Here is a 288,358-nt window from a genome sequence, read left to right as displayed (position 1 = left end):
GAGAATTAAAAGCAAAAATGAACTATTGGAACCTTATCAAGATAAAAACTTCTGCACTGCAAAGGAAACAACCAACGAAACTAAAAGGCAACTGATCGAGTGGGAAAAGATATTTGCAAATGATGTATCAGATAAAGAGCTAGTATCTAAAATCTATAAAGAACTCACGAAATTCCACACCCAAAAAACAAATAATCCAGTGAAGAAATGGGCAGAAGACATGAATAGACACTTTTCTGCTCATTTTTTAATTGGATTATTTGTTTTTTGGATGTCAAGTTTTATAAGTTCTTTATATATTTTTGATACTAACCTTTTTTCAGATATATCATTTGCAAATATCTTCTCCCATTCCGAGGTTACCTTTTAGTTTTGTTGATTGCTTCCTTCACTGTGCAGAAGCTTTTTATTTTGATGAATTCCTAATAGTTTAATTTTTCTTTTGTTTCCCTTGCCTAGGAGACATATCTATAAGGAAGTTACTGTGGCTGATGTCAAAGAGGTTACTGACTGCATTCTCTAGGATTTTATGCCTTACACTTAGGTCATTAACGCATTTGAATCTATTTTCATGTTTCATGTAAAAAAGTAGTCCAGTTTCATTCTCTTACATGTTGCAAAAGTTTTCCCAACACCATTTGTTGAAGAGACTATCTTTCCCATTAGATATTCCTTCCTATTTTGTTGAAGATTAATTTTTCTATTCTGTTATATGATCTATGTATTTATTTTTGTGTTAGTACCATACTGTTTTGATCACTATAGCTTTGTAATATAAGTTGAAGTCTGGAATTCTGATGCCTCTAACTGCTTTTCTTTTTTTAAGGTTGCTTTGGCTAGTTGGGGTATTTCATAGTTCCATACAAATTTTAGGATTGTTTTTTCTAGCTCTGTGAAAAATATTGTTGGTATTTTGACAGCTACTGAATTAAATGTGTAGATTACTTTGGGTAGTATAGAAATTTTAACAATAATTGTTCTTCCAATCCATGAGCATGCAATGTTTTTCCATTTCTTTGTGTCATCTTTAATTTCTTTCTTTAGTGTTTGGACTGTTGTGTATTCATTTTCATTTGTTTGCATATATTTTTTAAAAAACTTTCTTTGATTTCCTGGTTGACCCATTCACTGTTTAGCTTCCATGTACTTGTGGTCTTTCCAAATGTTTTCTTGTGGCTGACTTCTAGTTTTACAGTGTGTAACTAGAAAGGTTGCATGGTATGATTTCAATCTTTTGTATTTTTTTGAGGCCTGTTTTGTGACCTAATACGTGATCTACTCTGGAGAATGTTCCATGTGCACTTGAAAAGAATGTGCATTCTGCTACTTTAGGATGAAATGTTCTGAATATATCTGCTAAGTCCATCTGGTCCAGTGTGTCATTCAAAGCCATTGTTTCCTTGTTTATTTTCTCCTTAGATGATCTGTCCATTGATACAAGTGGGGTGTTAAAGTGTTCTACTATTATTGTGTTTTGTCAATTAGTTCATTTATGTTTGTTTATTGTTTTATATATTTGGATGATTCATGTTGGGTGCATACATGTTTATAATTGTTTTATCTTCTTGTTATATTGTGCCCTTTATGATTATATAATACCCTTCTGTCTCTTTTTACAGTCTGTATTTTAAAATCTAGTTTGTCTGATATTAGTATTGCTACTTTGGCTTTCTTTGACATCATTTTCCATGATAAATGTTTTTCTACCTTCTGACTTTCAATCTTCAGGTGTCTTTAGGTCTAAAATGAGTCTCATGTAGGTAGCATACAGATGGATCTTGTTTTTTTGTTTTGTTTTGTTTTGTTTTTAAAAATGCATCCTGAAACCTTATGTCTTTTACTTGAAGCATTTAGTCCATTTACATTCAAAGTAATTGTTGATAAATATATATTTATTATCATTTTATTACTTGTTTTGTCATGTTTCTGGAGATTTTCTCTGATCCTTTTTTGGTTTTTGTCACTTTTGGTCACTCTTTTGCACTCAAAGAGTCTCCTTCAACATTTCTTGCTGGGCTGGTTTAGTGGTAATGAACTCCTTTAATATTTGTTTGTTTGGGAAACTCTATCTCTCCTTCTATTCTGAATGATAGCTTTGCTGGATAGAGTATTCATGCCTGTAGATCTTCCCCATTTGGCACTTTGAATATATCATGCCACTCCCTTCTTGTCTGCCAAGTTTCTGTTGAGAAATATCCAGCTAGCCTTATGGGTCTTTCCTTGTAAGTTAAGGACTTTTTTGTCTTGCTGCTTCTAAGATTTTTCTTTCTCACTGTATTTTCCAAGTTTAATTATAATTTGTCTTGGTCTTGGCCTGCTTTTGTTGACTTTGATGGGAGTTCTCTGTACCTCCTGGATCTGGATGTTTGTTTCCTTTCCCAGGTTGGGGGTGGGGAGTTCTGCTATTATTTCTTGAAATTTTCTGTCTCCTTTTCTCTCTCTTCTTCTTCTGGGCATCCTGTCATGCAAATGTTATTACATTTGATGGCGTCAACTGAGTTCCCTAAGTCTATCTTCAGGCTGTATAATTCTTCTTTCTCTCTTCTATTCATCTTCATAATTTTCCATTATTTTATCTTTTAGGTCACAAATTCATTCTTCTGCCCTGTCCAGCCTGCTGTTCATTTCATCAGGCCATCAGTTATGTCTCCTGCTCCTGAAAGTAATGGCCTTATGAAGAAGGCACTCATGCAGTGCCCAGGGCCTGGTACTTTGGGGAGTGTCTCATTTATGTGTTGCATGTGCTCTGCTGTTGTGTTTTGGCTGCTCTATCCTTCAGGCCCATCATCTGCAGAGGCTCTTCTTGCCTGCTATGGGCAGTGTTTGGTCCCTGGCTTAAATGTAGTGAGTTTTGACTACCTGTGGTCTGGTCTGCTTATGAAATAAGGCCTGACTCCACCTCCACCAGAACTGAGGCTCTGCAGAACTCTGGTTGGGAGATATGGTGTGGGCAGAGGTACACATGATTAGTTCATGACCACTAAACTTGCCCAGCAAGAAATGTTGAAGAGGACTCTTTGAGTGCAAAAGAGAGACCAAAAGTGACAAAGACAAAAAAGGATCAGAGAAAATCTCCAGAAACATGACAAAACAACAGGAGTACAGGCTGGTCTTCTGGCGGGTGGAGGGGGGTTGGTGCACACCACCTTGGAACTGAGTTAAGCTTGCTGTTTCCATGCTCTCTGCCCTGGAATGTTTGCCTGCCTTCTTTCTAGGAGCACAGAGTGTCTTGGGGTTCTATCTCAGCCAAGTCCACTGACCTTTAAAACTCCAGGCTTTAGGTCCTACTGTTTGCAAGAACTCACAAAATTTAGCCCCTCTTGTTTTCCAAGCCAATGGCTTTGGAGAAAGATTCTTGTACATTTCCATGTCTGCTCCTCTCTCTTTCTGTCTTACATTTCTCTGTGGGTATGGCTCCCTCCCCTCTGACCAGCACCTGTGATTCATTTCTCCCCTAAACCAAGTCTCTGAACTTCCTACCTTCTTCTCTCCCTTTAGTTGTGGAGTTTGTTCTGTCAGTCTTCAGGTCGATTTCTGTGGCATTTAGGATGATTTCATAGTTATCTGATTTGTGGGACAAGACAAACCTAGGGTCTTCCTACTCTGCCACCATCTTGAAAACACTAAAAAAGGACCTTTAACTGTAGTGACTGTGTAGACTTCTAAAAATTATAAGATGATCTATGCCAGGAAATTAAAAACTTAGTGGAAATAGACAATTTCCTAGAAAAATATAATTCTCCCAAATCTAAAGGGGACATAGAAAATATAAGTAGTCTTATGACTTTTAAAACATTGAATGAATAGTGAACATATATGTCCCTAAAAACACTAGCCCAAACTATTTCATGAGTCATTTCTAACAAATATCAAGGAATTAATAATACTTGTTTTATAGAATGTGTTCCAGAGAATTAAAGAAGGCAAGTTCTCTAATTCCTTTTATGAGGCTGGTAATAACTTTTTGCAAAATTGGTCAAGGGCAATGACCAATTATGAATAAGGAAGTTATATGCAATTCTCACTCATCAACGTAAAAGGAAAAATCTTAAATAAAATATTAGTACTCCAAATTGAGGAATGGTCAAGTCATCTAACATTAATGACTTAACATAATAAATCTGTGCAATTTACCACATGAGTACGTTAAAGAAGAAAATGTATGGTCATCTCAAAAGATGTAGGAAAAACATTTGTTAACATTCAACAATCATCCATGGTAAAACTGTTAATAAACTAAGAATAGAAGGCTATTTCCTTCAAAGGATACCTTAGAATCAGATAGTGACAGGATATGGATATCTGCCATCACTACTGAATATTGGCTGAAGTTCCTTACCAGACACAGGGCACAACATATAAGAGCTGGAAAGGAAGAAACAACTATTATATATATTTTTGCAAATGACATGAATGTCCATATGGGAAACTCCAGAAACTCTATAGGTAAAGTGTGGGAACTAATAAGAACATTCAACAAAATCGTTAGATACAGATTGATATACAGAAACCAGTAGCATTCTTAAACAATAGTATCAAATAATTGACCAAGTAATTTAGAAAAATGTGAAGTTTATAATATTACCCTACACTGTAAGGTTATCAGTAGTAGAGCTACAAAAAATATGATACTTTCATGGAAAAAACTAAAAACCTTTAAGATATAACAGAAGATATAAATAAATGTTGAAACATACCACATTCCTGGATGAAAAGGCAATATTGGAATGGTTCTAATTCTCCCCCAAACAATTTAGAAAGTCAATGCAATTCCAATACAAATCTCACTCATCATCATAACATTCTCATAAAATTTTTCATGGAACTCTATATGCTTATCCTAAAATTGAAATGAAACAATAAAGAGCTAATAACAGTAACAAATGTTTTGAAAAGCAGTAGTGTCAGTGGTGAAAATGGAAGCAGAAGCAATGGAAGCTGAAAAAGGAAAAAGGAGGTACAAGAGGTATAAAGACAGTCCACAGCTATAATAATTAAAATAGATGGTGATGTAAGGAGTGCCACAGGACTGACAAATAATGCTACAGAATAAAGAATCTAGAAACTGGTGCACAAATATTTGGTGACTTAAATGATATAGTGTTATAAATTATTGGGGAAAGGATGGATTCTTTGATAAATGATATAGCTACAATGGACTATTTATATGGAAAAAGATGCAGTTAAATCCCTACCTTTCACTATACAGAAAAACATATTCTCAGTAGATTAAAAACCTATCATGAAAAACAAACTATAAGCATTTTAGAAATAAACCCAAGATGACTGCTATTTTTAGTACTTTTCTATATGTTTAAAATATTTCATAGTTAAAAATCATTTAAGAGAAAAGTAAGTGAGGGGAATTTGTGTGGTTCAGTTGGTTAAGCATCCAAGTCTTGGTTTTGCCTCAGGTCATGATCTCATGGTTTCTGGGTTTGAGCCCTGCATTGGTCTCTGTGATGACAGTACAGAGCCTGCTTGGGATTCTCTCTCTTTCTCTCTTTGCCCCTCCCCACTTGTACTCTCTCTCTCCCTTCCAAAAATAAACAAATAAACATTAATAAAAATAAAAAAGTAAGTGAACCAGATATTCGGGTAATTATCCCATTGGGCGGGGGGGAGTTTCAGAAAATCTAAGTTGCAAAATATTTGTGATAACCATAAAATAGGCATTTTCTCATTTCTCATGGTTAAAGTGGCACTTATGGCCAAAGACAAATGGCTGCTAAAGAATATTGCTTGGCTTCACTGACTCCTTATAAAATGAGAAAAATAAAATGTACTTTGTACAGTTGTGTCTTCTATGTCTTTTTTATGATCATTCATGGCAAGTGACAGGAACCCAGCTCAAATTTGCCTCAGTAAAGTAGGAAGTTTGGCTCAAAGGAAATCCAGGGGTGATAATAAAAGTGTGGTGCCAAACACTAGGCTAAGGGTTTCACATCTATCCACCCATTTAATCCTCAGAGAAACTCTTGGAAGGTGGGTTCTGTTACTATTCTCACCTTGCAGATGAGCAAACATGCAGGGAGGTAAACAGAACACTGAGAGAAGCAACTTGTATCTTCATGTTTATGGTCAAAAGAGCACTTCACAAACAGAGATGCCTAATATGGATTTCTAGCATGTTTGCTTAGAGGTGTGCAGGGTGAACTCTTGTTCCATATTTCCTATGAAATCTTCAAGGTCTGAATGGATCACTAACACTTTGGAATGTTTGGGGAAATACAAAGAAGGGCTGTGCTCTCAATCTAGCATGATATAGGGCAAAAATAGGGACTGCATGTGTGGAAGGAAGAACCCCAGGGGAAAGGACCGCTGGTCTCTGGTTACACTGAACACTTGGGAACTTACTCTGACATCAGGGAGGCTTTTGTGAGTTTTTGAGTAGGGGGTGATACAACAATAACAGCATTATGGGCATTTCTAGTGCCGTGTGCCAGAAATGAAACATGGGAAAGCTCGAAGTTAGGGAGACCAGTTAGAATGCTGCTTGCTGCATTAGTACAACACTAGATAAAGTTAGATTAAATTAGAAGCAAAGGTTTGTGGCCATGCAAAAACCAGAAGAGATGGGCGAGAAAGGCATTGTCACAGAGAAATCAGTAACACCCGATGTGTGGGAAAGTTAAGAATAACTGAAGTTACATTCTGGGTGACTGAGAGAATTATGTCATTGGAAAGAAAAAGAAATTTACAGTAAATAACAGGTTTTTTGGGGGGGGAAAGCAGAATTCAATTTTAGACCAGTTGAATTTGAGATGATGGATTAGAAACTGCATCAGTTAGGATTCTTAGTTGGAAGCAATGAAGATCTCCGATTTAAGCAGCAAGGGAACTTCGTAAAGGAGCTTGGGTAGTTAGTTTGCAGAGTCTTCAGGGGCTCTACAGAATCAGGCTCAAAGCTACCCACCTGGAACAATGCCCTGTTTAAACCACGAGTTACCCCGGCATTGCCTCTGAGTCTGGACACTGTGCACTATAGACTGCCAGATGGTGGATTCTGCTTCCCTAGCCTCTTGGTCTCTTGGCCACTGCCTCAGTGAGCAGCACTGCCATGCTGTTCAGTCCCTGATTCCCTATGTCACAAATGCCTGATTCGAGAGACAGGTGCAGCTGATGGGCACAGACCTCACGTTGCAGCTGGCTGCAAGGGTGGTTGGGAGAGTAGTGTCTGGATTTTTCAGTTTTCCAGTGGGATGCAGCCTCTGTCCTCCACAAATGCTCATTAGCTCTCGGAAGTCTCCCAAAGTAAGAAAAAGGGGTCATATGTGAGGCAGCCCAAAGAGCATTCAAGTACAAGTCCCAATCAGGGGCTTAGAAAATTTGGATTGGAGCTCAGGGCAGAGTTCCTGTAGCTCTGGAAAGGGATGTTTCCCAAAATAGGGGGTCTGGAGCATGATGGGGGGAGATAATGGCTGAGAACTGAAATCTGGAGAAAATGGTATTTAGGTGGCTAGGAGAGTGAAAGAAGGGGCATCAGACAAGTTAGGCAAGAGAGAGTGTCTGCAGAGTGGCATGGTGTAAGTGTGGGAGAAGGTTATAAGCACCAGGAAAATATCAATGTCTTTGGAATTAAGAGTTCAGCATTGGCTATCCTAGGCATTCAAAATAGTTCCAGGGAAGTTGCAAGCCAGTTGTGAAGAAGGAAGGAAGGAGGTGTGGTCAGCGCATTTATAAGCATTGTAGAGGACATATACTATACAATAGCAGGCAGTGTGATTTGCGCTGTAAAATTATTTACATGCTCCATTACTGGTCCCTTATGGAGAGCCCAGCTCTAGAGTGCTGTTTAGCAATTAGCTTTATGCATTTTCCTAAATACTTAATGTTTTTTGGCCATGTTCTGGGCAGCAAGGGGCAAGCTTTATCAATATTTGAAATCTCTGGTTAAGTATAGAAGTTCTGCATTACTTTCTGCTGATGTCTGCTTAACAGCAGATCACAATCATGACATATTGGAGATTGGTTTATAGGCAAGACACCTGACATGCAAATGGACAGATGAACTTTTTAGTATCCACAGAACTAGTTCAAGAAACTAATTCTCCTGAGTTCTGGTTGAGTAAGAGATTATGTTTGAATTATTTTGAAGAAGGCAATTAATTGTGTTGTCTGAAATGGGCCAGTAAAGGGATGAGGTCTTGGGAACAGATTTAAATCCCCCGGGGTTTTCTGTTCTATAGGAGTGTAGGACTCAGCTAGATGGAAGTTTGGTCGGGGCATGAAGGCCAGAGTGTGGCAGAAAGCTTTCAGGCCAGGTGTGGTCATTTCTCAGTTGGGAACAAATCCCTCCATTCTCTGCAGTTTAATGCAGACTATAGCAGCATTCAAATGTAGTCAGACTACTGCTTGTGTATCAGTACAGCTCCCCCAGATGGATAATTTGGCAGTTGGTATTTGTTTTAAGAGGGTCTCAAACAGGGTCTTGCGTAAATTCTAAGTTTTGAGAAGTGTTAAAAGGAAATTATGTGGTGGAAGCAGGGTTATCAGAGCAGTTGGGAGAGGCAAGGGGTGAGGTTGGGAGGCTTTATCAGGCAGAGACTTAAGTAATTGATGGAGCCACCTTGAAGGCTTACTTGTTGAAGCTTTGGGAAACACCTTTCCTGATAAACACTAACAAATCCTGTATTGTTATGAATAGCTGTTAAGGGCTACCTGACCCTCCAGGTAAGAATGATCTTTCTCCCTTTTAAAATTCTCAACTCTAGGAGCACCTGGGTGACTCAGTCCGTTAAGCATCTGGTTCTGGGTTTCAGTTCAGGTCATGATCTCATTCATTATTCCTGACTTCAAGCCCCGCCTCAAACTCCGTGCTGACAGTGTGGAGGCTGTTTGAGATTGTCTCTCCCTCTCTCTCTGACGCTCCCGCATGCACGTGCTCTCTCTCTCCCAAAATAATAAATAAATAAATAAATAAATAAATAAATAAATAAATAAAATTCTAAACTCTAACCCTATCTTTGTTTCATATGGATCTTACGGGTTTCTAATAACGCCATTACATATCTTATCAAACCAGGGGGCACTTTATTTACTGGGAAGCACCATATAAATATTAGTTATTTATGTGTATAGTATAAAAGGATGTCAAAATAGAACAGTCTCAATTGCTGGGAGTTCACAAACTTAGATGCCAATGAAGCACACATTTTGAACTGAGGCATGAGATAATTCATGGGGGTTTGGTCAACGAGATTTCTGGAAATCAGCTTGTCACTATCCACCCATCATTCACGTTCCAGCCAAGTCCTTGGAAGTTAAGAATTTAGGAAAAGACCCTATAAATAAGCAAGAAGGATTTTCCTTCCCTGAAGCTACACAAGAGGGTCTTCAAGAGGAGACAGGAGTATCTGACCTTTGTCTCCTGGAATATGTAGGACCCAGATTTGAAGGTAAAAGGTGTCCTGGACTCCACCTGCCTGGTTAGAGAATGAAGCAAGATGACTCATTGGATAGGAACATTACTCAAAAAGATGGTGGGCCAAAGCTGCATGCTTTTCCTGGAAAGGAGTAGTGCCTGATGCCAGTTTAGGGGTAGTTCTGCAATTCCACCCAAGAATGAGGGTGAGGGTGACCCCAAAAGAAAGTTAAGGTTAGCAGATACTGAGGCTGGGTGAACAATCACAAGTTGCAAGGCAGTGCCCATATACAGGAGGTTGAAGTTGGAGGATTTCCCTGGGGGTGCCCGTTCCCTCTATCTTAGTCAAGTAAGACCTCTCTTATTCCTTGCTTCTCCTCCCTTCCCATCCCTTCCTACCTCTTTGACCTCGGGGAGCCCACAGTTGGATTAGAACTGTCTTTGAAAGAACAGTTGGAGGGAAGAATAAAGTTTTCTGATTGAACGCTGGAAGTGCGACCAGTTCAAGAAATGGCTTCAAAACACTCCTTGAAGATAGGAAATATGTTAGATTCATCTTCACCCCTGGAGTGCTAACAATGTATATTTCTTGAGTGGTAATTCTTCTCCTTGAAACCTGGGCTTTGTCTAAAGCAGAGGTTCTCACACTTGTAGAGTGCACATCAGAACTGACTGTGGGGCCTCATAAAACACAGATTGCTGGGTCCCCATGCCCAGAGTTGCTGATTCTGTAGGTCTGCTGAGGTTTTGGGGAGGCAGCCTTGTCTTATGGATGAGTGCCCAGGTGATGCCCATGCTGCTGGTCAGAGGACATCATTTTGAAAGCATTGGCCTAAAAAACATGGTTAAGGGAGGGTGGGGCCATTTGTCACCTTCTTTATTCATTCATTTGTTCATGAATTCAACAAATATAAGGACCTATTGTGTGGTCTGTGCAGGTGCTGGTTGGGTCTGGGACTACTAATTTGCCCAGTGAATCCACAGCATTTCTACCTGCAGGGAGAATGAACAAGCTGAGATCAGAGAAGCACTCCTTTCTCACATCAATCTCACACAACAGTTTTGGTTTCCTTGTTTGGCCTACTTCTAGTTGGAACTGAAGCCCTGCTTCATATTTAATAGAGGCTTTTGTTCTCCCTTCACACAATATATTGATTCATATAATTGGGCCTTTTTGCTTTTCCCAAACTACATTACCCACATTAACAGCTAGCTTAAAATGCCATTATAAAACCATACAGGTCTTAGTGGAAGAGAAAAAAGGAAATGAATTTCTCAGAGCTCCATCTCTTCCAGTAAGGCATTCCATGGATGCGGAAATCTGGCAGCATTTGCTTTTCTGACTCTCACTGGCTACAATCCTCCAGAGCTTTCTAGCTGTCAGGCCAACTGCTTAGTCAGCTCTGCCCTGCAGACCAGGCATGCTGGAATGTGGTGAGGGTGGAGTCCCCTATTTTCTTATTAAACTCTTCATTGATGAGACCTCTGTCCTCTGAGTCTGTGCATATATACATTTGTGTACCATCCTGGACCTTGGCCTGTTGCATTGGAAAGTTAAGAGGGCTACAAACCTGTAGAAATTCCCAGGTTGGCTACTCAGATCTCCTTGAAGTAACTCTCTCTTTATTTAATATCCTTGGGCTAACTTGGCCAAGGGCATATTCACTCATTCCAATTCCCCCAAGGTGTGGTTTTGACATTTTCATTAGTATCAGAGAGATTAAAGATACTTGTAACCACTCTGATTTGAGGGCTTTCTCCCCCATTTTTTACTACTGATAGGCAAGTGCCATGAGAAGAGAGAAGAAAACATCAAAGGCAAGAGAAGTTCTGGAGAAGGACAAGGTCTCACAAACCTAGTCTGGCTGACAGAATGCTTGCTCTTCAGGTGCTGATACAGCGCTGGACACAGTAAAGACCTTTAGGTGTGCTTTGGTTGAACTCAATTCAGCCTATGTTTATTGAAGGCCTGCTACTGGTGAATCATCATGACACACACTGACGGGGCCACAAGATGGGGATTCATTGATGAAAAAGTCATAACTTTTGCCCTTTAGGTCTCAAGAAAGTTGGTAATGGTTAATTTTATGTGTTGATTTGGCTGGGCCATGGTGCTCAGATACATGTTCAAATGTTATCCTTAATGTTTCTGTGAAGGTATTTTTGGATGAGATTAACATTTAGCTTGGTAGACTCTGAAAAAAAGCAGATTGCCCTCCATAATGTGGGCCTCATCAAATTAGCTGAGGCTCTGAATACTTCAAAAGACTGACCTCCTTCCAGCAAGAAGGAATTCTGCAGCAGGTGGCGTTTGGACTTGAAGTGTAGCATTGGCTCTTCCCTGGGTCTTCAGTATGCTGACCTACCTTGCAGATTTTAGACTTGGTAGCCCCCATAACCACGTGAGCCAATTATTTCAAATAAATCTCTTTTCTGTACACATTCATCCTATCTGTTTTGTTTTTTTGGAAAACCCTTACTAATACAGAGGTTAAGACACATATTTGTGCAAACACATGAAGTAGATTGCATCATTGCATATATAGTGTAGGGACAGTTATGTGGGATTTGCTGAGAAAAGCCAGGAAGTGTGGGTGGAAGGTCCATCCATGATGTGAGTAGAGAGAGAACCTCTGGCAGAGAAATGAGCAAAATACAAGATCTTTTCAGGGAATAGCACAGCTGTTGCCTGGAGGCCTGGCCATGAAGGAGGACAGTGGGAGATGCAGGTGCAAATGTAATCAAGACAATGGTGGAGGACAAATAAAGAGTTTAAATTTTATTCTGTAAGAAATAAGTATGGAAAGAAGAAAAAGAGAGAGAGGACAGCTTTCTATTTGGGAAGAGCATTCTGGTAACATTTAGTGTGATTTATATTTAAATGGTAGGAGAGGACAGTTGAAGAAGAATTAGAAACTGAAGGAACAGATATAATCTAGTCACCTAAGAAATCAGGAAAAGAGAAGGCAGGAAAGCCAGATCATGTAGGACCATCTTCCTGAGAAAGAAAGGGAGACCCAGAAATACATGAAGGAGAGAGGAGAGAGAAAGGAATGGCAGAAATGAAGGCACAGAGGTTGAGAGAGAAGGTCTTCAGGAGACTTCAAGGAAGTTTTGTGTTTCAGGGGTCAAGGACCATTTCATCATTTGGACTTAGTAGCAGAGTCACTACTTAGAGTTTCATAGTCTCTCTCTTTCATGAGTTTATCTGGAGCAATTTTTCCAGGAATAGAAACTAACTGCCCAGATCCATCTCAGCAATATTGATGTTGTGTTATCAAAACTACGTGTGTGTGTGTGTGTGTGTGTGTGTGTGTGTGTTCTGTGTCCCCAGGAGAGCCAACAGGCACTGTGGGATGGACATTTTGACCTTATAGTTTTTCCATAGCAGTTTCTACTACCAACCATTAGAAGTTGCCAGAATGAAGATATAGTTCCTGGTATGCAGCAGGTATCTAGTAAGTATCTGGTGAACAAATAAACATGTGTGAATGGCTCGTAAAACCAATCAGAAGATTCAGAAATCAAACGGAGTACTATATTTTCAAATGATGAAAGCTAAGGGCATACATGTTGCATTTGTATGTACCCCCCCCCACACACACACAATGATTTGGTGTCTACCATTTTGAATGTCCAGGATGCCACAACCACCAAACCTTTGACATCAGGGAAATAGCTCTTGTTCTTGAAAGAGAGGTTGAGGAAATGTCTCAGCAACATAGAAAGAATGAGGTTTACTATTGTTCACACCAGAGGTTTTCTATCTCGGATACACATTGGAATCATCTCAGGAGCTTTAAAAAATACTGATGTCTAGATTCTGATTTATTTGGAACAATGTATGAACTGATGAGAGTCAGGGTTTTTAAAAGCTCTCTAGATGATTCTAATGTGCACCTCAAGTTAAGAACCATTACTTTATAGCTCTGCTGTTCAGTTTTTTCAGCTACTAGTCACATGTGGCTATTAAACACTTACGGACACTTGATATGTGGCTAGTTGGAATTGATATGTGCTCCAAGGGCAAAATATGCAGCAAATTTGGAAGATTTTGAAGACAGGATGAAAACAAGACTGTAAAATAATATCTCAACAATTTTTATATTGAATGTAGTAGGCAGAATAATGTTTCCCCCCTCCCCCCTCCCCCAAGGTGTCCAAGTGCTAATCCCCAGAACCTATGAATATGTTATGTTACATGGCGAGGGGATAAAAGTTTCTGATGGAATTAAGGTTGATAATGAGCTGACCTTAAATAAAAAGATAATTCTGGATTATCTAGGTGACCCCAAAGTAATCACAAGGGTCCTTAAATGTGAAACAGGGAAGCAGAAGGGTCAGTGTCAGAGAGAAAGACTTGACCAGCCATTGCTTTGAAAATGGAAGAGGAACCACTAGCTGAAGAATGTGAGCAGCTTCTATAAGATTCAAAACGCAAGGAAACATATCCCTCCCTAAGCCTCCAGAAAGAAACAGTCTTGTCAGCAACTTAATTTTAGCCCAGTGAGACCCATTTCAAATTTCAGATTTCTGATCTCACATAATAAATGTCTTGTTTTTTTTTTTTTTAATTTTAAACGTTTATTTATTATTGCGAGACAGAGAGACACAGAGAATAAGCAGGGGAGGGGCCGAGAGATGGATAGACAGAATCTGAAGCAGGCTCCAGGTGCTGAGCTGTCAGCACAGAGCTCGACGCGGGGCTCAAACCCACAAACCGCGAGATCATGACTTGAGCTGAAGTCGGCCGCTTAACCAACTGAGCCACCCAGAAGCCCCATAAATGTCTTGTTTTAATCCACTAAATGTGTGATAATTTATTATAGCTGCAATAGAAAATAAATCTTACCGCCTTATGTATTGAAATAATAATCTTTCAGATTGGGTTGAATAAGATATATTAGTTAAAGTATTTTCACCTGTCTCTTTTTACTTGTTTTTAATGTGGCTACTAGAAAATATACAATTACCTGTGTGGCTTGCATTACACTTCTATTGGACAGTGCTTCTCTAGACCCTCTCAACCTTTGGATGATACAGGAGATGACTTATTCTATCTACCTCCAGCAGATATGACACTAGTGAGCATGAGAAGAGCATCCACCTCTATGAAGATTTCTGGGAAAACTAAAAAGAGTTTATCTTCTCAGCACCTTCTAGTTTGCTGGTCAAAGGAGAAGAAATTGTGTCTCATGCCTGAACTGTCCAATGAATAAGTGGTCAGAGGTCATTTTGAGTGAGTTTTCCATGTTTGTAGAAACTGTGAAACTGGCCCAATCAAATAAATTGTTAGAGTTTTAATTTTGAGAGAAATGAGCAGAGCTCAATATGCCCATTCCCATCAGAATATGATTCCCTGAGTTCCCTCAACAACAGTGCAACCACAGTAAGAAGGTGGTATGGACTAGATCTGCCAAGCCACCAAGACCATCACAGGCCAGACTCTTGAGTGACAAGTTTGTTCTTTGTCACAAGTGTCTTTTTATTTTCAGATAATAATTTTCATGCTTAGGTGGTTAGGATGGTTGCTTTTGCTTTTAGTAAATCTGTAAGAGGAAAAGTCAACCTACAGTGTCTGGAGGGGGGAGAATAGGAATAAAATCAGAGTAAAATCTAGGGCTAATTGCTCAGCACCCTTTCTTGGCAAGAGAAATGTGAAAGAGGCAGAATAGAGGCTTCTTGAGGGGCCACAACAGGACAGGAACCACCAGTCCTTGCTGCATTAGGATATATGGGCCATTTCTTGCCCTCAAGCACACCAGTGAATACTTTGAAAGAAAAATTGGAGAAGGTGACACACTGAGGAAGAGAGCCTCAAAATATAGCTCTGTTTCTTTTGCCATGAAATCATGCTGTCTTCCAAAGACATAATACCTAGGGTATGGCAGAGAAACAGGGAACTTTCAAGATTAATGTTAATGGTTCTAGATTTGAAATATAGGGAGTTATTTGGAGAATCTGATAACATTTGGAGCCATTTTGTGAGTCAAAGGACTTTTGTTCAACAACTAAAAATGCCTAAAACAATTCCCAACAGTGTGCAGTGTTCATAGGATAAAATGAGCACCAATGTGTGTATAAGGAGCTTGGATGGTAGGCACCAAGTCTTTAAGGTTCAGCCCTTGTGGGGCACTTAAAATGACTGCTGGGACACTGCATTTGGATGGAATCCAGGGAAAAGAGAAACCTTTCTATTTCCAATTTGAGCATTTCCCCTCTTGAACTCTGATCATGCTGTGTGAAACAATGAGGTGGGATGAGAGTGTTTCTGCATTTTCTTCATGGCCTCATGCCAGTACCTAGCATATTTCATGCTACTTTATATTTCTGGCCAACCCCTAGAACCCACTCACGATAGATTTTTGAACTGCCTCAAGCACCAGCAGTGCCACACTTGTGCTCCACGGATAACAAAAGCAAGAAGGTTGCTGGTACTATCTTCATAGGAGCTCTTTCAATGAGCAGTCACCATATCAGTTGTAGGAAATATTGTGATGATCTTACAGCCATAAAGACACTTTCTCCCATGTTCTTACAGCTGTAAAGATGCTTTCTCCCATGTGGTTAAAGCTATCTGCGATAATTGAACTCTTTTCCTCCTAGAGACTTCTGCCCACATTTCTCCTTATTAATTTTGTATAAAATCACAGCAATGGAACTATGGGGGTGTCCCCTGTGCTTTACTTCCCCAAGCTTCAAGATCCCGTTCAATCCTGAAGACCCTTCCAAGTCACATGGTGAGGTCAAATGCTTTGCACCTTTTTATAAAAATATGTACTACTTATATATTTTCTCTTCCTTATAGCTAATGGGTCAATGATTTTCATGAAGCCCATCTTTCTAGGGTCAGTTTCCTAATGGAATCAAGCCATTGGGTTTTCTTTCTCCCTTCTACACCCTTCTGGAAGGAGCTCTCCCATTTTACAACTCACCTTTCCTAACTCCCTTTGGTCCTTTTAAGGAAACATTTCTTTCCTTTTTAATTCATAGATTAATAGAAGGCAGCTGGAGTCCTACCAAATCACTGAGTTATTGCTTCATCTCAGTCATTTCTCTAACCAGTTTAGGTGAATGTGCTTCACTAAAAAGAGAAAAAATAATTCTTCATATTTTCTTTCTCTGGTTATCTATCAAAATTTGCATGTCTTATTGCCAAGAAACAGGATAGACTTTAATTTTCTTTAGTTGTTCCTTTCATCTGACAATTTATTAACTTCTTCCATATGTAGACTTAAGGGTCAGAGGCTGAGACAAAGAAATCTCCAGTCAAACTATGTGATCTCACTGCATTTCATGTGGATTTTACCTGTCTTCCTGCTTCTGTCCTTGACTTCCTTCAGTCATTTTCAACAGAACAGCAAGAGTAATTCTGTTAAAACTGAAGTCAGGTCATAGACTTCCTTCTTCAAAACACTGTGATAGCTTTGCTGTAGGTTGAATATTTGTGTCCCCCCAAATTCATATGTTGAAATCCTAACACCCAAGGATGGTCTTAGGAGGTGAGGCCTTTGGGAGGTGATTAGGTCATAAGGGCAGAATGCTCATGGATGGGATTAGTGCCCCTTTGGACATGTGAGGATACAACAAGAAGTTTGTAACCTGGAAGAGGGTCTTCATTGGATCACACTGTCACCCTGATCTTGGACTTCCAGCTTCTAGGATGGTATGAAACAAACTTTTGTTATTTATAAGCTGCATGGTTTATGGTATTTTGTTATAGCAGCTCAAACACACTAAGATAAGCTTCTGACCTCAGAGTAAGCAAAAGACTTGGAATGGCTCTAAGGCCCTATATGATCAAGTCCAGAGTCACCCTTTTTGATCTCAGTTATCAGACTCTCCTGCTCTCTCTCTGCTCCAGCCACCTGGTTCCCTTGTTCTTTGCGGTAGATACTTTCCTCCCACAATACTTTGCTTTTTGCTGTTCCCTTTGCATGAAAAGCATTTACCCAAGAGATGTGCTTGGCTCACACACTTCTTCATGTATTTACTCAAATGTTACCTCTTCACTAAGGACTTCCTTGGCTATTCCACCTAAAATCGTAATACCCATCTACCACTGGGCTCTGGCCTTTCTCTTCCCCTTCTCTGCTTTATCTTTTCCATTTTGTTGATTGTTTCTTTCACCACTCAGAAGCCTTTTAGTTTGATGTAGTCCCATTTGTGATTTTTGCTATTATTGCTTGTGCTTTTGATGTCATATAAAAAAAGTCATTACCAAGACCAATATTGAGATTTTTCCTTATGTTTTCTTCCAGGGGCTTTATGGCTTTAGGTCTCACATTGAAGTCCTTAGTCCATTTCAAGTTTATTTTTATGAATTGTGTAAAATAAGGGTGTGATTTCATTCTTTCCCATGTGAATATCCAGTTTTCCCAATACTTTATTTATTTAATTCTCAATAATAGATTGAGTATTCTTGGCTTCCTTGTCAAATATTAGTTGACCACAAATGCATGGGTTTATTTCTGAGCTCTTGATTCTGTTCCATTGGTGTATGTGTCTATTTTTAATTTCAGTATCATACTATTTTGATTACTATAGCTTTGTAATAAAGTTTGAAATCAGGAAGACTGATGCCTCTAGTTTTGTTCTTTCTTTAAATTGCTTTGGCTATTGGGGACTTCTGTAATTCCATTTGAATTTTAAGATTGCATTTTCTCTTTCTGTGATAGGGATTACACTTAATTTATAGATGGCTTAGGGTAGTATGGACATTTTAACAATATTAACTCTTCTGATACATGATTAGAACATCACGAGATATCTTTCTATTTATTTGTGTCATCTTCAATTTCTTTCATCAAGGTTTTTAGTTCTCAGTGTATAAATCTTTCCCTTGGTTAAATTTATTCCTAAGTATTTTTTTTTTTGATGCTATTGTAAATGGGATTATTTTCTTCCTTTTCAGATTGTTCATTGTTAATATATAGAGATGCAACTGATTTTTGTATGTTGATTTGTAACCTGCAGGTTTACCAAATTTATTTGTTATACTAACTCTGTGTGTGTGTGTGTGTGTGTGTGTGTGTGTGTGTGTGTGTAGTCTTTAAGAATTTCTAAATGCAAGATCATGTCATCTGCAAACAGAAACAATTTTACTTCTTTTCTAATTTGAATATCTTTAAATCTTTTTCTTGCATAATTCCTCTGGCTAGGAGTTCCAGGACTATGTTGAATAGAAGTGGTGATAGGGGGCACTTTTGTCTTATTCCTGATCTTAGAGAGGAAGCTTTCAACCTTTCTCCATTGAGTATGATGTTAGCTGGGGCTTTTCATATACTGCCTTTATTATGTTTCTTCTACACAAACTTTTTTTTTGAGAGTTTTTATCATGAAAGGATGTTAAATTTTGACAAATGCTTTTTCAGTATCTGAGATGACCATATGATTTTTATCTTTCATTGTATTAATGTGATGTATAACATTTATTAATTTGTGTATGTTGAACTATCCTTGCATCCTGGGCATAAATCCCATTTGATTATGGTATATAGTCATTTTAATGTGCTGTTGAGTTAAATTTGCTAGTATTTCGTTGAAAATTTTTGCATCTATATTCAACAAGAATATTGGACTGTAGGTTTCTTTCTTTGTAGTATCCTTATCTGACTTTGGTATCAGGGTAATGCTAGTCTTGTCAAATGAGTTTGGGAGTGCTCCTCTTCAATTTTTAGAAGGGTTTGGAAATAATTGGTGTTAATTATTATTATTTTTTCTTTTGATGTTAATTATTCTTTAAATGTTTTGTATAACTCACTAGCAAATCCATCTCTTTCTGAAATTTTATTTGGAAGTTTTTGATTACTGATTCAATCTCCTTATTGGTTATTGATCAGTTCAAATTTTTTATTATTCCATGATTCAGTCTTAGGAGGTTGTATGTTTCTAGGAATTTATCCATTTCTTCTAGGTTGCTCAATTTGTTAGCATATAATTGCTTACAGTAGTCTTTTATAATCCTTTTTGTTTCTGTGGTTGTCATTTTTAACATCTTTTTCATTTATAATTTATTTGAGTCCTCTCTCTTTTTTTTCTTGTTAAGTCTAGCTAAAGAATTATCAATTTTTCTTTTCAAAAACCACCTCTTAGTTTTGTGGATCTTTTATGCTGTTTTTCTATTCTCTATTTCATTTATTTTCTGTTCTGATCTTTGTTACCACCTTCGTTCTACCAACTTTGGGCTTAGTTTGTTCTTTCTCTAGTGCTTTGAGGTGTAAAGTTAGATTGTTTATTTGAAATCTTTCTTTTTCGTTAACATAGTCATTTATCATTATAAACTTCCCTCTTAGAACTGCTTTTGCTGCAACACATAAGTTTTGGTATTGACATTCACATACAACTCTTTTTATATACATATTTTTAAAATTTTTCTTGGATAAATGCCTAGAAGTCGAATTGTTGGTTCCAGATAGTCTATATTTTTTTCCTAGAAGCTTTATAGTTTTAGCTTTTGCATTTAGGTCTATGATCCATTCCAAATTAATTTTGCATATGTTGTGAGGTATGAGTCAAGGTTCAGTTCGTCCCCCATGTGAATAATCCAGTGGTTCCACCACCATTTGTTGTAAAGATTTTCTTTCTTCATTGAATTGCTTTAGTGCTTTGATCAAAAATCAATTTATATTATAAATGTGAGTCTATTTCTGGATTCCCGTACTTCATTCCATTTATCCACATGATTATCTTTACACTAATATCTTACTTACTGTAGTTATATAGTAGCTTTAAAATCCAAGGGCACCTGGGTGGCTCAGTCAGTTAAGTGTCCAACTCAGGATTTCAGCTCAGGTCATGATCTTGCAGTTTGTGAGTTTCAGCCCTGCATCAGGTTCTGCACTGACAGTGGGAAGCCTGCTTGGGATTCTGTCTCTCTCACCTTCTCAGTCTACCCATCTCTAGCTCTTGGTCTCTCTCTCAAAATAAATAAATAAAACTTACAAAAAAAATAAAAGAATAAAATCCAGTTATATAGATGTATATTCTAAATTTATTCTTCTCTTTCAAGGTTGTTTTGGGTATTTTAGGTCTTTTGCATTGTCATATAAATTTTATAACCAGCCTTTCAATCTCTACAATGATGCCTGCCGGTATTTTTATTATAATTGGGTTGAATCTGTATATAAATTTGAAGATAATTAATATTTCACAACATCAAGAATTCAATAACATGAGCAGTGTATATCTATCCATTATTTGGGTCTAAACATTTTTTCTCAGTAATGATTTCTAGTTTTCAGGGTAGAAGTCTTGCACCATTTTATTAAATTTTTATTTACTTTATGCTTTAAATGTGATTATAAATAGAATTTTAAAATATGTGATTTTTTAATTTCTTGCTTCTAGTATACAGGTCATCTTGTATCCTATGACCTTGTTAAACTTATTAGATCTAGTAGTTTTTATGCAGCTTTCGTAGGATTTTGTAGGTAGAAGTCATGTAAACTGTGAATAAAGACATATTTACTTCTTTTTTTCTTAATCTCTATGCCTATTATTATTTTTTTTTTCTTATTGCCCTGATTACGATCTCCATTTACAAGGTTGAATAGAAGTAGTGAGAAAGTGGCTTTAAGTGTCTGACTCTTGATTTTGGTTCAGGTCATGATCTCACAGTCTGTGAGGTGGAGCCCTGTGTGAGGCTCTGCTCTGATAGTTCAGAGCCTGCTTGAGATTCTCTCTCTCCCTCTCTCTCTGGCTTTCCCCAACTCACATTCACTCACTCTCTTTCTTTCTCTCAAAATAAATAAATATTAAAAAAAGGAAGTAGTGAGAAAGAATAAACTAACTTTGTTCCCAGTCATTACAGTGGAGACTTCAGTCTTTCTGAAGTCTTTCTCCATAAAGTGTTATGTTCAGTGTGAATTTTTTCAGGTTGTGGGAAGTTCCTTACATTATTGCTTTGCTTAAAAAAACAAAAGCAGGGGCGCCTGGGTGGCGCAGTCGGTTAAGCGTCCGACTTCAGCCAGGTCACGATCTCACGGTCCGTGAGTTCGAGCCCCGCGTCAGGCTCTGGGCTGATGGCTCAGAGCCTGGAGCCTGTTTCCGATTCTGTGTCTCCCTCTCTCTCTGTCCCTCTCCCGTTCATGCTCTGTCTCTCTCTGTCCCACAAATAAATAAAAAAACGTTGAAAAAAAAAATTAAAAAAAAAAAACAAAAAAAACAAAAGCAAAAAAACCCATTCCACTTTTGTATAAAATGTGCCTTTTTTCTTTAGCTGCTGTTAACACTTTTTCTCTCTACCCCTAGTTATCTATTTGACTATAATGTGCCTTGGTGTGAGTTTCTTTGTTTATCCTGCTTGAGATTTGTTGAGCAGGTTAAATAAGCACACAGGACTTCAGTTCTTCATCAAACATTGAAAAATTTAAACATTATTATTTCAAATACATTTTCTTCCTCTCTCTTTCTCTCCCCTACTTCCTGCCTTTTTTCTGGTACTCTGTTATCTTTTAGATCACTTGATATTGTTCCATATATCATGGAGGCTCAGTTCATTTTTTAGTCTTTTTTCTTTGTGTATTTTTGTCTGAATATTTTCCATTGACCTGTCTTCAATTGTTCAACAAATTGTCAAACAAATACAGTGAATTTTGTTTTTGTTTTGAATCTAGAATTTCCGTTTAATTATTTTAAAATATTTTCCAATTCTCTATTAAAGTTCCCTATTGTTCTTTTATTATGTATATGCTTTCTTAGAAATCTTTTTTCCTTTTTAATTTTTTTAAGTTTATTTATTTATTTGAGTAATCTCCACACCCAACATGGGGCTCGAACTCATGACCCTGAGATCAAGAGTTGCATGCTTTTCTGCCTGAGCCAGTCAGGCACCCACTTTTTTTTTTTTTTTTCAATATATGAAGTTTATTGTCAAATTGGTTTCCATACAACTCCCAGTGCTCATCCCAAAAGGTGCCCTCCTCAATACCCATCACCCACCCTCCCCTCCCTCCCTCTCCCCATCAACCCTCAGTTCTCAATTTTTAAGAGTCTCTTATGCTTTGGCTCTCTTCCACTCTAACCTTTTTTTTTTCCTCCCCCTCCCCCATGGGTTTCTGTTAAGTTTCTCAGGATCCACAAAAGAGTGAAAACATATGGTATCTGTCTTTCTCTGTATGGCTTATTTCACTTAGCATCACACTCTCCAGTTCCATCCATGTTGCTACAAAGGGCCATATTTCATTCTTTCTCATTGCCATGTAGTACTCCATTGTGTATATAAACCACAATTTTTTTATCCATTCATCAGTTGATGGACATTTAGGCTCTTTCCATAATTTGGCTATTGTTGAGAGTGCTGCTATAAACATTGGGGTACAAGTGCCCCTATTAATCAGTACTCCTGTATCCCTTGACGCACCCACTTTTTTTAGAAATTTTTGCCCATATTTATATTAACTATTATAGTGTTCTTATCATTATTAGTTGTTATATTCATCTCTGTAATTTTTGAGATTGTTCATGTTGACTAATTTTTTTGCCTGGTTATTGGTCACATTTTGCTGCTTCCTTGAATGCTTTGTACATTTTAATTGTATGCTGGTTGCTACACTTTTATAGATGCTGTATTTTTTAAAAGTTTTATTTAAATTCCAGTTTGTTAACATACAGTGTGATATTACTTTTAGGTATGCAGTATAGTGATTCAACACTTCCATGCATCACTTAGTGCTCATCACAAGTGCACTTCTTAATCTCCATCACCTGTTTAGCCCATTTCTCCACCACCCTCCACCTGGTAACTATTAGTTTGTTCTCTATGGTTAAGAGTATGCTTCTTGGTTTGCTCCCACTGCTCTTTCCCCACTTTGCTTATTTTGTTTCTCAAATTCCACATAAGAGTGAAATCATATAGTATTTGTCTTTCTCTGACTGATTTATTTCGCTTAGCATAATACTCTCTAGCTCCATCCATGTCGTTGAAAATGGCAAGATTTCACTCTTTTTTATGGTTGAATAATATTCCATTGTGTGTGTTTGTGTGTGTGTGTGTGTGTGTGTGTGTACACAAATATATGCCACAGTTTATTTATCTTTTCATCAGTTGATGGAACTTGGGTTGTTTCCATAATCTGGCTATTGTAGATAATGCTGCTATAAACATACAGATGCTGTATTTTTGAGTGTCTGTGTTTTGTTGTCTAGATTAATAAATATTAATTTTTTTATAGGCAATTAATTTTCTTGAGGATCAACTTGATGCTTTCAGTCTAGCTTTTAAGCTTTGTTAGATTGTGTCAAGAGTAGCCTTTACTTCAGGACTAGATTAGTCCTACTTCTAAGGCATAGTCTTTCTGGGATCTCCTTGAAGGCTGTTGGTTTTCAGTTGTCTTTTAGCCCTGAGAGTGCTCTGGTGATCAGTTTACAGGTCTCAGTAGTTGTTCTTTTCCTGGTAGTTGTCTTTCCTTAACTTTGTGGAGTCTTAGCCTGTGCATACACAGCTTACTCTTTAGGCAAAGGCTCATGAGGACATATATGCTCAGTTTTGAAGCCCCTTCCTTTTACAGCTCTTTTCAATCTGATGCCTTGTTCTATGCTGGACTTCTCAGTAGTCTTGAGTTCCAATCTTCTAATATCCTCAGCTCAGCAGGACTGCTGTATTTTATCTGACCTCAAACTTCTTTTTTATTTATTTATTTATTTATTTATTTATTTATTTATTTATTTTATTTTTTAATATATGAAATTTACTGTCAAATTGGTTTCCATACAACACCCAGTGCTCATCCCAAAAGGTGCCCTCCTCAATACCCATCACCCACCCTGCCCTCCCTCCCACCCCCCATCAACCCTCAGTTTGTTCTCAGTTTTTAACAGTCTCTTATGCTTTGGCTCTCTCCCACTCTAACCTCTTTTTTTTTTTTTTTTTTTCCTTCCCCTCCCCCATGGGTTTCTGTTATGTTTCTCAGGATCCACATAAGAGTGAAACCATATGGTATCTGTCTTTCTCTGTATGGCTTATTTCACTTAGCATCACACTCTCCAGTTCCATCCATGTTGCTACAAAAGGCCATATTTCATTTTTTCTCATTGCCACGTAGTATTCCATTGTGTATATAAACCACAATTTCTTTATCCATTCATCAGTTGATGGACATTTAGGCTCTTTCCATAATTTGGCTATTGTTGAGAGTGCCGCTATAAACATTGGGGTACAGGTGCCCCTATGCATCAGTACTCCTGTATCCCTTGGATAAATTCCTAGCAGTGCTATTGCTGGGTCATAGGGTAGGTGTATTTTTAATTTTCTGAGGAACCTCCACACTGCTTTCCAGAGCAGCTGCACCAATTTGCATTCCCACCAACAGTGCAAGAGGGTTCCTGTTTCTCCACATCCTCTCCAGCATCTATAGTCTCCTGATTTCTTCATTTTGGCCACTCTGACTGGCGTGAGGTGGTATCTGAGTGTGGTTTTGATTTGTATTTCCCTGATAAGGAGCGACGTTGAACATCTTTTCATGTGCCTGTTGGCCATCCGGATGTCTTCTTTAGAGAAGTGTCTATTCATGTTTTCTGCCCATTTCTTCACTGGGTTATTTGTTTTTCGGGTGTGGAGTTTGATGAGCTCTTTATAGATTTTGGATACTAGCCCTTTGTCCGATGTGTCATTTGCAAATATCTTTTCCCATTCCGTTGGTTGCCTTTTAGTTTTGTTGGTTGTTTCCTTTGCTGTGCAGAAGCTTTTTATCTTCATAAGGTCCCAGTAATTCACTTTTGCTTTTAATTCCCTTGCCTTTGGGGATGTGCCGAGTAAGAGATTGCTACGGCTGAGGTCAGAGAGGTCTTTTCCTGCTTTCTCCTCTAAGGTTTTGATGGTTTTCTGTCTCACATTCAGGTCCTTTATCCATTTTGAGTTTATTTTTGTGAATGGTGTGAGAAAGTGGTCTAGTTTCAACCTTCTGCATGTTGCTGTCCAGTTCTCCCAGCACCATTTGTTAAAGAGACTGTCTTTTTTCCATTGGATGTTCTTTCCTGCTTTGTCAAAGATGAGTTGGCCATACGTTTGTGGGTCTAGTTCTGGGGTTTCTATTCTATTCCATTGGTCTATGTGTCTGTTTTTATGCCAATACCATGCTGTCTTGATGATGACAGCTTTGTAGTAGAGGCTAAAGTCTGGGATTGTGATGCCTCCTGCTTTGGTCTTCTTCTTCAAACTTACTTTGGCTATTCGGGGCCTTTTGTGGTTCCATATGAATTTTAGGATTGCTTGTTCTAGTTTCGAGAAGAATGCTGGTGCAATTTTGATTGGGATTGCATTGAATGTGTAGATAGCTTTGGGTAGTATTGACATTTTGACACTATTTATTCTTCCAATCCATGAGCAGGGAATGTCTTTCCATTTCTTTATATCTTCTTCAATTACCTGCATAAGCTTTCTATAGTTTTCAGCATACAGATCTTTTACATCTTTGGTTAGATTTATTCCTAGGTATTTTATGCTTCTTGGTGCAATTGTGAATGGGATCAGTTTCTTCATTTGTCTTTCTGTTGCTTCATTGTTAGTGTATAAGAATGCAACTGATTTCTGCACATTGATTTTGTATCCTGCAACTTTGCTGAATTCATGTATCAGTTCTAGCAGACTTTTGGTGGAGTCTATCGGATTTTCCATGTATAATATCATGTCATCTGCAAAAAGCGAAAGCTTGACTTCATCTTTGCCAATTTTGATGCCTTTGATTTCCTTTTGTTGTCTGATTGCTGATGCTAGAACTTCCAGCACTATATTAAACAGCAGCGGTGACAGTGGGCATCCCTGTCGTGTTCCTGATCTCAGGGAAAAAGCTCTCAGTTTTTCCCCGTTGAGGATGATGTTAACTGTGGGCTTTTCATAAATGGCCTTTATGATCTTTAAGTATGTTCCTTCTAAACCGACTTTCTCAAGGGTTTTTATTAAGAAAGGGTGCTGGATTTTGTCAAAGGCCTTTTCTGCATCGATTGACAGGATCATATGGTTCTTCTCTCTTTTTTTGTTAATGTGATGTATCACGTTGATCGATTTGCGAATGTTGAACCAGCCCTGCATCCCAGGAATGAATCCCACTTGATCATGGTGAATAATTCTTTTTATATGCTGTTGAATTCGATTTGCTAGTATCTTATTAAGAATTTTTGCATCCATATTCATCAGGGATATTGGCCTGTAGTTCTCTTTTTTTACTGGGTCTCTGTCTGGTTTAGGAATCAAAGTAATACTGGCTTCATAGAATGAGTCTGGAAGTTTTCCTTCCCTTTCTATTTCTTGGAATAGCTTGAGAAGGATAGGTATTATCTCTGCTTTAAATGTCTGGTAGAACTCCCCTGGGAAGCCATCTGGTCCTGGACTCTTATTTGTTGGGAGATTTTTGATAACCGATTCAATTTCTTCGCTGGTTATGGGTCTGTTCAAGCTTTCTATTTCCTCCTGATTGAGTTTTGGAAGAGTGTGGGTGTTTAGAAATTTGTCCATTTCTTCCAGGTTGTCCAATTTGCTAGCATATAATTTTTCATAGTATTCCCTGATAATTGTTTGTATCTCTGAGGGATTGGTTGTAATCATTCCATTTTCATTCATGATTTTATCTATTTGGGTCATCTCCCTTTTCTTTTTGAGAAGCCTGGCTAGAGGTTTGTCAATTTTGTTTATTTTTTCAAAAAACCAACTCTTGGTTTCGTTGATCTGCTCTACAGTTTTTTTAGATTCTATATTGTTTATTTCTGCTCTGATCTTTATGATTTCTCTTCTTCTGCTGGGTTTAGGCTGCCTTTGCTGTTCTGCTTCTATTTCCTTTAGGTGTGCTGTTAGATTTTGTATTTGGGATTTTTCTTGTTTCTTGAGATAGGCCTGGATTGCAATGTATTTTCCTCTCAGGACTGCCTTCGCTGCATCCCAAAGCGTTTGGATTGTTGTATTTTCATTTTCGTTTGTTTCCATATATGTTTTAATTTCTTCTCTAATTGCCTGGTTGACCCACTCATTCGTTAGTAGGGTGTTCTTTAACCTCCATGCTTTTGGAGGTTTTCCAGACTTTTTCCTGTGGTTGATTTCAAGCTTCATAGCATTGTGGTCTGAAAGTATGCATGGTATAATTTCAATTCTTGTAAACTTATGAAGGGCCGTTTTGTGACCCAGTATATGATCTATCTTGGAGAATGTTCCATGTGCACTCGAGAAGAAAGTATATTCTGTTGCTTTGGGATGCAGAGTTCTAAATATATCTGTCAAGTCCATCTGATCCAATGTATCATTCAGGGCCCTTGTTTCTTTATTGACTGTGTGTCTAGATGATCTATCCATTTCTGTAAGTGGGGTGTTAAAGTCCCCTGCAATGACCACATTCTTATCAATAAGGTTGCTTATGTTTATGAGTAATTGTTTTATATATCTGGGGGCTCGGGTATTTGGCGCATAGACATTTATAATAGTTAGCTCTTCCTGGTGGATAGACCCTGTGATTATTATATAATGCCCTTCTTCATCTCTTGTTACAGCCTTTAATTTAAAGTCTAGTTTGTCTGTTATAAGTATGGCTATTCCAGCTTTCTTTTGGCTTCCAGGAGCATGATAAATAGTTCTCCATCCCCTCACTCTCAATCTAAAGGTGTCCTCAGATCTAAAATGAGTCTCTTGTAGACAGCAAATAGAAGGGTCTTGTTTTTTTATCCATTCTGATACCCTATGTCTTTTAGTTGGCGCATTTAATCCATTTACATTCAGTGTTATTATAGAAAGATATGGGTTTAGAGTCATTGTGATGTCTGTATGTTTTATGCTTGTAGTGATGTCTCTGGTACTTTGTCTCACAGGATCCCCCTTAGGATCTCTTGTAGGGCTGGTTTCGTGGTGACAAATTCCTTCAGTTTTTGTTTGTTTGGGAAGACCTTTATCTCTCCTTCTATTCTAAATGACAGACTTGCTGGATAAAGGATTCTCGGCTGCATATTTTTTCTGTTTAGCACACTGTAGATATCGTGCCAAGCCTTTCTGGCCTGCCAAGTTTCAAAGGAGAGATCAGTCACGAGTCTTATAGGTCTCCCTTTATATGTGAGGGCACGTTTATCCCTTGCTGCTTTCAGAATTTTCTCTTTATCCTTGTATTTTGCCAGTTTCACTATGATATGTCTTGCAGAAGATCGATTCAAGTTACGTCTGAAGGGAGTTCTCTGTGCCTCTTGGATTTCAATGCCTTTTTCCTTCCCCAGTTCAGGGAAGTTCTCAGCTATAATTTGTTCAAGTACCCCTTCAGCACCTTTCCCTCTCTCTTCCTCCTCTGGGATACCAATTATGCGTATATTATTTTTTTTTAGTGTATCACTTAGTTCTCTAATTTTCCCCTCATACTCCTGGATTTTTTTATCTCTCTTTCTTTCAGCTTCCTCTTTCTCCATAACTTTATCTTCTAGTTCACCTATTCTCTCCTCTGCCTCTTCAAGCTGAGCCATCGTGGTTTCCATTTTGTTTTGCATTTCGTTTAAAGCGTTTTTCAGCTCCTCGTGACTGTTCCTTAGTCCCTCGATCTTTGTGGCAAGAGATTCTCTGCTGTCCTGTATACTGTTTTCAAGCCCAGCGATTAATTTTATGACTATTATTCTAAATTCACTTTCTGTTATATTATTTAAATCCTTTTTGATCAGTTCATTAGCTGTTGTTATTTCCTGGAGATTCTTCTGAGGGGAATTCTTCCGTTTGGTCATTTTGGAGAGTCCCTGGCGTGGTGAGGACCTGCAGTGCACTTCCCCTGTGCTGTGGTGTATAACTGGAGTTAGTGGGCGGGGCCGCAGTCCGACCCGATGTCTGCCCCCAGCCCACTGCTGGGGCCACAGTCAGACTGGTGTGTGCCTTCTCTTCCCCTCTCCTAGGGGTGGGATTCACTGTGGGGTGGCGTGTCCCGTCTGGGCTACTTGCACACTGCCAGGCTTGTGTTGCTGGGGATCTGGCGTATTAGCTGGGGTGGGTAGGCAAGGTGCACGGGGGCTGGAGGGGCAGGCTTAGCTCGCTTCTCCTTAGGTGATCCACTTCAGGAGGAGCCCTGTGGCAGCGGGAGGGAGTCAGATCCGCTGCCGGAGGTTTGGCTCCGCAGAAGCACAGAGTTGGGTGTTTGCGCGGAGCGAGCAAGTTCCCTGGCAGGAACTGGTTCCCTTTGGGATTTTGGCTGGGGGATGGGCGGGGGAGATGGCGCTGGCGCCTTTGTTCCCCGCCAAGCTGAGCTCTGCCGTCTGGGGGCTCAGCAGCTCTCCCTCCCTTTGTCCTCCAGCCTTCCCGCTTTCCGAGCAGAGCTGTTAACTTATGACCTCCCAGACGCTAAGTCGCGCTTGCTGTCGGAACACAGTCTGTCCGGCCCCTCCGCTTTTGCCAGCCAGACTCGGGGGCTCTGCTTGGCTGGCGAGCCGCCCCTCCACCCCGGCTCCCTCCCGCCAGTCCGTGGAGCGCGCACCGCCTCACCGCCCTTCCTACCCTCTTCCGTGGGCCTCTAGTCTGCGCTTGACTCCGGAGACTCCCTTCTGCTAATCCTCTGGCGGTTTTCTGGGTTCTTTAGGCAGGTGTAGGTGGAATCTAAGTGATCGGCAGGACGCGCTGTGAGCCCCGCGTCCTCCTATGCCGCTATCTTCCGGAACCCCCCAACAGTGTCCTGACCTCAAACTTCTTGCACTACAACCTGAGAAGAAGTTCCAGGCAGAAAGTTGGAGAGATAATGGAGTTTTCTGAGCTCATTTTGTTGTTTTCCTTCTCTCAGGGATCACAGTTTTGTACTACCAGATATTCAACATCTTGAAATACTTGTTACCTAAATTTTATTTGGATGAAGATCTAGTATAGTACCACTTTTCCATCATGATCAGAAGTTGAAGTCCCTAACTAATGTTTTGAAAAATGACTTGGGAGTCCTTTATTCTCACAATTCACAATAGCTTCATTGCTGACAGGTCACAAATGTTGTTTCGTGATCCATTATAATCCTTCGGATCCTGTTTCAGTTTATTTAATAAACTCACAGGGGCACCTGGGTAGCTCAGTTGGTTAAGCATCTGATTCTTGATTTCCGCTCAAGTCATGATCTCAAGGCTGGTGAGTTAGAGCCCTGTGCCAGGGTCTGCACTGACAGTATGGAGACTACTTGGGATTCTCTCTGTCTCCTTCTTTCTCTGCCCCTCTCCTGCTCTCTCTCTCTTTCAGAATAAATGAACTTAAAAGAAAAGAAAAGCACTGTTTCATAAAAAAATAAACTCACAGATGGATGGTTTTCAGTTAGTAAAAAATTAAAAATCATTCATAGCATATTACACTAAAATACATGAACAGAATAATCTCCAGATAATTAATATTTGTTACATATATTGTAGACTCTACCATACTAGAGTAGTTTTAGTTTATGAATTAATTTTGTGCACATATCCTATTATTTCAATTCTTTATGAAATATTTTTATATTTAATTTAAACATAAATTAATCACTTTGCTCTCTCTTATTCACCTCTTTCCAAGCAAATGATCATGAAAAGTGGATGAAATTTAGTAATTAGTTTGACAGTTTCAATCATATTTTTAATATATGAAAAATGTTATTTTCAGCATGTAAGAGAAAACCTCTATCATGTAAGTAACGTAGTAACTGTTACTCTTTTTATAGCACCTCAAAATAATGTTTTTTCTTATCTGTTATTAATATATTGGTTCTGTATATTTTTCTTTTATTTAAATGTAATCCAAGCAAACAGATCCTTGTTATACTTTGTGGAATTTTTATAACTTTTGTGAGATTTTAATATATTTATCTAGCCCATTTGATCTAAGTAATGTTTGTCTTGATGAAAATAGTTCACTAATAAAATGAATAACACACTGACAAAACAATAACAAAATTTTTAGTTTTGTAATAGGCTACCACAGATCTGATAATAGTTTGGAAACTTAACTTTTACTACTAAAATATATTTTTAAAAGAAAAATGTTAAACTTCATTGTCTAGTATGATTGATTCTTTAATCATTTTTGGGATACATGATTTTATTATGTATGTATGCATGTATGTATGTATGTATACATTTATTTATTTATTTATTTATTTTACTCATAGTTACACTTTATTACATGGAAAAAATACATGTTAAATCAGCCAAGGAACAATTCGCCTGGAGCAGAATCCAGGGGATTTCCAGCGCCAACTTCTAGTTGTCTTTCCTACAGAAGTTGTAGATTGGACTAACTCTTCCCAGCAGTGATGGGCGATAGTACACATGGAATATTGCCAACCAGGGAGGTTCATACAAACCTTGAGTGTACAGAGCTTTTATTGTGGTTTGTCTGTATAGATGTGGCTGACCTTAGTTTCCAACCCTTCTGGAAATCAAGCTGATAGCAGGTGGCCCAAAGGCCCCACCATAAATCACACTGTTAAGCTCCCTGGTATGGTTCAAGGCCTCCAGGTAAGAAAGATACTCTTAGCAGACAGGAAATCCCAAGGGCTTATAGGTCACTTCCCAAAAGCTGAGGACAAAGATCAGACCTCTCTTTGGGCGAGGTCAATTCTTCACTAAACAGTATGGTATACATGATTTTAATAATCAAACTGTCTTTTAATAAAGAATGTCAAATGAAATTATTTCTTACTATAACAGGTCATTTGGAAAGAACACCATACAAATTGAAATCAACAAATTCATCAAATGAAGCTGCCACTGACTTCCATACGTGCTCTGCTGAGTGTAAAATTGCATGTATTATTAAGTATTCCTATCATTTTCTATTTGTTTTATTTATCTTTATTTTTATTTTTTATTTTTATTATTTTTTAAGGTTTATTTATTTTGAGAGAGAGAGAGTAGGCGCAAGTGGGGGAGGGGCAGGGAGAGAGGGAGAGACAGAGAATCCCATGCAGGCTTTGCACTGTCAGTGCAGAGCCCGATGTAAGGCTCCAACTCAGGAACTGTGAGATCATGACCAGAACCAAAATCAAGAGTCAGATGTTTTACTGACTGAGCCGCTGAGCACCCCTGTAATTATTTAAAAATTTTGTTTCCTGGTTGTGAGTGTACTGATTCTCATATTTATTTTTATTGTTTATATATTCTTGACTATTATTATTTTTCTTATATTTCTAAAATTGATTATCATAGTTTTTTTCCATTGTAATAACAAAGAGTTTTTGACATTTTTTGTATAGTTTGACATAATTTCAAACTTATAGAAAACTTGAAAGTACAATGCAGAAACTTTCCTTCCCCAACCTTTTCAATGTAAACTGCTGATATGATACCTCACCACTGAACACTTTAGAATACATTTCTTTCAAACAAAGACATTTATCTACATAACTGTAATAGAACCATCAATACCACAAACTTAACATTGATATATCATTATTATCTAATTCTCAGATCCCCTTCAAATTCTACATTGATCCCAATAATGTGTTTTATGATTAAAGGATCATGTCTTTAGAGTCTTTCAATCTGGAGCAGTTCTTCACTCTCTCCTTGTTTTGTTTTTTTTTTTTTTTAACCTACTCATTTTATTTTATTATTATTTTTGTAATATGAAATTTATTGTCAAATTGGTTTCCATACAACATCCAGTTCTCATCCCAACAGGTGCCCTCCTCGATGCCCATCACCTACCCTCCATCAACCCTCAGATTGTTCTCAGTTTTTAAGAGTCTCTTATGGTTTGGCTCCCTCCCTCTCTAACTTTTTTTTTTTTCATGATCAAGACATCTTTGGTGATTATGAACCCATTATTTTGAAAGTGTTCCTTTAGATACCGCCAATATTCCTTCATGATTATATTCAGGTTATGCATCTATGACAACAGTATCACAGTAATCACGCTGCTTTTTTTCTCGTTGTGTTATATTAAGTGGCACATGATTTTGATTTATCCCATTATTGGTAGTGTCTGCCAGGTTTCTGCCATGTTACCTTTTTTCCTTTTGTAATTAATACATGCTTTGTGGGGGAAATTTTGGGAGACTATTTAACTATCCCATTTGTTGTCAAACTTTCACCTACTAGTTTTAGTATCCGTCGATATTTCTTGACTAAATGAACTATGATGTTTGTTAAGTGGTTATTTTCTTAAATTAAAAAAAAACACTTTATTGAGGTATTGATGTGCAAAAATCTGTGCATATTTAATGTATATAACTTGGTGAGTTTAGAGACAGTATACAACCATCAAACAATCATGACAATCTATGCCATCACACATCCATCACCTCTAAAAGTTTCCGCCCATCCTCTTTATTTATTACGTGTGTGTGTGTGTGTGTGTGTGTGACAAGATCACCTAATATAAGATCTACCCCCTTAGCAAATATTTAAGTATAAATAAAATATTATTTATTATAGGCGGTATGCTGTATAGGAGATCTCTAGGACTTACTTATTCTTACATAACTGAAACTTTGTATCTTTTGACTACTACATCCCTGTTTTGCTCTCCTCTCAGGCTTTGGCAACCGCCATTCAATTTTCTGTTTCTACCAGTTTGACTATTTTAGATTCCTCATATAAATAGTATCATGTAATATTTCTCCTCCTCCTCCTCCTCCTCCTTCTTCTTCTCCTTCTTCCTCTTCTTTTTTGAGAGAGATAGTAGGGGATGGGCAGAGGGAGAGAGAGAGAGAGAGAGAGAGAGAATGAGAATCCCAAGCAGGCTTTGCACTGTCAGTGCAGAGCCCAATGTGCGGCTTGAACTCATGAGTCATGAGCCAAAGATAGATGCTTAACCAACTGAGGCACCCAGGCACCCCAATAAAAATATGATTTTAAATATTGACATAAAATATGATGTTTTTCCAAGTTAAACACCATTCACCAATATTGAAATACTGAGTTCTTATCTATTATACTACTTAATGATAAGGAGCATCTATTTTGATTCTTTGGTGAACAAGAAAGTTACTAATGCGCACACACACACACACACACACACATATCTTAAGCAGGCTCCACACTCAGCATGGAGCCCAATGCAGGGCTTGATCTCACAACCCTGGGATTATGACCTGAGGCAAAATCAAGAGCTGGCTGCTTAACCAACTGAGCCACCCAGGTGCCTCTAGTATTTGTTCTTCTTTGTCTGGCTTATTTCTCTTAGCATAATGTTTAAATGGTTAGTTTCTAATTCAACTATTTTTTTTTTACATTCATGAGTTGGTATAAGATAGACACTTCTGTTTATTTATTTATATTAGCAAAGACCCATGGTTTATTCAATCAGTTATAATCTGTTACTATTATTTATTCCAGTGCTAAAATTGTTCTTAGCTTTAGTCAGTGGTTGTCCCCTCAAGCTGGCTTTTGTGTCCTATTTACATATTCCCACCATTCTTTGAGTACTTCCTGATTTTTCTGCCACAAGATAATCCAGGCTCATCTTGTATTTTCCCTGCCCCAGCCCTAGAATTAGCCATTTTTCTAAGAAGTCTTGGTTCCCTTCTGTGGAAAATGGTATTTAGAAACCATGATGTGTATGTTAGGTGTGTTCATTGCTATTAGGTATCAGTAACAGTGGACAGAATGAGGGAATGTAAGCATGTATGTACATTATAGACATAATACACATATTTTTATCTATCTATCTATCCATCTATCTATCATCTATCTATCTATCTATCTATGTATCTATCATGTGAGGTCACACCAATACTTACAATTTCAATTTAACACTACAGGGTGTTGAAAACATTCTAGTGTTTTTCCTTTTCATATTTGTAACTATCTGCAATATAATTATTTACCAGTCTCCTGTCGCCAATACTGGCCGGCATCCATCCATCTCTTCTGTCACAAAGACACTTCACCTACCTAGCTTGGGCTCTAATACTCTGCCTTGGGCTGCCACTACCACTATTTCCAATGAGGATGCCTTCCGTACTTGACTTGGGGCTTTGACAACCTGCACTGTGCTACTTTCCCACCTAGTTTGGGTTCCACTGGCCCGTGCCAGGCTGCTGATATCACCGCCCTCCCATTACATGGACACCTTCTATTTCTTCTCCTCCTCCTCCTCCTTCTTCTTCACCTGGTTCTGGATCCAACAGTCTGTGCTGGGCCGATGCCATACTCCTATAAAGACTGCCCCTCACCCTGTTTGGGCTCTGATACTATTTCCCTCATTGCTGTCATTATTCCATCCTATGAGAACCTCTCTCTCACCTCATTCAGGTTCTGACAGCCCATGTTGTATTACCACCACCCCCCAGATGTGTCCCCTCTTCAATTTGCCTGGGTTCCAACACCCTCTGCTGGGATGTTGTCACCCCACCACTTTGCTTGGCCCCATCTAAAGGTGTTTTGTTTGAATTATTCTGGAAGAAAGAATGATAGGAAGAGGCAAGGCAAACAGAAATGCTTGAAGAAGGTTTTAACATTTTGAAACTTCTGCAAGTCTTCTGTCTTTTTGTTTACTTTTTGGCTCCCACTAGGATTCTTCCTTCTAGTCACATTTGAATCTTAGTATGATCTAGAATTTTGAAAATATCTCAAAATTTATCTGGTAGTGGGCATGAACAAGTGCAATTTGAATGCATTTTAGAATTACTCCCATGTTACACCTAGAAGCATAATTGTGTAGTCAAATTACTATTATGACATACATTATGACTTATGGGTGAACATGCATAAGAGTTTGTCACTGGAATACTTGTTTTTTCAGCCTGTTTCATTGCACCAGTGAAAATTTTCATGGTACTTCATCTGGAACTATCAGACTTTGCTACGTTTAGGCATATCAAATTTACTAAGATGTGATCTGATATTTTGGGATGCATAAAACATGTGAGTCCACATGCTGATGTAATTGCTTATGTGCTGTAACCTAAAAAAAAAATCAAAATATTATTTTACATTATCCTCCCCCCAAAAACAGACATGGTATATTTAAAGTTATATATGCTGTATTATTTAGTGTATATCTGATAGAACAGTTTTTTTTTTTCATTTGTTACTGATAGGGAGTGAATTCTTAGTTTATAAATACACAGACTAGCTTCCAGCCGTTTACATTTGAAACCTCGTTTCTCCCACATACTTCCAGTGAGAAACACCCTAAGTCAAAGTCATACCACAGCATATTTCTGTTCCCTGCACCTTTTGTGAGGAAGAGATAGCAATATTCCTGGAAACCATTCTCATGTTGAGACAACTAGCAATAAATTTCCTATACACAAAAGGGAAGTGAACCACACAAATGTATCCAACTAAATACAGAGTGGATCTATTCTCAATTCATCGTTCCCTTATCTGCATCCACAAAATGCCTTGAATGGTCCAATGTCACCTAACACAAAGAGAGGTGTGACAGAGGGAAAACTGCTAATTTCATTGATTGATGTTAAAATATCTTTCCTTTTGCAAATTTTGTAATATTTATGACCATATGACAATCAAGTCAGGACCCCTCCAGGGCTTTGGAAAGGCTTGAAGAAACATAAGCTTCGTTAGCTTTCTGGTCAATCTGCCTGGGCAGGGGCTGCAGTAGGGTCTCTGTTCTTCACACACACATCATTGGAACCACCTTCATCTTATATTTCCGGGGCTTTGCCACTTTGACACACCATGAGAATCTGACCTTAAATAGTTTTTATTCTCATTAATCCATAGCTTTTGAGAGGAATATAAAGAAAGAGAACTAAAAAAGCCTTGTTTCTAGTTTGATGTAAAGGAGGAGAGTTTAAACAGTCTTTTTCATATGGATTATGAACCTGTTTAACAAATAAACATGCAATTAAATTCAACTTACATTTAATTGAGAACTTGATACATATAAAGCATTGTATAGATGATGTGGAAAACATAGAAGTTAGACAAATCAGGGGTTCCTGGGTAGCTCAGTCAGTTAAGCGTCCGACTTTGGCTCAGGTCATGATCTTGCAGTTTGTGAGTTTGAGCCCCATATCAGGCTCTGTGCTGACAGCTCGGATCCTGGAGCTTGCTTCAGATTCTAGGTTTCCCTCTCTCTCTGTCCCTTCCCCCCGCTTGCCCTCTGTCTCGCTCGCTCAAAAATAAATATTAAAAAAATAGGAAGTTAGACAAATCATATGAATTAGCTAAATCTTATCTGGATGACATTACTAAATCGTTAATTAAGCCTGGCATAGGTGATTCAGTGAGAAAGATAATTTATTTTGCAAATCAGGAAGTGTAACTTTGCACTTGTAAGCCTTAGAATTTAGTGCCTATGTCCTTGACATGAATACTTACAAAGAGCAGAAAATGATTTAGCCTTTTAAGACTAAAATGATACTGCATTCCAGCAACCAAGATATAATGAAATCATCACTATTGGTTTATAGAGTAGGCTACCCAGACCATCAAGAGATTATCAAAAAGCATTTCTTTATTATTTAAATTTGAAATAGCTTTTCACTCACCTTTTTCATATCTTTCCTTTCTCTTCATATATGAGACAAAGAATTGTAATAGAATTAAAAGGAAATTATCATAAAAATCAATGAAATTAGGTCTTGCTAAGAGTGACTGCGTCTTTAGAAAGAAAGGCTATTGTTTTTTATAAAATTTTGAAATGATCTCTTTATTATGATATTTCAAATATACAGAAATATATAGTCTGGGAAATCTGTGTACCCACAACCCAGATTGAAATTCTTTATGTCTCTCTCTCTGATCTCTGCTAGTGATAATCACAGCCTTTAAATTGGTGTGCATGCTACTCATGAATGCTTCACACGTGTATTACATGGATATGCAGCCATATGCAAAGTAGAGTTTACTTTGAAAGGTCTTAAATTTTAATTAAGAGTTATAATATATAGGTTATTCTGTAACTTGCTTTCACATAAACATTGTTTTTGAGATGTGACCGTGTTCACTTCAAGCTATCCTTATTTCTATGCTATTGTTTGCATGTGTATTACCTCTTTTTTAAAACTCATGATATTCTGAGAGAGAAAAACTATTGTATTTATCTTAAGTTTCTTTAGTACCCAAATATAGAATCCTTTGGATGAGTTCTGTAGTTGATATTGCTTTTGGCTCAGCACTGTCCACATTTCAATTTGGATCCATTTAAGGATCAGCCACAATGAGGCCATGCATCTACTTTCATTATCTTTTCCTAGAATTCCAAAATCTAACGGTTTTCACATGCATATGCAAAGGAGTCAAGGTAGAGAAGGGATGCATAGGGGAGACAAAGATGCTGTAAACCTTCCCTGAGGCCAGGAGAAGGCAAGGGGAGAGAGTTACTGAGAATCTGAGATGAAGTCTATGAAAATGACATATTTGACAAAGGGTTAGTGTCCAAAATCTATAAAGAACTTAACAAACTCAACACCCCCCAAAAACAAATAATCCAGTGAATGACCAGGCAGAAGACATGAATAGATACATCCAGATGGCTAGCAGACACATGAAAAAATCCTCAACATACATCACTCATCATCAGGGAAATACAAATCAAAACCACAATGAGATACCACCTCACACCCTTCAGAATGGCTAAACTGAACAACTCAGGAAACAACGGATGCTGGTGAGGATGTGCAGTAAGGGGAACCCTTTTGGACTGTTGGGAATGCAAACTGGTGGAACCCCTCTGGAAACAGTACAGAGGCTCTTCAGAAAATTAAAAACAGAACTACCCTATGACCCAGCAATAGCACTACTAGGTACTTATCTAAAGGATACAAAAAGGCTAATTCAAAGGGGCACATGCACCCCAATGTTTATAGCAGCACTATCAACTATAACCAAATTATGGAAAGAGCCCAAATGTTCATTAACTGATGAATGGATAAAGAAAATGCGGTATATATATATATATATATATATATATATATATATACACACACACACATACACACACACACATACACACACACACACACACAATGGAATACTACTGGGCTATCAAAAAGAATGAAATTTTGCCATTTACAACAACATGGATGGAACTAGACTATATTATGCTAAGCAAAATGAGTCAGAGAAAGACAAATATCGTATGATTTCACTCATATGTGGAATTTAAGAAACATAATAGGTAAACATAGGGTAAGTGAAGAAAAGATAAGGTAAAAACAGAGAGGGAGACAAACAATAAGAGACTCTTAAATACAGAGAAAAAACTGAGGGTTGCTGGCCTGCAGGTGGGAGGGGATAGGTTAAATGGGTGATAGGCATTAAGAAGGGCACTTGTGATGAACACTGGGTGTTATATGGAAGTAATGTTGATGAATCACTGGGTTCTACTTCTGAAACCAATACTACATGGTATGTTAGCTAACCTGAATTTAAATAAATTAAAATAGAAAAAAAAATTGAAATATTAACCTTCAAAAAAATAAAAAAAGAAGTGGTGTTCAGTCATGGTGTGTCAGTTCCCAGTCTGCTCAGCCTCTCCCACCCTTTCTTAGGACAAGGACCGATGCACTTACTAACAGGATATATGGTGTCAGCACTTGGTCTTTTGAGACATGAAATTTCCCTTTTGTCACAGCATCATTTTTGTTAATTCAGATTTTCCTGAAAGCATAGTTCTCGTGCATTTAATGCCCTAAGAATTTGGAAATAACAGACATCTACATTTCACTCTAAATGAGACATCTCTATATCTGGAATTATAGGCTTTTTCTTTCCCTGAAAATTACTCAGGAACATGAAGTTTAAATTACTTTCCCAGGAAAATTATTCCACAAGAGTGGAGTTTGAATGCTACTCTTTCCAGGGCTGCTTTCCTGTGGTCTGTTAAGATGAGGGACACAGAAAGTGGCAATTATACCATCAGCCCTTAATGCCTGATTCTTTACAGAACAGACAATCCCAATTTTCTATGAAATTTTCTACTTTAAGTAGTGTTATAGACGGAAAGGCTGAGACTTCATAGTTAACAGCCCAGTCAGATCTGCACTGTAGAAGACTTTTTACCACTCCCTGGTGGATAAAGTAAGAGAAACAAGATCCCCAAGGTCCAAGGCCAATGAATGAGCAAATTGGTTAATTCTTGGAGGGGGGTTTGGAGGAAAGGAACAGCAGTATTAAGTGTATGTGGACCTGTGAAGTAGGAAGTAATTTGGTAACTCCTTTATTTAAATGTTCTCTCTCCTTATTTTGTAGGGCCCACCATTGGGCCCAGGTCCTTCACTGTTGTATTCATTCTGGCCCACGACTTTAGCCTACTCTTCCTACCCAGAGGTCCCTAACATTTCCATGTTAAAGGAGGAGTCCCTTTCCCAGCCAGCTTCGAGGGAAGATTAGCTTCCATCTCATCATACACTGTTCAGTTGTCTTGCTGCTGATAGTTTTTCCTCCCAGACCTGTCTTCTGATTCCCAGCTATCTCAAAGCTTATTCACATTCTGGATGGTAGCTAGCTAGCAATGGGTCTGTACAACGCAGAGTACCGCACGCTTTTCAATGAATTTGTGCCTCCATATGTATGTAGTATTTCTTGAAATTTTGAACTCCTCCAAACTACTGATATAGTTAACATTTTTGGAACCTGAATTGTTATTAATTGCCCAGTCCTTAACATCAATTTACTTATAGACCTCTATTTTAACCTGCTTTAACTAATATTCCATGGTTGTTAATTGGAAGACTATTGTCATTAAAAATTGGGCCTCACATGCTGTGGAAAAAGACTGGGAACCTAGTTAATAAATTGGGAAGTCTCTAACTCTTGTTACTTCTACATTTTCATTACTAGCAGTCCAAGAGCATGTTGTCCTTATCTGATAAACACAGTTGGCTACAATGGCATACTCAGGAGGCTCCAGTTATGAATTATGAGTGAGGTAGCAAAATTCTTGTTTATGGACACATGCTGCAAGCATGATCCATGATAGCCATCTTGGTCACAGAATGATTGAATGACACACTGAGTGTTTCAGCTGACTGTGTTGATGTGGAAGTGTTAGGTATTATAGAAAATGCAGTCTTAAAATGATAGATCCCTAGACTTGGAAGTGATTCTAGAAATCATCTTCTCTATTCTCTTGTCTAGTGCAGAATTTCATGAAACCAACCCCAACAGATGGGCTGCCACCAGATCTTTGCTTCGGCATGTCCAGGTTGAGGACTCACTACCTTGGGTGGTTGTTTAGTCCATGGTGAGAGCTGTATTTGTGGGAAGGTCAGCACGTGGTATCCAGTTTGGAGATAGAAAATAAAAGCTTAGCTTCTTTCCTTTCTGTTGTCTTCACCTCTAAGTTCCCTAAACCCAGCCTCACCCTGAACCCCAATCTCAGCAACCAAAGGTGCTCTAGAGTGATTAATGTTATCTGCAGAATTGTTTAAAATCATGTTGGCAGTAGTCTGAGCAGAGAAAAAGCCTATTTCTGACTCTCTATTTTTTTGAGGGCGTTTGTCATGGGAAAAGAGGAGCTAGAGTTCTGGGAAAATTTGGTTAGGATAATTCAGGTTAAATGTTTCAGGATGTTCCATTTCCAAGGAGAAGCAGAAAGTCAGTAGGTTTTGTTCAAATGAGCTGTGTTCAGTGATGGAGTTGTCATTCTTGCCCCATCTTGACTCCCATTCCTTTTTATATTATTTAGGCTTTAATTCTTAGGCCAACTTTAGGGGGTGGAATGGTAAAAAGGAAACAAATTGCCTGGAGACAAAGTGCTTTGGGATTTTAGTGGCATATGGGAAATACTTGAATGAGAGTAACCAAAATGACAGGACCAACCTGAACTATAAGTACCAAGGAGAGTAACACTTTCCCTGCTCCATTAGGTGGCCATTATCACCATTCATTCATTCAACAACGCTTACTGACAGACTATTCTGGACCAGGTACATAGCGATGTATACACCAGAACCACAGACCTTTTATAAGTTGAAAAGTGGATGCTTGCCTAAATGGGATCTATTTTAGTCATTTGAAACTGTTAGTCATTTTTGGCAAAGGAAATCATCGTGATGGGTCAGCCAGATACTACAACTTCTTTCAACATTTGGTAGAAATTGTCAGGGGAAGCCATGCCAAGGCACAGCAGAGATGGAAAGAGATAATCAACTTTAAGATTAAAGGGTATTATTTCTCCATGTGTTAACATATGGTCTGCCACACAATCTCTGCTGCATTTACTGGCTTTTAAATACAACAAGGTGAACCCTAGCTGAGGTAGCCTGAATATCAACGGTGAAGACTGTTGGCTTTTTTTGCGTTCTGTTTCTATGTGGTATTGAAGTGAAAACACCAACTCCTCCTTCTCTGGCATCCAGATATTACCCTCTTAGCTAGAAAACTAGACTAGATGGTCAAAGAGACTCGTTTCGTTCTGGTCAGATGGTGGCCTTTCAAGAAGTAAATCCTCAAGCTTGATGTCTTCTGTTATGGAGGAAAGACCCTCAAAAAATTTAATTGGAAGTCACTTAGTATGCATGGATAGCTTCTTAGGCCTTGGAAGGAGGGCAACATAAAACCAAAAACGTATGACTTCATCTTAGCACTTCTAAGAACAATTTTTTTAACTCAAATTTCCTTGAGGAATAACTAAGATATCCCCCAATGATTCCCACGTCCTGATATTCATGCCCTGTGTAATTCCTTTCTGTTGACTGTAGGGCTCGACTCAGTGACTCATTTTTAACAGAGTATGACAAAAATGATGGGTGTCATTTCTGAGGTTAGGTCACAAAAAGATTTTAGATTCTGTCTTGCTCTCTTGACTCCTCATTGTGATGCAAGCCCAGTGTCAACTTGTGAGCTGCTCTATGGTGAGGCCAGCAGGACAAGGAACTGGGAGAGGCCACCAGCTCACAGCCAGCAAGGAACCGAGTCCTTGGTGCACCAGTCTGCAGAGAACCGGCAGCTGACAGCTGAGAGCAATCTTCAGATGAGACCACAGTCCTGGCTAACCTTGACTGCTACGTCATGAGAAATCCCAAGCTGGAGCACCCAGTTAAGGATCATCTGGATTCCTGAAAAATGTTTTGATTATTTTGAATGTTATGAACATTCTTAAACGGTCTTATCTATTGATAAATATATGTACATATTTCTATCAGAAATATACTTAGGAGTTGAATTACTGGGTCGCAACATGTATTTGGATTTAGTAGATACTGCCAAGTAGTTTTTCAAATTCTACATTGTCACCAGAAGAACCCTGGATCAGTCACTATTTTTGGCAGGACAGGACTCTTCACTGCTGCTCAATTCAGCACAGGACCAAGGGTGCCATGGGATATAAACAGCATGTTTTATTAGTAATAACACCAATGAAAAAATAACAGTGAAGGTAACCTTTTGGATACCTAATTATCTAATGTATTAATTTTTGAAAAGCAACATACAGCCAGGATTTCATTATGTGTTATTATTTTACATATAATGAGTACTAACAGAACAAAACATTAAGCACAAGTTAGGATACATAGATACCGTGGCTCTGCTTAAATTAGATTTTTTTTGGAGATAAGCAGGATTAACGAAAAGAAATGATGGAAGTAGAGTACTTTTATATTATATTTTCACTATTTGGGTTATTTAGGTGAGCCCATGCTTTTATTTATTTATTTTTTTTATCATACCTTTCCCAGATAATAGCTGTCACTTTCTGCTTAACATTACTAGTGAAGATATCATGGAAGCCTGTTGTTTTTCAACATAGAGATTTTGCTGTATTACACCTATTTTTCAATTTTATATCAGTAATAACACTTTGTTGATCTATATGGGCTTTTAGCATTGTATACTCAATAAAGTTAATTAGAATGTTATTGAAGATACCTAGCATTTTAATTATCAGCATAAAAGGCAGATTCCTTTATTAGAGTCATATTTTTTGAATTCATGGTTATAGCCAAGACAAAAGAAAAAATACTCATAAGCTTGGCCTTGTGTCTATACCAAAAGAGATGTACAAAAATCAAGTTTGGCAACACCAGGCTAATACCATGGGCACTTCAGCCTAGACAGGCATGGTTTGGGTAGGGGAATACTTGGTGGGAGGGTGAACTTCTCACTTGAAAATCCCCAGATGATATAGCTGTCCAAATCTGAAATATGGGTAACGTTAGACTTAACAAACTACCCCAGAAACAGTAAAGGAAAAGTGATCAATGTCATTATGGTAGGAAACTATTCACAATCCATATTAAATGTCATGGTTTGCGATATGAAGGGATACTCTACTAAGCTTAGGAATCTCTCTTTTGAGGAAAAAGTATAGAATGGAAAAGCAGGTGCCCCTCTGCTTTCTGAGGGCTGTGTGGTATTGATGAGCATGGGCAAGAACAACAGGGATTGACTACTCCCAGTGCCTTCTGTCAGGGATCTCAGGGAGCCACCTGGATATAGGCCTTCTGTGGGTTTTGGATGTTTTGGTGAAAGACAGCACAAAAATGGGGAGCCTCACTGTGGCAGAAAGGCCCTTGCAGATGAGAGGTTGGGCAGGAGGATAGCTACTCATTATCACCACTAGTGAGTGCTGAGGACACATTTCTAGAGGGTAAGACTGCTCTAACATCAATTGGCTAGTTTCTCATCTTTAACCAGAAACTTCAGGTTTCAGGCCATTATCCAGCTCACCTGTAATAGCAGCCACAAATTTTGGGTTTAGGTATAACTAATAGAAAAATAAATTATTTCATTCCATTTTGTTTCAAGTAGTTTAGAGCTAAATCAGTGTAGACCTATATGCAAATCAAGGCATTTTTGAACATTCAAGGAGAAAACAATGGCACGTAGGTTCATGACCAGACTGTTTCCCAGTACTTCGGCTCATGGGGAGGCTGGGTTTATGGGGGTAGTAGAGGATTTGACCTGCTCTTTGAGGTTCTTAGTGGAATGGTCCTACTTCCTAAGTCTCTGTGAGAGAGCAGTATCAGCCTTTTTGTTGTGCCTTCTCTCTCATCTTCAAGTTACAGCATCTAACCAATCCCTGATGAAGCTGATGAAGGTCCCAGAAAACCATAGCTTAAAAGGAAGAGTTGAAGGAACTGGCAATATTTAAATTATTAAACTTGGAAGAATACATGTTTAGGTCTCTTCCAATACATGGAAGCTGTTGAGTAACAGCAAACTATATATCACTACATATTTTTGGAAAGAAAAGATGAAGTTCAAAAACATAACATTTCCCCAAATCAAAAAAAGCTGTTAATCAGTAAATTGCTCTCCTTTCTGAGATTGTTGGGTTAAGTGCTCTGGTTTCATCTTACTGCATTGTAGATAACCTCAAATTCAGTGATGTAAAACAACAACCATTTTGTCATCTCTCATGATTTGATGTGTCAGGAATTTGGGCAAGGCTTGGCAGAGTGATTATTCTGCTCTAAGTGACAAAGGTTACTCAGTGGCACTCTGCTGGTGGATGAGTTGGTCTGGGATGGGGGTGGGGGCTAAGATGGCTTCATTATCTTGTCTGGTGCTTTGGTGGAGGTTGCTGGAAGGCTGGGTTCATCTATGATGGTTGACCAGAGCATTGAATGTAGTTTCTCTAGGATGGCAGTCTCAAAGTAGTTGAGCTTTTACATGGCAGCTTAGGTCTTCTATGGAAAGGATTTCAGGAATGAAGAAATTAAAGCCACCAGTCTCCCAAGGCCTGGGCCATATAACTGGTAGCATTGTTTCTACCACATTCTATCAGTCAAAGTAATCATAGAGACCACCTAGAGTTGAGGGGAGGGAAGGTGGACACCACCACTCAATAGGAGCAGTGATGACAATTTTATGGTATTCTATAATCTACCATTTTTAGGTAACAAACTCTAAGTCTGATTGTAATTATTTTTCATGCTATGTTTCCTCACTGTCTAAACTTGCTCAAACCAAAAAGAAGAGGAAAGTATGCTTTTTTTGTATTTTGGGTACTTGTTTTCACTAATAGGAAATACTTATTAGGACCCCTTATGTTTGAATTAGTTTCAGGGCTGGTGAAACATTGCTTAAATAATTACTTAAGTCCTAGAACAATGATTAGTGTGAAAATTAATGGGGGTTCACTAATTGTATCAGCAGCAAGCTGACCAAGCATCTTTTAAAAAATGTCTATTGTCTTTGGAGCTAAAAAATGCTCAGTGTAACTCCTGGCACTTGAGGTGAGCACAGTCTCTTAGTCACTCATCCTGCTGCAGTGGAGGTCTTTGTTTTTTTTCTTCTCAGTTATTCACGTGTTTGTTTTTATAGAGAGATTTCTGAGAGACATACTCAAAAGATGTTTTTGTTATCTTGTTTTCATTCTTCTACAGAGACTTAAGCAGGTAAAACAGTTGAAATGCTGAAAACAAAGGAAACACTTGTCCTAAAGTGGGAAGGAGTATCTGTAGAAGCAGTTGACTCACTTGGAGAGTTTGTCTTTAAGACAGCAGTGAGAATGGCCCTAAGAATAAGATCCTGGGTCTTCATCAGTCTCTACCAATGGTAATTACTTGGTTGCCCAAATTTCAGCTTCTAGGAAGTTGTCTGTAATATACTTGTATCAGTCTTTGAAATGGACAGCTCCCTTGACATGCTACCTTTCTCACCTTTTTAAAAAAAATTATTTTAAAGACAGAGTGCAAGTGGGGAAGGGGGAAGAGAGAGAAAGAGAGAGAGAGAGAGAGAGAGAGAGAGAGAGAGAGAATGAATCTTAAGTGGGGCTCCATCCCATGACCCTGGGATTTTAACTCAATATTCTTAAAAACTTTGGGAGACAAAATATTTAAAGAAAATATAGTAAACCAGGGGTAGATTTCACTAATTGCTCCTATCCATACCTTGATTTACCATGATTCATGGCTTCCTAGGCCTTTCTGAGTTCTGCAACAACAGGCTGGAAATAATTACATTTACTTCTTTTACAGGGTTGATGAAGTGAAATTACTTGTAATTATATGTATTCATACAATCTCTCCTATCTATCTATCTCTATCTATCTATCTAATCTATCTATCTATCTATCTATCATCTATCTATCATCTCTCTATCATCTATCTTCTATTATCTATCTATCTCATCTACCTATCTACCTATTTCATTGTCTATCATCTATCTATAGTTTTTCATGTGTTGTTGTGAAGTTTTGCTTGATATATCCCCCAGAAGAATCTTGTGATAACATAAGTATTGTTATCCTTCTTTGGTTATTGAGGCTATAAACACAAATAAAGATTTGTTCAGAAGCACAGGGGACTAGCACAGGCAAAGTCTAGAATTCAGAGTCTCTGGTGCTGAGATTCATTGCTTGTTACCACCGCTAAAATGATTTTTAGAGCTGCAACATTATTATACAGTGTAGAATCCCAGTTGTCAGAGGGGATGGGCTGGCTCTTAGGCATGATGAATAGGTTTTATTTTGAGTGCCAACTCTAAATCAGGTGGTAATAGCTGCCTGGAGTACTGTGTGGAGGAGAATTCTGAGGTCTTATCTGAGTTGCAATTATTCAGTGATGTTTGCCATGAATGTAAGATCTCCCATACACACTTGCCATATATTTTCCACCTCTGTTCTAAGACCAAAAAGGGTATTCATTATGATAGGTATCCATGCTGGTTTGTCCACTGATTCACCATAATGATGCAGGAGAGCATTCATGAAAAAGTATCTACAGAGATTTTGTAGTTTCTGGAAGCTGGTTTTGAACTAAATACGTATACTTCCTCCTTTGGTGAATGCGGTTAATAAAATGTAAAGAGAGCAGTAAGGAAAGCTAACTGATATGAGTACCGACTAAAGTAATTTCCTTTAAAGGAGAGATGATTGTTTTCCTTGCAGAGTCAGTTATCTACTGCTAAGGAAGGGTGGTTTCTTGAGCACTTGTAGTGAGTAGTATGTTGTATTGAAAATTAAAAGTGTTCAGTTCTGGGGGCACCTGGGTGGCTCAGTCAGTTAAGCGTCCAACTCTGTTTCAGCTCAAGTCATGATCTCATGGTTTGTGAGTTTGAGCCCCACATTGGGCTCCGTGCCGATGGTGCACAGCCTGCTTGAGATTCTCTCTCTTCCTCTCTCTCTTTCTTCCCCTCCCCCTCTCACTCTCTCTCAAAAATAAATTAATTAATTAAGAAAATAAAAAAAGTGTTCACTTCTGTGAAGATGCAAACACAATCAGATGAACTTTATTTGAAGCTTCAATTACACTCTAGTTAATAAGAATACACTCTATGAAGCCAGTTTAACAGTATAGCAAAATGCATTTCATTTTAAAATTGAGTATTGGAAGGCTGGGAGATTACTTAATAGAATTAGGTATGATGCAACTATAGAGGTGACCCCTATTCTTCATGGATTCCTGGTGCTGGGAACAGTCTCAAAGGCTTATAAATGTGGTTATATAGATCAGAAAATTCCACTATGGCTTTTCCCACTTTGCTTTTGTTTTTGTTAAGAATCACACCTTAGGCATTATCGATGGGTAATTTTGGCCATAAATCAGGCTTGCAAATCCATAGTAGATAGCCTTGCCTGTTGGAATCTTGGAGCATAATACAAATGTTGTTAGCATCCTCTGTCATTGGGTCTGTGGCAGCACTGGCTATTTGCAAGATGGAGTCCATATTACCTTTCAGTGCTTGAGTCCTGAGCTGATGTCTCAACATGAGCGATATGAAGGACAACAGGAAATTAGTGGCTGTTCATCCTTCCACATGTCTGTCCACCAAATCTGCCAGAGTCTCCAACTTCTAGGGCTTGTTCTATCTCTAAAAATGTACTTGGGCTGGCATTATTGTGTGAAGGAAAGGATCCCAGAGAGACACATGAAGTATAATCACTAATTAAGGAGATTAATTCATCATTCTCCCTGTCCCAAATCAGCCTTGTTACTTTATAGTATTGTGGTCCCAAAAGAGTTAAAGTAAGGGATATTGGTTCCTGCTGATCAGGCCACAGTGTGACACCTCCTATAGAACTCACCATAAAATTACATTATTTAATAGATCTGAGTATTGCACCTGCTATCTTATCTCCTCGTAGGTGATTAAGTTTCCCACAAATGCAATTTGTTAATATGGGGCCACATCTTCTCAGAAGGTAAATCTGTGAAATTTGGCAGGCAGTTGCTTTGCTGCAGGTGCAACATGAAAGACCTTGCCCTGGCTTTGCCAAGAAGAAAAATGATGTTGTACTCAATTCCTGGGAAAAATATTCTGACACAGAGAGTAGAATCTAATTCCAAAAAGGGGGAATAGAATTCTAGGGCCCAAATCATGTGCTTCTCTCCCTTTTGGGGAGTATACTACCTCCAAAAGGCTGCGTGGGAGATCAGAGTCTTGTTTTACATGAAGCCAGGTATTGAGCAAATCCCCTTGTTAAATGAAGTCCTCTGATATTTGGAGCTGCAGCCATTTGTGATGATAAATGATGACTTTTACTCTTATGAGCTATGAGAGCTTAATTAGAGCTTAATTAAAGCTAATGCTCAGAATTCTTTGGAAGGTGGAGTGATTAAAAACTAACTTCCATATTGAATACTGAATTGAATACTGAAAAGTTGTGTTTGAAATACATGGCATCTCCACTCTGGAGCCCCATGCAATCCTGGCTGGGTCTTCACACCTAAGTTAAAGCAAGAGCTATTTTTTGCATTAGAATTTCCTTAGCCAAGGCTGCAAGGGGCTCAGTGCCTGGGTCCATCTCAGCCCCCTGCGCATTTACACAGAAGGTCGTCTCTGAATCTGCAACTCCAGCTCGCCATACACGTGTCTCAGGGAGTCACTGGTCATGCTAGCTATCAGCTTCCGAGGGCCAGACACCCAGGGTCGACAAACTTCTTCCCATTGCACAGTGGAGTTGGGCCGGATTTCACTGAAAGGATGGAAAAGAGAGGAAAGGTTTTACTCTTCAGAGAGGTAGATCCGGTTCCCACCTTGATCAGGAAGCAGTAAGAACACCTGCCTGATTCATACGCTCTCCTTCTCTCAGTGGATGGTGGTTAGAAGACAAAGGGCTGATTCCAAAAGTTCTGATGCAAATAAGGCCTCTAGATGGGCATGTGCTAGAGACAGACCCATTGGGTCATGGTTCCTTCCATTTGAATGCATCAACCAGCCACCCAGTAGATGTGTGGTGAAGCTGGGGCTGAGCCTCCCACCAGCCATGAGCCAACTGAATTCGAGGTTGTCCTCCAGCCTCCACAGCAACCTCATGGATGTGACTAATCTCCTTTGGCTCACTCTGGGCCACTCTGATTCTCTCCTGGATTAGACTCCTAGCTGAATCTCCAGCTGCCTTTGCTGAGGTCCCGATAATCTAATTAGTTATTGCCAATTCCCTTGGAGTAGACATTATTCCCAGGCCCAAGATCTAGAACATAACCTTACCTGCTGCCAACTGATGGAGTATTTGCATGCTCTATAATTCATAATCCTGTTTAACCAACAAAATGGGTCCTTTTGACCATGCACTTTTCTGCTACTCATTTGTATCCATCCTGATAATGGGACTGACCTTTAGTAGTTATGGTATTCTCCTCTTCCTTTGCAGCCTATTTCTGAGGTTTTCCTAAGCTTCATGGTCAAGCTCACTCCAGTGAATGACTGAGGTCAATCAGGGTTGAGGGGATTTAGGCTTCTCTGGATGCTTCACATATATCACCCTATTGAAGCCTCAGGAGGAAGTTACATGTAGGTTTTATATACATGATAGTCCTTTGAGGTAGATACTATTTAACATATTTAATAGTTAAGAAAAATGGAGGGAGGGGTATATGGGTGGCTCAGTTGGTTAAGGGTCCAACTTTTGCTTTCCATGCAGGTCATGATCTCATGGTCATGAGGTTAAGCCCCAGGTCGGGATATGCACTGGGCATGGAACCTGTTTGAGATTCCTCTCTCTCTCTCTCTCTCCCTTTGCCCCTTCCCCAGCTCTCATGCTCTCTCTCTATCAAAGAAGAAAAGAAAAAGAAAAGAAAAGGAAAGGAAAGAAAAGAAAAGAAAGAAAAGAACAAAAGTGGAGGGATAAACAAGCAAAGCAATTTTCCGAGATCACACAGCTATTAATGGACAGAGGTGAGCTTTGGACTCAAGATGTTCTGGTTCCCAAATTCATACTCTTTCTACTATTGTATTTCATACAATATCTGCCAAAAGATGAGTTTTCTGACCACTGTGCTTGCTTTTTTGTTTTTTGTTTTTTTGTTTTTTTCACAAGCAAGACAGATGCCATTTTATTCAATATTAAGAGCTTCTTACAGTGTTGTTCATGGAGGATTCCTGGTCTTTGCTCTCTGACCCTCAGGGAGGGTATGTGCAGGGTGTCTTTGCAGAGAATCCTGGGCCAACATTTCTCTGGGAGAGCACTGGGGAGATGAATATACCACCATGTGTATATTAGAAAAGGGACCTGCTTTCATGGGATTATTGAGGCACAGCGCATCAGAATTAGAAAAGACTTAGAAATCATTTAGTCTAGTGACTTCATTTTACAGGCAAGGAAGATTAGATCCTATGGAATCCTCCATAGTCACAATCTGATGGACCAGACCATGGAAGAACAAAGATATGCTGGGGGACATGAAGAGTGTGCTCATGCTCAGAAATGAGGAACATGTTGTACAGAGGCATTCTGTGAATACATCCCTAATGGATGGCACTTATTACTAGTACCATGAAGGGGCTGAGAGACCAAAAGAGCTGGGGATTCTCTAGCCTCAGACTGGGGTGGTTACAAGGAAGGGGAACTGTCAAGGAAAGTCTGGAGTGGTTCAAAGACCTCAGCTATGTAAGCCCCCATTTGTCCCTGGGTGCCAGGGCCATAGAGCATCACTTTAAGCAGAGCCAAAGTACAAGGAGAAATATGGAGCCCCATACCTGTGTTTAACCTATTCTATGTAAACTTAGAACCCCCAAATTTCCTTAAATAGAGCTAAAATCTATGTATTTTAGCTGGCTGTGGGTGTACATCCTCTGGAATAAAAAGGGGAAATGCCCCAAATCTTAGAAATCTAGGCACTAAATAAGAAATTCTTTTCAAACTCTTATCTCTGTGCCCAGTGAATTGGGAAAGGCATCTAAGTCCTTGGGGACTCCTCACTTTGGAGCTGCTCTAGGCATTGACTTTGACACTACTGGTCTAAATGTGTTACTTAATTTGGTATTTGCTAATTATTTTCTTTATTTTTGTTCTTTATAAATGTGATTCTATACACTGTTTCCATCCATTATATAATAGGCAAATTATGTGAAAAGTGCACACACGTCACCTGTATAGGTATTGTTCAAACTCAGTAAGTTGATTTTACGATTCAAAGTTTGAAAAACATTGACCTCACCATGGGTTTCTTCACCTATAAAAAGCAGACACTGTGGGATATTGAATAGAGTGGGGGGAGGGTGGTGGTGAATTACTATTTGTACTGCACTTGGAAACATGGCAAAATATGGTAAAGTGCCCAATGTTGTTTATAAAAGTATTACTGTTGTTGTTGTTGTTATTGTTATTATTATTACCACAACCCCCTTTGTGGTCATTGCTTCCTCTGCCTGAACTCTCTGTAATGTAACTAGGAAAGTAAGCTCCCCCTGCCTGTTTGCAGAGCAACAGTTCTCTGTCCTTAATTTACAGTGATTAATTCAATATGAATACATGTTTTGAGATATTTATTTCTCAAGAGCTGTGCTATTTTTACCCTGGTCCATTCATTCTTTCTTCCCTGGTTTCCCCAAGTGATCAATCAGAAACACTTAGCAAAATAGTCATCCTGCTTAAGGATCTGGTCTGGGGCCATGTAATGCAGGTGACTACCTCCAACAGAAACTATAATCCCCAAGCTTCACTTTGTTATTGGTTCTTACTCTTATACTATCTCATACATGTATACATGCCTACTCAAGAGAATCATACAAAGATACTCATAAATGAAGATACACTTGCATGTCTAAGTATGCATTTACTTACAGATAACTATGTACAGAAAGAGAAAAGAATCATTTACCCATATTGGTAAGTGGAGTAATACTGGAATAATCCTATTTGCCTGGGGATAGATGTTGTGATAAATGGTTCTCGGTTAATGTGCTGAGCTATCAGGATATGCTGGCCATTTATCATCTTGAACGCACGCAGGCAAATGGGATTATTATTACAATAAACTGCAACTATCTATGGGTTGTTCTCTGTGTGTCTAGCCCTCAGCTTCTGTCCTACTTGAGAAACTCAAAATTTAAAACAAAATTTACAAAGTCAGGGAACTTTTCTCTTGAAATAACTTACTGAACCTGATCATTTTTTAAAGAGAAAAATGAATCTGGAAGATGAATTATTTGATGCTCTGGAAGGATCAAGTGCAGAAACTTGAAAGCTGAGAGTCTGTGGGGGCAAGCACTTCCAAGCATCTGAGATAGGAGGGAGGCGGTGGGAGAAGGCAGACAGGTAAACCATCTCGGAGCACAGTTGGGTCTTACCCTGAACAAGGAACAAGCAGCACTGCCTTCCTTGTTCCTAGTTCAATTGCATGTTTTCTGGCTCCTGCCTTCCAGGCTCCCTGCTTTGAGCTTGAGACCCCTTGCCTTCTAGGGCCCTGGCAGGAATGTGGGTGGATAGGTAGGGGTAGTGATTCTCTTGACGATTCAAGATGTGTATCCTAGAAAGGAATACACTCTTATGAAGGATTCTGATTCTGCAGAATTGCTCTTTTTAAGGGTCCAAGTTGTTACATGGATCTGCCACTCTAGATCAGATCTTGGCAGGAGAGGGTACCCTGGAGTTCTTGTAATTATCTGACAATATGGATGTGGGTGCTGGCTGGCTCGGGTCTTAGTTGTGAATGTGTGTGCTGGAGTCAGGAGGAGACAGAGAGAATAGTGCTCTTTCCAAAGTCCCAAGCCCACCCCAGGTATTAAACATTTTCTCTCTCAAGTTCTTTCCAATGTTTGACAGTCTAGGAGAAATAAAGCTACCCTTGCATTGAGAGATCCACCCTATAGATCTGGATTCCCAAAACAGATTGAGGACCTGGCTTTCTGTCTGTTGTCTATCTGCAATAGACCAGTGTGTTGGAAGTAAGTACCAATAGTACCTTAAAAAAGAGTGTGGGCAGGGCATTTGCCTTGTGTCCATGTAGGGACTGGACTCTTCCATCCTTTCCGTGATTCACTCCACTTCACTACCCCAATGTAAGATAGTAACAATAAATGCCTAGACACTCAACCCACTTGGAGCCCTATGCCTTCCAAATGGTGGGTCTTTACACCATGTGATGATTAATCTTTCTTCTAACACACAGATGGTCTTTTTTCATGCATTGGCCTGTGATCAAGGTGGGATTTGGGGCATAGCCAAGGTGTACAGGGACCAGGGGGTTCTGGTAGCTTCAGATGAAGCTTCTGGGGTATACCGTCTGAGAAGGAAAAATTGGATGCAGATTTCTTCTGTTTTGAAGAAGAAACTTGTTTCACTTTGTCTGAGTGATTCTTGCATCTGATTCAAGTGGGAAGATGTGAGAAGGGGTGAGTGAGGCTATCGGTTCTGACAAAAGCAAGGCTACCACTGCTGACCTCTCCCTGTGGCTGAAGATGATTTCTAATTTAATTTTTTTTTCCTGCAACTTTCCTATTAGCACAGGAAGGGTGTTATGTTTTGTGCTTGCCTTCTTTAAAAAGCACTCAAATTATTTTCTCTGTTGTTTATTGCATTCATGGGCAGCAGGCATTTCTTGGACAATGGGATTGCAAAGGCTGTGAGCACTGTAACTTAAAAGAAATGCAGAGAGCACTTAGTGGGCAAAGTGTTCTTTAAAGGCATCCCAGAAGGGGTGAAGGAGGCCTTGGCCTGGTCCCACAGATTCAGAGGTAACTTTCAGAAAGCGCATTGAAGATATTCCTAACATCATCAGGCACTTTCCGCAGCCCTCCACCTCCCCTTCTCTATTTTAGAAGGTCACCCACAGGAAATATGCTAGATTGATTGATGCTGACAGGGACTTATTTGTGGTAGAAATGAAAGTAATAAACCTCAAAGATTGGGATCCATTCTGGGTGTCACAATTTCAGAGGAGCCCTGACAAACTGGAGTTAGGTGGGAGATGAGGGAAGCTGAAGCCCCATCAGGGGTCAGAGGGATGAAGTCAGGGGAGGTATGAAGAAATGTGACAGTTGTTTGCAAACATTTGCAGGGCACCAGGTGGAAGAGAGTTGGGCTTTGTTCTGTGCCAATCCAAATGACAGGATCACTGGGTAGGATCAAGAGGTAGAATTTTTTCCTAACAATTGGAGCTACCTGACCATGAAATGGGCTGTGTTGTTGGGTGATACTCTTTGTCAGTAGAAGTCCCAGAAACTGCAGCGCATAACCCAATTGCACTAGGCATGGATGAAGCGATTTCATTCTTATTATCACAGAGCCTGAGGTCCCCTGAGAACACAGTCTGCAAGTCTTGAGGCTCACCTTTATTCTGTTGAAAGGAACAGTTCTAGAGTGCATGTGTCGGCAAAATCTGGGGGGTGGCGTTGGGAAGAAAGGACCCTTGCAAAGGGACATCTTTCAGCATCATATCTACCACATAGTAGGTACTCAATAGATATTAGTATCACTGTTACATGAGGAGGTAGCAGGGCACAATGCTTGAGACTTAGGTTCTGAATCAGCCACCCTGAGTCTGAATCTTTGCACTACATTTTTAAAAAATATTTATTTATTTTTGAGAGAGAGAGAAACAGTGTGAGTGGGGGAGGAGTAGAGAGAGAGGGAGACAGAATCTGAAGCAGGCTCCAGGCTCTGAGCTGTCAGCACAGAGCCTGACGTGAGGCCCAAACCCATGGACTGCAAGATCATGACCTGAGCCAAAGTGGGACCCTTAACTGACTGAGCCACCCAGGCACCTGACACTACTCTTATAAGCTGTGAAACTCGGGCCAAATCAGCCAACCCCTCAAAGCCTCAAACTCCTCTACTACCTCAAGGGAGATGCTAATAGCATCCTCATTAGGGTGGTTTTATGGATTAAATGATGGAAGTGCCAGTCAAGTCAACCCTACTTGTACCCCATGACTCATAGAAATGGCCAATAAGAAGGCAGCAGCTTCTCAGACACATTCCTTTGGCATTATATGTAAGTTGGGAAACGACAGAGAAAGATAAGCCTGCCCACTCACTTCTCACCTTCTCAGTCCCCACCCCAGGCCTTACCGGAACATCTTCCTCATTGGTTTTGTCACTCCAGGACCATCCAGGTATATCCAAACATTTCGCAGAGTTTCTTTTAGAGGATTGGTGAATTCAACTGTCACCACCATGTCAGAACCAACCATCCTAGTGCCGCGGACCTAAGACATGAGTTGGGGGAGGAAAATGCAGTTCATTAGCAGCACATAAAAGCTTTCTGCTCTCCTGTGTCCTTAACCATCTTCACTTTTGCTGGTTTTACAGAATGGTTATTCTTTGGCAATGGAACCAGGATGATGAGGCTAGCTGATTGCTTTGACTGGGGGATACCTATTGAGACAAAGATGGAAAATTACTAATTAGGATCACACTCTTTTCCTCATTAGGAAAACCACCCTAATTAGAGCTCAGGTTAATAGCCGTGACCACCAGCTGCTCTCTATCAGCAGGAGATGGAAGTGCACTTGGTGTAGCAACACATTTCCATGGTGAGGGTGGCCAGGCAAACTCTGCTTCTGGACAGGACTCAAGCTTCCTGCCAGGACACCGGGGGTGGGGGCGGTGTCTGTGGAGGAATTCCTAAGTTCAAGAGGAAGAGATGGCTCCAGGGTGACTGAGCCTTCTTACTTTTAGGCACACTTCGAAGAAATATGGCCAAAGAGGGAGTCATCACTGTGGAACTTGAAGAAAAGGAATCTGGACGCTAAAATAGGCCAAAAAGACTTTTCATCCACAGCTACAACACCTGAGTCCAGGAGAGAGTAAGGCTCTTTGTTAGTAAGTTTATCTATGACAAGTCTCAGAAGGATTGGGTATTTGGCAAAGCGTCACATGAGGTGGCCTGAGTTCAGTGTCAGTTCAACACTTACTAGTAGTGGGGCCTTAACCTTTTTGAGATTCAGTTTTCTTGTCTCTAAGACTGGACTGACATTCCCATGGGGTTGCTGACGTGGAATGCTATTACTGTTGGCTCTTTGGCTGTGTTTATTAGGTGCCAGGAATGGTATGCCTTCCCAACACCAACCCAGTGAGCTGGAAAATGGCCAGGTGGCTATGGGGTTTTCTTGTTTGTTTCAGAGGTATGTATGCTGAATGGATGGATCTGCATAAGCTCTATACAACTTGGGAATAATAATAGTAGTTCTTCCTTTCTAAGAAAAGGGTAGAATGAGAAAATGCATGTAAAATAGCTAAAACACTGCATAGCATGAGACAGAAGCTCCATAGCTTATGGCTCATACTGTTTTTGGAATAGCAATGTTCAAGGTAGCTTGTTTTATTCACCTTATATTTATATTTTAGTGCACTTTCAACTCCAACATGTAGCCAGTGCCCAGCAAACATTTGTGAAATTAATTTCACTGTTTAACAATGGAATTTATTGAGTTTTCTACATAACAGCCCAGCCATTGTTATACCCCATTTCTTTAAGCAGACATATAATATAGAAAAAAATCATGTGGAAATGAACCTTTTTATGAATAGAGGGAAAGAGGAAGGATAATGCCCAGGAAAAAGACTCTCACTTACTGAATCTGCAGTAAAGAATAAATCTTCATTGCTTCACTGTTTAAGACACAATTTGTGTCTAAATTTATGTCTATGGGATTTTAAAAATCTATGAGAAAAATGAAAATTGCAGCCCAATGCTCTGTGTTTAGTACATTCAAATCCACACCCGCTGGGGTGGGGGTGGGGGATCCTGCCATCAGAGGGATCAGGGGGTAGAGCAACAATCATGGTGGTGACCATGGCAGGTGTCACCAAGAGAGCGCAGATTGCATGCCAAGTGGTGTGTCTAGCCTGTCACCAGTGGTCTTCAGCCTGGCATGCACAAAGAGTCAGCTGGGGGACTTTAAAAGTCACAGAGGTGTAGGCCCACTCCCAAGCAATTAACTCAGAATCTCAGGCAGAGCCTGTAATAAGTTTATTTTAAGCACCCCTGTTGATTTCTAGGAACCAACTTAGAAAACTGCTCCCCAGTTGAAAATCTCTGATGCAGACAACACATTTGGAAGACAGGCTGAAATTTTCACCGTCTTCCCCAGATGCCCTGACTCTATCGATAGAGATACTGGAAGTACAGAAGTGCATTATTAGAATACTCTTAGTGTTCTTGGCTTAATTCTCAAGTGTGGCTGACATATTTCTCATAAGTTGGGAAAAAAATTTCAGAACACTTTCACATTTAAAAAAAATACAAGATAAAGATAATGTTTACAAAAACTGAATTGGAGAAAGTGGGGCTACTTCAGAGATGCTGTTGGTAGAAGTCTGCTAGGATCCCTTTAACTTCAGGGAAGAACTATTTTAGAGCCATCTGCCATCTTCATGGCATGCTATTACAAGTATGGACATAAGCCCCTTGCAAAAAATCTGATAATAGCTACTGGCCCTTCCTCAACACAGACATACACAGTGATGAATACAAGATACATACACCTCTCACATGTGGTTTTAGAGGATTCATTACAGACTCAGAAGGTCTGTCTATGGCCCTCCCTGGGTCTGTGGGCTCCAGGTGAAGAATCATTTCCATACGCCAATTTCCATGCTACCTCTGCAGGAAGATTCCTGCACTGTGGAAAGCCAAGTGCATCCTTCCAGGTCACTCTTGACAGTGATGGGGAAATTTAGTGTTTGAGAGGTTGGTGCCCATGCTCAGGCCTTCACGGATAGGCTTTAGATCTGACCATGACTTGAAGATTAAGCCTTCTCAGATATCTTCATGCCTAACCAGTTTCCCCTCAGATGTCATCATCGTAGCCATCTGCTACCATGGGCATGTAAATACTGCCCAGGCTTTCCTGACAATGGAGTGGGCCAGAGAGAAGTGGGGGCAATGAAGGGAGAGGGCTATTCTCACATTGTAGAGTGCTTCCTTTGCAGTTAATGAACACTCATTTTCCTTTTCCCGACATTCATCTTCTGTACCCAGAATTTAAACTTCCTTTGCCTGACTACTGAGATGATAATGAACCCTAGAGACTCTAACCAAACCAAATACAAAGCCTGTGTAACATTTAACATCACTGTTTTCTGTTTAGGGAAATTAAGTGGAGATATGTTCCTCCCTTCTTTTGAGGAAAATGGAACACACACATGGTATTTTCACAGTATGTGCTGATTTGAGCAAGGAGCATGCTATGGTATCTGCGAAATGCTGAGAAGGCCATGATGGATGAAAATGTCTGTCCAAATCTAATTTTTTAAGGAATCTTCACCGGTCCCTTCTCTTTCATGCTGTAAAAATAATTCCTTATCATTGTAGTTATATTTTGGATTTTCTTGCTATCATAAAAAGTTAAACAAAAGAAGCCCTAAGCAATCCAGAGAAAGTTAGGTCAGGGAGAAACTTTTATGTGTACTTACTTTAGAGAAGGGTAGCCATTACTCAGGCCAAAGAAAAAAGATAAAGTCTATGTCATACTGCATGACATCAAAGTCTTTTCCATGTGTTTGATGGCTCTGATTGTTTTCAATATCCCATTTAAAAATACATGTTTTGGGGGCACCTGGGTGGCTCAGTCAGTTGTGTCTGACTCTTGATTTTGGCTCAGGTTATGATCTCATGGTGGGTGAGGTTGAGCTCTGTGTCAGGCTCTGTGCTGATAGCACAGAGACTGCTTAGGATTCTCTCTTTCCCTCTTTCTCTGCCCCTCCCCTGCTCATGCTCTCTGTCTCTCTGTGAAAGTAAATAAATATTAAAAAAAATAAAAATATCTGTTTAAAAAATTTTTAAATGTTTTTATTTATTTTTGAGAGAGAGATACACAGTGCAAGCAGGGGAGGGGCAGAGAGAGAGGGAGACACAGAATTTGAAACAGGATCCAAGCTCTGAGCTATCAGCACAGAGCCCAACCCAGGGTTCGAGCTCATAAACCATGAGATCATGACAGGATGCTCAACCGACTGAGCCACCCAGGTGCCCCCAAAATATCTGTTTTTTTTAAGTTTTTATATATTTTGAGAGAGAACATGAATAGGGGAAGGGCAGAGAGAGAGAGGGAGAGAGAGTATCCCAAGCAGGCTCCGCATTGTCAGTGCAGAGCCCAATGTGGGGCTCGAATTCACGAGCATATGAGATCATGGCCTGAGCCAAAGTTAGACACTTAACTGACTGAACCAGGCACTCCAGTGAAAATATGGTTTTAAATATTGACATAAAATATGATGATTTTCCAAGTTAAATACCATTCTCCAATTTTGACATCCTGAGTTCTTGTCTATCATACTGCTTAATGATAATGACTAGCTATTTTGATTCTTTGTGAACAAGATAGTTACTAACGCAGATACACACACATACATGTAAACTTTTAGAGGGAATTACTTTGTAGGAAGTCACAAGATCTCTTCCATGGAGCATATGCTTTATAATATGCATAACTGTATTCAAAATTGAAATGAAATGAGGGAAAAAGTTTGAGAAAGAAGTAGTTTAGGTAGCAATATAATTCACACAGTTTATTATTAGTTCACCTCACAACACTTACTTCAAGTGCCATCAATAATGTATTACATGTATTATTGGAAAATACATTTTTTCTTCTCTCTAGCCTTGCTGGTAATAAGTAGCTTCTTATTTGTGAACTCTGCTTACCAGCACCAGCACTACCACTGCTGAGTTTAGCATTTACTCCATAATACTAATGGTTTTATGGTAGTCAGGCAATGTTCTAAGTCTGCACCATCCAATATGGTAGCCACTAGCCACATGTAGCTATTTAAATTAAAATCAATTAAATTAAATTAAAAATTCAGTCCTTAATTGTACTAGCTACATTTCAAGTACTCAATAACTACCTGTGGTTAGTGGCTATCATATTGGACAGTGCAGATTTAGAATATTCCCATAATCATAGAAAGTTCTATTGGACAATTTTTGTCAAGTGATTTACTTATATTTATTATTTAATTCTCACAACCCTATGAGGTAGGTATTGAATCTTCTTTTTATAGATGAGGAAATTGAGGCACAGAGAAGTTAAGTAACATGTTCAAGGTCACATGGACAATAGTAGGGGAAGTAAGACTTGAATATGGAGAATCTGGTGCCAGAATCTTGGCTTAACCGCACCCCCTGTACCGATAGCAATAATAGCAATAATAGTAATTAGTTATTAATTAATTGGTAATTACTAATTAGTCATTAGCAATAGCGATAGCACCTCACATTATTTTTAGTGTTTACTTAGTAATGCAGGCATTGTACTCATAATTTTACTTACATAGTCCTCCCTCCAGCCCTCCCTATGGGCTTGGGGGCAAACATTATCATCATCTTCATTCAACTGATGTCATTCTGACACTTAGAAGATAATCAAAGGACCCGAGTTACAGAGCTAGTAAATTGGCAGAACACAGATATGAATCTAGGTCTTTCTGACTCCGAAATATTCATCTTTAAACATTACGTACACTGTCATCTCTGACAGCAGAGAGGCAAAAATAGTAATTTTTAAAAATGAAAATAGCTTCTTCATTTTCTGAAATCCACTGAAGAATCATTCTCAGTATTACCTTCTGTTACCACTAAATTTCCAGGTAAGCACGATGATTATACTAGAACCTGAACTAAATTTGAAAATATATGTACAACCCAACTCTTTGTGTTTGACTTCATGGGAAAAGAATCTGATTCCTATGCCAGAGTAAAATGTGACAGGCCTTGGGGCCTTGATATATTACTTGACGATAATAGGATTTTCCATTTAAGGTAAAGATAGAGATATCATTTTAGAACATAGTGGGATCATATAAAGGTAGGTAAGATTCGTTATTCTTGAAGTTTTACTTTGTGTCTGTGTGTGTGTTTTTTAAGATTAAAAAATAGCAAACAGGAAATATAGAGAAGAAATTATGTTTTAGGCATCCCAGTTAGCAGCAATTTCTCATTTGCATTCCCAAGTCTAGGTTGTTCGATGGCTGTGCTGAGTGGGGAGATGCAAATGCTCAGTTTACAGTGGCCGGGCTCACTCACAGACGTACTCTAGGATGCTCTCTCCTGGCTGACGGAGCACACCCACTGTCTGCTCCTCTGTGACCAACAGCCACGGTTGGGTGGAGAGTCAGCTCCCCAAGCATGTAAAGTCATGGCTGATGGTGCCCCACCTGGGACCCTTTGGGGATGCTCACAGCCCATCAGGGCTGACGTATTTGTTTTTCTCCACAGATTGATAGGACAGTGGGAAGGGGCACAACTGTAGTGGTTGGGACACAGAAAGTGACCACAGTTGGAGGAAACCGAGGGGAATGTGCTGGACTCAGGGTCTAAAGACAATGGGGCTGCCACTGTATGTCTTTGGACTGAGTCATTTGAACTCTCTGGGCCTTGGTTTTTTTGTGTGGTTACTGGGAGGATTCAATGTGATATTATATGTTAAATCATCTGGCAGAGCATCTGAAACATAGAATTTATTGGGTCTAAACGCAGTTGAGGTTTAAAGGGAGATCATGTTGCCAGAGTGACCATGAAATCCTTCTCACCCATGAGTTCTCTTATGTGGAATGATGCGGATATAGTTTCTCAGGTACTGGAGAAGAGAGTCACAAAGGAGAGAAGCTGCCAGCCTCCACCAACACTTGAAAGAGAAGTGGAGAAGCCCAGGTCCCCACGGCCCTGTGCCAGCCTGCCTGGTGACCTATGGTCCTGGTGACCCAGACATGTGGAAGAGACATGGAGAACCCAAGGGAGGTTGGAAGGGAAAAACGTGCTTGGTTGGAGACAAGGGAAGGAAAAATGGGTCGGGGTTCGGGGACATTTAGAACACCAAGTCTTTGTTCTCATTTTTTTTTGCCTCGCTGGAAGGTATCAATATTTAGGTGGTCACAGAACAAAATGCAACTATAGGAACGTCTCACAATTTACCCAGTAACCGTCATGGTGACATTCATTTCTCAAGTGGTTTCCCAGTTTTACCCTCCCCTCCAGGGCACAGGTCTATACATTGGGATGCTGGAGGAGTAGGGCTTGGGCACTCCCCACAACCACCCTCTGCCTTGCTCTACCCTGGTTAAAATGGGAGCTTGGGGGGCACAAGCAGAGAAGGAGCAAAAAGGATTCTACACTTAATCTCAGTAAGAATGCTGAGTGCCAGTTAAGAAAAACTGATGGTGTTTCAAGTCAGAAGAGATGTGGATGTGGGGCCAGCACTGGGGTTTATCTGTGCAAGTTAGGAAAAGGGCACTCCTTTTTTGGCATGGCAGGTGGAGAGTGGGATGGATTTGGTCCCCTCTCTACCTCCCCCATCCCCAGGCTGGGTGCAGCCTGCCCCAATGTGGGTGTTGGCTTGGAGTGGGGCCCACTCAGAGGAAGGTCTTGGCACCCATGCTGGGGAGACATTTCCTATGTGACCTGTGTTATCCTTATGACTACAAGCCCAGAAAGCTGAGACCCCACTGGTCAGTGCTGGTCCTGCTGATATTCTGCCTGTTGATTTCTGTGAATTCCCTCCCTTCGCAGGCTCTGTATATACGGTAGCCAACCCATGCGAGAAAACAGCAACTGTGCTTCTGAAACTGACCTAGGGCAGCCACTGCTAGAAGGAAAATCAGCAATCTCTCCCTATTTCAAAGAAAAAGTCAATAAAAATGTTCTTGGTGTTGACCTTTTCTCTGGTTATTTTTTTAAGAGCATTTGCTAAAACCTGTTTATGGAGTGGGCACCAAATAACTATTTGTTGAATGAACTGAATACATGAATGAATAAATGAGTGAATGGCTAAAAGGGAAAAATCAGAGGGAAGAAAATTCTTTTATCCAATGGAAAAAATATGCTCACGCTGGGATGCCTGGGTGGCTCAGTCAGTTAAGTGACTGACTCTTAATTTTAGCTCAGGGCATGATCTCATGTTAGTTGGTTCGAGCCCCAGATCAGGCTTTGTGCTGATAGTGTGGAGCCTTCTTGGAATTCTCTGTTTCCCTTTCTCTCTGCCCCTCCCTTCTCATGTTCTCTCTCAAAAATAATTTAACGTTTAAATTATTGCTCACCCCAATGGAATATTAGTTGGCAGTCAAAAAGAATGAAATCTTGCCATTTGCAACAACATGGGTGGATGGAACTAGAGGGTATTATGCTAAGCGAAATAAGTTAGTCGGAGAAAAACAAATATGTGATTTCACTCATGTGGAGTTTAAGAAACAAAACAGATGAACATAGAGGGAGGGAAGCAAAAATAAGATAAAAACAGAGAGGGAGACAAGCCATAGGAGATTCTTAAATATGGAGAACAAACTGAGGGTTGCTGGAGGGGTGTTGGGTCGGGGGATGGGCTAAATGGGTGATGGGCATTAGGAAGGGCACTTGCTGGGATGAATACTGGGTGTCATATGTAAGTGATGAATCACTAAATTCTATTTCTGAAATCATTATTACACTATATGTTAACCAACTTGAATTTAAATTTAAAAATAACAACTAAAAAAGATAAAAATAAAATCTTGCTCATGTCACTCTTGGTCAACTCCTATACAGGTGGGGGTGGGGCCCAACCTCAGGGTGGGGGAGGAGGTGAGGCAGGTCAAAATGCTGTTAAAAAAGCTTGGAGGGGAACCTGGGTGGCTTAGCCGGTTAAGAGTCCGACTTTGGTTCAGGTCATGATCTCACGGTTTGTGGGTTCAAGCCCTGTGTCGGGCTCTGTGCTGACAGCTCAGAGCCTGGAGCCTGCTTCAGATTTTGTGTCTCCCTCTCTCTCTGCCCCTCCCCTGCTCATGCTCTGTCTCTCCTTCTCTCAAAAATAAATAAACATTAAAATTTTTTTTTTCAAAAAGCTTGGAAACAGTCAATCATTCTCATTTTAAATGTTTAAAAGATTTTTTTTTTTTAATTTGGGGACACCTGGGTGTTGATAGCTGTAATTAAAAATTTATTTTTTAATTTTAAGTTTTTATTCTAATTCCAGTTAGTTAACATACAGTGTGATATTAGTTTCAGTTGTACAATATAGTGATTTAACACTTCCATATAACACCCTGTTCTCATCATCACAAGTGTCCTCTTTAATCCGCATCACCTGTTTCACCCAACACCCCCCCTCTCATGGTAACCATCAGTTTGTTCTGTAGAGTTAAGAGTCTGCTTCCTGATTTGTCTCTCTTATTTTGTCCCTTTGCTTGTTTGTTTTGTTTTTTAAATTCCACATGAGTGAAATCATATGGTATTTGTCTTTCTCTGACTTATGTCGCTTAGCATTATACTCTTTAGCTCCATCCATGTTGCTGCAAATAGCAAGATTTCATTCTTTTTTATGTCTGAAAAATATTCTTTTGCACACACACACACACACACACACACACACACCCCTCTCCCATATTCTTTATCCATTCATCCATCTATGGGCACTTGGGCTGATTCTGTATCTTGGCTACTATAAATAATGCTGCTATAAACATAGGGGTCATGGTTGTAATTTTTAAAAAATCATACAAGTAGAAAGTGGTTATGTTTTCTTCTCACAAAATTGTTCCCAGTTCATAGGAGAAAATTAGTTCTACTGCTGTTTCCTGACGTTCTGCAAAGGTTGCAGGGTGTGTTCCACGTGATAATACTAAAGAACTGTTTTAGAATGGCACTTGGAAGAGTTTATTTCCCAGATACTGAATGGAGGTCGTCTGAGGAACAGATGAATGCCTCGTCTCTCAGTCTTACCCCAGGCACTTTGAGGGTCGTTCCCCTCCTGTGAGGGTTCCACAGGGAACAGTGCATGTGCTGAACACCCAGAGGTCAAATTTGATGTCACTAAATAAGGTCATGTTCACTATAGGCTAGATGGCCACATGCTACCCTAAGCAATTCTCTGGGGTGCGCCAGCTGGATTCACAGGCATGGATGTGACCAGGCAGGGGACATTTATCAGCAAATACTAGGTCTTGGTGTGGTCTAAGCATTCTCACAACCATCACTGATGTTAATACTCACAACTGTGAATTTTTTTAAAAAAATTTTTTAACGTTTTATTTATTTTTGAGACAGAGAGAGAGCATGAACGGGGAAGGGGCAGAGAAAGAGGGAGACACAGAATCGGAAGCAGGCTCCAGGCTCTGAGCCATCAGCCCAGAGCCCGACGCGGGGCTCGAACTCACGGGCCGCGAGATTGTGACCTGAGCTGAAGTCGGACGCTTAACCGACTGAGCCACCCAGGCGCCCCACAACTGTGAATTTTTGCATGTGGCTGTATTGAATAATAAGAGTAATAATTATTAATGTGTTACACATTCTGCAAAAGGGGACATAGAAGTTCAGAGAGAGGATGTGTGTGAGAGAGACAGAGAGAGAGAGAGAAAGGAGGGAGAGGAGGAGAAGAGAAAATAAGGTGGTGGCTAGGCATCAATGGTTGAGTACATGATTATGGTACCATTCTAGGTCCCTTACGGGGATTATTTCAACAATCCCTCCCAGAAACTCAACCAAGTCAGTACTTTACATGTGAGGAGGTTGAGTAATTAGCTCAATTAGTATAGGATAATGAACCCAGGAAATCCAGCTCCAGCCATTGAAGCCACTGTGCTGTTCTGCCTCTTTGCTGAAGGGCCTGCCAGTGTCCCTCTGGGTGTTATCACCCTAGTTGATTAGAGGACATGAAAACCGAAGCCTTCCCTGCTGAGAGTGGGAGAAACCCACCAGAATGCTGTCCCCATGTTACACGCCACAGATTGCAGGCAAGCCAGTTGTTAGCCTGGAGAACAACCAGCCTCCCTCCATAGCCCCATTCTCTCCAAAAGTGGCTGTTCACTAAAAATCAAGACTGTGAAGTCTTTTCCTGACTTTCAGCGTCTTACAACCATCAACACATGAGAAAAACTCTATGTCTGATTTAACAAAATATACTTTTCTCATCAAAATGGTTTCTTTTAAATGTTTTATGTTTATTTTATTTTTGAGAAAGAGAGAGACAGAGCACAAGCAGGAGAGGTGCAGAGAGAGAGGGAAACACAGAATCCGAAGCAGGCTCCAGGTTCTGAGCTGTCAGCATAGAGCCCGACGTGGGGCTCGAACCCAAAAACTGTGAGATCATGACCTGAGCTGAAATCGGCGCTCAACTGACTGAGCCACTCAGGCGCCCCAACAAGATATTTTTTGATAGCACGGAAAAAGAGATACATGTTCATTAAAGTTTACTGGGTGTCTCTCTCTGCCATTTTCCACATGAGGATCATCTAAGGCCACACACGGTGGGTGCTGGGGATAGCTAACTGGGAGCATGATTTAACCTAGTCTCAATCTTTATTTTCACAGGGACAAATGTAGTCCCAGACGGGGCCCCTTAGGATGTAAGGACGTGTCCACTGAGCTAACTGCTTTGGTTGACAGTGACATGGGTTCAGATAGGTGGGCCAATATTGTTCCAGGTTGATCTTTACTCTACAAAGGGAGCAAGGTAGGGACAGCAGCACACTGGTTGCCAGGCTGCTCCAGTCCCAAGGCTGAGGCTGGGGACTCATGGAAGAAGGCAGTGCCTTGGACAGAGGCTTTGAAGAAAAAGGAGAAAGAAAACAGGGTTCTATTGGGAGGGCAGAGCTGACAATAATGTTACATTCATGCTCTGGAATCTTCACTGGAGCTTCTGTTCACAGCCTATTATAAATTCTCAGGCAAAAATGACTCTGAGCTGCCTTTCTAGGTTTATCTTCACTAGTCTCCTGTTGCCACCCTCGACTCCAGTCGAGGCAGGCCTCTAGCTCTTTCCATGGGCTGTCCATCTCTCTCCTTGCCTGTTGCTTGAGATGTTATCCATTCCTTGAGGATGGCCTATTGTTCTGCAGCCTTGAGTTTTGATGCATCAACCCAATGTGATCTCTCTTCCCCTGAAGAACACAGACCCTTCGTTAAGGCAGGCACTTTCCGTGGAAGTTCCCATGTGAGAGAAGTGTAGCCTTGTGGTTATCTGCATGGTCAGAAAAATTCCACTCCTTCCCTGATCAGCACGTGATCATGGGCAAGTCCTTTATGGACAGAATGGCAACCAAACTAACAATGCCCCCAGATGCTCAGTGTTTACTCTGCATGGGACTTGGGTGTCCATCAACTCATTACACACACACAACAATCTATGAGGTGAGCACGGCTCTAGTGCAGAGGAGAAAACAGAAGCTGTGATAGATTAAGTGACATGTCCAGGCTCACACACATGAGAAGCAGGTTTGATCTCAGAGAATTTGGCTCCAGAGCCCTTTTACTAAGATGCTACCACCCCCCTGGGGCCTCTGTTTTCTCATCTATAAAATGGGGACTGCAATGATACCCACCTCATAGGATGGTCATGAAGATTAACTAATATAATACAAGAGAAGTACAATAATCTAGAGATCAGTGGCTCCTAGCTGCTGTCATTGTCATCACCATATGCTGGTGTCCCAAATGAAACTGGATGGGCTGGACAGTCATGTCCTCCTAACCCTTTGCGTCTCATGTGGTATCACCCTGTGCCCAGCATATTCATCACAGTGACTTTGAGAAAGTCTGTCTGCTCTGGGCCTGATCCAGCCTCAAAGAGATCAACAAAGGGTTCTAGATTTTTCCTAGAATTTGGGAACATGTGTCCTAAGTAATTGTGGACCCCTGAGCTATTGTGCTTTTGTGCTTTCATGGTGTTTGACTCCCTTGCCAACTCCTGCTTTAGACAAATTGTCTAACCCCTCTCCCTGAGGTCTCCTGGGCAATGTTTCAACATAACATTTTCTTTCTCCTCTCCCCTCTGCCTTCTCACCTCTCCTCTCCTCTCCTCTCATCTCCTCTCCTCTCCTCTCCCCTCCCCTCCCCTCCCCTCCCCTCCTCTCCTCTCCTCTCCTCTCCTCTCCTCTCCTCTCCTCTCTCCCTTTCTCCTGTTCCCCCCTTCTCTCCTGTTCTCTGTGTCCTCTTTCCCTCCGTTGGTCACTCTCAGAGTAGGAATGGCTACCTGGACACACAACTCCGTATTTTATTTCTCCAGTAGGCTAAGCAGCATCCTAGGGCCCAGGCCTGTGAGCCAGAGTTTCTGGAACCAGGGCCTCTCACAGCTCAGGGACATTTGGATGGCTTTTAGTGTATGGTGCTTTATCCAGGAGCACCTCTTCCCTTGCTTGGATTTAGTGCATCCCTGGGGCTGATATGGTAATAGGTTAGTGGTTTAGGGGCAGCTGATGTGAAGCTGCTCCTGCCTCCTTTCCTGCATAAACAGCACTGGACAGGAACCAGGATTTCCATCTCGCTCATGCTGGAGTCCTGGTTCAATGACCCTGCCTCTAAATAAGTTTCCTCCAGGAACAGCATGCCCCATCCCTTTCTGGAAATAAAAATTAAAAGGAAAACTGACCTTGCAACTCTTTTAAAGGACACTTGCCCTGCCCAGGTCACTCAACTTGTGGCAGAAGGCATTTCCATCACACTGCTTTTTAAGTCAACCCAGAAGATAGCCAACGAATAATCCTTCACAGAAATAATGTCTAAAAGATTGGGGCACCTGCATGGCTCTGTTGGTTGAACATCTGACTCTTGATTTCAGCTCAGGTCATGATCTCATGGTTGGTGAGTTTGAGCCCTGCATTGGGCTCTGCCTTGGTGTTGTGGAACCTGCTTGGGATTCTCTCTCTCTGCCCCTCCCCCACTAATGCTCTCTCTCCCTCTCTCAAAATAAATAAATAAACTTAAAAAAATAATGTCTAAAAGACGAAAAGGATTAGTTGCCTTTATACATCCAGTTTATTGACAGCAGTGCAATTAAATTCTATCTTATGCTGTGGTTTGAGGGTTCCACAGCTTGGAGGGGCTCCTCCTGAGCCCCTTCACAGGCACAGGGCATGGGTTCATAATGAAGTGGAGCACGCGGCCCTGCCCCCGAGGGAGCACGTACCATGGGAGGGGGGGCCCCGCCCTGGTTATGCACCGGCACCTGATGCTACTGAATTTGTGTTCTCACAGCACTGACACACCTCTGGAGGAGCCCTCTGCTACCCCTCCATGTATTTGTTTCCTCTTCTGCCTGCAGACTACACACCCTCATTTTCCCTCTGTCTCCTAAGGCCTCTTTCCTGGATGGTGCTGTGACAGACAGCTGTGGGTGGTGCCTGAGTGGAAAGGCTCAAAGACACGTGATGACTTAAGCCTTCCTTGAAATGAAGGGCCTGGGCTCTCTGTCTCAATGGGCATGACGGGTCTGTGTTTGGATGAGCCGCTTAGGGTGACTCATGTCACGGTCCTCAAGTGCCATCCACACGGGTGCCAAGACTCAGTGACAGCCCCACTGAATGCTACAGGATAGTCATTAGCTTTACAAATGATTCACAGCAAGTGATTCATAAGACACAAGGAGTGCTGCCTCCCCTCCCCCACCACCTTTAGGGGCATTTAAAATATGCACAACTTGGTAAACTTTGATTATCACTTTAGAAGAATGAAGCTTAAGACCTGTGCTAACTCTTTTAATCACTTCAGGAAAAATGTTCTTCAGCAACTTGGGAAGGCCTCTAATCCCTGGGTAAGGCTCACAAATGGTGTCATACTCCAAGGACATGGATGGAGGCGTGGATTTCTGCTCATAGGGCAGGAAGGTGTCTCAGGATGTGGTTACAGATGCTGCCAGTGCTCCCCCAAAAGAGGGAGCGACTAGGTTGCTATATTTGTCTTCCATTCCCACCCATCCTCAGCCCTCCTCTGCCAAATTCCTTTGAACCACTTGGGCAGAGATTTCTGGTGGTAAATGGAGAGACAACATTAAAACTAGTAGCCAAACAGTCAAACTAACCCTATGGTGACAGAAGTCAGAAAGGTGGTTGTCTTGGTGGATGGGGAGGGGGTTATTGACTGGGAAAGACACGAGGATGGAACTTTTTGGGATTTTGGGAATCCTCTATGCCTTTATCTGACTAGTGGTTGCAAGGTGTATACGTATATAAAAAGTCATCATCACCAAGCTGACATCTCAGTGTGTGCATTCTACGGTATACAGTTATATCTCCATGAACAACATTACTGCCCCAACACAGGTGGGAGATGATCCCAGTGGTTTCCATTTCATGCCACGCCTGACCCACTTTATTCTGGAGATACTGAAATTCTATCTGTATCCATTACACATCTTTATCTTCCTCCACAAGTATGTTTATACCCATAGGTTATATTTATATCTGCAGCCACATCTATATATTTAAATCTGGAGAAGGGAAAAAAGTGTTCTATGTGTGTGTCTATATATAGGGCAGTTTACTTCTTTCAAAGAACAGGAGGAGCTTAGCTCCCCCCTCCTCATGTTTTTTTTTTTTTTTTTTGAAAACAGGACATTCACACACACACACACAAACACACACACGCACTAAGCCTAGTTGTCTGATCAACAACCTTTCCTTCTCCCTTATCTGAGATGGTAAAACTGACCTTGATGATGAGCTTGGGGATCGCCAGCACGGTGGATTTCTGCTTGGCCAGAATGTCCCTGGTCTCACTGACACGCGCTGTGACAAAGAAGTGCAGGAACCCTTGCTCTAGCAGCTGGCTCATGTACTCGCCTGCTCTGATCAGCACTTCCTGTTTCTTGACTGGTGGGGGAGAAACAAACATACAGAGCATTAGGCCAGAGTGAGACCTGCTTGACTTGCCCCAAGTGCCCCATCTTTCCCATACTAGCCCAGCATCCACCAGAAACACAGCAAAGGTCAGGGGCAAATGGAACAGAGTCAATCAAGGACAAAACCTCCTGCTTCTCAGGTAAAACAGGAATGTGCTAGAAAATTTAATATTCAGTAAGCCTTACTAGAGAAAATGAGCCGATTTGCTCCCAACAGTGCTTTTGCTGTTGTAGAAACGCAAAGCCGCAACAGAGATGTTCAAAGTCAAAGACCAAGGGGTTTTAACTGGGGCTGCTTTGAGCTGACCAAGGACAATATCAAGATGGCAGATGTGGAGTAGTGAAACCCAAGGCCACTTCATACAACAAGAAATATCTCATAGGCCATAGGCCACCGTTAGGCAAAACTGTCAACTACTTAAACCCTTCCCTTGTAGTGCTCCACATTTTCTTTCCAGCCTTTTATGTACCAATCTGACATGATTTTTCTATTTAAGAGAAAGAAGCCTTTGAAACCAGTTTTTACCCTAGGCATTCAGCTCTCTCCCACCCCCTTTCTATTTGCAACTTAAAAGACCTCTGCCAAATCCTTGTTTCCTCAAGTCACTGCTGTTAGCTTTCAGGTGTTGAGGACAGGACAGTGAGGAGAGCATTTGGAAAATGGGGGAGGGGTGGTCTGGGATCCCTTCTGCTCACCATCCGGGCTGAGGACAGGAATACTCTCCTGTGGTTCTGAGTAAAACAGTGAGGTTCTGTTTGGCAGCATTGCCCACTTTCTCTATCATTCTCATTTGCCACTGCCCAGGATTCAAGAGAGCAAAGGCCACTTTTGTGTTATCAGCCCAGCAGGCAGGCCCAACGGGGAAATGGGTGGCTCATGCCCCCATCCCCACGCCCAGAACACAGGCTCTGTAAATGTTTACGGAATTGAACATTTCCACCACTGCTTCCCTGCCTTATGTCTGCCTTTGGCCCAAGATTCCTTCTCCCTGTGGAAGTTATTGAAAGGAATGATTCCCATGCTCCATACTTGAAGTGTAAGGGACAGGCCCCAGTTGAAGAAATCTGAAATGAGGACAGGACTCTGTGTGGGGTGAGCCAGGGCACAGTGAAGGCCCCCTGACTTGTCATCCCACAGGCGAGGGTACATCAGGCCATGCTCATCATCTGTGTCAAAGTCTCTTCATGGATGAGAAGGTGCTGTGATGGTCTTGAGCCTCTGACTGCAGTTCTCAATCCTGGTTGCAGATCACAATCACCTGGGGACATTTAAAAACCTGCCCTGCTGAGTCCCACCACAGACCAATTAAATCAGAGTTTTGGGGGCTGGGGCCCAGGCATTATTTTAAATGTTCCATCCAGGACAGTTGACTTTAATGTGCAGTTGGGGTGGGGAGGCACTGCTCTAGCAACCCCCCAGAGGATCCCCACGGAATCAGCTCTATAGAAGCCTCGGGTTACCAGAAGGTATGGCCCTTCCAGTGCAGCTGCTTGCTGCCCAGTGTGGTCTGCACCCCAGAAGCACAGCCATCACCTGGTAGCTCATTAGAGAAGCAGGTTCTTTGAACCCACCCCAGCTTACTGAATTAGGATCTGCATTTGAATAAGTGTCCATAGGACACATATTCAGCTTTGAGAAGCTCCTAGAGATAGGAAGGAGGTTCTAACAGAAGGGGTGGAGTTAGGGCAGAATTAGGGTGGACAGTCTCAATCTTAAAACCGAGAGTCCTGAACCCTGGAACCCATGCAATTCCTGGTAAGTTGGACAGGTTGGTCATTCTAGGCCAGTGGTTGTCAACTGGGGGTAACTTTGCCCCTAAGGGAATGATTAGTAATGTCTGGAGACATTTTTGGTTGTCACAACTGGGGATTGCTACCAACATCTAGTGGGTAGAGGCCAAGGATTCTGCAAAATATCCTATAATGCACACAACAGCCCCCACAACAGCCTGAAATGGTAGTGGTGTCCGGGCTGAGAAACCCTCCACTAGGCTATGCCGAGCTACTAGAATGTATTGGTCCATCTCAGACAAGTACTAAACAATGTGGCTAGGTTTTCTGGGCCAGTCCTATTCCATTTAGAATCAGCCTTTAGAATCTATGACCTTGGCTTGACCTTGGCCCTTGAATTCTGCTTTTTTGAATGACCCATTCATACTGCCTTCTTTGGGTCTGAGCCTGGACCCTACTTCCTCTGTGGCTCCCCTGGTAATTAATTGTCCAGACACATAAGACTCCATCCCTTGACTGGCTACAACCTCAGATGAACACAAAGGGCCTCTTTTTCACTCCCCCAGATCTGGATGCATGCAGTGGCAAAATGGTATGCCTTGAAGAACATGCATTTTGTCTCTAGCTGCCTCCAGTAATAATAAAAAAAAATTGGACTCCTTCTAATTATTACTGGAGGGCTGTGTTTGACCACTGGGTTCCTTTAGACAGGCGAGATGTGCCTGACTTCTTTCTACCAATCTTAACGGTGGCTTTGGCTACCTTTATAATGTTGGCACCAGGGCATTATTCTCTGGGGCTGGAACATTCTCTAAATCATAGCACTAAGGAAACTGGGCTGTGCTTCCAAGCCCCAGAGAACAGTGCTCCTGAAATAGTATGTTATATAAGTGCTGTGTTTTGCCACTGCACAAGAAATTGTTCTAGATAAAGTTTATTAAACGTGGCAAGAGAAAGAAGAATAGGTTTTCATTCTATGAGTGGTGGAGCTGGGATCCTGCCAATATCATTTACTGTGTCTGGGGAAAGCCAAGGGAGACACAGACAGGAGCTGCCTCATCTCTTTTTCCAAAAAGCAAAGAAAACTAAATATAGCCAAGTGGAAATGATAGCACCTTTGAAGGTACTGAAAGGTTTAAGTTATTCAAATCTTCCAAGCTGATTCTAGCCCACACATTCTCTTTAATCATCAATCTGGAAAGTATGCCTCCCATTCTACTTGGAAAACTTTCTTTGTAACACAGCCTCCTAGGACTGTACTCCGACTTGCTTGATCAAGGTCTAGAGTCAAGTGGCATTTTGCAATATACTGCAATTTTTCATTTTATTTTATTTTATTTTATTTTATTTTATTTTATTTTATTTTATTTTATACTCTTTTATTTTGTTTTATTTTATTGCAATTTATTTTAAATTGCAGTATGCAACCTATTGCCTACAGCCAATGCCACCTGGCCAGCTGTCCCTAGATCAATGACTGAGAGGGTTAATGGATCATGCCATTCTAGCCTACGAAATCATATAAGCTTCTTATCTCATAGGATTAGGGAGAAAAGGGGAAGAAGATGGAGCTCTGGGTCTCCCGTGAAGTGGGAAAAGGATGGTGCATAGTTAAACCTGAGTGAGATTATGCCTCATTTCTGCTCAAAACCCTCTATGGGCTCCTGCACTCACTTGGAATCAAAGCTAAAGTCCTCACAAGGGCTCACAGTTCTTTACATAATCTACACCCACCACTCTTCTCTGGCCACCTTTGCTCCCAACTCCAGCTTCCTGCCTACTCGTTGAACACATCAGACATGCTCTGGCCTCAGGGCCTTTGCATTCACAGTTTTTTTTCTGGCTGCAAAGCTTGCTCCTTTCCTTCTGTCAGGTTTCTGTTAAATGTTACCTGGTTAGAGAGGTTTTCCCTGGTCACCCTACCCACACAGCATCCCCTTCATCCCTCACCCTGCTTTACCCTGTTTTATATTTTCCTATTATATGCATAATCATACTATATAGTACTTGTTTGTTTATTGTTCACTCCCTTAAGACCACAAATTCCATGAGGGTAGGCACTTCTGTTGTGCTCACTGCTGTGCCTCCAAAACAGTATCTAGACATTCAGCATGAAATAAAGGTTTGGGGAATGAATCTACAACCCTGTGATGTGGGTGGTATTGTTCCCAGGAACAGAAGAGCTCTGATCAGATCACTTAAGTAACTTGCCTCAGGACACACAGCTAGTAGGTGAGGTAGTCTCGATTTACCTAAATCTCTATTTACCTAATTTCAAGATCCAGTTTCTGTAAACTCCACTGTGTCTGCCTGTTCTAACCAATTGGGATGCCTGTTCTCTTGAATCCTTTATACTGACTACTCTTTTCATTAATAATTACCTTCCCTACCTCGAGGGATATAGGAAAAGTGCTAGATCTCCCAGTTTTACCCCCCCCCCCCGCCCCCAAATACTATGGTGATTTCCTAATTGTTAGCCACATTATTACAGCTATGGAATAGCTCAGTCTTGGAATTAGGATTTTTCAGAACAGTTCCCCACTTTCCTGGGGCTATCTTTCTAAAGCCTCAGAAGGGTATATTCACAGCGGCTTGGGACAACTGGTGAATCTAGAAAGCTTGAAAACAATTGGGTGTATGAGTTGGTTGTCTGGGGTTGGGGGTGCATATTAGTCTTGCTTGCCTCCATGTTGTAAAAACTTATTATTTGTTCACCTTTAATTTTTTTTTTTTTCTTTTTCTGGGCCATATGTCAGGTCAACAGAAATCTAGTGCCTTGAAGCGTTCAGGTCCTTTCTAGCCTGCTCTAATTCGACATGCTTGGCCTAGAGACCAGGTTTTCCTGGTTAACTGATTCTACCAGTCATGTGACCAACTTTTGTGCCCCCTAAATACTAGTACCCCAAGAAATGGGTACTATTCAAGACTGGTTGAAATTGCAACCTCCAATGCAAGCTGGAGCCTGTCCAGCCCAATCCTGCTTAAAATATTCTGAACTTTTACAGTGAAGGAGATGCTTTGGAAGGCCATGCATTTGAGGGAGGCTGTCTAGGATCAAGGATGAGAAAGAGATCCCAGAAGAGGCAGCAGAGAGAACAAAACCCTTCAAAGGCTCCTGGACAGCACATCCTGGGTCTCTAGCGTCCTCTCTCAAGGGTGGGCTCATCGCTGTCCCTATACATCAGCAGATGAGTTTTCAGAAATGGCCTGTCTGCAGAGCTTAGATCTCCTGCCTCCTAAATGGTAAAGCAAAACACATCATTCCTACTGGGGTAGCCTGCAAAACTTTACCTGACTCAGGGAGAGTTACCAGTGGGTGGCCTGCTGTCTGACACCTGTGCATCACAAACTTTCCTGGGCACTAAAATCCCTTTGGGATCTTGTTAAAATGTAGATCCTGGTTTGACAGATGTGGGGTGGGGCCTAATGGTCTGCATTTCCAACCACCTCCCAGGGGATGCTGATGTTTCAGGTCCTCAACCCATACTTCAAGTAGCAAGAAATTACATTTAATTCTCATGACTCATGGGGCTCTAGGCTTTGACAATTTTGGTGTTCTCTTCTTTTTTTTTTAATTTTTAAATATTTATTGACAGAGAGTGAGAGTGACAGAGAGAGAGAGAGAGAGTGAGAGAGAGAGATAAAGAACCCTAAGCAGGCTCCTTGTTGCCAGCCCAAAGCCTGATGTGGGGCTTGAACTCACAAACTGTGAGATCATGACCTGAGCTGAAATCAAGAGTTGGAGGCTTAACTGACTGAGCCAATCAGGCACCCCTCAGTATTCACTTCTATGCATGAGAGGTGAAGGTGACATTTGAGGCCCCCCTGGGAGAAAGGGATTCTCCCATGTGGTTCATGCTCCTGAGCTCTGGGACAGGATTTTAACTTTGGAAGTTATTAATGAGTGATACCACCAAGACAGACAGGGAGGCAGAGAACAATTCCCAAGGAGAAGAGCCCCCTCATTAGCTTACAGGACATGGGCTCCAGCGTCACTTCAAATGTCTCCTTCTTGAATTCTGTCTTGGAGACTCCCGTGTAGAAGACAATGTTGCCTGAGAGATAGGCTGAGAGGGTGTAACGGTTGGGGCTGTTGTTCTGGAAGGTGATGGTGAGCTTGAAGTCTCTTCCCAGCACGGCTTTCTCCACTTCAAAATCCATGTCCACGTCAGACCTTGGTTTGACAATGCCTTCTGTGTTGAGGGACTTTTTAGCCCCATACATCAGTGCAGTTTCTAGAGCCAGCCTCTCTTCTTCTTGGCCTAGGAAAGAGGCAGAGATAATGATAGGAAAAAAATAAATGCAATCCATCAAAGAGAAATTAATAAACACACAGTGTTGTCCTTGCTGGGTAGCCTCCATAAGCCACACAACTGCCCTTCAAGACAGGTGTGTCACCATTATTCCTATGTTACCAATTCTGCAAAGTCAGAGTTCTGGTCTGCCCAGGCTGCTGAGTTAGGTGGCATGACCAGGGCTTACCTGCAAGGGGGATGCTAACAGACTTGCTCTAAGGGCTGTTTCCCCAGTGCTGCTACTACGGGGTTCAGCAGGTAGAGTGGCACAGTCTACCTCTTCTCAAATAGTGGCATCAATTTGCTTCTCTCCCCAAATCCTAGCTAGAATTTGGGGATCTCTAAGTAAAGATTTTGGCAATAGCTACATCTAACCACTCCAGCTGGTGCTATACGAATTTTCTCCTATTCATGGATCTTTCTGGTAAGACCTGTATTCCTCATCTCTCTTTCCACTTGGGTCTCTCCCCTTTGCTCCTGCTGAGCTGACCCCTGGGCAGCTGCCATTCTGCCCTCTACTCCTTCCCCTGTTGCCAGGTGGCCCCGAAAGAGTGCAGAGATCACTTTTCCCAAGCAGTGCACAGCCCCATCCACTCAGACATGACCAATTGTTAACAAGCCTTCCCTGCCAAAGGGCTCTAAGACCAATCTCCCGTGGGGAGCACTGGGTTCTCTAGTGCCTCCGGATGTTCACTGTGTTCGTTAGAGCCTGTCAGAGGTTCTGAGATTGAGCCCTAAGGTGAGGAGACTTATTTAACCAAGACTTCCCAAATTCATCTGACACTGAACACATTTGTTTTGAGGGACACCTATTGGCATCTGGTGGTGCACCATATTTTCTAATGCAGTTTGAGATGTGTGTGCTGTTTTTAGGTAAATGTCTTCTGTTGGGATTTCCAAGGTGGCAGGGGAGGAGATGAAGGCGGGGGTGGGGCAGGGAGGAAAAGGGGTAAGTTCTGGAAGAATCAAACAATAGCTTTGTGCGGGTGTGGAAGCAAAACATACAGGTACAAGTCAAGCCTCAGGGTTTGCTCCTCTTGGCTCAGCTGGGCTGATATTTCCTTACAGAGCCCTGGACAAAGTGCTTGGCTTGAGGGGACAGGGCTTGAGGAGGTATGGAAAGATAGTCATTATTCTCTTTACCACCTGACTATCTTTGGGTGTATCTTTGTGCATCGTGGAAGACACAGAAGCAAATTCTTTGACTTGTGAAAACTAGTCATGGAAATGTTTAGCAAAAAAAAAAAAAAATCACTTTGAAATAAAAATGCAAACTTTTAAATTCATTAATTTTTTAAAATTATATTTTAATGTATATTCATTTTTGAGAAACAGAGTGCGAGTTGGGGAGGGGCAGAGAGACAGGGAGACACAGAATCCAAAGCAGGCTCCAGGCTCTGAGCTGTCAGCACAGAGCCCGATGCAGGGCTCAAACTACTGAATGGTGAGATCATGACCTGAGCTGAAGTCAAAGGTTTAACAGACTGGGCCATCCAGGTGTCTCTAAATTTGTTAACTTTAAAATAATGTCTTCTACCTTAGTAATGAGATGCAATGCAGATGAAGAAGCCAATAACAATATCTACCACTGATAACGATGTGACAGGTATTGTGTTTAAGTGTGTGCTCGGCACTGTCTCATTTACTCCTCAGACAACTCTACAAGGCATGCACTATTGTTACTATCCATGTCCTTATTTGTAAAAAACAAAAAAAAAAGGGTGCTTTCGTCAGAGGATTGTTAGGAGGTTAGAGGCAGTATGCGCATGAGAATCAGCAGCTACCAGTACTTTGCAAAGACAGAAAATGACAATAGGTGTTGCAAACAAGCTTGAGTGTGGTGTGTGTGTGTCTGTCTGTGTGTGTGTGTGTGTGTGTGTGTGTGTTAACAATTTCTCTCATTGTCAAGATTGCAAGAATGTGCCAGGAACAACTGGTGTAGGACAAGCATTGGCTAGCACACATGCTTACAGATCAATAAGAGGGAGATAATAATAAGGGGAATGAGGGGCCATGAAAAGGAAAGTTCAGGGAAATGTTTTAGCAGAGAGCACCTGGCAAACAGCTCCTTGAGAGAGCATTACTGATTACTGCTTTGGATGGCCACCAGATATGCATTTAGGCAAAATGCAGGAGGGGAACCCCAGCAGCCGGGGCCTGGTCAGAGAGTGCCACCTTGGTGGGGAGAGAGGCCGAGCTGGTCCCAATGAGGAGAAGGGGCTGCGGAAGGCTTGTGGTGAGCCACGAGAGACTTTCTATAGGGTCATGGACAGAGGTGCCTCTGGCCCCCCTCTGAGGATCAGCCGGCCCTGTGAGCAGGAAGCCAGGCCCACATAGGAGGCAGGGACGTCAGGGTCTCCCCAGAGCACTGCAGAATCCCCGTCTCTCTGCAGTTGTGCTTTATGATCTGACATCTTCCATAATTCAGGGCCATGAATTCAGTGCCGTGGGAGAATGATCGAAAGCCAGATTACATTTTTTGAGATTCCTCTGTGGCCTCCAGGAGCAAGGTCAAAAGCAGCTTTCCATTAGCTCAGATATAATGAAAGCCCCCTTTTATGTCTGTGGAAGTTTCTTCTCATTGTTCAGGTGTTAGCTCAGATGTCCCCTTCTCAGAGAGCACCCCCCTCCATTACCCTGTGTAACGTGTCCCCAAACCCAGCTCTCTCAGCTCTCACTGACACATTGCCTGGTTTTCTGTCCTTTTCCCAGTACTTGACTCTGCATGACATTATTTTCCCCACTAGAACCCATCTACATGTCCCCAGGACCTTCGATCCAGCCTGGAACAGAGGTTCTGAAGGATGGAGAAGCACATTGGAGAGGCACATTGCTTTTATCCAGAGACAAAACTTTCATCTTTATAATAGATACGAAATAGTCCAGTTTGGGACATGTGATGTGCATGTAAGTTCACCTGTGAAAGTGTCACCTGCCTTACCATTCATTTGATGATTTGGTGCGAGTTGAGCCACTATAACGTCCAGGCACTGTACTAGGCTCCGAAGAGAAGCACAGCCCTTCCCTCACGGGTCTTGGACACAAGTGCAGAGAGATCACTGTACATGTGTCCATCACAGACTCTGGGGCAGACATTTGTGTGTGGGGCACTAACAGGGGGGACAGACTCAACACCTCCTGGGGGCCGGGAAGTCTTCTCAGAAGGGTTTTTCTTTCCACAGTAAGAGCAAGGGCATGAAGACAGTGGCAGCCTGGCTCTGTGGATGACTGTCAGCAGCTCTCCTAGCTGCTGCTTGGGATGCCTGTGGATGTGGTCGGGAGGTGCAGCGAGGGTGCCCTAAAGGCAACTAGCAGAGGCTTGGCAAGCTCTGATTGGAATGCCCTTCAGGCAACAGGGGAGAGGAAGGGATTTTAAGCAGCAGACTCAAATTTATATTTTAGATATGTCACTTTGGCAGCAATGCATGCATTAGACAGAAAGAAAGAGGATGTGGGGGGAAGGTGGAATTGGGAAGCTCCCGCAGGTAGCTGGGAGAAAAATACTCAAAGCCCGAGCTAAGAGTAGTAGTATTGTGATAATGATAGAACTACTGGCAGGAGCAGAAACTAACTCTTACTGGACACTTATTCTGAATGAGGCACTATGCTAAGGGCTTTCCACACCTGATACCTTTAAATTCTCAGAGCGTGGCCATGGTATAGAGATAGGACAGGAGGTGAATTTGAACTATTTCAAAGAGGACGTTTAGAAGGTTTGCTGCTTGACTACATTGCTAAATCTTGGGTAGGGGGGACTGTGTTCTCTTCACTGGGGTCGGGAGTGGGGGAAACATCTGGGCAACGGAGGAGTGAGAGAAGGTGGCATACGGGAAGGGTCTGTTTCAGGTTTCTAAGGGAGACTTAAGTGAATGTGGAGTTGAACAGAGAAGCTGGGCCAACGACACCACCGACTGGGCTGGGGGCGATTGGTAGATATGCAAATGTTAACATCAGCCTTGGAGAAAGAATGTAAAGTGGGTAGGAACAGCCCAAGGGTTGAGCCTAGACTAAGTAACCTTCAGAGATAGGGGAAAAAAGAGGAGTTTAGAGTTGCAGAAGGGGATAGAAGAAAGAGTCAGGTAAGCTGGGATGGAACCAGAGTGGAACAAAGAAAGGGAAGAGAGAAGTTCAAGGTCCAGGGCTGAGCAGTGGTGTCAAAAGGCACAGGAAACTGAGGCAAGCAGGGATCTGCAAACATTTGTTTCACTTCGTGATCAGGGGGTCTTGGCAGACTTGGGAAGAGGAACTTCAAGGTTCTGCTGCCAGTAGCAGAACTGAGGTATGCTAGGCACGAAATGAAAAGAAAAGGACCCTGATAGGGCGCCAAGGGCGGGCAGCTCTTTCAAGATGTTTGGCCATGGAGGCCAAGAGGAAGAAAGAACAGGGTACGTTCAGTGGGGGATATATTGCTGAAAAAGAATTTCGTAACTTTTTTTTAAACGCAGGTGACACTTGATCCTGCTTAAATGCAAATGGGAAGGAGCTAACAGGGAAGGAGAGACAAAAATACGAATGACAGAGGGAATAATTGATGGAAGAAAAAGGAAATGGGATCCAGACACCATCATAAAAGAAGATAGATTGCCACACAAGTTTTAAGAATTCTGGTTTTCAAAATTTTATAGTTTCCTAATCTTATATATTTGAAAAGAGGTATAAAATTAATATTAAGCTTTAGTTCATCCAAGTGAAAAATGATCTTTCCACAATTTAGTTAATTAAAATAGTTAATTCCTAAATCTGGTAATAATTTCTATCTGTTTTTATTCATCTCCACATTTTAGTGGCCACATTCAGCATTTATGGGAGAGAAATTATACGATAGATTCAATAATGAGAATCAGAGTGACAAATGCATGACCATGGATGCCAGCAGTCTTTCCTAGGGGCCCGTGGCGATGTCTATAATCACTCAGTCTTTCCCGCCAGATCCCGGCACAGTCTCTGCATCCTTCTGTAAATAGCATCCAACTTGGTCATTCCTAAAGTCAGAATTTAAAATGCATCTGCCATTCTTGAGTAAGAGGCTAATTAACCTCCTGGGATCAAACTCCAGCCCAGAAGCAGGATGGGGAGTCTCTTACAGCTCTCTGTGAAGATCTAGGGGTTCTTCTGCTTGGACCAGACCCCCACACCACCCACCTCTCTGAGCCTTGCCTTCTTGCCAAATTCTGGAAGCCTGACCCTCAGAGGTCTTTCTCATTCAGAGTTGGGACATTTTATTTCTCTTAATCTTGTGTCCACCCCTGGTCAAGCCCCTGACTCTGCTGTGGAGTTTTTTCTTTTTCTGGGGGGAAGGGGGTCTTTCTTTTTTGACATCTGACCCTGATTTGGCTTTCACTGCCACCTCCATAGATGACAGCTAATGAAAATGGTGCTCTGCTGTGTGGTTTAGACAAGACAGCTTGTTGTCTGGATGGCTCCCTGCAGGGTTGCCTCTTGCTCTCAACACTGTCTGCTCAGGACTTCTTCCACACCAGGAGTTTATCTACAGTCCCTACTGGGCTGCCTTTTCCTGGAGAACTCTCTCCTCATGCTTCAGCTGGCCGATTCCTGTTTATCCTTCTGTCTCAGTGAGCCCATCACTAATGTCCTCCAGGATCCTGAGTCTGGCTTGGAAGTCCCCTCTCTGTGCCCTGCAGCATCTGTCCGCCCCTGTTCCAGGGACCTGCTGCATAACTCAGTGAGGGCTTGCTTCCGAGAATCTCTCCAGCTAGACTGTGCATCTTGTTCCTACATAGTGCTGGGAATATGGTGGGTGGTTAATAGCAAGTTGTTGAATGAATGAGCGAATAAATGTGTGTATATTGCTGCTAGTTTCTTTCTCTTTTTCTATGGACTTTTAGTTTTCCTTTCCCGGCCTCTTTGCCTGTAACTCTATTACAAGAGGGCATTACTTGTTTGTTTGGTTTCATTGTACTTATGGTTGAAAAAAACTCTCATTTCAGGAAAAAGCCAAAAAGAAAAAAAAAAAACCCAACTTTGTATCTATGTTGTGCAATGGATGATAACCAATAGAAGAGAATGAACCATTTCAGAAATGCAGCAAAATCTCACTAGTTCAGATGACAAAAATCCTGAATTTCTAATACAATGCATGAGAGTTCTCAATTCAGCAAGCTTTCTCTTTATAGTGCAAATTGCTTTTTTAAATAAGAGCAGAGAGACTGTCTAAAATATTTAAAACAAATTCTGCACTTCTTAGCACTTCAGGAATACTGATGAATATTTAGGTATATGCTAATTACTTGTCATTTCTATCCATTCAGTAAAATAAATGCCACTCCTAAGAACCTCTGCTGGTGAATCATTTGTAAAATATACTCCACATTCTCCATCAAGGCACCCAAGCTCCTCTACCTCCTCTCTACACCTGACCTTGGGTGGCTTTGTCTCCAGTCACTAGGCATTCTGAACTGATGGCTTAGTAATGTCTTCAGGACCCTAAACACACACTACTTCACACCTCCATGCCTTTAGTCATTGATGTTCCCACTGCCTGGAAGCCCTTGTCTATATTTCTTTAATTGTGGTCTGTGACTTTTCTTATCTTAGTCTGCTTTTTCTGGATCTCCTGGTTGGACAGAGTGTCCTCCTTCTTTGTTCCCCAAGTTCCTTCTGCATGATGATCCTATCACTTTTCCAGGAATGGAAACTGGGTCCTGCTCACCATGGGGATCCCTGCCACCAAACCCAATTCCAGACATAGAGTAGGCACCTGGTACTGATTGAAATGGACTTGAACTCAACGGCTCCATTTGAAACCATCTACACAATAACTATTATTAACATTAACATTATTTTATAACTGAAACCTAATGGGCCTGAATTAGTGAGAATACACTGTCTTGTTAATATTGTATTATCTGTCTCAAGGGACTTTTGTGATAATTCAGTGGAACAATGTATGTGAAAATAGTTCATAAAGTACTAAACAAATGTGAATGGTTGTTTAAATTTCTGTAATTGAACTAAAATGATACTAGTTAGACAATGTTTTCTATTATTGGAAGTTAAGATTCTTTCATGTTTTTGTGCGCAAGAATACATTCTATATATTGTATGAAAATAGACATGACTTTAAACCAAATCATTTTCACAGGCCATGTGAAAGGGAATTTTGCTCAGAGCAAACAAACAAAGAGAACTACAAGGAAAATTGTGGATGTGGTGTGTTTACCTCATGAGAGTTTATAGTTCATTTTGCAGGACACATTTCATAGTGACAGTGGGGAAGTACCAAACAAGCTTGGGCAAAGAAATCTTCATTCAGTGGCAGTAAGTTACCTTCTTGGAATTTGTAGGTATCAGTAATATCCCTTATGCCATCTCCTCCAACTTCTTTGGTCACAATTAATTTCCCAATGTGGGTGGTATCAACGTTTTCAACCACATGAGTGCCATCTTTCTTGACTGTAATGTAAATGAGATCACTGTTGACCTAAAAACAGGAGAGGAGAGCATTAGCCATCATTCAATGTCCTTGTCACCAAAATCTCTCTCAGGGATGTAGTCATCTGGGATCCCTACAGTTGACATGTTCCTTTCTTCAACAACATTGGATTCACAGGGCTGGACTCATTTTAAAATGAATCTCAAGGGCAGCCTAGCTTCCATTAGCCACCAGGTGTCATAAGTTAAGAGTATCTGGACTATTGATTGTTCAAGCATCAACCATTTCTTTCTTCCCTTTTTCTTCCTGGTGAATCCCACCTCCTCAGAATGAGCCAAAAACACCAAGCCTGTTACTTGCTTTCCCAGACTGCTTTTAAGCCAGCAGTGGCTATGTGACCTACTGCCAGGAAGAAGAGGAAGTCTGCTGGGTGGCTTCTGGGAAGGATTCTCCTCCATTATAAAGGAGAGAGTTTGCCCTTTCCTTCTGGCTTTTGCATGTTTTCACAAGAAGCGACATGATACTTGGAGCTTCTGTAGCCACCCTGGGACAGTGAAGAGAAATACCGCCAACAATACAAAGATGACCAAGTAGAAAGATAAGAAGCACATGAGGGCTTAGCAGTGCTGTTAAATATCTGAGCCAACCTTGGGACTGCTTCCTTTAGGACTGAGAAGAAAATTATAGTTAAATTCCTCTTGTTTAAGTCATTTTAATTCTGTTACTTGCAGCTAAAAGCATTTTAATTGAAAAATTAGAAAATTTAGGCCATCAGGAAAAATTCAGGTAATTTTCTAGTGGTTCAGCAACTAAACCATGTTATTTGTGGTGTTTGGAAACAGCATCTTGGGGCCATGCTGGCTGACCCCCAAACTCTTCTGACATTCTGCCTTATACTCTACCTTTCAGAAACAATGTCTAAAGCTGTGCCTGAAGGCTGATTCCCACAGTGTCTCTTTTTATATTCTTTACAACCACTTTCTTGGGATCCCATTTACTAGCATGGGAGTGGGTAGGAAATACCAACTATGGTGCACTGTCAGAAGCTCCAGCTGAAAACAGTCCCTGATGTGTTCACAAAATGCTTTCTGAGCTGCAGATTCCTACTCTTTCAAATAGGGCGATAATAGCACCTTCCTCAGGGTGGTTGCCAGAATTAACTAAAAAGATGTCTGTAAATTACTTATCATAGGGCCTGGAGTGGATCAAACAGTCAATAAATAATAATAATAATAATAATAATATCATAAATTAATATATAAGTAGTACTGCCCAAATACTGTAGTGCTATAGTCTTAAAGATGGAAAAAATACATTTGGTCACTGACTGCCCTTGTAGGATTTACTTTCTAATAAAGGAGATTCTGTGCATTAGAATCACCTGGGGAACTTTTAAAAAAATAGATGCCCAATCAAGGAGGTCTTGGGTGGGACCCTAAATCTATTATTTTTTTATATTTAATTTTTTAAATTTTATTTTAGGGAGGGAGAGAGCAAGCAGAGGAGGGGGAGGAGGAGGAGGAGGAGGAGGAAGAGGAGAGAGAGAGAGAGAGAGAGAGAGAGAGAGAGAGAGAGAATCCTAAGCAGGCTCCATGCTCCCACAACCCTGGGATCATGACCTGAGTCAAAATCAAGAGCCAGAATCTCAACTGACTGAGCCACCCAGGTGATCCTACATCTATTATTTTTAAAAGAAGTTCTGAAATATTGTCTTGGACAACCAGACCTGAGCACCCCAGCAATATGGTACAATAAGTACCTTGTGGGGGAACGTCTAAGATACCATGGGAGCACCTGGGGCAGTGGGGTGGGCCAGGGTGGGCGTGGTTAGGAAGTAACAGCCAAGTTGAAAGCTGGAAGATGCATAGGAATTAGCAAGCTAAAGGATCTCATGTTAAGTGTTCATAGCCAAACAACCAAAACTCACAAAAGAACACAAGGAAATTTTGGGAGGGAATGGCCATGTGTAGTTCCTTCATTATGGGAAGGGTGTCACATGTGTATGGGTATGTCTGAACTCATCAAGATGCATATGTGAAATGTGTGCAGTCTTTTACATTAATCATACCCCAAGAAAGCTAAAGAGAATAAAGAAAAAAAAAAAAAGAAGAAAAAAACAGAATGGAGAGAGGAAGGTTGTGACAGATAGAGAGATTGGCCACTGCCAGGATATCTGAGGGTATTTGAGAGACACACTGGATCAGCTGCAAGGACCTTGGGTTCTGATCTGGAATGCATACTTTTAGAAACTTACATTCCTGCTTCTATAAAATGAAAATAATTATACTTGTTCTGCCAATTTCATAAGAACGTTTTAGTGAGATAGGATCTATGTGAGCATGGCATATAAACCTTAAAACTGAGTAAAAATATAATGGTTCTTATTAGGTAATGTGGAACTTGATGATAGAACCCTAACTTTCCAAATTGAGGTTAAGAAGAACAACTTTTTGCTGCTTTCTCACAAAATGCTCTGAATTTACATGAAATCTGACCTCTACTAAGGAGAAAACAAGTAGCCATCATTTATTGAATAACCATGAGGTTTCAGGGACACTTACAAATTATGTAATTTAAACCTCACAACCATAGACATCTGATAATAATATATATTATTATCCCTACTTTACAGATGAGGCTGCTAAGTGGGTCAAGAAGCTGTCAGCAAAGTGTGTATAGTCACATAGTTGGTTCCTGCTAGAGAATGAAAATCCTGGGCTGGCCCACAGCCTGTTCCCTAACCTTCAACCTGGGCTCACCCATTCCCTGACCTTCATCGTGCATTGCCTTTTCCACATGCTCCTGCCAGACCATGAGTGCTGCCATGAGATGGTGAGATGGTTTCATGCCTGGGGTTCAGGTGGTTCCATGGGCCTCAGATGTCTGAGGGGTGATAAATGGTGGCCTTGTTCTTTAGCAGAATAACCATGGCTTCACAGCACCAGCCATAGAATATGAAAGGCCAAAATAGGAAATCAGAAATAGGCAATGACAGAGCAGACACCTAAGGAATATTTATCATTTGGCGGGGGGGGGGGGGGGGGGGGAGGGGGCGGTGGGGGGCAGTTAAGGAAACTAAATGAGCTTCCTGAGAATTTTGGCTTTCCCTCTGGAGGAGACCATACAAGCCCAAACAGCTCCCTCCTCCACTTGTTAATTATAGCAACAATGCTGATAAATATCCTCTTAATAACAGCTCTTACAACAGTTTAGTTTTCCAGTGAGACAAGGCTAAATATGAAAGTGGCTAACTCATTGTTTCCTCTGGAGTATAGAGTTTAGGAAATTTATGTGGGCTAAAATCTCAGGCCAGCCCAGCAGTACTGTCCCTTGTGGAGAGAGGAGAGGAGAAACCCACATTTGAAATGGCTATTGCATATGTATGTCGGGGGAGTGTGGAGGGAAAGTATTCTTTCCAATCGACATTAGCAAGCTTTCTTTTTGGTTTCAGCCACCAGTGTAATGGTCCTCCATTTCGGCTGCATATGAGCCCCTGAGTGCTTAAAAGAGTACTGGTGATAACCTAGGGCACCTGAGTGGCTCAGTTAGTTGACCATCCAGCTTTTGGTTTTGGCTCAGGTCGTGATCTCACAGTTCATGAGCTCCAAGTATAGCTCCAAGCAGACAGGGCAGAGCCTGCTTGGAATTTTCTTTTTCTCCCTCTCTCTCTGCTCCTCCCCTTCTCTCTCTCTCTCTCTCTCTCTCAAAATAAATAAATAAACTTAAAAAAAAGTACCAGTGATAGGCCCCCATCCAAGGCCAATTGCATGTCTGTGGTAGACTGTTATAAATACAGGTGATGCTGTAAAGAATATTGGACCTACACTGTATGACTTTAGGCAAGTTACTCAATATCTCTGAGCTTGGTTTTAAAATTCCCATTCTTGCAGGGCTGAAAGGTAGATTAGTACTGCTAGAGAAAGTCCTATGTTTAAGGGTAATTTCTTTTGAATGGAAAGGAGTCTTAGTGGCCTTCTAGTCCTATCCCTACATGTGAAGGGATGTGGTTATGCAGAATGTGGGCATCCCACCGTGAAACCCAGTGCTGGTTTCAGTACACCACACCTTTGCCTCCTTGTCACACAGGCACTTCCTAGTCAGCCTCTGCTGAGGTGCTGAGCCCCAGGGACTCAGCAAAGGTGGGCTGGGGCAGTGGGCTAAGGGTCCCCTCTCTACAAACTTCTGCTTGTGCCCGTGGAATGTGAGCATATGTCTACTGCTGGCAGAAGCTACAATTTTTACCAATAAGGATGGAAACTCTTCTCAGGGTCCAGGAAAATTTGCTTTGTTCACTCACTTTCAAGTAGAGATAACTACAAAATAGGCTGTGCAGAGAAAGTGATGCTCCTCTAGGGGCATATGGAGGCACTGGGTACCTGCTTGGTTGGAGAGCCTTTCTGGCACAATTGCCATCCGTCTACCCTGTGCTTGCCATTCCTTCAGCCTGTAGGGGTCGGCTACATGTTCAGGCACCTGTGTGTGCTCTCTGCTGCCCCATCCCTGGGCCTCATCTCCCGCCAGGACTTGCCAGCACCTGAGGGCACCATCTGGATCCTATCACTCTGAGACTGTTCTCAGCAGTGTACTCTGCATCAGATTTTGTTAGCTTGCTGGCTTGGTTCACTGACCCAACCATCCATCCATCATTCATTCAACAAGTATTTATTCATGACTACAGTGTGCTAGAACTTGCTTTCAGTGATGAGGATACGTTCGTGGAGCTTATATTCTAGAAGGGAGAGAAGGAATAATACTAAGGCAGGATAGAAGGATAAAAGGGCAGGATGTGAGATTTTAGGTGGGGTTGGGGTGGGGGGAGTGAAGGCCTTTTTGAGAAGGTGACCTGTGCAGAGACCTGGATACAGCAAGGGGTCAGGCATGCGAAGTGTGGTGGAGGCTGGGGAGGGCTTTCCTAGCAAAAGGAACGGTATATATAAAGACTCAGAAACAAGAGTATGTTTGCATGTTGCCAGAAGAACAAGGTCAAGATGGCTGGAAGGAAATGAGGAAGGGATAGGGGTGGCAGGAAAGCCAGTGGCCAGATCACACAGAATCTTATAAAGACTTATTATGCAAAATTTTATTATAACAGTGGTGGAAATCCATTAGAAGGTTGGGGGCAAGGGAGTGATGTGTTTTATTTACAATTTTAAAGGACAGTTCTGGCTGATTTATGGAGAATAGACAAGAGAGGGGTAAGAAAGCAGAAGGGAGGTGGGCTAGGGGTCAAGTTCATAGAGCTCAGTGTTGTACCGAGCCCAAAGGGTAACAATGGGGATCACAGACCTGGGTGGACACATGGTGTTTTTGGAAGGTATTTCCAGCAAGATGCATGAGGAAGATTAAGAAGAGAAGCCAATCTGATTCCCAAATCATATATGGTAGTTGAATAAATAGAAAAATTATTTTAGATCAAATAGGAACCCTAAGAATGGACTAACAAGTGGTAGTGAAATAACCTTGAGTTGAGAACTGCTGACCAAGAGCAAAGGAAGATGCAACGTAGCTTCTGAGCAATGGAGCAGTTATCCTGGCCCCGGGGGACTAGCTGTCATTGCTGCAAACATCAGCTCAGTGCCAGGGAGGGAAGGGGGAGTATGCATGTGCAGGAATGTGCATGCATGTGCAAGTTTGGGATGGAATGGTGTGAAGGGGAGGACAGAGACAGTAAGAAGCTAAGATAGAAGTGAAGCAGCAACTCCCAAGCATTCAGTGGACATGGGAACTCAGGAGGGGACTCTGGACTTAGGACTGCTCTGCTCTCTCCCTTTAGAAGCTGTAGGCCACCACGAGCGAGGGAGAGAAAAGGCAGATGGGCTTCTAAAACGGAGGCCTTCTCAGAGCATGAGAAGGGAGGAGGGCAGAGAAGTGGGCATGGCATCAAGCCCTGGAAGAAATCCAGACACATGAAGAATACATTTCTACAATGGAGGAGGAGAGGGAAAGGGGCAGAGGTGGAATGCTTCCCATGCACATGCCTCTTTTTTTATTTTTTTCAATTTGAGTACAGTTGACACATGATATTACATAAGTTTCAGGTGTACAACACAGTGATTCAACTTCTCTATACGCTATGCTGCGCTCACAAGTGTAGCTCCCATCTGTCCCACACAGCGCTATTACAACATCATTGACTACATTCCCTGTGCTGTGCCTTTCATCCCTGTGGTTTGTTCTAAAACTGGAAGCCTGTATCCTCTGCTCCCCTTCACTTCTTATTTTGGATTCTGCTTTCACTGAAGGAGACCATGGCTCTGAGAAGATCAAAACACGTCAGCGAACATGATGTTTAATCCAGCCCGGAAGTGAGTAAGGAATGACCAAGAAAGTCAGCGAAGCGAGAGGCAAGAAAAGGCAAACTCGGCCGACCGCCTGGGGTGTCAACAGGCAGGCTTCCGCAGCCAGCGGATGGAAAAGGGAAGGAAGGATGTAGAATGAACCTGAGTCACGGACACTCTCATTAAAGTTAAATACGATGCCCCCCATGCGGCCTTACTCTGGGTACCCTTGAGAAAATATTCCTCACACACTTTGAACAGCTTGAGTGTCTCTTATAAATGGCTCAGCCCTGGGGCTCAGCCCGTGCCAAAGCAACAAATTGTATGCTCTGTCAGACAAGTCTGCAGTGGCTGAGAGAAGAGTAATTATGATCTGTGAATCCCGATGACACGCATAACACCCCGATCTATATTTAATAATAGCAAAAAGCGTTTGCATTAACAGCTATTAGGCAATGCACTCTTGGAGAGAGGTCTCCTTCTTTGCAGCAATAAAGCACAATAAAAATATGAAAACAAGTCTTTGTGAATTTTAGAGCGATTTCCCATTAAGAGGTTCTCCCAGCATCGTAAATTATCAGTTGGCAGCTGGGGAGGTTGGGAGAAATCTTCAAATCCCAAAGTGAAATCGAGGGGATGAAATTCTAAATATGGTCTGCCTGTTTCCCCCAGGCTTCTAGCAACTGCAATGGTAGTTTCCGTGGAAGAAATACTGTTCCCTTTGCGTATTTCAAATGCCCGATCTTGTTGTCTAAATATTCACACTTCCTAATGTTTACTTCCTAAATGTTTACTTCCTAAACATTTCTGGATGCTGCCTCCACTTTCCCTGCTCTGCTGTTGTCATTTGGGGGGGTTCAGGCCCCTGCCTTCTCAGGTGGGATTGGAGAAAGCACAGCCTCCCAGCTCCCCTTCCCCCACCCCTCCGAGGCACCACCTTCAAGTCCAGGCTCCTTCGGGCTTATGTCTCTCCCCTGTGGTGGAGGGGAGTAACCATTTCTGAGGATATAAAGTCCCCACTTCCAGTTCCTTCTGCCTTCATCTTTGACACCCCTGATGCATCACTTTTTGTGAGTCTGCACAGCTTGTAATTTCCCATACACACCATCCTGATGCTCAATTTGTCCCCTCTGCCTAAATTTGTCCCCTCTGCCTAAAATTCTTTCCTTCCTCCGTCATCTTTCTTACCCCCTTGGCCTCCGTGTGTTCCCACAATGCTCTGCTCATCCACTGTGGCTATCACACAGGTGTCATTATTGTCTGCCCTCATATTACCCTCCCTCCCTGGACCATGTCTTATGGCCTTTACTGTCCTACTCAGTTCCTGACCCATATTTCTCAACTAACAAATCTGCATGTATTAAATATAGATCATTTATCACCTACATTGCTTATCTGACAATTAGTTCCACCGTCTCTCGTATTACTGTTATTTAACTTTTGATGTGCCTTGTGTACTGTCACCTCCCATCAAGAATCTATATTCTTTTTTTTTTTTTTTAAATTTTTTTTTTCAACATTTTTTATTTATTTTTGGGACAGAGAGAGACAGAGCATGAACGGGGGAGGGGCAGAGAGAGAGGGAGACACAGAATCGGAAACAGGCTCCAGGCTCCGAGCCATCAGCCCAGAGCCTGACGCGGGGCTCGAACTCACGGACCGCGAGATCATGACCTGGCTGAAGTCGGACGCTTAACCGACTGCGCCACCCAGGCGCCCCAAGAATCTATATTCTTAAGGGAAGAGGCTTCTGAATTCCCCACAGGACAGTGCCTGCCACATATTTATAACAGGTGTTTATTCATTCCTGAGTAGTAATAGAGTGTGATGGTTACTGGCATGAGCATAAGTACCTGCCTGGCTTTAGATCTTAGCATTATTATTCATTAGTTCAATGAATGTAGAAAGGTTACTTGACCACTCTGCCTCAATTTTCTTTTCTGTAAAATGGGAAGAATCATAATACTGATTTTATTTTATTTTACTTAAATGTTTATGTATTTATTTTGAGAGAGAGTAAGCAGGGAAGGGGCAGAGAGAGAGGGAGGGAGAGAATCCCAAGCAGGTTCTGCACTGTCAGTACACAGCCCGATAAGAGGCTTGAACTACAAACTGTGAGATCGCGACCTGAGTGGAGATGAAGAATTGGATGCTTAACCTACTGAGCCACCTAGGCGTTCCCATAATACCAACTTTAAAGGGTGACTAAGAGCCTCAAATGGTAGGCAAAGTGATTACATAGTAAGAACTCAGTATACAACAGACATTACTCCCCTGAGTTTATTGGTGAAACTACACTCTGGGCAAATCCTGCCTCTCAGCCTGTCACATGTTTCTCTGCTCTCTACTCCCTGCCCTCAGCAGCCTCCCAGCCTTCTCCTTTACCAACACCTCTTATATCTAATTTGAATTTTAGAGATCTCCTTGGAGTAATCTCCAACCACCTCATCTGCTTCTAGTCCCCATCCACATCTTCCAGAATTTCAGACCCTTCACCAAAGTGTCCCCATCAACCCATTAAGTGTGCTGCCTCCAGGCTGCCTTTCCCTCCCCTCCATATTCCAGCAACTTGGCTCTCCCTCCCTGTGGACGGAGGATGGCCTGGAGTGGCAGAAAATGGGTTGCAGTTCCCAGACTAACACCATGTCTGGCGTGCATTTGATTTTGTTTTTACATGAATAGCTAGGTTAGTCTGGGAGTGAAGCAGTATGCTCTGAAATTTCAATTCATGGACTGTCTCTACCAATCTTTAGCTGAAAGATTCACTTAGCCACTTAATTTCTTAGGAGCAGTTGATACCTATTTCATGGGCATGAAAAACTAAGGTAAGGTTAGTAATGCAATTGCTTTTCAAGGAGAAAATCCTAGAATATCAAAGAAAGAAAAAAGTGAAGTAACAACTGCATTTTAATTTAAGAGCCTAGAGGTTGGAATGATGTCTAGTTAACTTTGTAGACATGAAACACATGCCATGTACCTGAGAAATTTAGAAGTAACAACCTGGTGTATTATTTTTCAAGTGTTAACAGGTTGGGGAAGAAAGCACTTTTCTACAGTTTTTCACTTACCTCTGCAAAAACAAAGGGTGCATCAAACTGGAAGCAAATATGACCATGCTTAATGGCTTGAACAGAGGCTGGACCACACCGATACATCCCTGCATCACACAGAGGAAGGGAAGTATGAGTTTGTCATCTTCAATTCTGTCCAGACACAGATACAGGCTCTGTAGAGGCAAGTGTTCCCAACTTCATTGCTGAATTAGCCCAAATGCTTCCCATGGTCAGAGAGGGCAAATGACCAACATGTGTAATCAAGATGGCTTTGTTGGAAATGCCTCCTCAAAAAAAAAATTTTGAAGCCATGAGAAGCATACAGGGCATCACTATTTCTGTGTCTGTTCTTCCACCTACAACACATACTCAAGTGTGTTTGTACCGAGCTGTTTGCCTACATAGGCTTGATCCTTTTACAACCAACTGGTGTTTGGAATGTTGGAAAGGGTAATGTGTCCCTAGTGGTTGTGTTGTTATTTGTTTTGATTCTTGGTTTTTGGTTTTGGACATTATGGACATATGTCAAGTGTTAAAAAGGGAAATTTGGACATTAACCACACATGTTGATCAATGCCCAACATGCATTCAGGAAGTTAGTAGGTATATGAATACTTTGATAAAGTTCCTTATTTTAACCAGCTAACTCTAGTTAATAAGAAATTAACTGCCATTAGTCATCTCTGATGTCTCCTCATGATATATGATGCAGAACACCAGAAAGTGTTGAACATTCTTCCTCAAAATCCAGCATAAATAAAGCATAAGAGACTCTTATGAATAAGTAATGAATGTTTATGGATATATATGTATATATACATACGTCAATATCTCATATCAACACCTGAGGAAGTAAACATAATGTCCCCGGGCCACTGATGTTTATCATCATATTAAAGAGAAATGGAGGCTTATGATGTGATTTTATAAAAGTCTGGGGGAGGTCACAGCTGCCGCTCATTGCTTAGCATAGCCTGTAAGTTAGATGACAAATACTCACATACTTAAGTTTTGGAAGAAATCAAACAACATAAAAAGAAATCAGGTTCTGGGAAAACAACAATTTAAAGGATGATCTGTAACTATTTTTTGAGTTCCTTATTTTCTCTACTGCCTTATATCTTATAACTGTATATCACAGAGGGCTGAGGTATATTTTAGAGCCTAGCAAAAATGCTTACACAGATATATTTTTTTCTCTTGTCTTCAAAACTGCTTATCAAAGCAAGAGTAGATGAATTATATATGTTAAGTTTTGTGCTTTTTAAAAAATTTTTTTTTTACCAGTTATAGAATAATCAGGGGAAAGCCAGCCATTGACAGGAAATTAAACCTGATTGACAGGCAGCTAATACTGTACATGTGCCCAGGAAGCACACTTTTGATGTTGGTTCCCAAAGGGAGTGTTTCCCACACATCAAAAGCAATCCTAACAGCAAAATAAAGATGGCAGTGAAAGAAGTTCCCTGAGGGAAGATGCAGTTTTACCATCACTGTTTTCCTGGGGGGTGCTGTCCACGACTTGCCAACCTCCAAATCCAACAGGAAGATCAGACCTTTTCATCCAGGCTTCATTCCAGCAGTGGTAGTTCCTGAGAAAACACCACTCTGGTGAGATTAAACTTCCCATCCCATTCAATAAAAAGTTGACCAAAACTCCTGCAAATATGCTATATACAAATTGCTGGAATGGCTTAAACCAAATTGAAGACTCCGAGAGATATTCTGGCCTTGAGTTTGCTGGGAAGATGCATTCCATTGGCACCATGGGAGGGCACCAGGTATCTGAACATGGCTCTTTCCCTCTAATATCAGTTTCAAGACCACCCAGAGCATTAAACAGGTTTTTTTTTAATGTTTATTTTTGGGAGAGAGAGAGAAAGAGAGAGAGAGAGGGTGAAAGAGAGCATGCATGCATGGGGGAGGGGCAGAGAGAGAGACACACACAGAATCCAAAGCAGGCTCTGTGTTGATAGCACAGAGCCTGACACAGGGCTCGATCTCATGAACCATGAGATCATGACCTGAGCTGAAATCAAGAGTCTAATACTTAACAGCCTGAGCCATCCAGGCACCCTAAACAGTTTTGATTTTAACCACTCTCTGCTTTAATGAAACAGAAAGCACTATGTGCTAAACGGGTAGAAAAGAAAAGTTAATTGAAATAGAAATACATATATGTTTGAATTTCTTTTATATTTATATTTATGCATATTAGATTTATAAAAAGCATATTTCCTGTAACAATTAAGCAATAAAATGCTTGTGTTTATGGGCTTAGGCCATTGCCATAGAAACTATAACATTAACTCCTGATTATAATTGTCTCAAATTTGTGGTAAATTTCCATTTGGTGTCCAACAAGAATAAAAAGATGTCAGAACAAGTATCTCTTTACCCTTTATCAAAGTGGTCAGTCTACGAGCTGAGGGTCATGCAAAACTTTTCAGAACTTCGCATGTGACCCTTAAGACAAAACCATGGAATAAAATGGTATCACGAATTATATTGTTATGTCCTTGGAAAGACCTGAAATTATATGACAGTATAGAAAAAAATGAGAGCACATTAACCCGTCCGTGCTATAGAAAATATTCATATAGTAATAACAATTTAACAGGGTGAGGTAGTTCTTGCAGTCTTTGTTTATAGCACTGTTGAATTTCAAATCCAACTACAGTTATCCTTTGCCTAAATGTCCTTCAATGTCAGGAATTCGGACATGTTCCCATCCCTGAGTTCGGCTCATCTTTGATTGGCTCAAGTCAGAGTTATTGATTTAACGATGTGCCCTTTATGTACCAGACTAGGTGCTGGGGATGTGTCAATGACCAACACATAGGTTCTTGCCCATAAAGACCCTCATGATCCAGGATGAGTGACAAATAGGTAAACCAATTTTCTGTGAGGCTTAAACAAGATAATGCATATAAATGCCTGGAATGCAATAAGTGCCCCAAAATAGTTAAGTCTCAGACTTTTAAAAATAATTAGTAGCAGTGGTTTTAGCTACAGTGGAAATTGGTTTGGGATGCACTGAGGTCTCAGTGGGGCAACTCTCAGGGTGTGAAGAAAAGCTTCACAGCAGGAGTGATATTTGAGCTAAGTCCTGAAAAATGTGGGAGTTTAGAAAGTCAAGAGATGAAAGAACAAAATTGTGGAGGCATGAAATAGCCCACACGGCAAGTCTGGGGGACTGCACACTGTTTGTTGCGGCATGAGGGCGCCATGCTCCCATCTCTGTGTGCATGGGGGAAGGAGGGGTGGGAGGCAAGCATGGGCAGGAAGTCACAAAACTGACAAATAGCATAGCACTCACTGTGTGCCAGGCACTGTTGTCAAACTTTTATGTTCATTGGTACATCTGATGTTCCCATACCCTATTAGAAAGGTACTATTATTCTTAACTCCAGTGTGCATGGGAGAAAACGGGAACACAAAGAGGTTAAGAATCTTACCTGAGGTCACACAGCTGGTTAGCTGTGGAGCTCTGGGGCCCATGCTCTTAAACCATGAGCTATGCCATAGGGGAGGATGAGACTGTGAGATCCTTTTATCACAAATCAAATAATTGAGCTCTATTCTTGGGCAAGTTAAATTTGCAGATCTGTCTTTGTGGAAGGTGGGTGGGGTGGCAGGATGGGTGACAGAGCTGAGGTGGCCTCCATCCCTTGGGAGGGCAGGGAGCCATGGGCGGGTACTGCCGACAGGCTTGTGGTGGTGAGGGAGATGGATGAAGGAAGGAAGACTTTCATGTTTCCAGGGAGTATGCTGGCTCCATCTACCAAGACTGAATGAAGGAGGAAGAGAAGACGGTTTGTGTTGGGGTGTGTGTACTGGGTGGGTGACAAGTTCAATTTTGGACGTGATGAACTCGGGTGCCCATGAGAAACCCAGGAAGTGAAATCCTAGAGACATTTTTCCGTGCACAAGTGACACTCGGAATTGGACAAGTTATTGGTGTCTGCACTGCTGGTGGAGGAGAGTGAGGACAGAGCCAGAGGAGGGGAGCACGGGGAGCACAGGTTTCTCCCCTCAGAGTGATCTAGGTTGTGAAGATAGGGCAGTGGCTAGAAGGTAATGCAACACAGGGAGGATTGTTTTGGTGATTTTCACATTAGAAGAGATTGTTGTGCCTACAGAGGAGGAACAAGTGGACAGGAAGCAGGAACAGAGAATAGGAGATGGAATAAAAGATGGGAATACAAAGAGCACAGGAGGATGAGGTGGAGAGCCAGACCATGCATGGGTGTGGAGGCATTGTCTGCAGGGGGAGGGAGATGTAGATGTAGGTCAAGGTCAAGGTGTGGAGGTGTTGGACAGGCACATGAGGTTGGTTCCCACTTGAGAGCCTGCATCTTTGCACTAAAGCTGGAAGGAAGGTCACTGTGAGCTTAAACACGACTGCTCACCTCCCTTCAGAACAGTGAAATTGCATCATTAGGCAGAGAGATCCAGTGAAACAGCAATGAAACATTTGCAAAATCCCAAATGGACATAGTCCTGCTTCCTACACAATCCGTGTGGGCAATCTGTGTTTAGCAATCCTGGCTCTTGCTAAGATTCCACTGTTACACCACTACCCTAGATTAATAGATGCCAGAATCTCCTTATTTAAATTCAAATACCCTGAGCCAGGTTAGCCTTGAACAAGATAAACATGCTTTGAGTTTCAGATCTCAGATAAGGAACTGAGGTTGGGGCTGGGCCTTAGACAGTGGGTGGTAAGCCAATGGCTGTGCTCTCAGGCCGGCCATGAACAGAGTGGGAGGGTGCTACCTCCGAAGCCATGGGGCTTTTTTTAAATCATGCCATTCTCTCTGCTGAAGAATAGCCAGGGAGAACTCATGCCATGAGAGTTCACTTTGGGCTGGATGTTAAGTATTTCTGGTTACACATGCTTGTCTTTGATTTCAAGGTCCACCGTGAAAGGGACTAATATTTACAGACATTTCTGAATTCCATTTCCTTGCTCTGCAGGTTGGGAAATACATATGCTTCCTGAAAGGTTATTTTAAAGTTTCTTTATCTAGATCTGTCATGGTCTTTCTGTTTTCATCTTGTAATTTCATTATGCATTCGTAACATGAGTGATTCACTTCTGGGGTTCTGTCTGGTTCACCGTCACATTCCCAGCACTAAAGCTAGCCCTTAGGAATTGCTTGGTTGAAAAGCAAGGACAACCTTTAGTAAGTGTAGGACATCTCCAAGGCAGGTGTAATTAAACTCTTGTTTGTTTGTTAGCTATTAAGATTCACGGTTTTATATTTTCTCAGAGGCTTCATTTGAAACCTGACTTCTCACTCTACAATCAGAATGCACAGTGTCACTTTAAAGGTAAAAGAAAATTATAAACCTTCAAAGTGATCTAGTTTTCTTGTTGCTGGTTTCTAAAGAAGTGGTGTGGAAATTAAAATAAAGCCCTCATTTCATTGAGAGCTATTTAATCAAGTTGAAAATAACTTTTTTGAGGGAGAATAACGATGGGGGTGACAAGTGACAAGTGCTTTATGTTACTTTTTGTCTGTTTCCTGCAGTGACAGCTAGTGATTTCTAGAACTTCTTTCAAGGATGCTAATAACTCAGCAGAATTGGTACAAAGGACCCACAGAATCTTCACCAAAGGCAGATCCTCACTGGAAAAATAGCATCATGCATTGCTGAGGGACCTTCGGAGGGACTGTCATAGCATTGGTTTAGTTTATCCCTTCAGTAAACCCCTTTCCTTGGAATTTATATGCACCAAATAATCTTTGCATAGGTGCAAAGACAAATATATCTGAATGTTCATCCTTGTGTAATTTGCAAGAAGAAAAATCAGAAACAGCCTAACTGTCCAATATGTGATTGTTTTGAAATATGAAACAGAATTTATTCAGCCACAGAAATGCAGATCTACATTTATTAGGCAGGATAGATACTTATGGCATATTAAATGTTAAAAATCATACTCCAGAACACACACAGTGTATGTGTTCATTGTACATGTAGATATGCGTGGAAGGCAGAATTTTAAATGACCTTCACTCTTGTATAATTTCTTCCCCTTGAATGTGGGTGAAATCTATGAATAGAATGGTGTATCATGCCTGTGATTATGTTACTTTATGTGGCAAAGAGGATTTTGCATATGTAATTAAGGTAATTAATCTGTTGACTCTGAGTTAATTAAAAGGGAGATATCAGGGTGGGCCTGACCTAATCAGGTAAACTCTTTAAATCTGGGTGTAGAGGTCAGGGACAGAGCAAGGTGGAGACCTGAAGCAGCAGAGACATTCTCCTACTAGCCTTGTAAAAGATGGAAGCTTCCATGAGTTCTACAGCTGCAAGGAACTGAATCTTTACAAGAAACTAAAAGAGCTTCAAAGAGAGCCCGGAATATCACATGGGACCACGGCCCGAGCTTACGCTTTGATTGCCATTACTTGGGACCTTGAGCAGAGGACTCAGTTAACCTGGCCCAAACTCCTGACCCAGAGAAACTGAAAATAAACTTGTGTTGTTTTAGACTGCTAAGTTTTTTGTAATTTGTCATGCAGCAATAAAAAAATGAATATGATATGCAAAGAGACATATCAAAGGATACTTAAGGAGATACTGGAAATTTTCTGGGCAGTTAGAATATGGATGACTGACTTCTGTATGATTTTTTCAGCAATGTTTGAAATTTTTATAATAAACATGCACTAGTACCCCCTTCCCCCCTCCAAAAAAAAAAAAAAAAAATGTAAGTGCACAGTTCAAAATTTGCTCTGGTTCTAACCACTGGCTCAGGTCATATCTACAGTTGCTAGAGCCCATGGGATGTTGAAGACATAGAGAACACAGCTGAGATCTAGATGGGCTTTGGGGCTCTGTGTTCTAGATGTTCAAAGACAATGAAGTGGATAATTTAACAAGGAGACCTTTACCGCCTTTAACTTGGCTAACTGCTTAAACACTCCACAGGGTCATCTCATTTACAATCTGTCCAGGAAGTTTTCACTAAAAGGGAAGAAAGAGCTGTGGGCTTGTAACCCTGTTTTTGCAGCTTTATTATGGTTCAAGGGAAGGTACAAATAGGATCGAGAGAAAGCCCTAGAGGAGATGTGTTGGACCAACTTCAAGTGTAAACCAAATATTTGAATTCTTTTATTTTAAAAATGACAGGGGGTGGAAGACAGATACTTATCTATCTTGCAAATTGTGTATTTGTAGCAGATGGGCACAGCCCCACTTCCCTGGCTCATTTGTTATACTCTTAATCCAGGCAATGAGATTGGTGACAGAAATGACAGCACACCCTGAAATTGTTTAGATCTGGCCATTCCAATGGCGGTAGGCATGGGGTGGGGTGGGAATTGTTGAAAGAAGTAGGGACAAGTTGGTGGGTTCTGAGGCTTGTTTAACAAGACATTCCAAAGAGGAAATGAAAGCTTGGACCAAGCAAAAACTTGTCAGTTAGGAAAGGTAATGAAGCAAGACAACAAAAAGGAATTATTCAGAGAAAGGGAGGCATGCTGGAAGAATCTTTTATGGTGCTGGGAGCTGGGAGCTGGGAGCATTACCCTACTTTAGAATGCAGCTGTTCATAGTTAGGGGCTGTTGAAATACTAAAACCAGGAAGGGACATTTAAAATCTTGCTGGGTTGTCATTCAAAGTCAGAGGTCCAATCAGGGGGAGACCAGGCTAGTGCCACCCCCCCATCTCCCCAAAGAAACCAACTGCCCACCAAGAAAAAAGAGAAGTAATGAAGGTATTTGTTTTGCATGTCCTTTGCATTGGAGGGGTCCTCCGATGAGAAAGTAGTTTAAGCACAGTCTGATGTAGCATGAGAGATGCCATTAGAGGGGGGTTGAAGATGGGGGGTGGGCTTGGGAATGATCTGTAACTCCCAAAATGAAGCTGTGAGGTGCATTTATAGAAGAGGTGATGCTCAGAATAATTAATAACTGCTCAGAAACAGACATGAATCAACTGGAAGCTGCAACCAATCAGAAAGGACACTCAGCCTAAATACTGTATGTTCCTAGCAGTATGTACAGGATAAATGCCAGCTCAGATGTATTCAATTGGGTATACTGTACCATAGTACCTAAGAAGTTTGTTTCCATTTATGAAGTTTTCTGGGAGTGTGTCTTTCCTTAGTCCTTAGCCTTTCCACTCCCTTCTTAAGCTTCCAGGTACTGGTTTCTTGCATGTTTATTGAGAGCATTTTATAGCAGCTTTATTAATAATAATTGTTTTAAAAATTGGGGGATGATCACATAGATTTCTTTTTTTCTCTTCTTTTGATAGTTACCCCTCTTTTTTTTAGCGTTTATTTATTTTTGACAGAGAGAGAGACACAGAGCACGAGTGGGGGAGGGGCAGAGAGAGAGAGAGGGAGATACAGAATCTGAAGCAGGCTCTGGGCTCTGAGCTGTCAGCACAGAGCCCGAAGTGGGGCTTGAGCTCAATAACCACAAGATCGTGATCTGAGCCAAAGTCGGGCACTTAACCAACTGAGCCTCCTGGGCACCTCTCTCTTTTTTTAAAAAAGTTATTTATTTATTTATTTATTTATTTATTTATTTATTTATTTATTTAAAGCACACAAACATAGGAGTGGTAGAGACAGAGGGAAAGAGAGGATCCCAAGCAGGCTTCACTGCCAGAGCAGAGCCCAATGAGGGGCTTGAACTCTCAAAATTCAAGATCATGACCTGAGCTGATGCTCAAATGACTGAGTAACCCAGGTGCCCTGATACCTTCCCCTGTTTTGATTATCTGTTTTACTTTTCTCATTGTGGCCCCAGAAAAAGGATAAGATAGAGAATAAAACTAAATTTGGCAAAAACAAACCAAAAACAAAACAAACAACTCTTAAAATGCTCAGGAAGTAGATGTCATCTGTCCATATGACCCGCATTTGCCATTACTTCTTAGCAGAAGGCTCTCTGTAACTCTTCTGGGTTCCCTGTGCTGGATTCAATTTGAACATAAGGCCCTGTCCACCTTTACTACTCTCTCTGGCATAGAAAATTAGGAATTGATATCCCATCTGAAAATGAAGAAAAAATTGGATTTTGAGAAGATTTGTTTTGGATAACTCTAATGTATAAAAAATGCCTATAATAAATCCTGCCTAAGTTTATCCATAATCATTGAAGGGATTTAAAAAAAATACAGCCAACAGTCTCAATAGGTACCAAAATTATCATTTTGCATTATAAAGCTCTTTATGAATATAAAATTCTAAGGTTGATAGCTCTTATTTATACAAGGTTTTCTAGAGGTCTTATTAATCATCAAAAGAAATTAATACATTCAGTATAGCCTTTGTGGTGTATATTTTATTAGCTTCTTTTTTTAATGTTTATTGTTTACAGACAGAGAGAGACAGAGCATGAGCTGGGCAGGGGTAGAGAGAGAGGGAGAGACAGAATCAGAAGCAGGCTCCAGGCTCTGAACTGTCAGCACAGAGCCCGATGTGGGGCTCAAACTCACAAACCATGAGATCATAACCTGAACTGAAGTCTGACACTTAACCAACTGAGCCACCCAGAGGCCCCTGTATTTTATTAGCTTTTAATTATGTAAAAACTGGTAAATATTGAATGGTATGTATGATGACTCTCTTAGGCAGAATTTATGAGTAACCAAAACATGATATTTTTCTTATTAATGAAAATATCTTAGTGCTTTCTATGTGATTTATCAGATGGCTCTCACTTTCTCTTGAATTTTAATTTTCTGAGATGTATTTGTAGTAGCCTTTGATTTTTTTAACTTCTCAAACTCCCTCCTTGCTTTCTCTCAAGTGGATGTTGAGTATATTGGGGACTTCAGGTCCTCTTTGAAGATATTCTCTTATAGGACTATCATAGGAAAGGGAAGTCTACGGAAATGATTTTCAACCTTCAAAAAACAATGCCCCTTCCTAGTTTTAAAGCAAATATTTTATAACATTCCTTTATTATGCTGAAATTAAGACCATAGATAGCTTTTTACACACAATTTCTAAAAGAGCAATATAATGCCCTATAATGTACAAAATAAATAGAGAAATAAAAGGGTATACATAAAATAACACGTCTTTCAACAGGTATGTGTCAGGAAGATGATACTAGATACTAAAATATTCCTACAAAATGTAAAACTGTGAAGGAGTGTGGTAGACTCCTAATTTGAAATCACTTGTGTAGTGGTTAAAAATGTGCTCTAAGGAAACATTTCTAAAATGGTAGAGTAAGGACTTCCAAGAAAGTGCTCCTTCACAAAAACAATGAGAATACTAACAAACATGATGAAAGCCAACTTTTCCAGAACTCTGTGAATGAACTGAAGACTTACAACAATCTGAAGACTTAGTCAACAAAAACAAATGGATCTCATTAAGAATAGTAAGTTTTGTAGCATTTGAATTTGCCTTATTCCCACTCCCCCTCTCCATAGCTCCATGGTAGTCATGAAAGTCAGCAGCTTCACAAATATGGTAGCTATAAAAACTTCCAGCCTAGCAACCAATGAAGGGGAGAAAATGGGTTTGTAACTCCCTAAAAGCGCCATCTCCAAAGAATTGTCACTAACTTGTTTGGCAGTTTTCTGAAAATCTCCATTCCCAGGACTTCTTTTTATTTGATTTGATTCAGACTTCACTCTGTGCAAATTACATTATCCAAAGGATGTTTTTCACAAATAATTAGAAGCAACTGTTTAAAATCATGGTTGCATAAAGGGGTGACACCAATTGGTGATAATAAAAGGCTGGCTCCCTAATAAACTTAAAAGGAAACCCTAAGGACTGAAATGTTCACAGGGGGCTTTGAACAACTTTGACATACTCTTGAGTCTAGGTGGCCACACACATATGCAGGGCTGTGAGCATTCCCAAGAAAGCCCTAAGAGGGTTCTAAATTCTCATTTCTAGCTGATCTCGAGGCACTGTGCAAGCAGGAAGTAAAGGCGCCAGCAGAATTATAAATTTGCTGATGGAGTGTTGAAGACCTTCTTCCAACAAACAGAGAGCTCCTTAGTAAGACTGAGGCCTTGTTCGTTCAAGGTATTTAAATAAATTTTTGTCCAACTGTTAACTGACCATTAAGCTAACCCAGCAGAGACATCTGTGGCCACACATGATAAAGAATGGACACTTGACAGAATTAGTCTGGGAAAGTCATCAAACAAACAAACAGCAGCAGCAGCAACAACAACAACAACAACACAAACATCAACAACAGACTCTGGGGAGCAGGAAATCTGATTTACAGAGTTGTCACATATGTTATTTAAAATGTCTAGTATTGTTGGGGCACCTGTTGGGTGGCTCAGTCGGTTAAACATCTGACTTGGGCTCAGGTCATGATTGCACAGTCCATGAGTTCAAGCCCCGCATTGGGCTCTGTGCTGATAGCTCGGAGTCCGGAGCCTGCTTCAGATTCTGCATCTCTCTCTCTCTCTCTGACCCTCCCCTGTTCATGCTCTGTCTCTCTCTGTGTCAAAAATAAATAAACATTAAAAAAATGTCTAGTACTAGGGGCGCCTGGGTGGCGCAGTCGGTTAAGCGTCCGACTTCAGCCAGGTCACGATCTCGCGGTCCGTGAGTTCGAGCCCCGCGACGATCTCGCGGTCCATGAGTTCGAGCCCCGCGTCAGGCTCTGGGCTGATGGCTCGGAGCCTGGAGCCTGTTTCCGATTCTGTGTCTCCCTCTCTCTCTGACCCTCCCCCGTTCATGCTCTGTTTCTCTCTGTCCCAAAAATAAATAAAAAACGTTGAAAAAAAAAAATGTCTAGTACTGTTTAAAAATGGAAGACATGCAAAGAAACAGAAAAGTATGGTCCATATACAGAAAAACAAACAAACAAAAACAATCAAGAGAAACTGTCACTGGGGCGTCTGGGTATCAGTTGAGTGTCTGACTTGGGCTCAGGTCATGATCTCACTGCTTGTGAATTAGAGTTCCGTGCCAGACTCTGTGCTGGCAGCTCAGGGCCTGGAGCCTGTTTTGGACCCTGTATCTCCATCTCTCTTCCACTCCCCCACTTATGCACACTCTCTCTCTCTCAAAAAGAAATAAACATTTAAAAAAATTAAAAATGAAGAGAAACTATCACCAAGGAAGCCAAGACATTGGGTTTACCAGACAAAAAGTTTAAGGTATAACAAACATGTTCAAATAACTAAAGAAAACCATGTGAATGATGTCTAATCAAATAGAGGATATCAATGAAAAAGATAACAATTATGAAAAGGAATCAAACAGAAATTCTGGAGCTGAAATATATAACTAGAATGAAAAATTCAAAAATTCACTAGTGGGTCTCCAAAGCAGATCTGAGTAGACACAAAGAAGAAAGAATAAGTGAACTTGAAGATAAGTCAGTTGAAACGACTAGTCTGAATAACAGAAGAAAAACTATGAAGAAAAATAAACAAAGCCCCAGAGACATGTGGGATACCAGCAGGTGTACAAACATACTCATAGTGAAGGTCCCTGAAGAAAAGGAAAGAGAGAAAGGAGCAGAAAGAATATTGAAAAAAATAACAGCTAAAACTTTCCAGATTTGATGAGACATTAATGTATATATCTGAGAAGTCAAAAAATCTCAAATAGGACAAACTCAAAGCTATATATATATATATGTATATATATATATGTGTGTGTGTGTGTGTGTGTATACATACATTTATAGATATATATACACACACACACACACGCGCACGCCTAAATACCTCAGAGTCAAACTGCAGAATGATGAAAATAAAGAGAAAATCTTGAACACAGTATGAGAAAAGTGATTCATTATGTATAAGAGATCACTAATAGGATGAAAACTGACTACTCATCAGAAACCATGGAAGCTAGAAGCCAGTGGGATGATATGTTCAAACTGCTGAAAGAAAAAGTTAAATAAGAACTGTATATCTAAGAAAAGTATCCTTCAAAAAAGAAGGCAAAGGTAACTACATAGAGAAATAAACAAAACAGTATAAATGTATATTTGCTTTTAATTCTTCTTTCTGATTTTATTTATTTATTTATTTATTTATTTATTTATCTATCTATGAGAGGGAGACAGAGAGTGAGTGGGGGAGGGGCAAAGAGAGAGGGAGACACAGAATCCGAATCGGGCTCCAGGCTGTGAGCTATCAGCACAGAGCCCAACATAAGGCTCGAACCCATGAACTGTGAGATCATGACCTGAGTTGAAGTCAGACACTTAGCTGACTGAGCCACCCAGACACCCCAGATTTTAAAGACAGCTTCATAAAGCAGTAATTGAAAATTGTGTTGGTGGGCTTATAATGTAGAAAGATGTAATCTGTATTACAATAATAGAACAAAGGCAGGAGGAGTAGAACAGAGTTTTTGAATGCTATTGAAATTAATTGGTATTAGTATGAACCAGGTTGTTTCAATTTATGGTTTTAAATTGTAATCCCCAGGGAAACTACTAAGGAAAAAAGTGAAATATATATAGTCAAAAGAAACAGAAAAAGAATTAAAATACTATACCACAAAATATTTTTTTACACAAAGTAAGAAAGTAATGGAGAAATAGGGGAAGAAAAAGACATAATGCATATGGAAAGGTTATAGTAAAATGCAGATATATATCAGTACTTACATTAAACTCTTGTAGACTAAACACTAAAGTCAAAAGGCAGAGACTGGCAAGATGGATAACAAAACTGCATGTTTTATCCAAGAGATACACTTTATATTCAAAGATGCAAATAGGTTGAAAGCAAAAAGATGGAAAAACAGGCTGTGAAAATAGACTCAAAAGATAACTGGAGCAGCTATATTTATGTCAGACAAAATAGACTTTATGACAAATATTGTTACTAGAGACAAAGGAGGAAATTTTATAATGACAAAAAGGTAATGCTATTAGGAAAACATAATAATCATTAACATACCCATATCTAAAAGCAGAAGGGAAAAATAGACAATTTAACAACCAGAGGTGAAGAGTAGGGGGGAGGCAAAAGGGGTAAAGTGGGTCAAAAGATACAAACTTCCAGTTATTTGAACGTTGGTAGTTGAGACCTTAAATGTCTTCATTATACACACACACACACACACACACACACACACAAATTTTGTAACTATGTAATTTATGGTGATCATTTTGCAATATACACAAATATTAATCATTATGTTGTACACCCAAAACCAATGTCACTTGTACCTTAATAAAGACAAACAAGCAAGCAAACAAAAAAAAAAAAAAAAACAACTTAACAAATAAAAGTTGGATACTTCAATACTGCACTTTCAATAATGGACACAACAAGCAGGTAGAAGATTAACAAGCAAATAGAAGACTAGAACAACACAATAAGCCAAGCAGACCTAATGGATGTCTACAAAATGTCCTACCCAACAGCAACAAAATACACATCTCTCAAATGGGAATGAAACATTCTTTGGAATAAACCATATGTTAGGCCATAAAGCATATCTTAATATTTGATCCATTGACATTTAATCCAATTACTGATAAGTAGGACTGACATCTGCCATTTTACTGGTTCCTTGCTATATGTATTATGTTCTTTTTCTTCTTTATTCCTCATTCCTTCTTTATTTTGTGTAAAAAGATATTTTCTAGTATGCCATTTTAGTTCTTTCTCTGTTTCTTTCACTATATATTTTTTTCAGTTTTTCCTTAGTAGTTTCCTACTTAGTAGTTTCCTAAGATTATAATTAACATTCTAACTGAAAACTCTAGTTCAGATTAATACCAACCTATTTTTAATAACATACAAAAACTTTGTTCCATTCCCTTTGTCCTTTGTGCTATTATTATAATTTAGATTATATCTTTCTATATTGTAAGCCCAATATAAAATCTTGTAATTTTAAAATTACTGTTATGTTAATTATATTTCAGTAAAAGTATTATTTAAAAAGTGAGCTCTAGAGTCAACCCCTTTGGGTTTGTAATTCAGGCTCTGCCACTTATTGGCTGCTGACTATGTTTAGGTTACTGTGCCTCAGTTTCTTCATCTATAAATGGAGACAATAATAGCAAGTACCCTAACAGGTTGTTAAAAAGATCAAACAAGTTATTATGTGTCACCCAGTTAGATCAGAACCTGGCACAATGAAAGCACTCCATAAGCATGAGCTATTTTGATTCTTTGGAGGTGGCAAATAACTTTTCCCATCCTTTCTTCAAGGCTCTGGTATAGATTCAGAGTGCATATTCTTAGTTCTCTAGTGACAGAACTCACGATCTTGCTCTAGAGGAGTCCCTCAAAGAAAATTTGGCTGACGGTAACATTAAAAAGATAATCTATTTGAAAAGAATGTCTTTCGTAGATGTTTGGAATTGGTAGCCTGGATGTATCACAGGTTAGTTTTACAAACATCTGTAAGCAGTTTGGTCTATATTCAGAAAATTTTCTCTACTTTTTTCCATCTGGAATTAGTTTTTGTATAATCCTTTTTTGCACATACAGTAATTAAAGCTTAGTATTATACAAGAATCTGAAAGTCCAACTAGCTGGAACACACTGAGTCTCTAAAGCAATGTACAAGATAGATCAATCTAAACTTCAAAAACACACCTACAATATGCAAACCAGTATGCCCAGTGCAGAGACTGCAATGAGAATTAGGATCAGTATTATATCCTGTGCTGGCCTCCAGGTGTGAAGGCTGCTTAATTTCTGCTCTAAAACTTGTTTCCAAAGAGCTTTATTGATAGAGTCAATACTTCCCATTGCAGCAGAGAGTTTTGCATTTAGAGTGAAAAAAAATAAAACAATAACAACTGTACTCTTTCCAACAAGTGTTGAAGGAAGTTGGAATTTTTGTAAAAGAACGAGATTCACTGATGCCAAAAACTACAAAATTTTTCTGTGGTTTCTGTTTGATTTTTTTTTTCCTTCCTTGAGAGCTGATGGGAAGTCAATTTGCAAAGCAGCACCTAGTGAGTGGATCACAGCTGGCCCTGTGCAGATGAACAGGTCTTCACAGAGAGCAAGTGGTAGAGAACTATGCTCTACCGTTGTAGAAGCATATGGTACTTCTACTTTCTAGAACTTTCTGGAATTATGAGAGGAAAGCCCTTGCTGGAAGAACAGTGAAATTTATTAAAACTTTTTTTTTAGGGGGAAGCTAGAAATGTCCCTAGAGATAATTAAGACCAAACTCATACATTTACATATGAGAACATTACAGCCCAGAGAAATCAAGCAACTTGCCCAAAGTGACCCAGCTAATTAGTGGCAGAGCTAATTGTATTACCTTAAACCATGGAGAGAAGAGAGGGAGGGAAAAAAAATTACAAGAATAGTCTGACTTGATATACTGTTTTTCCATGATGCCTTGGGGAAAAACAAAATAAAATTGTTATTACTTTCCACTTGGATCACTGACTAATGCTTAGATTGTTGCAACTTTGAGCAGAAACGGATAAATACAAATGTGCTTGTTCACAATTATTTTCAAAAACTAAGTTGAAAACGCCAGTTTAATCAAACCTCCTGAATTTCAAATGAAAAGGCAATAAAGGAAGTAAAGACTTGCTGATTGTTTTAGTGTTCACCATTTTCCCAATTATCTTTAATATCATATAAAATGTTTAAAACTCCGAGTTAGGATGTTTTCTACATCTGCCAATTGGCCAATCAGCTGGACCTCGAGAAGCAGACGGGTCAGCTATGGATCTTGGCGTACACGCATGTGCTCAGCCCCCTTCTCTTCACATCCTGAGGGCATGGATAGCACGAGCTTCTGCCCACCTCTCTTGAAGCTCCATTGTCAGGAGTTGAACAACTTCCCTGGGAATGTGAGCAGGATGGAAAGGGACATGGGGAGGAGTGGCTTAGAAACTGAACAAAAAGAAGTCATGGGATCTAGAGAGCTGTTGTCTTCCAGAGGGAATTTGGGACACTGTTGGCTGTTGGACCTCTAAAACTAAGAGAGTGAGGAGTGGGTTTGTCCTTAAAGGAGGCAGGGATTAGACACTTAGAGGGTAGAGAAGCAGAAAAGGTGGTGAAAGGTGAAGAACAAGGATCCAACTTCTCACTGAATGCACAGCCTGGGGATATCAGCTCCTTCAGGAAGGCAGGCAAAGAGCCAGGTGTTCTTGATGGCATAGAGGAAAGGAGTGGCAAGGGGCTGGAAGGTGAGTTAGAGCAAGTTTGGATATTCAACGACTGTGGTCATACGAACACAGGCTAACTCTGCATAAGCTTTCATTCCTTCCTGCCTGGTTCTTGAAGCAGATTGATCTCTGTTTGTCTCATCTCGGCGCTTTAGACTTTTACAGGAATATCCTTGAGTTTCATCTGTGGGCCAAGGTCATTTCCCTGACATTCTATCTGTGAACAGCACAGCCAGATGATTACAGGGAGATAATGACTTTGAGCCCATGGCCACTTCCCAGGTGAACAGCCTTTGCCTTTGCTCCCCTGGGCTTAGAATGGAAGCCCCTTTCCCTCATCTCTATGCTGTCTGGTGTTATATTTTATAGAGTTCTATACATGGTTGTCTCATCCACGAACATTGAATCAAGCTCCTCAAGGGTAGTGGCTGACTAATTTCTCTCTGAATCCTTAGCATCTGGTATTTGGACATATTAGTGCACAATAGTGTTTGTTAAATGAATTAAATGACACTTATTCAGTTAAATGAGCATTAAAAATGTTTTCCAACCAATTCCATTTATTAAGTCCTTGCTCTGTGCCCTGTACCCTGTTACATGCTGGCAAAACAAATGAAAATAAATTAGATCAGACACTGCTCCCCCTGTGGGGGCTGCAGTCTGGTGGGGGCCAGCCATGAGGTGGGCATAGTTCTTTCACCCAGAATCATCAAATCTGACTACATCCTCTCCAGCAAAAAGGACACAGGATAAACGCTTTCATTTATAAGGAGAAGAGCTGTTCACGGAAATACCTTCATGACACTAATAAGTGCCACCATCCCTTTCTTTGAAAATTGTTTCCATTTCCACTGTGATAGTCATATAATGAGGTGATCAGACTGAGCTCTTTCAAGGTGAGGCCAAACCGTCACCTTACCCCTGCCCATCAGAGTGAGCTGTGTTCTCCCTCCTCAACGAGCCCTCATATCCCTATTCACTGTTTGCACTGCAGCTAAACATCGCACAAGCATCTTCATTAAACTGTCCGCAGTGATTCATAGATGCCTTCCTCCAGAGGTTACACATAATTCAAAACCCATTGGCACACAGGGGACAGGAGGCTTAAATTGTTCCTTCCAGGATATGTTACCTTGCGTTGGCCCTCTCAGAATTTCATCTGCTACTGTGAGGTCCAATTATTTTGTCCAGCTGTGCCCTTCCAAGGTGCCTTGGCCCCTCCCTCTCCTGAATTGCTAAGAAGGGGACTCTTCCCTCTGTGGGCATCAGCGGTGTGTCCGCTCTGTGCAAAACGGCTCCCTGTGAGGCGAGGCACTTTCGAGGAACGTCTACCATTCAGGGATCTGAGGTGGCAAACCAGGAAGCAGGAAAATAAGCAGTCAGCCCTCCACAGTCTGTGGAGCTAGAGGGAGAAGAGTCAAAGCATGGGCTGAAACCCCACACTTCAGCCACCTTGGTCTTGGGGAGTGCTGAGGATAATATGCCCTTGAAAGCATTCTTGCACTCTCCCTCTGAACCCTTCACACTGGCTTACTTCTCTGGGCACACTGGGCTTGGCTGAGTCACAAGGAAGGGGACACCCTGGGCCACTGGGGCCCACTGGACAAATTAATTCACCACAAACAGTGTACCACCAGGACACCTCAGTGTTGAAGAGATGATGGAGGCACAAGACAGAGATACCAAGAAGTCATTCTCATGGCTGCCTTTAGAAAGAGAGGAGGGGGCAGGGCAAGGAGGGCAGGAATCACACACAGATCAGGAGGTAGTTGGGTCAAGTTTGTCTGACTGGAGGCTGAGGAGGGTAGTGGGTCCAGGACCTTGTGGGGACGGCACTTACTCCTGAGATCCCTGCTAGGAGATTCGTTAGGCTGTGTGTTGTCAGCTATGCTGTACTGGCTTCTGAATGGTCAGCTGATGACCACCAAATCCTCCCTGCCCTCACCTCAGCCTCTGTCAGCCTTCTGCCCCCCGCCAAACTATAGCTCAGGCAGCCCCTGCTTCTTACCAGTGGCCATTACTAATCTAAGGAGCAGGCACTGAGGAGCACTGAGAAGTCTGGGCCTAGCACTACAGTAAGTACTTTACCTATATTACCTCATTGAATTGTCACAGCTACCCCTTCAGGAAATGGTTATCCTCATTCTGATGAAGAAACTGAAGCCTCAGAGAGGTGAAGTCATTTTCTCAAGGTCACACAGCAAGTAACTGTCTAAGCGAGAGCTTGCTGTGGGGGTGTGTGGAGGTGGGGACCATGTATTGATTGATGTATCCAGGAAAAGTCCCTACCAGCTTTTTCAATCAAGGAGGGTCTCAGAAATACTTTTGGTTTTATGGAACATCTATAGTTGGTAGGATCCACTAGTGTTTGCACTGGGAGGGTTGGGGTAGACACAGATTTCTGCTTTTGTTTTAAAAATATTCCAAAGTGAAAGAAATAGCTCAGTCATCTTAGGACATGGGACACACCCCTCTTTTTCAGACTGCTTCAATGTGCTTAGGTTGATGGCAACATACCGCCTCCAAGAAATTCCAGCTGTGTGACTAATAATGAAGGCAATAATAACAGCTAACACTCATTAGGCACCTGTTATGCTTGGCTCTGTGCTGAATGAAATAGGAAATTTGCTTTAGAGGAGGAAAGAGGCACAGAGAGGTTATGCCTTGCCCAAGGTCACACAGCTGGTCAATGGCAGAGGCAAGCTTTGGACTCAGACCTTACTGAGCCTTTAATCTTTGTGCTCCGTGGTCCGTTGTGTCCCAGGTTGGGTTAGTGAGACGTTAGTCACCATATATTGAAAACCCACCATGCACCAAGCATGGGGTGGGAAGAGGAGCCTAGGGCAGTGGTCTGGTGGTGGAGGATGGGCAAGGGTCTCCAATCAGGAATCATAGTCCCAGGGTGATGGGACTTTTGTGGAAGGCAATGAGGGAGCAAAGGGCAACAGGGACAGGGAAAGGAATTCAAGTAGAAAGCCGAAAGAGGAAAGGGTTACCAAGAACAAAATCTATCAGCTTCACAATTTTGTATCAATTTTGTTTAGGGCTACATGGGGTTATTTGCTAGGATGCCCACTGAGATTTATGATGGGGGCATTTAGACCAAGGAATAGGGAGGAATCATTTCCAGCCACAGTTGGCTACGAGGGCATTAAGTGTGTGTGTGTGAGTGTGTGTGTGTGTGTGTGCGTGTGTGTATTTAAGGAAAAGGTGTGCAGTACAGAATTCCAAAAAATTCTCATTTTGCCATTTTCAACTGTGACAACAGGCTTTTGGGGCAGCTATTTTGGTCTGTTTTTGTCATTCCATATACATTCAGGGCTCCTATACTGTAATTCCAAGGGCTTAAATGATGCTTTAAATTGCTGTTCAATTTATAGAGGTGACGTTTTGTCTTGCCTGTCCTCTCTTGCTTACCATTGCTCAGATCATTCCTTTCAAATGAACTGCACTGTTTTTTATTCATAGTAGCACTCTGCTACTAGTTCGGCGATTTCCTCCTCGCAACATCCTCAAATGAGCGTTTACCAGCACTGGCAAGTTAACGCTGCTCCTACAACTGGGATTCATTCCTGTAACACGGGGGAGTTAAGGCACTTCTAACTTTTAATTTCTCTTAAAATGAGCTTGTAACTTCCTCCTATCCCCATTCGGATGCTTTTACAACTGACAGTGTTTTAGCTTTATTACTTATAAAGAACAACCATAGGAGACACATTTTTGGCTTGGAAATTCCAACTAGTTCAATGCCTGGCAGTTTTCCCCCATGCAGACCTCCATAAATATCTTTTACATTTGGATTTCTCCCCTCCTTTTAGAATATTGTTTTGGACTGAGTAGGTCCTGTGGACTAAGGAAATTTCTTTGGGATCTTAAACTCCCCATAGTCAGCTTGTGATGAAGTTGTTCAGGGCAGCGAAAGAACTATGTGGTTGGTATTAGTAACAATTTCAACTTTATTCCCATTTCTATTTCTTTTTTTAAAATAATCTTTAAACGTTTTTTAAATGTTTATTTTTGAGAGAGAGAGAGAGAGCGCAAGGAGGGGAGGGTCAGAGAGAAAGGGAGGCACAGAATCCAAAGCAGGCTCCAGGCTCTGAGCTGTCAGCACAGAGCCCAATGCAGGGCTTGAACTCATGAACCATGAGATCATGACCTGAGCCGAAGTCAGACGGTTGACCAACTGAGGCACCCAGGCACCCCAGACTCCCATTTCTATTTCTGATTGAAAGATGAAATCACAAATCAAGAAGAACCACGTCTTTACATTCCAAGAGCAATCCCATATTGCAAAGGCAAAAAAAAAATGTGGTTAAGGGTCAGGTGTATTTGCATTTTATTCTCGGCTTGTCAAGTATTTGACCTTGAGCAAATTACTTTAACCTTTCTGGGCCTCAGTTTCCTCATCTGTAAATGGTGATATAATAAGAACCCACATGATAAAGCTGTTCAAAGAATAAGATACGATCGCCTACACACAGATACTGGTACATAGTAAGTGCCTAATAATTGTTAGATATATTACTCTTAGAGTATTGAGAAAGAGAATGCTGGGTTCCCATATGTCTGCCATTCACCATAATATTCTTATACTAAAGTAGAGAGCAGCAACTGTGGGCTCTGGCCTAAAGGCATAGCTAAAACTATGGGCTTTTTCAGTGGTTGCTGTCATAATGCAATGATCGATCTTTATTACTAGAAACGCAAACTGCCTGTTCAGTAACATTTCTCATTCATTAGCTGAAAACAATCTCTGCCAATCAGACATTTCTGACTATGGTATTGAACAATCCTTAAAATAGAATGGGAAGAAACATTAGGCCTAGCCTGTCTTGTGGTAAATGTGTAATATCACTTTAATATGATATCAGCAAATGCCTTTGTAAATCAAACTCACCACACCGAATCCTTGGTGAGTTTGGAGTTCACGTTCCCATCTTCTTCCAGGAAGATGTCCATTTGCAAATTGGCATCATTATCATGGGCTGAGAAATAATTGGTAACAACTCTTGCTGGTATCCCAAGGCATCGCAAAACTGGAAGCAAGGACAGACCACAATGAAACCCATCACCAAAATTTAATAAATACATAGTGAACAATCCCTTCTCATAAGGGACTTCCTTCTTTGCACGTGTTATCCTCAAATGTTCCATACTGAAGAAGGGGGACTACTGTCAAACTTTGGGACTATGGAGAGAAATCTTGCTGTGTGATCATTCAGAATAAGTGGAATAAAAGGAATAAAATCCCAATAACAGGGTTACAATTGTTTAGTTGCTAATCATACAGTCATTAAAGTAATATTATTTTAGTTCATCTAATGGGACTATGTTGCTGAAAATAATCTAAAAAAAAACTCAGCTAATAGGAAGCTATGAAAGAGGGCCTCAGTAGTGTTAGCTCTCCTGTTTGGAATTTGCTCTTGTGACACTTGATAGAGGGCGACACTACAGATTCATTTTAATTGCTAGATAATAAATTACTTGGATGCATCTCTTGCCATATGTACCTATTGATTAAACTCAATCCAAATGCCCTCCCTGGCTCCCAGGATGCCAGACATCAGGGCTCATTGAAAATAATTCAGCTGACAATTTTAAGATTAATGACTTGGCTTGCCTTTTTTCCCCCTCAGAATAGTTTAGCATTTTTAACCAAAGACTATCCACCTCCTTCAATAGAACAACCTTGGAAGTCCAAACTTAAGTCTGGTAGCGTTCAAGTGTCCTCATTAATGGAGTTAATCTTAATACCCTAAACAAAAATGATGGCACTTACCACCCGCTTCCTGCTTCTGTCTTCCTCTATTGATTCACAGACCCTATTCAAGGCACAGTTTTACCAGTAATATGATTGGCACCCTAGTTCTATTTCAGGCTGACCACTAATTCCCAAAATGAGGCTTATTCCAGAGTCTGCCAAACTCATAATGTTAAGGACAGGTGTAGCCTGATACTGGGGCACCAGCAGCGCCTTCCTCCCAACTTCCCTCTTGGGGTTTATTCTTACTGTGACTTCTTCACATTGTGCTTCTGCCTTAACTTACCACCAAAGCCTGTTTTCAGGAATAAACCTGATGACTCTTTCATACAAAAAGCATAAATGTGGGAATGCAAGCTGGTGCAGCCATTCTGGAAAACAGTATGGAGTTTCCTCAAAAAACTAAAAATAGAACTACCCTATGACACAGCAAATGCACTACTAGGCATTTATCCATGGGATACAGGTGTGCTGTTTCGAAGGGACACATGCACCCCAATGTTTACAGCAGCACTATCAACAATAGCCAAAGTATGGAAAGAGCCCAAATGTCCATCGATGGATGAATGGATAAAGAAGATGTGGTATATATATACAATGGAGCATTACTTGGCAATCAAAAAGAATGAAATCTTGCCATTTGCAACTATGTGGATGGAACTGGAGGGTATTATGCTAAATGAAATTAGTCAGTCAGAGAAAGACAAAAATCATATGACTTCACTCATATGAGGACTTTAAGAGAAAAAAAAAACATAGGGGAAGGGAAACAAAAATAATATAAAAACAGGGATGGGGACAAAACAGAAGAGACTTGTAAATATGGAGAACAAACTGAGGGTTACTTGAGGGGTTGTGGGAGGGGGGATGGGCTAAATGGGTAAGGGGCACTAAAGAATCTACTCTTGAAATCATTGTTGCTTGTTGCACTATATGCTAATTTGGATGTAAATTTTAAAAAATAAAAAATAAAAAAATAATTATTTTTGAAGATGTGAATGTTTAGCATTGTTAAGCAATAAAGTAACAAATATACAAATTATAAATAAAAAAAGCGTAAATGGATGGAAGGTGTTCACTATTTTATCTGGTTCTAAGCTGGAAGGAATTACATTGGGATAGTGAAATTGTAGACAGCAGGAAGACACAAGGGAGAGAGGGTCCTTTCTGTGTTCCTGGAGGAATTTCCTATGAGAAGCTTCTCCCATAGGGTACCCTCCACATGGTCTGGGCTTGGGAACAGTGAGGGAGGGGGCTACCTCTAATTGTTATTCCATCATGAAGTTTAACTTCTGCTAGAACATCAGAGACCAGCACTTTTACAAAACTGATACACTGGCCTTTATTTCTTTATTTCTTCTAAATATATTACTTTAGCCCTTGGATATATGCAAATGACTAAGAAAATAGTCTTACCTAGTTGAATCCCATAGAAAACCAAAACACACAACACAAGACTCACAATTTCTTTCCACTTGGCTATCACTGACTAATCTTGGACTATTACAACTTTGAGCTAAAACTGTGAGGCTCCATGATCATTTATAAAAAATGGACTCATCCTGGCTTCCAGCCACCAGTCCCTCCTTGATTTTTCTGATTAAAAGAAAAAATGCTAACTAGGTAAAAAACATTTTTTATTAACGAGCAAGCAGAAAGGACACTCCAACTTGAGCTTAATGTTTTCTCCAAGGCTGTAGAAATGGCAAGTGAATGGAAATCATTACCAATGATGAAGACATACTGAGATAAATGCATTTTTAAAAATATTCACTGAATTAACAATAATGTTGTCCAGATCTAGACAAGCAAATGCCATTTCAAAAAATGATGCATGAGGCTAAGGAGAATAATTCTGTTCTCATATGTTTTCCCCTATAGATTAGATGTTGGGTGGATTAAAAACTAAAAGGGAAACTAGGGAGTAAAGATTGTTCATTAAGTTCTGATATCTAATTGCTCAGGGGCATTGAGATTTGCATGTAAAAATGGAGATGAGACCACCTGTCACAATCCCTACTACAGTTATGGTAAAAATTAAGTGCATATATTTATAAAACTTCTCAGTGATAAACAATAGGAGAGTAATAAGCATATTTATAACATTTTCAATAACAAATAAACAGTATATATCTTTTATTATTTATCACTTAAAATTTTGTTAATTTAGTCTTTTTAAAATGCGGGGGGTGGGTGGTTACTGAAAAGAAAATGGCATATCTTTTCCCTCACAAAATTTCTTTGCCCCTGGGCCTCTTCCTCCCATTTCTCTTGGTGTTGAGTGATGGATTATGTAGGAAATAGTCCATCATCCTTTCTATAAAGATTCTGCAGTCAAAGAGAAACTATGAGCATATTTGGCCCAGTACAATTTAATTATGCATTGACTACATCCCAGAATAGCCATCCATAAATTCTAGAGAGCTAACAGGGGTTGCTAGATCTCTTTGCCAGTTTATAGATAAAATGTCTTCAAGTAAAATTCCCTTTACATTAAAAAAATGTTACTCAATTGGATACTTACATGTGTTAAAGACACCAGCAAAAACCCAGCACTGACCATACCGGACTGGATTCTTAGTACTCTGGTATTCCAACAGAATGTCAACGCTTCCGGTCCAGGCTGATGGGGGGACACCATAGGCATAGATGTTGTCCCAGGATCCAACAAGGACACCTTCATCATCTTTGGCATTAACCTAAATGAGACCATGAGTGGTAAGAAGGAAGAAGGAACATTTAGAAGAGTTCTCTCTAGTCTCTGACATCAAGCAAGCTAAGGCATCCAGTGCCTTCCAAATGTCCTTCATGATAAAAACAATTCCACTACTGTTCCATTCAGTGTTGTGTCATCAGGGAAAGTGACACAATAACTGTGCAAGAGAAAACCAAATAGCCAAGGCTGCCTCTCAAATAACATATTATCGAAGTTAAGGTGGTATTGAATAGCAGCTAGGAAGAGTTGTAATGTCTTCACCACATGCTTAGGAAAAGATATGCCTAGGACACGGTCTGGTTGGAGTAGTGAGGAAGAGAGGAAGAGCACCCACAAAAGAAGACAGCTCAAATAGGGATCAAAGAGGGACCTTGACTTTGTGGAAGGAGAATTCGAAACTGACACATGACAAAAGACAGATAGGGAGAGTGGGGGCCTAAAGTCTGATGGTCTAGTGGCTTTTGACTTTTATGATAAATTGTAGACTCTAATGAACTGAAAAAGTAAGCAGATGTCATAGGAACCCTTAACAGTTAGTAAGACATTAAATTCTTATGAATACCTTACAATGTTTGTTTTAAACAAGTTGCAATAAAAAAAGTATTTCCTTTATGATTGCTTAAGATTTGGGTTTAGGGGCACCTGGGTGGCTCAGTCAGTTGTGCGTCTGACTTTGGCTCAGGTCATGATCTAATGGCTCGTGAGTTCAAGCCCCACGTCGGGCCTGGAGCTGCTTCCGATTCTATGTGTCCCTCTCTCTCTGCCCCTCCCCTGCTCTTACTCTGTCTGTCTTTTTCTCTCAAAAATAAATAAACATTAAAAAAATTTAAAAAAAAGATGATTAGGGTTTATAGTTATGTTAAAAGATATCTTCATTTACAGGAAGGGCCTGGGTATTATAGTGTAAGTATGGGGGAGACTTAAAAATGGCATTCTTGAATATTTGGGAAAATCTTACTGCACATTCAGACCACAGTTTTCTGGTAGCAGCAGACCTCGAGAGCAGGAAAAAAGACATTGTGTGTTTAGACATTAAAATGGTTAAAAAGTAACCCTTTCATGGCCTCAGTTTTTTGGAGGGCACTATTGAATCTTACCTCTCTTGGTGTTACTTTCATCATGTTTAATTATAGTTAGAAGATCGTCTAGGTAAGGAGCAGAGGGAGCTTTTCTAAAAACTGGTACCACTTCAACAATGGTTATATGGTGACATGACAAGGGGTTAGAGCCTTACTCTTCAAAATGTTGTCTGTGGACCAGCAGCAGTATCCCCCCTGGGATCTTGTTAGGAATGCAGGATCTCAGTCCCCACCATAAACCTACTGAGTCAGAGTCTGCATTTTAACAAAATCCCAGGGTGATTTCGTGCACATTAGCTTGAGATCATTAGGTTTAGTCTATGCCGAGAAGATATTAGCAAGCAATGTGAAACATATGATTGAAGCAGGTGTGTTTGGATTATGAAAACCATGGAAGATACATTAAAATATAGTGCCTTTATGTGTTCAATGCCTTGCCAGTTAACAGCTCAGCCTCAGCACTTGCTCAGAGCCCTCTCTTTAGGCTTGCTGAGTTTAGTTGTATAGAAGTCTATTCTCCTCACTAGGTCATAAGTTCATTAGGAATAGAGATTTTAAAAAAATCTATGTCTTTTTACTTTTAGCAAGAATTGGCAAAGAGTAGGTGGTCAATAGTGGTTGAATAACCACTTGTATATTCAACAAGCATATAGGTATTGTATATCTGAATAGGAATAAGACCTTCTCCCAGGAGAGAAATGAACAAGAAAACAATCAAGTGGAAGTAAAGTTTACTAATGTTAAGACAGAAAGATGTACAGGTAAGGTGGAGGCCCAAAGGAGGTAGTAGTCAGTTTCAACAGGTTGGAGGGTGGTGGTCGTTGTGGGTTGAATAGAGGAAATTACATGAAAGCTAGGTCTTGAGTGGCTGAGAGCCAGACAAGACCATCTACATAGTGGAAACAGTTTGAATAAATGCTTAGTGACATGAAACAATATGGCAGGTTCAGGCACTTGTTAGGAGCTCTGCATGGGTATCATGTAAATAAACAATAGCAGATGAAATAAATATAAAATATCAGAAGAAAACATGTAAAATGCGCAAACACCTTCTACTGTGAATGACAAACCTTCCACTAAAATACGAGATTTACTCTAGCGTTGAGTATTTGGCATTTCCCAAAGAGGGTCCTTCTGGAAAGTGTTCTCTAGATCACCATTCAATTTGATTTAGATAAACTATTTCTCCTCCTTGATTCTGTCTGGTCAGGTTAAAGTTGGTTGATTTGTTTAATGTAGAAAAAAAGTAATTCTTTCAAGATTTCTGAAGGACCTTGTTCAGCTAATTGCAAACTCATGCCTTTGATGTAAACTTTGACTTTATCATGTAACTCTGTGAAATGACTGGGGTGCAACTGGGTTTAGTCAACCATTTTGGCTCTATTTATGATCAACATTTCTCTTTGCAGTTGAATTGATTATTTAAAAATCTGTGTCTGTTATAATGAAGCCTGAAGAGTGCCTTGGTAGGCTATGATGTAGTTTGGTCTTTGTGGATAGGCAGTCTCAGGTTTAACTCACATTACCATTGCCTTATCCTTATCCTTGAGAAATAGAATAGGGCCTATGAATCTCAGAGGAAAAAAAGTTCCTAAATTATGGTTCTAATGACTGATTTTCAAACAGATAGCTATTAATTAGGAGGACTATTTATAGCATTTGGCTGAACCCAGTCAGCTAAGGGGAAGAGAAAAAAAAAAAAAAAAGCTCTCTCCTTTACAGACCTTATAATTGTGAATGCTGAGCTGTTTCCCTGTTGCTAGATAAATCACAACTCTCATTTATTAGCATTTGGTTGGATTAGCTACTGTTTTCTAATTAGAATATTGATTTCTGAGGAGCCCAGACACTGAAAGAGGTAAGTCTTTAGTGACACATGTAAAGAGTTAAAGTAATATCTCCCTCCATAGACAACAAGATACGTTTGGGGGGAAACTTCAAGGGCATGCTGGTCTTTCTTCATGCCACAGTTGACTGTTTTAATACCCTGTCATGAACTCAGAGTTTGACCAGTGTCAGAATGAAATGTCTTGGACTTGTATCATTGGTGGTCTAGGAGACATTATGAGCCAAGGATTTTGGACAGGGAGTGTTATTCAACTACTTTGAGTTTGCACTAAATTGTCCTCCTGTAATATCTATAATATGGGAAAAGTGAAAAACCAGCACCCCCCAAAGTCATTATCAGCAACCTGGTGGCATAACATAATTCAGCAAACTACAAAACCCGGTTCCAAGAAAAATTGAGGAATATATATTGGACTAGAGAAGCAGCATGACTCAGCACCTGACCCTCATCAGTTTCTCAGAAGCCCTACTGTCAAGTCCACAAAATCCTGAGACTTCTCAGTTGTATTTCAAAATCTGTAAAGAAACTAACCAAATTAAAATGCTGATCTTTTTCTTGTTCTGACCAGAACAGTAGAAACAACTGCTGTGGAGAAATGGGTGAGAAATGGTCTGCACCTCTAAAGAGGGAGACATTCTGGGACTACAGTGGGAAAATGACCTAGAGTCTGAAAGTTGCCCTGCCCTTCATGACCTACATCTCCAATTAGATGGGGTGGATTCTTGGATGAGAAATTTAACAGAACCTTAAAAGGAAGAGCAGAGCTCTAGTATTCTAACAGACTCTGCCATCTCTTCAGCTTCCCTTCCCTCCCCCTTCCAGCTTTTCTCAGCGTACTGGAGAGTAGATAGAATGAAATACATTTGCCTTAAACTGTAGTTCAGAGGAGAAATCCAACTAGTCTTAGATTGGGAAGTGTCAACATTTCACCTACAGTATATTAGAGTAAACAGGACACTTGGAGAAAGTTATGCAAGTATTTATACTCGTAAAGGGGGAGGGAGAGAAGGAAGAAGGGAGGAGAGAGAAAGGAAGAGAGAGAAAGGGAGGGAGAGAAAGGAAGAAAGGGATAGAGAGAGGGGATGAGAGACAGAGGGGGAGGGAGGGAGATAAAGAGAGGAGGAGAGAGGGAGGGAGACAGAGAAAGAGGGAGAGAGGGAGGGAGGGAGAAAAACAGAGGGAGATAGGGAAAGAGGGAAGGAGAGAGAGGGAGGGAGAAAGGGAGGGAGAAATATAGGGAGAGAGAGCAAGAGGGAGAGAAAGGAAGGGAGAGAGAAAGAGAAGGAGGGAGGGAGGCAGAGAAGGAGGAAGGAAAGGGGGGCAGAGAGGGAGGAAGAGGTACACAGAGAGAGATGGAGGGAGAGAGAGAGGGAGGGTGAGAGAGAGGGAGAGAGAATATGAAAAAAAATAATACATAGAAGAAAGTAGAAGTAGGAAACAAGGAATTTTCTCACAATCTCTTAGGAGATCATAGATCTAAATGAACAAATTGAAGATCAAATGACATCATCATGGAACTAAAAATAAAGTATAAACTATAAGGAACAGAGTAGATATTGTTAAAAAATAAAATTAATGATATAGAAAAAAGCTTGAGATAAAGGAAATACTATGAAAAATATAATAAGATTAAGTTATTTGGAGATGAGGTAATAGTTATTGAAAAAAGGATGATACAACATAAGAATAATTATTATCTTTAAAACAGAGAACCCAATAAATGAAGCATAATATGTATTTATGACATAAGAAAATTTTACCTAATTGAGGAAAAATTGAATTTATACTTTAAAAGGACAATCTGAGGAGTGCATGGGTGAATCAGTCATTTGAGAGTCTGACTTAGGCTCAGGTCATGATCTCATGGCCAGTGAGTTCAAGTCCCATGTCAGGGTCAGTACTGACAGCCCAGAGCCTGGAGTCTGCTTTGGATTCTGTGCCCCCCTCTCTCTCTGCCTCTCCCCTGTTCATGCTCTGTCTCTGTCTTTCAAAAATAAATAAACATTAAAAAATTTAAAAATAAATAAATAAAAGGACAATCTGTGCTCTGAGGTGACTTGATGTAGAATTCTCACTGCTTAGGAACTTTAATTAATTAAGCTATTTGAACTCAAGAATAAAGAAATAATTGTTCAGTCATATAGACAGAAAATGCAAACTAGCAACAAGGGAGGAAATTAGGCTGTCTTTAGACTTCTCCACAACACCATTCACTGGCAAAACACAGTCAATCAATATTTACACAGTCCTGAGAGAAAGAAAGGTTGACCCAAGAATGTTATGCACAGCTAAGAGTTTCTGTAAGTATAAAGGCAGCCAGCACTCATTTTCAAACATGAAGAATCTCAGGGAATACACCATCCATTATAACCAAACTACTTGAAAAATGATATCAAGATAATTAAAGGCTGAATCAAACAAAGAACCCAGGAACAGAGACACTGTGGTAAGAGATCTAGTGATGAGAAAAACTCATGTATGTTTAAAAACCTTTGGGAATTATGGTATCAGAATGAATATGAATTTTAAAATTTGATAATATAATGATAACAATATTAAAAAGATTAGACATGAGGGAGGAAAGAGGAGAGGGAGAATGGAAGTATTGATGTTTTAATGTGTTGGTCTCTCTTAGATAATTAACATCATCTAAAATTAAAACATAATCTAAAAATATATAATTATTCTTTTAATAGTTTTAATAGTTTTTAAATAATCTTAGAGGGATCTGTTAAAAACAGTATTTCTTGTAGTGAAGAAACATTTATTTGAAGTTTAACAATGTCTTCTGTTGCAATTCAGAGTTTTCTTTCTGTGAAAGCAAAACTTAATGATTAAATAAGACTTAAAATTAAATAGAATTTGAGTACACTTAAATGTAATGCTTTTTTAAATAAAATAGCACAACACTATTTGGCATAAAGGGAAGCAAACAGATTAATGGAACACAATATAGAACACAGAAATAGACTCCAGCAATATAGTTAACTAATTTTTGACAAAGTTGCAAAGATAATTTCATGATCAAAGTATAATCTTTACAACAAATGGTGCTGGAACAATTGGATATTCATATGCAAAAATGAACTTTGATGCATACTTTGTCCCATATAAAAAATTATCTCAAAGTGGATCATATACCTAAATATAAAGCCTAAAACTATAAACTTCCAGAAGAAAACAGGAAAAATAATTTATACCCTTTGGTTAAGCAAAGATCTCTTTGATATAATACAAAAAAGAAGAAAGAAAGAAAGAAAGAAAGAAAGAAAGAAAGAAAGAAGAAAGAAAGAAGAAAGAAAGAGAGAAAAGAAAAATGATTCATAAGGGTATACTTACAAATTAATTGGAATTCATCAAATTATGAACTTTTGCTCATTGAAAGATATCATTAAGAGAATGAAAAGGTATGTCCAGAGTGAGGGAAAATATTTGCAAATCACATATGTGGTAAAGGACTTGTATTCTGAATATGTAAAGAACACTATAAACTCAATAATAAGAAAAAGAACAAAATTTAAAACCATGGGGAAAATATTTGAACAGATACCACATCAAAGAAGATACATGGATGGCAAACAAACACAACCAAAGATGCTCAACATCATTAGTCAGAGGGAAATGCAAATTAAACCCACAATGAGATAACATTATACACCTATTAGAAAGTCTAAAATTGAAACTGAACCACTTTCTTACACCATACACAAAAATAAATTCAAAATGGATGAAAGACCTAAATGTGAGACAGGAAACCATCAAAATCCTAGAGGAGAACACATGCAGCAACCTCTTTGACCTTGGCTGCAGCAACTTCTTACTAGACACATCACTGAAGGCAAGGGAAACAAAAGCAAACATGAACAATTGGGAGTTCATCAAGATAAAAAGCTTCTTCACAACAAAGGAAACAATCAACAAAACTAAAAGGCAGCCTATAGAATGAGAGAAGATATTGGCAAATAACATATCTGATAAAGGGTTAGTATCCAAAATCTATAAAGAACTTATCAAACTCAACACCGAAAAAACAATGCAGTTAAGAAATGGGCAGAAGACATGAATAGACACTTTTCCAAAGAACACCTCCAGATGACTAACAGGCACATGAAAAGATGCTCAACATCAGTCATCATCAAGGAAATACAAATAAAAACCATGATAAGATACCACCTCACACCTGTCAGAAAGGCTAAAATTAACAACACAATAAACAACAGGTGTTGGTGAGGATGGGAGAAAGGGGAACCCTTTTGCACTGCTGGTGGGAATGCAAACTGGTGCAGCCATTCTGGAGAATAGTATGGAGGTTCCTCAAAAAACTAGAAATAGAACTACCCTATGATCCAACAATTGCACTATTAGGTATTTACCCAAAGGATACAAAAATAGAGATTCAAAGGGGAACATGCACCCTGATTTCTATGGTAGCATTATCAACAGTAGCCAAACTCTGGAGAGAGTCCAAATGTTCATCAACTGATGAATGGAAGAAGAAGAAGATGTGGTATACACACACAATGGAATATTACTTAGCCATAAAAATGAGTGAAATCTTACCATTTGACATGATGTGGATGGAGCTAGAATGTATTATGATAAGTGAAGTAAGTCAATCAGAGAAAGACAAATATCATATGATTTCACTCAAATATGGAATTTAAGAAACAAAACAGATGAGCACATGGGAAAGGGTTCAACAAAGAGAGGGAAATAAAGTACAAGAGACTCTTTTATCCCTTTATTTTTATTTTTTATTTTTTATTTTTTTAAATATGAAATTTATTGTCAAATTGGTTTCTATACAATACCCAGTGCTCATCCCAAAAGGTGCCTTCCTCAATACCCATCACCCACCCTCCCCTCCCTCCTACCCCCATCAACCCTCAGTTTGTTCTCAGTTTTTAAGAGTCTCTTATGCTTTGACTCCTTCCCTCTCTAACCTCCTTTTTTCCCCTCCCCCATGGACTTCTGTTAAGTTTCTCAGGATCCACATAAGAGTGAAAACATATGGCATCTGTCTTTCTCTGTATTACTTATTTCACTTAGCATAACACTCTTCAGTTCCATCCATGTTGCTACAAAAGGCCAGATTTCATTCTTTCTCATTGCCATGTAGTATTCCATTGTGTATATAACCCACAATTTCTTTAGCCATTCATCAGTTGATGGACATTTAGACTCTTTCCATAATTTGGCTATTGTTGAAAGTGCTACTATAAACATTGGGGTACAAGTGCCCCTATGCATCAGCACTCCTGTATCCCTTGGGTAAATTCCTAGCAGTGATACTGCTGGGCCATAGGGTAGATCTATTTTAATTTTTTGAGGAACCTCCATACTGTTCCAGAGTGGCTGCACCAGTTTGCATTCCCACCAACAGTGCAAGAGGGTTCCCGTTTCTCCACATCCTCTCCAGCATCTATAGTCTCCTGATTGGTTCATTTTAGCCACTCTGACTGGCATGAGGTGATATCTGAGACTCTTGACAATAGAGAACAACTGAGAATTGATGGAGGGTGGTGGGTGGGAGATGCACTAGACGGATGATAGGTATTAAGGAGGGCACTTGTTGTCATAAGCACTGGGTGTGTATGTAAGTGATGAGTCACTGAATTCTACTTCTGAGACCAATATTGCACTATATGTTAGCTAACTAAAATTAAAATAAATAAAAAAAGGCTGATGATATCAAGTGTTGGGGAAGATGTGAATGCCCGGGACTCTCATACCCTGTTGGTGGTGATGTAAAATGGTACAACCACTTTGGCAGTTTCTTAAAAATTAAACATACACCTATCATATGACCTGACATCCCTCTCCTAGGTATTTAAGAAAAATAAAAGCTTATGTCTATACAAAGACTTTTGCATAACAATCCTAGCTTTATTTGTAAGAGGAAAAAACTGGAAACAGCCCAAATGTCCATCAACAAGAAAGTAGATAAACAAACTGTGGTTCTTCTATAGAATGGAGCACTACTCGGCATTATAAAGGAATACAAACAATAGCATGAATGAATCTCAAAATGAGATAAAGAAGCCTGAGCTAGACAAAAAAAAAGAGTGATAACTGCATGATTCCACTCATGTAAAATTCTAGAAAATATAAATCAATGTGTAATGACAGAAAGCACAACAGTGATTGCTTGGGGAGGAATGACCAAGCAGAGAATCATCAAAATGAGAAATTAGAAAGTAAATGTCTGAGGAGCAATAGATATTCTCATTATTTTCATTTTAGAGATGATTTCATGGGTGCGTCAAAATTATCAAAATGCATTCCTTAAATATGTGCATTTTATTGTAAGTTAACTATATCTTAACAAGGCTATAAAAAGTAAGTGTACTACTTTTTAAACTACCATCTACAGTATAGTGCCATTTATTGTTTTATATTGTTTTTAATGTTTATTTATTTTTGAGAGACAGACAGAGTGTGAGCAGGGGAGGGACAGAGAGAGAGGGAGACGCAGAATCCAAAGCAGGCTCCAGGCTCTGAGATGTTGATGGAGGGCGGTGAGTGGGAGATGGGCTAGATGGGTGATGGGTATTAAGGAAGGCATTTTCTGTACTTGGGTATATATATATATAAATATATATGTGTGTGTGTGTGTGTGTGTGTGTGTGTGTATCTGAATCCCAGGCTTAGGCCCATGGGGTGTGGTTACACTGGGTTTGTTCATATATGGCAAAGGGCAAAGACAGTGCTCTTTGAGGCCAACATTTCAGGAGTTGAGCCATCGGGGACTGGAGACTGTGGGAAATCCAGTCAGGAAATAGTGCTTTTTGGGTGAGAGGCCCTTTGAATGGTGTGGCTGCAGCAGGACTGGCCTATGCTTTGTTCTGAAGTGAGATTGCCAGTAGATCAGCTACTGTGATGTTAGGGCCTGGTGCTGGCATTGCACAGTAGACCTCCACTCCAGGGTCAGAATAAGTCCTGGGTTCCTGTACAATTCAAAAGGCAGGGAGGGACTTAAAGCATAACCAATACTGGACTTCTCTGTAATTTTGGTCTTGGAGAATTGGACAGATTTTTAACTGATATTGAACAATAAAGAGAAGTGACATTTCTTGATTCTCCAATTTCCAAAAACTATACTTTTACATTTTGTATAATTACAGTTTTTTTTTCTGCTTCTTTTTAATTATATAAAGGTATTTTTCCTACCCTGTGTGCACACTGTATATGGCTATGCTGAAATGACTTTTGTTTGTTATAAACCTATTATATTTTGTTAAATTTCATTGTTAAAAGTTATGTTCTCATAAAGGCTAGGATTTCTGTAAATCTTGTAGAATACAGTTTTATACCTAATCCTGTCTATGACGGTTTCTGGAAGACCTCTGGGTATAAAATCTGGGTTACATGAACTAGCTTCAAAGATAGAGAGTTAAATTTGGGCAGGAAAATAATTATTCCTTGAGTAAAATTCTTTCCAGATTTTTGTGAACCACAGCCCCCAGCTACAATCTGGTGGTGATCAATCTTAGCTGTAGGTGGAAGTGGTATAGTGGATGTCAAATAGTACCCATGACATTCTAGGGATTTGCAAAAGTAGCTCAGCGGTCACTGTGTTGGGGGGAGTGGAGAAGGAGATGATTGAGTGGTAGTGGTGGTGGCTTCAGGCACCATCTCTCTGCAATGACAACAGCTCTGCCTTTCTCTCTTTCTCTCTCTATTTCTCTTTCTTTCTTTCTTTCTTTCTTTCTTTCTTCTTTCTTTTTCTCCTTCCTTCCTTCCTTCCTTCCTTCCTTCCTTCCTTCCTTCCTGTACTTGGGTTCAAGTGATATTTGCTTAAAAAATCATTCCAAAAAGTAAACTTTGAAAATTCATTCATCTTGTAATGTAGAGATCTGTTACTTGTATTTGTCCTGTTGTTTGTCAAGTCATGTGGTGAGTGTAAAAAGGGAGATGAGCAAATACATGAAAGAAACAGGGTAGTGAGAACTCTCTTTCTTCCCTTGCCTGGATTTTCATCTCTGATCCTTTTGGGGCTTTCATAACATCTCTAACAGCTGGGATTTTGAGTGAGAAAGCCGTCAATTATCTCCTTGGCTTTTCATAGTGGTGGGCTTAATAAGCTTTTTTTTTGACTCAGTACTATTAGAAATGTCATACTCTTTTCTTGGAATGCCCTTCCATTCTCAAACCCTTTCTTTACATAGCGCATGTCTACTAATTCTTTGCAACTCAGTTGGTTTCATTCTGGAAATCTTTACCTATAACTTTAAACTTTTGTTTCTTAAAACATATTATTGAGAAAATTTAATGGAAAACCATATTCTGGGAAAAATATCTTCTACACACATCTGACAAGGACATGTATTCAGAATATATAGAGAACTACAGCTCAATAATAAAAAGACAACCAATCCAATGAAGAAGTGGGCAAAGACTTGAAAAGATACTACACTGAAAAAGATATATGAATGGCTAATAAATGCATGGAAAAATGCTCAATCATTAGTTATCAGAGAAATAAAAATTAAAATCCCAATGAAATACCACTATGCACCCACTAGAATGGTTAAAAATTAAGAAAGCTGAAACACCAAGAAAAGGTGGAGCTGTGGAAAAACTGGAACTCTCCTGTATTGCTGCCAGGCATGTAAATGGACCAATCACTTTGGAGAACTGGCAGATTATTATAAAGTTAAACTTATACAGACCCTATGACATAGGCATGCCACCTATAACTACTTGCCCCAGAGATATGAAAGATTAAGTACAAGACTTGTACAAGAATGTTCATAGCAGCTTTATTCATAATGGCCCCAAATTGGAAATATCTCAAATGGCCATCAACAGGTGAATGGACAGACAAATTATGACCCAGAATACAATGAAATGCCACTTAGCAATAAGAAAGGATACATTAAAGACACGTGCAAAAACCAATTGAATACAATAAGCCAGTCCCCGAAAGTATATACTGTATAAATCCATTTATGTGAAGTTTAAGAACAGGCAAATCTAACCTATTGCAAAAAAACAGAATGGCCATTGCCTATGAGGGTGTGGATTGACTAGAAGAAAGCACAAGGGAAATTTCTGGGATGAAGATAATGTCTATATTTTGGTGTTAGAGATTACCTCAATCCAAACTCACTGAAATTTGCATTTAGTATCAATGCATTTCACTGTACGTAAATTTTACTTCAAGAAAGAAAAAAAATAAATCAACCCTACCCTATATTGTGAAGCATATAATCACTCTTATGCAAATGGCCTTTGGTATATTTACTCAACACAAGCTCTGACAGGGGTGGGTAATTAGTTTCATTTTTCATGAAATCTTTTACAACTAGAGATTATTAACCTTGTCTCCCTTAGTAACTGAGGATTCTTCTTTGGCCAAAACATATTTTACTAATTGATAATCATGAGAGAAATAACCAAATGTGGGCAAAGAGAGAGATTGGGATTTTAAACTCTTCAAGTGTCTGCTTTTTACATTGTTATCCCACTGCTGTATGGTGTAGAGCTGGTATAGATAAGCCTCCAAAAACATCTGAATGAAGGGAATAGATGAACCAGAAAGGCAAAAAATCAGAGTAGAAACAGGAAAGGAGAAAGCTGTCATGGAGGAGAGAGGAGAAGGAAAGGGTTAGAAAAGAACTCAAAGTGCATAATAGTGTGTGGTGTATCCTAAAGGCTTGCCTGCATTTTATCTGTCCATCCTGGCGGTGGTTGTCCCAGGAGACCAGAGCAGCCCCGACTGCACAAGTTGGTGGGAGCTCTGAAAAGCATCCCTGTGTTTCAGAAATTGCCTATGTGATTACAAAATAGATGCAGCATTGAAACCTCATTCCAGGAAGCAATTCAGGGACAGCAGACATTTAGATGGACTATGATTATCACATTCGAGAGATGGTTTGTAATAAATGTCTGTTTTTCTCCAAAAATATGGGGAGAACGGGCATAAGAAATGTAACCTTAATAATTGAGAAATCAAGCTGTTTGCCCACAAATGGAAACTTCATTACATTGCTGACTTATAAGAGAAAAAAATGATGTTGGTTTACTGTCCTCTCCCCACCACCCCTTCACCTAAAAGGGAAGGATTGAATCAGACAGGGCTTGTAAAAGGTATTATATTTGTATCCAAGGAGCTCATGTGATATGGAAAGCAGACAGATGGAAAGGACAAACCTAGGGAAATATAACATTGTGTATGGAAAGCTGGGGTCAGGCAACCTGAGATCCATTTGCAGTACTACCAGTCATCTTGGGCAAGTCATTTAACTTCCTGATACCTCATTTCTTCATCTGCATGTTGCTTGTTCATAGAATGAATACAATTTCTTAAAAGTGGCTATGAAAACAATTCTGTTGGGTAAATTCCACTTTCCTACTGGTTTCCAATGTATTTGTTAACTGTCAAAATTCTTCAAAAAGCGAAAATGAAAATCCCTAGTGAATAAGGTGACATTAAGGTAGCATGTTTGGCTTAAAATCATTGTTGGATTGCCTCCCTCATTCCTGAAGTATAGAAATGCCTCCTATGCTTAGGGAACCCTCAACTCCAAATTTAAGGGTTTAAAACAATCTTTTTAGAATTGGTATTTTAGTATTTTATGCTTTTGGACTACAATCACATTTTTCATTAATTCTAACCTATAGATTCTGGAAAGTTGCCATCACTGGGGGCCCTTACTGACTGAGGTGCATCACCATTAGAAAAGTTATAAAGAGGCACAGAAGGCTCTTAACTTTTCCTGCTATCCCAAAGTGAAGAATGTTATTTCTGACATTCCTGGGCCTGAATCATAGAGAAAGAATTAAAATACAAAATCCAAATTGATTTTCAACCTAAAAACTCTGGGTGGGGACTCAAATCCATCATGAAGCCTACCTCTGGCAATGGTCAACAGCCTGGAAATTTTAACTCCTAGGCATCTGTAGAGTTAGTAATGCAGGTGTGTGTGTGTGTGTCATTGCCACTCTTCCAAAACATCAAAAGGAAGTGATATCTTTACTTTTGCAAAGATGGCAGCAAATAACATTCAGTGTGCTCTCACTGATTACCTCTACTGCCATTAGAAGTTCTGATTTGCAATTATATAAATCTTTGACACCGAAATGGGGGAAACTAATTATTACTACATAATCATGCTTTTTTGATAGATGAATTTTTTTCAAGAATAAGATCCACCTAGGGAAATGTGAAAAAGCTCCACAGTGGTGGCAAGATGGGGACAATAGCCATTGAGTACATGGGTCCTCAGTTCACTCCAATAAAGAGGGTTTTAGTTGCTTATAAGCCAAAGACTCAGCTAGATGGTGTTTTTTAAATTTGTATTTTATTTATTTTTATTTGTTATTTATTAAAAAAAATATTTAAGCTTATTTATTTATTTTGAAAGAGAGAGAGCAAGCACGAGTGGGGTAGGGGCAGACACAGAGGGAGAGAGAATTCCAAGCAGGTTCTGTGCTGACAGCACACAGGGCTTGAACTCATGAATCGTGAGATCATGACCTGAGCCAAGATTAAGAATCAGGCCCTTAACCAACAGAGCCACCCAGGTGTCCCTATATCTTATTTAAAAAAAATAAGTAAGTAAAACTGTTAGGGAACTGTGCTGTGGTTGGTCTGAATGATTAGGGGAATAGACCTCATGTTTTCATCTATGACTTTATAGTTTAGCTGGGATGACTGAGGGGTGGAATTTCTAACCTAAGTGAATTTTTTAAATGTACTGAGTAATCATGCTAGTTTGTTGCTTGAAGAGGTTTGCTCAACATGAAGTTTCCAGTAAGATGCCAAAGTTAACAACTAGAGAAAAATTAAAATGTGGTTTTGTAGTAAGCCTCCTGTGGAACTCCTTGGAAAAATATGAGAGGAGTAGTGATGTCACTACTGTTTTTTACATACATGGAAAGAAAAAAAAAACTTTCTAAATACCAGGACAAAGAGGAGTGGACGCAAAATGGGTAAGGTAAAAAATAACTCTATTTTCAGTTTATCCGTGAGATCATGTATACTGAGGTATCAGAAGCCCTGAAGTCCGTCTCGTCCACAAGGCCTGCAGTCATTCATCTTGTACTGGGCCCTATGAAACTCTAGGACCTCCCTCCAGTTGTGGTCAGTTTGATTTACTAACTGGAGTTCAAGGTATTTTTTTTATAACACAAAGGAGTATACCAAACATCGATTGGTTAAAAAAAGTTCAGTGTTGAGTTAGTTCCCAAAAGGCACCGTCAGAACAGGGTATTAATGGGGATTAATGATGGCACTGTGGTTCGATATCAGCAAAAGACCAGGGCTAAAAATAAATGTGCATACCTCAAGGGAAGCAGGAAAGTCCAGGCTGGCATCATATAAAGACTGGAATTTTAAAATATATAACTATATTGAATTTTTTTCCTCTCCTTCCTTCTAAAATTTCCCAAAAATGTCACAATTTTATTATCATCATCATCATTATTATCATCATCATCATAATCATCATCATTGAATTAAGCCCCTAAAAGAGTAAATTAGCTCCAACTACATTTTCCTGCACTGCTTTTGGCAACTGGCTCTTTGAGCATAATTTCCACCATGGAGAAGGGTTTCCATGAATAATAGCATGGTTTACTATTGCTATGGGCCCTTGTCAGCCATGCTTTTACTTCTTTATCCAATATCCCAACACTTGTCAGGCCAGTGGTTAGTCCTGGGAAAACTCCAAGCAAAGCTCAAGAGATTTGGTTTCCCATACAACCCCATGCTTATTTCATCAGAGAATATGCCATGCTGTGTTGAAATTTTCTATTCATCAGTCTGTCTTTTCTACTAAACCATAAGCTCTTGGAAGGCAGAAATTATGTTTTGCCTACAGATGTATCCCACTATCTTTTTTTAAAATTTTTTTAATGTTTATTTTTGAGACAGAGAGAGACAGAGCATGGACAGGGGAGGGGCAGAGAGAGAGGGAGACACAGAATCTGAAACAGGCTCCAGGCTCTGAGCTGTCAGCACGAGCCCGACGCGGGGCTTGAACTCACGGACTGTGAGATCATGACCTGAGCCGAAGTCGGACGCTTAACCGATCAAGCCACCCAGGCGCCCCTGTATCCCACTATCTAGACTGGTAGATTCTCAACAAATACTTGTTGAATGCATGAGTTAATATTGGGTGGTTTACCACCATCGGTGTCATTATAGCAGTCACTACCACCAATACCACCATCAAGCCATATTTAGTACCTCACCCTCTTTTGGAACTCTTTCCTTAGGGATCCGATGCCTCTAGCTAGTCAGAATTCTTTTATATCCATCTTCTTTCGCTTATCCCCTATTTCAAAGTACACTTATTCTGGATGCCATTCCTTTGTGTGTGTGTGTGTTTGTTTTCTTTAGGAGACAGCTATGTAATTTGATGTAGTAATTGTGTTATTCGTACTAATGTGTGGGTAGTGACCTTCCTAGGAAATATGATCTGACAGCAAAAATACTATCTAGTTCCAACTCAGCCCCTCATTTGCTATGTGACATTGAGTGACATCATTTCCAAGGGCTTCTTCACCTAGAAGATCCCTGAGGGTCTTGCAGATTTCATGAATCGGTTTTGTGTGCATTTCAACATAGACTTTCTGTTGATAAAGTCTCAACCTAAAGGAGAAAACCTGCCATGGAGGTGAGATTTCAGGGGTTTCTCAGTGAATAAGCAAGTTGCATCCGCAACAGTGGCCACTGAAGCAGCAGTGTGTCTCCCTGGAGAACCTCTCTGCCCATAGTTGCTGCCAGATCCAATCAGTCAGAGGACAGGTAGCCACCCAGCAGTAATGCTAGGCTATATTGTCAGTGCCTTTCCTCTTTCCCAGAACCGTGTTGTTTTTGTCACAGATGGCATAGCACAACTGTTTTGATAGTCTGACAGCGGCTCAGAGTCCATGTCTGGTTTCTTCCCAGTAATTCAAGGCCAGTAATGGAATGCTTTATTAATGTCCTGTGAGCAAAATAAATTTTCAGGTGGTACAAAGCATCCTTCTACAATTTTCCCTGGCCCAGAACTTGGCAATTGTCCTGATGGGGACTGTCACATCAGATATAATGTAGAAAGAAAACAGCAATCAAACAATGTAATTTAAAGGAGAAAGTGTAACATTGGGCAACATTCTTCTTTTTTTCTAATTTCCTCTATTTAAATTTTTGTCTCTCAAATTGTTCTGCAGTGTCGCTTTGGTAAAATGTACCCCTCAGTGTTTAGAAGAGCCTGAATAAAAGTTATCTTATGTAAGGTTATAACATCTCAGACCCAATCCCCCAACAACGAGATTACAGGATTTTTAGACTTTCTTTCTCTAGGGAAAATCCAGCAGCTCAAGGCTGTCCAGATTGTCATAAACTTTTCCAGTTTTCACATCAAAGTGAAGTAACAGCAACTCCAAATAAGAAGAAAATAAGATACTGAATTTATAAGGAAAAAAAAATAGAAGAAAGAAAAGCATTGGTTTGAAGAATAAAAGGATATCCATGTTACCACTGGGAATAACTAACGTGGTTTGAGCAGAGACACAAAATTTTATTTTAAGGATGAAGTGAGACCTGCAGAGGTTGAGTGATTTATTCTGGGTCACACAGTAAGTTAGTGGTAGAGTCAGAGCTGAAGGTCTGATCTGACAAGGGCCAGGGCCCTTCCCACACAATGCTGCCTCCACTTTTGCTTCAGTAGAGGAATGAAAACCAGCAAGTTTTGAATGAGCTAAGAAGACAGATCGTCTATGCGGGTGAGAAGAGAGGGTTATGTGTCCATTGCATGGACTGGGAAACTGAACCACAAAGGAGGTTAGTGCTGTGGCCTCTTTGGGGGTGATTTTTGACCCCCAGGGGACATTTGGAAATATCTGAAGACAATCCTGGTTATCACAACTGGAGGGTAGAAGGTGCTACTGTCATCTCTAGGGTAGAAGTCAGCGATGCTGCTAGAATCCTCTTGTGCACAGACCAGCCCCCATGACAAAGAACATGCCAAGATCATTGACACTGGACAATAAAGGATTTTTATCTGGGGATTGCGCACTTAACACCCAGATTTATATTATCATAGTTATCATTAGAAAGTTTGCACAACCTGAGTTATTGTCTGTACTCACTTAGCATGGTGCACTCACCAACTCCTTGCAAATTCCCTGCCAATCTTCAGTGCTAGACTTTGCCATGACAAAGTAGGCAAATTTGTCTTTGAGGCCCCAATTATCTTCTCTTGCCTCTTGTATCCTACCTGGCCCTCTCCAGGTGTCCAGCCAGGACCAGGCTGTTCATCTCCACTCCTTCCTGGTAGCAGTTGATCTCAGGAAATCATTGTTGTTGCCCCTCCCAGAGAATTTGCATGTCATGATGTATGCCTGTCTTAGTATTGTATCCACTGTAAGGGATTTCCAGCCTCAGTGACCAGGCTGGGGAGATGCTTAGGAAGAATTCCTAAAACAGCCCCCCAGCAGTTTCTGTTTTCCAACAGACTGGGCCAGCCCCTGAGAAAATGGGCACAGACTCCTTTGCCTGGGAATCAACATTCTGGCTGGACTCGTGCAACTGCAGAACATTTTCTTTTTGGGCTTTCTAAGTACACCTTGGAGCATGTGGGTGTCTCAGTTGGTTAAGTGGCTGACTCCTGATTTTGGCTCGGGTCATGATCTCACAGTCCTGAGATGGAGTCCTGTATGGGGCTCCATGCTGGGCATGAAGCCTGCTTATGCTTCTCTCTCTCCCTCTGCCCCTCCCCTACTCATGCGCATGTACACGTAGGGTCTCTCAAAAAATAAATAAATGCATCTTCTCCTATTTTAAGGCAAATTTTTGAGAAATTTGGGGGGGGGTCTTTGTTTTGCTTTTCTTTCAGTCTCTGTTTAACTTCACTCAGCAATTTCAGGATAGATATCCAGAATTTGTGAACAGGAGAGGAACTGTCTGAATGACCAGAGAACAGTTGACTTTTTTTTTTTTGAAGGATCATGTTTTTTATTGATTTTTCAGAGGCTCAATATTTCAGTTTCTAAAATCATTTTAACAGAATAGATTTTAGAAAGATTTGCAGAACTCTTCTAAGGATTAAAAGAGAAAACAGTTATGAAAGGGTTTTGAAAGCTATCAAACATATATTCTGTATATGTAAACAATGGTGGGGGTGGAAACAGAAATATGGTCCAAAATGGCCCACAGTGGGGCCTTTGCCCCCTAACATCCAAGAAAGACATCCCCCTCTACAAATAAAGGCAACCCAAACCAAACTATCCCTCCCTGCCCACCCATAGATTCTGTTTAGTTCTAAATCTTATCATTGGGTTATAGGCTTTCAAAATTAGAACTCCATAGGCTTTTTGTGATTAATAACATTCAGAGCAATTTGCGTTAGGATTGTGTGCTTAAAACAAGACTACACTGCTTCCATTGGCCAGGTGCGTCTACCTTCATGTTTGCTTCCCTCTCGCATTGCTTGTGTTAGACAGTGGTTTCTAGATTAGTAAAAATACACACAACGTATGAGTAAGCTTAGGCTGGTGAACATGCCATTTCAGAATGCTTAAGAAGGTATTAGTTCATATTCAACCATGAGAGCTGTTGCCTCCTTCTCCCTGCAAACCTGCCATGGTAACTTCAAAGGAAAAGAAAAATGGGAATCTTGTCTAGGAAGCAGGAAAAACAGTGATCAACTACAGGTCTTATGTATGTTGTTATAAATAGTTATAAAGAAATTCCTAAATTCTTTAGAATTCATCATCTTTTCATTGTGTCGTACGTAAACTAACAACAGAAAACAAAACTGCCTTTAGATACTGGCTGTTACCTTCTTTTTATGTCCATGATCTTCTAAATTTACATGTAGCTTAAGTACTAATAAAAAAAAACAACCTTTGGGGGTTACTAGGTGGCTCAGTTAGTTGGGCATCTGACTCTTGACTTTGGCTCAGCTCATGTTCACAGGGTTGTGGGATTGAGCCCCAAGTTGGGCTTAGCACTGAGTGTGGAGTCTGCTTGAGATTCTTTCTCTCGCTCCCTCTCTCTGCCCCTCCCCCTCACTCTCTCTGTTTCTCTCTCTAGAAAAAAAAAGCAGCTTCTTAAAAGCTAACCAGAAATTAAATTTCATATCACTTTCATTCTAATATGTTTACATGAACAATATTGATTTTATTTAACTCAAACCAAACTCAAAGACAAAATTTTTCCAAAGAGAGAATTTTGGTTTTTTTAGAAAACTTAAGGAAATTGATAATAAAGGATTTTGAGGGGGAAGGGCTCAGTCTTTGAGTAAAGGAAATAGCACCTAGCTGAATGTTTCTCAGGAATATTCCACGCATGAACCAGATTTGGTATGCTTTAATGCATCAAGGGCAGGATGTATGTACTGTCTTTATCAGGACAGTCTAGGACTGCACAGAACCTGAGCAACACATTTAATCTGCCTTCCACGCCTGACCCCCAACCTTCCCATTCATGGTGATTCTATCTCTTCTCCAGGAAGCTGTTCCATTGCAGGATCTCTATATTCTTGAAGATGCTTCAGGATCTCCTACAGAGAGCAGCATGGGAGGTAGAAAGTGTCTAGATTTGGAGTTAGCAGACCTGGGTTCCAGCTGAGGCTTTAATCGCTGACAAACTGTTATCATCCTGTTTTCTAACTTGTAAAATGGTATGCGTAATGCCCACCCTACTTATCTCATGCAGTTAATGTGAAGAATTAACTATAAACTGTAAGCTAAACTACCTTTTATAAACTATAAAGCCCTATGGTGAGGTATCATTATAACAGAAGCTAGGATTTAGAGTCATTTATTTCTTTACTCTCACTATGGGTGTGAAAATGGAGAAAAGCAGTGTCTTGCACATTTTTTTTTTAACTTTTTGGTGCTTCTTGATGTTTGTTTGTTTGATTAATAGATAATAGTCACCGACATTTTGTCACAGTCACTCCTCAGTCCCTAAGCAAGAGATTCTTAAGAATAAGTGGTCTATAGTATCATTTCATCTATCACCATTCGTCTGAAGCCAAAGAAACATACAGTACTGAGATAAGATTTTGTTCTATAGCACTGAACAAATTCAGGGAATTTAAGACTCTAAGAAATAAAAGTTAAAGTGTCAGTCATCATTTCAATAGCTCTTAATGAACTGACATCTATGCTGAGGCTAATGACATGTGTAGTCAATATTAGTAATCAGTACTTGCTTACCATTGCAGATCCAACACGGCTGACCTTGATGGGATTCCCTCTACCAGAAAGGTCCATTTCTGCTCTATCCATCACATACAGGCAAGCATCAAGGATGCCATCCTCAAACTATTTGGGAAAAATTAAAAAATAAAATGAAAAAAAAAGAAAAAGAGAAACTTCTTAATATCCACTTTGCAAAGCTGATATTTTATGCCAAAAAAAAAAAAAATTAAAAGAAAGCACAACAAAATGTTCAGGAATGTGTATTTCCTATATAGTCATTATCCATAATCCTTAGTATGAAATACTAAAGTAGAAGGAAGAAGACATCCTCTTTTGTTTTTCAGTAAAATGGATAAAAACATACAAGCAAGCTAGGAACATAAAACAGGACTACTAAAGAGCTGGTATACTCAAGGACCATGAACCAACTTGAAGCTCTTCAGAAAACTGTACAAGTTAATTTAGAAGATTTCTCCAGCATGTGGGCTCCAGCTACCAAGGCAAAGGAATGAATGATTTACGAAAGTAAGGCCAAAGCCTCGAGACCTCAAAAGTAACATGAATCCTTGTGCTTTTTGAAAACAAATGGCTCTCAGGTACATCACAGGGAGGTACTTTGGGCCTGTATACCTTGCACTGGAAGTAGTAGGAGACCTCGTGTCACAAATGTCTGCCCAAGGTCTCCCTTCTTTTAAAACAAAGTGGACTCTAGGGTCAAAGGGCAGGCAAGAAGGCCTGGAGAAAGTTTATATTATCAAGGGAACAGCCTGGTAGTCTGCTCCATTGCAGAATCTCTGTGTTCTTCAAGATGTTTCAGGATCCCCTACAGAGAGCAGCACGGGAGGCTGTTCATAGTTGATTTCCTTAGAAAGAACTACTGACCCCATGAAACACCACGATTTTCTTTTAAAAGAAAAGGAGGGGGACAAGGACAAAATAGTAATAAAATGGCAAAATGGGGATATTTCACCTATACTGCACCTCACTGTACAAGAGACTTCCCTGAATATAAACACCTTGCATATTATCCACCCACGTACCTGTGACAGAAACCATAGTCTTAATGGCTAATAACCATGTAGTTCTTTATTAAATCCAGTTAGCATACCAACTTTGTGTGCACCCTGAACTGATGGGATGGATGCAGTAAAGTAAGGGCACTAGTTCTTCAGGTATATAATAAAGAACTCATTATTCTGGTTCTTATTAAGCACCATTTCTCTGTCTGTGGGACATGAAGCAGTGAATTGAAGAGGTAAAGAAATAGTTATAGGACTAGTTGTTTCTCTGCATCACAGCAAACTACTGGCTTGGCTGGTTACTTGGACTGAAAGACCCATATTCATGGGACTCTGGTGACAACAGACAGATGGTGGCTGTGCTCAAGGGGGTATACCCGAAAACTACTCAGCATGTTGGCTGAGGAGTGTCCTGATCATGCTTGGGACTCTTTCCTAGTCCTACTTGTTACCCACCTTGGTGAATTTTTTCTTATTAGTTCTCTACATAATGTCACTTTGGGGACATAAATAGAATCACACCTACACATTAGGATTTAGAACACTAGACAATAGGCAATATCATGGATTGTATGTCACTCAGGAAGGGAGGGCTTGTAACCAGGGAGCAAGGTGGGGCTGCAAAAGCAGAAGAACACACAGATGATCCTCTTGGCAGGACATCAGAAATGCAGGTGGGCACGTGATTTCTCAGGAGTCTGGGTGAATGAGCAGGACATAAAGTCAGGCAGACAAGGCAAGAACTAGTGATGACACAGGTCCCAGTGGCCAAGCTGGAGCAGGGGTAGGGGATGCAAGGGGAGCCCACATGGAAGTCAAAAGAAGACATGAGAAGCCAAGAAAGTATCATGGGACCTGGTGAGGCCGGGTTCCATGAAATGTGCCCCCTAGATACCCAGAACAATGGTGCACAATTCCCATCAGCTCAGCCAAAACTCTCTACGAAATAACACATTCACCTTTTCTCATGTTGCTAAGAAGGAACCTTTGCTGAACCACAGGACAATGCATTCATTTATGGTAATATGGTAGAAATATCAGTCACTTGTTCCACTGTTAAAGATACCAAGCTGAAATAGTTTGAATTATTGAATATCTAAAATGGAATATCATTTGCTATTTTATATCCAGGCAGTCATGTGAGATGGCAGTTGATAAAATGTCTCAAGGCAAAAGTCCAGTGGGCCCTCCTTTGATGAAATGGTGACCGTCTTTTCTAATTCTAATTTCCAATTTTCTAGTATCTTATACTAACATTTAAAAAAGGTGATTTCTTTGAGTTGAGCACACACCTTGCAGTTATCATTATCAAAACACTTTTCCTTATAAGAAAAAGAGAAATTTAGTCTATTCGATGTTGAAGAATGATGTCTGAGCTAATGAGACTTCTCTGTACTGGATGACAAGCATTTCTCACTAGAATGCCATGTTATCCATAGAATCTCTGATCTCTGGAATGTTGTAATACCTGAAGAGACGTGATTGCAGTGGCTAAATTATGCAGTTGCCTTTGTAAGTCTCTGCTCCTAGGCTGCTTGGAGCCTCAGATCCTGAAAAGCAGGAAATTCATGTCTAATATCCACATATGGTGCCTTGCAGTGAAACATGTGACAAAAAATATCGAGGAAAAATGTCCTTGACAGTGACAAATTGTAAATGCCTCACCTGACCATAGCTCCAGCTTCTAGTCTTGATGTCATTGAAGTCTCCATAAAATATAACCCCGATGTCATTCAGGACATACTCTTCTCTTTCTTTATCATCATCCAGATACACAGCATCATCTGTGTCAGAATTTAAACATAATGATAATTACCAAACCAGACTGTTTTTATAGACTTGTAAGTGTGTTCTGGTCCTAAACTGCAATTTAATCAACTAAATGAAAAAAAAAATGTCTTTTGTTTCCACTAAAGAGAGCTCATTTCCCAATATGTAATTTCAGCAATGGTGAACCTAATCAGTGGCCGAGATCAGCATGTAAAGGATGGCATTTGTCAGCAAAATGCTGACAAACTCTGGCTTTAAGTTCCAAGCAGCACAATTAAATTGACATGTCTCATTAAACATTTTTAAGATTCTGGGACATCAGTAGTTTCAGAATCAAAATTCCATGATGCAGATATGAATCTATAACACAGAGCGAAGAATAATTTCCAAGCTATTAACGTTAATAGAAAACTAGCCGAACTGAAATGATTTTTAAAATAAGTGTGGGGCGTATTAGAATACAGCATGGTCTGTCATGCCTGGTGTGTGTGGCCCATCACTGACAGGAGGCAGGCTGGGGGTCATCTCCTATCAATGAACAATCCTTTGTGAATGTGTTGGTAAGTGTGTATGCCTGATTGGCCTGCTGAGTCAGCTTCTTCCATCGCAAGGACTTTTCTTCCCTGTGGCTATAATCTCAGGAAGGCCATGCTCCCCATCTGCATACTTAGTAATCAGCCTGGTACTTATTCCCAGGCCAGGTATGAAAGCAGCAAAAGCATCATTAATAAAGGCAGGGCAATGCAGATATAAGTTATACTCAAGTCAATTTGCATGTCTGGAACAGGGGCATGTTTGATTCTGATTGGGGACATGACTTATTATGTTTCTCTAGCCCAGGTCATACCTGCCACCCCTATTACCTTTTGGGGACTCTTTCCTCCTCATTACATGATAAGACTTTTAGCACTCTCTTTGGAGTGGCTGTCAGCTTGGCTGCACATTAGAATCATCTGGGTAGATTCAAAAACTTCTGGTTCCTCTTAGAACTCTAAATTAATTAAATCAGAATCTCTGGGGGTAGGGGAGATCCAGGCATCAGGTGTTTTTATTTATTTATTTATTTAATTAATTAATTAATTTCACGCATCAGTGATTCTGATATGCAACCCAAACCGAAAACAAATGCTCTAGCCCTTTGTTATCAAAAAAATTGTTGAAAGACCAGTGGCATCAGTGGCACCTGGAAGTTCATGAGAAATCCAGTCTCAGGCCCCAGCTCAAGACCTACTGAATCAGAATCTGCATAGTAACAACACCTGTAGGGGATTTACCTATGCATTAAGGTTTGCAAAGCACTGTTCAGTCCAACCAGCTTAGATCCCCATTCTGGGCTACATTATAACTTTGCTTGATTCTTTGGAGAATCCTTGTTCTTGTCTTATCTCCAATACTTTGTTCTATCTTCCTCTTTCTTCTCCCTTTTGCCTACTATTTGCCTGGTTTCATGCAACTGTAAACAAATATGCACACACACACACACACACACATATTTATGTGGATACTAATATCCCATAAACTGCACACATTTAAAGTGTACAATTTCACAATCAAAATAGTAAACACACCCATCACCACAAAAATGTCCTTATGTCCCTTTGTAATCCTACCCTCTGGATTCTCTCTCTGACCTACCACTCCTGCCAGAGAACCCCGAATATGCTTTTGGTCATTGTAAATTCATTTGCATTTCCTAAGATTTTATACAAAAAGAATCCAGTGTCTACTTTTTGGGGGTTCTGGCTTCTTTCACTCAGGCTAGTTATATGAAATTCATCCATGTCGTATGTATCAATGGCTCATTCATCCCAAAGCCATTTCATGTTTCCAGAACAATCAGAGTCACATGACAAATGTGCTACGGGCTTCCCTCCACCCTGGCAGATGTGAGCTCTGATGCTTCACACAGGCCTTCCCAGGTCTGGAGGCAGAATGCCATGGTTTTACAGCAATCTCCAATTAGGCAAAGGCCCCTAAACTGAAATGAGAGCTTCATTTCCAAGTGGAACAAACCAGGGACAGTACATAAAGGAGTGCCAACGGAGTCTGAGGTCAATGTTTCTGAGTAGAGAAGCACAAAAGAACATTTTTAAAGGAAAATAATGTGAGGGTGTGCTTGAAGGGGCAATGATCATTTACATGCGAAGTCCTCCACCAAATGCAATCAAAATATCCTGAAAAGTAAAGGCCACGTTTGTTTTCATTCTTTTATGATAGTGGTTTAACTGTTGTGACCATTGTAATGATAACATTGTAGTCAGATGGGTTTCAAATGCCTATTACTGAGATCGAAATCTCTTAAGATCACTGAGGTCTAGAAGTGCCATTTGGGAATGCTTTTTTAACATGTCATTACAATATGAGATGTTTATGGCCTTGTCCTATAAGCTATTAGAAACTGGATTGTATTATAGAGCCACTGTAATTTAAACGATTGATATAAAAATAGATTAATGGGCCAAAATAGAGAGCTTAGAAATAGATGTTACTATATGCATGTTTCTATGAAATTAATATGTGGTAAAGAAAATATTATAAATCAAAGAAGATGATGGAGTGTTTATTAAATTCAGCTGAGAAAATTGGCTGTGTGGGAAAGGTAAATTTTCTGTACATTAAAATAAATTGAAAATTAATTTAAAATCTGAATTAAAAAATAGAATGCATAGGAAATTTAAAATAAAAATTTAAATTATTAAACAATAAGTAAATAAAAACTTAAAAAAAGAAAAAAATAAATTGAATATTTGGTCTCTAGATGAAAAAGTTTTATACAAGCAAAAATAATAGAAAAGGTAAAAAAGGACATAACTAATGTGGTTTTTTAGTATAAATATAAAACTTGAATTTCAGATACAATAAAATTTAAAGTACATAAAAAACTAGAGAAAGTCATAAAGTGCATTTAAAGTCAGCAAAAGGAAAACCAGTTCACAGAAGAGAAAATGCACATAGAAAACAAATGTATAAAAGCAATTTTAACTGAGTAGTAACCGAAGGACTGCAAAGGTTTACAAATAAATTTTTATCCACAAAAAATATAATTTCAATCTATTTTCATTCTTCTACAGATAATATTTTTTAACTTGACATTAAAGTTTGGATTTTTCTTTGAAGTTTTGACATTTAAACAGTTTGCATCTAGGTGTGGGTCTTTTTTTTTGTTTTGTTTTGTTTCATTTACCAGGTTTGATGCACTATGATCCTTTATAGTTTGACAGTGTAAGTCTTTCTTCAGCTTTGGGAATTTCTTTCCCTTTTATCTTTGACTATTTTATTCTTTTTATTTTTCTGCATTTTCTTATAATAAAGTGACCTTTAGGCAGATATTAAATTTTCCCGATGTCTTCCATGCCTCTTATCATACTTTCCTCTCTCTCTCTCTCTCTCTCTCTCTCTCTCTCTCCATATATATATATATGTATATATATATGTATATATACATATATATATCTGTATATCTATATATCTATATCTATATCTATCTATATCTATGTGTGTGTGTGTGTGTGTACACAAAAATATGTATGCAGTATATAAGAAAGTATGATAAGGTGCATAGAATATGAATATATTTTATTCCATATATTTTACAGTATTAGGGGTAGGAGCAAGAAAGAATACCATCTCCAGAAGAATTGGGGAATTCCTGGAATAAAAAATGGTTGGATGAAGTTTGATTATCCATGTAATGGGCAACTATAGTAAGGCATTGGGAAGATCTCTATATACTACTACAGAAGGATATCTAGGATCTCTTGTTAGATAAAAAAAGTGGAAAAATATGTATATAGTTTGCTACTTTTTATCTAAGAAAGAAGGGAGATAAATAGGTAAGTAGGTAGATACATATTTATATAAATACACATATGTACTTACATTTTTAAATGTAGAGATAAGCCAAAAATTAACAAAGTTATTATCTAAAGTGTAGGAGGGAGGGGTAGGAGTTAGACTTTCTTTCTGAAGTATCTTTATTGTTTTTTAATTTGACTTTGAGGTTATGTAAATGTTTTGCAAAGTTATAAAACAAAACTAAATAGAAATAAAAGACAAAGCAGTTTCTTAATAAATGAAGCCAACATGAAACAAATGAATATGGCTCTAATAGATTAGTGGCTTTAACAAAGAGAACTATTTCAAGTTACTTTGATTTTATTTTTTAATTAATTAATTAATTAATTAATTATTTTTGAGAGAGAAAAAGAGAGGCAGAGTGTGAGTGGGGGAAGGGCAGAAAGAGGAGACACAGAATCCAAAGCAGGCTCCAGGCTCTGAGCTGTCAGCACAGAGCCTGCTGCAAGCCTCGAACTCATGGTCTGCAAGACCATGACCTGAGCTGAAGTAGGATGCTTAACCAACTGAGCCACCCAGGTGCCCCTATTTATGTATTTTTTTGAGAGAGTGAGCAAGATAGCACAAAAGAGAGTGGGCATTTGTGCATGAGTTGGGGAGGGGCAGAGGGAGAATCTTAATAAGGCTTCATGCCCAGTGCAGAGCCCCATAACTTGGGGCTCAATCTCCCCATGGTGAGATCATGACCTGAGCCGAAATCAAGAGTTGGACACTAAACCCAGTGAAGCCACCCAGGTGCCCCATGTTTCAAGTTACTTTATTTAAAAAAAAAAAATTATTTTGAGAGAGAAAGTGCACACAAATGAGCAGAGAAGGGGCAGAGATGGGGGGGGGGGGGCGAGAGAATCCCAAGTAGGCTCTGCACTGTCAACACAGAGCCCTAGGCACGGCTCGAATTCATGAACCTTGAGATCATGACCTGAGCTGAAATCAAGAGTCGGATGCTTAACTGACTGAGCCATCCAGGCACCCCTCAAGTCACTTTAAAACAGAGTAATTTTACTATATATCTGCAGTAGAATATAACATAAAGACAAGAAAAACTGTAAAATAAACAAACAAAAAAAGAGAAAGTAAACTGTTTTAGTAACCATGTTGTTACTGATAATATTGATATTGTTATTTTGAAATGAATATGATATAAGCAATCATGTTAATGGCATTAGAAGCCAAGATTTGCAGGATAAGAGAAAAAATACATATGTAAAATCAAAGAAATGGAATTTGAAACCTCATATTTTAATTTCAAGCCACTTCTTACCTAGTATTCTTTTGCAAATCATTTTAGATTTAGTGCTATCTTTCCTCAATTGTTTTATTAATTTTTTTTTAATCTGGAGGGAAGGGCATTCTTTTCTTTCTCTCTCTCTCTTTTTTTTTTTTTTTTTTTTAGTGACTTACAGGCATGCTCTGACGGTACTGCAGCCTCCAGAAATGGGTATCATAACTCCTGCTGTTGCAGACTAAGAGCTGGACCGATTTTGAATAAGAATGAAAGGATTAAAAAAAATCTGACTTCAAAAAGAAATTTTTCTTTAAAATCTTTGTAAAATGGCTACAAGACTGACTCATCCTTGGAAAGCATCATAACTGAGTGAGTTTCACATGCTTGCTGACCCTCCCAGTGCCATCCATTTCTAGAAGTTCCCTATCTGCTTGTGCGTCCTCTCTCAATCTTATATGCACAGTCTTTTTTTTTTTTTGACTCCAGAGAAAGAAAAATGTATTGAATAAAGAAATTTAATACATAAAATTATTAAATAATTCTTTTAAAAGTGTAACTTAATCATGTCAAGGATAAAGCCAAAGAACTTGTCTGAAAATGCTGCCTGGAGCCTACTGTGTAAATGCAGGTGTTTTGTAAAATAATCTTGAAACTATATATTGACACGTGTTTGGTCGGATTGCATCAGGTTTAATTTGTTTTGTTTTTCATTTGAAAATGACTTTAGCATTGATTCATTCCATGATTACCACATTCTTCCATTAAGAGATGTAAATCAGTGCAGTAATACTTCAGAAGTCTTAAAGAGTATGAACTTTGGGGTTAGGCGGCTTCTTTGTTTCTTCTCTGTCCATCCGTGTCAGTTAAGATATTTGTTTCTAAGAAATCCTTTGATGTTTTAAGCCAGAAATTAGTTTCATAAAGCTATTTTTGAGTATAGTTTGTGTGAAGGAAAAATATTTAGCTTTGGTAATAACTTTTCCAAGCTGACCCTGCTCTAGCAAGATATTTTTCAGTGCTTTTATTTTATTAGATTATGTATTTTTTCTGAAATATTTTGTAATAATTAACTTTTTTTGGTATTTGTTCCATATGAAAGGTAGTTGGTCTGTAATTAAATTGCAAATCTAAAACCACTGTTAGTTTTGTAATTCAAAGTATAAGTAATTTTGTCCTAGTACATCATCATTCCACCTGCTGCTATAGCTGGGATCCCATTGATCTTCTAGCTACCATTCATTTCCTCACAGTTCACAAATGAAGAATGTGAAATTCAGTGAATGCAGTTACTAATCTTATTGGGGGGGATGAATCTCATTTCACCAAAATTAAATTGTATTTGCACTAAAATGATGATACAAGTTGATGGCACTCTCTGGAGTTGGAAGAACTCCTCACTTAAGACTCCAAAGTGGCTTATTCAGCTAAATTATAGGTGACTACTCTTCACTTTGTTCACCCACTGGGGAGTGTGATTTTTTTTTAATGTTGAAAGGTGGACATTCTAACTGCTGTCAAATATCTCTGTTTTAGGAAGACATAACAAGAAAATTAAAAAATATATATATGAAGGGAGATACTGCTTATCTTTTCCCATATTTTTGTATTTATTCTTTTATGGCCTTCAAACACATTTTTGGAGATTTGCTTTCACCATGATTTTTCATCAACAAATATTATTAAGATATTTTTTTTCTATTTCTACTAGTCCCTGCAATACTATGAAGTGTTTCAATCAAAGCATACTATGATAGTCAGAAATCTAATTCCATTATAATAAAATATCAAATAAAAGGAATTTATAAAAAAAATAAATTTAAGTTGAAAATATCCTTAATAGCTCATAATGCATTTTCTCTTTAAAAACTACGTTTTCAACTTCTGTCCACTGAAAAGAACTGGAAGAAACAACCATTGCAGTAGCAGTGAGTCTCTTGAGCCTAGATTATGGTCTCTAAGTATCATTCTTTTCTCTCCCCTCTCCTTACTAGAAAGTACCCAGGTTCCTTAAGAGACATGACTCATAACAAATCTGGGTCAAGAATTGTACAAGACCATTTTGAAATACTTCCTCCTACCAGAAAATAAAGAGGCTATTAAAGATTCTAAGAGTCACGACAAGGAATCAGAAATAAATTTGAAGGGGCATTCACTGTCCAAAAAGAAGACAATTCGAATATGAAAAAGAAGTCACTGCAAAGGATTAAAACACAAAAAATTTCAATATTCATAAATTTATAGTAATTTAAACAAATTGGTTATCTTTGCAGGGTGCTAAAAACCAACTCATTATTCTGATAACTTAGAAATAAGGAAAGAGACACATATCTAGACTTCTTATATGAAAACTACCTCAAAGCAACAAAATAAATGATGCTAATAAATGCAGAAGGAATGGTAAGATTAGAATATCACCATTTTTGCAATCGCTAATGAAATAATGAATCTAGGCTTTGTTAAATGGCTAGTGGGGAACTTCATAATGGATGGATAAGATTGACAAAACCTAATCCTATTGATAAATCTAAATATCACTAAAAAAGTGACAACCAATCATTATGTATCTCCTGATGGGATGGATGCCCTGAGAAGCATACAGCATGACTTACATAGTATTCTTGCTCTACCTCCCCAACCCCCGCCCCTGCCACAAAAAGAAAATGTTTCTCTTTAAGATAAATTTGATTGAGTCTCAGATCAAGCTAACTGCTTAACAGAAAATACAGGGGCTACAGAAATGTTACATGACATCAGGAGATAGCCTAAGATGTGGCAAAATCTTGATAATCATTGAATCTGGGAGATATATAAATAGATATTCACTGTACTATTCTTTCTATTTTTGAGCTTGTTTGAAAACTTTAATAATAAAAATAAACCTTGCCAGAGGGCATAAAAGAAAACTTGAATAAATAAGAAAAAAATTTCAAAATGTTTCTAATTCCTGTAAAGATTCAATATTGTAAAGATATAAATTCTACTCAAATTAGTTGATATAGTCAATGAAAACCCAACGAAAATTCTACTCAGATTTTTTGAGAATTCCGCATTTTAAAAGTTCATCTAAAAAAGCAATGTGAAAAAATAGTCAAAAAATAAAATGTTGCAAATGAAGAAATATTGAGAAACTTTTCTCACTTTGGCTCTAATTTATCCATTTTGATATCCATGCCCTTTGCCATGTAACCAGTCATCCTATCTAAAGGTAGAACATCTCCCTTTTTAAAATATTTATTTATTTATTTATTTATTTATTTATTTATTTATATTAATTTTTTTTAACATTTATTTACTTTTGAGAGACAGAGTATGTATTGGGGAGGGGCAGAAAGAGAGGAAGACACAAAATCTGAAGCAAGCTCCAGGGTCTGAGCTGTCATCACAGACCCTGATGTGGGCTCAAACCCATGAACAGTGAGATCATGACCTGACCTGAAGTCAGACGCTTAGCCGACTGAGCCACTCAGCTTCCATTAGAATACCCCCCTTTGGACCTTGGAGGTTACTTTGGCTAAAGGGTGTTAGTCAAAGTGATGCAGGCAGGGGTTTGAAATGTGCTTGCACACTTGACCATATGCTCTTGCATTTCTGCCATCATCATGAGAAAAAAACTGTCCTAGCAAGCCCACTAGTCACAGGAGGATGAGGGACACATGGAGCAGAACATCTATATAGCTGTGTGGTGAGGAGTGGGACCTTTCTGGCTATTCTCATCTGAAGCAGAGCTGGCCAGTTCAGCCCAGCTCAACCACAGACAAGTCCAGGATCCATGAGACAAAATGCTTGTTGTTATAGACCAATGACATTTTCTGGTCTACATTTAAAACTTATTGCAATCTTCTTTTCTTTTAAGTCGATTTTATTTATTTTGAGACAGAGAGAGCACACGTGTGTACACGAGTGGGGGAGGGGCAGAGAGACAGGGAGAGAGAGAGAATCCCAAGCAGGCTCTGCTCTGTCAGTATGCAGCTCCATGCAGGGCTCATAAACCATGAGATCATGACCTGAGCCAAAACCAAGAGTAGGATGGCTAAACATCTGAGCCATCCAGGTGCCTCTTTCTGGTTCTTTCTTATATAACAGTCATATATATATATATGTGTGTGTGTGTGTGTGTGTGTGTATATGTGTGTGTATATATATATATATATATATACACACACATATATATACATACATATATATATAGCATTACTATGCATTACTATGATTACTAAAGCAAAGTTAGAATGAAAACTGATTTGGACGTAGTAATAGAAAAACATATGCATAGAGCTAGATGTATATTAGATCTTAGTAGTTGGTAAACATGGCATTAAAATCAACAGGTAATGATACATCTGATCAATAAATGATATTTTGACAACTGGCTCTTCCTGTGGGAAAAAAATTTCAGTAAGACCTTTTTTCGAACTAATAGAAAATTTGTCGATAGATTTAAAAGATTCATGTACATCTCTTCCTGCCATCCCTTAACTCACCTAAATTGTCCCAGATATGAACAGGTCCAGAAATGCAATACTCAATCAATAAATGTATTTTAAAAAGTTCAACTTCACTAATAATTAGAGACATACGAACTAAACCATGAGATGTCAATGTAATACCATATTTTGCCTATAATATTAGCAAATATTAAAACAATTGATAACACCTGGTGTCGATGCAGGTATGAAGACAAGGATATTCTCTTGTACTAGGGCTTTATTATAAACTACAGCAGTCTTTTTAAAGAGTAATTTGGCTGTATCTAGGCAAATTTATTTTTTTTTTAATTTTTGTTAACATTTATTTATTTTTGAGACAGAGGGAGACAGAGCATGAACAGGGGAGGGGCAGAGAGAGAGGGAGACACAGAATCTGAAACAGGCTCCAGGCTCTGAGCTGTCAGCACAGAGCCTGACGCGGGACTCGAACTCACAGACCGCGAGATCATGACCTGAGCCGAAGTCGGCTGCTTAACCGACTGAGCCACCCAAGCGCCCCATCTAGGCAAATTTAAAATGTGAATTGATTTTGACCAAGCAACGACATTTCTATGTATTTATTCTACAGAAATACACTTGTTTAACATCTATGTGAAACATTCAATACAGCATGGTATGCTATAGTGAAAATAGGAAGCAATCTAAATATTTGTAAGCAGGAGACCAAATCAATTATGGTACAACCACACCCAATGGTTATTAAAAAGAATATGTATGTACTGATATAGAAAATTCTCCAAGATATATTATGCAAGGAAGTAAAATATAGAGTAACATGCACAAACAATTCCACTTGTGTTTTAGAAAAATCCAAACTCTATAGAAATATATACTTATAGCAAAGTATCCAGACAATACACACAGTTAAAGTTGGGTTTTCTGTGGAGGTTCTCAAGGATCAGAGAGTAGGTGAAAAGGAAAGTTAATGTTTTACCATATATATGACTACATGTATATATTTGAAAAGGGTAATGTATTCAATTAATTGTCAATTAAAATTAAATCCACTCAAAAATGCCACTCAAAAATCAAAAGTGTTTGTGATATGTAGATCTCTGAGTTCCTTTTATGCTTTCATTATTTTAATTTCTATAAGGCTTTAATCATCAGAAAAGAGTTAGTTTTGAAACCTAAAATTTTTTTTTTAAGTTTGGGGTGCCTGGGTGGCTAAGTTGCTTGAGCATCTAACTTCGGCTCAGGTCATTATCTTGTGGTTTGTGAGTTCAAGCTGTACTTTGGGCTTGCTGCTGTCCGTGCAGAGCCTGCTTTGGATCCTCTGTCCCTCCCCACCCCCACCACCCCTCCCACCCCTCTCCTGCTCACACTTTCAAAAATAAACATTTAAAGAAAGTTTTTAAAAAGTTAGTTTTAAATGTTACATTTAAGTGAAGCTATTTAATAAGAGGTTAAGATCAACTTTCAAGTACCAATTTTTCTTCTTATTAAATAACCATCATATAACCATACTTTTTCCCCCTTTAAGTGTCCCTGCACCCTTTTCTTCCCAGCACAAGCTAGATTAAGCCTTGTTTGCTCAGTTTCCTGTGGATGCTGTAGTTAACATCCACTCATATGGAGATTATTCTGTGATTTAGTTATTAAATGAAAATGTATGTTTTTAGTATTTACCATGTGCTAGGAACTTACTGAGTGTGGTATAGAAACCAATGAACTCATTAAAACTCATAATGTCTCTGAGAGGAAAGCATCATTTTACAGGTGAGGAAACTAAGGAAGAGTAAGTAAAGTATCTTTCCCAGGACCATAGTGCTGGTAAGAAGTGAAGTCAGGAATACTAAGCTGTCTCCCAGGTAGACTGTGACTCTTGGGTCCAAGGCATCAGGTCTCTGTATCCCCAGCACAGAGTGCCTGGGAATGTGGCACAATGAATATGCCCTGTAAGATTGAGAGGTGGGGACAGATATCTGGAGCTTAGAGAGTGAGAGAAGAAGAAAGTGAAGGATTTAGTTTTGGGCTTTGGGTTATTATTGATGGGCACTTATAAATTTAAATGGCAAACTATGAATAAGGAGGAGTTCTGAGCTCAAGATTAGGCTACCCTTTTCCTTCCAGCAGGTGAATTAAATCTCACCTCACAACCGGAAGGCATAATCATGAATCCACAGCAAGGCAAGGAAGTCAAGTGGGAAGCCTTGATTTTAATTTTAAATTTATTTATGATTTTAAAAGAAGATTGAAGGTGGAAAGTGGTGCTTTCTTTCCCCCGTTTTTATTCAGATCTGTCACTTTAAAATATAGTTGTCCAAAGCTAGGATAAAAAAAAAATACATCACCATGGAAACTCCAAAAAACTCCCTATGTTTGATAGGCTAACAAAAATAGGAAAACTTAATCATTTGTCTCTGGAGATTTCTGTTGTTGTTTTGGGGGAAGTTATACTTACTTTTTAAAAGAAATTTTAATATGCTTTAGAGGCATAGGAGGTTTTACCAGATCCTGGGGTGAAAATTGGTTCTCTACCTTAGTAAAATAGAGAATGCTACTAAAAGTAAAAACAGTGACAAATAACTCACTATTCTAGAAACCCATCAGTTTGAACTGTTAGAAAGCACGTGTGTGTGTGTATGTTTGTATATAAGTGTAGGGATTAGAGCTATATCTCCCAGGTAGGAGGAAGTAGGTCTAAATAGCTTGTAGAGTTAGCAGCAGCACCAAGGACTTACTGACAACCTCTTGATCCTAAGTGACCTCTGGCAAATAAAACTCAAGAAGAAAACAGATTCCACATGGTGTCATTGGTGAATGTGGCATGATACCTCCATCTGCCTTACCCATAGCTCTGCCACCAGAACAGACCTTCAACATGCTTTGTAAATAACTTTCCAGGGTGACTAATGTGAAGCAAGTAGTAAAGAAGAATGATCTCATTTATTTTACTATTCCTTTGATGGGAATAATGGAGCAATTAAAAAAAAACAAATACTGTGGGCTGAGAAATTTTGGTATTCATTTATAGGGCTGATTTCAGGCCCCCTTGGAAATTACCACTCACCTCCCCATACCCAAAGAAAGTAGGAATTTATAACAAACAGGTAAAAATGAATGCTAAGCCTATTGATTTTAGTATCTGTGTAACTTCTTTGGGAGAAGGAGGGCTATTCATCACTGCCTGAGCTGAAAATTTCTTTTGCTTATTTACATGCTATTTTAAAGTTTAAGCAAGTCCCATTTCCAAAGTCATTAAAGTCAAGCTCCACAAAGCGAACTCACGGATCAAAGAAAACTACAGTGCCAGGAATGCTATCATACAAGTTCTCTCCCAAAAGACTACCTACCAGCTTAAATCAGAGTTTGGTTTTGTTTCTGACCCTTCGGAAGAAATAATAGCTCAGTCCCTTCAAAAGGGCAAAATGTGTCACCTTTTTAGAGAAGAGAGTAATTTTAAGTGAGGGGATTAGGAATAACTTTTACTTGCCTCCTCTTTCTATAAAAGCTGAGCATCACTGAAGGAAGAGGGAAGCCATATTGGGTGAGGGTAATCACTCTTCAAGGGACTGACTTCATCTGCAGAGCAAATGTGACTCTGGGTTGGTGTCATCATGATACCTTTTCCATCTCAAAGTAGATCAGAAGGGGTGGTGAACTCCAGCAGGCTCTGCGCTCTATAGGCATGTTAAGGAATCACTTCCCGTCAGGAAATAGTAAATCACATGAAAGAACAGCATTTCCAGAGCCTGTGCTTTTGTTTTTCTTCCCGGGGAAGGCTCCAAAGCCACTGTCTTCCTAAAATGATTCAATATAGACAATTTCAAGGCCTGCCTTTGTACCCATTAAGTCTGGAATAAAAAGAATCCATGAAACACAGGCAAGTAGTTCCTCAACAATTGGGTCCATTTCGTTCCTTGCAAATATGTTGCATTACATTACAGCTCAGACCAGCTTGGGAAGTTTACTTGATTTGTGCTAATTTGCTAGTTTTGCTGGTTAAGGACTTTTCAGGGTACTTAAATATCTTCAGAAGGTAGACTATTATTCATAAAGCAGTTCTACAAAGAAAATGTCAGAGTTTTGTTACTTAGCACATATCCTCAAAGGGAGTCTGTGCCCTTGTTGGCATGCTTACTTTTTTTTTTTTTGCAAAGAAAACTGTCGTTTGATCTTATAGCTATCAACCTGGTTTTATTTTTATTTATTTATTTATTTATTTATTTATTTATTTATTTATTTATTTTTCACAGCAGGACTTTCCAGTGTTGAACATCATAGAAGCTTCCCAGCTGCCACTTACTTCTTGTTACACAAGATGGGATACCAATGGTTCTGGTTTTCAAAATAAAAGAGCTTATCCTGACCACGTCAGAATATCCAAGTTTTAGCCCCAAGTGTGTTTCCTAATTTTCTACAGGACCTTGAGAAATTTATCTAATGCCACAGAGTCTATTTTCTCTCTTGAAATGTGAGGCTCATAATTCTCTTCCTTATTCCCAGAGTGGTTGTTATCAATTCAATTCAGCACACATTCATTGAGCATGAACTTGGTGCCTGGCACCATGCTGGGCTGAATGAGAGAAGAATCCTATTTTCTTTGCTACACAAGGCAGAGAGATACCAGCTTTGAAGAGTAGAAACAATTATGCACAGAAAGACTGGCAGATGTGTGTGATTCTGGATTAGACCCTCTTGACTCTGCTCCTTCCAGAAGCATCTCATAAACACCTTTGGACCTTGATTCTGGAGTCATCTGAATGTCATCATAAAAAAATGTCTACTGCAAATTCCCTTCTGACCACAATGCCATACCGAGTAATACTCACTTGGTGGAGAAAGGATGAATAAGCCTCCGATGTTTCAGACACTTGCAAGAGTGATGTATGCTATTTTATTAAATAGAGGTTTTGAATAAATAAAGGCTTAAAATTTTCACATAAGCTTTAATAAAACTTCATAAGGAGTCAATTAAGCAACTATCTGATTGCTATTTGATGCAAATACTATTGAAGAGGCTGGGAGGGCACAAAGATAAGCTACTGACCCGTCTCTTCCCATTTTCCGACTAGGCCAAGTGCCCCATGATATGATTTGTTGTGCCATGACTTATTTTAGTATTTTTTCACAATTGTAATTCATGTTTATTAGTAATTCATTTGTGAAATATTTGTGGAAGCTCTATAAGGTCAAAGATTGTCATCTTTTTCACTGCCATATTCCCACTGCCTAATTCAACATTGACCCTTAATATTTGTGGATGAATAATTAATATTGTTGTGCTACCTATGAGTACTTCTGTTGTCATGGGAGAAAAATATACCATCAATATTTGTGGATTGATGGATAATGGCTCTAGTCTGAGGGCATAAATTCTGAGACCCTGAGCACAAAGGACTCCAAATAAAGGGGTGTTGCTCTTTCTTACTCTAGGAATACCAGATCTGGTCCATTACTACATTCTGTACTCAAGGGTCTAAAAGACCATGTATAATTACAAAGTATATAGTGTAAAAAGGAATGTCATAATAAAATAGAAGCTGGTCATATTTATTTACTGTGTGTTAAACATATCCAGATATTAGAAACTTATTGATATCTTTACACCAAATTTAATTGATTTCTTTGTTTAAAGGAAAATAGAAAAGTCATATTGAATAAAAGGTCAGAAATACCAGATGCTAATTTGGTGTCAGATGCTGAGAGAGAGAGAGAGAGAGAGAGAGAGAGAGAGAGAGAGAGAGAAATATACATACACTTTGCCCACAAATTCACTCCCACACACACCATATATGTTTTTGACTTTCTTCAAGATGGTAAGGTGTGAGATTACATTTACAACTTATCTGATGGTAGGTTCAGTGAACCTAAAAAAGCATTTAGTTAGAATTATTATATCCGTGCAGTAAACTTTTATTAAACATTAGGTATGTACCAGGCACTATGCTAGGTGCTGGGATACAAGGTTGAATGAGGGAAGGGAAAATAAGCAGTGGGGAATGTGGGGAGAAACAAGTTACTAAAAGAAGGAAGACTCACTGGAAATGATTGGTGTCCAACCAAACAGAGCAATCAAATACTGACCCTGAGCACTAAGAACAGGTATGGCACACCTAAATCTTTTAGAACACACTATGTGGCACTAATGCTAGACTACCAATCTGGAACACCCTGAATTTAAATAAGGAAATACATTCCATTATCCAGAGCTCTTGAGCAATTAGAAAAATAAGATGAGTTCACAATAAATGCCCAACTCATTCCTGCTGCCTTTGTGAGTACAGTTTTCTCTCCAACAGCCTGGAGAAGGGTTCCCTCATGGAATGGATCTGAAGCCTGGTTACCACTATTAAATTAAAAAAAAAAAAACTGACCAATAACTCTCCCTGCATCCGCCCCTGCCCTCACTAGTGTGGTATTGCTATTGATCCCCATTAATGATTTAGTGATTAAGGAGAATAAATTGCCTATGAATGCAAAGCAAGCTGAAAGGCCCCCAGGAACCCAGCTGAACATTCTTTTATCAGTAAGTACTGTATGTGCCTGTAATTTTCAACCCAGTGTCCTAAGCCACCTTGGGACGTCACTTCCACATCAAATGCGCTGTGTTTTCAGCATCTTGCTCACCATGCTCTATTTTGTCAACTTCTGATTTCCTCTTTTCTTATCTTTTCCACTTAGGCAATGGCTCTCTTTTTACCTACTACCCAATTACCAGACAATATTTCTGTGAGTCCCTTGTGAATTAGCACATGCAAGCACAGAACTGGTTGGTTGTCAGGTTACAGTGCATTTGGTTGTGCGTGAGGTCCATCACTGGATTCCTTTTTTAGATTTTATGCCTCCGCTTCCAGGCTGGGAAAACCACCCAGCGAGTGACGTGAGGAGGTGACGTCTTTCTCCCATTCCATAAAAATTCCCTTGGAGACCTCTGTGAGTATTAATATAAGAATGTAAAAGGTATTATTTTAAAAACTGGCACCGGAATTTTTCTGGAGGGAATGGTCTTGGGAAAGTGTGTAGTTCCCAAAAGTCTCATCGTTGGTGGAGCCCAAACAACAAAATTTAAAAAGCCTGCTGAACCGCTCTGCATGAGAGAAGAAAGACAATCTGCTCCCAAGAGAGGATGCAAGAGGAATTTGGAAACAAGGAGGAATGGGAGGGGAAAGAGAAGAGGCAGTAAGGCGAGGAGAGACTGGGATTGGGTTTGGGGAGGAGTTGGTGAAATTTTAGGCGGAGTAAGTACACTCTCCTACATTTTGTCATTACTGTTTTGTGATTGGTCTGTAAACCCATGGTTCTCTAAGTGTGCTCCTTGCCCAGCAGCACGAGCATCCCTTGGGAATTGGTTAGAAATGCAATTCTCAGGCCCCACCAGACATACTCAATCTGTGGGTACTGGGCAGAAATGCTTTGACACGCCCTCCAGGCCATTCCAATGGGCTCCAAGTTTGAGAAGCAGTCAGTCTTCCCTCCTCTCATCCTCCACACCAAACTGCAGCCAATGTGTAGACACACAAATGTCCTATGTGACCTTTTTTGATGTTTCAGAGGCAGCACAGATGTTGGCACTGGGAGAAATCAGATTCTGGGAGGTGGAGATACCAACAAGGATATCCCCAAGTAATTTGCAGACATGTTTGGACATTCACAGGCCAAGGAACTAAGGCAACTGTGGTGGTTTTCCCTGTGTTCTGGGGAGCAGGGAGGACCCACCTGTCTTGTCCCTGGAATAAGCCCGCTTCTCACCTCCAAACTCTCAGACTTTCTCTATCAAGCCTCCAATGCTCCCCTCCTTGCTTTTGGTTCTCAGCAGATGACTTTGCTTTTCACATTGCCAGGAAAAACAGAATCACAAAATGTGAACAACCTCATCCTCCTTCCACTGAATCTAGAAAAGTGGCACACTTCACCCATCTTCCACGTTGTTCTTGTCACAGTGGAGGATGGACAGCTCTACCTATCAAGGGCTCTTCACCTGTTCCCTGGCTCCTACCCATTCAAGGATTTCATTCCTTAAGTCAGTGCTTCTCAACCTTGGCTTTAAAAATCACCTGCAGGGGCACCTGGGTGGCTCAGTTGATTAAGCATCCGACTCTTGATTTCGGCCCAAGTCATGATTTCATAGTTTGTGAGATCAAACCCCACATTGTGCTCTGTGCTGACAGGATGGAGCTTTCTTGGAATTCTCTCTCTTCCCCTCTCTCTCTCTGACCCTCCCCGCTTCATGCTCATTCTCAGTCTTTCTCAAAATAAGAAAATAAACTTAAAAAAATTAAAAATCACTTGCAGACTTTTTCAAAAACCCTAAAGCCCATGCTATGTGCAGACCAACCAGGAAGTCTGAGACATCTTCAGGTGATTCCAATATGCAGCCAAGGTTGTGGACCACTATCCTCTCTCTGGGCAGTAAACTCATCTTTTCCTGATTTGTCTCCATCTCCAGAAAATTGTGCCTACTCTATGCTTAAACAATTCTTCATTGACCTTCATATCCCACCTCTGTTTTGCAGAGAGTTTTGCAGAAAATGGCAACACCTGTTATCTCCACTTTCTTACCTCCCATTATACTGTAGCCAGCACCCATCTCTCTGGCTTCTGTCCCCATCACTGTGGTAAAGAAATCTTTCCAAGTTCCCCAGCGACTTCCATATTTCCACAATGTATGGCCACTTTCTGTCCTTATCCTATTTAACTCATCAGCCGTATTCCAAAGAACCAATTACTGTTTTCTTGAATTAATCAATCATCCGGCTCTGTGACACCAGGCTCTTCTGATTTCCTTTAACCCCCTGGCTACTCCTTCTTGGTCTCCTTCTCCTTTGTCTAGACTCTAATTGTGGATGATACTAAATCCATGTTTGTTCTTTCTTTAAATTTCCCTGCTAGCTCCTGATAGTGCCCATATTTACATACCAACCTCACTCATTTCCTTAGAGCTCTAGATTCACTTATTCAAGTGCCTACTTGATGTTTTCACTTAGATATTCCACAGATATCACAAAATTAACATTTCTAAATATAATTCCTAGTTTCATCCCTAGATCTTCCTCTCCACTTCCCTCAGTCTTCCCAGCTCTGAAAATGGCACCACCACCAACCTAGCTGGTCATATACCAGCCACCTAGAGCTATTTTGGACTTCTCCCTTTCCTTCACCTCTCATGATAACCCTTCTGCAATTTCTGTTCTAAATCTAAAGTAGATCTCCAACCTATCCCTTCCTCCTCATCTCCACTGCCACCACCATAGTCCAGTCCATCCATCATCATCTTTGTCCTGGGTCACAGCTTCCAAATTGATCTGTCTAGTTTTATTCTCACCTGCCTCAAATCAGTGATACCTAGGGAAAGTCCCTCTGCTCCTTTTCTGTAATGCAGCATCGAGTTCTGGAGCTACATTATCTCTGGACTAGGTGACTCCTTCTGAACAGGGAAACCTGGAAGTTGCTCACCAGGGATACAACTGAAGACCAAGGCAGTGATCAGGCAGTAGAAAGTTATTAGACTCTACACCTCCTGAATAATTCTCCTATAAACTCAATACATCAGGCATATGACTAACCCTTTTTATCTCTGGAAAACTGGCAACATAAGTTGAAATGCATGTAAATACGTACCCTCTGATACACAGGTGTTATAATCCAGAAAATCTGCAAACATACCAAATTTGGGGTAAATCGTATCATTTTATAAACCCCTTAGGGTGCTGGATAGTTACATGAAGTTATATGATTTTCTTTTCGTAATGCAAAGAAAGTCAATATCAAATTCCTAGTTTATTTGTTTTACAAATATGAAGTTTTCAAATGCAATTTTTTTTTTTTACAATTGGCCATCTCCCACATACTCCTCCATTTAAGTCTCTTTTGCTAATTCCTTGCCTATTAGACACCCCCAAATGCTGGTGTCCTTTAGGGCTAGATGCTATATCTTCTTTCCTCCCTGTATTTCCTCCCTATGTTCAGATTTACATCTCCCAGATTTGCATCTCTGATTCTCATCTTCAGATTCACATATTGAAATACCTACTTGCCATTTCTGCTCAGGCATCTACAGTTATGTCCAACTCAACATTTTCAAAATCTTAGTTTGTCTCTACAACCTCACTCCCCTCATCTCTATAAATAGCACCGCATCCCCTCCATCACAGAATGTTTTATATCTGGTTGACTAGATTACTGTAAATAGGAGTGCACCTCTGAATGGCACATGGCCCCAGTAACATCTCCTATTACCATCAACCTTGGACATCTGTCTCATAGATAGGATTATCAGGGACAAGATGATGGGGGTGGTGAGCAGGGAGTATAGGATTAGCTCAGTGCCATCTGCCAACGACACTGGAACTGAGAATTCAAAGAAAAGGGCAGTAGGATCCAGATTTATGTTATATACGAGTAGACAACATTGCTGTTCACTTATTATCTACCCGTAAATGCAGCTCAACCCTTATTCAAATGCAACTCTCACAAACAATGGTCATTCAAAATCAGCAAAAAATGTAGACTTATTTGGGAAGACATTGGAGAGCAATACACATGAAGTAAGATAATGTGATAATCTGTCCTATATCAGCTTTTATAAGTTTCATTACCTTATTTCTTAAGATCTAAAAGTGCACTTTCTCCCCTTAATGCTGTTGCAATGTTTGCTTTTGCCTCTGGAACTGAAAATCAGCTCCATACCAAATATGAAGCAGGGGGCAGATACAGAAGGGCAGAGATGGTCATGGGGGGAAAATACTGTGTGTAATTAAGTTTTTTAAATGGAATTGGGAGAAATCCTTGGACTTTGAGCTATTTTATTTGAATATAACTGGATTAAGCTTCTGTAACAGACAGAAAGGAATACTCCAAATAGTAGTAGAGATTAAGTTGTATTATATTAAACTAAAGTTACATGTTTGTACATCCAAAGTTATGGCTTATGAAATCTGCACCCACTCTTAATATACACAAATTTATGGGATTCTTTTAACATTCAGGCTTTCTGTTCTTAAATTAGGAAGAGAAAGAAGTTAGTTTTACTATAGGCAAGATCAACTTTATCCTATTTTTCTGAAGCCAGATTACACAGATCCTAAGAGTTTTGAAAGTCAAGATCAATAAGCCTATTTTGTTTACAGAGTAATAGCATATACACAGAAGTGACACCATCCACACATCACTCCACAATTTAACTAATTGTGCAACTTCAGGCACTCCTCAATTATGTCCTGGAATAAATGTGTAGCAGCATTAACTTCATATACACAGGTTTTGTCCTTATATACATTAAGGACAAATTTCATAGTTTTTTCTGTCTTTCAACAATGTGAAACTGTGTGTATAGCAAAGGGACATATCTTGTAGAATAATTCTGCTCTCCTTCCAAAAAGTGATATACTGGAAAAATACGAACTATTTTTTTTATGAGAAAAATGCTTGCCCCTTCCTTACCTTCACACCAAGGATTGAAGAGAATGTATGTGTCTGTTTCTGGGTTTCGGCTGGTGCGGAGAATGCCGTAGGGGGTCCAGACAGCAACATACATGCGGAATTTCCCCACAATGCACTCTGGAGAAGACTGGATGGACAGCCGGACAGACCTGTCCTCTCTCATGACAACTTTGGCCCCCCACTTGCCTTTCTGCAGCTGTGAGACGACAGGAACTGGGATGTAGGTTCCCTTATTCTCCTGAGGGTAGCGACCTGTGGGAAGAAGCATTGAGATAATTTCACAAACCATTTTTGTTCTGACTCTGTCATCTTATGGCTGAAGGCTAAAATAATTAATTAGAGTTGAAATCATAAGACTTGGGTATGAATTTCATTTCTGCTACCAAGTTGCTATGTGATGTTAGTTGATTTTCTGAACTTCTTTGACGCTATGATTTGTCATGTCTAGATAAAAAAAAAAAAGAATAATGATAATTACAGGAATTTTTGCTCATTGGCTAGTTGATGAATTCAAATAAGATGTAGCAATAGTAATTTGGGATGCAAAAACATAACAGAGCTTATAGGGTACTGTGAAGTTACCATTGCCTAAAATGCTACCCTCTAAAAAGTCAGAATTGCTATTTTAGGGAGATAGGCAAATGTTTTTGGGTTTATTCTCAATACAATTTGTTATATTACCTATAACAGGATTATATTTATAGGTTGCACATGTAGCCATTTTCACATTCAAATGAAACATGTGTTTATTGCCAGTCTCATTAGTGATTTAGGCTTATGTCATGGGCAAGAATTCAGGCTCCAGAGGCAAATTGTCTAGATTTGACTCTTGGCTCTGCTACTTCCTTACCCTGGCAATTTCTGGCAAGTTACTTGGCCTTTACAAATCCCTATTTCCTTCTCTGTTTCTTCATTGGTACATGAGGAGAACAATATTACCTAAGGATGAAATAAAATAACCCATGTATGATGCTTTGCCCATAATTTCTCATGCATAACCAATCTCAGCTGTTACTTAAATAGAAAACTAAGATCCCCAAAAGCAAGGGAATTAAAAGCAAAAATGAACTATTGGGAACTCATGAAAATAAAAAGCTTCTGCACAGCAAAGGAAACAATCAACAAAACTAAAAGGCAACCAATGGAATGGGAAAAGATATTTGCAAATGACATATCAGACAAAGGGCTAGTATCCAAAATCTATAAAGAGCTCACCAAACTCCACACCCGAAAAGCAAATAATCCAGTGAAGAAATGGGCAGAAGACATGAACAGACACTTCTCTATAGAAGACATCCAGATGGCCAACAGGCACATGAAAAGATGCTCAACGTCTCTCCTCATCAGGGAAATACAAATCAAAACCACACTCAAATATCACCTCATGCCAGTCAGAGTGGCTAAAATGAACAAATTAGGAGACTCTAGATGCTGGAGAGGATGTGGAGAAACAGGAACCCTCTTGCACTGTTGGTGGGAATGCAAACTGATGCAGCCGCTCTGGAAAGCAGTGTGGAGGTTCCTCAAAAAATTAAAAATAGAGCAATAGCACTGCTAGGAATTTACCCAAGGGATACAGGAGTGCTGATGCATAGGAGCACTTGTACCCCAATGTTTATAGCAGCACTCTCAACAATAGCCAAATTATGGAAAGAGCCTAAATGTCCATCAACTGATGAATGGATAAAGAAATTGTGGTTTATATACACAATGGAATACTACGTGGCAAGGGGAAAGAATGAAATATGACCTTTTGTAGCAACATGGATGGAACTGGAGAGTGTTATGCTAAGTGAAATAAGTCATACAGAGAAAGACAGATACCATATGTTTTCACTCTTATGTAGATCCTGAGAAACTTAACAGAAGTCCATGGGGGAGGGGAAGGAAAAAAAAAGAGGTTAGAGAGGAAGAGAGCCAAAGCATAAGAGACTCTTAAAAACTGAGAACAAACTGAGGGTTGATGGGGGGTGGGAGGGAGGGGAGGGTGGGTGATGGGTATTGAGGAGGGCACCTTTAGGGATGAGCACTGGGTGTTGTATGGAAACCAATTTGACAATAAATTTTATATTAAAAAATAAATAGAAGACTAAGCATCGGGGCATTTTACCATATTTTGAGGCTCATCACACTTTATATATAAGTTATCTCAGCATAAATGTTATTTCTCTTTATTGCTGTCATTTTAGACCAAATTGTTATTTCATGGTGTTAACCTCAAAACTAAATTTCACCATGGGCTCCTGAAAAACATGGAGGTGACAGCATTTTTTAGCTTATAGTTTAATTTATAGTTTAGTTTACAAGATAATCAAGCATATAGATATTTTAAACTAGAGCAAATCTTTCATTTACAAACTTTTCCAAAATGTGTTAGATATATAATTCTTCATGACTTGAAGAAAAATACAAATCAGGCTACTAAGTCTGTAATTTTTTTTTGATTGCAAGCAGAAGAATCTTTAAGAGAAAAACCTATTTACTTTGCTTTATAGAAAACATGCAGAGGATTCTACATTAAAATGAACAAAACCAACGCTTCATTTGGGCCTCTCCAGCTACTGAGGTCTTAAAGGATTCTTTGATAGGCATATTGTCAAAGACAGAGCATTCTAAGGAGGAGGTTGCATAAGTTAATTGCAGTGTAATTTTGTGAGATACTTAATCTTAATGAAAATAATATTCTATCCAGTGCAAGCCAGGGAGAAAGATTAGAACCCCAGTGCTTTGCTATGTGTTAGGGGTTATCAGTTAATCACCACTCAGGATGGATATTATCATAAATTCAATAAAGTCTTAAACATGGTTTGCTGCCAAGATGTAACAGTGTCGAGGTGGTGTTCTTGGGAATATATGGAGCTTAGTCTATGGGAATCCTGCTCATAAATCCTGCCAGAGCTGCTTGTTCCAAAGGCACCTCCATCTCTGTATTTCCTGGGTAGGTTCCTCTTTGTGCCTGCTCAAACTGGGGTGGTGGGGAGGCTGAGGCTGCCCTTTTCTCTGAAGGCGTTGTTGCTCCCTAGAGACCCCATCACTACTGAAGAGCAAACATCAAACACAATTTCACCAGCTAAGTGGAACCATAATTCATTCATTACAGGGGCTCCTGGAAGCTGTTGTCACTAAATACTGGCTTGGATTTAGAATACACAGTATCAAATACCATACAAGCTCACTAAAAATAAATGTTCAGAGATAAAATCTATATGACAATGACAGACTTAAGTTTTGTAAAAACAAACAAACAAACAAACAAAAATGATAAAAGGAACTTTAAAATGTATTACATAAGAATGCTCCTTTAGGAGTATAGCAACGAAGTAGGAGAATGTCTCTGAAGCCATGTACTGTGTGCTGTGAGCCTCAACTTTGCACTAACACCCACTTCTGTTAGGAACATTGAAATAACTAAGACGATCACTATTTCCATTATTACACTTGAAATTATGATTTTGAAGACTCATATTAATTTTTTAAGGTTTATTTTATTTTGAGAGAGACAGAGAGTGGATGTGAGTAGGGGAGGGACAGAGAGAGAGAGGGAATCCCAAGCAGGCTATGCACGGTCAGCACAGAGCACAATGAAAGGCTCAAACTCATGAACCACGAGACCATGACTCCAGCTGAAATCAAGAGTTGGATGCTTAACCCACTGAGCCACCCAGGTGCCCTAAGACTCATATTAAATTTTACCTATCAAATTCACGGCATAAAAAAAAAAGTAAAGAAAAAGAGGAGCCATGTTTATTCTTCCTGGCTTTGAATGCAGTCACAACCTAATGTAAAGACTAATTTGTTTGAACATTTTTCATTCATGCAACCATATCCCCTACCATGTGCTAGACATTATTCTCAGTACTAGGAATACAACAGTGAACCAAACAGACTCCTTTGCTCTTAGAGCTTGTAGTCTATGGAAAAAGCCAACGCGCGGTTTATTATATGCCTGTTACTGCTTTATTCCTTATATCAAACTATGAGAAGGAAATTATGATCATCATCCTAACTTGACAAATCAAGAAACAGGGCCATTAAGCAATCTGTCCAGGTGATGTGGCTGGCAAGTAGCAGGCTGAGATCCGAACTCAACCAGTCTGGCTTTAGAGCCTGGGAGTTTAATCACTAAGCTGTACGGCAGTTGTATGTGTAGAAAATGCTTTGGAGCTGGTGAGAACTATGTTCAGATTCTGACACCACAATTCACTATAGACATCCCTTTGGGCCAATTGCTTAATTGTGAGCCTCCACCTCCTTGTCTCTGCAGTTCTGGAAATGGAAAAAAAAATAGATTTTACAACATAGTGAAAGCTTTACGCTTGGCGCACGGTAGGGGGTGGCTCAGGAGACATTTATTGTTTGTGTTTAAATATAACAGCTACTGGAGAGTAAAGCTAGAAAGAAGAAGAGGTGATTCCCACCCTCCTTCCCTGTCTAGTTCTAAATGTGAAGAAATGTGAATGTTCCAGGGAATGCCAGTTATTTTTGTGGAGGGAAGTGTTGTGGCCAAGGAGAGCAATGCAGCTGGCTTAGACCCTGGCTGTGTGATCATGGCACTTACTTGTTGTCTCTCATTTGTTCTGTAAAATGGGATAACAGTGGTCATCGTTTGTGATGGGGAAGGCAGCTCAATAAATGGCAGCTATTGTTATACTTTCCCCCATTGCCTCAGGCTTTCTTATTCCTATAAGTGATCCTTCCTTTGCTCCAGGAGCAGGAGGCCAGGATTGGGTTCATGGACAGTCAACCTATAGAACCCAAATCTACTTTCAAAGGCCAGTTCATTCCTGAGTAAAATACATTGAGCTGAGTAATTTTTCTGTCAGGGGAATACATACAGCTCACTCTCACAATCAATTAAAAAAAAGTAGCATCATTCATTATTAACCAAAAAGCCTTAATAATTCCAGAATCATCATATAAGAATCACCTGAACCCTGTCCCTCACTCCTAACTCGTGATTTTCCAAATCATTTATGGTCACTGTCATCTTCATTCATTCATGCCTTGATCAGGAGCTGGCAAGCGATGGTCTACAGGTCAAAGGTAGCTTATGGCCTATTTGTATAAATAAAGTTTCACTGTCACACTCTCACTCATTTGAGTATTAGTGTGCTAAAACAGTAGAGTAGGGTAGCTGTGACAGGGACCATATGGTCTGCAATGCCTGAAATATTTACTATCTGGCCTTTACAGTAAATGGTTGCCAACCTGTGACTTAGAGAATTTTACATTTTATTTATTTAAGGAGTGATTTATTATAGACACTCAGCGTCTAATACTGGGATCTAAGAAGAAAAAAATATCACCTAGTTTTTCCTTCCAAAGAGAAATATATCACTAAACCAATAATAAGCATCTGAACTACTATTAGGTCAACATTTAGTTTCCTTAACACCTCGTAGTTAAATTCCTCACAGTCTTATAGGGTGCTGAAGACATAGGAAGCTGGTTGTGATTTTTTATTGATTTCACTAGACATAGCTAAAGTCCAATTTTATTACTGTACCAGTTGTTTAGAGTTGTTAAGGCAGTTCATATAATGATGAAAATAAAGTAACAGGAAAGAAGGTTTATTTCCTGGGGTCCTTTCCTGTGAGGGAATTTTTGCAGATGGGAAACTGAGGCTCTATGAGGTTGTCACTTGGAAGACATCCATATAACTAGGCGGAGGTAGACATGGGGCTCAGACCAAGATATTTGCACCATTAAACCCATTCTCTTTTCTCTGCGTCATGTCACCTACATGGAGCTAAGGGGGAGGATACTGAAGGTCTTACAAAATAATAATAGCAATGTATCACTATTGCTCATCAGTTGTGACAAATGCACCATATTAATGTACCACGTGAATACAAAGGAAAACTAGATGCAGGGTTTATAAGAACTCTCTGTACTATCCTCATAGTTTTTCTTTAATCCCAAGAGTATTCTAAAATAAACTGCTTAAAAACAAAGATGAAAGAAAGATAAGAATAAATTGGAACATCTGAAGAGATATGAGGTCAAAGGACAGTGAGGGAATATGCCATGGTGTAGAGAAGGGACGTGAGACCGAAACATGGATCCAAGGGCTTAACAACCAACTGATCATTAGAAAGAAGACCTGCTTGCAAAGAGGGGCTGCAGGCTATAATGGATTTGAGTCAGTGGTGTTAGCGACTGAAAGACAAAGGGTAAACAATACTGCTGATACAGTCAGGCCAGGTGGCACCGGACCAGTGTATGGAAGCAAACCTGGAACAGGTAGTGAGTACATTCATCCCAAAGGAAGGAAAAAAGAGCCCAGATTCACAGACGTTTTCCTATTCACTGTATGGGAGAGCTGATTATTAATGTGAGACCTGACATGTCAATAGTACCGCAGGGTCTTGTCGGCTGCTCTATACAACATGTTTAATTCTAAATGTAATGATTTCAATGACAGCTCTGGGGGAGAATTTTCTATGATTGAGTTGTGAGTGAGGAAGTTGTGACAGAGTAGTATTTCATTTCACTAAATAGCCCTTCTCACCCCCAGGAGGTAGCATGTTTAAGAGACCACAATCAGGCTACAATCCGGAACACCCATCCATCAACATCCATGACTGCCCATCAACTATCCTTGGCTAAATCTGGATGTGAACCTCAGCCTTACACAGGTGATCACCATGCACATTTGTTGAAAGTGTGTAATGCTCAGAGAGATGGTTCCCACACCCCTCCAAATTGTGACTTCTCTGTTGAAAAATACCTGAGCAAGAAAAATAGAAGTGGAAATAAAATATCACAGACACTATTCTAATTTTTCTTTTAATAACATAATCTTTGGAATTGGACTACCCAACCATGAAAAATACAATTACCAATTGCATTTTTTCACACTTACCTAAAATTGGTGCCATCTTCCCAAATGATCTAGAAATTAACACATGCTCTTAGTTTAAGTGCTTGTTTTCATTTGTAAATTGTTTTTGAGGCCACAGCAATACTATTTGTAAGGCAAAATTCACTTGGACCATATGTCTAGATTTAAATGTCCCTGTGGATTCTTTAACCTCACTCTCTCCTTACATATACATGAGTGAACACAGAGAGATGCACCTAACTTAACACCCCCATTCTGAAGCCAGGAGGAAGAGGGTGAACATATTTAGTTCCTTAAGATTTCATTTTTTACTAACGTTGGCTTGTTGGTTCTGAGTTTTTTGCATGGATTTGTCATATTTGTGTTATTCACATAAAAGACAAAGAGAAATCCACCTCCAGCTCAGACTCAGTCCTATGTGCCCTTGGGGAAAATTTGCTCTCAACTAGTCATTGCACAGACCAGAGAACCCTCTTCATGCAAAGCGCTGCATAGGGAAAATTCCAAGGAGGAACAAGTTGCATTTTAGAAATTCATTTTTTAGTAAGTTAATGGTGTGGAATATTTTATATTGAAACACAATGTACTATGTGGTAATTAGATTCCCAGGTAGTCCAGGAAGGCCACTAATCAGCATATAGTATGGTCAGTATAGTTGAAAATTATTGCTAATAGAATTATTCTGATTTCACTTTGCTCAGATCTAGAACCGGGAAGAACATAATCAGCCAGGAGGAGGAGTAGGCACCTTTCACTGAAGAAGACATGCCTGTCAGCTATTTGCCCTTGACGCTCTGAAATGAAGCTCATATCTCAGGACACCCCTGTTTCTCTCATCTCTTGAGAAGCTCATCTGTGAGTCAAGGGACCATAGTTGTGCTCCATCTATGCTAGACTTAGTAGTAGCAAATAGTAAGACACTTCTGGTCGTTCAAGGCTTAATTAATCACCTGAAAACCCCAGAAAAACCTTTTTATTCATATTCACTTAGATATCTATTTTTCTTATGCAACTAAAATATTATCTTACTTGTCTTTAAAGCTCCCATAGAATGCCACAATGCCATGCACCAAATAGGTGCCCAATAAATGTCCCTGGGACTGAATTGAACATTTTCACAAATGTCAGGTCCCATTAAGGACATCACAGAGACTTTAGAAGCTCTGGAATGAGACTCCTGTAGCAAGCCAGGTGTCAATTTCAAGCATCCTTCACAAAAAATAAAAATTTCTAGTCCAAAACCTTTTCCTTCAAAGGGTGTTTTCCATTCACATACAAATATGTTTTAAGCTGAGCTCTGACTCCACCTAACTGCAGACTTTCTTTAATAGTGAATTCTTAGAAGAGGATTATCTCCAGGGAACATATGAATATATCATGTCTCCAGCTGGGAAGGTAAATTTCATGATGTTAATTCATTTTTCCATTTGATTCATTTGTTTTTCCCAAGACGCACCTTTCATGCTCAAAATAATCAATCTATTTCCAAATGGGCCCTGGAAGTGTTGCTGTGGCAACATGGTGTATGTGGCAGAGCTGGAAGCAAGAATACAGTAGCCTTGCAGAGGGAAGCAAACCTTGTTTTATCAGTCTTGGGATGGAACAGGAGCACACAGGGCTGGGATGTACTTTTAGAAACATCAGGTTACCAACTACAAAAACAAAACACCACCACAAAAAAAAAAAAAAAAAAAAAAAAAAAAAAAAAAAAAAAAAGAAAGAAAGAAAGAAAAAAGAAAGAAAGAAGAAAGAAAGAAAGAAAGAAAGAAAGAAACAATCAAAAATGGCACAGATTCTTTTGTTCAAAATCAAATCATTTCATCAAGGACCTCAGGAATTTGCCCTATTTCATATCTTGTCAGTGGGAGAGTTTATACATATATTTTCAGATATTTCCTAAAGAAAGGAAGCTTCCTGGCAATGTTTATTCTGTGGCTCCAGTAAACTGGGGAAGGAAGAGGAAACTTCTTGAGGACAGAGACTGAGTTATACTTAATGTCATATACTGACTGGCATGCAAGACGCTTGGAATATAGTAGGTGCTCAATAAATATTTGGTAAATTGAAGATAGATACACTCTTCAAGGAGGCTTGTTTACCTTAATTTTATTTTACGTTTTTTTCACTATTTCCTACGTCTTTTACAATCTTTTTGGGAGTAAGATAAAATTTTGTGAAATAACCAGGACTGTGTTAGGATCTTTGAGTGACTAAAATAATGATAATTATAATGGTAATAATAATAATAATAATAATAAAAGCTACCTCTTGATGCAGACCACCAGCATTAAGAAGTACATATCTTAGATGGTCCAGCAAGGCCAGAGCCTGGCCCAGGGGTCTGCCAACAACACAGAGAGGAGCCAAAAAACATGAGGAAAAAATCAGAGAAAACTCAATTGTATTGAAATATAAGGATTTCCTCATCTATGAAATAAGACTCCAGGGGTCCTGCAACAAAGTATTGACACTCACTGTAAACGTGCCTACAGTACGCCAGGCTTTATCTAGGATTGTTAGCCATAAGGAACAGTGAGTGGCAGAGCTTCTGAAACATAATCTTCACAGCTGTTGGGTGCATTGGAAACCCAGAAGAGGAAGGGGCTGAAGGTGCTATGGAAGTAAGAGAGGATCCCTCAAAGAAGGTGGCTTTGGGATGGAATCTTAAAGATGGACAAGGTGGGGAGGAGCCTTCTTGGCAGAGGGAATAAGGAAAATGCGAGGCATAAGGGAATGATGAAACCCCTGTGGCAGTAGAAGCAGTTGACTTGGGCAGGGTAAGAGCCAAAGGGACCTTTGATGCTGTGCAAAAACATTAGGCTGTGTCCCAGGAGATGGGGCAGGAGCCATTGAGAAGCTCTAAGTGGCCTCATGAGATATTCACAGTAGGAAGATCAGTTTGGCTGCAGATGGAGAATGGTTTGGAGGGGACAAGCATGGAGGAAAAGCATGCAGAGGGCTGCTGAAGTATTTAGGTAAAACATGATGGTGTCCTCAGGGTGATAATGCCTAGCTCTGGCTAATGACCTAAAGAGGGAGGATAAGTGGATGGATGTAAGGTAGAAGCAGGAGAAAGCAACAGAGGCTTAGCCAAGAGTGAGATGGGTGGAGTGAAAGGTGACCCTAGGTTTTGGTTATTCTTCACTCAAGAGCTTCTGACTGCTACTGGGTGCCAGGCACTGTTTTCATTGCTGGGCATACAGCTACGAGTAAAACATCATCCCCTCTAACCCTGACTCATGACTAAGCTGCAAGACTTGATGAGCATGATGCTTTATAAGGGTCTGCTCCAAAAATCAGGCCTGGTGTGGTTAACTGCCATATAGACTTACTCAATAACTAGTTTTCCGGAAATTCCCTTAACCACATGGATGTGTTGCCTCATCTGAGAGAAGACAGAATATTTTTAGTCTTTGAGAAAAAAAAATCATGAACATAAAATCTCTACAATTTAAATGAGGTAGGTTATAGAACATAACACTTTGTAAGATTTGTTCATATTGCTGATCCAATTTCTAAGGAACAGGAGGATTAGAAATCAGAGAACTTGGATTTGAGTTCCAGGTTGTCCACGTGGGAAAGAGAACTACTGTTTGTTCTTATCTACTGTGCCTGTTGACCACCTGTTTGTTCTCAGACCCAATGCCACCCCACCTCATTCTGGTTCTACAGAAAATCTTATTCCCAGGCTCCTTTGCCCTCTGGCTTTTAAGTAGGTCTGTCCCCCCTTCTCTCTCTGCTTCTGGAGTTGCTGAATCCCCTCAAAGGCTCTCAGCTCCCATTGGGCACTGCCATGGTTCCAGTTCTCAGGGATGACTTCTGGGTTCTAGTAAAACCTCCTCCTCCTCCATGTGCCTCCAGCCCCAGGTGTTGGGGGAGGTTTCTGCTGTCACTAATTTCCAAGATGCCTCACTGTGACTTCACTGTAACCAATTCCTTTGACTAAACTTCCATTGCTTATAAAATCTAGAGAAGTTTCTCTTGTGCACTCTGAACCCTGACTCTGCTTTGTGTGAGATATTGCACTAACACTCTGTATTGGCTTTAACAGTCATGTCCATGTAATATCTGGGGAAACTGGGGCTCAGAGAACTTAAGTAACTAGCTATCAATTGCAGAACAATGATTTGAACCCAGGTCTGTTTGGTCTAGCACTCAGGCCCGGGGAAGCTAATCAGCCTCTCAATCAATTTCCATCGGTAAACTAGCTTTATACAGGATGAGGTTTAAATAATAATGTGTGTGAAGGGCATGCCATGGGTTGAACAAATTATTATTTTTCTCATTATTCTATAGTGTCTGATGGCCACAACAGAAAATGAAGTTCATTAAACTTATATTTTATTTTTATTTCTGAGCATGACCACATGGGTAGTGAAGAAGGTGACTGCTGATGTGGCATGGTTCAGAGATTTATTCACAGGCATTTACCAAGCACCATTTAGGTACCAGGTACTAGATAGTAGATACTGAGAACAGTGATGTCAACACAGGTTCATGGGGCATACAGTTTAGTAGGAATAAACAGACAATAAGCAAATCAATATATACTACATCGATGGAGGTAAATGCCATGAAAAAGTAACATAAAGCAATTAAAGGAGACAGAGTGTAATGGGGTGGTGGTGCTGATTTGGAGAAAGTGACCAGGTAGGACTCTCTGGTAAGGTGACATTTGAGCAGAGATGCAGAAGTGAGGAAATGAGCCGAGCAAACATCTGGAGAAGAGAATTACCTTAAGTGCAAAGGTCCTGAGGAACGTGATACTCAGCATGTTTGAGGAGACTATGTGCCTGGAGCAGACGGAACATTGGAGAGAATCATAGGAAATGGGGTGAGAGAGAGAGCGAGCCAGAAGACCAAATAGAGCCTTGAAGGCTGTTGTCAGGACTCTAGAACTGACTCTGACTGAGAAAAGAAATCACTAGAAAAGACACATGGTCTGCCTTAAGTTATTCTTAAAAATCACATTGGCTGCTCTGTGAAGACTGTACGAGAGCAATCAAGATGATAGAAAGACCTCTTGACTTCTCAAAATATTCCCACTTTGCTTTTTGATCATGAAAATACTTCCAAGAGAGGACAAATTAGATATAATGCTAAAAATGTTTATATCCCTGGGACATTTGTTTAAATTCATGACTGTATGATATGAAACCTGATTAAAGTACCTTTCCTAAAAACTAGTTTCACAGCTGGAAGAGAACCGGATGTTAAGAATAGGGAAACTTGCTCATAGAAGATGGTATAAAAATGTGGAAGTACTTGAAGTAAAAAGTCTGTCTACATAACAACTGTTTCTAGGGCAATTTCTAGTCCTTCCCTGGCATGAGTTTAAACAAGGCTCTGTTGCTCTACCAATTCATCGAGGTTTAAATCCTTCAGATTCTAGTGATGTCAAGGACAGAGATAGGATGTTGATGTCACAATGTTTAATTGATTGTACTGTGCTGGATTTCAGGGTTTATAAACCAAACTGCATACCAGTTTTTGTCCTCACTCTGTTAGCAACACTTTCAGGGGAAAAAGGATGTTTCCACATTTCTTAGGGTTCTGCCACCCTCAAGCTGGGCTCTGGAAGCCCAGTGCAGGTTTGGAGGGGGCAGAAAACACACTTTGAACTGAAAGTGGGGATCACTAACCAGATTTATGACAGCTAGCAGTTCCAGTGCCAACCTCCTTCACATTCTCAATCAACTTCAGGAAGCAGGCCAGAAGGAATTCTCTCTTATAAGAACTAAATCTCCCTAGCAAATGGCAACTGCATGGAGCCAAAGCTCCCTTTGTTTGAGTTGTATCCATCATGTAAGCGGACTGAGACTTGTGAGCCTTATCAGAAAGACTTACTTATTTACAATAATGGCAACTGGCTTAAAAAGCAGTTGTCATTAGCCAACAAGGATAAGATCAAAAGTTTAGCTGAATATCTTCCAAGGAAAGCAGACCTCTGAAGAAATTTCCACTAAAACAGTCAATTCTTGCTAATAATTTAATATCAAAAATGATGGGAATAAGGACAAATCATTGGTAATCTAACAAAATATTTGTCTGTCTTTGGAATGCAAATATATGAATGCAATTCATAACAGCAAGTGTTAGATGAGTTTGCATTACCAGAAATTAAACCAATTGCTGATAGAGCAAAAATCAGCATAGAAAAATATTCTAGGCAATAAGATGCAGTCCATTTGGTATTAGTCTGCAGGTGGATGTACATACTCAATAAATGTTTATTCAAACAGATATTTATAAATTGCTTACTATGAGCAAAGTAATATCATTTTACTGGAGTGACAAAGGTAGGTATATGAGATGTATATGATACATTTCCTGCGCTCAGTGAGTTCATAATCAAACGTCCAAGTTTAGGCTGTAATTTAAGTCAGAAAACTAATGCCACATGATGGTAACAGACCTAGAGGAGTGGATCAATGGTGGAGTCAGGAACGACTTTATTAAAGACATAACAACAAAAATAGAAGTTGAGGGATGGGCAAAAAGAATGACATGCACGTTGCATAATTATTAGTTCATATGTACATTTAGAGGTGGATGATCATTTGCTTACTAGAGATGTTCATAGTTGTGTAACGAGCTAATCACTGCTTACATTTAAAAGCATCATAAAAGTGGGGTGCCTAGGTGGCTCAGTCGGTTAGGCATCTGACTCTTGGTTTCATTTAGGTCATGATCTCATGGTTCGTGAGTTCCAGTCCCGCATCAGGTTCTGTGCTGACAGAGCAGAGCCTGCTTTGGATCCTCTCTCTCCCTCTCTCTGCCCTTCCCCTCCTCCTGTGCTCTCTCTCTCTCTCTCTCTCTCTCTCTCTCAAAATAAATAAATAAACTTAAAAAATTATTTACAAAAAAGCATCATAAAAACAATTGCACTTAAGCCTGGTGTTTATGACAATGACATAAATCAACTACATAAGTGACTGTGAAGAAAACCATGTTTAAACACAAGGATGTAAAGGAACCACATTCCAGGTTGGAATACTGGAGCCCCGCCTAGAGATGCCTGTGGAAGAAGGCAATTGTTCTTGACATCTCCCCATGGCCCAAGATACACCAGTCTTCTCTCATTTCCTCTGGCAATTTGTCACCTACTGATTTACCTAAAAATTTTTAAATAGAGGTAATTGTCAAGTATCTCTTCATTTGTGGACTGAAGGTGTACATGTTGGTCTTCCATGAATGACACCCATCCTTTGGAAAATGGCGCAATGAGGGAATTTTGTCTAAAACATCTGTCTGCTCTCGAACTCCAAAGTTTAACCCCAAACTCAGGGCATGTGCTCTGAAGTTTCACACTGTCTTCTGAATGGCCAAGAAATCCTCACTTTGGGACTTCCTCTGAGCCTGCCTCCCCAGCAGCTCCTAGTGGCCAAACATCTCCATGCTATACCCAATAAATAGCCATTTGGCCATTCATCCTGGGGCATCTGGTCTCAGCTAACAGTAAATAGCAAGAGCCTAATAAATCTACTCTTGCTAAAATTTTAATATCTGATAAAACTAATTACACTCCCTCCCACCTCCATAATCACTCTTTATGGAAATAATTCCCTTGGTTGAAATCCATTCACTGCACACAATTTGGAGAGGGAATGGTTATCTGTCTTCACCTCCCAATCAGTGGATCCTGTGTCCTTCCAAGACCTTTCCAGAATCTATGCCTGTCATCTGAATTCTACTGATTCCTCCCTGAGGGAAGAGATTAGGCAAAAGGAGCTTGGTTAAGATATTAATACACCTTATTCAGTCATTGTCATTATGCCTAATGTCAAAATAATATATTTGTGTTGTTTTAAGCCACTAAAATTATAATAATGTTTTGCATCAGCAATAGAAAGCTAAAAGAAACACAAAGTACACAGCTGGCATTTTGTGAAGATTCACTGAGCTTCATTTTTTGAGTGGTATTATTATCTGTATTACACCATACTTACTCAGGTATCCTTGGGTATGAAATAGGAGAAACCTCAAAGATGAGAAACACTATGAAGGTCGCAGGGGTCAGGGGCCAGGGGTCATCATAGGTATATCATAGAAGCAAAAACAATAAGTGAGATAAACCTAGATTCAATTGGAAAATATTGACAGAAGGTAAAATAGCAGTGAGCATACACAGGACCCAGGCTGTGATTTTTAAATACTATTTTCTATTAAAAGGAAGCAGAGCTCTTTGAAGAAATGGTTGATTTCAGGGCTGGGGCAGGGAAAATATGAGATGAGCTTGAGACATCTTGTTGTGCCAGAAAAGAAGGAAGAAAGAATACTGAAGCCAGTTGGAAGAGCTTCCAACTGGCAAAATCTAGGACAATTTGAACATCAAATTAATTAATGATAGTAACAGATTTAAGTAACCTGTTTAGTTAAAAGAGGAAATCATGAATTCATACATACATCAATCAATCATTGTATCAATAGAAATTGTGATGAATAGAAAACATTTCATAGTCTCAAGGTACTTTATTGTAAATTACTTGTTAACTACAAAGAGAAAAAACAAGAACTTTGCAGCAGGGAACCCTGACAGACACCACAGTGTTGGGTTCTGAGATGTGCTGCCCAGAGTCCCTTCAGAAATGACAGACATATCTTCAGTTGCTGGGAGTGATGCCAGAAAATGATCCTTGGTGGGTCAGGTCTCTTTGGGAATTGCCTAAGTTGAGAAAAACTGCCTATGAAGACCTGTTTCAGCTCCATATCTCTCCATGGGATCAGCTGTGGCCTTTGTTAGGATTGCTCACAGCTCAACCTCTCCCTCTGTCTAAGTATACCCAAGAGCACTCCCTAATTTCTTTCATACTGATTCCAAAGTCTACTTCTTGTGGAACCCAACTGCTATAGAATGAATGCTGGTATTCCCAACCCCCAAACTCTTATGTTGAAATCTAAACCCCAATGTAATGGTATCTAGAGGGAGGCCTTTGGGAAGTGACTAGTCCGTGAGGGTGGAACCCTCATGGATGGGAACAGTGCCCCTATAAAAGATCCTGGAGAGCTCCCTTACCCATTCCACCATGTGAGGACACAGTGAGAACACAGCTGTCTATGAACCAGGAAGTAGGTTCTTATCAGACACTAAATCTGTCATCATCTTGATTTTGGACTTTTCAGCCTCCAGAACTGTAAGAAATAAATGTCTGTTGTTTATAAGCCACCCAGCCTATGGCATTCTGTAGAGCAGCCCAAATAGACTAAAACACCAACCTATGACAGTGCCTTAATCAAGTGATCAAAGTTAACATCATCAGTAATGGGACGTGTAAAAACATTACATGCAACCAGATAGGATTCACTGAGAAGAACACAAAATGCTTCTGTGTATTACTGCCAAAGATGCATAACCAGATTGTAATCACGAGGAAACACTAGACAAACCCAAATTGAGAAGGGTTCTACAAAATTACTGCCTTGGAAGTCCAAGAAAGTGTTTCAAACTGAAAAAAAAACATGACATGACAACAAAATTCAATATGTGATTCTGCATTGGATCCTCTTGCTATAAAGGACATTATTGTGACAACTGGTGAAACTCAAATGGGTTCTGAAGAATAGATGATCACAATTTAATAATGTTAATTTCCTGATTTTGATAGCTATATAGGAGAACGTCTTTGTTCATGGGACATCAGATTGACACCTCTCTAATGGTTCTGAAAAAAAGTGCTTTGTAGTGTTATTGTAAATTTTCTGTGCAGTGTTTGTTTCCAAATTAAAAAAAAATTGCAACAACAGAACATGTTGTATCCACTGTTTGCACAATTATCCACATTCTTCCTTTCTTTCTCCTCCTCCTTCTCCTTTCCTTCTTCTCCTTCTCCTTCTCCTCCTCCTCCTCCTCCTCCTTCTCCTTTCCTTCTCTTTCTCCTCCTCCTTCCCCTACTTCTCCTTCTTCTCCTCCTTCTCCTCCTCCTCCTCCTCCTTCTCCTTTCCTTCTTCTCCTCCTCCTCCTCCTTCTCTTCCTCTTTCTGCTTTCCTCCTCCTTCTCCTTCTTCTCCTCCTTCTCCTTCTTCTCCTCCTCCTTCTCCTTTCCTTCTCCTTCTCCTCCTCCTCCTTCTCTTCCTCTGCTTTCCTCCTCCTTCTCCTTTTTCTCCTCCTCTCCTTCTCCTCCTCCTCCTTCTCCTCCTTCTCCTCCTCCTTCTCCTTCTTCTCCTTCTTCTCCTTCTTCTCCTCCTCCCTCTCCTTTCCTCCTCCTTCTCCTCCTTCTCCTTTCCTTCTCCTTCTCCATCTTCTCCTCCTTATCCTCCTCATCCTCTTCCTTTCCTTCTCCTTTTCCTTCTGCTCCTCCTTCTCCTTCTCCTCCTTCTCCTTTTCCTTCTCCTTCTCCGTCTCCTTCTTATTCTTTTTTTGCCATCAGTGATATAGATCTTCCAGTTTGCTATACTGAGCAATATTTGTGAAGCTTTCTTTCTCTGGAACACCAATATTCATTCTCCAAAAGTATGCGCTGAAGGAATACCCTCCTGGCTGCCTTATACCCTGTTAAAGCCTATCTTTAGCAACAGGCAAAATACAGCCTTTCCCTCAAGAAGCATCGGCTCTAGGAGAATACAGAACTGAGTGATTGGGAGCAAAATATCAATGAAGGGCTCAGCCCATTGCATAATAATGCAACCAGAGTCCAAGTCCAAAACAATCAATCTGGGGGTGGTTACTCAGTAAATCAATGAAATAGGGATGATGGAGCACCCATAAAGCCAGGTATACTGTGTCATATAAATCTAGGGGAAATGAAGCAGAGAGCAATAACAGACTTCTTTCTAACTTCTGAAGATGATTACCTTAGAGTTGTGCCCTAAATAATCAGGACTGCAATTCTTTTTCTTGAAGTTTTATCTTGGTGGTTATAAACACAAATGCTGTCTTTATGAATCATCTTTATTTTTAAAATTTGGCTAACACTCCACTCAAGTGTCTTTGACATGTTTAAAGCAATTTGTTTCACAAATATGAAAGTTAGAAAAAATTGAAATGACGGAAATGAAGTAATGGAGACAGTGTGTCATTTTCTATCACTTAGAAATATGTTGCACAAATAAAAAAGTTGTTTGATGGAAAATGCCAATCTAGCTGTTTCCACTGCTTCGTTTCCATCATTTTAGTCATAGGAACTTTGTTTTTGTCTCTTCCTGTGGAATTAACTGCCTCAGAATACTAAGGGCTCTTGTCTACCCTGTGTGCTAATTTTCTGGTGCACTTTACTGCATATATGTGAACCTAACTTTGAGATGCTGGACATCAAATGTGGCTTGTCTCTTTGGGAGCCACTTAGGGGATTGAGAGGGAAAGATATTTTGCCTTTGTATTTTCCCAGTCAAGGAAACAGGACTTGAGATAGCATTCATTCTTATAAGTCCAAATGGAAAGCATAACACCTTTAATGGAAGAGTTGATATCATTGTGCTGACTGCTACTTTCCAAAAGAAATTCCTGCACATATGTTTCTCCCTGGAAACACCACAGCGCACAGTGTTGCACACACTTGATTAGCTGCTGGACTGCAAGAAGGGTCAACCCCACAGATTCTCATTCTATGGTGTCTGTCTCAGTCTGCTGGGGCAGCTAACAAAATGCCATAGACTGGCTGGCTTAAACAACAGACGTTCATTTTTCACAGTCCTGGAGGCTGAGAAGTCTAAGATCAGGGCACAGACTTGGTTCCTGGTGAGAACTCTCTTAACTTGCAGATGGCAGCTGTGTCCTCACTTGGTGGTGGGGAGACATAGCTCTGATTGCTCTTCGTCTTAAAAGGGTACAAATCCCATCATGGAGCCCCGCGGTCGTGACCTCATTTAATCCTATTTCCCACAGGCCCCAGCTCCAAAGATCATTTCAATGGGGGCTAGGGCTTCAATATAGGAATTTGGTGGATAGATGGGGTGACACAAACATTCAGCCCATAGCAATGTCTGTCCCCTCTCCCTTACTAAAGACCTTTGGGTTGTCCTTCCAGGACTTTTTTTTTTTTTTTTTTTTTTAGCCGAGCTCCTCATACTTGGTCTCTTCCCTCAAGGAAGAATCAGTAGAATTTATCAGATTCTGAATACTAGCTTGTCCTAGCATTTCTCACCTGATGCTGGACCTGGGATCTAGAAAGGTCTTGGAAGGATAAAAGGTTCATTGAATGGGAAACAAAGACAGAAACCCATTCTCCTCTCTAAATTGTGTGCAATTAATGAAATTAAAATATGGCAATTTGTTAATTTAAAACATTAGGGTATTATTTCTATGAAGAGTAAATATGGAGGTGAGGGGAAGCATAATTAGTCTTATCAGATATTTCAAATTTAGCAAGAATGGGTTTATTAGAATCTTGCCATTAGCTGTTAGCTGGGACCAGTTCCCTTAGAATGAGTTTTCAAAGGCTGATTTCATGGGACACAGTATGGAGATGTTTAGTGATCAGCTGCTGCCAGGGAAGGCAGGTGCAAAGGAAGTGTCAGCATGTCAGTATGAGAACTTCTGAGCTGCTTGATGGGCAGTGCAAAATTCTTGATACATTTGGAAGACCACTGCCTCAGTTTCTTCATATGCAAAAGGTAGACTGTAATTGTAACTACCTCCTGGAGCTAGACCATGTGCACAGAGAATGATCATAGACCTGACTTGGGATTCCACATTGGTTAAGCCACACATGGACTTTGGCCCATTTATTCCACTATTTGTTCCCAGTATCTGTTAATGTCCAGTCCTAGTATGCTCCCTGGTAATCTGATTAAACATCCATAGAACTCAAGGCTGTCACTGCCACCCAGAATCCTGAGAGGTTATAGAGGATTGTAGCAGTACCTTGCACACTCCCAAAAGAGATCTGGAGAGAGGCTTAGTTCTTATCTGGTAGAGGGCAAAGGTGGCTGCCTTCCCTCTCAGCCCCCATGGGTAGCTCGGGTCTCTTTGCTGCTGCAGTGAGGAAGTACAAAGGAGCCCAAACTATGCCTCAGATGGCACACTGGGGCTTGCTTCCAGCTCTGTGCCTATTTACTGATTTCCTGCCTCTGGGTCTTTCTCCCTTTGCTCTCCCTCATCTTGAATGGATGTCTCTGCTTGACTTCACCTATGCTGGAGGAAGTCATCATCCCACATCTGCACTTCCAAAGCCAGGTCAACCTGGCACCCCACTCAATCCAATGCTCTTGACTCATCATGTCTTCCCCACCTGAAATGGTTTTTCTGTGCCCTGTTTGGACACTTATTCCATTTTTTAACATCATGAGATTGCTCCCCTTCTCCCTCTACATTCCTCCTATTTTCTAGTAGCTTCCTCTTGCTTCAGCTCTGATTTGGCAATCATATATCCAAGGTTTGCTAAGGACAGTCCAGCTTATGCCTGTTTTCTTAGCACATCCTCTATTTAGTCACTCCCTCCCTCTCTCTCAAAAGTGTCCTAGCTTGGAGGATGCATTATAGGTCACCCTAGCTGTGATCCACTGAGCTCTATTAAGTCCTGGTTGACCTTGTGCAAGAATGCATTTGAACGTTTTTATAGGGATGAACAGTTTCAAGACCTGTAAGACAAATGAGTTGGCCCAAGATGGCTATGATATTTTCCAGTGCCCAAATATTTATGAGTCTGTGATTTTATGAAAAGAACAAAGCTTTGGACTGCTTTACCTTTAACAATGAGCGGAGCAGGTATGCTCTTCAGAGAAGCCAATCCTAACTGCTTGGTGGGCACTAGTCCTGGGCAATTCTCCTCCTTCAGCTCCCTGTTTCTGCCTTGAATACAAGCTCAACCCTCAGCCTTTTTAATTCCACATACTTTCAACTTATTGCACCCTATTTTTCTGCATCTCTTTGTGCCTGACTCCCCATGCTTTTCATCTTTTCTTTCAATATTTATTGTTGGAATATCTTATTTCCTCAAGACATTGCTCTCTGCAGAGTGTCAGCTAGTTATTCTGCAAAGCCAATTTGTGCAAATTTATAAACGGGTCAGTTGGATAGTATTATCTATCCTCACAGAGCATTTTCATTTCGTTAGGGGAGCTTCAGATATTATGCATTAATTTGAAGGAGTAACTATAATAGAGGAATTCAATATGCTGTTACTGGAACACTTTTCATGTCTCATCATATAGGCAGCTGTCTCTCTACCTGGCTATAGATTTGGCAAGTGGCAGATTTGGCAGGTGGCATTCGTATGTTGGTGAACATAATGTATGAATGAGTGAATGTGATTGAAAATCTGTTTTTATTATAATCCATTTTATTTTCATTCTACACATTCCTCCCCAGAAGCCTTTATTTTTAAAGCATATTTGGTTTACCAGTTTGAAGTGTGAGATAGTGAGCACCTCTAGATTATCAAGGAAGCATGGATTGTAGATATCCCTGTCTCTCCTCCCCCTACAGGCATACTGGGTGAGTAAGTAAAAAGGATGTGGATATCATTCAAGTCTCTTATGACCCGAGACTTACACCACTTATTGAGCCCCCTTTAAAATGCTCTTGAAAGCTGATGGTGACTTAATTGCATTCGATCACGTTAATGAGATTCTGATCTTTGACAAAAGATAGTTTTTCAGGGCTCATGTTTTAATCTGACATGATGAAGTGGACTGCTTAGGGACGATAATGATTCTGCTGTGTTGAGAAGCCTCTACAAGCCTCACCTCTACAAACCCAGTAGAAGGGCTCTGAATTCTATTTAGTGTAAACATTCACTAAGCAAACAATAAGTGGAGGCTGACTCCATAGGGTGAACACATTCCTTATGGGCTTGTCAAGCTGGGTCTCCATACTACCCTGCAAGCTCCATGAAGCTCCAGGGTCCTCTAGAACCAGCAGCACCCAAACTAGATATAGCCATGAGATCTGATTCCATTCAGGATTTCTTTTTCATTAGAAACATGTGTACATCAGCAAAAACTATGCTCTTGGACTTCAAAGAATGCTTTTCTCTCAACCTGGAGGGTATACACTTCCTGTCCCTCTTGTGACACTCCCAATTCCTTAAGGTCTATCTCAAGACCTGTTTGCTTTGTCCAAGACTTCACCCTTCCACTCTAGCTTAGGTCCCTCCTGCCTGACAAGTGCAATGCCTGCCTGCCTCTGTGACACATTTCTGGTAGAGAACTGTGTCAGTTCAGCCCTTGATTTTATACTATATGGTTTGTGTTTATCAGTTGTGGAATTCTTCCCACCTCAACTATAGCAAGCTCTTTAAAGACAGGAATGGTGTCTTAAATTCTCTGTGGTATCTCACACAGTGCCAGACATAGCAAAGTTTATGCATCAAAAACTCACTGAACCAGTGATGAGATGAGATATTATAAAGTCACCTACACAGAAATGGAAAGGAAGTAGGGAAATGAAAGAAGCTACATCAAGACCCCCTGAAGAAACTCCAACAGTACAGCAAAGGAGGCTTTAGGGGACTAAGATACACTTTAGCCAGAGACAGTCCAGGGCATTCAGAGAATCCAACCTGGCTTCCTGAAGGCTGAAGAAAACCTGTGAACGCATGCACAAATTGCTATAACTCTTGCAACTCCCCTAACTGATGGGTAAATACCAAAACATTCACCCACAGGACAGTGTGTATGTGTGTAGGAGAGACAGAACAAGAGTCAAAGCAAGAGAAAAACAGAGAAAGAGACGGAGAGTTAAGAGAAATCACAAGAAAAGGTAGAAATTCACAAGGGCTGAGATACCGAGAAGAAACAAAAGGTGAAAAGGAAAGCAAAAGAGAGGTACAGCTATTTATAGCTTGCCTTGTGGTCATCTAACACCTGTCTGGCTCTGGCTGCTGTTACAGTAATGTTGTATGAAGGTTATACTGCCTTAAGGAATACAATAAGGATTTAGCTTTCCTATACAGTTGCAATATTCAAAATAAGGCTGGTAATTGGGTCATCTTATTAGCAAGCAACTATCACTAAGGAGTTCCAAGAGCTTTCCAGTCAGTCCCTCATCAGTCCATGTAACACACTTGTGGAGTAATGAGAGGGCACTGATTATGAACAATTAGCTCAGTTTTACCCTTTCCTCAGTGGATTTTCATTCCACCTGGACACTGTCTCTCTTTTACCGACCGGAGACTTAAGAGCAAAGTCTAACAGTGGGCACATTAGTTTTCATTAAATGTTTTCCCCTCTCCCTTTTCACCCCTAACTTCACATACTGCAAGAAAGACTTAGAATTATATGGAAAAGCCCGGCAGTGCTCACACTGAATCATCCCTGAGTTCAGACCATGGGTTTCTGGTCACGTACAGTTTCAATTATGTGGGTGCTAATTAGTCAAGGTTATGAATTCTCATAAGTGAAAGAGGTCAATGTAAGACACAGCATGAAGACAGAAACAGAGGAGAGTGAGGGCAATGGAAAATTAGGGGAATAAAAAAGAGGGAGAAAGAGGAGGAAGAAGCCAGGCATCTGTGTGGGATTCTCGTTCTAAACTCCACAGTCCCTTACGACTGTGCCACACAGCACACTTGATATTATGAAACGCACTGGCAACTCTATTGCCCTAAGGATCCCAAGCTTCACTTAGAATCTCCAGCTCTGCAGGATGGGATGTGGGTCACAAGGCAGGGCCGAGGGGCCTCCCTGCAGGTCTCTTGCACTAGAATATGGATATAGATTCCTCCTACTTTGAGACTAAACGACCTCTGTCACTTCAGCTGGAACTGTAGGCAAATAATTCCCGGCAGAACTTGGCCTGTGGGTTGTCAGGCTTTCTATTTGATTAATTAAGCTGTCAGCATGGATGTTGTAAATACTGGATATTTTTGTTTGGAGGTTCAATGGTCATTACCTTTGCTTTGCTACCAGGAAAGAAAAGAGAGAGCAATGGCCTCCTATTGCCTTTTTGACAGCATGTTCTTATTTGGTAATAGTCCTTCATTGGAGAACCTCACTCAGTGCCACTGGTCCTGACTACATAGTCTCTGAGGGCTCACCCTACCGTCTTCTCTCTCACTGCCCTCTTTTCAGACCCAGGGTGAGGGTGGGGCATTACCAGCGGAATACAGAATAGTGGGAAATTGATCCCATAGAAAGCTGCAGAAGAGTCACCTGAATCTAGAGTCAAGCTAAGCTAGTGCCTCAGCAAAAGTATCCATTTACAGGTAGACAATCACGGAATTTAGAGGAGAATAAATGGATTAATATACCAAACAACATAACTAGGATTAATTTTACTATTTGATTACAATCTTGGCCATGCATCTGCCTTCTAAAGGGGCTGAAGTGGACAGACCACTGAGCTAAGATTCTGATCATTTGAGGGGAAGCTAGGGACAGGGGATCTCCCCTCCCCTGCTTAACCCTGGGTCAATCCCTCAATTCTTGTGCACTTAAGTTTCCAGATTTTTCAGTGAGGCTTACTCCTACCCTTCCTGCTTCCCAGTGTTGTTGTGAGAGTAAGAAGAATGCTTTCATATACATTATTTCCTTTAATCCATAAATAGCTGCCAGAAGTAAATATTTTCAGGTAAGAAAACAGTCACTTGGGGGTTCAGTGATTTTGTCATTGTTCTAAGTGGTGAACTGGGACTCTCACTGGGTCTGCCTGACCCCAAAGCCTCCCCATCCACTGTGCTGGTTCTCACCCCCTTTATCAGAGGAGCTATCATCCCTGATGTGACTCCATGCTTGGCAAAGTATCAGTCGCTGTAGCACACTCTTTTACCTCAGACCATAGTATATTACTTTACTACAGGTGAGTCTTATTTGACCATGAAAAAAAAAAGAAAAAGAAAAAGAAAAACAAACAAACCCACAATTTTACTACTTCTTGTTATAAGGTAAATTTTTAAAGAGGAAAAAATCATATAGAATGATGTATTGCACATTTACTCTGTCATCCAATAGTAACAGTCTTTCTCCCACCCTGCCGAAGTCTCTTACTGCTGTCCCTGACAACAATCTCAGCCCTCCAATTTATCTTTCATGCTCTGCTACAGTAATCTAAAAAGAAGACACTTACAGCTTTTTAATATACTCCTTTAAAAAAATCTTCCACAGAGACTGTTTATAGAATAATATCTAAACTTCAAGTCAAGGCATAGGAGGTCATCAATATGTTTCCAACTTTTCTTTCCCCACTGAACTTCACATTATCTTTCTAGAATATATACTTTCCCATTTCATGGCATTAACTCCTACTCATCCTTTGAGATCCAGCACTTTCCGGGGGACTCTTCCAACTAGTCACACGGTCAATCTCTCTCTCCAAGATGCTTTCCAACCATTGTGCTCAAGATACTGGCATTCAGCTCAACTCTTAGTGTGCTGGCTGTCCCCTCCAGACTCTTTGGGAGCAGAAAATGAACATATATTACTACTCCAACCCCAATATAGTGCTTTGCACATGAAAGGTGTTCAGTAAGAGTCCAATAAACACATTAAAAAGGAAAGTAAATTGACTTTATGGTAACAGAAGCCAAACAAAAATCTGGCAAATAAATATATACAAATGTAAAAAGAAAAGTAAAGTAATCCTTTATGAAAAGAAAAGTTGGTGAACAGAAGTGCCAAATTTATTAGTTATTTTAATGTTGGCACAAAATCTAAAGTATCAAAGAGAGAAAAAAAAGCAGATAGTATATTAACTTACCATAACCCATAGACTACAGTATTTTGTAGAATTAAGGTAATTTGTAACAGTAGCTCAGCCTCTCCTAGACTGAGTTGTGCATTTTTACTGAAGGGTGTTATGAAAATAAAAACATGGTAGAGTAGTGTTTATAGGAAGACAATTTGGGGAAGCTAAAGGCTAAAGAAGATTTGCTTTTTAATGCTGTGTATCCCCAGAGACTTTAAAATACTAATGTGTGCTGGGACTCTCCAAGAAAAGGTATGAAACACAGCATGACCTAAATGCATTTGACCACTTTTTTAAGGAGTCTTTCACATGACACGTGTTCATAGAGAACACACTCTGGGAAACATTGTCCTAGTTTCTTAGATGCCATTATTCGTCACTTCACAAAGGCTTAAAAATGAACATACTTATCGTCAATGCAGAAACACACAGAAGGAAAAATTTGAAATGACATCCCATATAAATGCTGCTTCAAAATGATGGAATGGGTGTCCTATTTTTATTAAAACACAGCATGAGATAGTAGAGAGAGCATAGGCTAAGAAATAATTCTCTACTTACCAGCTACATGATTTGGGGCAAGAAATATCTTGGCAGAGAAACTGTGCTATGTCTATGAAAACCACAGATGGTGATTTTTTTTAATGTTTATTTATTTATTTTGAAAGAGAGAGTATGAGTGGGGGAGGGGGAGAGAGAGAGATTGAGAGAGAGAGAGAGAGAGAGAGAGAGAGAGAGAGAGAGAATCCCAAGCTCTATACTTAGCATGGAGCCTGACAAGGGGCCCAATCCCACGACCCTGGGATCATGACCCAAGCAGAAATCAAGAGTAGGATGCTCAACCGACTGAGCCACCCAGGTGCCCAATGGATGGTGACTTTATCTGGATTCTCTGAGCCAAAAATCTAAAGGGAACCAGAAGTCTTAAACGGTCTGGATGATGCTTTCAGATATAAGACGCGGTTCTTTGCACTCCTCAGCTCCTGCTATACGGGCTCACCTCCTACATCTTTGAGAAACTTGAGGTTATCAGGCATGATCAGTTTCCTATCTTTCTGCCTAATGCAGTCACATTCTCCCATATCTTTTTCTCAACACCCTCAGAGGAAACAGATTCTTCTTCCTAGACAATCCCTCATCCATGTCTCTTCACTTCTTCCAGCATTCTCCATCAGCCACCAGAGTTTCTCTTGATTCTTGAGGATTCCTCATCTATTGGCTCTGTACCCACGGCTCCCTTCATGTTCAAGTACCTCCAATCGTAAACACCCAAACCAAAACACCACCTTATCTAACCTACATTCTTCTCCAGTTACTATCCAAATTGTCTTTTTTTCTCATCCAAAAGGATAAGTCCACATTTTCTATGCCCACTTTTCACATCTCATTTACTTTCAAACCATTAAAATTTGGTTTCTCCCTGAGTAACCAGTGCCCCCATAATTGCTGAGTCCATTTGGAAGTTCTTATGTCTCTGCATCTCCTTGTTGTATTTGATAAAGCTGGTCATGCTTTCTACCCAACTCTCTTGGATTTGGTGACACGGCACTCCCTGATTTTCCCTTCTACTTATCTGTTCATGTGGTCTTTGTCTCCTCCAGGGGCTCTAGTTCCTGGACTGATTCCTTAAGAGTTGTTTGCTCTCAGGATTTGAGCCTCAGTCTGCTTCTTACCTGATTTACTTTGTCTGAATGATCTTGCCACCCATCTATAATGTATGAAATCCAAACCAAGTCCCTAAGCTTCAGCGACTGTCTATTGGACATGTTTATCTGGTAGTCCCTCAAGTACTGCAAACTCAGCAGGTTCAAACCGAATCCCATTTATGCCTCCACTGTTTCATTGGTGGAGGTAGTCTGCATTGTGATTAGGAGAGAATGTCTGGGATTGAATTGTAGCCCCAGCATTCTCCAGATGTGACCTTGAGTAAGTTACTTATACTCCTCCAACACTCATCGCATCTGACAAATGCGGATGACCTTAGTCCCATGCCCACAGGGGTGCCTAAAGCATTAAATGGAAAGTACACAGAACCTCTGCACAGTTCCCAGTGCTGGTGAGTGAATTATCAGTGGGAACCACTATCATCATTACCGTTTCCCACACTCACCCTTTTCTCCCAATTTCCCTGCATTCTTTATCTCATTTGGAGTTGCCAGCCTCTATTGTCATAGTCACACAACCCAGCAACCTGGGAGTTGTACCTGACTCTTTCTACCCCTCTGCCTGTACAGACTGCCAATCACAAGTCCTGTGGATTTTGCCACCCAAATGTTGCTCAAATCCCATCCAACCTCTCCATTGCTACAATGGCTGCCCTAATCCAGGTTCTAACCCTCTCTCCAATCCTGAACCCCCCACTGAGAAATTTTGATGTCACACCCATCCTTAAGATGCATCAGAGTCTGACACCCCAGACTGGCTTTCCATGAATGCTATTCAAGAAATGAGTGGAAGAGAAATATTGAAGCATTGAGGATATTTCAATGGTTTATGTGATTAAGAATGCAGAATATAGGGGCTTCGGGTGGCTAAGCCAGTTGACCATCCAACTTAGGCTCAGGTCATGACCTCACGGTTTGTGAGTTTGAGTCACACATCGGGCTTGCAGCTGTTTCCTTGCTCTCCCCCCCTTTGCCCCTCCCATGCTCATTCTCTCTCTTTATCTCTCTTTTTCTCTCTCAAAAATGAATAAAAAATATTAAAAAAGAAAAAAAAATTCAGAATATGTGCAATTGATATTGTCCTGTAAACACCTGGGCTCAGGATGAATACCCTCAGTGTGCTATCAGTGAGCTGCACTCTCAGACTCACGGGATGGGGAAGCTGGAAGGGGCTTGCTAACACACACCACTGGGTGTCCACCAGTATCCACTCTTAGCACTCCCTCTCCCTCTCCTCTGAAGAGACTGAAAAAATGAAATAATCTACTGGTTTCTCTTACAGATAACGGTGGCAAATGAGACATGAATAGTTTGCTGAACCAGTTTGCTTTCATTGTCCTGATGGGAGGAACAGGCTTTGCTGAGGCCATGCCTCCCCTCTTCTTTCTGTCATCACCAGAAAAATGAAGCTTGGAGCTGGGGGAGCCACCGCAGGACTGAGGAAAAGGCAAGAAGATCTGCCAGGTGCTGGCCTGCACACCTTGGGCTGTGTGATTGGGCCCAGGGAGGAAGGAACTTGCTCATGAACCCTGTCTTCTCCTTGGAGGGCTAATTGGGTAGGGCTGCTTTGAGGCGGATGGCTGGTAAGGAATCCAGCTCAGAATTCTTTCCTCAGAATGACTTTCTCTCAACAGAGTATCAAACAAGAAGGAGACCCTATGTTAAAGTGTAACAAAGTGTCACCATCAGCTATTCCTAAATTTTCATGGCTGCAGCTACAGGTTAGCAAAATCTATAATTAATCCTGCTGCATTCCTTTCATGATATGTCATGGCTTTAGGCTCAGAGGTGGAAAGAAAGAAAAGGTTCCATAGACCTTACTGGGAACATTTTTCAGCCACACCCCACCTCCTCAAATCCATTAACACATCCCACCAAACTCACAGAGATGGCTGTGCTCCTCCAGCAACTAATGGACACAGTTATCAAAGCATGGAGACCATCTGTAGCTCATGCATGGAAAGCCCTAGCCAAGAAGATTCACTAATTCCCCTGTTCACTTTCTCTAACCAGAGGATCCAGCAAAGGATTAAGCTGGGACCATCTGACAGAGTCTATTTATTTAAATATTTAAATATAAAGAAAGGGGTGCCTCAGTCGTTTAAGCATCCGACTTTGGCTCAGGACGTGATCTTGCGGTTTATGGGTTCAAGCCCCGCATCGGGCTCTGTGCTGACAGCTCAGAGCCTGGAGCCTGCTTCAGATTCTGTGTCTCCCTCCCTTTCTGCCCATCCCCTGCTCATGCTCTGTCTCTCTCTCTGTCTCTCAAAAATGAATAGATGTTTAAAAAAATAAAAATAAATATAAAGAAAGAAAAAAACTTGATTTAAAGGCAGAATCACTTATAAATAAATCATATGCCTTAGGTTCTGAAGACAGTAACAAAAGGAAACTTCAGTGGCACAGGGGTGGCTCAGTTGGTTGAGCATCTGACTTCAGCTCAGGTCATGATCTCATGGTTTGTGAGTTCTAACCCCACATTGGGCTCTGTGCTGACATCTCAGAGCCTTTGGCTCCTCTGTCCCCCTCTCTCTCTGCCCCTACCCTGCTTGAAGGAAACTCCCGTGAGTTTACACACCCCAGTTCATTTTACATAAAGTTACGGGGGGGGGGGGGGGCAGGGGAAGAGAAGGGAACAATAATAAGGAACTGAATGCAAACTGGAAACAATTAAGTGTAAAGTTACTTTTTTTATGTGTTTTTAACATAATAATAGCTAGCTCTAGGCCATGGTTATATTCTTTGAAAGTAGTGCATAAATTGATCTGTGCTGATAAATCTAATCGTGTTATAAACACTTTAAAATAAATATTTGAGATTTGTTATGTGTTGTTTATTTTTTTTACAAAGTATTCTCTTTTCTGTTTTTTTTTAATTTTTTAAATGTTTATTTATTTTTGAGACAGTGAGAGGCAGAGCGTGAGTGGGGCAGGGGCAGAGAGATGGAGACACAGAACCTGAAGCAGGTTCCAGGCTCTGAGCTGTCAGCTCAGAGCCGGACGTGGGGCTTGAACTCACAGACCGTGAGATCATGACCTGAGCTGAAGTCGGATGCTTAAATGACTGAGCCTCCCAGGCGCCCATCTCTTTTCTGTTTTTTAAATCACTACTTCCACTTTCTATGTTTCCTGAAATGGAGGTGCACCCACATGTATAAGACTTTGCTCTTAATTTCATTTCCAGTGCACATTTGACACATTTCTTCTCATTACAGTAATCACTTTTAAAATCCAATTTTCATGGTTTTATTCAATCCTATTGAAAGAAATACTGCAGTTTAAGAGAAAAATCTCTGAGCTCCATGAGCGTCCCACAATGTGCTTTTCTTCACTCTTGGTCCTACCACTGGTGGTGAAACCTTGGGCGGTCACGGCACTCTCTGAATGACCCGGGACGCAGAAAGGAGACTGCCTTGGATAAATCCTCTATCATTGGTCTTTTACAGCCCTTTAGAAATGTGTTTGAATTCTCATGCACTAAATAGTAGATTCTGGAATTTTGCTAGTTTTCTTTCCTTGTTTCTGCAATAATTTTGGAAATACAAAATCCTCAAATGTAATGATGCCTGTTATGGGTTACACGCATTGGAATACAGCTTAACTCTGAAAGTACACATCATGGGCTCTAAGAAGGATTTAGAATACATGTTGGTTTTTAAAATATATAGATTTTTATCTCAAAGGCAAATTTGCTATGCTTCCCCCATCCCACCTTTTTACTGAAGGAAAAAAGTCCTTTGTAAAAGAGTTCACATGCTCGCTGGGGGGATGCTGTGGTAGTGCCCAGACCTCCCTAAGGACAAGGCATGCTGTCCCGGTGGCTCCCAGCTCTCACTGGGAACCCGACCTCACACTCATCGTGTCAGTTTTCCTAAAACTTCCATTATCGTAGCTATTTTCTGAACGGTCTGTGGAAAGAGCCTCAGACCTCAGTCAAGTCCACTTCAGGGACAAAGTCTTCCTCCCTCCTTGCTGCACTAAACATTTGGCTGTGAAGGAGATAAAATTCCTGTGTAGTTGGAGCAAAACTGGGGACGGAACTTCAAAAGTGTGTTTGTTGACTCGCATGGAGTGATCATTACATTATAAAGGTGCATTTTAATCGACTCTACTCCAAACAAATGTGCATACACACACACACACACACACACACACCCCACACTTGAAAGAGATAAATGCACTTAGGGAAAGAAATAAAAATAAATTTTCATCAGATTTAAAAATACTGTGAAAAATATTAGCTGTGGAGTCTTTTCTCACCTGAAGTAATTGTATTAAAAAATATGAACAATAATAGTCTGCTCCCTAAATGTAATGAAATTGTGGTTATTACATTTCACTTAACATAGAGAAATAGTGATTTAGTTTTTCTTTCTCTTACCCCACAATTGGGATAATAAACAGTTCTGCCCAGAACCCACACGTCATACTGATGATGTTCATTCTGACTCAGGGATCTCTTTTCCCCCTTTCCCATTTCCACTCTGGCTTCAACCAATTTCCCCACATTTATGTATGAATTTGCACTGTAAATGAAAGTGAGTACAAACCATATACCTTGAGTAGTTAGGGGCCAGGGACTTTTTTTCTAAGGAAGTGCTGTTTATTTTTAGTTCTGATTGCATTATTTGTAATTTCTTTATATATATAATGTATATGTATAAATATAGATGTGTATATAAATTACACATATACATATATACATATATGTATATCTCCACATAGATCAATAATTTTATCTAGATGCGTACATATAATGATATCATGCTTGCTTTTTTTCTCTCTTCCTCACTAGTTTCCCCTTTCCTTTTGCTTCTCCCTCCTTCCTACCCTCCCACCAAGGAATGCATATCATCACCTATGTGTGTGCTTCTTACTGTTTTCTGCACTCACAACACTCTATTGACCTATGCATGAACACAGTTGCATGTAGAGAAGATCATAGGTACTCCTCCATATTTCGCTTCCTCAATACCACCTCTGTTGAAATCATCTGGCATAGGTCTAATTCATTATTTTTTTAAAAGTAACAATTCATTGTGTGAATATATCCGCCATTCCATTATTAAGAGATTTTTTTAAATTTTTTGCCACTATAAATAATGCTGCAGTAAATAATAGCCATCTTTATAAACTAGATTTTAAATACCTATGGTATAGATTTCTAAGAGTGGAGTTGTTAGCTCAAAGGCATATGTCCTCTTAATATCCTGAAACTGATAATCCTAAAACTGATCCTGCCGAATTGCATTCTAAGGAGGTTATGAAATTGTACATTTATATCAGCAATGTGTGTTTTTCTAGACATACATGTCAGCAACAGATATTACAGTTTTTCTAAATTTTTGCCTGTTGGATACAAATGACTTTGGCTTTCCCAATCCTAATGAATTTGAGCATGTTTTCATATGATTACAGGTTATCTGGATTTTCTCTGTTTTGAATTGTCTCTTCATATACTTTGTCTATTTTTCTATTGCTTGTCTTCAGATTGTCAATTTGTAAGAGATTTTTTTCTACATTAACCTTTTATCTCATATGTGTGTTCTGAATATTTTTCCAGCTCTATCTTTTATCCATTGATTGGTCATTTGTTCATATATATGGTCGCTTATGGTATTTTGGTATGTATAAACCAAATATATATACATGTAAAATAATATATATAATTACACATGTATAGATAAATATATTAAATACAAAAATATGTCAAGTGCATATACTTACATGTAACAAATATATACACCCAATATAAATATACATATATACTAAAATACCGAGATGTAAAATACGTTATTAAAAAAACAAACAAAAAAACAAAAAGCCCATGTACTTTTCTTACTCCATGAAACCAACAACTATATTAAATAATCTTACATACTGAGATCTATTTCTGGATTCTCTATTCTGTTCCACGAAACACTTCTGATAGTATGTTCTAATAGATACTTCTTATAGAAAGTGCTCTACTATTCATTCTTTCTTTGTATCATTTTCTTGATTATTGCCAAGTAATTACTCTTACAAATGAACTCTGTTATTTTATTCAAGACAAAAAAAATCTTCTGTTGGGATTCCAATTGGAAATGCACTATGTTTATATACTAATTTGGGGAGACTTAAAAAAATGGAGATACCACATCCAAAACCATATTTGTCTTTTCATTGGTTTTTCATGTCTTTTTTTAAGATTTAATAGCTGCTTTATTTGCACTGTGTGTCTTGGTTTTTAAAATTTGTTTTTACATTTCATAGTTTTAGTAACTTTTATATGTGGAATATTTTTTCTTATTTCTATTTCTAGGTCCTCACTGCTAAAGAGAAAGGCTACTAACTTTTTAAAATTTATTTTATATCCAGCCATTTTACCAGTTTTCTTAATACTGTGCTTTTTTTCTTGAATCTGTTGGGTATATATATATATATATAGATAGATAGATATACTATCATAGCATTAGCAAAATATGTAATTTTATTCTTTCCCAGTATTTATAGGATATTTCTCTTAAATTGTTCATTTGCTGAATCCTTAAAGCAATGCTTAACAACAACAACAACAACAACAACAACAACAACAAAAGAATGACAATCACAGGTATCTCTGCTTAATTTCTGATTATAATTAAATGAATTTTTTGCCACTTAGGATACCAAAAGTTGTTGGTTTGGGGTAAATAATCTTTATTATAATTGAGGAGATTTCTTTTACTTTTATCTTATTTAAAGTCTTTAAAAAAAAAAAACAGCTGCTGAGTTTAATATGTTCCTTTCAGTGAGTATTAATTTGATTGCTTGGTTTTTATTTTATTTATATATAGGATTATATGGACAGCTTTTTTGATATTGAACCATTTTTGCTTTTTTGTGCATGTGTTTACTTGCTATATTTGTAAATGTCTAGATAAATATTTACTAAAATGTGTCAAATGTTAATAGCTATAACATAAAGGATTCCAGGATAAAATTAATTGGGGAAACACTGAACCAAACAGACTTAAATGGTACCTTCCTGAACTGTTAAGCTAATGTGTATTGTCAACCTACAAAAGGAGATTAGAGTATAAATGTTTAGTGAACTTTATTTGATGGTCTATATTTTATGAGCCATTACACGGGAGCAGTTTAGAGCAAAGCAAACTTTGGGAAATGTTTGTATGGAGATTATATACTAAGAATTTCAAATAATACTAAGAATTGCAAATAATTTTGGTACATAAAACCAAATAAATCATAAGAGTAGAGCTGATAAACTAAAAGCCACACTATAGGATTGCAAAACCATTTGTGAAAAATAATTTAATTAACTAACGTTTTGTATTAATTATACTCACTTTTAGTATGTAAGAATTTTACCAGGGTAGGCCCAAATTATTGGTGTTTGGCATTATACAGACCCATCTTAGAATATAAGGTGGTCCTGGAGCTGGATATGGTCCCAGGTCCAGCCAATTGTCACAGTATAATTCTAGGAAATAACACAATTGCACCTGTATCCCTTTCTACTATGCAACCCATGGTATCATGACAATCATGATGTGATGACATAGATGGACTATCATGACATGACTTGTGTGTGGCACTTACCAATGACATATTCCACTCTGAAGAAATCCCTTCTGGGGTCGTATGGACGATTGAAGTCAATCTGAATGAAGAAAGACTGTCCTCTACGTACAATCAGGTGGTTGTTTTCATACTTGTCAGTGTGGTGGTCCACTTTGTTGGTGTCCCATCTCTCCTTGAACAGGTGAACATTTGTGACATTAAGGTAGTCTACACACATAGAAAACAATTAAGGGAAACCATTGAGTAACTTTGGTTTAACCAAAACTCAAAAAAAAAAAGATTGTTTTTTCTTGAAGAAGCAAGTTAATGAGGCCTGTTAGATAGAACCCTCTACAGGGGGCTGGTGGATTTGGGGGTCAGTCTCTTGTGACATTCTTGTTCTAACGATGACTTTAAAAGCTTTCCCCCCTCTAATCTCATTTTATACCACAGGGCACTTTTGTAGGATAGAGCAGTGTTGATGATGCCTCCCATACATGTCTAGGTACAGAGAAACTAGGACCAGAGTTCAAGTCTTCACATTCCTACACTCACACTTCTTTCATGATGGCAGGTGGTCACCATCATGACTACCAACTCACTATGTCACTAACTAGGGATAAGCAGAGTATAGCCACTTCAATTTTCTTATCTTTAAAAAGGGAAGAATCAAATATGATAAACCCTCAAAGAGATGTTACAAGGACAAAGTTAACCTTTAATCCAAAATTCTCCTCTTACTTTAGAAAGGGTCAAAAACCCCTCCTTTTGTTATTTCTAAAAGTAGATCTGATTCCTCAAAGGCAAGAAAGAAAAGAACAAGTGTGGAAAAAGGATACTGACATTTCATTGAGATACATATAACGGTTTCCACTTTGAACATGCAGGAACAAGCTTCACATTTCCCTAGCTCCTAAATGACCAGTCTGGAAGTCAAACCATGGTATGCTGAAAAAATCTATAGGTTTTTCCTTTGGTTTTTGGAATTGGGAGAGTATATGTCAGTTATACACTTATTTGAGACATGATAGCACCAGGTAACAGTTAGATCCCCTCCCACCTTTCTCCCGTTCCCTCTGCAAATGATCACTCAATGTGGAGGTCACTCTACCCATCTACATTGTAGTTTGCAAGATCTAGTCTAGAGACAGATTTCTGTGTGCACACTTGGAGTTCTAAAGGGGAATTCATGAGAGAGGCTGGTGGGGGTACACTAGCCTCCTGCCCACCCACCCTTTCCCTGAACCCACCTGTTGCATGCTTTGCCCTCACGGCTGTGAACACAGGGTGCACAGCTGCTGAGTCTGTATCATGCTGGAGCATCACTCTCAAAGACTCCAGTGCCTTCCTTTGCTTTGACACAGGAATCCTGTGTAAAAGGAAACCTGGTCCCCTCTGAACCCATTTTTGTCTCATAGGTGAAATCAAGAAGTTGGACTCATTAAGATACTCTCCAGTTCAAAAGTCTAGGAGTTCCTGAAACATTCTTCATTAATTCAAAGTCCAGGTAATCCTGAGTTTGAATCTCAGGCATCTTAATTACTTAGGTAAGGGATGTTGCCTCATAGCAGCTGAGTTTTTTCTCACCTTTCAAATGAGGATACTAATACTTTGAGAATTTCTACAAAGATTCAATGACATAACATGACGACGGCTCTCATACTATGCCTGGCATATAGTGGGGCCATAGTCTTACTTGTGGAGAGCTTAAATATAAACTCTGATGGTCGGTGTGATGCTCAGTAGGTTACTGTGACTGTGATATTACAGCACATAGAAAGTGCAAGATACAGTTTTATTTTTACCCCATCGCAGAACCCTGAACATGGTCCCCTGAAGGGCACTTTCCTTCCATTATGCTGTGGGTGGAAGATGTTTAATTCTCTAGACCTCTCTCTTCTAAGCTGCCTTTCCCCCCTAAGTTCTCTGACCTTATTAAGGTTACAGTCCCCAGTGTTAAGCCAACTTCAGAAAGAGCTAGAGAATCATAAATGTCTTAGTTGAAAAGGAACTTAGTAATCAACTCATCTGGTCATCTTTCTTCACACTGTACCTTTCCATAACGTTTCATTTTGTTTAAATGTCTAAAAACTTAATCCTCAGAAATGGGTTTAATCAGGTCTCCATCAGCATGATTGGAAGGAATGCACTGATAGAGCCTCACAGAATCTCCAAGGGCAAAGGCACTTTCTAGGGCATCTGACAGACCTATGTACTGCATGAAACATCTTGAAAGCCCAAATGCTTAGGCTTTTTGTCTTCATCTGAATGGGAAACCCACTATCTCGCAAGGCAAACAGTCCATTTTTAAACAATTTTAATTATTTGAAAAACTCCCGTAAGATGAACTGACATTTGCTTCCTTGCAATTTTTCTAACAATGGATCCTGGTTCTGACTTCTGGATAAATATAGAATGCATTCTATTCATTTCATCTGGTACTCCTTAGGTATGTAAAAGCTTCTATTCCTTTGACTAAGACATTCACCATTTCTTCCACTGTTCTTTTCCAGACATTTTACCCACTACTTTGTTCTGGAATATATTTCATTTTATAAATTCCCAATGAAAAACAATGAGACCACTACATCTTTCCAAATAAATAGTATATTTCTGTTATTTCAGTCTAAGATATCATTAGTATTTTAAATAGTTCTATCTTATTATTGATCAACGTGAAGCACCTGATAAAGAGAAACCCTTAAAAACACATTCTGATGTCATTTCTATGATTAGGATTCAATCTTGACCCTTAGAAACCACTCACTCATGTTGCTATTTAGCCATATCTATGCAAAGATTTTCTTCTTTGTAGCTCAGTGTTAAGGTTTTACATGTATCTATGTTGAATTTCATCTTACTGCATTTGGTTAATTGGTCCAAGCTTTTAATGTAATTTTAGACCCTAAGCATATATTCAGTGTATTTAATACTCTCCCCAACTTGCTGTCCTCCAGGAATTTTATGTGTGTCATTTTATGTTGCCATTCAAGACATGAATATAAATGCTGATTTAGGTCACTGCCTAGTAAATACAACCTAGATAAATGAACAGTGGTAGATACTAAAAATTGAAAAGATAGTTATGACATGGCACCATAAATATTCTGATAAAGTGGTACAGGGTATTTGATGGAGGAGGGTATCTGGAAGGTATAGGGAACCTGTAACCAAGATTTGGCAGGGGGGATTAAGGAAGCTCCTTGGAGGAAGGGAGGTATATAAACAATGGTCAGAAAGGTGAGCAAGTTTTCCAGGTAGAAAAAGGGGTGGGGAAGGATGTTTCAGGGAGAGAGGAGGATGAGTGAAGACTGAGGCAAGAGAGTGCGTAGTTTACTTAAGAAATTGAAGCATGATTGGTTGGCTGGAATGTGCTAGTGGGACCACAGAGGAAAAGTAAGCCGGAGCCACTCATGCCAGTCCTGTAGACCATGTGAGTAATTTGGATTTTAATGGCACTGGGGATCCAGTGAAAAATCTGATACAGCAAAATGACATGATTAGATTTATGTATATAAGCTTCAACTGCTTCTGGTGACAGAGTAAGAAAAGGAATGGATGGTGGCAGTGTTGGAGGCAGGAGGGTTGGCTGAGAGTCTGCTGTGGCACTCCAGGTGAAGGATGGGATGAGTCTAATCTGCCTCCAGGTGATGAAAGCACTGGTTCTGGAGCACTGCCAGGACTTGCCTCATCTCATCCCACCACCTCTTCCATGATAATGTGCCCCTGAAAATAAGTATATTGGCTTTATGCCTTGGCTTCCCAAGCAGCCTCACCAAAGGGAAATATAAAGCTAGAAAGACAAATTCAAGGTTTCTTGTTTGTTTGTTTGTTTGTTTGTTTTGTTTTAGTATCTGGCTCTCACTGGTTTTATTCTTATTGCAAATGAAAACTCTGGCTTTCTAGTTCCATGAGCTTGTCTAATGAATTTGGTTAATGTCTAGTGAGTCTGGTTAAAGTCAGTCTATCCCTGAAGTAGTGAAACACAGTACTACTTCTGTGGGGTACTGATATCTATTGGAAGAATAAGAGTTCCACGGTTAAACCAGTTTGGGAAAATGCTGCTTAACCAAAGTCAATCAGGATTCTTGCAGGATTTATGGGAGACTTTAATATATTGATGTGCGTTGTAAATATCCTATAGGTGCCATGTCTTCCAAACTTAAATGCTCATGGGGACTATTTTCTGTGGAGTTCAGTGTTTTGCAGAATATGTTCCGGGTGATGCTTCACTACTTACTAATTGTGCAACCTCAAAGAAGTTATTTAATCTCTCTGAGCTTCAGTTTTCTTTCCTTTAAAAAGATAATGGAATGTTTGCTTTACAGGGTTCGTGTAGAGATTAAATGAAAAAATGTATGTAAACTGCTTTAGCACAGTGTCTGGCCCTAGCAAATTCTCACAAATTATTTTCATTGTATTATCATTGTTATTATTAAGAGAGGAGAATAGCATAGTGGATAAGAGTATAGATTTTCGAGGCAGATTTTCTGGACTCAAATCCCAGTTCTGGCACTATCACCATGACTTTGGACCAGTTATACAAACTTCCTGTGCCTCCGTTTTATCATCTGCAAAATGGGGAGGTGTATTCTGAGAAGACAGGCTTGCTTTTCTTTTCTTGCATTTCCACAAGTGGATGAAATAAATTTCCCCTCCTTATTCCCCTCCATATTCCCAGAATATGTTTTTCCTTTTTTTAATAAAAATTTATTATCATGAAGCACTTCGTGTCATCTTAATATAGGCCATTTATCTATGAAACTATAAGCCTTTGCGGACAAGATCTCATCTTCACTGTACCTGGGAAGACGTGAAAAGACGCCATGGGAAATATGCCACTTTTTACTTTAAACAAATGTAATGCCTGAAAATTTGGAACTTAGAGTTGGTTATTCATCATAAAATGGATATTCTATTTATCAGAAGATTAATCACGGGAGTCCTTTAAATGTTATTTATCAGACAATTTCATTCTTAACAGATACCAATTTCAGGACTATATATAGTATATTGTATATATGTGTGTATAGTATATTATATATTGTACAGCGTTGAAGGTAGTGATCTGTGGTTTCATAATATGAGGCCCCCAGAGTAGCACTTTCATTTCAGACAGGAATAAAGATTCCATGCCTTGATAGTGCATAATTCATATATTACTTATAACAAAAGGTAAATAAGAGTACTAATAGATTCTTTTGAGTCTATAAAACATAAGCCAAAAAAACCACTACGGTTTCATAGTGAAAGCAAAAATATATATAATATGTTTATATTTGTCACATAAATATATATTAAATATATTTATATAAATTAAATAATAATATATGAAATAAACATATGTTAGCATATACATGAAGAATTTGTTTTAAAATAATGTAGTCTGCAATGTTATAATTTTGATAATGCTTATTCTAAGTATGGAGTTTTAAAAAATTCTATTTTTTTCTAAATGATCTTTTCATTCTTTACTGCAACAATCCTCCAAGAGGTCAGTGCCTACAGGAAAAAAGGAAAAAAAAAATCATGGAAAACTACGGTTGTACTCTATGTGGGGAAAAACCAAGGCAATGATTAGTAAGATTTCCCTTTGTAATCTCTTAAAATAAAACTGCATATTAAAATAATTTAAACCAATGAAAACATTTCATCTAAAAAATAAAACTTGACCAAGACACGGAAGATTAAAAGCGACATTAAAAGTAAGAGTTTAAAGAACTAATGTTGTAGACTTTAGTCAAATGGACAAGACATATGGAAGGGTAACCAGCAGAGTTGTTTATCCTTAGAGGGAGAAGGAAAGGACAGCATAGCTCTATGGATTTGCTAGGGGTTGGCCTGAGCACTGGGGAATAAGGTGAGGTCCTCAAACCACTGATTAAACAACACTTCTTTCATTGCTCATGGACAGTCACCACAGATCAAGCTTTGTATTTGGTGTTTACAATACCTAGCAATAGCAAGGGGTCTATAGATGTTGGTTGTAAAATCTGAGCATAGATATAAAAACATCATAGTTCTTTCTCTTGTCCATTTTGGTCAGCGCTGTCCCTCTTCATGTAGTAAACAGTAAACACTCATTAAGCTGGCATATTGATTTCTGCTTTGCTTATTGGATTAATGAGACATAGTTTAGACTGAAGGAGACTTCTCATCTAGGCTCCATTCGCCATAAACAGGAAATGAATTTGCTTTTCCCTGTCCAAGCCGGGTTCCTGGCAAAATAGAGCCACTCATTGCTAAGCTACTTTGTTTTTGTTTTTGTTTTTGTTTTAGAGAGATATTGTAGCTGGAAAGTTGGCAGCTTGCTCTTTCAAAGTGACAGCTTTCAAAAAGTCTACCTAACACAATTTAGCCTAATTCCAAACACATCAGAAAATGGACTGGTTAAAAAAAAAAAATCTCTCCTCATGAGCCAGCTGCTTCCTGGTCCTCCTACCCTTTCCCTAATATGAAAAAAAGTAGATTATTTTCTCCTTAGGTTGTAAAAATATTCTTTGGAGAATGATTATACCTGTCACAGATGGAATCTTGAGATAAGTTAAATGTTTAGGTTCATATCCTAGGAATTCCCTAGTGAAATGAAATCTCCATGCAATCTTCGGTAATATTATTACCAAAATGTAGGCATAAGTACTGTCCATGGGGAAGTAGGTCTGTTTATTGTTGAAACAACAGGATAAAAGTTCCTTTCTCATATTTCCTTTGGAAACCTCAAGTTTTAAAGTATCATTAATTAGAATGATTAAAAACATTTTCTTAAAAAGAAGCTTATTGTTTTTCAACTGTTGCTATTCAAATGTCCTGTACTGTAAACTGTATAAGAAATGCTTAGCTGCCCAGAGCAAGGTGGAGTAAGAAGTGAGACCAGCATCTTCTCCAGACACTGAAATCTGTCTGGCCTACCTCTCCTCTTGCTGGAAGTATCTCAACAGCAGCCTCCAAGTATATTTCCTTCTCTCCATTTTCCCCTCACCATTAGAATTGCCTTCATGAAACATAATTCTGATGATTTAATTTTGCTATTTAGAATCCTTTGCAAGGAGGAAAGGTAAGGTCTCAGTGTACCTCAGTGTACAATAGGTCCCTGCCTACTTTCCCCAGGCTTATCCCCCACCATATCCCCATTACTTGATAAATACTGTTCTCTCTGCTAGAAATGCAGTTCCCATGCATTGCCTGTCTGGAAGACTCCTATTCATCCTCTGAGACCCAACTCAGTTGTCCTCTTTCTCACTGTACCCACACCAAGTTATCCCTTTCTCTGTTCTTTTGCTGCAATAGGCATAATTTCTGTTACACTATTTTTGCATGGAATTTCAATGATCTTTTCTGTGTCTATATCATCTACTAAATGGAGAGCCACTTGAAGCCAGGGATTGGCTTACTCATCTTTGTGTCCCCAGAGAGAACTTAGCATAGTTCCTGACACACAGGTGGCAGTCATTAAATGCTTTTACACAAACCGAATGAAAGAATGAATTGATTCTATACAACCTCATTTCTGAATCATACATTAAATGTCTTTCTTATTCTTTTAAAAATCTTCAACCCAGAGAGGTTTATTCTGCACAAAGGAGAGATTTATAATTAATTAGTTAACTAGTTGATCTGGTTCTGACAGGGAATGGGGTGGGAAGGAGGAGATGCTCAGAAAGGTACAAGACTCCATTAGCTTGAAAGATTCGAGATCTCTCCTGCATTTGATTTTTTTTTTTTTTTTTTTTAGAAATCCAGACTTGCTTTCCAGTTGAATTCATCACATTAGATGTATCCAATAAGGATTATAATCATCACTGTAAATGATCACTATGGTTAACAATGCAGAGTCAAACCAGAGCAAGAATATAAGGTTATCTTCCCGAACATTACATCTCCTAAAATAACCTTTGAGACCAGGAAAGCTGTAAAGAGATTTTCAGAAATAACCACTGAGCATGCAGAACAGTCTAATAGGAAGAGATGCAAATCTAGAAATCTGAGGAGATTTTCACATACCATTCTCAGCTACAACTGAGTTTGGAAGAGGGCGTTAAGGACCCCTAAAAACACATGAAGATGTCAAACATCACCAGTGAGACTAGCTGGTCCTATCTCTGGGGTTTCACTGTCGCCTCAAATATTTCAATTTTTTGTAAATAGTGTGCTGCTGGATGGGAGGAACTTTATGTGAGTTTATACAATCTGAAATGCCGGCTAAAGTCATTCTTAACCAAATTCTCACAAAAGCTATGAATTAAGGGTATACATTCAGTGTATATTATATACATCGACTGCCACAAGGCTGTTTGAAGCGAAAAATCTGCCATTTCCCCCCTTTCCTCCTCTTGCTTTTCTGCCTTTTCAGTCAGCTTGGTACAAGTAGCTTGTTAAAGGGACGCTTTTGGAAAAAAGGAGAGTTTGCCTTACGACTTTGAGAGCCAAAGCGTCCTCAGGCAGGGGCTCAGGGAGATCCAAGCCCTCTTGGACGCCCCTAGTGGTCACTGCATAAGCTGCAAGAAGACAGAAGTTAAATACCGTGACTGCTTTAGCAGGGGATAACTTGGAACAAGTTGATGTATTTCGTGTCAGAGAAATTTGAAATATAAAGGATAAGTAGGAGACAGTCCTCCTTGATCAGGTGGTTTATATGCTGGTATTTTTCTTCTGTTCTCATCTAGGACTTTCCTCTATGCTCCCTGGGTTCTGAGACCCTTTTCTCATAGTGAGTAGCAATTAGTTCACATTAAATGCATGCATGTTTATGAAATCTGGAACATGCTATTAATAATAAGATTATAATGACTCTAGGACTGATGAGTCATTCAATTCTCCAGTGACTGACTGTTCATTCATTGTACAAATAGTCATTGGACACTCACACACGTCTGCCAAGGTCTGTAATAGGTATCCCAGAATGTCACTTGGGCTGTGGATACATGATGACTGATTTTTCCAAATAATTCTCTTCAATATAATTCCCCACCTGTGCCTCCAAAAATAAACAAAAAACAGTAAACCCAGATTTGTTTGTTTTTTAAATCAACCCACCTGCTCAAGTTTTCTGGAAGTTTTGATTTCTTATTAGCAACATTTTGTTCAGATTTCAGGTAGACAGACCCTGCAGGTGGTTACACATTCCCCTTGGAAGTGGTGGGCCCCTTTCACTGTGGTGGGCCCCTAACCTAGTAGGGTATGATAATCTGCTTCTGAATCAAGGAGCATTTGTAGGTCACGTCCTATGGATCAGGGATCTCATGGGCACTGGTCATTTGATCACAATGGCAACTGTAAAGTAGGTATTGCTTCCATTTTCCTGATGGAGAAAATGAAGCTCCCCTGGGTGACAAAGTAAGCAAGTGGCAAATCTGGAAACAGAACCCAGGTCTTCTGAGTCTCGGACCGGGGTGTTCTTTGCTACATCTCACTGTCTCTGTGCACATTTCTCTTCACTGATCCTGTGCCCCTCTCTCTTTCTGTTCTTCCTGCCCTCTTCTTTTAGCACCTTGGCCACCATTCCCCAGGGCCCAGAGTCTTCTCTGCCAGAGGGGAATTTTTCTAGAAAACTGAATACACCAAGGTAATCTGCTTGATAATTTTACATGCTCATGCTTTCCAATTTTATTTACATTCAAAAGATGGAAGGAAGGAAGGAAGGAAGGAAGGAAGGAAGAAAGGAAGGAAGAAAGCATCCTATCTTAGATTGGTCCGTGAAGGAGTGGACATTAATTACTTGCTTTGGCCTCAGTTTCCTCACCTGTAACATGGGAATTTAGATGATTGAATCTTCCTCACCTATAACATGAGGATTAGCAAGTCCTTTTTAACTCTGTTCTGTGGCTCTACTGATGAAGTTGTAGAGAATGTGGCACCCAGCTGGGAGAGATAGCTCAGAACTACAAGTTCACAAGTTTGTCTGGACCCTTCTATTAAACTGAAGATGGCCTTCTGTGAGTTCTCTCCTCCAAATTTGGATGGTACCTTAATGGATGGTACTAGATCTCTCTCTGTTTTCACAATTGAATATCAACCGGCTAGATGTGATAGTAACACAATCAAATCTGTCCACAATGTCGAGAAGTTCTGATTTGCTGGACTTGTTAGTGATCGGCATTGTTCTTTTTCTTTGCTTTCAACTGCTGACCTCTTTCTGATGAGGCAAATTAGCCACACACCCCAAGGTGATGGTGGGCACCTACCCAAGCAAGTGGGTGTTCACACCCAATGAAACTTAGCACAGAGCCCCCTCAGGAGCAAAAATGGGCTTGGTGCATGTGTGCTACTGACAAAAAGTGCTCCCTGCTAGATGCCATTCAGGGACATGAGTCTGAATGTCCCTGCCATGGCCCAAGGGAATGGCACCTGTGTCACCAAGCCACTGCTGGCACCTGGGTCCCATCACAGCTGACAGGGCTGAGCGGAGGTCAGCTTCTGGCTGCTACTCCCAGAGCAGGTCCCTGGGGATCAGTGGAGGCAAGAGCAGGGGAAGCAGCTTGCCTCACCTGCTCAGCAGGCTGCTCTGGAGACAAATAGAGGGTTTCCATCTCCATTACTGTCAGAGTCTGGCATCTTTCTCCAGCTCTGAAATTCACAGTGATGGAGAGAGGAGGGAGGAGGGAGAAGGAAGGAGGCAAAAGCCAGACAATCAAAACAGCCACAATATTTTGGAAGTGGAAACTTCCAGCTAGAGAGTATTTTTAAAACAGAACGGTAGCCCTGGAAGAGGCACCCGCTAAGCCAGCGCCCTTGTTTTATAGAGGAAATAGCCAAGAGGTAGAAAGACAAAGTGACTTCCCTGGGATCACAAAGCTATTAAGTGGCAGAACTGGGACAAGAATCTGAGTCTTTGGTCCTTTGACCACTCCAAAGAAGGCCTGGGAGTCTTTTCTTTAATACCAGACACTGGCAGGGGCACCTCTTTTGTGGGAGCTTAGTGGAGACAAAGGGTGCTGACCCAGCCAGCACCTGCAGGGAGAAGCAGGTGGCTGTGCCTGTACCTTGCAGGTTGAAGCCCCGGGGGGTCAGCCCCTGCAGCTCCACAGTGGGGAGGTCATCCTCTGCTGCATTGGAGGCGTTTCGGGGCAGGGCTCGCCTGCCTCCAAGTGCAGGTGCGGAGGTCTCCGACATTCTTAGCTTCACAAGCTCCTTGGGAGGAGGGATGGGGGGTGGGGAAGGGAGACACAGAAAAGGAATGTGAGGTGAATTACATTGGAGACAAGGATTCAAAAATAGAGAAACAGACATATCTGTGTGAGATAGCACTGGAGCAACACATTTTGAGTTTCTCATAAATAAAACTTGCGAAGTGGCAGTAAGGATTAGTCTAATGATGGAGTATAGCTCCCCAAGGATCTTGGGGAGATTTCTCGTTTGTCAAAACATATGGAAAGCAGAAGAAAAGGGGGTTATTTGAAGAAATGAAAAATGTAAACGATTTTAGAAAGCAGGTTTTTTTTTAATCCCCTCATTACCTCTAAAGGCTATATCTTTGTGAGAAATGTTTACTGTCATATGCCTGTATGTATGTCCATTTCATACAGGCTTAGGAAGCCTAAGTTACTTTTAAGAACAACCTCATCCAGCCGTGTTTAGATAAGCAGCATCCTCTAAAGCATGTTTGCAGTGTAATTCAACCTATGTTTAATGAGGGCCTACTATGTGTCAGGCTGTGATGTGGGCACTTGGGATACATCGGAGAACGAAACAGAGGATTGTTGACCTAGAGTCTAGTGAGGGTTAGGGTGGAGCCCACACTTTCCAGAAGTAAACACAAAGGGGTATAAGAAGGTGGCCATTACTTTGGAGCCAGGACCACACAGAGGAGAAGGCAGATGGAGTCTGTGTGTGTGTGGGTGGGGGTGGGTGGGGGTGGGTGGGGGGTACACTGGCAATTTTAAATAAGGCTATAAATAGCCTTTCTCTAAATGTACACTTGGTCAGTGGTGCTAACAGTGCCTTAGCTCCAAGCCTACTTCCCTTTCCTCCGGAGTTTGTGCAGGCAAGGAGCCAGCTCAAATACCACACACCTCACTGTCACTCCCCAGTCTGTACTTGTTGACCGACTGACCAAATAAAGGGAGCCCTTGTTTCTGACCCAAATGAAGCTTTCACCTTGATCACCTGGATCACCCAGTCATGACTCTTGGCTATTTGGCTTTTTTTTTTTTTTTTCAAAACCAAGCACACCCTCCAAAGATGAAGAGCCTCCACTACAGAGGCAAACCAGAGTAGACTGTTCTAGAAGCAAAGGCAACACAGCTGGAGACAAGATAATCACTTACTAGGGTATTTGGTCTGGGACAGAGATAGCAATGTTTCCAAGTATAAAGTCTGAATAGGTTTCCATAAATACCTACAGACATATTTACACAAAGTCTCCAGTGAACTCAGGGGACAAGGAGAAAGGGTTAATGATGGAGGGAACACAGGGGAAAAAGCAGTCCTCTGCAAGGGAATAACAAGGGTGGGCTTAGGATCACTAGGGGAGAGAGGGTTTGGGGGTAGCACAGAGCAGAGCCCAGCGGGGCACTGGCCTGTTGGGAGAGAGAACCCAGAAAGCAGAGAGCTGGGGATCCCCAGGTGCTTGGCCAGTAAGAGGATCTTGTGCAGGCCTGGCTGGGTGGGCAGAAGCACTCCCTTCTCACAGGTGAGAGTGGGGTAGGGGGCTAGGCAGGCGCTCAAGTTCAGCTCTCGAATTGGGGAGGGGAACAGAGGATGCACAGGGACAGAAAGCCTAGCCAAGTAGGTGTTCTTACCTAGCTCTATCTCCCTATCTCTCTCCATCCTTCTGTCTCACCCCTCCAGAGTCCTCCCTTGGGGGAGCACTCCCAAGTCCCTCATTCCCAGCTAGTGGCCTTCTTGCAAGCAGTGCCTTCAGGGCTACTTGGAAGAGAACCTGAGGAGCCCCCTCTGATGGAAGTGGCGCTGGGTAGGCCCGGAGATAAGGACTAGGAACAGAACTGGACAAGGAGGCTGCCCCTCCCCCGCCCCCTACACCCGGAGCAGCCCTCTGAAGGATTTCCGGAAACCCCAGGCAGGGGGCAGACCGAGCGGGGGCCCCTTGGCTCCTGGTTGCAGGCTTGCAGCTGCCGGGCTGCTTACCTGCGGTCCCCTCCCGAGGTGGCCTAGCCTCAGGCTGGCGCTGTGCTGCTCAGGGACACTTCCTCAAAAGGACGCAGTTAAAAGGACAAGAAAGTTGGCTCTTAAATAACCTCCTAACAGCCCCCACCCTCTTCCCCCGTCCCACAGGGTTTTCTCCTCCCCCTTCTTGACAGCTGGAGCAAACCAAGCAGCTTCTAGGACTTCCTATTTACTTCTGCCACCCTGCTGTGTTATTCCGGAGTGAGCCCCTCCTCCCACCCACAACCCCCCTGACACCCAAGTGTCCAGCCCTGCTTCTCCTCGCCATCCCCACCTCCGGTTCTGCAGCCCCTCTCCAGTGCCAAGCAGACCCTGCCTCTGCCATTTGGTCAGAGAGGCTGGAAATGTCTTTCTGCACAGGGCAATGTCTCTGCCCTCCGGAATTCTGAGGGCCACTGGTGCGGCTCGGATGAAGGGTGCCTCTGCCCTCTTGCAGACAGGTCACAGACAAACGTGACCATGCATGAAGCATCCCCTTCTTGTGTAAATAAGGCTGAGGAGCCTGGTCTAAGTGCTGGAAACATCCATGGGGACTTCAGCTACCACCTTACTGCAAGACTTCCCACAGGAGGGGACGAGTAAATAACTTAGAGTGTCAAAAAAATTAGAAAATAACATCTTTTTTTCCCCCCTGAAAACCATTCTGGTTTATCTTCAAATAACAGGAGAAATAGAAAATTTGTCTTCTATGTATATATTTTTTTCTGAGTCTTTGTATCTCTAAATAGTCCTATTTTCAAACAACCTATTTTTAACCTTCTTTACTGTCTTCAAATTTCTGACCTTGCCCCTTGATCTAATTTCATAGAGAGCACGGTAAAAAAAAATGCCATTGGTTAGGGATTCTCTACATTTTCTGCTACTGATCTATGAACTTGCCTGCAAACTTACCCATCTTTTCCCTTTCTTCCTCTCATTCAAGTGGGGAAGGTTCCTACCTAATCCCTTGTTCATGGCAAAGTGCCCTGGGCCTTGCTGTTTTGCCTGTGGTCCATGCCACCTTCTTCTCCAGGGCCTTGCTGTGTATCTGTTCTCTCTCTTCTGTCTTCAAGCTCTCACTGTCCTGTAGCTGCTTCCCAACAGCATTTACACAACTTCAAGGCAAGTCTCTTCAATACTTTTTACAACTCTCCCTCAGCCCAGCACCCCCCTGTCACCAGCTATTGTTCCTCTCTCTCATCACCATTGCAAGCTTCTGGCATCTGCCCCCATCATTCTACTGAAACCAGCCCAAGCTCACCAATGGCCCGCACCAAATCCAAAGGACAGGATTCAGTTATTTACTTGACCTTTGGAGACATTGAACTTGCCCACTCTTGCCTGAAAGGTCTTCCCCTCCCCCCTCCCACCTCTGAGACACTCTGGGGGGGGGGGGGGTTCCTCCAGTGCTGCACACACCCCCTTGGATAAACTCTATGTCCCCCTTGCTCTCATTTCCCATCTGAGGGCTCTCATTGCCCTCATTTCCCATGTGTCTCAGGACACATCTGTGTCCTGACATGTCCCAAATCTACGTCTTTAGCCATGATCTTTTCTATAACCTCAGACTCCCCAGTTTAACTGCTTCCCAGCCATCTTCACTTGTCATGTCCCAGGGATAACTCATACTCATCATATCTAAAATGGCATGTATAATTTCCCCCTGGAAACTTGGTCCATGTCAGAAGTTCCCCGTCCCAGTGAATGCCACCACCCCGCCTTCCTTTGCCAAGCCAGACTTGTGGTGTTGTTCTTGACACTTCCTTCCCCCCACCCCATCCCTAAATCCAATCCCTCAACAAATACTCTCTATTCTTCCTCTTAAATGTCTGTTGAATCTACCCATTCTCTCCCACTCCCACTGTGGAGGCTCAGACCTCCACATCATCGTCTCTTGTCAAAATCACAAGAGCCACCTACTGCTTCTGATCCTGACTCCTCTAATCCATTCTCCACACTGCAGTGAGAAGCGGCTCAGTGGGGCTCAAATCTGAGATCAAATTCTTTGAATAAATTCTAAACCTCAGTTGACTGGCCTCTGTCATGTTGGCCCTGCTTTTCTCTCCATTCTTATCTCTTTACTCTCTCTTGCATGCTGCCGGGGACCCCCCCTCCACCTGAACCCTGCCCCCACCCCCTGTGCTATGCTCCAGCCCAGTGACTTTCACACTTGTACCACTGCTAGACTACATGAGGGTAGAGACCCCAACTGGAGTTCCCAGGGAGAGTCTGCTGACCATTCAATTACTCAAAAGTCCATCCTGGGGCACCTGGGTGGTTCAGTTGGTTCGGTGTCCGACTTCGGCTCAGGTCATGATCTCATGGTTTGTGGCTTTGAGTCCCGTGTTGGGCTCTGTGCTGACAACTCAGAACCTGGAGCCTGCTTCAGATTCTGTTTCCGTCTCTCTCTGCCCCTCCGTTGCTCACACTGTCTCTCTGTCTCTCTCTCTCAAACATAAATAAACATTAAAAAATGTCCATCCTTTCCATATTCTTTGTTGAGTGCTAGAGAAGGACCATCCTACTCTGATTAGTTGTCCTGGCAAAAATCAAGCCTGGTGTTCCGGATTCCTAGAGATATCCTTGCCTGTGTGGGTCTGGAGAAGAGCCTTCCAGATTCAGCTGCACAGCTGCCAGGTCCTGTGATTCCTGGTTGTGTTATGCATTCAGAACAGGCTTGTCAGCCTCACAACCACCACTTCAGTGCCACTTTTGGACTCACTAAGTATTGTGTGCACATGCAGACATATTGGTTAGCTTCCTAACTTCTCCAAATCACCAACCCAGAAGCATTAAAAACACAATGGCTGGGCACTTAGGTGGTTTAGTAGGTTAAGTGTCTGACTCTTGGTTTTGGCTCAGGTCATGATCTCACAGTTTCCTGAGTTCCAGTCCCACATTAGGCTCTGCTCTCATGTGGAACCTGCTTAGGATTCTCTCTCTCCTTCTCTCTCTGCCCCTCCCCTGCTCAGGCTCTCTCTGTTTCTCTTAAAATAAATAAACTTAAAAAAAATTTTAGGGGAGGCTGGGTGGCTCAGTTGGTTAAGCCTCCAAAGTCGGCTCAGGTCATGCTGTTCATGAGTTTGAGCCCCGCGTTGGGCTCTCTGCTGACAGGTCGAAGCCTGGAGCCTGCTTCCGATTCTGTGTGTCCCTCTCTCTCTGTCCCTCCCCCACTCGTGCTGTGTCTCTCATTCCTTCAAAAATAAATAAACATCAAAAAAAATTTTTCAATTAAAGAAAATGCAATAGCTTTCCTTGTACCTAAAAGATAGTGTCCATAAGAGAATGTCTGAAGGCACCAATTCCTAGCACATGGTTAAAGCCTAGCCATGTTACAGAGACTTTCCTCACAGTTCTGAGGCTTAGAAGTCAGAAGGGAGTTTTCTGGCCATACAATGAACCTTGAGCCATGCCAGAAAATGTGACTGCTATAGAAGCAGCAGGATGAATAGACTCTGAACTCTGTGGTGTCTTTGGTCTCTGAATGTTTCTTGCTTGGCATGGAGGTGACACAACATATGTATGTAAGGAATGTTTCCAGCTGGTAAAACAAGAACCAGGTTGGATATTTTTAAAAGGGGGAATATAGCACAGGGGATTGGTTACACAGGTGATGGAAGAGATTGGAAGCCAAAAAGGGGAAAGCAAGTCAACTCAGCAATTAGCGGCAGCAGGGAGGAGTGGTGTCATCACAGCACAAGGGCTGGGGTTATGTGGCCGGGACTGGAACAGCTTGAGATTTGATCATCACCAGAAACACTGCCTGTCTGAGGTCAGGAGAGAGAGAGAAGAATGACCCTTGCTCATCTCTTCCTTCTCTTTTCACTCTCCCTCCATTGTCTCGCATTTGTCCAATTTAGTGAAAATCAGCTGACAAAGGAGTCAGGGCAACACTGTCCACAAAGCTGGCACTACCACACCTGTGTCAAGAAGGGGTTCCCAAGACCAGCCCCAGGTTGAATGATTCACCAGGCTGTCATCCTCACAGCTGTGATTTATCACAGCAAAAAGATAAAAATCAAAATCCACAAAGGAAAAGGCTCATGGAGTGAAGTCCAAAGAAAGCCAGGAGCAAACCTCCAAGAGTCCCCTCCCAGTGGAGTCAGACACATGCAAAGTTCCCAGCTATGAATGTGACAATGCCTGTGAAATGTTGTCCACCAGTAAGGCTCATGAAGGACCCAGTGTCCAGGGTTTTTATTGGAGGCTGGTCACACAGGCACTGTGCTGAGCACGTACCAGACTCCAGCCTTGCAGAAGGAATGCAGGTGCTCAGCATAAACCATCTGTACAAAGTGGACACAGCAGAGCCATGCTCATCACTTAGGGAACAGTGGGACTCCTGAAGTCCAAGTTCCCAGATGCCAGCCAAGGGCCAGCCATGCAAAGAAGTCTTTCTGAGGAGGGCAGTCTCAGGTCCGTTGGGTTGACTCCTTTCTCTGTACCCTCCCTGCTTCTCACCCCTCTGTCATCCCAGACAGAGGGGAGCAGGGACAAAGTGAAGAGTGGGTCTCAGGGCAAACAGTTCCAGTGAGGCCAGTATCTCACTCTCTCTTGCAGATGTTGCTCTTGGGGCCATAGCAGTGGCCTGAGCAATAGGAAACTCCAAGGAGAAGGTCCCAGACTGGGGTGATACAGGTCTGCCCCCCACTTTCCCTGACCTCACTGGCTCAGGATGGGACCTGAGGACATGTGCATTCTCTCAGAGTGCATGGCCCCAGACACATATTCTCACTTCTCTACAGCTGGAGGGGCCATGATCCCAGGGTACTGTTGATTGAAACAGAAACCCTTCATTGCCTACTCAAAGGGCAGGGCAAGGATGCCTAAACCCATCACTTAGGGATCCTGGCCCCTGCCAGAAATATGTAGGAGCTTTGGGAGCTGTAGGTAAACAGAAGATGCCTGGGAGGAAGGATTCCAAGTTCTCTGACTCTTTCTGAGTTTTCATTTCTATAGTATGGACACTCCCCTCTTCAGATAAACTACCATTTCTCTCCTTCTTGGCAATTCCCAAAAGCAGACGGTATTTGCTCAGGGGATGACTTTTCCAGCAAACTCTATTTGATTTACATGTACAACATCACGTCTCAAACAAACAAAAACCTCAGTCACGTCTGGACCCAGTGGGTTTTTCCAGTTGAAACAGGACCTGGAGTTTGTTGGTTATAGATGTAGTAGCACAGGGAGTGGATATAAATAACAACTGACCTCCTACAAAGATGCCATACCCTCCAACAGAAGTTGATCCAAGTCTATCTCTTGGGGAAGACTTTCTCCTCCAGTGACCTTGAGCCTTAGGAATTGGGGGGAACTTTCCACTCCAGAGGATGTGGGGTTGGGGAGAGGATGGGAGGGAGGCTGGGTGGAAAGTGTATAATCACGTTCCAGTCACCGGAGTGAGCAGTTGGTAGAGAGTGGCCTTCTGCATCCATTCATGTCTTGTAGAAGCCTCAGGGGAGTTTCACGAAGTCTGACAATGACATTTAAAACATCAAGAAGGAATTTATAAAGCACCTCTGCAATAGGGCTTGGATCCTGAGAGAGGATCGTTCCTCAAATGGCTCTCTTCCCTCCTCTTTTAGGAGAGATGTAAATCCACACCAGTGACAGTTCCAGATGGCAGATCCTTCTTGTTGCTCAGGCTTCCCTAGGCATGACCCCCCCACCTTGCCAGTGTTCTGCCATCTTCCTTAATCTACTTTCCCTGGAGCAGCACATTGCTGGGCTCAATCTCCTCATGGCAGGGTCCTCCAGGAAAACAAATGGAGGAAAGCAAGATTTGACTAATGCACTCATGAGCTCACAGTGAACATCTCTGTCTTTATTATTATTGTTATTTTTCTTTTTGGGAAAACACGAATAACAGAAAATTTACCACCACAACCATTTTTAAGTGTACAGTTCAACAGTGTTAAGTATACTCAGTGCTGTGCAACTAACCTTCAGAATTTCTTCATCTTGCAACAGTGACACTCTATACCCATTAAATAATTGTAGGTGTGTGTGTGTGTGTGTGTGTGTGTGAGTGTGTGTAAGGGTATTTGTGAGTGTGTGCCTGTCTGTGTAAGTGGGTATGTGTCTGAGTGTGTATGTAAGGGTGTTTGTGAGTGTGTGCACAGGGACAAGAGAGGACAGAAGAATTGCCCAGGGGCTGTCTCAGTTATGTGGACTCTTGGAGATGGGTTTAGCTTCAGTCAACACTCTCCCCTGGCTTCACAACACCTCCTGAGTTCTGGTTGGACTTAAGGAGACTCCAAGAGCTTTTTAAACTTTAAAAGACTTCATAAAATATGACAGAAGTTACCTAGAACTGGATCTCTTACAGATGAAGGCTTTCAAAGTTGAAGGGAGATCTTGTAAAATGTTGATTAATTAAAGACATCCAGACTTGGGAGAGGGGCCCTTACAAGGCTATCACCAGCCTTACCAACATGTCACACAGACACATGACAAGGCCTGCTTGGTTTTGTTGATTCCACTCCTTACTCTGTTGGTGCCAGATCCTACCGACCACAGAAGCAAAGCAAGAGACCCCACATCCTCCTATCCCACCGACCTCACTTTTCAGGAGGAAAAGCATTCAGTGATAACAAAGCATTATGAAAAAAATAGCAATTAAAATGGAAACATAGCAATGCATATAAACCAACTGACCAGCAGAAGTGAAACCCAACTGTAATTCCACAAATCTGTTACAAATGCATTGATTGAAAGAACAGTAGCAACTGAAAGCCACAAACAACCTCTGGATAATGGGAAGGCACTACAAATAATGCCTGCTCCATTAAAATTGCCAGAATGTGTGCATGTTCGTGTGCTGAAGTTCAGCAGGAACCTTGCAAGTGTCCCCAAGTGTAATATGGCAGCTGGAGTTAGAATCTAGGCTTTCTCCCGTGCTCCCTGTGTGACCTTGGGCAAATTACTTCCTTACCTGTAGAGTTCCCTCACCTGTAGAGTGTGATCAGAATAGTGTCTACCTCGCAGGTTATGAAGGTCAAAGAAGAGGATGCACATGAAACACTGCACTATTGGCAGGAAGCCAACACAACGTTACCAAAGATGGCAGGTGTGAGCTGAACAACCCTGTCCCAACCACGATGAATATTTTAACTTTTTATAATAATTGATACCATCTGTACCTTCTCATTATCAGGGAAGTGAATGTTTAACTTGCTAATAATTTCAGATATTTGAAAGGAGGTCCTATCATAACAATTTTCAGTCCAGAAGTTCTTTGGGAGTTTCAGGAGATTGGTAATTGGCAGGTTGCAACTGCATATGTAAGGATACATGTGGGTCTACTTCTAACTGAAGAGAATGAAAAACCTTCCAACACAAGGAAGCCATCAGGGGAGTGGGTCAGAGAAGGATTTAGGATAGAGCACACCAAGCGAATGGACCAGTTTTTGTGAGGTCCTCAACTTTCTTTGGAAGCTGGCTTCCAAGTTGGTCAAAGGTCAGACCTGTCTGGGCATCGCATCAAACTCTTCTAACAAAGCCCGTGATTGCCAGCCAGCAAGGGTGCCCCAGTCTATGGCAGGCACTATGCCCGTGGCCCTTTTGTTCCCTGTTGTCACACAACACTGCCTTCTTGCTGATGAGGTAAAGCACTGGACCTAGGCAAGCAAGACTCTTCTGAAGGGGAGCAAAAGCAGAGACAAACACTGAAAGTTGGAAACCGGAAGAGGACCTTCAAGTGAGGGCAGGCCGGAAATGGAGAGAACGTGATGTTCTGCAGGTTCTTCCTAGCAGCAGAGCTTCTGGATAAGGATCTATGAATTTCCAAAGCAAGCCAAAGGCCATTGCATAATCATGTGTGGGTGCAAAGAAGAGGACAAGTTCTCTTTCCTTTGGTGCTCACTCAGCAATTTCTTTTTTTTTTTTTTTTTTAGTTTATTTATTTATTTTGAGGGGGGGAGGGGCAGAGAGAGATGAAGAGAGAAAATCCCAAGCAGGCACTGCATTGACAATAAGGACCATCACTCAGCAATTTCTGAGTGAGGCTTGCAGTGAAGTGCAGAGTCTTTCCTGTGAATGTGTTTCTTGTTAGTGCATTTCTGCAATCGCAATGGTAGGGAGAAGTTGTTAAGGTGGCATCTGAAATATTAGCTGCACCATATGGACATATATCATGATCCACTGAAAATATTTCCCACAGCTTATTTTTAACTTAAATAAAAACAGTTTATATATATACACACTCATGCAGTTCAGCCACCATGTGGAGGGATCATATGGAAAGGCCACGTGGACAGAAAGAGGATCCCGGCTGTCCCAGTGTCCCGACTGAGTCCAACCTTCACCTCTTTGACAATTTACCACTGGTGTGAGCAGCCATCTTGAAAATGCATCCTCTGGCCCCAAGCAAGACATTCCAGCTGATGCCACATGGAGCAGACAACCTACTCTGCTGAGCCCCTCCCAAATCATAAACTTTTGAGCAATTAAATACAATGACTGTAACTTTAAGTCACTAAGCTTTGGGATAGTTGTTACATAGCAATAGATAACTGAGACACATTAGTCACAAATATTTACCTAATACCTACCATTGGTAGAATGCACAATGAATAAGAAATGTCCCCTTTATGGCATACAGTCCAGAGTGGGAAAGTATATTAAAAGCTAGTCTTTTGGACTTTAGTCAACAAGTCTGTTTCAATGATTTCATAGACTTACAAATTTCATAGACTTTTTCTTTTTCACTCCCATGACAAGTATCTGTCATGTGGACTTAATCTACCATATAATATATATTCAAATACGTGTTGATTAGTTAATGAATTAAAGTCAGTAGATGATCTGATCGATGAAAGCAATATGGGTTGCTGACAAAAAATGGGAAGTGAGGGCTTTTAGTAAATTATGTATGAAAAGCCTTAAACAGTCAGCCCCTCATTTAAACCTGGGTGTCCAAATCTGAGAGCCACATAAAAGAAAGCATCAAATAACTACAAGTGTAAATAATAATTTGTGTTTCCTAAAATGCTTTACTCAAACATAGGAGTCCTTATTTAAGTGCTATGTGCCCAATCCCTTCCCCCCCACATAATAACCAACTACCCATTTACATTCTAATTCATGATGTTTCTCTTTCCCCCCCCACTTTTTTGGCCACTTATCCCATGGCTTTCATGTCCATCAAATCAAACTTGTTTTAATCATGGAGCCAGTACAAAGGGAAGCACAGGAGGCTCCTGGGAACCTGTAATGCACACCTGGGTGACAACTGCCCATCCCGAATCTGAGAACAAATAGAGGGGGTCCCAGATAGGTTCCGAGTTTGGAAATGTTGGCAGAGCCACTTGGTATCCATGAATGGTGGTAAATCTCCTCAATACCTTGAGCCACTTCTGCCAACCTCTCCCCTCCCTGCTTGCATTACTATCAACTGTATAAACTTGGAAACTTCAGGCAAGATCTCATTTTGAGAGGGAGCTAGTGCTACAGGAAAAGAAAAAATAAAGTATGTCACAGATGAACACAATCTAGCTAATTAAATCAACTTGAGACTAACATGGTCCGATGTTTTTCAAGTCTTTTGTCCTATGAGAATACTAATTTATATAGCTTTCCATAGTACTAAGTTCTTTATATACAGACACACACACACACACACACACAATTTATTACCACACATTTTAATATATGTATATATAATACACACACATATATATAATTTATTAGTGCACATTTTAAATTTTCATATGAATATTATCTTTTTATTATGTAGGAGTTCTATGATATATTTACATATATTTGCATACATATAAAGCATATGTTTATATATACATAAAGCATATACTGTGTGTGTATATATATATATTTATATATATGTATAATAGATATCATAGGGTTGAACATCTTACAGAAAGATATAGAAATTAGAAATTATTTTGATTTTTAACATTTGCCTTCCAAATGTTTTAAACCAAAAAGGCAAAAAGGGGGTGCCTGGGTGGCTCAGTTGGTTAAGCATCTGACTCTTGATTTTGGCTCAGGTCATAAACTCACAGTTCATGGGATGGAGCCCCAAGTGAGGCTGTGCCCTGACTGCTTGGTTTTCTCTCCCTTTCTCCCTGCCCAACCCTGCTCACAGGCACGAGTGTGTGCTCTCTCTTTCTCTCTCTGTCTGTCTGTCAAAAATAAAATAAACTTTAAAAAATAAAATAAAAAGGCAATAGATACTAAAAAGTACTTATTACTCTTTAAGTTGGGATTGATTAGAAAAAACACAGTTATAATTTATTGCTCAGTATTAATACCTTCTAGTTGTAATAACTTATATCATACAAAGCACTTCTATGACTGCTATTTAAGCCTCAAAACAGTCCTCTGCGGTATCTCTGAATACAAACAAGGAAACTGAGGCTTGAAGTGGCAAAGGGACTTGTTTGTAATCACATAGCTGGTAAGTTATACATCTGGGACTTGAACTAAAGTTTTGAGTTTTTTTTTTTTTTTTAAGTAAAATTCAGTGTCTCAGCTAAAATATACTTTTGTCAAGCCATCATCACTTTCTTACTCAAAATTCCTCTTCAAACCTACATGTTCCAAGATTCCTGTAGGTTTGGACTCATGCTACTCTCAGAAGACAATTGATTGCTTCTATCCAAATCCTCTGAGTGGTGATGTCAGCAAGTAGGCACTTGCTCAGGGCTTTTTAAGTAGAGTAAGTAGGAGACAATGAAATGAGGTGGCTAGCCTGTACCTAGTGGACCCCATCTCCGTGGGTGGAGTGCCCTTGGACAGAGCATGGACTGGCTTGGGTCCCCTCAACCTTGACCACAAAGCCCAGCATTCCTTGACTGAAACCCTGTGGCTCTTGAGTAACCTATCCTGCAGGAATGCGGGAGCGGGATGCTCACCTGAAGGAAGGACTCCACTAGGAAGACCGGTGAAGACCGAACCAAATCAAGTCTGCGTCAAGGTGGACCCCAGCACTGACCTTTAACCAACCTTATCCCTCACTATACTAAAAACCACACCCAAGGGTGGAGATTAACATGAGACATGAGATGCAGAGAAGCATGACCTGTAAGTGCACAAGCACCAGGAAATCTCCACCTGGACATCTTCAAATGTCTCTTCTTTCCTGTCCCTTTAAAACCTCTCCCAGCCTTTGTTCTGAGAACCAGCCCAAAGGACTCTTTCTTCTGTGCTATCTCCCTTGTGCTTGAGCATAAGCCCTAGTGAAGCCTTGCCTGGAACTCCCATTTGGCCTCTAGTCAATTTCTATTGCTTAGAGAGCCCAAGGACCCGAGCTGGTCACACCTCTACCCAACCCTTGTCAGTCAAGAGACTGCAATAAAGTATAGTTTTTATCGGACATCTGTATGGGCCAGGGATTCTGCTGGTGGCTGTAGGGAATTCAGCAGCAAGCATGAGAGATTGGCCTTTCCCTCAGGGCTTACTAGTCAGCCCCTATGCTCATCAATGAAGGAAAAGAGCAACATTTATCATCCATCCTGGACACTTCAACCCTGATATTCCCACCCTTGAGAGCTCTTTCGCATGGCTCAGTCTTACGGCATTTTGTTCATTGGATTGTGTACCACCTTGGTTCCCCAGAGCAGGTTAGAACCACCAAGTACTTCAGCCATTACCATCCTCGCTCCAGCCTTCACTTCTTCTCTAATATAAAAATGCCTTTCACCACAGGCAGGAAATATGACAGAAGAACTTTCCAGTCTAACAAATGATAACGGAAAATGCTTTTGTTTCTGGGACTTGGCGATCAAAGTGCATTGCACGTGTTCGTCAGCTGTAGTTCAGATGGTTTCTATTTTACTCTGCATTAATTTTTTATGAAATCTCTCTAGGACCCAGGAGACCAGTAATTGGCTTTTAGTTCTTTATTCTGCGTGTCGTGTCTAATTGCTGAGATGGTTCCATGATAAGGCTCACATTTTAAGGTGGCTTTAATGTATTTACCAGCCTTCCCATCTGCAGGCAAGCTCACATCTCTGTGTGGAATGTTAATCACGTTTTTCCTTTGGCGGAGAGAAGGAGGAATTATTGGGCTATTTATAGATTTTCTTTTTATTATCATTTTTCACATCAGTGGCATAGCATACAGAGCATTGCCAACAACAAACCTCAGACTCTATTTTCTAATTTCAGTTTGATTTTTAAGAAGAGTATGAAATCTGTGCAGTAAAAGCAAGGCCTATTTCAAAGGAATAGACAATCTCTTGGTAGAAAACACACTCATGTGGTTAGTGATGTATGATGTGAGGCCAGTTGGGCCCGAGGGGGCATCTTCACTCCCCTTAAGAGCAGCAGCCTGATTTTGTATTAAATTGTCTCTGGATCCTTTAGTGCAGCCAGCTAGTGGCTCTCACAGCCTGTCCCTGGACCTTCTTTGTGGCCCCCATTAGCAAAGGACCTCAGGGCCCTTTTAGAAAACACAGTCCTGTAAAAATGAGAAGAGAGGCCTGGAGAGTTGCTGGTTACCAAGGGTCTACATGCAAGGCCCGAACTCCAATATCTTTCTCTAACTTCAGATGTTCTCTTTCTACCAAACTGCAAATGCTTTTCAGAAAATAAGAAGATGGGGTGCCTGGGTGGCTCAAACAGTTAAGTGTTCGACTTTGGCTCAGGTCATGATCTCGTGGTTCATGGGTTCAAGCCCCAGGTTGGGCTCTGGACTGACAGCTCAGAGCCTGGAGCCTGCTTCGGATTCTGTGTCTCCCTCTCTCTCTGCCCCTTCCCTGCTCACGTTCTGTCTCTCTCTCTCTCTGAAAAATAAAATAAGCATTTAAAAAAATAAGGAGAAAAAAAGTGGTCATCTGGCCCTACTTCCCTAAAGGGAAGTTACCAGAGATATACAGGATCTGCCTACTGCAGCTGATTTTCTTCCAACAGTGATTGTAGCTACACACCCTGGTGGAATGCATGCAAGACTCCCCTGAAACTTAATCCCTTATCCTTGACTTCCCCAATCGTTTTCAACTTTTTACAAAGCCTAGATTTTGCATTAACATTTCATTTTTGGCAGTTTTGCCCTGATGGCACTTTTCCCGGTTTCCTGACTGCTCCCCATGGCGAGGGTATCTTGGATTTGTGTTGGAGATATCCCCTGTCTTGTGTGCTAGCAGCTCGAAGCTACCTAGACTTCATTCACTGGAGTGTCTGGCTTTTGATCTGGGCCCTGGTTAGAAACCGCACTCTCCATGGTCATTAGCCTCCTTTCTTCTGCAAATCTTCCCATCTACTAGACAGCTTCTGCACCATTGTTAAGTCTGAATTTGCTAGTATTTAACTCACTCATCACAGACCATAAAAACCTGCTCCTTGAAGTCTCTCAAGTGTGTGAAAGCTGAATGTGTGGGGAGGAGCTGCCTTTTAATGTCTGTTTTACCTTGTGTTCTCAGGGCAAAGAAGTATTGTTCAGCTGCATTTGTTCAGTCCTTGAAGGCAGAAGGCAGTGCTTCCATTAGAAGCTTTGGTTCATTCAAAGGGAAGCAATCAATTCAATTCTGCAAGCATTCATTGAACACTTCCTATGACCTAAGAACAGTGCCATAAGGCACTGTAGGGCAGTGCTTCTCAAATGCTGGTGTGCGCAAGGAGAATCACCTGGAGAGCTTCTGATCACATAGGTCTCCTATTCATTCTGGGGTAGGCTCCCATTCATTTGCATTTCTAAAAAGTGCCAAGGGATGCTGATGTGGTCTGTGGACCCTCCTTTGAATAGCATTGCTGTGATAGACTCCTCAATGAATTTGCAGGGTTTTGTGGGAAGACATTCAAACATATTCACATTAGATAATAAGACAACCCATAATTCAGAATCAAATTATCCAAGTTCTCAAATGCACATTAGAGAGAAACAATGCCAAGTGCCTTCAGAAGGTGATGAGAACAATGTGGACCAAAGGCATCAGACCGGTCAGTTGCCAGTAGCCTGAGGAAGGAGTTTGGAGGTGGCAGTTTTGAACAAAGGGCATAACATGGGTGAGTGGAGAAGAGGGGAAGGCTGTCTGGGACAGGAAAGTAAAGATGATATTTAATGGTAATAAAAGTGATTATTTAATGGGGAGCTTGCACGGACAGTTGATGAGATTAGTTTCTCAAGGTACGCAGTGTTAAAAAGACCACAAATCCCAAATGGCATCACTTAGGTTAAGGGCCCAAGTCTGTAAACCAAGACTTAATACGTAACCCAACTGCAGTTTCAACACACTCCCCCAACCCAAATTGGAACCTTTAACCAGTAAATATGGGAATTTTCTGGTCAGCATAGGAAATTTACTGATAGACCTTTTCCTTTCCCTTAGGAGGGTGGCTTTGCCTACAACAATGGATTCTTTGTTAATAATTTCTTTTTTTCCACTCCCTCTCTACTTGTAAAAACCTTTCCTTTCCTGTAGCCCTTTGGTGCTCCCCTCTACTTGCTGGATGGGATGGTGCCAGACTCATGAATCGATTAATAGGGGCAAATAGATCTTTGAAATTCACTTGGTTGATTTTTTGTTATTTAACAGCTTTGGTGGCAGCAACAGCCGCTGAGCTGTCAACACAGAGCCCAATGTGTGGCTTGAAACCATGAACCGTGAGATCATGACCTGAGCCAAAGTAGGACACTTAACCAACTGAGCCACCCAGGAACCCTAGGAGTGAGCATTTTAAAACTCAAAATGATAGAAACTAACTCAAATGTTTTTCAAGTTCATGTGATCTGGGAAAATATTTAGCTGTTGGTTTAATTTGAATAGACCCATCTTTAGAATTATCAGCATTGAAGTTCAAACTTCTGTTCCACCTGGGTTTACTAAAGTCAAATAAGTTGATATGATCTCTGTTATAAAATGTTTTTTGTTTTAATAGCGTGGGAGAATAACTGACTTTAAAACTCTCATAAAGTTTTTATTTAGTTAGTTTTTATTTAAATTTTATTTAGTTAACATACAGTGCAATATTGGTTTTATTGGGTCATTTAAGCATAACTGTTAAGAGCAAGTAAAATAAATAGGTGTGTATAAAATTAAAATGTTTAGGTAAATTTTAAACAGTCTTCCAAATTTATTTGGTAACTTAAAAACTTACAGTTTTGCTGAGTTAGGTTAAATGATAAATTAAATTAAATCTATTAAATATCAAGATCATTTCCAAATAAGATAAAATACTGAAACATTAATTACCGAACATGGATTTATCTACTTTTCTCTTTCTTATTATGGAGTAAGTGAAGATAAATTTGCATCTGTTAACAAACACATTTTGTGCTTTATTAAAAGATTATACTTTATAGTTTCTAGAACTTTTGAAATGTATTCATAAATTTGCCATTTGAAAGAATGTTGGTGTAATAGACAGTTCATAACTGCTTACTTATTACTTTTTAGTAGAAATTAAGCTTTCTAATAGTTAAGAATTCTAGTAAATATAATTAAGACTATTGGAAATAATAAGGGAAACAACTCTGTATGCAAGGAATGTAAGATGTGTGTTTTGGTAAGAAATAGTGTGAGAAATGGAAATACATTCTTTGAAGGAAAGAGTAATTTTGTCCTAAAGTGGGGCTGGTTATTTAAAGAGGGAGAAGTCAGGACAAAATCTGAAGGAAGAAAGAAAGAAAGAAAGAAAGAAAGAAAGAAAGAAAGAAAGAAGAAAGAAAGAGAAAGAAGGAGGAAGAAGGAAGGAAGGAAGGAGGGAGGGAGGGAGGAAGAGAGGGAAACAGAGAGGGAGAAAGAAAGAGGGAGGGAGAAACAAAGAAAAAGAGAGAAAGAAAGTTGTAGAAGATTTGCTCAAAGGGATCTTTGGAAAGGAACTTTATGCCTGATCAGGACTGACTAAGATTGAAATGAGTAAGTTTTAATATCAAAAGTAAGCTAGTACAAAATTAGAATTTGATGTTTTCTCTATTAGAAAGACAAAGGGGGGGGTGCCCTGGTGGCTCAGTCTGTTGAGCTTACTTTGGCTCAGGTCATGATCTCACAACTTGTGAGTTCAAGCCCCTTCTTGGGCTCTGTGCTGATTGCTTAGAGCTTGGAGCCCATTTCAGAATCTGTGTCCCCCTCTATCTCTGTCCCTCCCTCGCTCATGATCTGTCTCTCTCTCTCAAAAATAAATAAACATTAAAAAAAAAAAGAGAAAGACAAACGTTTCCATTTTTTTTTCTTTTTTTGGATGGGTGGATTTTGGGTCTGGTTAAGTTTTTTTGACGTGGAATATTCCAAAGGATTTGTTAATTAAACTAGTTAGGCTTATTTGATATGTTAAATTACATGGAAAGCATTTTGAAATAAAAAATCAATACTATGTTTTCTTTATGTTGTATAATAAGAATATGGCACATGTGGATAAAGTCTATTCTGCTTCTACAAAAAAATGGCCCCTCCTTGCCAGACTTTTGCCATCCTATGTCCTTGTAACATGGCAACAGTCTGCTCCTGAATCAGAGAAATTAAGATGGGTAAATAATGATTGTAAATCTAATGAATAGTCCAGGCTATGGGAAGCCCAGGATGGCTACTTGGTTCTTCACAGCCCCCTGGAAAATCCTATTTAAAAATTTTTACCTTCCTTCACCTACCATGGTACATTTAAGATGACTCAGATTATAATTAACATTGGTGAGGAGACTTTCATAAAATTGCAAAAACAGTGTACCATCAATGTCTAACCTGTCAGGTCCATAATCCCTGAAAACTCTTTGTTTTTTTTTGTCCCCAGAGGCTTCAGACTTCCTCCTTTTGGGCCCTTTGAACTCTTGCAGCTGGATTTCATTCAACTGCCAGTTAGCATAGGTTATCAATATATTTTTGTTACTGTTTATATGTTTTTCTGATGGGTTAAAGCCTTTTCCTGCCACAGTAATCATGCCCTCACAAAAGAAAAAAAAACTGTTAGAAAATATATTTCCTACTTGGAATATACCTTCTATAACCTTTGGTGAATAAAGCACCCACTCAATCACACCAGCCTTAACAAAAACCTTGCAGACACCTTGGAATTCTATCAACATATAAACTTCTGCTGATTCCTTGTTGTCTGGTGCTAATCTAACCAGCTACTGTAAGTTTCTACTGTCTTATGCTCAAGCATGTCATCAACAGGTTAAAGAAGACTCCCCAGATCTCCAGTTCAAAGGATCCTGGTACTCACAGTGTAAAGCCTGACTGAGTATTCTGGAAATGTCATCAGAGGAAGACAACCCTCGAGGCCAGATGAAAAGGACATTACCAAGTACTCTTGATGTCTAACACTGCTGCAAAACTAGAAGACATTGAGCCTTGGGTACATATCACACAGCTAAAGAAATTTGGTCCTGTATTGACACTGGAAACCTCTGAATCAAATTGACGAGAAGAGAAGCAGCTGATGTTAGAGTAGACTACTTCCACCCAAGGTAACAAATTAAGACTTCGTACTTTAAATATGAAACCTTTCCCCTTTTCCTTTCCTTTACTCTGGCATTGGCCTGGAAAGATAATACCTTAATTTGTGTTTCCCAGGCTATAGCCAAGGAGGGTAACCTCTAGAATTTAGAGCAATCTTTTATTTCATGCTAGGAGAAAATCTAAGTGTGCCTCTAACTTTTCATAAGAAACTAAGACATCTCATGAGTCAACTCCCCTAAGTTTACATCACTGAGTTACAAATAACCTACCAGGAGGTTTCATGATTTAGGATTCACTCCTTTTGGTATGTCCCTAGTTCCCTGGTTAGGAATAAATGAGGCTTTGATCAAGAGCTTCTCCTTAATTCTTGAAATTATTGCACAACCTGCTGCTAAAGCAATAGCTGCCCAACAAAGATCCTTAGTCACTCTGGCCAAAATAGTTCTTGATAATAAGAAAGCCCTTGATTATTTTTCAGTTGAGCAAAGAGGTGTCTGCTCTGGCCAAACCACCTGCTATACCTGGATTAACACTTCTGGGGAAGTTAAAACTCAATTACAGAAGATCACCAAGCAAGCCACTTGGCTTAAAAGGGTGACTCCTTCAGTAGAGTCTTTCTTTGACTTAAGTGATTTGATTGGTTTGGGTGTTGGGGACCATGGCTTCAAAGTGCATGCCAAACATTGGGAATTATCCTATTTATAGCAATCACAATAATCTCCCTGGTGCATTATAGTCTCTCAAAAGCTTTAAATGCATTTTGCAGCCACTAACCATCGAGTAAATGATCTTCCTTATACAGAACATCAAAGAAAAAGAAAAGACCAAGTCAAACCATGTGAACCTGGAGTTGTAACCTGTGATTATCACAGAAATTAAGCATGACCTGTGACGAGTACACAAAGGAGCATCAAGAGCTGCAAAACCACTGAGTGTAGCTGAGTGTAGCTCTAATGCCTTAAATGTTGATCACGTCTCTCAGTTAAGCTGAGACTGATCCAAGGGCGGGGGGCGTGGTGGGGATTTTTAAAAAGAAATTCACAAACCCAAAATGGCATCACATAGGTTAAGGGCCCAAGTCAGTAAACTAAGAATTGCTACCTGAGTTAACTGCAGTTACAACCCCCCAGAAATGGAACTAAAGACCAGTCAACATAGGAAATTCCTGGTCAGTACAGGAAATTTACTGATAGATCCCTTCCATTTCCCCTAAGAGGATGACCTTGCCTAAAACAGTGGATTCTTTGCTAATAATTTCCTTTTTTCCACTCCCTCTCTGCCTTTAACAACACTTTCTTTTCTGTAGAACTTTGGAACTCCCCTTTACTTGCTAGGTAGGATGCTGTCTGATTCATACACTGATTAATAAGGTCAATTAGATCTTTAAAATTAAGTTGGTTGAATTTTTGTTATTTAACAATAGTTCTGTGAAAATAAACAAAGATTAACAAATAAGAACAAGAAAATGCCACTTATACTGATGTTGCTATACTGAGGGAGTCAGCCAAGGAGAGACTCAAAGGCAAGCAGAGGAGGGGGATAGCTTTCTAGTGGAATAAAGGGAAGCTAGCAGATGTGCCCTGATTGGAGGCTGTTGGCTTAGGGAAGCTGTAGACAGGCTAACAACATAAGGCATTGTGTGTGATTTGTTAGGGATACATAGTTGATTCGCTTTTGTTAGTCCTAAGTTGGGGGTAGGGACAAAAATGAGAGAAGCTGTCATTAATTAGGTCCTGACCATTTGGGGCTGATTGTTAAAGTCGTTGTTTCGTATTCTGGGATGTTACTCAAGATGGCAATCAGGTTTCCTGCCAGTCCGACTTATAGAAGGCTGTCTTTCTGGATTGGCCGGAGGCAGTCCTCATTCTATTGTGCTTGGCAAGTATTTGATTTTTTACAAATTGAAGGTATGTGGCAATCCTGCATTGAAGAAATCTTTGGGCACTATTCTTCCAATGGCGTTTGTTTACCTTATGACTCTGGGTCATGTTTTGGTAATTCTCACAATATTTCAAACTCTTTCACTATGACTATATTTGTTATGATGATCTGTGAACAGTGATCTTTGATGTTGCTGTTGTGATTATTTGAAGGCACCACGAACCGCACCCCATATAAGACATTTAATCTATGAATGTGTGTTCGGACTGCTCCACCAACTGCTGTTCTCATCGTGCCTCCCTATTTCCCGAGACATAACAATATTGAAATTAGGACAATTAATAACCGTACAGTGGCCCCTGAGTGTTCAAGTATAAGGAAAAGTCACATCTCTCACTTGAAGGCAAAAGCTGGAAATAATGAAACTTAATGAGGGATGCCTGTCTCAAATGCCGAGACAGGAAAAAGTTTAGGCTTCTTGCGTGAAACAGTTAGCCAAGTTGTGAATGCAAAGGTAAGGTTTTGAAGGAAATTAGAAGGGCTACTCCAATGAATACATGAATAATAAGAAAGTAAAACAGTCCTATTGCTGATATAGAGAAAATTTTAGGGGTCTGGATAGAAGATCAAACCAGCCACAACATCATTATCCAGAGCCTAATCCAGAGCAAGGCCCTGACTCTCTTCAATTTTACGAAGGCTGAGAGAGGTTAGAAAGCTGCAGAAGAAAAGTTTGAAGCTAGCAGAGGTTGGTTCATGAGGTTTAAGGAAGGAAGCCATCTTCATAACATCAAAGTGCAAGGCAAAGCAGCAGGTGCTGATGTAGAAGCTGCAGCAAATTATCCAGAAGATGTAACTAAGGTCATTAATGAAGGTGACTGCACAAAACAACAGATTTTCAGTGTAGACAAGACAGCCTTCTATTGGAAAAAGATGCCATCTAAGGGTTACATAGCTGGAGAGAAGTCAACACCTGCCTTCAAAGCTTCAAAGGACCAGCTGACTCTCCTGTTAGGGGCTAATGCAGCTGGTGACTTTAAGTTGAAGCAGTGGCCATTGATCATTCCAGAAATTCTAGGCCCTTAAGAATTATACTAAATCTACTCTGTGGGTGCTCTATAAATGAAAACAACAAAACCTAGATGATAACACATCTATTTACATCATGGTTTACTGAATATTTTAAGCCCACTGTTGAGACTTACTGTTCAGAAAAAAAAAAATCTTTTCAAAATATTACTGCTTATTGACAATGCTCCTGGTCACCCAAGAGCTCTGATGGAGATGGACAATGAGATGAATGTTGTTTCCGTGCCTGCTAGCACAGCATCCATTCTGCAGCCCATGGATCAGGGAGTAATTTCAACTTTCAAGTCTTATTATTTAAGAAATACATCTTGTAAGGCTAGAACTGCCATAGAGAGTGATTGCTCTAATGGATCTGGGCAAAGTCAATTGAAAACTTTCTAGAAAGGATTCACCCTTCTAGATGACATTCAGAACATTGGTGACTCACGGGAAGAGGTCAAAATATCAACATGAGCAGGAGTTTGGAAGAAGTTGATTCCCACCCTCGTGGATGACTTTGAGGGGTTCAGGACTTCCTTCAGTGGGGGAAGTAACTGCAGATGGGGTGGAAACAGCCAGAGAACTAGAATTAGAAGTGGAGCCTGAGGATGTGACTGAACTGCTGCCATCTCGTGATCAGACTTGAACAGATGAGGAGCTGCTTGTTACAGATGAGCAAAGAAAGTGGTTTCCTGAGATGGAAGCTTCTCCTGGTGACAATGCTGTGAAGATTGTTGAAATGACAACAGAGGATTTAGAATATTACATAACTTGGTTGATAAAGCAGTGGCAGGTTTGAGAGGACTGACTCCAATTTTAAAAGGCGTTCGACTGTGGGTAAAATGCTATCAAATAGTGTCACCTGCTACAGAGAAATTGCTCATGAAAGAAAGGGTCAGAGTGGCAAACTTCATTGCTGTGTTATTTCAGAAGTTGTATGTGCCACTCCCCCTTCAGCACCCACCACCCTGATCCGTCAGCAGCCTTCAACATGGAGACAAGATGCTCCACCAGCAAAAAGATGATGACTCACTGAAAGCTGAAATGTTTATTTTTTAGTTTAGTTTATTTTAAAGTATTTTTAATTAAAGTATGTATATATGTGTATATATAAAAATATATATATTTAGACATAACGCTATTGAACACTTAATAGACCATAGTGTAACCATAACTTATCTATGCACTGGGCAACCACAGAATGAGTTTTACTTGCTTTATTGCCACATTTGTTTTATTGCAGTGCTATGAAACCAAACCTGCAGTATCTTCAAAGTATGCCTGTTCTGCACATAGGACATTGGTCTCCTGGGTAGGTTGCTGCTGGTCACGGGTCAGAACTCTATTTTTATATATGGTCTGGCCATTGTCTGTTTGTATATTCAGTCTCTCAAGTTGGATACTTTAGGGTTTTGTGGGTTTTCCTGATGTTATCCATCCCTTCATTTTTTTTTTTTCCATTCATCTTTTGGGAATGTGGGCTTGTAGCCTCAGTCCACTTCACGGGTGACTTATGAGTCCCCCTTTTCTTTCTTTTTCTTTCTTCCTGAGCACTGAGGAGCCCCTTCTGTGTTCTAAGTATTCTATAACCCCTCAGCTAGATAATGAGTAAACTTCTGGGGGAGAAGATGTTGGTCCCCTGAGTAAAGCCCAAACTTTGAGCTGCATTGCTGCTCACTGGGTGAAAGCTATGACCTGTATCACTGCAGAGATGCCAAGCCTTCTGGGGAGGCATCAAGGACTAAAGGTCACAGTTCTCCCCTGGACCTCATGTGAAAGGACAATTGAGCGCTTTCTGCAGGAGCTTCCAAGTCTCCAGACAGAGGGGAGTGCTGCAGATTCTTGTTAGAGGCACGTGGCTGCAGGCCCGGGTTCCTCTGCTGATGGAGGGAAGTGGAAACTCAGCCTGGTATCCTTTGTTGCCAAAGCTAACATCCTACAAGGCCTGCAGGTCCCAAGCAACTGAGCAAGGTCATCTCTTTTTTTGGCAAGTACTTAAAAAGGCTCCACAGCAGCAGTTCCTAGACATCATGCTGAGCTTTTGCGGGAATACCCTCTGCTCTCACCATCTGCCTGCTGCTGCTTTGGCCTCAGAGTTGGCCTACCAATTCATATCTTCCAGCAGAGATGTCCTTCCTTCAGGTTTCTTGACCAGCTTCTTGATGATGGTCCATAATCTTTTAGCCATCTCTCTGCTCTGCAGGTGGCTCAACCCTGTTTCTTTATCCCATTTTCATTTGCTCTCTGAAACTCTCTTGATGTGGTCCCAGGATCTCTAGTGAGCTGTGAGCACTTAATTAAATTTTCTAAGTGAAGCCCATGTGTTGAGCCATCTTTTCACTTTTTCTCTGAATTGCTTATTTGCTGCACTTAAATTCATTACTAATGGAAAAATTCAACAGGTAAATCCATCACAAATTAAATTAATTCAGGAAGATAAAATGGCCATAAACACTCAATGTAAAATATTTTAGCATTTAAAAACTCCATAGCAAAGATTTATCATTTACAATAAACACAGATATTATTAAAATAAACAATACACCTGGAAAGTAGGACTTTTTCAGTTTTGACTTCAGACATGCTGAGTATGTTTGGGCATGTGTATTTTTTTTTCTCAACTTCTCTTGAAGCTACTTATGGCCAGGTGATGGAACCCTGGACCATAGGAAATAAATGGAAATGTGTGTAAAATGTCTGGTGTGAGTCCTTAAAGGTGGAGTGCATCCTCTGTTATTCTAATTTCCTTCTTGTTGGCCGGAATGTGAACACTATGGCTGCAGCTAAAGCAGCCTCATGAATAAGGCAGAAGCCTTAAGGATAGTGAAAGAAGCAGCAAATTAGAAAAAGCGTGAGCTCTGATGGCTCCTAGTCCTGGACCACCTTGTCAGACCCTTAGGTGAGAGTAAAATAAACAGGTGTCCAGTTTAAAGTACTGTTATTTTTGTTATTGTTTTCTAAACCTTGGCAACCAAACCCAATTCTAATTGATACATACACCAAAATAATCAAAGAGCAAAGAATAATGTTGCATTGTTCTTTAAAGGATGGGAAGAACATTTATGCCACACACGACTTCTCTATATTTTATCATTCTAAATCGACCCAAAAGCTTACTTCTTGGAGTTGCAGACTGTAAGCCACCATGCTCACAGTCTTTAATGAGTTAGAACTGCTTATATACACAAGATAAAAGAGAGGTCATTATATCCAGCCACTGATGTTTGTCTTCATGTAATCACCAAGAATAAAATAACATCATGTCAAGTGTGGAAGCGGTGATGACATCATCATATCAGGAAAGCTTCAGGTTAGAAATAATGAGTTTTCTTAAAAAAGAAAAAAAAGAATAATCAAACAAAAAAATAGAACAGGATTAACATAAAATATTTGGATGGTAAAAGCCAGGCTTCACAATCTCAATTTCAAATACCTTCAGGGATGAGCAAATTTTATAAATGCAGTGTGATTTAAGACTACTGGACAGGCAGGAACTCATACTCAAAACCTGAGAATCCATGCCTGGCCTGAACACACTCACCTTTTTCTGAAACATGCTTCTGACCAAATAAAACACACTGGTGAGCTGGTCTGATGTTTGGGCTACAAGTTGGTGCCTCTGGTAAATTTTGATCAACATTTGCTTTGGATTATAGTAGATTCCATTGTTGGGACCAGACATGCTCAGGCGGCAAAGGGGTTTATAATCAAGGGAAGGAAGGCAAGATGGGTGAACACAATTTCTGTCTGCATGTTGACTTTTAGACACTGGAATGCCTCATTAGGATCAGGAGTTATAATCTGGGAGGGTTACTTTTGAACTGGGTATGAGGTATGAGGGCTAAGGGAATGATCCAGATCAGAAACCAAAACCCAAGTACTAGATAGAAAGGAAGGAGGTACACAGCCAAGCTGGGATCCAGAGATACCTAATTTTCAAAACTAGAGTTTCAAATCCAAACAGTAAACCATCAGTCTTTTTCTTCCTTTCCAGGTTCATTGAGCTATAATTGACATATAATATTGTGTATGTTCAAGGTGCACAGTGTACAGAACCATCAGTCTTTTGAAGCATATATGACAAAAAGTAACCTGTAATATGTACCACAGTCAGGGTTAAGTTCAGGAAGGAAAATATGCAGGAAACAGACTGATAAGCTGATAGTCATTCTTCCCATCTACCCACCCAAAAATACAAGGCTCAAAAATAATTACATAAAATCATGGCGTGTTTGGGTGGCTCAGTTGGTTGAGTGACTGACTCTTCATATCAGCTCAGGTCACGATCTCTTGGCTGTGAGATGGAGTCCCACGTCAGGCTTTGTGCTGAGGGTGGAGCCTGCTTGGAATTCTCTCTCTCCCTCTTTCTCTGCAACCCCCCCACTCATGCATGCATGTGCACACTCTCACTCTCTCTCTCTCAAAATAAGTAAATGAACTTAAAAGAATAGTTAACAAATAATTAATAATTAACAAAAGACTTACTAACAAAGTTTTGAGTTAATGACCTACTTGGTCCAAATCCCCTTTAGTTTAAATAAGTGTATGATCTTAGAAATTATTAGGAATATATCTGCTCCCTTCAGTCTCTAGTTTGGTTATTGACAAATATACAACAATATTTCATAGACTATGGTTAAGATAGGCTACATGGTCCAACACCCCGCATGAAAAAGCCGACAATTCAGAAAATTAAAACACATTTTCCTATAACATTTTTTTTCCAGGCATAGCACTGTACTTGAATTAATTACCTTGCTAGGAAAAAAAAAATAGATAATTTCATTTGATATCACAAAAGAACTAGAATATTAGAAGATACTATGAGGGGCGCCTGGGTGGCTCAGTTGGTTGAGCGTCCGACTTCAGCTCAGATCATGATCTCACACTCTGTGAATTCGAGCCCCGCGTCAGGCTCTGTGCTGACAGCTCGGAGCCTGGAGCCCACTTCTGATTCTGTGCCTCCCCCTCTCTCTGCCCCTCCCCTGCTCATGCTCTGTCTCTCTCTGTCTCAAAAATAAATAAAAACATTTTTAAAAATTAAAAAAAGGAAGATACTATGAGAACATGCACTGAAAAGAAGAGCTAGGAGTGAATCACAAATCTTAGAGTTTATCCTTATACTCCTCACTTGGGCAGCATCTTTACTTGAATGAAGGCAAGCAGCACGTATGAAAACTTGCCAAAAAAGCTCAATATATATGAATCATCACATTGACATCTAAAAGGAGGAAAGCATGGTTCAATAGCATTAACCCAATTTCTCACATCTACATTGTGGGACAGATGGAGAAACAAGTTGACATATAAAAGGTCACTGATTTTGATATTCCTAGGACAGAAATGTTTCCAACTGGGAGTAAATCCACAAGTCACTGAAGTGTGAAGGGCTAATCCACTTTATTGCCTTCATCAAATATTTAGAAATGGTACAATGTTCATTGGAAGGAACTAAAAGGATAAGAAAGGAATTTTTAGGTTCTATGGTTTAAATATGCACAAGCTAGAACTGTATTAAAACACTGGCTTTTTTTCCCCTATGAAAACAAGAACCTTCTTAGTGGAATTTGAGGCAGAGTCAATGGGACTGTGTATCCAAAAAATATTATAAGTTTTGCATATGTCTTTATAGTGGTAACACTAAAATCCCACTTAAATATTTTATAGGATGGAAGAAGCCTGATGGTCACAGGCCAGTCACTTGGTCTGCTGGTCCAGTGACTGATTTTTTACAATAAGGATTTAGGGTTAAAGATTTACATTAAAGGTTCAGTGGCTGGCCTAAAACAGAATACCAGTGAGGCTCCCCGCATGCATTGATTCCTCTCCCCAGACTGTTTCAGAGATAGGGATTTTAAAGAGTCCACCGAATTGTATGTGGCTATTTTTAGAATAATTAAAGGATAAAGCCTTTAGTATGTGAAGTCAACCACTAGAATAAGAGTTACCCTGGGATCCATCCCAAATACAATGAAATAATACACTCAGCAAAAGCTTAAAATTAAGAAATTTGTTTCTAACATTCTTAAAATTCTGCACAACAAAGTAATGAAACTCAAAGAATCCAGCCAGCATAAAATTGGTTCAATAGGATACAAAAGTTTATGATACAAAACAGTAGTCCTCACAAATTAATACAGCTTTCCTCCACAGGTACTATAGTTCTTTTTCAGAACAGTGGATGTCCTTTTAAGATTTTACTGATAAAGGGAAAAATAACTACACAAGACAAGACTGTTGAAAGATAATCTATATTCTCAAAAGAAACTAAAAGGTATTGTAAACAAGTTATAACACATAAGCTACACTTACTTTTCTCCTCAGTCCAAGTTATGGTTTCCACCAGCTGTTGCAATCCCTAAGCAATGGGAAAAGAATCAGAATTGCTGCTTTGTTTTTGTTTTTATTAGTTAAGGTGGGAAAAAAATAGGCTGATGTTGAAAGCACTCTAAATTTGAAATAATAATGCCTAAGTTAGAGTCACAGTTGGGCCACCTTTGTCTGTTCAACCTTGGACAATTCAGTTTGTTTTGTCTTAGTTCCTTTTCAATAGGCTGAGGAATTTAAATAGATTAAATGCTTTTCAACATCTGACATTTACTATGGCTATGTGCAGCTGTTTTTCCCATTAGGAATTCTAAGCTTTTGTTGTCATTTTCTCCTTACACCTATTGGAAGGACCATTGCTTTCACCTCTGGGATCCTTTCTATGAGGTCCCCAGATCTAGGAGTAATCAGAGTCCTTTGCTGGTGATCAGTTCGGAAATGGGCATGTGACTCAAGTTGGGAACATTAAAATCAAGAGTTCTGGGAAAGTTTATACTTGTTTTCCTGAGAAAACTTCTGCTCTCTTTCTCTGGATCTGGTTGGGTGCAGAATGTCAAATCTGATCTCCCTATTACTCTAGAAGTGACACCAATATTTTGAGAAAAGCTGAGTCAAAGGACTTCCGGGAAAAATGGACCCAGAACCTAGGATAAAGTTAGCACTGAAGTTGACCCTACTCTGCACTTAAAGTTACATGAGCCAACACATTTCCTACTGGAGCTAGCCAGTTGGAATTGGTGCTCTCTGGTTCCTACTGACAGACATTTGAAATTTTCATTTCATTGTACTTGAAATATTCATTCATGCTAGTCTTTCCTCTGTACTCATGCAGCACGCTGTGGAGGAAGTATTAAGAATGACTCACCAGCAGTGTCCAGTTGGTCTAGAATCTCAGCAGTGGAAAGAACCTAAGCTGTGAGTTTGTAATGCAGAGAAACTACATTTCATTCATCTTTGTGTCCTTACAAGTTAACAAGGGAGTAGGCAATTAATACACGTGTCATGAATGAATAAGAAAAGATAATATTGGCAGCTTACATTTGTTGGGTGCTTACTACTTGCCAAAACACAGAAAGCAATTGTTTCTTTTAGATGTTCACATCCCAATCAGATGCCATGCCACCATGATTATTCCCACTAATCAAATTAAGTGAAAAATTAAGTTACTTGCCCAGGAGCACTCATAGGATTTCAATCAACTTGCCTGATTTAGAGCCTAAGTTCTTATTTATTTATTTATTTATTTGTTATTTATTTATTTATTTTCTGCTCCAGGTTTATTTGTACAAATAGCACAGGAGAGCACCAGCCTCAATGCAGAAAGAAGCCCAAGGGTCACTGCAGTCCATCTGTCCTCACATCAACTAACAGAGACCTCTGGACTGGAGCCCTTGTGGGAACCTGGAAACCTTTAGGAGCCAGGGCTGGAGTGGCAGCTGCAGCGTGGGTTTTAGTTTGAACCTTGCACTTGGCCTTTGGTGGACAGAGCCTGAGCTACAGCCTGGGCTTTAGTTTGAGCCTTGCTCTTGGCCTTTGGCTGACAGAGCCTGAGACCCTTGGCAATGTGGGTACAAGCAGGTTTCCTGAGCTTGGGGTGAGCAATATAAGCAAGTTGATTGAGCTGGTGGCTGCTGCCTTTTGGGATCTTGGACTTAACCCCATTGGGATTGACAAAGGCTTCTATATCCTCGGCACATGCACTCGTGGCTTTGGTGTTGTTGGTCTGCCTCTTCTTCAGGCCCTTCTTGTGCTTCTTGGAAAAGTGTGTATCCCTCAAGAACTTGGGGTCCACCCCCTTAACAGATTCCTGTCTTTGTGATTGGGGTTTCTTGATGCTGTTTCTGTGCCATTTTCATGATCAATGGTGTGTGGTGTGGTTCTTGGCCTTGGCCATGTCTGCACCAAAGCCTGTGTCTAGGACCAAACAAGTCCCTGTTTTTGACCTCAACTACTTTAGATGTTTTCTAGTTCAGGTCCACTACAAGTTTGCAAACTGTTTGCACCATTTAATTCAGATGATTTTGCTTTAATAGGAAGTCTTTCCCAGTGAAGAAAGCATTCATACTACCCAAATAACAGTAGGTCTTCCTCAAGAAATAGGTTGCCATCTTCTCACCAACAAAGCCATGTTTGGGACAGTGTGCTAGTTCATTTCATTACCAGAAAGGAAACTCTGTTCTCTATGTGATAATCACATATATAGAGAGTTTCTATAATGGTGTACAGCATTTTTTTCTAGCTATTCCTTTCAAGCTGCTACTCAGCTCATAAAGAACTAATTGGGGGCTCCCCCCTCTCTCTGATGTTGCTTCCCCTTATCCCTCACCTCACTTCCCCAAACACTCCTTACTGCTTCCCCTCCTTTGCTTACTTTTCCCAGGGTCCAGGTCCACCCTAGGTGAGTCTCACTGGGTTCCCAAAGTTCTGAGCATTGCTCTTGGCTCCAAAGCCATGTCCTTACTACGCTTTGAGGGAGGAGGCCTGAAGTCTTTCAGATTCCTTAGAGGGGAGCATCTGCAGAAAAAATAAATAAAAACCACATCAAACCCATCTCTTTTAGCCAATATTGGTAACTTCCTATGGAATAGCTTCAGGTGTTATTTTGTTAATTAAGAACATCTTGTTCTTCCCCAAAGGAAAAAGAAGGAAAGAGAAGATGAGAAAGAATAAAAATTCTACCCTACAAAAGGTACACCCTCTGGTTGTGCTCATTTTTTCTCACATGTTGAGGAATATGGAAAATGATATCCTTATTGAATGTGTTTGGGACCCACTGGTCTTGATCATGCACCCATCTGTCAGACACTAATGGGAAATTGATCTTTCATGCACACGGCATGTACAGGGTAAGAGGAGAACATAATGGATCTTTTTTTAAAAATGAAGCAAAGATATTGCCTTCCTCACTCTTTTGGGTTTCTGACTCTGAGATCAATTGCTATCTTATGGATAACATTCCATTCATCAGTGGAATGAAAAATTTTGTATATATGTGCATTTTTTTTTTCTGAATAAAGAGTCTGTGACTCCAGAAAGTTTGATGACACATTCCTGATCTGTTCACCCAATGCAGAGAGAGCAGTCAATTATGGTTCTTCCACTTATGGGTATATGGAGACATATATATTTAATCACATTTTTATGAAAATAAGACAAATTAACATATGAAGTTGTGTAGCATAACCATGAGAATCTATGCCATGTCTTCAGACTGTGCTTGTGCTTTTTCCAGCCATCTCACAAATACCCTTCACCCCTAATGGAGGAAAGAGTAAGTACATGCCTTATTCTATGTGGCTCAATAAAGGAGGGTGGCCAATTTGAATTTCACTTGGAGATGGTTAAATGGAGAGGACGTATAACTTAAAATAAAGCTTGAAGACAATAAAGGTCAATTTGGAATTTTGCCTTTTCTGTTATGAGACAATTTGGAGTTATGCAGGAGATGAGTTTTTTCACGAATTGAAAGAAATCTTTTCATTTTTTTAGTAATGATGGACACATTGTCACATGTCCGTTCCTAGCTTTTAACTTTTGTTTCTTCTTTGGAATTTAGATCACTTAGGAAAATATGGTAGCATAGACCTTAGTCTGTACTTGGCAGATGATTGAGAAGATGAGCTTGTTCTACAGTCCACCATACTTTACAAGACAGAAAGACGAAAGAATATAACAAGTATTAATTGAATTAAAAACCATGCTATTTTTGTAGATGTGTGTTTAGATAATTATCCTTGAAGGATTTTTATACTCATTTGGAAAGCCTTGTACCGTAATAGAGACTTTTACAAATAAGCACATTGGATTAAACATCATTTGGATTATAAATCAAGCCCTAAATAGGTAAACCATCTGCCTTCTTTGCTGTGAGTCTTAGATACCAACAGCTCGGCTAAGGCACTCTGAATGCTTCTCAGTGGTCACCCCTGACATTTTCTGACATGCTTCCCAGAACTCAGGGACCAAGGAACATCTGGTGCCACATTTATGATTTATCATACATAAACCAAAGATGCTAAGAGTGCCGACATGAAAGAAGCACACTGTAAACAAATTTGGTTTCAACAATAATCAGTCTTTGATTTGTGCTGTTAACTTTTCAAAAATTTTCATAAATGAGCAACACAAAATCACATTTACATATCACTTCATCATCTCCAGAACCCCTTTACCTGTATTATTTCATTTGTCCTTCACAAGAACTCTGTAAAATAGATGAGCCAAGGACTCATATCCACATTTTTCAGATGAGAAAACCTAGGGCTAAAAAAGGTGAAGGAATCTGACTGGATCACACAGTTAGTAAGGAGTAACATTAGAAGATCTCTAGTGTTCTTTTCACTATATCTTGATGTAACTCTCACGTAATGCCTCCTGTTGATCTTACAATTGTCTTTCCAGATAATTAGAGTTGATACTATGATAAATATCATAATTATGTAAGTGTGATAATTATAACGTAGTCTCAGGTTAAGTAGTAGTTTCTTTGAGGAACCACTTCTGGATTCCAAAGAGAAAGGGGTAATGTCTCATTTGAGCCTTCTGAATACACTATGTTCCTAGGCCCTAAGGATAAAGAAATGAAGGAATCTTTTAAGAGTGGGGAATGTGGCCAGGAAGAGCACTGAATGGTAGAGTCTAAGATCAGTACCCAACTAGTTATGTGGCCTTGGTAAAAATCTCTAGGGATGGGTGCTAACTGTGGACAATGGGCCAAATACTGGGAGGTGCTAAAATCCTTCATGCAGTGTCCTTAAAAATCTGTTTTCTAAATGAGAAAAAATTAACTGACTCTCCCAGGGTAACATAACCAAGAAGTAAAATTGAGATTTATGTCTTCAAGACCTGCACTGGCCTCAACATCCTCACTAACTTTGTTGACTGCAATGACCTTTAAAATTCCCTTATATCTCTCAAATTCAGAGTCTACTTTAGATATGATAGAAGTTCACTAACAAATCACATTCTCTCAGTTGACTTCATTCCCGTAGTTCTTCAGCGATAATTTGAAATTTAACCTAATAAAATATGATATATCCAGAAAGACCATTATGGTTCTATAGTACTAGTTTGCTATTGTTATTGTCATTGTTATTGTTGTTACTATTCTGGTTTTAGGTGTCTCTAATTGTTTACTTATATCTGGTTTAAATTTTATTTATTGCACCAAATCATGTATCTTGCAAGACTGCACATACCTTGCCTGTTTTTTATGCTACCCAAATAAAATGTCATCTGGCATTAAGAATAATATCCTTTTTTCAAAGAAGTCTAACCTGACAAGTTAGTGTTTCAATCCACTTTTTAGTTCTTTTAGGAAGCAACTGAATATAGTTTCCAGTATGGAACATACTTACATATTTTGTGGGGGTTTTTTAAACCAAATTTAGGAAATTTAGTCTCTTTTTCCTCAAATATTTTTTTTTATGACTCATTCTTTCCTTTCCTTCAGAGATTTCAAATTACATGCATGTTAAGACTTTGGATATTATATCATTTAGGCTCTGTTAATTTCTGCCGCCCTAATCTGTTTTCTCTCCAATCTTCAGATTGGATTAATTTCTATTAATCTGTTTCTGTTGATCTCTTTCTTAATGTCATCTCCAATTCATTGTTAATCCATCTGTGAATTTATTACTTCAGAAAATTTATTTAACAAGTTTTCCATTAGGTTTTTTTAATAGTTTCTTTTCTCTGTTGAGATATCTTATATGTTCATTCGATATGACCGTACTTTCTTTTATGTTTTTGAACACGGTTATAATAACTACTTTAAACTTGTCTAGTAATTTCCATATCTGAGTCATTTCAAAATTAGTCTCCATTAATTTCTTTTCTTTAGAGCATAGATCATCTTTGCTTGTTTCTTTATGTGTGTAGTAATCCTTGATTACATCCTGGATATTATATGAATAATGTATTGTAGAGACCATGAATTGTGTTGTGTTCCTCCACACAGCGTTGCTTTGTTGTTTGTTTGTCTTGGCAGTCAGTTAACTTAACTGAACTCAAAGTCCAAATTCTGTCTCCCTTTCAGTGGGCAGTGGCTGAAATCTCTAGTTATTCCAGTTTTTTATGGGCTTCTTGGGATCTACCCTTTGCATGCATGCTGAAGATGTGGACTGATTTTATTTATAGAATTTGTAGCTTCCCACTATGGCTCTTTCCTTTCCAAGATTTCTCCCTTCACTTTCTGGTGGCTAGGGTAAAACCAAAACTCTGGTCTTCTGATTTCTCAATCATAAAATGGCTGCTTCCTATCTTAATTCTAGCTGCCTTCCAGGTCACTGACTGGGGCCTGTACTTAGGTGAGAAAAACAAGAAACCAACTTCCTGCCATATCATTTTTCCAAGCATGGGCTCCCCTACAGTTTCTGCTTTAGTCCCTCCGCAGGGATCTCAGATTGTTCATATTTTGTATTTTGTTTTTCTTACCTGAGGAAGAATTGATCTAAATAAGCTCCTCATCCATTACAAGAAGTGAAATTCCTAAACCTTTTTTTTTTAAGTGGCTTCTTTGAAGCATGTGAAGAAATTGCTATCAATCAGTCACTTTTTTGGAATTCATATACTGAAAGAATTTTATCATATCCTAAAGCTAACTAAATAGAGGGTCCTGAATAGAAATTTACAAAGAGATCCTCAGTTTGTAAAGGTTTCCAATAATGATGATAATGATGATAAATAATAATAGCTTCTGGTAGCTCTTCTGTTTTCTAAAACTAAGGCAGTTGATAAATTTGTTAAGATTATTAAAGTATATGTCTCTATAGGTCTGACAATCATTGGATAGATATTTGAGTTCTATAACCAGGTCAACATTTGGTAGATTTCTTAGATGAAATTGTGCTTCAGTGACTTGTACTTCTGGGCTGAATCAAATTTGACCTTCAAGAAAAGTCTCTGGTTAATGAAACTATATTAAGAAGCCTTTAATATAATTGGTCTCCATAACACAGGGTGGAACACTATCAGGAAGAAGTTAACAGAAAAAAGAAATCTATGTTCTGGATTAGCTGCAGACCAGTTTAAACATGACCAACTCCTCCTTGTTTCTCAGATGATTTCACTGCTAGGAGATTTGAGGATGAAAAACTTTTGCAAGAGAAAGGACCATTTTGAGATACAGTTCTAAAGTTTTTGTTAGTAATAGTACTTGAAAGTATGGAGTAACATATTTTAAAGATCAGAGTAATATGCTCACAACTGCAATACAGTTGTCCTCAGACATAGCTGAACATAATCAGAAGGTATGACCTTGTTGTCTCCAGCTGTAGGATTTCAATAAGCAATAAAGTTATATTAGATGAGATCTGCTCACAATTCCAGTATAGTTAACATATAGTATTAAATTAGTTTCAGGTGTACAATATAATGATTCAACAATTCTATACATTACTCAGTACACATCAAGATAAGTGTACTCTTGGGGCGCCTGGGTGGCTCAGTCGGTTAAGCGTCCGACTTTGGCTCAGGTCATGATCTCACGGTTCATGGGTTCATGGGTTCTGTACTGACAGCTCAGAGCCTGGAGCCTGCTTCAGATTCTGTGTCCCCCTCTCTCTCCATCCCTCCCCCACTTGCGCTCTCTCTCTTTCATAAATAAACATTAAAAAAAGATAAGTATATTCTTAATCTCCTTCACCTATTTCACCCATCCCCCTACCCACTTCCCCTCTGCTAACCATCTGTTTGTTCTCTATATGAGTCTGTTTTTTTGGTTTGTCTTCTTTTTCTTTTGTTCATTTGTTTTGTTTCTTAAATTCCACATATGAGTGAAATCATATGGCATTTGTCTTTCTCTGACTGCAGTATTTCACTTAGCATCACACTCTCTAGATCCAACCATGTTGTTGCAAATGGCCAAGATTTCATTCTTTTTTCTATGGCTGAGTAATATTCTGTTGTATATGTATACCACATCTTTATCCATTCATCTATCAATAGACTCTTGAATTGCTTCCATATTTTGTCTATTGTAAGTAATGCTGCAATAAACATAGGGGTTAATATATATCTTTTCAAACTGGTGTTTTTTCATAGTCTTTGGGTAAATACCCAGTAATGGAATTATTGGATCCTATGGTAATTCTTTTTTAATTTAATCAATTAATTTAATTAGTTAATTAATTAATTTGATAAAGATTATATTTTTAATTTTTGAGGTATCTCCCTACTGTTTTCCACAGTGGATGCACCAGTTCCGCATTCCCACCAACAGTGCACAAGGGTTCCTTTTCCTTCACATCCTCATCAACACTTGCTGTTTCTTGTGTTTTTGATTTTAGCCATTCTGACAGGTGTGAAGTGATAGTTCATTGTGGTTTTGATTTGCATTTCTCTGATGATGAGTGATGTTGAACATCTTTTCATGTGTCTGTTGGCCATACAGACACATTTCTCTTTGGAGAAATGTTTGTTCATGTCTTCTGCCCATTTTTAATTGGATTATTTGATTTTTGGGTGTTGAGTCATATAAGTTCTTTATATATTTTGGATATTAAATCATTATCAGATATGTCATTTGTAAATATCTTCTCCCATTCAGTAGATCTTCTAGTTCCTTGGTTGTTTCCTTTGCTGGGCAGAAGCTTTTTATTTTTATCTTTAAAAAAATTTTGTTGAAAGAGAGAGAGAGAGCCCACAAGGAGGGGAAGGGCAAAGAGATAGGGAGAGAGAGAATCCCAAGCAAGATCCACACTGCCAGCGCAGAGCCCAACATGGGGCTGAAACTCATAAGCCCATGAGATCATGACCTGAGTGGAAATCAGGAGCTGGAAGCTTACCCAACTGAGCTACCCAGACACTCCAGAAGCTTTTTATTTTGAGGTGGTCCCAATATTTTATTTTTGCTTCTGTTTCCTTTGTCTCAGAAGACAGCTAGAAAGACGTTGCTATGGTTAATGTTAGAGAAATTACTGCCTCTTCTAGTATTTTTATGGTTTCAAGTCTCACATTTAGGTCCTTAATCCATTTTGAGTTTGTTTTTGTGCATGGTTTAAGAAAGTGGTCCAGCTGTATTCTTTTGGATGTAGCTGTCCAGTTTCCCCATCATCATTTGTTGAAGAGACTTGTCTTTTCCCCATGGCATATTCTTGCCTCCTTTCTTGAATAGTAATTGACCATACAAGTGTGGGTTTATTTCTAGGTCCTCTATTCTGTTCTATTGATCTATGTGTCTATTTTTGTGCCAATACCATACTATTTTGATTACTACAGTTTTGTTGTATGCCTTGAAATCTTGGATTGTGATACATCCAGTTTTGTTCTTCTTTTTCAATATCGCTTTGGCTATTCAGGGTCTTCTCTGGTTTCATACAAATTTTAGTATTGTTTTTCTAATTCTGTGAAAAAATGCTATTGATATTTTGATAGGGATTGCATTAAATCTTTAGTTCAGTTTGGGTATTGAGGATATTTTAACAATATTTGTCTTTCCAATCCATGAGCATGATATATCTTTTTATTTGTGTCATTTTCAATTTCTTTTATCAATGTTTTATAGTTTTCAGAATACAGGTCTTTCACTTCTGTGGTTGAGTTTATTCCTAGGTATTTTATTATTTTATTATTATTTATTATTTCGTGCAATTGTAAATGAGATTGTTTTCTTAATTTCTCTTTCTGCTACTTCATTATTAGTGTATAGAAATGAAATGCATATCTGTATATTAATTTTATATCCTGCGACCTTTCAGAATTCATTTATCAGTTTTAGTAGCTTTTTAGTGGGGGGTTTTCAGGCTTCCTATATATAGTATCATGTCATCTGCAAATAGTGACAGTTTCATTTCTTCTTTACCAATTTGGGTGTCTTTTATTTCTTCTTGTTGTCTAGTTGCTTTGGCTAGGACTTCCAGTACTATGTTGAATAAAAGTGATGGGAGTGGATTTGTCTTTTTCCTGACCTTAAGGGAGAAGCTCTCAGTTTTGCATCATGAGTAGGATGTTAGCTGTGGGTTTTTCATATATGTCCTTTATTATGTTATAGTATGTTCCCTCTAAGCCTACTTTACTAAGGGTTTTATCATAAATGGATGTTCTACTTTGTCATATGCTTTTTCTGAATCTATTGAAATGATCATATGGTTTTTATCCTTTCTCTTATTGATATGATGCATCACATTGGTTGATTTGCAAATATTGAACCACGCTTGCATCCTAGGAATAAATCCCAGTTGATTATGGTGAATGAAATTTTAAAATGTATTGCTGGATTTGGTTTGCTAATATTTTGTTGAGGAATTTTGCATCCATATTCATCAGAGATATTAGCCTGTAGTTCTCTTTTTACATGATGTCTTTATCTGGTTTTGGTATCACGGTAATGCTGCCTCATGGAATGAATTTGGAAGCTTTATTTCCTCTTCTATTTTTTGGAATATTGTAAGAAGAATAGGTTTGGTAGAAGTTGTCTGTGAAACCATCTCATCCTGGACTTTTGTTTTTTGGGAGCTTTTTGATTACTGATTCAATTCCATTGCTGGTAATTAATCTCTGTTTTTTCCTGGTTCGGTTTTGAGAGGTTATATTTTTCTAAGTATTTATCCATTTCTTCTATGTTGTCCAATTTGTTACAAGTATTCATATTGTTCCTTTATAATTCTTTGTATTTCTTTCTGTAGTGTTGGTTATTATGTCTCCTCTCTCATTTCTGATTTTGTTTGAGTCTTCTGTCTCTCTCTTGATGAGTCTGGCTAAAGGTTTACGAGTTTTGTTGATTTTTCAAAGAACCAGCTCCTGGTTTCATTGATATATTCTATTGTTGTTTTTTTAAGTTTCTATTTTATTTATTTTGTTTATTTTGGCTCTAATTTTTATTATCTCCCTACTTCTACCCTATTCTTCCCTCCTTATGTTGGGTGCATAAATGTTTACAATTGTTATGTTTTCTTGTTGGATTGTTCCCTTTATGATTATATAGTATCCTTCTTTGTTTCATGTCACTTTTAAATTTTTTTTTATGTTTATTTATTTTTGAGACAGAGAGAGACAGAGCATGAATGGGGGATCATGTCACTTTTAAAGCCTATTATGTCTGATATAAGTATTGCTACCCTGGCTTTCTTTTACTTCCATTTCCACGATAAATGGTATTCCATCCCTTGACTTTCAATCTGCCTGTGTCTTTAGACATGAAATGAGGCTCTTGTCAGCAGCATATAGATGGGTCCCACTTTTTTATCTATTCCATCACCCTATATCTTCTGATTGGAGCATTTAGTCAATTTATATTCACAATAATTATTGATAGATACATATTTATTGCCATTGTTACTTGTTTTATGGTTGTTTTTCTAGTTCTTCTCTGTTCCTTTCTACTTTCCATAGTGATAAACATGGATTCCCTTCTATTTATTTTTTTACGTATCTGTTGCTGGCTTTTGATTTGTGATTACCATTAGGTTTGTATATAACATCTTTTTTTAATGTTTATTTATTTATTTTGAGAGTGTGTGTGCAAAGGACAGGAGGTGGGGGGGGGAGAGAGAGAGAGACAGAGACAGAGAGAGAGAGAATCCCAAGTAGGCTCTTCACTGTCAGTACAGAGCCCAATGTGAGTTTGATCTCATGAGCTGTGAGATCATGACTTAAGCCGAAACTGAGTGAGACACTTAACTGACTGAGCCACCCAGGCACCCCTGTATATAATATCTTCTGAATGTAGCAGTCTATTTTAAATTGATGGTCATTTAAGTCTGAACCCATTCTATAATCTTCTCCCCCACCATGTTTTAAGTATGTGGTTTCATACTTCCTTTTATTTTATGAATCCCTGGACTAATTTTATAGATCTATTCAGTTTACTGCTTTTGCACTTTCTACTTTTCTTACTGTCACTTATGGTCTTTACTTCACACTCAAAGAGTCCCCTTTAATATCTCTTGTAAGACTGATGTAGTGAACAAATTCCTTTAACTTTTGTTTGGGAAAGACTTTATCTATCTTTCTATTCTGACCAATAACCTTGCTAGTAGAGTATTCTTGGCTGCTGGTTTTTTTCTTTCAGTACTTTGAATATATCATGCCATTCTCTTCTGGCCTGCAAAGTTTCTGCTTAAAAATCAGCTGATAGTTTTATGGGGTTTCCCTTGGTGTAACTGTTTTCATTTATTCTTGCTGCTTTAAAAAAATTTCTCTTCATCACTACCCTTGGCCATTTTAGTTACTATGTGTCTTAGCCTTGGGTTGATTTTTTTGGGTGCTCTCTGTGCTTCCTGGATCTGGATTTCTGTTTCCTTCCCCACACTCAGGAAGTTTTCAACTATTATTCATTCAAATAAATTTTCTGCCCCCTTTTCTCTTTTGTACAGGTATCCCTACAATGTGAATGTTATTATGTGAATGTTATAATGTGAATGTTATCATAATGTTGCTGTGTTCCCTAAGTCTATTTTTTTTAATTATTTTTCTGTCTTCTGTTCAAGTTGATTATTTTGCATTACTCTGTCCTCCAGGTCACCAATCTGCTCTTCCACTTTCTCTAGTCTATTATTTATTCACTCTGGTGTATTTCTAATTTCAGTTATTGAGCTCTTCATCTCTGGTTGTTCTTTTTTATGTTTTCCATCTCTTTGTTAAGGGTCTCACTGAGATCCTCCACTTTTTTCCTCAAGTCTAATGTATATCTTTAGGACCATTACTTTAAATTTTCTATAAGGTTTATCTCCATTTCCAGGAGGTGACTTGCCGTGGTTTTGTCCTGTTCCTTTATTTGGGACATATTCCTCTGTCCCAATATTTTGCCTAAAACTCTGTGTCTGTTTCTATGTGTTAGGAAAATCAGCTATCTCCTGCTTTTGAAAATAGTGGCTTTATAAAGAAGAAGTCTAGTAGTGCCTTGCAGTGCAACATCCCTTGTTCATTAGAACCTGACCCTTCTGGGGTATCTCCTATGTATGCTGTGTGCACCCTACTATTGTGGCTGAGCCATGTTTGCCTTCAGTCCAGTCATCTGCAATAATTTATTTTGTGTGTTATGGGCAAGGTTTACTCCCTGTGTTGTTAGTGGTCCAGTCTAGGGTCACCCTGGGCTTGAGATGAGTAAGACCAGGCATTTGCCAGAGATGCAGTAGCACCAAACAATGTTCTGCCCTGAAAAACTTTTGTTGGTGGGTGGGACCTGCAGTCAAACTACTTGTCTACCTTCAGCCCACTGTTAGAGCCTTAATCTGATTGTTGTGTGTGGTTATTTTTCCCTCTCCATGGGCAGGGACTTTGGAGTGGTGCTGGCCTCTACTGGGGCTGCTTACACACCACCAGGCTCATGGCACTGCTTTAGATAGGGTTCAGGCAAGATTGTGTTGGCTAGGTCAGGGCATGTGGCCTTAGCAATGTTTTTGCTGGTCCACTGCAGGAGGAGACCTGCAGACAGTGGGAACCAGGCAGGGCAGGTTAGAGGGGGAAGATCTGCAGAAGCAGATGGCTGTGGGGCAGCAGTACTAATAAAGCTTGGTGGATCCGCTGTGGGAAGGGACATGGAACAGAGGCCTGGCTGGAGGGGGCAGGTCCACAGGAGAATGTGGGGACAGGGCATGCTATTAGTAAGTTAAGTAGCAAGTGTTGGCACTGAGCTGATTCCTGTAGGTGTCCATGTGTTTATGCTAGAGGTAGGAGAGGAAAATTGTGTCCACCAACTCCTTGTTCATGGAGAAGACTCCTAACATCCCTGCCCCTCCAGCACATGCTCTAAGATTAGTAAACAAATTTCCCTCCCATATACCCCAGGCATTTTTAAAACTGTTGCTTCTATGCTGTATATCTGTAGGGCTGCTTGTTGTGTTGTCTCTATAAGGGGAGGATTAGGTTTCCTCTTACCCTCCTAGCTCTCCCAGAGCCAAGCCTGCTGATTTTTTAAAGTTCCAAGTGTGAAGCTCCACTGATTGTAAGAACTCATGAAATTCAGCCCCTTCGGTTTTCAAAGTCAAATATGGGGATTTGCCTCTCCTGGGTGGATGCCCTGTGTGGGTTCTCTGGTGTGAGAGCCTATTTTTCTCCCCCTTCTCTGCCTGTGCCATCCCTTCCTCTGTGGGCAATTCCACTGGTCCACTTAGCTCCCAACTGTGTCTCTGCTTTTCCTACCCTCTCTGACCTCGCCTCTTCTGTACATTTAGCTGTGGAGAGTTTGTTCTGTCAATGTTTGGGTCATTTTCTGGGTTATTTACACTGATGTGGGTGTTATCTAGTTGTATCTGTGGAACGAGGTGAGCTTAGGGTCCTCCTCCTCTGCTATCTTCCCCAGACGTCTCACAAGTCACTTTTATAAAAGCTTTTTTTTTGGCTGTCATATAGTCTTCAAGAATCATAATTAAACCCATGTTTAATTTTGCTGAAAATCAAGTAGTTTGTCTTCTTTATAGAGAAGTTTCTGCTCATCAATGCAAGGAAGAATTCAGAATCTCCATGGAAAGGAATTTATACGTCTAGGAATGACTACTCCAGAAATTATAAAATTTAAACCACTGAACCTGACAGATTACCTAAAGTGTTCTTATCTGACCATTCTGTCATTTCATTTAAAAGCCGGAAGTGCAGTATTTAGAACTAAAGACAATTTTATAGATCATATAGTCAAGACCCTCTATCTCCAGACCTGAAACAGAGGTCCAAAGCAGAGATTTGCTTCAACATCTGACTAAACAAGGAATCTTCAGATCATAGCAATGAGACTGTGAGAGCCTGTTGTTTTTCATGTCTCTGTGCAGCGATAGGATGGAAATTTCCAGAGTCTTAGTCATCATACCAAGAATAATCCATGAAAACACATACTCGGCATACCTGAGGCTTGGGTCTCAAGTTCCTATTTGATTTTCTATCCTGGGAAACTAAGCTAAAAAAATAGGTAAGCCTCAAACACTATGTTTACCCCGTCATCCTAAGACATAGACTGGAAGCCAACCAAATAGCCTGTTCTTTGTTCCATCTCCTTGAAACTACACCTTAGGCTTGCCTTCTGGATCTTATCTTTCCTTCTGTGGAGAAAGAAGGATACAAAAACACAAAACCAGTGGTGGAAAACAAGCCATTCTTCCCCAAACCAGCTGGCCTAAGCTTCTATACCATTTTCCCTTTATCTGGGCCCCATTTTAATTTGGTTTCTAAGTGTTATAATACTTTTTAAGGTAAAAACCCACATCAACCATACAGGGGAAAATGGAAGGGAGAATAGCCATGTAGAGATGCCATGCCATCACTATTGCCTAGAAATTATGTCCTATGGGATGTAGCTGCAGTAGATGCTGCCAATTACCAAAGACCTGTAGGAATCCTACATCTCCCAGAAGCTTATGTTATACGCTCATGACTGCAGGTCAGGTAATTGATTCCCAGATGATGAATAAGCTCCATCTATGGGGAGAAAGAAAGGTGAAGAGAAAGAGAAAAAAAAATGTAAATCCACTGAGTGCTCACCAAAAATAAGCTGAATTTATTTTGGAAAGCTCAATTTGAATTGACTATTGTTTTCTTCCATTCGTAAGAACTGAAGCCTCATTAGCTCAGTAATAGAGAAAAATATGTTTCATTTTCTGCATTCATTTCATTTTCATTTTCACATTCATGTGTCTAAAAGTGAAATAAATCCTCCTAAACAATCAACATTTTTGAGTGCCCATTATGGGCTAGGTGCTCTGCTGTGTGCTTAAAATTGCCTCACAAAACAATTTTTTCTGAAACAGATACTGAAAAGAGAAAATGAAGGATCATGGAGAATGAATATTTCTCACTTTAATAAATTATTTCCAAAATGGCCATGAAAATAACCACACTGACTTATGTTCCAATAGCATGGTATGAGAATACTGGTCTCTCTATAGTTTCATCAGAACATACCATCAAACTCAAATAGATTTTTAATCATATCTGTTTTGATAAAAGTAAATCTAATTGTTTTAATTTCTCAACATCAGTGAAACTAAGCAAATTTTAATGTATTTAATTAAACTATAATATTTCTTCTGTGAATTATATGTCATATCATTTGTCCATCTATTATTGGTTGTTTGTATTTTATTTACTAGTCACTGTAAGTCTGTATTTATTATAGTTATTAATTCCTTAACTGTTACTTACGTTCATCTAATTATAATTTGTCATTTAACTTTTAAGTGTCTTTTTAATAGAGGAGATATTAATTTTATGGGTTCATATCTATAAATCTTTTGTGTTTTGCCTTAAAGACATTCTCCATTTCAGTTACAAAATAATTCTCTATTAATTTATAATTTTGCCTTTAATATTTAGGACCTTGCATCTGAAATTTACTTTGGCTTTGGTGGGGGATAGAAATTGTTGTTTTTTTTTTTTTTTTCCATTAAGTATAGAGCCAGTGTCCCAACATAATTTGTTGAATTTTTCTTCTTTCTCTGTTGATTTACAGTGACTGTATGACTGCTCTCAGAGACCAAATTTCCAGATAGACATGTGGCTGTGTTTCTATCCAAAGTTCTATTTTACTTTTCCACAGATCTATTAACATTGTCTCATGCCATATGAGCAGTTCTCATTGTTCTTCTCTTTTAAAATTATTATAGCAATTCTTGTTCATTTACTTTTGGAGATGATTTTTTTAGCATCTAGCTGATTTTTATTTCTAATTTACATTTTCAATGTTTTTAAATAATTACTGTATGTAATTTTTTAAAAAAAAATAATGTTGTTTTAACTTATTTTTGAGACAGAAAGAGAGACAGTGCACAAGTGGGGGAGGGGCAGAGAGAGAGGGAGACACAGAAACCGAAGGAGGCTCCAGGCTTCTAGCTGTCAGCCCAGAGCCTGATGTGGGGCTAGAACTCACAAGCCATGAGTTCATGACCTGAGCCAAAGTCTGGTGCTCAACTGACTGAGCCACCCAGGTGCCCCTTGTATGTAATTTTTATAACCTAAAAATTGGGTCTTATATTTTTTGTTTTTATAAGGGATATAATATTTTAAATACAAATTAAATAAAACATTTCTGCATATAGTTTTGCTTTCTTTCATCACCTAGTTTGATGCACATACCCTGATGCTAATTTCAGAGGCTTTCTTTTGTTCTGACAATTTCTATACTGGCGACATAAAAGATAATACTCAGGGACACTACAAGACAGCATAGCATATTGGGAAAGACATGAATTTAGATACACGAAACCTAGGATCTAGTTCATTGGACAATGGGTAGGTCAGATGGCCTTTTTTTTTTTTTTTTTTTTGCTTTTAAGATGTATGTATGTATGCATTTTTAGTGATGTATAGATAACATATAACATATTAGTTTCAGGTACACAATATAATGACTTGATATTTGCATATTTTCTTGTGATAAGAACTTTTAGAATTTATTCCCTTAGCAAATTTGAATACACAATACTTTTAACTATAGTCATCATGCTGTGCATTACATCCCATGACTTATTTTATAACTGGAAGTTTGTACCTTTTGATTCCTTTTTCCCATTTTACCCCCTGCCCCAGCAACCATAAATTTGTTATAAGCTTGTTTTTTTTTTTTAATTTTTTTGCTTATTTTGTTTTTATAGATTGCACATATGAGATCATATGGTATTTATCTTCCTCTGTTTGACCTATTTCAGTTAGCATAATGCCTTCAAGTTCCATTCATGTTTTTGCAAAATTGCAAGATTTTATTCTCTTATTCCAAATACCTTATCCATCCATGCATCAATGGAGACTTAGGTTACATTCATATCTGGCTATTTTAAATAATGCTGCAATGAATACGGGGTGTATATAACTTTTCAAATTACTGTTGATCTTTGAATAATACAGGGGTTAGGGATGCTGATCTCCTGCACAGTTGAAAACCCATGTATAACCTTTGACTCCCCCCACATTAACTAATAATAACCTACTGTTGACCAGAAGCCTCACTGATAACACAGTTGCTTAATACATGTTTTTATAAGTATTATACACTGTATTTTTATAATAAAGTAAGCTAAAATCATAAGGAAGAGAAAATACATTTGTAATAGTGTATTGTGTATAACCGGATGCACACGGTTCAAACCTGTGTTGTTCAAGCATCAACTGTAGCATTCCATTTTCTTTGGATAAATACCTGGAAATGAAGTTGCTGGATCATATGGTAGTTTTATTTTTAATTTTTTGAGGAACTTTCATACAGTGTTCCATAGTGGCTGCACCAATTTACATTTCCACCAATAGTGCATAAGTGTTCTTTTTCTCCACATTGTTGCCAACACTTGTTATAGCTTGTCTTTTTGAAGATAACCACTCTAACAAGTGGGGGGTGACATCTCACTGTGGTCTTGATTTGCATTTCCCTGATGATTAATGATGGTAAGCATCTTTTCATTTGCCTGCTGGTCATCTGTATGTCTTCTTTGGAAAGATGTCTATTCAGATCCTCTGACCATTTTTAATTAGATGATGATGATGATGATGATTTTGCTGTTGAGTTGTATGAGTTCTTTATATATTTTGGCTATTAACCCCTCATCAGATATATGATTAGTAAATATTTTCTCCCATTCAGTAGGTTGTCTTTTCATTTTGTTGATGGTTTCATTTCCTGTACAGAGGTTATTAGGTGGATATAGTCCTACTTGTTTATTTTTACCTTTATCGCCTTTGCATTTGGAGTCAGATATAAAATATTGCTAAGACCCATATCAAGATGCTTACTGCCTGTTTTCTTCTAGGATTTTTATGGTTTCAGGTCTTACATTCAAGCCTTCACTTTGAGTTAATTTTTGTGTAAGTGCAAACAGTAATCTAGTTTCATTCTTTTGCATGTGGTTGTCTCTCATTTTCCCAACACCATGTATTGTCCTGTCCCTGTAGCATTTTCTTGCCTCCTTTGTCATAAATTAATTGGCCGTATATGTATGAGTTTATTTCTGGGCTCTTCATTTTGTTCTGTTGATCCATGTGTCTGTTTTTATATCAATAAAATATAGTTTTGATTACTAAAGATTTGTAATATTTTTTGAAATAAAGGAGTGTGATGTCTCCAGTGTACTTTTCTCAAGATTGCTTTGGCTATTCTGGGACTTTTGTGGTTTTATACACATTTTAGGAGTGTGTGTGTCCTATTTCTCTGAAAAATGCCATTGAAATTGTGATAGAGATTATATTGAATCTGTAAATTGGACACTTTATCTATTAATTCTTCCAAACTGTCAGCATGAACTATCTTCGCATTTGTTTGTGCTTTCTTCATTTTCTTTCATCAATGTCTTCTAGTTTTCAATGTGCAGATTTTTTATCTTCTTAAATTTATTCCTGGGTATTCTTTTTGATGCAATCATGAATGAGATTGATTTCTTAATTTTTCTTTCTGATAGTTATTAGTATGTAAAATGCAACAGATTTTTGTAAATTTATCTTATAACCTATTTTATTTAATTCGTTTATTAGTTTTAACAGATTTTTTTGGTTGAGTCTTCAGGGTTTTTCTATACAAAATATCATGTCATGTGCCAAAAGTGACAGTATTACGTCTTTCTTTGCAATTCAGATGCTTTTAATTTCTTTTTCTTGCCTAATTGTTCTGGCTGGGACTTCCAATACTATGTTTAATAACAGTAGTGAGAGTGGACATCTTTGTCTTGTTCCTGACCTTAGAGGAAAAGCTCTCAGCTTTTCACTGTTGAAATATGTTAGCTGAGGACTTGTCATACAAGGTCATTATTATGTTGATGTACGTTCCCTGTATACCCAATTTGTTGAGAGATTTTTTTTATTATAAATGGATGTTGAATTTTGTCAAGTGATTTTTCTCTGTCTATTGAGATGATAACATAATTTTTATCCCTCATTTTATTATTGCAGTGTATCACATTGATTAGTTTGCATATGTTGAACTATCCTCACATCCTTGGAGTAAATCCCACTTGATCATGGTATATGATCCTTTGTATTGTTGAATACAGTTTGCCAATATTTTGTGGAAGATTTTTGTATCTCTGGTCATCAGGGATATTATAATTTTTTTTCTTGTGGTGTCTTTGGCTTTGGTTTCAGGGTAATTCTGGCCTCATAAAATAAGTCTGAAATCTTTCTCTTTGCTTCTGTATTTTGGAAACGTTTTTTTTTTTTCTTTTTTCAGTTTTTCAGTAATGCATTTTTTAATTGGAGTACAGTTGATACACAATGTTACATTACATTAGTTTCAGGCATACAGCATAGTGATTCAACAAGTCTACACATAACGTTACGCTCACCACAAGTGTAGCTACCATCTGTCACCATACAACACTATTACAACACCATTGACTATATTCCCTATGCTGTGTCTTTTATCCTCATGACTTATTCATTCCATAACTGGAAGCCTGTATCTTCCACTTCCCTTCACCCATTTTGTCCATTTCCTCACTCCTGTCCTCTGGCAATATCAGTTTGTCCCTATAATTTGGGGTATCTTTCTGCTTTTTGTTTGTTTATTCTTTTGTTTTTTTTAGTTTCCACATATAAGTGAAATCATATGGTATTTGTTATTTCACTTAGCATCATACTTTCTAGGTCCATCCAGGTTGTCACAATTAGCAAAATCTCATCCTATTTATGTATTTATTTATTCATTATTATTTTTTACGAGTTTTTTTTAACATTTCTTTATTTTTGAGAGACAGAGAAAGACAAAGCACGAGTGGGGGAGGGGAAGAGAGAGCAGGAGACACAGAATCCTAAGCAGACTCCAGGCTCTGAGGTGTCAGCACAGAGCCTAACAGGGGGCTCAAAACCATGAACTGTGAGATTGTGACCTGAGCCAAAGTTGGACTTAATCAACTGAGCCACCCAGGTGCTCTTATTCATTATTGTTTTTAAAATTTCAGTATAGATAACATACAGTGTTATATTAGTTTCAGGTAGACAACATTGTGATTCAATCATTCTATACATTATTCAGTGCTCATCATGATAACTATACTCTTAATCTGCTTTACCTATTTAACCCATCCCACCATCCCCCTCTCTTCTGGTAACCATCAGTTTGCTATTTATAGTTAAAAGTCTGTTTCTTGGTTTCTCTCTCTCTCTCCCTCTCTTTTTTCCCCTTTGCTTAATTGTTTTGTTTCTTAAATTCCACACAGGAGTTAAATTATATGGTATTTGTCTTTCACTCACTGATGTTTTCACTTAGCATTACATTCTGTAGCTCCATCCATGTTGCAAATGGCAAGATTTCATTCTTTTTTTATGGTTGAATAATATCCCATTGTGTGTATGTATGTGTGTGTATGTATGTGTATATGTATACACATGCATACCACATTTTCTTTATTCACTCATCTATCAATGGACAGTTGAGCTGCTTCCATATCTTGGTTATTCTAAATAATGCTGCAATAAACATAGGGTGGAAGAGCTTGGGAAAGATTAATTCTTTGAATGTTTGGTAGAATTCACCAAATATATTCACAGAATATATCATGCTTCCTCTTCTGGCTTCCAAAGTTCCTGGTGAAAAACCTGCTGATAGTCTTATTAGGGTTCCCTTGTACGTAACAAGTTGTTTTTCTCTTGCTCCTTTTAAGATTCTCTCTTTGTCTTCAACTTTTGACACCTCAATTATAATGTGTCTATGTGTGGATCTGTGTAGCTTCATCTTATTTGGAATTCTCTGGGCTTCCTGAATCTGGATGTCAGTTTCCTTCCTGAGGTTAGGGAAGGTTTTAACCATTATTCTTCAAATAAGTTTTCTTCCTTTATCTCTCTCTTCTTCTGGGACCCTTGTAATGTGCTAGTATTCTTCATGTTGTCCTATAAATCTTTAAGCTATCTTCACTTTTTAAAATACCTTTTTTTTTTTTTTTGCTGTTCTGATTGGGTGAGTTCCACTGCTTTGTCTTTGAAATCACTGACCCTTTCTTCTGCTTCATCTAGTGTGCTTTTGGAACCCCCTAATAAATTTTCCAGTTTAGTTACATTTTTTAGCTCTGTGACTTCTATTTGATTTTTTATTATATTTACTACCTCTTTGTTGAAGTTCATACTTTTCTCATCCATTCTTCTCCCAAGTTTGGTAAGCCATTTTCTTTTCTTTTTTTTTTTTTTTTTTTTTTTTTTAATTTATTTTTGGGACAGAGAGAGACAGAGCATGAACGGGGGAGGGGCAGAGAGAGAGGGAGACACAGAATCGGAAACAGGCTCCAGGCTCCGAGCCATCAGCCCAGAGCCTGACGCGGGGCTCGAACTCACGGACCGCGAGATCGTGACCTGGCTGAAGTCGGACGCTTAACCGACTGCGCCACCCAGGCGCCCCAAGCCATTTTATTTTCTTAAACTCTTTGTTAGATAAATTACTTACCTCTGTTTCATTAAGTATTTTTTTTCTGAAGTTTTATTTTGTCCTTTTGTTTGGAACATATTCCTCTGTTTCCTCATTTTGCTTGGCTCTCTGTGTTTGTTTCTATGTATTGGATAAAATAGCCACCTCTCCCAGTCTTGAAGGAGTGGCCTTGGGTAGAAGATAAACTTTATTATTCAACTTTGCCTCAGTTTTTAGTCTCTCAAAACTTTGTGATTGTCCAAACAGCTGATCATATTTTCAATAACTTCCAGTTCTGAGTGCTTGTCAAAACCTGTCAGTGTCCCAAAGTGGGGTGGGGGGGAAATCTCAGTCAGCACTTAGTTTTAGGCTGAAAAGAAGCCAGACCCTCAGGCTGCCACTTTTAAAGTATGTAAATATATACTATCTTGTGGGACAGTAATTGTAAACCCTACCAGCCTCCAGACCAGGCCACCTAGAGGTATCCTCTTGGCAACCACTACAAAAATCAGGGCTCCAGATGAGTGTATAATTTACTTTCTGGGGGATACCAGCAAATTGGAATAAGGCATAAGAGGAACTCAGAGATGGCATTCCCCAGCCTATGATTCCTAGAGCAGCTCCATAGGCAAACCTGAAGCCTGCCCCTCATGCCAAAGCTCCAGGCCAAGTAAATAGTTTTTTTTTTTAATTTCACAGAAAGACTGGGGGTATGTTTCAGTCTGTTGTCTTTGTAGTGCCTTGGGGGTTGTAGCCTGACAAGAACTCTCTCTTGAATTGTTACAATCTCATGGGACCCAGGAACACAAGCCCTTCTGGCCACTGGAACTAGGAGATCAAGATATGTCCCCTGCGTGACAGCCACAAAAACTGGGGCAGCAGATGTGTGTAAAAGTGCCCCTCTGAGAGGATACTGACACTCTGGAGCATGGCAAAGGGAGGGCATGAAGATGACACACTTCACAGTCACCAAGGGAAAAAAAAAGTGGTACCTGCCAGCTTACGCAAGGCAGAAGGAAAGTACAAAAATGGTGTCTGTATGTTGGATGGTAAAGATGATATCCACCAGAAAAAAGTGGTGCTTACTAGATTTAACAAAGTAGAGGGAGAGCACAGAAATGTTGCCCATCAGTGCCTCCATTCCCAGAGGGTATCCCATTTCCCCTCTGGTGGATGTTTTTAGATTAGCAAAGAAATATCTTTCATATAGACTGCTGTCTCTGCACTGGGTTGTAGGGTGGATAAGTGCACACAAACCTTTAAGAGCAGTTTCTCTGTTCACTAAATCCATTTGCATCTTGTGGATGTGAATCCTATTGATTTTTAAAGCTATATGTTTTGGGGGCTCATCTGTCAGGTGCAGGTCTTAAAGGTTGAGGTGCCTGATGTGGGGTATAAACACTTTGCTTCTCAGAGAGAAGCTCCAAATGCGTGAGTTCTTTCCCAATTGTGAGCTGCCATGCAGATGGAGGCGGGGGGTGGGGGGGGGTGGCAGTTATGGTAAGACCATATCTCAGCCTCTCCTACCACCTTAATGTGGCCCTTTTCTTTTTTGCTGATGTGAAGAAGCTGTTCAGCTACTTTTTAGGTCTTTTTCAGAAGCAATTATTCCACATGTAGCTATAGATTCAGTGAGTCCATGGGAAGAGATGAGTTCAGGATCTTCCTACATTGTCACGTTGAACCACCTCCTCAGATAATTTTCTAAATCAACTCACTACTTTCCATGAAATATCCTGCCATTATGTTAATTGATGTTGCATTATTTATATATTGATTTTGGAAAAATACCTGTCTTTAAAATATTGAGTCTTCTCTTAAACATAATCTATCCTTCCATTTGTTAATTTTTTTCTGTACTTCATTAAGCTTTATACTTTCTTGATAAAGGTTTCTTACAAGGTTTATTTCTCAAGATTTCATAGTTTTTATTCTTACAGTAAATTACTCTTTCTCTTTACATGGTCAATTGGTTATTTGTTATGGAAAATATACTGATTTTTTTAAACATTGTTCCTATGAGTGATTACTTTGCTAAGTCTTTCATTAGTTCAAATGTTCTTTCAGTTTGCCTTCATCTATTTTGGATTTTTTTAAATATACTGGCTTACCATCTGGAAAAAAAACCTCTAAAGTTCTGTATCTTTTTTCTAGTATTTAAAACTCATATTTTTTTCTTATTTTATTGCATTGTCTGGAAGCTCCAGAACAATGTTGAATAATAACAATGATGGTGGGAATCCTTTTCTTATTAGAATAAAATTTAAAAAGCAGAAATACAGCATTAGTAGATATGAAAATCTAAGAGACTGTTTTTTCGTATTACTAAATTGTCATCTGAAAATATTTTTGGCAAATCTTACTTTGACCAGCAGTGTACAAAAGTATCTGTCTAATTCCTTTAGCCACATTTTGCATCCAAAAATTGCAAGAAATGAATCTGATAATTTAAAAAATGGTTCTGATGTTGAGGAGACTATAAAGAAATGAAGTCACTTTGGGCAATCTGGCATATTTTTTTAAATATATTAACCCAAGTCTGCATTAGTTTTGTAAGATCATACCAGGGAAATAAATATATTGGATTGTGGTAGATAAATACGCTGTCAAAATGGCCTAAAATGTATTTCTTTCTAACACTAAATGTACTTTAACAATCACTTTTCTTGTCTAGTTATTACTACACTTGGATTATGTCACTCTATTATTTCTGACAATGCATTTTTTTTGCATTTGTATCAGTTAGGCTTGTGAAATTTGTGAATTTCATATTTACTGATTTTTTTAAACTTTTCATCACCTTCAAATAACTGTCTAGGTTAAAAACTGCTGCAGACTTCTAAAAGATCTGTGGAATGTCATACTGGCAGAGAGGTCTGCTAAATGGACTTGCCTGATAGATCTCATCATTTTAGCCCATGCTGGACCACAGGAGTCAGACTTGCTGGATTATAAATGGAGTAATATTTCTCATTTGCTTCTGTCTCTGCTCTGACTTAGATGAAGGATTTAAAAACAAAAATACCTTCTGGGCACTGCTTCTTGCATGAGCTCTGCCCATTTTAATCACAAGAGTTACCCATTTTTAGGAATCAAGTGCTAGATTCTAATGGGTTCTTTTCACCCTAATGAGGTTTGAGACTTAAGAGGTTCGAAGTTGACAGAGTCAGAATTTAAAAAGCAATAAATCATAACTGGACATGGTGTTAATCCTCGAGTATTTCTACACCCACTTGCAATCCAGGCAAACTCCTATCAAGTGTCTTTTTGATGGTTAAAAGACCCAGTAAAATAAAGAAGTGGGTACAGTCCATCTTATTAATTTTGATCCTTTGGATTATTGAATCATCCTTTCATAATTGCTTCTATTCTATTTCTACACATTTATGTTGCATTCGCCTAGTATACAGTTAGCTCAGAGTACTTTTTGCAAAAATAAAGAGTTGTTTAGTGAAGGTCTGTTGGCTTCTTGCTTGTTTTATTACTGCCAGCAGCACAGCATCAAAAAGGACTATTTAACAAAGTAGCCAAAGTCCTTAAATGATTGCTCAACCAGCTCATCAAAACGATCTCACGGAGTAAACTATCTTTGCATGTTCTTTTCTTTATTATTTGTTGGTCATTAAAAAAGGAACAGCTGCACAGACAAGCCCCTGATAGCAGCAGCTCTAAAATGATAAAAGTGGAAAAATAGTAACTGTATAGAGGAGAAGTCTGGAAGACACCTCTTTAATCAAGGGATCAAAGTAAATCCAATAATGAAATAAATCAACATCCTGTGCCTCTTGATACAATACACTGAGAACACAACATCATTTTTTAGATATTGCTGCCCAAAATGCACAATCTGAACTTCCTTGTGAGGAAACACCAAACCCAAACTGAAGGACATTCTGCAAAATACCTGGCCCATTCTTCAAAAATGCCAAGGTCATAAAAATTAAGCAAAGACTGAGGAACGAACTATTCCAGATTGAAGAAGACCAAAGAGACAGACAACTGAATGTAATACATGATTTAAAATTTTCCTTTGTTATAAAGCACATTAGTATGACAATTTGCAAAATAAGAATATCTGTAGATGAGACTAGATGATAGCATTGTATCCATGTTACCTTCTTGGTTGCAATATTTGTACTGAAGTTATATAAAATGATGTCTTTGTTTTACCGATAGAGAATCACCTGACCACTCCTAGCCCTACGGGAAAATGGGAAATTCAGCCTATATGCCAAGTATCAATGGGCTGGCTAAGAATCAGGGTTCTATTACCCAAGAAGAGGAAGAGAAAAGATACTAGAATGAAACTAGTGGTCTTAGTCCAAAAGTACATGTTCTTGGGGAAGTTGATGGTAAAAGGAACAAGGTCATATAAAAGGAAGACTTAGTTTAAGGCTATTACAGGCGATCTCATGGGTGGGAATGAAACCATACCAGGCTCTGGTTTCATGTGGTCTGCAATGAAAATAAAAAGGCCTGAGGCTCCTCATTATCATGCTTTCTCATGGGGCACAAATTACCTTCACCTCCACTTTCCCTTTCCTCTACCTACCTGCCTCATATATGACTCCACATGGCATTCCCAGTTCCCAAGTCTATAGTACGTGGCAGGTGCAGCTTGTACTATCAACTGTTAGTGCCCATGATATTCCCATTTACGTCTGATCGGTCCCACCCATACTTTTGTGAAAGAACAGAAGTTGACCACAACATACATGAAGTGCTTTAGGACAGGTGTCCTCCTGGTCTAATCACAGGTGGCTTAAGAGAGAAGAGACAATGTCACATGGTCACCTGAACTCTCAAATAGGGTTACAGTCAGAGATTCTCCAAGAAGAATAGATAGTCTGAGTGAAAATGATCATGACCTCTAATACAGTACTTTAGATAGACAGGCTCCAAACTGGAATAACTTCAGAATACTTCCCACCTGGACAGAAAAAGGCTAAAATGGAGATGAAGTGGTCCATTTATTTCCAAAAGTAAAAAACAAAAACAAAAACAAAAACAAAAACTGCTAGGATCTATCTTGAGAACAGCAAATCAAGTAGCCACAGAGGAAATGTACAATAAGCATGATGAAAGAAAATTACTCTCAATAAAAACTGTTACTGGCCTTTTTCAAAGACCTTTCCCTAAGATCATATGTATAGATTGTACTGGGCACGGGAGGGGCAACAGGCAGTAAATCTAGGCAATCTGCAGTCAAATGAAAAGAGAATTGAAACCCAAGAGCACCCCTCACCCCTCCACCCCCCACCCAGTAAGATTTCTGCCTTTACTTGAATCTTTTTCCTAGACTCAGAAGGTCTTGGTAAATCTGGCAGCTGTCACAAAATACCATCTGTCCTAAGAAAACGGGTGCAGAGGTGGCTGTAACCCAGGGGATTTTCCAAGCGCTGTCAGCGTGCAGTTTTGCTGGTAGAGAAGCACGATCAAGTAGCTGACAAGACAGTGAAAACCCTACAAAGCAAATTCTGGAAGTTGTGCTCACACGGGAACAGGTGCAGTTTTGGGTGTACAAATGGGGTGATGGCCACCCACCTGCCCCAAAGAAGGGGAAAGTGAGAAGGAGTCCACTGAAGACTGCTCACATTCAACAGGGGCCAAGAGAGAAGGAGGGAGTGGCATGGGGACTATATAAAGTGGGCAGGGGCGCCTGGGCAGCTCAGTCAGTTAAGCATCCGACTCTTGATCTCAGCTCAGGTCATGGTGTCCCGGTTCTTGAGTTTGAGCCCCACATCCTGCTCTGCACTGACAGTGTGGAGCCTGTTTAGGATTCTCCCTCTGCACTTTCCTGCCTCTCTCTCTCTCTCTCTCTCTCAAAATAAAAAAACTTAAAAATTTTTATTTTTTTAAAGTGGGAAAAAGGCCAGCCATCTGAGCATCCATCTGTATGTGGGGAAATGTATGGATCCATCAGTACTGCCTGTAACTGTATAGCCTACCGGCCAAGAGCTGGGTCCTAACCTGAGGCCATGCTGACATCTCAATGCCAAAAGTGCTCATTAGCTGACAGATTCAAAACTGTCCTCATAGGCTCTCTTTAAGGAACTTAACCAAGCATTTGAAAGGCAAGTCTTTGGGCCCTTTTCTGCCATCATTGGTAAGAGACGTCTTTTGCAAGTTGCAGGGGAAGGCACTTCCCACCGCTGGTTCTTTCAGGTGGGGAGGCAGGTATTTGGTTCTGGTGCCTAGATTTTGCAGGAGATTCTGAGCACTGCAACCACTTATGTATCTCCCAGTGAAACTGCAGCTGTGGGTCCTGTTTGCTTGGAGACAACTCCTTGGTGCTTTTTAACTAAGCCCCTGGCTGTTGTTCTGAGCCAGTGCTAAGAGGACAGCAGACTAGCTGAGGAATACTTTAAAGCTGGCTTATCCATGCAGTGGAGGCTCCCTAAACATGAAGCAATGGTCTCTTGATGCAATCAGATGTTTGAGAGGAATCTGAAAGATGCTTTTAAAAACTAGAACCTAAGCTAGGCAAGGGCCAGATGCACACAAATGACAAAAGCACAGAAATACGTGCACAGGAAACACACACACACACACACACACACACCACACACCACACACACACACACACACACACACACACACACACACACTATTCATTTGCACAGTAAACCCCAAGCAGCAGCAGCAGCAGCAGCAGCAGCAGTTTGTAAATACTTCTTTCTCACTCATATGAGACAGCACGAATTACATTTCTGGAAAGGTGTCTGAGCCGTGGGTGGAGTATCTATCCCTCTTTAATGATGAAAGGATTTGCAGACTTGGTAAGTGTCAGAGTCTCAGGGCTTTCCTGCACTGAGGGGCTGCTCTCACCTCTGGGGTGGGGAGCACGGCCCTTTGCAGAAGCTTCAGACACTGCTCATTTGCCTGGAAAGAAAGACAAAGGTGTTCACCTAGGGCGCATCTTGAGACCTATTGGGGATCTGCAAGCCTGTGAAAGAGGTTGGCAGCACCCTGCCTGTGGCAAATGCATACATTCTACCCTAGTGTGAGGCATGTAGGCTTCATGTCTAGGTAGGTGCTTTGCCCTCCTGGCAGTTTTTCCTTATCTTTGGCTGTGTCTACCGCATGGTGAGAGGTGCTTCTTCACAGGTGGTCAAGAGGCCAAAATGCATAGGAATATAGGGATCTCCCTTGTGACACTGGGTTCTGGGTTTCATTATTATTATTATTATTTTTAAATAGGTGCACCTGGGTGGCTCGGTCAGTTGAGCATCTGGCTCTTAGTTTCAGCTCAGGTCATGATCTCATGGTTCGTGGGTTCAAGTCCTGTGTCAGGCTCTGCACTGACAGTGCGGAGCCTGCTTGGGATTCTCTCTCTCCCTCTCTCTGGCCCTCCCTTGCTCTCTCTCTCTTTCTCAAAATAAACTTTAAAAAAATTTTTAAAAATTTTTAGGGGTGCCTGGGTGACTCATAGTTGTTTAAGCGTCTGCTCTTGACTTCAGCTCAGGTCATGATCTCACGGTTAGTGAGTTGGAGCCCCACATCATGCTCTGTGCTGACAGCATGGAGCCTGTTTGGGATTCTGTTTCCTTTTCTCTCTGTCCCTCCCCTGCTTGCTCTCCACCTCTCTCTTTCTCTCTCTCTCTCTCTCTCTCAAAAATAAATAAATAAACATTAGAAAATTTAAATATATATATATATATACACACACACACACATATACATATCATATAGTATATATGCATCCATACAAAAAAATATAAATCTTTTATTTAATTAACAAACACATACACACCAATTCCTATGTATACTTACATATTGGTTACTATGTTTAAGACACTCTTTCAAGACCTTTACAAATGAGAATTCATTTAATCTTCAAAATAGCACTGCAGTTGCTTTTCTTACCCCACTTTACAGATGGGGAAACTGGAGGTTGGGCAGGTTAACTTACACATTCAAGGTCACACAACTAGCTTGCAATGAATCCTTGTTCAAAGAGTCCCTCTGACTCTAGAATCTTTTCATTTCTGTTCTAGCCCAGCACCTCGTCCCTACACCAGCTCTGCTTGCTCTCCGCTGGACAAGGACACACAAGGGAGAATTTAGGAACTTACTCGAGCAGTCTGGTATAGTATTAGGGTTTTTACATGGCTATTCTTCCAGGTTACAAACTCTGTAAATGATTTGGGGGTATGTGCATGTGCACCTTCCGACCATTCAAATTCAGCTTTGCAAAGACTTAGACATTGTATAACGAGAGTTCTAGGTGATGACTTTGTTAACACTGCGAACAATTGTTAATTGCGGTGCAATTCACACTAAAGCTTGTGAAGTTAGAGAAAGTCTGCTTTCACAAAGTTGCATTTCAACTATACATTTATTTACCTCAGATAAAAATAGGAATAGTCTAAATGTACTTTTAAGAACCTGCTACCAAATGGTACAAAGAACAAAAAAAAATCTATTTTAAGTGCAAATGTCTGGTTATTTACCCATTGTAAAATTCTAGACCCTCATTAGTCCCATTGTTAATTGGTTATTACTAATTGTAACTGGCATTTATGCTGTTGATACTTGCTTTTATTTTATTATTATTTTTAGAGATATTTACTCATATGTTCAGTTCTACACTGAAACTGTTTCTTACTTAACATTTTTTTTAATGTAGTCATTGTCTGAATGTAGAATGTAGTCAAAGATATTAAAGTTTTAAAAGATATTAAAGTGTTAAATTTTTTTTTTCATGCAATAACAGTTGCTTGGGGAGTGTCTTAAGGACTTATTTTTTTAAAAACATTATTTATTTTTGAGAGAGTGCAAGCAGGAAAGGGGCAGAGAGAAGGGGACAAGAGGATCCAAGCGGGCTCTCTGCTGACAGGCTGACAGGCTGACAGCCGTGGGCCGATGTGGGGCTCGAACTCACGAACCTTGAGATCATGACCTGAGCTGAAGTTGGATGCTCAACTGACAGAACCACCCAGGCACCCGTTAAGGACTTTCTGAAATGAGTAAGAATAAAAATTTTGAAACTAAAGAATAGGAGATCCAGAGTTCTTATCACCTTCCCTCCCTGAGGAAGCCTCACAGAGCAAAAATGTCAATGTGGGAATCAGATGGCATGCTGTGCCAAGGCTTTTAAAGATTATAAATCCCCTCGTCCACATAGTGCCCGTGGCAGACCCCAGGAGAGCCATTGTCCTAATGATGCCAACTATGTCCTGAAAGATATCAAGAGAATAGACACCAATGTCCAAAGTAGCCCAGGGGCAGGCAGAGTCCAGACCCCCTGTGGAATAGGGTTGTGCATTTAGCAAATTAAAATGTAGGAAGGCCAGTTCCTGTGAATTCACACTTCAGATAAACAACAAATAAATAATTTACAGTAAGTGTATCCCAAATATGGCTTGGGACATACTTACACTAAAAAAAAATAACTCAAATGTAACTGGGGATCCTTCTATTTATCAGGCAACCCTCCCAGGAAAGCAGTGGGAATACAGATGCATGGAAGCCACTTACCCCAACTGACAGATGAGTGCAATATTCTTTGCTGCTGTTTCGCCCCAATGAGCATTATAAACGAATGTTTTTGTGCATTCAGGAGTTGAGTATATTTTGGGGAGTCTCTGCCTAGCCCTGAGTGAGAAGGTAATGCTAGCAGCAAACGAGTGAGACTGGAAATCGGAAGCGCTGAATTTACACCCTTCCCCTGGAGCTCTCTGTGTGCCCTTGGACAAGTCAGGTAATCTGCAGCCTCCCCTGGAGGGTGCAGAAGGAAGGAAGAAGTTTGCAAGTGCAAATCATGGCCCAGCTACATCCGTAAATTGGGATATCTAGTAACTAGGTATGGTTTTTGTGAGGCTTAAATAATATCAACCACATTAAAGTGCTTTTTGGACACAAAAATTGTACACCAAAATATTACACAAAGATGAGATAAAGTTCACCAACTTTACCTGTTTGGGGAGAAAGAAGAGAGGCGGAAGAGGGACAGGAACCCCCTCCTCCTCTTCCTCTGGTCTCTGTCTCCTTCATCTAGAGCATCTGATGTGTCTTTCTATATACCAAGGGAGGTAGTGTTACCGAGGACCACCCCAACGCTTAGTAATTAATTCAGTTCAAGATGCCACCATGTGAATGACTCAGCAAAACTTGATATTTTGTTAACCTAAACTTCTTAGCTGAGAGTAGCCAGACTTTTTCACAACTAACCAAATCCATGTCCAAAAGAGTTAAGTCCTTACATGCCACAGATATAACACAAGTTTCTTTACCAAATAAAGACAGAGGGTCAATTGTCTCAGAAGCAAAAAGCTGACACACATAAATCGCTATCGGGTGGAAAGAGGTTGCGGTTATTCTCAAACATTCTTGGAGTCCGAAGATCTGAATTTGAGGACAAACTCTGCTACATGCTGTGTGATCTGGGCCAGTCATTCAACCTTTCTGAGCCTCAGGTTTATCATTTACACAATAAAAATAGTAACCATCTATCTCATATGGACTGTTGTGAAGATTAGGTGAGGTTTGTGTATGTGTATAGCACTTTGGGAAATGCAATATGCAATAAAATGCAAGGTGTAATTCTTGTTTATCTATGTTGTGTTTGTGTTATCCTGCTTGAAATCCTCTAAAAACAGCCCAAAGTATCAAAATCCTGGCATTATTTTTGTCATCTAGTTCCTACATTTTTGTATTATATATATGTGTGTGTGTGTGTATATATATATATATATATATGTATGTGTATATATATATATGTGTGTGTATATATATATACATATACATATATATGTATACATATACATATACACATATATATATATATATACACATATATATATATACACACACACGCACATACCTCTATGACATAAAATTGCCCTTGCTTTCCTTCAACTAAACTTTGAAGTATTTGGGAGACTTATATACAATTTAGTTTAGCAGTTTGGAAGGATGTTGAATATTTAAAATATGTCTTTTTTTTTTTCTGAGGCTGTGAGAGCCTCAAGATGATTTTGGTGTCTGCAGACATGCCCTCTGACAACACAAAGTCAGCTTTATAAAGCTCTCCACCTTTCATACCCAGACAAACTTGTTAACAGTGCCAGCAAATGAGAATTACAGTGCAATTCAGACAAAGGGGTGTAATAAGTCAGAGGAAATCTGCTTTGGCAAGAATCATAGCAGATGCGATGCAGATAGCTCCGAGCTGTAAATGTCACTCCCTACCACGTGTAGGTCTCAGCTGAGCAGGTAGGGGTCCACCTTACCTGGAACCACTGAGCAATTGGGAGCCTGACTAATATTTATTATTCATAAGAATTGGAGCCAGTGCATTTCAGATATTTGCAAAACGTTGCAGCTGTTAATGAGGTGGGGGAAGCGATCTGTTCCCCAGTGGCCCCCTACTGTGTTTATTTGAATGTGTGATCATTAGACTGCACAAGTCTCTCTGGGGCTCAGTGCCCAGAGTGCATTACACCCTGGAGGACGGGAAAATACTTTAATTAACAACAGGAGTGGGCAGGCCTGCTGGGCTCCTTCTGTTCCCCTCCTCAGGACCTGAAAAGTCAGCATTCAGTCTTCACCTCCACCATTTTCATTACCAACATAAAGGAAAACACTAAGCAACCATTTCATTTTGATTTGGAAAGGCTACTAAATAATAAGACATTTCTCCTCCTTCCTTCCTCCAGTTCAATGTTATTAGTAACCAACATACCAACACACCAACACATACCCATTTACTACAATGCTCACACACACACATGCATGCATGCACAAGATGTGAACCTGACATTCCTCGATATCCCACATGCTCTGTGAATAGTACAGCACTCCAGGGTGCATAGATGGATAACAAGCCAAATTGGCTTGGAGTAGGCATTCATGTGAAGGTGCACATTTATGTTAGTCAGTTACTCAGATAAATGATTTGGTTCATTAATTTACATAAAAGGGTGGAAATTCTTAGCACACTGTCTAGCTGAGAGATGGTGTGTTTTTGTTTGTTTGCTTGTTTTTAAATGGTGAATTAGTGATTTTTGCCTGATCTGGTTTTATTTATTTATTATTTATTTATTTATTTATTTTAAAGTTTATTTATTTTGAGAGAGACAGAGACAGTGTGAGTGGGGGAGGGACAGAGAGAGAGAGAGGGAGAGAGAGAGAGAGAGAGAGAGAGAATCCCAAGCAGGCTCTGTGCTGCCAGCACAGAGCCTGATGTGGGGCTTGAACTCACAAAGCTGTGAGATCATGACCTGAGCTGGAACCAAGAGTCAGACCCTAGCTGACTAAGCCACCCAGGTGCCCTTGAGCTGGTCATATTTAAAAGTATGTCATACCCAAACAAAATCTGTAGGCAAGGAGAGTGAAGCCGCTATGTCCACTGTTAAAAGATGAACTCCCATGGTTGAATCTTGTGCTCTATGTCCCAGGCTGATTGATTGCCACATGTGAACGTGAATAAGAGCAGAGCCGGCTTGCATGCACGTTTGCAGACTGACTATTGGTATAGTCCCCATAGCCCAGTCCACCGGCTCACTTCTTGCAGAACTCTAGGTTGACCAGAACTTAGAATTCACTTAATGAAGAGTTACTTAGTAATCACTCTATCACTTGGTAAGTATCCATTGAGCATCCATTGGTGTCTCTCCTTGATATAGGTTCCCAAAACTGTGGACAATCCAGGTGGAGAGAGATCAATGTCTGAGGCATATTTGGAGAAAATTAAATGTCGGCGTGTAAGGTTGGGCCTTTTACCTTCTGGAAAGCATACTATTTTCCCAGGCATATTAGGGAAGTTTCATTGCTTTTTAGGGTAGTAAGCAAGAGTGGAATGGATGGCAATCTAAGGAAACTTTAAAAAAATACATGTATTATTTTAGAACAATATACAGAATATATTTAAATATACAGAAAAATTGTGAAAGCAATATAGAGAATTTCCATATACTTCACAACTAGTTTTCCCTATTAGTAACATCTTACATTGGCATAGTACATGTGTCATAATTAATGAATCAATATTGATGTATTATTATTAACTAAAGTTCATAGTTTATTTGGATTTCTTTTGTTTTTGCCTAAGGTCCCATTTCTGTTCTAGGCTCTTATCCAAGAGACTACATTTCACTACAACATATTGCTTTCTGTCTTCATCTCTCCTTAGGTTCCTCTGTGCTATAACAGTTTCTCAGATTTTCCTTATTTTTGATGACCTTAGCAGTTTGAGGAGTATTGAATAGGTATTTTGTAGAATTAAATTGGGATTTTTCTAATGTTTTTCTCATGATTAGATAGGGGTTGTGGTTTTTTGGAAGGAAGACCACAGAGATAAAGTGGCCCCTTCATCACATGATACCAAGCAGACATACTATCAATATGACTTCTTGCGGACACCATTTCCTCCTCTAGTAGACTATTGGTTAAAAATATTTAAGACCTGGTGGGGGGCGCCTGGGTGGCTCAGTCCGTTAAGCGTCTGACTGCAGCTCAGGTCACGATCTCGCGATCCGTGAGTTCGAGCCCCGCCTCGGGCTCTGGGCTGATGGCTCAGAGCCTAGAGCCTGCTTCCAATTCTGTGTCTCCCTCTCCCTCTGCTCCTCCCCCGTTCATGCCTCTCTCTCTATGTCTCAAAAATAAATAAACGTTAAAAAAAAATTAAGATCTGGGGTACCTGGCTGGCTCAGTCGGTTAAGCGTCCCATTCTTGAATTTTGGCTCAGGTCGTGCTCTCACAGTTGGTGAGATCAAGCCCCATGTAGGCTGACAGTGCAGAACCTGCTTGGGATTCTCTCTCTCCCTCTCTCTCTGCCCCTCCCCTGCTCATGTGTGCTTACTCTCTCTGTCTTTCAGAATATATAAAAAAACATTTTAAAAAATATTTAAGACCCTTCTTGCAAAAGTGGACATGCAAGGAATCTATCATACCCACAAGTTCCCTGGTCCACTTCCTGGATCATGGCTGGCCTCTTATTTCACTTATGTGGGTTGTAGACCCTACTATTTATCATACAGCATCTTCTTCCCCAAGTAAACATCATTTCCAACATTAACACTAAATATTTAAGATGTACAGAGGCTATTAACTCATATAGAGAATATGGGCTTAATTTCATTCTAGAAGATCAAGTAAATCTTGTTGTACTTATGTGTGAAAAATTTTGGCAATTGTTTCAAGAAAAAGCCCAACCTTTGAATTTCATGATTTGTTGGTGATCTTTGCACTCTAAATGTGCCTATCACAGATGAGTATTTGGGGTGTAATTTTTCTTTAACAAAACTTATGAGGTTGGAACATGAGTATTTACTGATCATCTACTCTGCATAAGTATTTTACGTATTGAACCTAATTTAAATATCACAGTAGCCCTATCAGCCAGGAATAATTATGAGCACCTTATAGATGAAGCAGTGGCTCTGGTGGACCAGGTCACATGATTGCTAAATAATGAGGGAGAATGTCTGAATGATCTAGGTTCTTCTATGATACATCACACTCCTGCTGGTGTATGTTCAGAGGGACAGAGTGACCTCTCTCATGGACCTGAAAGGCCCCATCACAGGTATAAGACTTTGGACCTTGGAGAACTTCCAGGCTTCAAGAAACTTCTGGAAAAATGAAAGTTTTTTATTCTTATAGACATTTCCACATCATTTGTAGGCTTGATTGAAAAAATTCTTTATACTTCTTCATTTATTCTATATTTAGGCATGGTTCTTGTTCCTTTTAGATCATAATGCAAAAATAAATGTGTTTATTATAACTTCTCATAAAAATTTAGAGGAGTTTCCCAGAAAGTCAAGTGAGGGTGACTTTAATAATGGAGTAGAATAGATAAATACTTCATCGTAACCAATAATTGATCAATATGAAAATACTTGCAACAATATAACAAAGTAGACTTCTATGATATATAAGGAACTAAAATAACTTAATGAGAAAAAGAACAAGCCAATGGAATCATGAGAAAAGCTCAGGAGGAGGTGGGTTTCAAATGAAATAAAAATGGCTAATAAATAAATGTATGAAAAGATATTCAGCCTCTTTACTATTCAAATAAATGCAAAATTAAACCACAATATGGTTTTAGATACATCAAATTGGCAAAGGTTAAAAATGCTAGTACCCAGGGGCGCCTGGGTGGCTCAGCCAGTTGAGCGTCTGACTCTGAATTTTGGCTTGGGTCATGATCTCACAGTTTGTGAGATTGAGCCCTGCATCAGGTTCTGCGCTGACAGTGTGGAGCCTGCTTGGGATTCTCTCTCTCTCTCTGCCCCTCCCCCACTCATGCATGCTCTCTCTCTCTCTCTCAAAATAAACAAATAAACATTTTTTAAAAATGTTGGTACCCAGAGTTGGAAAGAAGGTGAAAAGGAATAATTTTTTAGCAATACCTAGCATAGCTTTAATGTATGTTTCCTTTGAATCAAAGATTCTATTTCTAGAAATTTATCCTATAGAAATATTTGTTCAAGTATGCAAAGATACATTTCCCAATTTGTAATTGCATAATTGTTTACAAATAACAAGAAAGAAGAAACAACTCAAATGTCAATTAATGGGAGTATGTCAAAATAAATTATAGCACACACATGCATTGATTTCGGCCCAGGTCATGATCTCACAGTTCATGAGATCGAGCCCCACATGGGGTTCTGTGCTGACAGTGCAGAGCCTGCTTGGGATTCTCTCTCTCCCTCTCTCTCAGCCCCTTCCCCGCTCATGTGTGCTCACTCTCGCTCTCTTTCAAAATATATAAATAAACATTTTAAAAAATATTTAAGACCCTTCTTCCAAAAGTGGACCTACAAGGAATCTATCATACCCAATTTCCCTGGAGCTTCCCATTGGAAAGCTATGCTATCATTAAAAAGGATAAGATAGAGCTTTTTATATCAACATTATGTTTGCAAGTGAAAAAAAATCAGGTTGCTGAAGAGTTTCTTTTCTTACCCAATTTATGGCAACATATATGGCTTTTCTATATGTCTGCACACCTTTTATGAATGTCGTAGTGATGGGGCTTTACAAAACCAAGATTCCTAAACTCCATCTGCTCTTAGTTCTTTGGATGGGATTGTGTATGCATCTGGCAATAGAGCAGCAATTTAAGAAAACATCTGTAAGTAGAGTGAGTATGTTATAAGCAGTAGGCTCATAAATTCATTGAAAACATGCTAGATTGGAGTCATTGTGTATTATTAACTGAGTCCATGGCGACTTCAGGAAATAGCAAAAGCATGGAAAGTTACATAAAATGACTCTTTAAACATGCAGATTACATTAATTGAATGGTCACAAATTTGATTAACATTTTCTCTGATTTCCTTATCACATGCTGAATATTATATAAGAGGAAAAAATATCCATGAATATTACATAAAATATTCTTATACTCTTCAACTTTAAGTAATTGCTATTCAACTCTAATTAAACCATTTGAAAAAAAAATTAGTCTGAAATGTCTTCTGATATTTTACCCTGCTTAGTGAGAATCCATTGAAGGAGAGGCTTATCACAGCCATACTCATATTTTACTTATGTTACACCAATGAAGGTAATGAGCTGAATATAATAGCTGCACCCAGCCCAAGAAATAAATACATTATTTGGAAAAAACACTAATTGTGTGGGCAGACCCAGTATGCGGCCTCTGAGGTTCTCAGCACAGAATGAAGCTTCTTACGCCAAAGGTGAAGGCCACACTCTTGGTATCTGCAAAACCTGAATATAGTTGCCATGTCTGTTATCTTTTGAACTAAACCTAGTGTGATACCCTCTGGATGTTCTTGTGTAATTCTAGGGCTTCAAATGCATATCATATTTTAGTGATCCTAAGTTTGGTTCAGAAAATAGTCACTCCAGCCACTTCATTTTTTTTTTTAATGTTATTTATTTTTTGAGAGAGAGAGAGAGAGAGAGAGAGAGAACACACACAGAAATGAAGGCGGGGTAGAGAGAGAGAAAGGGATACAGGGGATCCGAAGTGGGCTCTGTGCTAACAGCAGAAAGCCCAATGCAGGGCTGAAACTCACGAACTGTGAGATCATGACCTGAGCTGAAGTCGGACGTTTGACCGACTGAGCCACGCAGGTGCCCCTCACTCTAGCCACTTCTAACGTGAAATGGTGAGAATAATTACACAGTTGTTGGGAAGCTTTCAAAAGGGTATCTGGTCATCATCACAAGAATTGTGATTGAGAGCAGAAAATATAGGCACAAACGTACCTTAATGGGGATGCACAGAAAGGCTACCTCAAACAACAGCCAATAAAGAGGAAAGACCAATAAACGAAACAGCTGAAGGAAATCAATCAGAAAAGAATGGCATCCTGGTTGGACCCAAGGAGTGCTTTGAATAGCAGTAGATTCTGGAAATAGTAGCAGAATTTAGCTCAGTCTTACGTGCAGCCTGGCCTGTGAGCTGTTGTTGGTCTACTGTGGGTTTTGTTTTGTTTTGTTTTGTATTTTTGTAACCTCTCCTCACAAAGATGGTGGTGTAAGACACTGTTATTCCATCTCTCAATATGGGGTTCATTTTCAAATCCTGGCATAGTATTTATATGAAATTACACATACCAAGTCCCTAATGGCAACAAACAAACCTCAAAGGCATCAAGACTTAGATAGGCTTTCAGAAGTCCAGCTCCTTGGTGAATGAATCATGATCGCTTTGATCTTACATCTGGATGGCATCCTCTGGAAGGATCTAATTCCCTACACATTCACTTATCTCCCTCATATCACAAGATCCAGCCTTAGGCACACAGGCTAAAAGCAAGGAAATGTTTCGGAGTCTAAACTAAAATGACAATTTGTATTTCTTCAAACATCGGGGTTCAGTCTTTTTATTTTTTAACTTATCAAAAAAATTTAAAACAAATTAGATATATCTTTTATTCCTGTAATCCCAATATATCACACAGTGCTTAGCACATTGTTGATAATAAATAGTTAAGGGAGGAGTAAGATAAAGAGGGGAAGAATTTATTTGAAAGAGCTAGGACATAAATATCCAGTTATATCTTCAATATCCAGATTTCCTGTAGCATGAGTCAAGTACTAGCCCCACGAGCACCAGAAGACTTCATAGTATTTAAAGAAAGGAGGTGGGCCAGTACTATTTCTACTGCCAGCAAAACCCAAGGGTGACAACAGCAGAGAAAGGAATAAAGTTTCAAGGTGAAGAGTAACCAGTGAAATTAGCTAGAACCCCTAGCTTCAGAGTCATAAAAGCAGCCCCAGAAAGCATAGCACCAGGTCTGGAATGCCACAGTTCATGGATCCACAAAGGGAGAGATTTTACTTAGAAAGGACATTTTATAAGTATTTTCCTAGTGTACATGTATGCCACTGACCAGAGAAATCTGGAAATAAAAGTAGAATTTAAACAATTGTATGTCAGTATTCCTGGGTCTCCATCTCTGTATTCTCAGTGGAATTCTGGCCACCCCCAGACTCTTCATGAAGAGTCACTGATTAATTCAATAAATACCTATTGAGACAGAAACATGTACCAGTCATGGTATGGGGATGCATCTGTGAGAAGGATAACTGTGAATCTCACCCTAAGCAGCTGATGACCTGGGAAATTCTGGGCTCTCTTGGGACTTGTCTTACTTGCTTTTTGAGTGCTAGTTCTGTTGACTCCCACGACATCCACTGTTCTCCTCTCCCCATCCCATTTGCCTTGGAGATGACCACTACCATTAGCCACACCTAACCAGCTGCACTGTCAGTGCCCAGTTTGATGGTGGCCATCAAACTCCTCCATGGATAATAGTACACCTATCAAAGATGTGGAGGACCATCCCTAGGCTGCCATCAGCTGATGGTGCTGAAGCCAGAAGTGTCATTTCCTAGCATGGTAGAAGTTGCCTGCACCCACGTTTCTGACATCTTAAAATTCCATCAGGTGATAGTGACCACTGCTAACAAGAAAAACGAAGTAAGGTCACCAGACAGAGAGTAATGGTAGGGATATTCTTTTATATAGAGTGATCAGCAAGGGCCATTCTGACAAAGCGATCTTTGAGCTGAGACAGAATAAAGTGAAGAGGGAGCCATGTAGATATCTGGAGGAAGAGCATCACAGGTAGAGCGACCAACAAGTGCAAAGGTCTTCAGGTAAGATTGCACCTGATATCTTCAAGCAACCCTGAGGAAGAAAGCACAGTTGGAGCAGAGGGAATGAGGAGGAAATGAAGTCAGGGAGTAGTCGAATCAGATCACACAGAGTCTTATAGGCTTTGGGAAGAAATTTGGATTTTCTTCTGAATTATACAAGAAGTCTTTGTGAGGAGTTGAGGAGAAAAGTGGCATGATGTGACTTGCATTTGAGAATCATCACACTCTGGCTGGGGTGTAGCAAATAGACTGAAGGGAGCCTAACGGGGATGTAGGGAGAAATTTGGGAGCTTTGAAGTAATACAGGTGAAAGATGATGGTCACTTGAATCAGGGTAATAGCAGTGGGATTGGGGAACATGGTTAGACTTAAAATTTACTATATGTTGGATGTGAGGTGGGAGAGAAAGAGAATTAGGCTGACTCCAGGTATTTTTAGCCTAATTAACTTGAGGAATGATGTTAGTTGATTGGGATTGGAAGTCAAAGGGAGAAGAAGACTGGTGGGGTAAGATTAAAACTTTAGTTACAGACAATGTTGATTTCAAGATGGCTGGTAAGCATCCAGGGGTGCGTGGGTGGCTCAGTCAGCTAAGCATGTGACTCTTAATTTCAGTTCAGGTCATGATCTCACAGTTCATGAGTTCAAGCCCTGCATCAGGCTCTGTGCTGACAGCACAGAGCCTGCTTGGGATTCTCTGTCTCCCTCTCTGAGCCACCTCTCATGCTCTTTAAATAAATAAGTAAATAAATAAATAAATAAATAAACATTTTAAAAATAGATGCGTGCTAAGCATCTAGTGGAGATTTTGATTAGGCAGCTGAATATGCAAGATTAGAGTATAGGCAGAGATTGGAATTGGTGATTTGAAATTGGAGATCTTCATCATATAAATCAGTGGAACTAAGCGAGATTGAATAGGTACTAAGCAGTAATAGATAAGAGAAATGGTCTGAGTACTTCTTCTGAAGGATCCTGGAGACCTGCAACATACAGAACTGAAGAAATGATGGGCGTGCACAAAAGCACCTGAGCAGAAGCAGCCCAGTGAGTGTGGTACCCCAAAGATTCAGTCAAGATTGCATATCAAAGAGCAGGGGGTGATCAGCTGTAGCAAATGCTGGTGACACAAGAAACAAAATGATTCTGAAGATTGGCTGAGAATCTAAGAGTAAGGTTGTCCATATAGAAGTCATTGGTAGAGAAAATGAACATTTATTTCTCAAACAGAGACACTTTTAAGGATGAAAGATGATGTGTATTGGTAATCTGCTGTGTAACAAATTATCCCCCAAAACTTAGTGACTTCATATAAAGCAAGCATTTATTATCTCATATGGTTTATGTGGGTCTAGAAGTTGGGAGTGGCTTTTCTGCACAGTTCTATCTCAGAACCTCTCACAAGATAGCACTCAGGCACTCTGGCAGGTCAGAGCCACAGTCATCTGAAGGCTGGATTGGGGCTGTCAGATGTCTTTCCAAGGTGGCTCACCCACATGGCAAGTTAGTGTTGGTTGTTGCTGGAGGCCCCAATACTTCCCCCCATGGGCTTGCCTATAGGCAACGCGAGTGTCCTGACAACAAGGAATCTGATTTCCTTCAGTGCAAGTGATCCAGGAAAGCAATGCTGAAATAATTACACAGGTCAGCCCTACTCAATCTGGGATGGGACCACAGAGGAGGGTGAATACTTGGAGGCCATCCTAGGGGATAACTGGGGGCCTTCCTAGAGGATGGCTACAACAGAGTGTTACTAATATTTGTTCCCAGACAGCAGATGTGATCAGGGACCACCTCAGACAAACTGAGATGTATAGTTGCCCTAGTCTGGTGACTTTGAATAGAATCATTTCAGGGGAGTAGATGGTAGAGGTGAGAACCACAGCAGTGGAATTTAGTCTTGGGGCACCCGGGTGGCTCAGTTGGTTAAGCGTCCAACTCTTGATTATAGCTCAGGTCATGATGTCACAGGTTTGTGGGTTCAAGCCTCTCATCTGGCTCCACTCTGACAGTGTGGGGCCTGTGTGGGATTTTTTTTTCCTCCTCCTCTGCTCCTCCCCCACTCATGCTCTCTGTCTGTCAAACATAAACTTAAAAAAAAAAAGAAATTCATTTCCAAAAATTTTGCTCTATTGCTGGTTGAAAAATCAGCTCTATTCCTATCTCTTTCCACCAGGCTTGAAGCTGGTGGAAGTGTGAACAGCCAGTTTGTCCTTAACTTGTGTCAAAGAATAAAGCCAACAGAGAGCCTCCTGTCAAGAGACGGAAATTCTTGATAATATTGAGCACTTGGGTCCAGTCAAGCCCAAAGCTCACATTAACTGGAACAGTCATCACACTTTCCCCCACCCCTTAAAAAAATAGATTTCTTAAATTTACAGCCAAAAGAATCCAGATGAATGTCCCTTTTGCTTAAGCAAATTCTTGTCTACCACAATCTGCAAGTGTCCCAAACACATCTAGGTATGTATGAGTGCAGGGAAAACACGGCTTAAATTCAGTCTGGTCTCCCTGCCACTCCAGGAAGGTTGTTCAGATCATCTCCTTTAAGGACTTTTACTTATATCAGCATTTTAATTGGAAGATAGGATTATATAATGGATTTTATATGTAAGAGTATATAGGGACATTGAGTTCATAGTAGTATTTGAGCAACCCATAAAAGTCTATCTTCAAAGACAGGCAATGCCAAGCATCCTCCTATAGAAAGAAACAACATTACTCTGTGAAACACTGAGAGCCCTTTCTTAAATCAATCCGATAACAAAAGCCTTGCCTAGGAAAATGCTTCCAGTGGAACAGTGGGATGGTCCATCCAAACTGAAGTCCATCTCTATACAGGAAAATAAAATGTCTCTGATATTAGATTGTACACTAGTTTCTCTCTCTCTCTCTCTCTCTCTCTCTGTGTGTGTGTGTGTGTGTGTGTGTGTGTGTGTTTAGAGAAAGAAAGAGAGCACAAGTGCGAGCAGGAGAGAGGGGCAGAAGGAGAGAGGGAAGGAGAGAGAGAAAGAGAGAGACAATCTCAAGCAGACTCCATGCCCAGAATAGAGCCCGATGCGGGGCTCAATCCTACAACCCTGGGATCATGACCTGAGCCAAAATCAAGAGTCAGTTGTTTTAACTGATTGAGCCGCCCAGGTGCCCCTCTTTTCTTACATTCTAACCTCCCTCCAAGATCTTGATTCCTTTAGCTGTCCAACAAGAACAAAACTGGATTTTTATATAGCCTCTCAAGAATTATTCTACTTGTAGTATACCTATTTTGCATTTGAAAAAAAAAACTTGACAGATAGAAGGACAGGGAGGGGAGGCTACAGGGGAACAGAAAAAGATGGCAGTGGCTGAAATCAGCCTGCAGTCACTCCCTTGCCGAAGGGCTATCTGAAGCTGTGGAATAAGGGCTTGCAGCCACCCGGAGGTTTCCCCACACTGGTGCCTCTTTGGAATGCACAGCAAGGGACAAGAGCAGAACAGAGCTGTGCATGCAGAAAATTGAATGAGTCCATTGATCCAACAAGTCTGAACAAATTCTCATTTTTGTTAGCACAGCAATTAGTTCTTGTGATCACTGGAGCATTGAGACAAGGCAGTTTGGATGCCACTTGTATTCCTCCCCTGTTTTACCCCCAAATGAAACACATTCAGATCGGGACAGAGCAAACCTCCTTAACTTTCAATCACCATCTGCTTCAATTTAGGAAATGGACTCAGGAGAAGGAGTGGCTTAGAGGTGACATTCAATTTCAAGGTCTCCCCACTGCTGCCACTCAGCATTAGCTTGCTCCTTTCAGAGAACGGATACGTTTCCTGGGCATCTACTTTACATGAGATAATTTCTTAAACATTGTCTCATTTAATCTTATAGGTAGGATTTGTAACAGCCTCTCTTGAAGAGGCTTATTATGGAACACTCGCACATAGTAGAAACCTCCATAATGAGCAAAATGCACTAATGGGTTGAATGTAGAACCTGGACCCAGAACCCGCAGAGCCAATTCATGATCCCAGGTCCCCTACTGTCCTTGAGATATGACCTCAACAATACCTCAGTTTCCCTTAAAATGCAACGTATAACAGAGTAGTGGTATTGCCACATTGAATGTAGCTTCTTTAAAGAAGGAATTTCAAAATGCCTGGCATGATAACTCTTGAGTAAATAGGCATTTCACACTTAGACTTACCCAGTGAGGGTGTGGAGGATGATGTGAATTGATCCCCCTGCTTTCTTCATGCAGTTCAATGTTTCCAGATGGTGCATTCAATTAGAGTTTATTTCAGCATCTTAAGTGAAATCTATTGAGAAATGATAGTTCACTTTAAAAGTGTACACTTTACAAGCGGGGAAAAGCATATGAACATACCATCCCTAATCCTCCATAGCTCAGGGCATGGAACCTGCCATAACTTTCCCCAGCCAGACTTACAGAGAAGAATACAGTTCTGTTTCGTCTGTTGAGTATCAGATTTTCCTTCCTGAACAAGGTTTCTCAACTTTGGCACTATGGACTTTGGAGTTGGAGAATTCTTTACTGTGGGGGCTGTCCTGTGCACTGAGGGCTGTTTATTAGCATGCTGGCCTCTACCCACTAGATTCCCATAGCGACCCCTCCCTAAATTGTAGCAACAAAAAATATCTCCAGACATTACCAACTGAGGTAATGTCTGTTTCAGAACCAGGTCTTCTGACTACTCCCCGGCCACCTAACCTAGTCCTTGGGAATGGTATGGGAATTATGTGCTTATCTACCTGATCTTATCAAGAAGGAAAAAGTGAATTTCCTCTGAACAAAGTCCATTAAATCTAGGGCAATTCTTTCCAGAACCACAGTCATACTGAAATTATTACAGGGCTAAACCAATTTCCCCTGAGGCCATACTGATTTAAGCAAAACAGCCTTTCATAAATTTATCTCCCCCACTGTACTCTTCTGTTCTCTCCTGTGCCTGGAGAGGTTGCACTATTCCCAGGACATACAGTCATAGAGTATCCTGTTTGAGGATACCTTTGGATCCTCTTACACACACACACATCCCTAGGCAGCCTAACACATGGCTATGGGGTGATGAACGGAGTCAGTTTCCACCCCATGGTTTCTTTTCTCAGCTTGCTTGACTTTCCTTTCTCTGGCCTTAGAATATAGCCCTTCCCTTTCCATTCACCAAGCTCTTACCCACCTTCTGCCAGAAACCCCTAAAGTAACCCTTCCTATCAGAAGATGCATGCCCTTAATATCTAAAGTGATCTTAAATATTTTAATTGAAAATTTATCTCTTCTTTAAATATGCCCACCAAGTTTTTGGCCTTATTGGAGTATCAACAGGAAATGTTCCAAAAGAAGGGGCAAGAAAGATGTTTGAAGGAAAATGCAAATGTGGTGATCTAAGTGGAAATGGCACACAAGGTACTTATTTAGGAGATGTGTTCAGGATACAAGTTGTGGCTGTTAAGCGACACAATGGGTTAACACTTATGACTTACAGAGCCAGGTCTCATGACTCTCTAGTAACTAAAGATCTCAAATATGGTCCCTTGGGCTTGAAATCCCCTTCCCACTTTTATTCATCAAGCCATACTCTTTTATCCTCTAAAACATAGTTCAGACATCTCCAGGAATCTTCTCCAACCCTCTACACCCCAGCTGGATTTGGATGGCCTCAGTCTTGGGCCCTGTAACATCATGGGAACACATCTATTTCCCTGAGTACAGTCTATTTTTCTGAGCGGCAAATAGACAAGCATGCTCCTAGAGCAAACAAGGACAATAAACATGTATAGGGTATCCTGCTATAATTGATTCCAAATTTACAACAAAATAAAAAATCTAATTATATATGCACACACATGTATGTGTGTGTGTGTGTATATACATATATAATATTGTATTATTGCATAGATTTAAGATGGTCAATTCTCATAAATAAATAGCAAATTTTTTCCCCTTCTGATTTAGCTAAATCTATACTCAGTGTTAGCATCGACTACTTCTCAGATGCTGTCTGGAAATGCTCACCGCAGCTGGCATTACACACAGGTACTCAAACACAATAAAAAATTAGATGCCCAGGTTTTCTTTGCCCCCTTCCATGTCCCCCCTGCTCCAGACAAGGTTTCCTGTGCCTCACTGCTGTGCACATTCCACTGCTTTCTCCACAGCCATGCACTCACACTCTCATGCTAAGACAGCTGGGAAGCTGTTGCAGGAGGACTGGACTCTGGGAAACACAAACCTCGCCCTCAAAGAGCTTAAGGTATCATGAGGACCAAAGGCAGGTAAACAAGTAATAATACAGGGCAATTTGGGCAGAGTCTATAGGGTAGGCAGGTAATCTCATCTTGGGAATTGGACTGCAAGAGGACTCCTGCAACAAAATGGTATCTAATTTAATTTTTTTTTCCACTTCAGTGGTCCCTGGGTGGCCCAGTTGGCTAAATGTCTTACTTTGGCTCAGGTCATGATCTCACAGTTAGTGGGTTTGAGCCCCACGTCAGGCTCTGTGCTGACAGCCCAGAGCTTGGAGCCTGCTTTGGGTTCTGTCTCTCTCTGTCTGTCTCTCTCTGTCTCTGTCTCTCTCTCAGCCCCTCCCCTGCTCGTGCCATCTCTTTCTCTCAAAAATAAACTCCCTCTCCCCCTCCCCCTCTCATGCTCTGTCTCTCTCAAAAATAAACACTAAAAAAATTTAAATGTTTTTCACTTCAGTATATATTCTTATTTGTAACAAACAAGTATTAAGCTATAAAGTATTTTTGTGCAAGTTTAATGCTTTTGCAGCATGGTATTTATCATCTATGAATGGTTTTGGGGAATTCAAAATTGTTGCAGATATTTGTGTGAAAAAAAACCACTCTAACAAATGGAATGAGCAATGATTTTGAAAAGCCAAAAAATTATGAGATGCAGTTTTTTGGTGCTTTGAATAGATTTTAGTGTTCTAGACTATGCCCCACATAATGCTGATTGTTGTAGAATTTTCTAAAGGGGGAATGTTTTGCCATAAACTTGGAAAGCAGCATGGAAGAATGGGAAGAACATGGGTTTTAAAATCAGATCTGGGTTTGAGATCTGGATCTGATACTCACTGGTGGTATAAAATTTACTTACATGGAGTCAGTTTCCCTACCTGTGATACTGAAGGTCTTACCTGCCACTCCAGGGCTATTGTAAGGACAAGGTGTGAAACCCATGTGACAGTCCCAAAAGAGCCTACAGACAGAAATACCCCCTAATCATACACTTATTTTAGGTGACAGAGATAGATTTTAACTGAAGGATCATGGCATCTGCCCTTAGAGAGCATTGCGTGTATAATGTGAGTGATACAGGCAAAGAGAGGCCATGGGTAAGTGTTCTGTGTAGCAGTCTGAGTAACGGCAAATGTCAAGAAGGCTCAGAGAGGGCAACTAGTTCCCTTTCTGACTCAGTGCTTTCTAAATATCGGCAACTTTAAAATGTGTTTGCCCTTAGATAAGCCTTCGGGACATAATTTGGGCAAAAAGAGAGTCCCCTGAACCACCAAAATATCTCCCTATCTGTTCAGTAGTTGGTGCCTGAAATCAACCGGGAAGACTAATGTTTCATTCTATAATTAGAAATAAAATGCCCTAGACAAGGCAACGTCTTAACATTTATAAACTTTTGGCCAAAGAACACAAATAATGGTGTCAGGTCTCTTATAGGCAAGTCTCC

The 288,358-nt window shown here is 40.0% G+C and overlaps 1 protein-coding gene, 1 long non-coding RNA gene and 1 pseudogene across 5 annotated transcripts; 1 reads left to right on the top strand and 2 right to left on the bottom strand.

Moving 5' to 3' along the window:
• Positions 1-46,586: 46,586 nt before the first annotated feature.
• Positions 46,587-63,929, top strand: LOC144616357 (uncharacterized). 3 transcript variants are annotated; one of them, XR_013555519.2, is made up of 4 exons: positions 46,587-46,678; positions 51,098-51,241; positions 56,967-57,094; positions 62,859-63,929. It is a non-coding gene; the product is annotated as an uncharacterized LOC144616357 (long non-coding RNA). The 3 variants fall into 3 exon arrangements; XR_013555518.2 differs by having other exon boundaries at positions 50,988-51,241; XR_013555520.2 differs by lacking the exon at positions 62,859-63,929 and adding an exon at positions 57,325-57,902 and having other exon boundaries at positions 50,988-51,241.
• F13A1 (coagulation factor XIII A chain) lies at positions 48,325-212,802 on the bottom strand. Of its 2 annotated transcripts, none has more exons than XM_078446667.2 (15): positions 212,691-212,802; positions 210,587-210,734; positions 199,647-199,835; positions 164,998-165,249; positions 143,941-144,059; positions 141,272-141,379; positions 119,993-120,167; positions 116,605-116,743; positions 96,111-96,214; positions 94,638-94,726; positions 85,186-85,339; positions 77,578-77,865; positions 71,683-71,843; positions 56,358-56,494; positions 48,325-50,039 (listed from the first exon to the last, which is right to left on the bottom strand). In XM_078446667.2, exons 2-15 carry the CDS (start codon positions 210,714-210,716, stop codon positions 49,886-49,888), a joined length of 2,199 nt encoding a protein of 732 aa, XP_078302793.1. In that variant the 5' UTR covers positions 210,717-210,734; positions 212,691-212,802; the 3' UTR covers positions 48,325-49,885. The 2 variants fall into 2 exon arrangements, with proteins under 2 accessions (XP_078302793.1, XP_078302794.1); XM_078446668.2 differs by lacking the exon at positions 212,691-212,802 and adding an exon at positions 212,345-212,511.
• A 27,868-nt stretch (positions 212,803-240,670) lies between these two features.
• Positions 240,671-241,229, bottom strand: LOC132667885 (large ribosomal subunit protein eL29 pseudogene; annotated as a pseudogene).
• Between the last annotated feature and the right edge of the window lie 47,129 nt (positions 241,230-288,358).

The sequence above is a fragment of the Panthera onca genome, chromosome B2 (assembly GCF_046562875.1).
Source record: "Panthera onca isolate mPanOnc1 chromosome B2, mPanOnc1 haplotype 2, whole genome shotgun sequence".
Classification (NCBI taxonomy): Eukaryota; Metazoa; Chordata; class Mammalia; order Carnivora; family Felidae; genus Panthera; species Panthera onca.
This window is presented reverse-complemented; position numbering and strand designations above follow the sequence as displayed.

Coding starts and splice junctions, on each gene's coding strand:
- F13A1 (XM_078446667.2), bottom strand. CDS start 210,716: ATGTCGGAGACCTCCGCACCTGCACTTGGAGGCAGGCGAGCCCTGCCC. Junction 199,836..210,586: donor CCGGGGCTTCAACCTGCAAG/GTACAGGCACAG, acceptor CTATGTGTGTAG/ACTACCTTAATGTCACAAAT. Junction 120,168..141,271: donor GCCGTGTTGGATCTGCAATG/GTAAGCAAGTAC, acceptor GGTCTCATTTAG/GTTAATGCCAAAGATGATGA.